General features: G+C 37.4%; 15 protein-coding genes, 3 long non-coding RNA genes and 7 pseudogenes across 32 annotated transcripts; 13 read left to right on the top strand and 12 right to left on the bottom strand.

Annotated features, from left to right (window-relative positions):
- The first annotated feature begins 26,656 nt into the window (after positions 1-26,656).
- LOC149733351 (uncharacterized) lies at positions 26,657-31,507 on the top strand. Of its 2 annotated transcripts, XM_089882097.1 has the most exons (5): positions 26,657-27,798; positions 27,856-28,128; positions 28,232-28,461; positions 28,954-29,165; positions 30,568-31,507. In XM_089882097.1, exons 1-5 carry the CDS (start codon positions 27,744-27,746, stop codon positions 30,641-30,643), a joined length of 846 nt encoding a protein of 281 aa, XP_089738223.1. In that variant the 5' UTR covers positions 26,657-27,743; the 3' UTR covers positions 30,644-31,507. The 2 variants fall into 2 exon arrangements, with proteins under 2 accessions (XP_089738223.1, XP_089738224.1); XM_089882098.1 differs by having other exon boundaries at positions 26,666-27,798; positions 28,954-31,507.
- Positions 31,508-36,045: 4,538 nt separating this feature from the next.
- On the top strand, positions 36,046-40,842 carry LOC149733350 (uncharacterized). 2 transcript variants are annotated; one of them, XM_089882095.1, is made up of 5 exons: positions 36,046-36,282; positions 36,340-36,612; positions 36,714-36,943; positions 38,772-38,983; positions 40,001-40,842. In XM_089882095.1, exons 1-5 carry the CDS (start codon positions 36,228-36,230, stop codon positions 40,140-40,142), a joined length of 912 nt encoding a protein of 303 aa, XP_089738221.1. In that variant the 5' UTR covers positions 36,046-36,227; the 3' UTR covers positions 40,143-40,842. The 2 variants fall into 2 exon arrangements, with proteins under 2 accessions (XP_089738221.1, XP_089738222.1); XM_089882096.1 differs by lacking the exon at positions 40,001-40,842 and having other exon boundaries at positions 36,061-36,282; positions 38,772-39,068.
- Positions 40,843-41,189: 347 nt separating this feature from the next.
- Positions 41,190-43,533, top strand: LOC149733349 (uncharacterized). Of its 3 annotated transcripts, none has more exons than XM_089882100.1 (3): positions 41,190-41,860; positions 41,932-42,092; positions 42,271-43,533. In XM_089882100.1, the coding sequence occupies exons 2-3, from the start codon at positions 42,090-42,092 to the stop codon at positions 42,763-42,765; spliced, it is 498 nt and encodes a 165-aa protein (XP_089738226.1). In that variant the 5' UTR covers positions 41,190-41,860; positions 41,932-42,089; the 3' UTR covers positions 42,766-43,533. The 3 variants fall into 3 exon arrangements, with proteins under 3 accessions (XP_089738226.1, XP_089738225.1, XP_089738229.1); XM_089882103.1 differs by having other exon boundaries at positions 41,191-41,860; positions 41,932-41,994; XM_089882099.1 differs by having other exon boundaries at positions 41,932-43,533.
- Positions 43,415-45,875, top strand: LOC149733348 (uncharacterized; annotated as a pseudogene).
- Positions 45,876-55,937: 10,062 nt separating this feature from the next.
- Positions 55,938-56,703, top strand: LOC149733347 (uncharacterized; annotated as a pseudogene).
- Positions 56,704-60,277: 3,574 nt separating this feature from the next.
- LOC149733346 (uncharacterized) lies at positions 60,278-64,100 on the bottom strand (annotated as a pseudogene).
- An 8,767-nt stretch (positions 64,101-72,867) lies between these two features.
- On the bottom strand, positions 72,868-75,524 carry LOC149733345 (zinc finger MYM-type protein 1-like). Of its 3 annotated transcripts, XM_089880453.1 has the most exons (3): positions 73,291-75,524; positions 73,132-73,217; positions 72,892-73,028 (listed from the first exon to the last, which is right to left on the bottom strand). In XM_089880453.1, exons 1-2 carry the CDS (start codon positions 75,046-75,048, stop codon positions 73,143-73,145), a joined length of 1,833 nt encoding a protein of 610 aa, XP_089736579.1. In that variant the 5' UTR covers positions 75,049-75,524; the 3' UTR covers positions 72,892-73,028; positions 73,132-73,142. The 3 variants fall into 3 exon arrangements, with proteins under 3 accessions (XP_089736577.1, XP_089736579.1, XP_089736578.1); XM_089880451.1 differs by having other exon boundaries at positions 72,868-73,028; positions 73,132-75,524; XM_089880452.1 differs by lacking the exon at positions 72,892-73,028 and having other exon boundaries at positions 73,078-73,217.
- A 1,277-nt stretch (positions 75,525-76,801) lies between these two features.
- Positions 76,802-79,458, bottom strand: LOC149733344 (zinc finger MYM-type protein 1-like). 3 transcript variants are annotated; one of them, XM_089880450.1, is made up of 3 exons: positions 77,225-79,458; positions 77,066-77,151; positions 76,826-76,962 (listed from the first exon to the last, which is right to left on the bottom strand). In XM_089880450.1, exons 1-2 carry the CDS (start codon positions 78,980-78,982, stop codon positions 77,077-77,079), a joined length of 1,833 nt encoding a protein of 610 aa, XP_089736576.1. In that variant the 5' UTR covers positions 78,983-79,458; the 3' UTR covers positions 76,826-76,962; positions 77,066-77,076. The 3 variants fall into 3 exon arrangements, with proteins under 3 accessions (XP_089736574.1, XP_089736576.1, XP_089736575.1); XM_089880448.1 differs by having other exon boundaries at positions 76,802-76,962; positions 77,066-79,458; XM_089880449.1 differs by having other exon boundaries at positions 76,932-77,151.
- Positions 79,459-80,735: 1,277 nt separating this feature from the next.
- Positions 80,736-83,392, bottom strand: LOC149733343 (zinc finger MYM-type protein 1-like). 3 transcript variants are annotated; one of them, XM_089880391.1, is made up of 3 exons: positions 81,159-83,392; positions 81,000-81,085; positions 80,760-80,896 (listed from the first exon to the last, which is right to left on the bottom strand). In XM_089880391.1, the coding sequence occupies exons 1-2, from the start codon at positions 82,914-82,916 to the stop codon at positions 81,011-81,013; spliced, it is 1,833 nt and encodes a 610-aa protein (XP_089736517.1). In that variant the 5' UTR covers positions 82,917-83,392; the 3' UTR covers positions 80,760-80,896; positions 81,000-81,010. The 3 variants fall into 3 exon arrangements, with proteins under 3 accessions (XP_089736514.1, XP_089736517.1, XP_089736515.1); XM_089880388.1 differs by having other exon boundaries at positions 80,736-80,896; positions 81,000-83,392; XM_089880389.1 differs by having other exon boundaries at positions 80,866-81,085.
- Positions 83,393-84,239: 847 nt separating this feature from the next.
- Positions 84,240-86,393, top strand: LOC149733342 (uncharacterized). The gene has a single exon (XM_089880387.1). It carries the CDS (start codon positions 84,667-84,669, stop codon positions 85,447-85,449), a length of 783 nt encoding a protein of 260 aa, XP_089736513.1. The 5' UTR covers positions 84,240-84,666; the 3' UTR covers positions 85,450-86,393.
- Positions 86,394-102,097: 15,704 nt separating this feature from the next.
- LOC149733341 (uncharacterized) lies at positions 102,098-106,903 on the bottom strand (annotated as a pseudogene).
- A 1,196-nt stretch (positions 106,904-108,099) lies between these two features.
- Positions 108,100-128,085, top strand: LOC149733340 (disintegrin and metalloproteinase domain-containing protein 12-like). Of its 2 annotated transcripts, none has more exons than XM_089881114.1 (21): positions 108,100-108,236; positions 108,650-108,777; positions 109,571-109,732; positions 109,955-110,037; positions 110,943-111,106; positions 111,516-111,610; positions 115,235-115,393; positions 115,651-115,827; positions 117,090-117,223; positions 117,667-117,855; positions 118,207-118,369; positions 118,585-118,699; positions 120,885-120,990; positions 123,110-123,299; positions 123,662-123,730; positions 123,920-124,031; positions 124,643-124,772; positions 125,094-125,184; positions 126,566-126,674; positions 127,304-127,686; positions 127,746-128,085. In XM_089881114.1, the coding sequence occupies exons 3-21, from the start codon at positions 109,712-109,714 to the stop codon at positions 127,938-127,940; spliced, it is 2,685 nt and encodes an 894-aa protein (XP_089737240.1). In that variant the 5' UTR covers positions 108,100-108,236; positions 108,650-108,777; positions 109,571-109,711; the 3' UTR covers positions 127,941-128,085. The 2 variants fall into 2 exon arrangements, with proteins under 2 accessions (XP_089737240.1, XP_089737239.1); XM_089881113.1 differs by lacking the exon at positions 108,100-108,236 and adding an exon at positions 108,258-108,447.
- A 734-nt stretch (positions 128,086-128,819) lies between these two features.
- Positions 128,820-141,670, bottom strand: LOC149733338 (uncharacterized). 2 transcript variants are annotated; one of them, XM_089881120.1, is made up of 3 exons: positions 140,940-141,650; positions 140,621-140,832; positions 128,820-129,168 (listed from the first exon to the last, which is right to left on the bottom strand). In XM_089881120.1, exons 1-3 carry the CDS (start codon positions 141,328-141,330, stop codon positions 128,962-128,964), a joined length of 810 nt encoding a protein of 269 aa, XP_089737246.1. In that variant the 5' UTR covers positions 141,331-141,650; the 3' UTR covers positions 128,820-128,961. The 2 variants fall into 2 exon arrangements, with proteins under 2 accessions (XP_089737246.1, XP_089737247.1); XM_089881121.1 differs by lacking the exon at positions 128,820-129,168 and adding an exon at positions 139,386-140,111 and having other exon boundaries at positions 140,940-141,670.
- LOC149733339 (uncharacterized) lies at positions 129,165-133,517 on the top strand (annotated as a pseudogene).
- Positions 141,671-141,871: 201 nt separating the features above from the next.
- Positions 141,872-143,876, top strand: LOC149733337 (uncharacterized). The gene has a single exon (XM_089881117.1). It carries the CDS (start codon positions 141,876-141,878, stop codon positions 143,007-143,009), a length of 1,134 nt encoding a protein of 377 aa, XP_089737243.1. The 5' UTR covers positions 141,872-141,875; the 3' UTR covers positions 143,010-143,876.
- A 7,240-nt stretch (positions 143,877-151,116) lies between these two features.
- LOC149733336 (zinc finger MYM-type protein 1-like) lies at positions 151,117-153,875 on the top strand. Its single transcript, XM_089881116.1, has 2 exons — positions 151,117-151,996; positions 152,061-153,875. The coding sequence occupies exons 1-2, from the start codon at positions 151,520-151,522 to the stop codon at positions 153,873-153,875; spliced, it is 2,292 nt and encodes a 763-aa protein (XP_089737242.1). The 5' UTR covers positions 151,117-151,519.
- A 270-nt stretch (positions 153,876-154,145) lies between these two features.
- On the top strand, positions 154,146-156,793 carry LOC149733335 (uncharacterized). The gene is made up of 2 exons (XM_089881245.1): positions 154,146-154,736; positions 154,817-156,793. The coding sequence occupies exons 1-2, from the start codon at positions 154,146-154,148 to the stop codon at positions 156,791-156,793; spliced, it is 2,568 nt and encodes an 855-aa protein (XP_089737371.1).
- A 379-nt stretch (positions 156,794-157,172) lies between these two features.
- LOC149733329 (uncharacterized) lies at positions 157,173-237,590 on the top strand. The gene is made up of 4 exons (XR_016385313.1): positions 157,173-157,188; positions 231,648-231,859; positions 231,935-232,005; positions 232,253-237,590. It is a non-coding gene; the product is annotated as an uncharacterized LOC149733329 (long non-coding RNA).
- Positions 158,731-159,987, bottom strand: LOC149733334 (uncharacterized; annotated as a pseudogene).
- Positions 160,340-161,950, bottom strand: LOC149733333 (uncharacterized; annotated as a pseudogene).
- Positions 175,512-208,671, top strand: LOC149733332 (uncharacterized). 3 transcript variants are annotated; one of them, XM_089881112.1, is made up of 21 exons: positions 175,512-178,818; positions 179,088-179,146; positions 189,983-190,125; positions 196,265-196,342; positions 196,691-196,798; positions 197,138-197,870; positions 198,164-198,227; positions 198,901-199,123; positions 199,427-199,540; positions 200,925-201,030; positions 201,370-201,433; positions 201,609-201,874; positions 201,970-202,035; positions 202,164-202,403; positions 202,531-202,716; positions 203,288-203,372; positions 203,842-204,015; positions 205,478-205,555; positions 205,843-205,974; positions 207,548-207,653; positions 207,977-208,671. In XM_089881112.1, exons 1-21 carry the CDS (start codon positions 178,779-178,781, stop codon positions 208,161-208,163), a joined length of 3,252 nt encoding a protein of 1,083 aa, XP_089737238.1. In that variant the 5' UTR covers positions 175,512-178,778; the 3' UTR covers positions 208,164-208,671. The 3 variants fall into 3 exon arrangements, with proteins under 3 accessions (XP_089737238.1, XP_089737237.1, XP_089737236.1); XM_089881111.1 differs by having other exon boundaries at positions 197,138-197,876; positions 198,167-198,227; XM_089881110.1 differs by having other exon boundaries at positions 197,138-197,876.
- LOC149733331 (polyhomeotic-like protein 2) lies at positions 208,951-215,550 on the bottom strand. Its single transcript, XM_089881119.1, has 6 exons — positions 215,415-215,550; positions 214,675-214,779; positions 214,118-214,199; positions 211,369-211,670; positions 210,489-210,690; positions 208,951-209,521 (listed from the first exon to the last, which is right to left on the bottom strand). Exons 1-6 carry the CDS (start codon positions 215,478-215,480, stop codon positions 209,358-209,360), a joined length of 921 nt encoding a protein of 306 aa, XP_089737245.1. The 5' UTR covers positions 215,481-215,550; the 3' UTR covers positions 208,951-209,357.
- Positions 215,533-218,809, bottom strand: LOC149733330 (enolase-phosphatase E1-like). Its single transcript, XM_089881122.1, has 2 exons — positions 218,669-218,809; positions 215,533-216,589 (listed from the first exon to the last, which is right to left on the bottom strand). The coding sequence occupies exon 2, from the start codon at positions 216,523-216,525 to the stop codon at positions 215,758-215,760; it is 768 nt and encodes a 255-aa protein (XP_089737248.1). The 5' UTR covers positions 216,526-216,589; positions 218,669-218,809; the 3' UTR covers positions 215,533-215,757.
- Positions 237,591-237,849: 259 nt separating the features above from the next.
- Positions 237,850-240,654, bottom strand: LOC149733328 (uncharacterized). Its single transcript, XR_016385315.1, has 2 exons — positions 240,457-240,654; positions 237,850-240,381 (listed from the first exon to the last, which is right to left on the bottom strand). It is a non-coding gene; the product is annotated as an uncharacterized LOC149733328 (long non-coding RNA).
- Positions 240,655-255,377: 14,723 nt separating this feature from the next.
- LOC149733327 (uncharacterized) lies at positions 255,378-257,949 on the bottom strand. Its single transcript, XR_016385314.1, has 2 exons — positions 256,373-257,949; positions 255,378-256,324 (listed from the first exon to the last, which is right to left on the bottom strand). It is a non-coding gene; the product is annotated as an uncharacterized LOC149733327 (long non-coding RNA).
- Between the last annotated feature and the right edge of the window lie 373 nt (positions 257,950-258,322).

Raw genomic sequence — 258,322 nt, 5'->3', positions numbered from 1 at the left:
GATAAAATGCTATGCCGTGGGCTCCGTAATGGTGGCGACTATGACGTCATAGACGCGAGACAATGGATAACAAGACTCGTTGTTTTACAATCCGTTTCCTAACTTGGTCTATACTAACTTTGGGTTGGACTACTCGGTATTTCTATGGCTCTGGGCAAGGGGGGAGGATTCCTCACTAGCACCTTGTGGGTTCCTCACTAGCACCCACATTCCTCACTAGATTCCTCACTAGCACCCACAATTATTACATTAAGTTAGCATAAGCTTAATTTAGAAAACCATATTTTACACACAAATATATTTTTAATATTACGATAAAACACCACTAAAATCCTGGCAGAATTCTGCTGAAGCACTAAACCGTCATTTTGACAAAAATTAAATTTTTACAAAAACAGTGTTGCCGAAAAAATAACAATAAAAACGCAGGGTAGAAAATACCGGAAATGTGTTAATGTTTAACTTTAGATGATCCCGCTAAGAAATCTGTAACTTTTAAATGCAAAAGGACAACGGATTCTAGTAGAGTGAATGTATCTCTCGTATTTAAAAAAATAAAATCGCGCCCCCATCGTAACGATTTTTTTTAAATCGAGTTAACATTATTACCGAAAACCGCAATTTTTACCCCAAAAAGTGCTCATATTCAAATCGTCCTGCTAGGAAATATGTAACTTTTAAATGCAAAACGACAACGGATCTTGGTAAAGTGAATGTATCTCTTTGATTTAAAAAAATAAAATCGCGCCCCCATCGTAACGATTTTTTTTAAATCGAGTCAACATTATTACCGAAAACCGCGAATTTTACCCCAAAAAGTGCTCATATTCAAATTGTCCTGCTAGAAAATCTGTAACTTTTAAATGCAACAGGACAACGGATTCTAGTAGAGTGAATGTCTGATTTAAAAAAATAAAATCGCGCCCCCATCGTAACGATTTTTTTTAAATCGAGTCAACATTATTACCGAAAACCGCGAATTTTAACCCAAAAAGTGCTCATGTTCAAACCGTCCTGCTAGGAATTCTGTAACTTTTAAATGCAAAAGGACAACGGATCTTGGTAAAGTGAATGCATCTCTTTGATTTAAAAAAATAAAATCGCGCCCCCATCGTAACGATTTTTTTTAAATCGAGTCAACATTATTACCGAAAACCGCGAATTTTTACCCAAAAAGTGGTCATGTTCAAACCGTCCTGCTAGGAATTCTGTAACTTTTAAATGCAAAAGGACAACGGATCTTGGTAAAGTGAATGTATCTCTTTGATTTAAAAAAATAAAATCGCGCCCCCATCGTAACGATTTTTTTTAAATCGAGTCGACATTATTACCGAAAACCGCGAATTTTAACCCAAAAAGTGCTCATGTTCAAACCGTCCTGCTAGGAATTCTGTAACTTTTAAATGCAAAAGGACAACGGATCTTGGTAAAGTGAATGTATCTCTTTGATTTAAAAAAATAAAATCGCGCCCCCATCGTAACGATTTTTTTAAATCGAGTCGACATTATTACCGAAAACCGCGAATTTTAACCCAAAATGTGGTCATGTTCAAACCGTCCTGCTAGGAATTCTGTAACTTTTAAATGCAAAAGGACAACGGATCTTGGTAAAGTGAATGTATCTCTTTGATTTAAAAAAATAAAATCGCGCCCCCATCGTAACGATTTTTTTTAAATCGAGTCGACATTATTACCGAAAACCGCGAATTTTAACCCAAAAAGTGGTCATGTTCAAACCGTCCTGCTAGGAATTCTGTAACTTTTAAATGCAAAAGGACAACGGATCTTGGTAAAGTGAATGTATCTCTTTGATTTAAAAAAATAAAATCGCGCCCCCATCGTAACGATTTTTTTTTAAATCGAGTCGACATTATTACCGAAAACCGCGAATTTTAACCCAAAAAGTGCTCATATTCAAATCGTCCTGCTAGGAAATCTGTAACTTTTAAATGCAAAAGGACAACGGATCTTGGTAAAGTGAATGTATCTCTTTGATTTAAAAAAATAAAATCGCGCCCCCATCGTAACGATTTTTCTTTAAATCGAGTCAACATTATTACCGAAAACCGCAAATTTTACCCCAAAAAGTGCTCATATTCAAATCGTCCTGCTAGGAAATCTGTAACTTTTAAATGCAAAACGACAACGGATCTTGGTAAAGTGAATGTATCTCTTTGATTTAAAAAAATAAAATCGCGCCCCCATCGTAACGATTTTTTTTAAATCGAGTCAACATTATTACCGAAAACCGCGAATTTTACCCCAAAAAGTGCTCATATTCAAATCGTTCTGCTAGGAAATCTGTAACTTTTAAATGCAACGGGACAACGGATTCTAGTAGAGTGAATGTATCTCTCTGATTTAAAAAAATAAAATCGCGCCCCCATCGTAACGATTTTTTTTAAATCGAGTCAACATTATTACCGAAAACCGCGAATTTTAACCCAAAAAGTGCTCATGTTCAAACCGTCCTGCTAGGAATTCTGTAACTTTTAAATGCAAAAGGACAACGGATCTTGGTAAAGTAAATGTATCTCTTTGATTTAAAAAAATAAAATCGCGCCCCCATCGTAACGATTTTTTTTAAATCGAGTCGACATTATTACCGAAAACCGCGAATTTTAACCCAAAAAGTGCTCATATTCAAACCGTCCTGCTAGGAATTCTGTAACTTTTAAATGCAAAAGGACAACGGATCTTGGTAAAGTGAATGTATCTCTTTGATTTAAAAAAATAAAATCGCGCCCCCATCGTAACGATTTTTTTTTAAATCGAGTCAACATTATTACCGAAAACCGCAAATTTTACCCCAAAAAGTGCTCATATTCAAATCGTCCTGCTAGGAAATCTGTAACTTTTAAATGCAAAACGACAACGGATCTTGGTAAAGTGAATGTATCTCTTTGATTTAAAAAAATAAAATCGCGCCCCCATCGTAACGATTTTTTTTAAATCGAGTCAACATTATTACCGAAAACCGCGAATTTTACCCCAAAAAGTGCTCATATTCAAATCGTCCTGCTAGGAATTCTGTAACTTTTAAATGCAAAAGGACAACGGATCTTGGTAAAGTGAATGTATCTCTTTGATTTAAAAAAATAAAATCGCGCCCCCATCGTAACGATTTTTTTTAAATCGAGTCAACATTATTACCGAAAACCGCAAATTTTACCCCAAAAAGTGCTCATATTCAAATCGTCCTGCTGGGAAATCTGTAACTTTTAAATACAACGGGACAACGGATTCTAGTAGAGTGAATGTATCTCTCTGATTTAAAAAAATAAAATCGCGCCCCCATCGTAACGATTTTTTTAAAATCGAGTCAACATTATTACCGAAAACCGCGAATTTTAACCCAAAAAGTGCTCATGTTCAAACCGTCCTGCTAGGAATTCTGTAACTTTTAAATGCAAAAGGACAACGGATCTTGGTAAAGTGAATGTATCTGTTTGATTTAAAAAAATAAAATCGCGCCCCCATGGTAACGATTTTTTTTAAATCGAGTCGACATTATTACCGAAAACCGCGAATTTTAACCCAAAAGTGGTCATGTTCAAACCGTCCTGCTAGGAAATCTGTAACTTTTAAATGCAACGGGACAACGGATTCTAGTAGAGTGAATGTATCTCTTTGATTTAAAAAAATAAAATCGCGCCCCCATCGTAACGATTTTTTTTAAATCGAGTCAACATTATTACCGAAAACCGCAAATTTTACCCCAAAAAGTGCTCATATTCAAATCGTCTTGCTAGGAAATCTGTAACTTTTAAATGCAAAACGACAACGGATCTTGGTAAAGTGAATGTATCTCTTTGATTTAAAAAAATAAAATCGCGCCCCCATCGTAACGATTTTTTTTAAATCGAGTCAACATTATTACCGAAAACCGCGAATTTTAACCCAAAAAGTGGTCATGTTCAAACCGTCCTGCTAGGAATTCTGTAACTTTTAAATGCAAAAGGACAACGGATCTTGGTAAAGTGAATGTATCTCTTTGATTTAAAAAAATAAAATCGCGCCCCCATCGTAACGATTTTTTTTAAATCGAGTCAAGATTATTACCGAAAACCGCGAATTTTAACCCAAAAAGTGCTTATAGTTAGTCCTATTAGTCGAGGTTACAAGTTACAACAGACTCTGACCCCGCGATTGGCCGTGAAACCAGCGTCCCATACCAAACTACCGTTATAAACGTAACACTTAGTTCCAAGTTCTAACAAATAAAGAAATTATAAAACCTACTCGTGCAGAAAGAATATTTCACTTTTTAATAAAAAGAAACTGTGGAAAAATATACAAGAAAAAGAAACAAACATCTCCAGTTAAATTATAAAGAACATAAATAAAAAACATCTGTTTACAGAAAAGAATATTATACAGTTATACACCATGTAAAAAAGTTACACACATGTAAAACAAACAATATTCTTCCTAAAAAAAATACAGATAAGAATCATAAACAAATAAATTGATACATCATTTAAATTTTAAAACCCAATTGTTTAGAGGCAGTATAGTAGGTTTCTCCATGCATTTTCATCCTATAAAGAATTAAAGTTTCCGGAAACAGGACTTCATTTGCATAATTATATGCTTCAAAACTATCAAAACTCAATTTAAAAAACAACATAGACTTGTTGTTCACAAGAGTGTTGTTTAACACCCAACCACAGAAAACTTCTTGATAGGCTGTGCCATCACTGCAGTGGTATACTTTGTACTTTTGAAGGAGAGCAACGCTGTAAATGAAAAAATTTATGTTGTGTACTACGTTGTTCATTCCCAAATCGTTAAAACGAATGGAGTTGTTAATTTGTTGTAAATTTCTTTTCTGGTCTTTTATAAACAAAATGTGACGCTTTCCAAACACTGACTGTTGTGCTGCTAATGCTGTAAAATTAATGATATTTATAACATGTTGCCTTATTTCCTCAACCATTTCATTTTTTACATCTTCCCAGTTTATGTTGTCATCTTTGAATTGTGGTGCATATGGCCGGTTTAAATATTTGACTGCATTTGTAGAAGAAGTTTTTAACAAATTGTCTGGCATCTTCCTTCTTTTTATAATTTTTTGTGGCAAATTTGATTCTTCGTCATCTGAACAGCTCTCGTCATCTGAACAGCAGTCAAATGCAATGGAGGCTTTATTAAATTTTGTATCACACAGTGTTGCCTGTGAGTACAAACAATACAGAATCCACTCTCGGTATTTGGCAGAAACAACTTCTGCAGTCTGACAAACACAAACTCCACAGCTGGAAGTGTCAGTTTGTTTGAAAAGTACATTACGGAAAACTTGTTTAACTTTTATGCCAAACTGGATGTCTAGAAAGGGTACGAAGTATAAATGTACTCTTTTCATAAGTTCATTATTGCTGCTTGAAACTGAATCATACCATGTTAATTCTGCTGTTTTAGAATTCAGATAAAAAAGGGTGAAGTGACTGCTCCATAACAATGGAAATAAAGTAAAATGCCGCAATGCATTTTCCTTATTTTCTACCAGAGACTCGTATGCTTCATTTGCAGTGCTGATTTCGGACCCATCCAATAAACTTTTCAAAAACCAACAGGATGTCGAACCGAATCTTGTTTCACCTAATTGAGAGTTTGTTTCATCCACCGTGCCGGATATAAAATATTCTACTGCATTTTCAGACAACCATCCTTTACCAGTATCTCCCTGGAAATGATCAGCAATTAATTGAGTTAAGTCATCATTTGGTTTATCATACAGTGTATACACATCAATCCAAAACAACTTATTTCCCCTGTTGTTGATCAGTGCAGGTTTTCCCAGTTGTGCTTTTTGTTGCATCTTTTGCATTCCATAAATATGAGCAAAATTTATAAAGGTGTATAAAAAACTTATTGGTAGGTGTGGTCTTATGCTTCATTATAAGAAAGAAGTTGGATTCCTCACTATTTCCGTACATAATTTTTTTATTTGAAGTTTTGCCTGTGTAATACCCTGTAGCTCGCCGTTTGCGTTTTTTGAATTTCGAGTCGACCACCGGAGTAAGTTTAACTTTCTTTGTGTGTGTTGTCAAAGGTGTGAGACCGTTTTCAGGTGTTGATGATTTTTTAGTAAAACCTTTGTGCAAAATATTATCTCCCCATAGTTTAATTTGTGTCTTTATTTCCTTGCAATATTTTGCCACAAAGTAATCAACTCTAAAATACCGTTTATTTTCCAGCCAGTTTTGCTTCATGTCACCGAAGTGCTGCTCAATTATTCCTTGTGTTGCATTGTTAGTTAACACCGTTTGACATGGCATGTCTTTCAGTTTCTGTACATACTTGGATTGTTTATGGAACTGCTGTTTTTGAACCAGATTTGTTTGTTCCGAAATATGGCGGGACAGGTCACCTATCATCAGTTTTGAAGTGCAGCATATTCTGCTAACAATTACTCTGATCACAGTTTGGCAAAAGTCACTGTTGTAGTAAACGTTTTTCATATTAGTATCAGTAAGATTTTCATGTGCTTTGTAAGTATCAGAGATCAAGAAACTTTCCAATTTACTTTTATATCTTAAAAAGAATGGTGAATTGAGTTCTTGTTTTTTATCAACATACTTGCTTGCAAAAAAGTAATCAACATTTTCAGAATCTGTTGTTGGTGAAGTTGAGTCTATTTCAGATTTTTTTATATCATCACCAGCCAGTAATGTACTTAAATTTATAAACTTTTCTTTGACTTGGCCTGAAGCAGATTGGCAGTTTGTGACAAATATAAAACTATCCATATAGTGGTCCAATTCTTCTAATGTGGTACAAAAGAATAATGCTGCTATCCAATGCATTGCAACAGTGTTGTACTTTCGATTGTAGTATTTTAAAACCAAGGTCTTCGCCGCCCTCATTGCATGGCTTAAACAATTCTGCACAATTGGTTTGGATAAATCACCTTCCTCTGGAACACCGGTCACAATTCTCCAGCAACGAAGATAATATTGAAATCTGTTTTCACTCGCCATGGATTTCAAAACCGCATTCCACATTGCCATTGACCCATCAATCATAATGTGTTTGGGTTTGCAAGCACGCTTGCATACTTTTACTTGATTAATTAAAAATCTGTCTAGGAAATGGGAAATTGAAACGGCATCATGTGAAGAAGTTAAATGAGTGGCTATAGGTAATGCTGGACCACCAGGATAGGGATTCCTCACTACAAGAACATAAATTTGAAATGCTTGCTCTCCTTCGCGTCTCTGCAAAATGCTGCCAGTTGCATCAAAATAAATAATGTCCTTTTTACACAATTCAGTGTACAACCTTAGCTGCCTATCTGTGTACAAAGTTACACAGGGTGGATTGGATGAATGGCTCCGGATAAATATTTCACCATCTTGTTGATGAGTTTTATGCATAATATCTAAGTTGACTACCCATGAGTCTGTGTAGCACACACCAATTTTACTTTCATTTTTTTATATTTCTTAATACTGATACTGCTGGAACATATGTATGGGAACCAAATGCTCTTTCCTCGTCTGTAAGGGTAGCGTACATTGATCTGTGGTGAGAAGAAGCAGATTTTGAGCCAATGATCGCATTAAGTTTTAAACGATCCTTTCCCTGTACAGGCCTTCTTCTTACACAATGCTTATTATGCTTAAGTAAGCCTTTAATGGTTACAACAATTTCTACATGGTTCTCAAAAGAAAAAAACTAAACAAGATAGTGAACTTTGCAACCACAACAATTCTTGTGGCTACAATACAATTTGACATTACCTTCATAGTACTGTTTATCGGTTTTTTTTATAGTTGTAACATGTTTCTTTGTTCTAAGATAGTTGAAAGACACACATGGCACACATTTTTTGTGTATGCCATGGAGAATGGGAATAATAACCGATTTATAATAATCATTGCCAAAGGATTTTTCCGAGCGCCGTCTAATCATTTTTTGCCATTTTTTGACAGTAATGGTAACCAATTTTTTGATATTTATTTTGTTATTTGTTCTCTGTGCTTCATCCGCAATACTCTTTTTGATTTGGCAAATTTCCAACAACACATCACTCTCAATACAAGCATTTTTCGAAGAACTACAGTCTGATCTTAATTTACAATCTGATCTTAACTCAATAGGTGGTGCAACAATATCTTCAGATGAACTACAATCTGATCTTAACTCAATAGGTGGTGCAACAATATCTTCAGATGAACTACAATCTGATCTTAACTCAATAGGTGGTGCAACAATATCTTCAGATGAACTACAATCTGATCTTAACTCAATAGGTGGTGCAACAATATCTTCAGATGAACTACAGTCTGATCTTAACTCAATAGGTGGTGCAACAATATCTTCAGTTGAACTACAATCTGATCTTAATTCAATAGGTGGTGCAATAATATCTTCAGTTGAACTACAATCTGATCTTAACTCAATAGGTGGTGCAACAATATCTTCAGTTGAACTACAATCTGATCTTAATTCAATAGGTGGTGCAACAATATCTTCAGATGAACTACAGTATGATCTTAACTCAATAGGTGGTGCAATAATATGTCCAGATGAACTACAATCTGATCTTAACTCAATAGGTGGTGCAATAATATGTCCAGATGAACTACAATCTGATCTTAACTCAACAGGTGGTGCAATAATATCCTGTTGGATAACAAATTCATTTGACAAATTAACACTGGAAGTTGTGTGATTGGATTTGTGATAACATAATATTGGAAGAATGTGGTTTGCAGCACAAATGCACTTTACCCCATTGTGACTCATTGAAATGAAATCCCAGCTCATTTTCTTGAAACAAACAAGATGGATGAAACCATTGACAACACGTATCGCATTCTATCATTAACTTCCCATCGTAGGGCTGTTTGCAAATACAAAAAACAGATTGCTGTGTATTATTTAAAGTTGTAGCTTCATTTGAAACAGAACAATCACTAGTCAATGAAAATGATACTGCATTATCAATGAAAGCGGATGTACAACTTGTTTCACAACTTTTGCTTATTAATGTGTTTTCACATTGTTGATCTTCAACTTTTGTGATCTTGTCCATTTTCTTAGTAAGAGAACTGACGTGCTTCCAGGAAACCAAATTTTCTTTTATTAAAGCTGCAATGTACAACTGATGGGCCTTACAAAATATTCCTAATCTTGAAACTCTTTCAATGTGTGATCGTTTTTTCCAAAATTGGGTATGACTTAAAAAGACATCATAGTCACCCTCACTCATATTCTCAACTGAAGCTATCTTATGATCAATACAATACTGCACAACACTACGTAAAAGTTTTAAATCTGTTTTTCTGTGTTTAATAAGATTGCTACCAGCTTCATGTTGTTCTCTCACATTCTCACTTTCAGTAGGGCGAAATCCATCTGCATACACAAACATTTAATTTATTTTATTGCTATAATGATTTTTTTGTTTTTTTTTATCCGGTTTATTGCTGTAATGATTTTTTAAGTTTTTTATTTGGTTTTATTATTATTTTAATATTTGGTTTTATTATTATTTTAATGTCTTTCTATATTAAGTAAAGGTGGCAGTTGCCAGAAACACATTCCTGTGATTTTGCAATTAAATTGTTCAAATAATTTAAAGCTCAATTATCTATGTGTAAACTTCACTGGTCAATCAACTAATTTGTTTAATTAGACAAACGGGATGTAAAACCTAAAATCACGAATGACGAAGAAGTAGTTAAAACAACTTAATCAAACTTAGAGCAAACATAGGGTCTGATTTTAATGATGTGTTTTAGTTCATATTTGGCAGGTGTCACTAAATATAGAATAACTTACCAGTACCAGAACGTTTTAGATTGACAGTTTCACTGTATTTGTAAGTATTAGTAAACCCACTCATTCTGTTTGCTTTAATAAGCGCCTTATTGCTCTGCACAGAATTAGCCAAGATAATTAGGGTATGAGTGATAGTGGCGCACCCAGGGGGGGATAGGGAATCATAGGTCCCCTTTTTGATATTAAACAATGATAACAATTTCCTTTAACAGTTACATAAATATATATTTGTGTTAACGTAGGGCAGACACACTGGCGTAAAGTTACGGGGTTGCAGGGTTGCCTGGCAACCCTTTGATTTTCTCAATACTAATAATGCGTAAGGAATTACGTTCGACCAAACGAAGACGCCATTATTACTGCGAACAAACTTCGTTTACGTTCGTTAAAATATGTCAATACCGATGCGTCATTCACGACACAAATGCATTCAACTGGTATTTAAACTCCTGTTTGCTAAATAATTCACGTGTGAATCGCTATTGTGACGTCAGTAATCAACGTGTGAATCGCTATTATGTCGTAATCAATTGCCAGGTTCAAACAACCGCTATTATGATGCAATGAATCCACGTGTGAATCCCTACTATTTCGTAATAAATATGCTGCTTGCCTGAGGAAAACATTGCATATAAATATAAAGCAGTGTTGGAAACGACTTAGGCAGTTTATTTCAGCGAAATTTCGTTCTGGAAACCTACTATTTCCGACGGACGGGTCTTCGTTTGTAAGATAACCACACACTCGTGCGGGCTTGACGAAAGGCGCATGCGACATAGCTACTGTGACGTCACTCGTCAGGCAATCGGATTCGACCGTTTCTCATTACACGGACTCGCCGAACGCGCGTAATTTTAATTTGTCTCATCCCTACGTAATTCTGAATATGTTTACGTTTGTATGAGCTTTTACAAAGCACATATTTAAAGGGTTGCAAACCGAAAACAAAGATCCGTTGTCCTTTTGCATTTAAAAGTTACAGATTTCCTAGCAGTACGGTTTGAACATGACCACTTTTTGGGTTAAACTTCGCGGTTTTCGGTAATAATGTCGACTCGATTTTAAAAAAAATCGTTACGATGGGGGCGCGATTTTATTTTTTTAAATCAAAGAGATACATTCACTTTACCAAGATCCGTTGTCCTTTTGCATTTAAAAGTTACAGAATTCCAAGCAGGACGGTTTGAACATGAGCACTTTTTGGGTTAAAATTCGCGGTTTTCGGTAATAATGTTGACTCGATTTAAAAAAAATCGTTACGATGGGGGCGCGATTTTATTTTTTTAAATCAAAGAGATACATTCACTTTACCAAGATCCGTTGTCCTTTTGCATTTAAAAGTTACAGAATTCCTAGCAGGACGGTTTGAACATGACCACTTTTTGGGTTAAAATTCGCGGTTTTCGGTAATAATGTCGACTCGATTTAAAAAAAATCGTTACGATGGGGGCGCGATTTTATTTTTTTAAATCAAAGAGATACATTCACTTTACCAAGATCCGTTGTCCTTTTGCATTTAAAAGTTACAGAATTCCTAGCAGGACGGTTTGAACATGAGCACTTTTTGGGTTAAAATTCGCGGTTTTCGGTAATAATGTTGACTCGATTTAAAAAAAATCGTTACGATGGGGGCGCGATTTTATTTTTTTAAATCAGAGAGATACATTCACTCTACTAGAATCCGTTGTCCCGTTGCATTTAAAAGTTACAGATTTCCTAGCAGAACGATTTGAATATGAGCACTTTTTGGGTTAAAATTCTCGGTTTTCGGTAATAATGTCGACTCGATTTAAAAAAAATCGTTACGATGGGGGCGCGATTTTATTATTTTAAATCAAAGAGATACATTCACTTTACCAAGATCCGTTGTCCTTTTGCATTTAAAAGTTACAGAATTCCTAGCAGGACGGTTTGAACATGAGCACTTTTTGGGTTAAAATTCGCGGTTTTCGGTAATAATGTTGACTCGATTTAAAAAAAATCGTTACGATGGGGGCGCGATTTTATTTTTTTAAATCAGAGAGATACATTCACTCTACTAGAATCCGTTGTCCCGTTGCGTTTAAAAGTTACAGATTTCCTAGCAGAACGATTTGAATATGAGCACTTTTTGGGGTAAAATTCGCGGTTTTCGGTAATAATGTTGACTCGATTTAAAAAAAATCGTTACGATGGGGGCGCGATTTTATTTTTTCAAATCAAAGAGATACATTCACTTTACCAAGATCCGTTGTCGTTTTGCATTTAAAAGTTACAGATTTCCTAGCAGGACGATTTGAATATGAGCACTTTTTGGGGTAAAATTTGCGGTTTTCGGTAATAATGTTGACTCGATTTAAAAAAAATCGTTACGATGGGGGCGCGATTTTATTTTTTTAAATCAAAGAGATACATTCACTTTACCAAGATCCGTTGTCCTTTTGCATTTAAAAGTTACAGAATTCCTAGCAGGACGGTTTGAACATGACCACTTTTTGGGTTAAAATTCGCGGTTTTCGGTAATAATGTTGACTCGATTTAAAAAAAATCGTTACGATGGGGGCGCGATTTTATTTTTTTAAATCAGAGAGAGATACATTCACTCTACTAGAATCCGTTGTCCCGTTGCGTTTAAAAGTTACAGATTTCCTAGCAGAACGATTTGAATATGAGCACTTTTTGGGGTAAAATTCGCGGTTTTCGGTAATAATGTTGACTCGATTTAAAAAAAATCGTTACGATGGGGGCGCGATTTTATTTTTTCAAATCAAAGAGATACATTCACTTTACCAAGATCCGTTGTCGTTTTGCATTTAAAAGTTACAGATTTCCTAGCAGGACGATTTGAATATGAGCACTTTTTGGGGTAAAATTTGCGGTTTTCGGTAATAATGTTGACTCGATTTAAAAAAAATCGTTACGATGGGGGCGCGATTTTATTTTTTTAAATCAAAGAGATACATTCACTTTACCAAGATCCGTTGTCCTTTTGCATTTAAAAGTTACAGAATTCCTAGCAGGACGGTTTGAACATGAGCACTTTTTGGGTTAAAATTCGCGGTTTTCGGTAATAATGTTGACTCGATTTAAAAAAAATCGTTACGATGGGGGCGCGATTTTATTATTTTAAATCAAAGAGATACATTCACTTTACCAAGATCCGTTGTCCTTTTGCATTTAAAAGTTACAGAATTCCTAGCAGGACGGTTTGAACATGAGCACTTTTTGGGTTAAAATTCGCGGTTTTCGGTAATAATGTTGACTCGATTTAAAAAAAATCGTTACGATGGGGCGCGATTTTATTTTTTTAAATCAGAGAGATACATTCACTCTACTAGAATCCGTTGTCCCGTTGCGTTTAAAAGTTACAGATTTCCTAGCAGAACGATTTGAATATGAGCACTTTTTGGGGTAAAATTCGCGGTTTTCGGTAATAATGTTGACTCGATTTAAAAAAAATCGTTACGATGGGGGCGCGATTTTATTTTTTCAAATCAAAGAGATACATTCACTTTACCAAGATCCGTTGTCGTTTTGCATTTAAAAGTTACAGATTTCCTAGCAGGACGATTTGAATATGAGCACTTTTTGGGTTAAAATTTGCGGTTTTCGGTAATAATGTTGACTCGATTTAAAAAAAATCGTTACGATGGGGGCGCGATTTTATTTTTTTAAATCAAAGAGATACATTCACTTTACCAAGATCCGTTGTCCTTTTGCATTTAAAAGTTACAGAATTCCTAGCAGGACGGTTTGAACATGACCACTTTTTGGGTTAAAATTCGCGGTTTTCGGTAATAATGTTGACTCGATTTAAAAAAAATCGTTACGATGGGGGCGCGATTTTATTATTTTAAATCAAAGAGATACATTCACTTTACCAAGATCCGTTGTCCTTTTGCATTTAAAAGTTACAGAATTCCTAGCAGGACGGTTTGAACATGACCACTATTTGGGTTAAAATTCGCGGTTTTCGGTAATAATGTCGACTCGATTTAAAAAAAATCGTTACGATGGGGGCGCGATTTTATTTTTTTAAATCAAAGAGATACATTCACTTTACCAAGATCCGTTGTCCTTTTGCATTTAAAAGTTACAGAATTCCTAGCAGGACGATTTGAATATGAGCACTTTTTGGGGTAAAATTCGCGGTTTTCGGTAATAATGTTGACTCGATTTAAAAAAAATCGTTACGATGGGGGCGCGATTTTATTTTTTTAAATCAAAGAGATACATTCACTTTACCAAGATCCGTTGTCGTTTTGCATTTAAAAGTTACAGATTTCCTAGCAGGACGATTTGAATATGAGCACTTTTTGGGGTAAAATTTGCGGTTTTCGGTAATAATGTTGACTCGATTTAAAAAAAAATCGTTACGATGGGGGCGCGATTTTATTTTTTTAAATCAAAGAGATACATTCACTTTACCAAGATCCGTTGTCCTTTTGCATTTAAAAGTTACAGAATTCCTAGCAGGACGGTTTGAACATGAGCACTTTTTGGGTTAAAATTCGCGGTTTTCGGTAATAATGTTGACTCGATTTAAAAAAAATCGTTACGATGGGGGCGCGATTTTATTTTTTTAAATCAGAGAGATACATTCACTCTACTAGAATCCGTTGTCCCGTTGCGTTTAAAAGTTACAGATTTCCTAGCAGAACGATTTGAATATGAGCACTTTTTGGGGTAAAATTCGCGGTTTTCGGTAATAATGTTGACTCGATTTAAAAAAAATCGTTACGATGGGGGCGCGATTTTATTTTTTCAAATCAAAGAGATACATTCACTTTACCAAGATCCGTTGTCGTTTTGCATTTAAAAGTTACAGATTTCCTAGCAGGACGATTTGAATATGAGCACTTTTTGGGGTAAAATTTGCGGTTTTCGGTAATAATGTTGACTCGATTTAAAAAAAATCGTTACGATGGGGGCGCGATTTTATTTTTTTAAATCAAAGAGATACATTCACTTTACCAAGATCCGTTGTCCTTTTGCATTTAAAAGTTACAGAATTCCTAGCAGGACGGTTTGAACATGACCACTTTTTGGGTTAAAATTCGCGGTTTTCGGTAATAATGTTGACTCGATTTAAAAAAAATCGTTACGATGGGGGCGCGATTTTATTTTTTTAAATCAGAGAGAGATACATTCACTCTACTAGAATCCGTTGTCCCGTTGCGTTTAAAAGTTACAGATTTCCTAGCAGAACGATTTGAATATGAGCACTTTTTGGGGTAAAATTCGCGGTTTTCGGTAATAATGTTGACTCGATTTAAAAAAAATCGTTACGATGGGGGCGCGATTTTATTTTTTCAAATCAAAGAGATACATTCACTTTACCAAGATCCGTTGTCGTTTTGCATTTAAAAGTTACAGATTTCCTAGCAGGACGATTTGAATATGAGCACTTTTTGGGGTAAAATTTGCGGTTTTCGGTAATAATGTTGACTCGATTTAAAAAAAATCGTTACGATGGGGGCGCGATTTTATTTTTTTAAATCAAAGAGATACATTCACTTTACCAAGATCCGTTGTCCTTTTGCATTTAAAAGTTACAGAATTCCTAGCAGGACGGTTTGAACATGAGCACTTTTTGGGTTAAAATTCGCGGTTTTCGGTAATAATGTTGACTCGATTTAAAAAAAATCGTTACGATGGGGGCGCGATTTTATTATTTTAAATCAAAGAGATACATTCACTTTACCAAGATCCGTTGTCCTTTTGCATTTAAAAGTTACAGAATTCCTAGCAGGACGGTTTGAACATGAGCACTTTTTGGGTTAAAATTCGCGGTTTTCGGTAATAATGTTGACTCGATTTAAAAAAAATCGTTACGATGGGGGCGCGATTTTATTTTTTTAAATCAGAGAGATACATTCACTCTACTAGAATCCGTTGTCCCGTTGCGTTTAAAAGTTACAGATTTCCTAGCAGAACGATTTGAATATGAGCACTTTTTGGGGTAAAATTCGCGGTTTTCGGTAATAATGTTGACTCGATTTAAAAAAAATCGTTACGATGGGGGCGCGATTTTATTTTTTCAAATCAAAGAGATACATTCACTTTACCAAGATCCGTTGTCGTTTTGCATTTAAAAGTTACAGATTTCCTAGCAGGACGATTTGAATATGAGCACTTTTTGGGTTAAAATTTGCGGTTTTCGGTAATAATGTTGACTCGATTTAAAAAAAATCGTTACGATGGGGGCGCGATTTTATTTTTTTAAATCAAAGAGATACATTCACTTTACCAAGATCCGTTGTCCTTTTGCATTTAAAAGTTACAGAATTCCTAGCAGGACGGTTTGAACATGACCACTTTTTGGGTTAAAATTCGCGGTTTTCGGTAATAATGTTGACTCGATTTAAAAAAAATCGTTACGATGGGGGCGCGATTTTATTTTTTTAAATCAGAGAGAGATACATTCACTCTACTAGAATCCGTTGTCCCGTTGCGTTTAAAAGTTACAGATTTCCTAGCAGAACGATTTGATCCGTTGTCGTTTTGCATTTAAAAGTTACAGATTTCCTAGCAGGACGATTTGAATATGAGCACTTTTTGGGTTAAAATTTGCGGTTTTCGGTAATAATGTTGACTCGATTTAAAAAAAATCGTTACGATGGGGGCGCGATTTTATTTTTTTAAATCAAAGAGATACATTCACTTTACCAAGATCCGTTGTCCTTTTGCATTTAAAAGTTACAGAATTCCTAGCAGGACGGTTTGAACATGACCACTTTTTGGGTTAAAATTCGCGGTTTTCGGTAATAATGTTGACTCGATTTAAAAAAAATCGTTACGATGGGGGCGCGATTTTATTTTTTTAAATCAGAGAGAGATACATTCACTCTACTAGAATCCGTTGTCCCGTTGCGTTTAAAAGTTACAGATTTCCTAGCAGAACGATTTGAATATGAGCACTTTTTGGGGTAAAATTCGCGGTTTTCGGTAATAATGTTGACTCGATTTAAAAAAAATCGTTACGATGGGGGCGCGATTTTATTTTTTCAAATCAAAGAGATACGTTCACTTTACCAAGATCCGTTGCATTTCACTTTACCAAGATCCGTTGTCGTTTTGCATTTAAAAGTTACAGATTTCCTAGCAGGACGATTTGAATATGAGCACTTTTTGGGGTAAAATTTGCGGTTTTCGGTAATAATGTTGACTCGATTTAAAAAAAATCGTTACGATGGGGGCGCGATTTTATTTTTTTAAATCAAAGAGATACATTCACTTTACCAAGATCCGTTGTCCTTTTGCATTTAAAAGTTACAGAATTCCTAGCAGGACGGTTTGAACATGACCACTATTTGGGTTAAAATTCGCGGTTTTCGGTAATAATGTCGACTCGATTTAAAAAAAATCGTTACGATGGGGGCGCGATTTTATTTTTTTAAATCAAAGAGATACATTCACTTTACCAAGATCCGTTGTCCTTTTGCATTTAAAAGTTACAGAATTCCTAGCAGGACGATTTGAATATGAGCACTTTTTGGGGTAAAATTCGCGGTTTTCGGTAATAATGTTGACTCGATTTAAAAAAAATCGTTACGATGGGGGCGCGATTTTATTTTTTTAAATCAAAGAGATACATTCACTTTACCAAGATCCGTTGTCGTTTTGCATTTAAAAGTTACAGATTTCCTAGCAGGACGATTTGAATATGAGCACTTTTTGGGGTAAAATTTGCGGTTTTCGGTAATAATGTTGACTCGATTTAAAAAAAATCGTTACGATGGGGGCGCGATTTTATTTTTTTAAATCAAAGAGATACATTCACTTTACCAAGATCCGTTGTCCTTTTGCATTTAAAAGTTACAGAATTCCTAGCAGGACGGTTTGAACATGACCACTTTTTGGGTTAAAATTCGCGGTTTTCGGTAATAATGTCGACTCGATTTAAAAAAAATCGTTACGATGGGGGCGCGATTTTATTTTTTTAAATCAAAGAGATACATTCACTTTACCAAGATCCGTTGTCCTTTTGCATTTAAAAGTTACAGAATTCCTAGCAGGACGGTTTGAACATGACCACTTTTTGGGTTAAAATTCGCGGTTTTCGGTAATAATGTCGACTCGATTTAAAAAAAATCGTTACGATGGGGGCGCGATTTTATTTTTTTAAATCAAAGAGATACATTCACTTTACCAAGATCCGTTGTCCTTTTGCATTTAAAAGCTACAGAATTCCTAGCAGGACGGTTTGAACATGAGCACTTTTTGGGTTAAAATTCGCGGTTTTCGGTAATAATGTTGACTCGATTTAAAAAAAATCGTTACGATGGGGGCGCGATTTTATTTTTTTAAATCAGAGAGATACATTCACTCTACTAGAATCCGTTGTCCCGTTGCATTTAAAAGTTACAGATTTCCTAGCAGAACGATTTGAATATGAGCACTTTTTGGGGTAAAATTCGCGGTTTTCGGTAATAATGTTGACTCGATTTAAAAAAAATCGTTACGATGGGGGCGCGATTTTATTTTTTTAAATCAAAGAGATACATTCACTTTACCAAGATCCGTTGTCGTTTTGCATTTAAAAGTTACAGATTTCCTAGCAGGACGATTTGAATATGAGCACTTTTTGGGTTAAAATTCGCGGTTTTCGGTAATAATGTCGACTCGATTTAAAAAAAATCGTTACGATGGGGGCGCGATTTTATTATTTTAAATCAAAGAGATACATTCACGTTACCAAGATCCGTTGTCCTTTTGCATTTAAAAGTTACAGAATTCCTAGCAGGACGGTTTGAACATGAGCACTTTTTGGGTTAAAATTCGCGGTTTTCGGTAATAATGTTGACTCGATTTAAAAAAAATCGTTACAATGGGGGCGCGATTTTATTTTTTTAAATCAGAGAGATACATTCACTCTACTAGAATCCGTTGTCCCGTTGCGTTTAAAAGTTACAGATTTCCTAGCAGAACGATTTGAATATGAGCACTTTTTGGGGTAAAATTCGCGGTTTTCGGTAATAATGTTGACTCGATTTAAAAAAAATCGTTACGATGGGGGCGCGATTTTATTTTTTCAAATCAAAGAGATACATTCACTTTACCAAGATCCGTTGTCGTTTTGCATTTAAAAGTTACAGATTTCCTAGCAGGACGATTTGAATATGAGCACTTTTTGGGGTAAAATTTGCGGTTTTCGGTAATAATGTCGACTCGATTTAAAAAAAATCGTTACGATGGGGGCGCGATTTTATTTTTTTAAATCAAAGAGATACATTCACTTTACCAAGATCCGTTGTCCTTTTGCATTTAAAAGTTACAGAATTCCTAGCAGGACGATTTGAACATGAGCACTTTTTGGGGTAAAATTTGCGGTTTCCGGTAATAATGTTGACTCGATTTTAAAGAAAATTGCTTTCACCCTTTTTACTTTACAAGAATTCGCTATATATTTTTGCAAATAAAATGACGGGACATCTTTTAAAATTATAAAAATAAGTTCTTATTTATACCCTGCTCTAAATATTTTATTGACTTTGCCGGCAACACTGCGCTTTCAACGTCACTTTTCTGTTAGCGTAATTCTAGCAGAATTCTGGCAGGATTTTAGTGGTGATAAAACACACAAACAAAACATCAAATGCGTAACACCAAGGTGGTTCGAGTACATAGTATGCAGCGCGGGAATTTAAGCGGCCATTTTTGACCCTTTCTACTGTTTCCACTAAATAAACATTTGGACATTCTGCTAACTGGACAACGGAGATTATATTTGTAAACCAGAAAATGTTTATGGTGTTAATAGAATAAAAACTGTTCTAATAAATATTGTATCATTTATTAGGTTTCATGTATTTAACATGTTTAATGTATATCTCGCGTGTAATGCTTCTTCTCGCATTTTGCATTCTCGCCATTAAATAAGCCCTGTACTGCATTGTTTAAGGAAGCAGTCGGAGCCAGGGCAGGAGTCGTGACCTGTACTGCTTGCTGTTCCCACTGTTATCTGTATCGTGACGTCAATGTTGTAATGTCGAATAGACTGAGTTGTGACCTAGACTTGTCATGGAGTCGTTACTGTTCTGCTGAAGTCGGATCTCTGTGAGCGAGGTGCGGGTTAAAGGTGTCCGGAGTCAGAAATTTTGGACTCCTGCTCCAATCCGACTCCAAAACTTTTGACTCCGACTTCGCTCCTGCTCCGAAAAAAAATTGAAATTTAGCAAAATTTACTGCGTATTTATGCGTATGTATAAAATTCCTTTAGGAAGGCATATTTAAACCCGACTCCGGCTCCTGTTTATTTTATTTTTACGACTCCGGCTCCGCTCCGGTTCGGCCAAAAGTAGCTGTCCGTGGACATCTAGTGCGAGTAGAGAGTACGGGACACGTGAGGGCAGCACGATTCCGAGCCGAGTACGGCAGATGGAAGCGGGGAGCCACCTGCGCCGCACCTTTCCGCCTACAATGATATTAATGGAATAAATACTGTTCTAATAAATATCGTATCATTTATTAGGTGTACTCATAGCGCAACAATATATCCAAAATTGGTTCGGTAGCAAATTCTATAAATAAGTTGTTATTGCGAATAAGAAGGAATATTTTTTTGATGGTTTTTATTTTCCAGGCAGGATGTTTGCATTATAATTTGTAGAATGTAGAAACTTAATACTACTGAGACCACTAAAAGGTGTCGAAAATGGCCGTTAAAACCTAAGCTCGGGTATACTATATACTAGAATCTCCATGACCTCATTTCGCTCCATTTTTCTCCCATTCTCTCTCAGATTGTAAACTTAAATATTGAGAGAGAGAAAAACAGACAACGGATCACGTGTTTCTGATTCTCATTTTGCGCGCCATGAATATTTGTGATACACCACCATAGAAATAATATAATAAATAAGGATAAACTTAAATGGCCGCGTTTTTTCGGGAAAATCAGTTCAATTGGCTTGGACACTTAACAACAACTGTTCCAACAACGTGGTCACTAATGAGTTGTCAAATTGCCAGCCAATCAGCCATACAGGAAAACAAGAGATCAAAGATCTAATGAATAAGCACGTCTTTAACTAATTAGTATAGTATTAATCAGCACTTTTACTACACCGAATCTTAAGTGTTTTACAAACCGACTTCCAGCTAATACGTTTAAATATCGCAACCCCTACATTTTTATAAAATCGACGCCACTGCTATGATATGTCAATACAATTAATTTGTTTAAAAAAAATGTTTGACAAAGAATACATAAAATGTTTGTGTATATTAGCTTATTACACATTTATTACTTAACTGTACACATATATTAGTAATTTGGATACTATAACAAATAAAGAAGCATTTATATAAGTTATTGTTTGAGAAATAACTAACACATGTTCGATTCCTTGTTGCTATGCATAGAAAATCATACAGTGATCTCTAGCGCTATCTTTTTTTTACTACGAGCTCCGTGATTGTGACGTAGGAACGTACTAGTCACGTGACTGATTCATTCGTAAAAGCGAAATCGTTTTTCGCTGAAAACACTGCCTCTTGCCTTTCTGAATGAGAGCGGCCACGCGTCAACAATTTTGTGACGTGATGTGTCACGTGGGTAGTACACTTCTCAATTTTTTCGCCACGCAACTTTCAAATCAGTTTTATGAATTTCACGGTGTTTGAGCTGGAATATCTTTGGTTATAGAGAACTGATTAAAACAAGTAAGGTGTCGTTGAATTAGAAAAACACACTCTATCTAATAAAGCGATGTACATTTGAGTGTGTTTAGGCCCTTTAAGTAACAGCATTAACATATGTAGGTAGTCAAACATTTCACTTGCCTGCTAGTGCTGTTATCAAGTGAAAGTTTGTAAACATTGGTATATCGTTCTATTAAAGTGGCTTTGTTTAAGAACTCGTAATAAATTAACGCTTACCGCTATAAACACAACCAATAATGGTCATTGAATAATCCGTAGTTCAATATTCAATCTCTACAGTGCTGAGTAGTAAGTACCAACCTCATTTCACGATGTAAACTGTTCTTGGCAGTCTTGGCAATCCTCTCATGGCGGGGCAACAACAGTCGTTATAACACGGGTGTTCTGTTTCATACACCTCATGCCCGCTTACGAGTTACCATGTATATAACTTATTTATCCCCGCATGGCGGGGCAACGATAGTCGTTATAACACGGGTGTTCTGTTTCATAGACCCCGTGCCCGATTACGAGTCACCGCGTATCATGGCCTACTCAATACACGGCCTAGGAATTCACCTAAACTGCTCAGAAAATAAGAGGCCTATTGACGCGAACAATGCCCATTATAATGCATTGTTTCATCAATGTTTCCTGAATGGAAATTTGTTTTTCAAAATGGAGTTTACAATCAGAAGCCAGAGCAGTTGCAGGTCTGTTGTGTTCCTGGTGTTAGGAGTGGTTTTGTTAGTATAAAAACTTATTAAATGGATCAAAGGAGGAAGTATCTTACGTAGAAGCTAGATATAGTGTTTACAGCAGTTGTAGTCATTTTTGTATTCATAAATTACTCATTTAGGAGTCCTTTACTAAACAGTCATCTAGTATAGCTTTTTCCAACTGCTAGCGTACATTCAGATCGAGATTAAACCTTGTTAAAACGACATTGAAACTAAAAAAACAGCCATGTAGGTACGAAAGATGGGTTAGTTTAAGACAAGACTTGTGACGGGACAATTACAGCCGTTTAACATAGATCTACTGTTTTCATCTTCCCATACGGGCGTCCATACTGTCAACCACGCAGGAATAATGGGAAAATATATAATCACCCACAAAGTTATGTACGCGGTAACCCGTAAGCGGGCACGAAGTGTAAGAAAAGTATGTAAACATTGGTATATCGTTCCATTAAAGTGTCTTTGTTTAAGAACTCGTAATAAATTAATGCTTACCGCTATAAACACAACCAATAATGGTCATTGAATAATCCGTAGTTCAATATTCAATCTCTACAGTGCTGAGTAGTAAGTACCAACCTCATTTCACGATGTAAACTGTTCTTGGCAGATTTGCCCGCTGTTAGCATTGACTGAATTCGTTTGTATGAAAGCAAGTGCATCAACTTACGGCGACAATTTAACGTCCAAACTATGATGTAAACGATTTACTAACCAGACCAAACGAAACATAAACAGTGTAATACTCGATTGCATCTATATGACCACTAACGTGTTCAATAAACACCCACAAAGTTACATAAGTGATGTTTTGTGGTTCCTTTTTTGTTAAGTGGTCATATAGATCCTTTTTCGTCGAACAGTTGTTCTTGTTGTTGTTGTTGTTTTTTTGGCCGTTGTTGTTTTTTGTTTCAATCAAATCATATTATATATTTAGAATTTTTAGACCACACTTTTAGATTTAAAATTAATTACCGATTACTTTACTGTTTGATCAAAAGCGCTAAATTCAAAATATACCTTAAACTTTAATTAAATGATTGCAATCTATAAAATATTTTGAACTAAGCATAGTTTTATAAACCATACTGCATACGGTCGCCTAATTAGCGAGTAATTAACGATTACTTTTCTGTTTGTTTAAAGGCGCTAATTATAAAATGTACTTTAACATTGATTAATCGATTGTATTCGATACATTAATTCTAACTAAGCTTAGTCTCATAAACCATAGTGTATAAAATCGTCCAATTAATGAGTAATTAATGATTATAACGCTTGCGAGTCAAGTAAACTGCCATGCATCGGGAACCCGTTAGTAACACAGTAATCAGTAACTTTTGGCTTTGTTTACGTTAGTGTGCAAATATAAATAAAAAGTGTATTGCCTCCAGATGAACGGTCTAAGGGAATACGAATAGTGGTCAAACTAACCTACATGCACAATGACACGGGTGTTCTGTTACATACACGTCATGCCCGCTTACAAGTTACCACGTATGTACTTATTTATCCTCGCATGGCAGGGAATGACAGTCGTTATAACACGGGTGTTCTGTTTCATACACCTCATGCCCGCTTACGAGTTACCATGTATGTAACTTATTTATCTTCGCATGGCGGGGCAACGACAGTTGTTATAACACAGGTGTTCTGTTTCATACACCTCGTGCCCGCTTACGAGTTACCATGTATGTAACTTATTTATCGTCGCATGGCGGGCCAACGACAGTTGTTATAACACGGTTGTTCTGTTTCATACACCTCATGCCCGCTTACGAGTTACCATGTATGTAACTTATTTATCCTCGCATGGTGGGGAAACGACAGTTGTTATAACACGGGTGTTCTGTTTCATACACCTCGTGCCCGCTTACGAGTTACCATGTATGTAACTTATTTATCCTCGCATGGCGGGGCAACGACAGTTGTTATAACACGGTTGTTCTGTTTCATACACCTCATGCCCGCTTACGAGTTACCATGTATGTAACTTATTTATCTTCGCATGGCGGGGCAACGACAGTTGTTATAACACGGGTGTTCTGTTTCATACACCTCGTGCCCGCTTACGAGTTACCATTTATGTAACTTATTTATCCTCGCATGGCGGGGCAACGACAGTTGTTATAACACGGTTGTTCTGTTTCATACACCTCATGCCCGCTTACGAGTTACCATGTATGTAACTTATTTATCTTCGCATGGCGGGGCAACGACAGTTGTTATAACACGGGTGTTCTGTTTCATACACCTCGTGCCTGCTTACAAGTTACCATGAATGTAACTTATTTATCCTCGCATGGCGGGGCAACGACAGTTGTTATAACACAGTTGTTCTGTTTCATACACCTCATGCCCGCTTACGAGTTACAATGTATGTAACTTATTTATCTTCGCATGGCGGGGCAACGACAGTTGTTATAACACGGGTGTTCTGTTTCATACACCTCGTGCCTGCTTACAAGTTACCATGAATGTAACTTATTTAACCTCGCATGGCGGGGCAACGACAGTTGTTATAACACGGGTGTTCTGTTTCATACACCTCGTGCCTGCTTACAAGTTACCATGAATGTAACTTATTTATCCTCGCATGGCGGGGCAACGACAGTTGTTATAACACGGGTGTTCTGTTTCATACACCTCGTGCCTGCTTACGAGTTACCATGTATGTAACTTATTTATCTTCGCATGGCGGGGCAACGACAGTTGTTATAACACGGTTGTTCTGTTTCATACACCTCGTGCCCGCTTACGATTTACCATGTATATAACTTGTTTATCCTCGCATGGTGGGGCAACGGCAATTGTTATAACCGTCGTTATATGTAATTTAAAACTTATTAAATGGATCAAACGAGGAAGTATCTTACGTAGAAGCCAGATATAGTGTTTACAGCAGTTGTAGTCATTTTTGTATTCATAAATTACTGATTTAGGAGTCCTTTACCAAACAGTCATCTAGTATAGCTTTTTCCAACTGCTAGCGTACATTCAGATCGAGATTAAACCTTGTTAAAACGACATTGAAACTAAAAAAACAGCCATGTAGATACGAAAGATGGGTTAGTTTAAGACAAGTTATAAAAACTTGTGACGGGACAATTACAGCCGTTTAACATAGATCTACTGTTTTCATCTTCCCATATGGGCGTCCATACTGTCAACCACGCAGGAATAATGGGAAAATATATAATCACCCACAAAGTTATATACGCGGTAACCCGTAAGCGGGCACGAAGTCTATGAAACAGCCACGCGGGGATAAATAGAAGGATTCATATATTGTTTAACCAGCGATATCCATTCCTTTAGTTACTTCCAGCTAATACGCCGACTTCCAGCTAATACGTTTTAATATCGCAACCCCTACATTTTTATAAAATCGACCCCACTGCTGTTATATTGCAAATAAACCTATTAGGGGCAATTTTAAATCCATTTTAAAATGTCGAAATTAATTGCTAGGTCAAACAATGGCTATTATGACGCAATGAATCCACGTGTGAATCCCTACTATTTCGTAACAAACATGCTGCTTGGCTGAGAAAAACATCGTAAATATACAGCAGTTATACTTCTGGAAAACATTTAGGTTGTTTATTACAGCCTGTTACCTTGTTTAATCGGCAAATTACACTTATTTTACACGCAACTGTGAGAAAGGCAGTGCCAAGTTTGTGTTGCGAATTCCCGCCGAAAAAAACACGTATGCGTGCGGTTTCTAATTTCACTATTTAAAATGAGTTGTTCACGAGCCTTCAGTAGTTTGGTATGTAGGTGGTACGAGAACGCTGCATAAACCAATAAGTGGTACGCGAGTAGATAAAGTTTGGGAACCACTGGTCTAGCATTTAATGTTGAACGATTATCGTTGTATCATAACTGTATACACCATGTGCTACTAAATACGCAGCAAACTTAATCCGACTATAATAATGTACCAACATGATATATACTGTGCCAATATCTAGCAATATTTATTACGAAATAGTAGGGATTCACACGTGGGTTCATTACATCATAATAGCGATTGTTTGACCTGGCAATTAATTGCAACATAATAGCAATTCCCACGTTGATTATTTGCGTCACAATAACGGTTGTCCCCTTGATTATTTTGCCTGCGGCTGCTTGAAAGCAAGTTCGATATTTGCCTTTTCACGTAAGCGCATTAAAGTATAGATAGTTTGCAAAAATACTTCGTACACGCGTAAAGCAACGCCTCGATTTTAAAAACTCACTGACAGCAAGGGAGCATAGCTAGCTCATAGGAAAAAAATAATTTTGTCTTTAATTTAATTATTACATTCGAAATAATCTATAGAAATTTCCATCAGTTGCAACACACATCTAACCGAAAATGCGTTAATCGCCGGCCGCACTTCCAAGGTCTCACAATCTTTATCGCGTCCGCCGATCAAACAGTATTGCCGCAACGCATTTATGACGTCACACGGACGGCTTGTGTTTAGCTTTTATGCAAAGAAAATATAAAACGTTTCGCAAAATTGGCCAATCGAGATTATTGCTAAATAACAAATATCTGCCGATTATATCAACCCTGAAACCTCAATAAAGGTCATTCTACCTGGCGCAAATATGCAGCGTCTTTTGACAGAAAGTCGTAGATAGTATGGGATATTTAATAAGGGGTACCCTGGATTTTCAAAAGTTAGGCGCCTATGGACCGCGGGCCCCATTATCATGTAAGACCTGAAACTCTCTGCGAGCCGCTCAAAATCCCGGGCCGTATATGTTGCCCCCCTGGTGTAAACGTAACGAAAGCAACGATAAATGCGTAGGCTGCGAAACTGCCTTTTCTATCCGAAAACCGCGTGTAGTTTATTAAAATATGTTGAATAAACTTCCCGAAAATTAAAAATCACGTTATTTTATGTGAGTTTAGCAGGGTATGCAGGCATACCTTGCATACCCGTGTTTTACGCCAGTGTCTAGCATCATCAGTCTGTTATTCAAATACGTTTAATCGCCCTTTAAGGACTCTGCACACCAGAGGCGGTTGACGGTTGCGGCTAGCGGTGCGGAGCGGTCGCGATCGTTCGCGGATTTTCCTCGCGACATTCGAAACGGCATGGGGCTACACACCCGCAGTGCGGTTGGCGCTAACGCGGCGACAAGTCATTTTTATGGCCAAGAAATCTGGGTCATTGTGCTGGACAAATTGAGTGTTTCTGTGTCGTAAATATGTTGGTTTACAGTAATTAATCATGAAACAATTAATATGTGAACAAAACTATTTAAAACTAATCATAACAAGCCAAATACCCCACAAAAACAAGGTTCTGCACCCGGCAAACCACCCAGATACTACTGCGGCTGACGGAAAAGTTAAATCTGGTTTCCGAAAGTTAAATCTGTCTTCCGCTTCAACCGAGAAATCACGTCGTCACGGCATGACGCCGACTGGTGTGAATGCCCCTGCCGCTTTCCGCGAGGTCAAAAACCGCACCGCTACCGTCAAACGCGTCTGCTGTGAATCCAGCTTAAGTTGTTTCAATTACCTATATTTTAATATAACGCAGATTACTGTAGGGGTTATTTCGATTACTATTGGTCATTATGAAGTGCATTTGGTTTGTGTTGCTTGTAGAAGTTATGAGCGTAGTTGATTCACGTAAGTTGTTTACGTTAAAGTTGTAAATTAATATTTATTAATGAAATTTAACAACAGATCGGACGCTGACCAACGGGGGGAGTTATGAAGTATCTTCGTTTTCCACGAAAGCTAAATCAATAGCAGAGGTGATCTACATGATGTGCTTGCCCAAAGTTCCTGATTACGTTCACGCAACAGCAAGACCAAGCAACCCATCTTTGCCCCACAAGTTCAACGTGACCATTCTTGATATTAAGAAACTCAGCTTTATAGTTGAAATAGAGCGAGTTGATCAAGCTACAAGGTGGGATTGGATGCCGATAACTGTGGATTGGTCCTCGTATATAGGTACGAATGTAAAACTATATTCCACGATCACGAATGATAACAATCTCATTTAGCTTAATATCAACTTATAGTAAATAAAATATAAATTTATTTTTCCTTAAAGGTAACGGAATGGTTTATCAGAATCTGATCCTTTGGATTCCTGATGCTGCAGATAAAAGATTCATGAACCTTACCACAGCATCGAAGTACTGCACTGACAATGGCGGTCGATTGGTGGATATTGTGGATAAAGCGATGTACGACGTGGTTTATAACTATTGTCGACAAACCATCGTATTCGGATCACATAGTTGGGCTCGTATTTGGCTCGGTTCAAGTTACAACACAACGGTAAGGATGGAATACACACATATATAACGTATTTATTTATGCATTACATTAATACACACGGTGCGTTCTTCACGGTTGCGTGTAAAACAAATATACTTTACCCTTTAAACGGAAATAAACAACCTAAATATGTGCCAGAAGTAGCGCTGCTTTATATTTACGATGTTTTCCTCAACCAAGCAAAATGTGTGTTACGTAATAGTAGGGATTCACATGTGGATTCATTGCATCATAATAGCCATTGTTTAACCTGTCAATTAAATACGACATAATAACAATTCACACTTTGATTATTTGCGTCATTTTGTTCTTTATGGTTGGTTTATTCATATTTTAGCGAAACATATATTAAAGCGATTTTACTTCCAGGTGTAAAAGTTTACATTAAATTGAGAGCAAAATCATTTCGAAAAATATACTTTCAATTTAATGTAAACTTTTAGCCCCTGAAGTTAGTTTCCCAAGTTGAGAAGTTCTGTTATTTATCCACAGACTGATACAGTGACGCAGAGCAACGGGAAACCTGGTTATCATGGAGGTTGGTACCCTGGTTATCCGCGTAGAGGAAGTGGATACAAGACGTACACCGGATTGTTGCTTAACATCGTACCGCCAAGTTCAACCGGCTCCTACCACGGAATGTGGAATCGTCCCCCGACATTGGTTGTTGCGGCCGTTACACCATTATGTTCAACTAACCTAATGTAACTTAGTTAGCATAAGTTGGATGAATTAATATTTAAATGGATGAATGTAACGTATATACAAGGGTCGAAATAGTAGCGTGCATTTTCTCTTTGTTCAAATTTGACGCATTTTTCCGCAAGGTTTAATCACTCACACCAACACACGTTTATAACATTCGTTCACTCTGCGTCGCATTGTAACGGTAATAATAACATCTACGGTAAAAACGGTTAAATATAAAAATATAATAATAAAAAAGTTTAAAAAAACAAATAATTGATTTAAAAATAAATTTATGAGGTATATTCGGTCAAATGTTTAAAATATCTCTCAGCGTGAAATTGTTTAATTTCTATGAAGCAAACACACTTTTAATCCGAACAAGGTAAATGCATTTAATTATGATAATAATCGACGTAACAATTGCTTCTATGTTGCAACAATCTAATTGTTACTCAATCCCTATTATGACGCAATAACTCCACGTGTAAATTGCTATTATGTCGTAACAATCCACATGTTCATGTAACTCGTCGTAATTATAGATTAGTGGGGTAAGACGGGACACTTTATAGCTCCTAAATCCCATATTTCCTGATCATGTTTGTTCATTTAACCAAATGATAAAAAGCAACATCTCACTTCAACCTATATTATATATTGATTTGCATCAATTGTAATAATGATACAACCGGTAAACCTGTTGCGCATCCAAAGCTAAAATCCAAAACCGCGCACACACACGTCGTGTATTCTCTGATCCGGGTTGTTTTGCTGCAGCCTTAGAAAACCCGTACAACGCAGTGTACAGTATAGACGAGATCGTAAATAGAGAAAAATAGAGCTATAGAGTTAATTAATTAAAAATGCCAAGCTGTGTAGCAATAGGCTGTTACAACAACAGCACAAAAAAAACAAAAAAGCGCTTGTTATACGCATTATGACGTCAACCCGGATCTGAGAATTTGAAGTTACGATTCCTTTGTTTATAATTAGTAGCTTTTTTGAAACCATTGTTACATAAAATAATTTCTGCCTGGTACGTTGACCTTACTGCGAGGACGCCAGCCTTATACGCGAAGTTAGTTGGTTTTATGCGTTTGGTAACAGTTTGTCCATCGCTAAGTAAGATTTATTTATCGCAAAATGCTAATTCGACCCTTGCGTATATGTATCCTTGCTTTCGTGGCAACGACAGTAGTTAAAACAGGGGTGTTCTGTTCCATACACCTCGTGCCCGCTTACAAGTTGCCACGTATGTAACTTATTTATCCTCGCATGACGGGGCAACGACAGTCGTTATAACACGGGTGTTCTGCTTCATACACCTCGTGCCCGCTTACGAGTCACCGTATGTAACTTTGTGGGTGATTAATTAATTTGTTTTATGTATAACTGATAATTTGAACAACCCATTAGTGACCCCTATGCTGAAGCAATTAGTGTTGAATGGATTGGCCAAGTTTACGATAGCAGTGACGAGCATGGGGGTTAATTCACATGGACAAATATTTTGCAATCATTATTTTAAAACCTTTCGCTTCTGTTTCCTTTTCAACTCTGATATCGTTGTTACGTTCGTTACACACGATAAAAAAAACATTTGTAAACTTTTTTTTATTTTTAAGTCAGTAGAAAACTCGTCACTATATTTGCGCGCCACCTGCTGCAATGCTTCACAATTCCAACGAACATACTTTACTTTATTTTGCTCTTATTACTACCAGGTATAGTTTAATATAAAATGGCTACTTCGGTTTTGAAACTTCATTTCATTATACCAACGTTTCGTCTGCCAGACGGCGAGACTTCATCATACTAGTATGGACTTTACTTTGCAGTCTACTGCGCAGCATCGTTGATTATTTATTGCGAATATATTGATTGTGTCTTGCTTATTGTGGTTGTATATTCTACATCGCTTAATATTGTAATATAGTAGGGTGGGGAGACGGGACACCTTTAGCACATTGTTTCGTGTTTTAAACCAATAAGCAACGGTCTATGGTAGTCGTGAGGATACGGTTTTATAAATCTTTGAATGTTCTTTGTTTACCACCAAATGTGGGGCGAGAAAAGAGAACGATAGGTTGTCCCATCTTCCCCCACCCTACTATACCTGTTTTACGTCACATTTCTCTGCATATAATCACTCGTGTTGTAGACACAGCCCACGTGACCATACGTGTTTACTCCAACTAAATAATTGTTTGGTCGAAATTATTAAATTCCACGACAGCTTCTAAGCATTTAGCCACGACAGCCCAAACAAGCTTTTGCCCGAAAGTTCATCTTTCGTGATTTTATTAACCGTTGTTGTATAGTTCGCATTATTATATTAAACAGAAATTAATTCAAACATTTTGGTATTTTACCATAGTCATGATGTCTATTATGAAAGGCGGTTTAATATCAGTTGGCCAGCTACACAATTCCAGCAACTACAAGACAAGCGGGAGTGCGTCACCGTTCTCACTTTTCAAGCGTTATGGGTGTTACCATGAATTTGAACTATCTCATATATACTTTTATTAATTAACATTATATTGATAAAGTGTATAGTAGGGTGGGGGAAGATGGGACACTTTGTCAGACGAGATTTTTTTAATTTTCTTTTTACGGATCCCCATTTAATAATAATGAGAAAAATAATGTTACGGAATTATTCGACAGTATTATCACGACTTTATAAAACGCCCGTCAAAGCTGATTACTGTTTTTAAATATTAAAAAATATGTTATAGAGAAACAATATTTTTTGGACAGGTAAAAATGCGAAATAGTAAGGTGCCAATTTTGAATGCTCGCTAAGTCATAGTAAAGAACAACTGAAGTCAAATTTTATAATTGGTGTGCATATAGTCCTTACTGACCTGAATCTACCATTTCAATTTTTCCGTTCAAAACGGTACCGATTTCGAGTTATCGTCACTTACATTTTGACTGGTGACGTCACTGGTGCTTCTTGATTGTGCGCGGCCTATCTCTTACAATGGAAAACGGCGTGCTAACGATTTTCTTTTGGCGATATCTCGGAAACGGCTAAAGATTTTTCAAAGATTCTTTTTTCACAGACGCATTAATACTTATAGTTTATTAATTTATAAAATATTTATTATCATCATATTATTAATTGACAACAATTCAAGAAAATATTAAAACACACGAGGAGTTATTTAGCGATTCGCACAACAGGTGAAGTTTTACTAATTCGAAAACACACAGGATATCAAGTTTAAAGATTCTTTTCCTTGCCCTACTGCTATAATTATTAACATGTTACCTACATTATATTATTGTATAACAATTGGTATTGTTTGAACGACGTTGGGCAATGACAGTCGTTATAACACGGATGTTCTGTTTCATACCAGTCATGGCCGCTTACAAGTTACCACGTAACTGTAAGCTAAACGTTCGCGTCCATAGCGCAAATATATTCGAATATACAAGTAATGTGCCTTGCGTCGACGCAAAACGCGCATGGGGCCCCATGAAACAAAATCGCGAAACGCACCCGTAAAACAAACCGCATTGTGACGTCATAAGAGCGAGTGTAGACGAACGATGACCTAACTATGACGTAACAATATTAGCGAAAGCGACGCGGTAATGACGCGATGTCATTCAACGCAATAGTAGTGATTGTGACGTAAATTTATGTCGCCAGTGACCTGTATTATGACTTAATAATGAACCGTGAAGCGATTCTTGAAATAAATAAGTTAAAAAATAAAATAAGATTAGGTTTAAACGCAAGGAACAATAGTAATAATATTAACATTAGTTAAATAATATAATAATAATGAATAGCAATATACCGGTACAAATTATAATAGTTTTAACTTAAATATTACTCAACTTAAAATCTTGAAATACAATCCACATTAGTTGCAGAACCAACTTCAACCAACCATCCACGTAGTGTAACTGCCACGCATTGGAAGGCGAGTGTTTTGTAAGCGAGGACTGCGAGTCAATCAACCAAAATCGGGGAGGGCTAATCAACGTTGAAAATGTCTTTGGAAGCATTTTTTGTGTTGCCTGATGTTTTTCCATCCGCTAACGGCGCACGTGAGCACTGTGATCAAACAAACACCTTATGTGACGTCACAAGACTGTCGAGGTAGCCGCTATAAACCAACCGCTAGGTGACGACAACACTACACGCATAATACAAACATAAATATCGTATAAATACACAGACTTATTTTATTGTGTTATCATTTTATTGGCAACAATATCAACCGTAATATTCTCACTATCATTGTATTTCAGCTCATTGTTGCTGTTCGTCAAGTATTGCACCTATAGATCATATTTTGTCAAAACGTACAGCGGAGTCCAACTTTTGTTAACCACTGAGCTATACATATAATACATGCATAGTTCAATTTGGTTAACATATGTTACTAAATTTCCACGTATGTTTGTAGGGCGCTGGCCTGTCCAAACTGTCAACCACGCAGGAATAATGGGAAAATATATAATCACCCACAAAGTTATATAAATAGGGAGATTCATATATTAATTTGCCAGCGATATTCATTCCTTTATTTAAACGCACCGAAACGTATGCATTGAATACACACACGGTGTAAACAGGGACGTGCAGGTAACAGCAACCATCATTTACGTCAGGTTTAATTTCCCATTTAATAAAAGGAAGCATGACTGGGGCAATGGAAAAATACAAATAGCGCTGTTAAGCAGAACAACAGGGTAAGAAGCTTTGTCATTCGAGTCGCGTTAAATGTATTGGAGTCGTTCAGTTATTTCAGTTGGTTGGATACTGTGGTTAGAGCAGTTGCAGAGGTTTATTTGTATCGAAAGTAGTTACTGTATGATAATCGGTTTGGCTTCACCGTATTTCTAAAGCAACATTTTAACCGTAACTACGCAAAGGTAAAATAAAAAGCTGAAATTGTTAAGTAGCATACGTATTGTGTATAAAAAATTAGACAACAAGGAAAGAAAATGCAGATATTTCTTGTAATGTTATACTAATGTGTGAGGTTTCGTTTTTGTTAACTTTTGTAAGTCGCGCATATACGCATCGAAAACCGTGTAATAACTTGCCGAGTTACCCCATCATGCGATGATAAATAAGTGATTCAAGGATGGCTTGCTTTATTGTAAGCAGTAAATTTTCTACGAACCAAATATAAGGTTTAAGTAACTGATATTATATGTACATTTTTAACGAATGAGTGTAAAAATACTAGATTTTAACATATCCACCAATACAAAGCAGACACGCATTCGGCGTTCCAGTTTATGTCATATTTTTGGGTTGCCAACAATTTGTTTACTGTTGCAGCAATTACGTTGCTTTTGCAATATTGCACCAGCTGAATACAGCTAAGGTACGATCGTTTTATTTAAACATAAATAACCGAACATATTTTGCTGCAGTTCCAATTAAACGTCTGATAACAGCATGCGTGTGTTAGTTGTTTACATGGAAAATTCTTACATGTACGTAGACACCTTATATTACATCGTATGGCAGCGACGCGTTACCTCTGGTTTATATGAACATTTTCCATTTAATTAAACGGAAGCATGACGCGGATGGTGGAAAACATCCGATCGAATGTTAGGGAAAACACCTATTGTATAGTTAATATTTGACCTGGCAATTAATTGCGACATAATAGCAATTCACACGTCGACTATTTGCATCAAAATAACGGTTGTCCCCTTGATTATTTAGCCTACAGCTGCTTGAAAGCAGGTTCGATATTTGCCTTTTCACGTAAGCGCATTAAAGTATAGAATAGATAGTTTGCAAAAAATACTTCGTACACGCGTAAAGCAACGCCTCGATTTTAAAAACTCACTGACAGCAGCATAGCTAGCTCATAGGAAAAAAATAATTTTGTCTTTAATTTTATTACATTCGAAATAATCTATAGAAATTTCCATCAGTTGCAACACACATCTAACTGAAAATGCGTTCATCGCCGGCCGCACTTCTAAGGTCTCACAATCTTTATCGCGTCCGCCGATCAAACAGTACTGCCGCCACGCGTTTCGGACGTCACACGGACGGCTTGTGTTTAGATTTTATGCTAAGAAAATATAAAAACGTTTCGCAAAGTTTGCCAATCGAGATTATTGCTAAATAACAAATATTTGCCGATTGTATGAAACCTCAATAAAGGCCATTATACCTAAGTCGTAGTTAGTATTGAATATTTATTAAGGAGTACCCTGAGTTTTCAAAAGTTAGGCGCCTATAGACCGCGGGCCATATTATCAAGACCCGAAACATTCTGCAAGCCGCTCAAAATACAGGGCCGTATATGTTGCATACCCGTGTTTTACGCCAAACGTAACGAAAGCAACGATAAATGCGTAGATTGCGAAACTGCATTTTCTATTCGAAAATTGCGTGTAGTTTATTAAATATGTTGAATAAACTTCCCCAAAAGTATAAATCACGTTATTTTATGTGAGTTTAGCAGGGTATGCAGACATACCTTGCATACCCGTGTTTTACGCCAGTGTCTAGCATCATCAGTCTGTTATTCAATTACGTTTAATAGCCCTTTAAGGACTCTGCACACCAGACGCGATTGACGGTTGCGGCTAGCGGTGCTGGGCGGTCGCGATCGTTCGCGGATTTTCCGCGCGACATTCGAAACGGCAGGGGGCTTCACACCCGCAGAAATCTGGGTCAATGTGCTGGACAGATTGAGTGTCTCTGGGTCGTAAATATGTTGATTTACAGTAATTAATCATGAACCAATTAATATGTGAACAAAACTACTAAAAACTAATCATAACAAGCCAAATACCCCACAAAAAACAAGGTTCTGCACCCGGCAAACCACCCAGATACTGCTGCGGCTGACGGAAAAGTTAAATCTGTCGTCCGCTTCAACCGAGAAAATCACGTCGTCACGGCCTGACGCCGACTGGTGTGAATGCCCCTGCCGCTTTCCGCGAGGTCAAAAACCGCACCGCTACCGTCAAACGCGTCTGCTGTGAATCCAGCTTAAGTTGTTTCAATTACCTATATTTTAATATAACGCAGATTACTGTAGGAGTTATTTCGATTACTATTGGTCATTATGAAGTGCATTTGGTTTGTGTTGCTTGTAGAGGTTATGAGCGTAGTTGATTCACGTAAGTTGTTTACGTTAAAGTTGTAAATTAATATTTATTAATGAAATTTAACAACAGATCGGACGCTGACCAACGGGGGGAGTTATGAAGTATCTTCGTTTTCCACGAAAGCTAAATCAATAGCAGAGGTGATCTACATGATGTGCTTGCCCAAAGTTCCTGATTACGTTCACGCAACAGCAAGACCGAGCAACCCATCTTTGCCCCACAAGTTCAACGTGACCATTCTTGAAATTAAGAAACTCAGCTTTATAGTTGAAATAGAGCGAGTTGATCAAGCTACAAGGTGGGATTGGATGCCGATAACTGTGGATTGGTCCTCGTATATAGGTACGAATGTAAAACTATCGCATGGTCACGAATGATAATAACAATCTCATTTTGCTTCAATTTATTATATTATATAAAATATAAATTCATTTTTCTTACAGGTAACGGAACGGGTTATCAGAATCTGATCCTTTGGTTTCCTGATGCTGCAAATAGAACACCCATGAACCTTACCACAGCATCGAAGTACTGCATTGACAATGGCGGTCGATTGGTGGATATTGTGGATAAAGCGATGTACGACGTGGTTTATAACTATTGTCAACAAACCATCGTATTCGGATCACATACATCGGTTCGTATTTGGCTCGGTTCAAGTTACAACACAACGGTAAGGCTGGAATACACACATATATAACGTATTAATTTATGCATTACATTAATACACTTGGCGCGGCGTTCTTCACGGTTGCGTGTAAAACAAATATACTTTACCGTTTTAACGAAAACAACCTAAATATGTGCCAGAAGTAGCGCTGCTTTATATTTGTAACGCTTTCCTTAACCAAGCAAAATGTTTGTTACAAAATATTAGGAATTCACATGTGAGTTCATTGCATCATTCATTGTTTAACCTGTCAATCAAATGTGACATAACAGCGATTCAACCTTTAGTTATTTGCATCATAATAGCATTTTTAACTTGTAGGATCTCGAAAACAGGTAAATACCCAAAACGTGGGAGTTCTGTCATAACTATTCAATTACCTATATTACAATGGGAGAAGATGGGACACTTAGGCACATATTGCCAAATATTTCCAAAATCAAAATAGATGACGATTTTTGGGTAATACCACGAACTAGTACTATCATTCTTTTATTAATTGACAACAATTTAATAAAATATAATAAAACACACGAGGAGTTATTTAGCGGTCCGCACAACAAGTAAAATTTTACAAATTTGAAAACACAGGATAAGATGGGACAGTTTAAAATCATTGTTAATTTTGATTATTAAGTGTATTTATAATTAGGAATATACGTAAATAACACGAAAGAATACTGTACGCTTTGAAAATTAAATCTAAACATTCTTTTTCTTTCCCTACTGCCATAGTTTTTAACATGTTACCTATACATTATATTATTGCATAACAATTGGTATTGTGTGAACGACAATGGGTATTGTTCGAACATCAATGGATAAATATTGTATCCTACAAATGTATATGAGCTTGTAATAACAGAAAATTAACAATAACTATTAATAAAGTTTTTATTTTTGCTACAAATTGGGTATTACTACTCTGTTTTTGGCGCAAGCCACTTCTCGTAAATTATCACCAAGTGCAAATGACCAAATTTCGAATATATTTTCAAAATATTATCTTTTTATTATATCAATATCTTATAGTTGAAAACCCCCTGTGGTATAAATTACTAAATTAAAAGCAAATCTTTCAAAGTTTGGCAATGAAAACATAAAAAAACTACAATGTGAGGGAAGATGAGACTCTAAATTAAAATATGTTTACATTAGCAGTATTCTACAACTTGTAGTTAACCTACCAAATTTAACAGGCTGTGCTAGTTTCTTTGCCATGTAAACTTCATATATATAACGTTAAACTGATATTTTTTGTTGTTGTTTTTATCTCAAATTAAATTCATATTGACCCCTGCCTATTTTCTTCACGTTTGACTCAGTGTTTTTTTACAAAACTAAAACTAGTTTTATGAGTCAAAATCAAACTGTACGAAATATTCAAAGTTGTTTTATGAAGCTATGAAACTAGTTTAATCGTTCGCACACGCAAACCAAAAAAAATCCATCGGCTTTACTATGATTTAGCGAGCATTAAAAAATAGCACCTTACTATTTCACATTTTTACCTGTTTAAAGTATACTGTTTCTATTTTACATTTTTTTTAATATTTAAAAACAGTAATCAGCTTTGACTGGGTTTTATAAAGTCGTAATAATACTGTCGAATAATTCTGTAACCTTATTTTCCTAATTATCATTAAATGGGGGTTCGTAAAAAGAAAATTAAAAAAAGTCTCGTCTGACAAAGGTGTCCCATCTTTCCCCACCCTACTATATTTGTTCTTTATGGTTGGGTTATTCATATTTTAACGAAACACAATTAATGTAAACTTTACCCTTTGGAATTTAGTTTCCTAAGTTGAGAAGTTTTGTAATTTATCCACAGACTGATGCAGTGACACAGAGTAACGGGAAACCTGGTTATCATGGAGATTGGTTGCTTGGTGGTCCGCGTAGAGGAAGTGGACGGGAGACGTACACCGGATTGTTGCTTCGCATCGTACCGCCAAGTTATACCACCTCCTTTCACGGAATGTATAATTGGCTCACGACATCGGGTGCTACGAGCACTACACCATTATGTTCAACTAACCTAATGTAACTTAGTTAGCATAAGTTGGATGGTGAATGAATTAATATTTAAATGGGTGAATGTAACGTATATACAAGGGTCGAATTAGTAGCGTGCATTTTCTCTTTGTTCAAATTTGACGCATTTTTCCGCAAGGTTTAATCACTCACGCCAACACATGTTTATAACATTCGTTCACTCTGCGTCGCATTGTAACAGTAATAATAACATCTACGGTAAAAACGGTTAAATATAAAAATATAATAATAAAAAAGTTTAAAAAAATAATTTATTTAAAAATAAAATGAATTTATGAAGGATATTCGGTCAAATGTTTAAAATATCTCTTAGCGTAAAATTGGTTATTTTCTATGAAGCAAACACACTTTTAATCCGAACAAGGTAAATGCATTTAATTATGATAATAATCGACGCAACAATTGCTTCTATGTTGCAACTCGTCGTAATATCGTAATTATAGTTTAGTGGGGTAAGATGAGACACTTTATAGCAGCCAAATCCCATATTTCCCGATCATGTTTGTTCATTTAACCAAATGAAACGATAAAGCAACATCTTACTTCAACCTATGTTATATATTGATTTGCATCAATTGTAATAATGATACAACCGGTAAACCTGTTGCGCATCCAAAGCTAAAATCCAAAACCGCGCACACACACGTCGTATGATTGAAGTTACGATTCCTTTGTTTATAATTAGTAGCTTTTTTGAAACCATTGTTACTTAAATATATTTTTGTTTCCCTGGTACGTTGGCTTACTGCGAGGACGCCAGCCTTATACGCGAAGTTAGATGGTTTTATATGTTTGGTAACAGTTTGTCCATCGCTAAGTAAGATTTAGTTATCGCAAAATGCTAATTCGACCCTTGCGTATATGTTCGTTGCAACGACAGTCGTTATAACACGGGTGTTCTGCTTCATACACCTCGTCCCCGCTTACAAGTAACGGCGTATGTAACTTTGTGGGCGATTTATTAATTTGTTTTATATATATCTAATAATTTGAACAACCCATTAGTGACCCCTATGCTGAAGCAATTAATGTTGAATGGATTGGCCAAGTTTACGATAGCAGTGACCAACGTTTCGTCTGCCATACGACGACACTTTATCATACTAGTATGGACTTTACTTTGCAGTCTACTGCGCAGCATCGTTGATTATTTATTGCGAATATATTGATTGTGTGTTGCTTATTGTGGTTGTATATAGTAGGGTGGGGAGACGGGACACCTTTAGCACATTGTTTCGTGTTTTAAACCAATAAGCAACGGTCTATGGTAGTCGTGAGGATACGGTTTTATAAATCTTTGAATGTTCTTTGTTTACCACCAAATGTGGGGCGAGAAAAGAGAATGAAAAGATGTCCCATCTTCCCCCACCCAACTATACCTGTTTGACGTCGTATTTCTCTGCATATAATTAACTCGTCTTGTAGAAACAGCCCACGTGAACAAACGTGTTTTCCAACTAAATAATTGTTTGGCCGAAATTTTTAAATATTTAAATTCTACGACGGCTTCTCAGTAGCCCTTTATCCACAACATCCCAAACAAGCTTTTGCCCGAAAGTTCATCTTTCTTGATTTTACTAATCGGTGTTGTATAGTTCGCATTATTATATTAAACGGAAATTAATCCAAACATTTTGGTATTTTACCATAGTCATGATGTCTATTATGAAAGGCGGTTTAATATCAGTTGGCCAGCTACACAATTCCAGCAACTACAAGACAAGCGTGAGTGCGTCACCGTTCTTACTTTTCAGTATAAGTGTTTCGTATTAGGATGGCCCAAGTCCATAATATCTCATGTTAAAAACAAAGCGTTATGGGTGTTACCATGAATTTGAACTAAATTGTCATATGTATTTTTATTAATTAACATTATAGTAATAAAGTGTATAGTAGGGTGGGGGAAGATGGGATACTTTGTCAGACGAAACTTTTTTAATTTACCTTTACGCGGACGATTTAAAGATAATCAGGAAAATAATGTTACAGAATTATTCGACAGTATTATCACGTCTTTAAAAAACGCCCGTCAAAGCTGATTACTGTTTTAAAATATTAAAAAAAATGTAAAATAGAAACAGTATACTTTGAACAGGTAAAAATGCGAAATAGTAAGGTGCCATCTTTGAATGCTCGCTAAGTCATAGTAAAGAACAACTGAAGTCAAATTTTCTAATTGGTGTGCAGATAGTCCTTACTGAGCTGAATCTACCATTCCAATCTTTCCGTTCAAAACGGTACCGATTTCGAGTTATCGTCACTTACCCTGTTTACATGACGGTTTAAGTCGGATTCGAATCCGACTCATCGATCCACTACTCTCGTTTTCGGCGAAGAGAAAAAGGCGAGTCGGATTGAAGCCGACCGATCCTCAATCCGCTCAGACTAGTGGTTTACGGGTCGGATTTAGCGATCGAGTTGGATTGAATAATCGGAAATGTTGATGTTTAGGACTTGTTATACAGTTAACGTAGTGTTTTTGCACGGAATATGATAGTAGCAGTGTGGGTGTACATCTGCTGGCAACACAGTGTGGGTGTAAATCTGCTGGCAACAAATTCCCATGAATTCTTCACTAGTACTGCAAATTTTAATACCTTATAGAGAGCATGGACCACCATAACAACATAGCATATTGACCAGCATTATTTGCAAGAGCAATTGCTTGTACATGTACTTGTCAAGTAACACAATAATCAGATATTGTAGTAGTATACAGTCAAACTATTTTTTATTATAAATTATTATTTTGGAGGATTATTCAACACATTTGGCAGCAAAAAGTACAACAAAAGTTATGCATTGAATTCAAAATGGTAGAGTGACCGAAGTGATGGAAGATTAAAGAATGCAAATGCGCAAAAGGTTAGTACACATGGGACTCCCATGATGGAGGACTTTTAGTGCCTTCATTAAAACTGAAACTTATATTTCAGGAACCATCAACACCACGAGAACAATTTTGTAAGAAAACAAGATCGGGATTTCTTGAGATTTCTGTAAGAAATATTAGAGTACCGGATAAAAGTTCATTTGTTCGGCGCCAAAAGCTCACCGGGCGTCGCAAATTACGGTTTAAAGCAAGCGGCAGACGATGGTGAGGACATTTTTGGGCAAGATGTGGCGGCGAGAGAATTGAACTCTGAGACAATCTCGACCTTCCTTCTGGAGTCGAACTGTGATTGGGTCGACTTTAATTCTAGTCATATGGGCGGTGTATGGGAAAGGCAAATTCAAACTGCCAGAAACGTTTTACACAACCCTTACTTTTGCAGAACTCGCAACAATTAGATGACGAAGCTCTTCGCACCGTCATGGTCGAAGTCGAGAACGTTGTGAATTCGAGACCACTTGCCATCGATTTTCTGAGACCCCTTGCCATCGATTTTCTGAGACCCCTTGCCATCGATTTTCTGAATGATCCCGGAGCTCCTGAACCAATTACCCCAAATCATCTATTAACAACAAAATCACGTGTTTTATTACCTCCTCCAGGTTCCTTTCAAAAGGCCGATCTTTACGTTCGATCCAGATGGCGTCGTGTTCAGTTTCTAGTAAATCAGTTTTGGTCACGCTGGAGGAAAGAATTTCTACTGTCATTTCAGCCAAGGCAAAAGTGGGTGCAAACAAAGAACGACATTTCAGTTAATGACATCGTACTACTGGACGAACCGAACTCTCCACGAAATAAATGGAAGATGGGACGAGTGTTGGAGATTTTCCACAGCGAAGATAAACTGGTTCGACATTCCCCAACGGAGAGCCACTAGAACTTGTACATATTCCATGACCTATTACTCGTTTAATTTAATCGTTGAATAGTTTCAGAAGTGCTTTACATGCTATAATAAGCTAATAGAACTAAAAGATTTAAACAATATTGTGAAATTGTATAACATTTTTGGGAAGCCATGTAACTGGCGAGCGCCAGGTTGCGTAATCCAATTTTGTGTTTATTTCTCTGTTTGGTTTAATATATGTTTTCATTAAATAGTTGTATACGTTGCCCTGCCTTTATACGTGGCCCTGCCTTTTTTCCTTTCCTGCAGTCTGAGTCGTTTAAATTAGTCATTATGAAATGTAACGGGCTAGACGTAGTTAGCAAATTTATCTTTAGTGGGAATAGAGCATTGAACTTGTTTTTGTGCTATGTTCCCACTAAAGATTTCTTTTATCTTTAATGGGATTAGAGCATTAGGCGGTTCAATTTCTTCTTGGACAGCATTCATTCATTTGTCATTTTCTACAATTGTCTCCTGTAGCCTCCGATAAATTTATCAAAGTTAATTACTTCATCATCTTTAAAACATGTTGCTTTCCTTGATGTTTCTGTGGTTCTTTTCTTTACTTCTTAATTAAAAGAAAAAACAGATGGAACAGCAGTATCTTTTAAAATAGCTCTCTTCATGGCTAAAATATATGTACAAGTCAATACGCTACATTGCAGGTATCAATTATTTTTGGTTGATACATTAAGATGAGTTTAATATACTCCACTGTTTATTTGTAGGTCAATTCTTTGTAAACATTAGTGGAGCCAATCGAACAAGTGGAACATAAGTGGTCGGATTTAAAAAGTTCAGCGAAGAAGTCTGTGTCTGAATGGACGAGAGAGTCAACCAAAACTGATGGCGATGTAAACAAAGCGATACCACCTACTGATCTACATTTTAAAATCATCAATATCATATTGGACAACACAAGCTGTGTGTGGAATAGAGGGTGCATCATCTCTTGAAAGTGGTTACAGTTAAGTGAATTCACCAAAAATGTTTCATTCATCTATCCATATGTTAATATTTTGTACAATTTATTATAGAAGATGCTGCAGAGTTTACATGTACAAGCCAATCTGCATTTGCAACCCAATCAACATCATGTACAGGTGAAATTCAAGAAACAACAGAACCACATCTAATTACATCAAATGAAGCAAGCTGCATTGAAATTGTCGAACCAATAACTCCTGCATCATCATCACACTCCGAAACAATTAAACCAAGAACAAAGCCACGTCGCTATGAACAGGAGAAGGACATAGTAGAGATTCAGCAGGGAATTTTAATCGAAGTTCGTAACCTTGCAGCAATTCAACAGCAACAATTGGAACAGATGCTCTGTAGAATAAAATTTGATGTCATTCTTTGATAATGACACATACAAGACATACTTTTCTACAGTTAATATGTGCTTGGTTGTAACTCTGTTGTGAAGGGGTGTTTGGATTGGTTATAGGGGGTCATCAACCATGGTTTTAATGGATACCCACTATCACATAACAAAATATCATTGTAGTATTTTCCACTTTCGAAATGCTGGTACACAATCATCACAAACAGCCTGTAAAACAGAAAACTAAAATACTGTTCATATTTCAGTTAAAAATAAACGACATGCCTGCACATTGATTGAATGAAACCCCTTGTTGACGTAGAGGTGCTCATCTTTATTTGGCGCAATGATGAGAATATGGGTACCATCGAACTTACCACGCCTGGGAACTGTGCAATAGAATGAAAATGGTGCTTGATCATAATTGAAGAATCTCTGTCAGGCATTCGTATAATCTGATGACGCTTTGAAATCAAACTATCCATGAAACGACGAAGTACTACACTGACAGTTGGTTAGGAAACATTAATGTTGTCTTTGGCTGAATTTTGAAAACTTCCAGTGATATTTTTGCTCTTCAACTGCGAAAGGCATTTTTACTGCTGCTTTTCGGTTTCAAATCTTTGTATAAAAGTGGTCTGAGTTTCACGTTAGTTAGCGAGCGGTTTTGCGAGTTTGAGTTAGCGAGATGGTGCTTCGTAATACTAAAAGTCAATAACTTAACGAAAAAGTACGTCACTACCGAGCACGCTAAACTTAGCGATATGTGTTCATAATGCCGCGCCAGTTTGTGTGGGATGAACTACAGTCACATTTCTCCACTGGGTTTCAGTTTAGTTTTTAGCTCTTTCACATTACGCATTTTAAAATAATTTCTATAAAGGAGACAGATTTACTGTACATCAATTCGCTGTCAAATTCCACCACTGAACTTTGATGTGACGTTACAACATGTATGTCCAAATGGATCAATAATAGAAATTGTCAAATTTTACAAACATACATTTTAGAAAAACTAAAGTAAAATAAATTTACTTACACTTTTCTTCTCTTTCAGTCAAAACGCATTCAATCGAAAAAGGGTCCAGCACAAGTACATTTTTGTTTTTGAGTCATCATGTTTAAAGAAAAATTCATAACCTTTTAGGACAAATAGTACAACAGTAAAATTTAAAAATAAATAACCAAACAAATATTACTGTACTAATGTAGCTGTACAAGTTCTTTAAAATTAGACCTAACTAAAAAAAACAAGCCACTTGGTCGATTGCAATGTGCAAAATGATCGATGTAACAGCCTGACATTTCCATTCAATATCGTGGAAATTAATAAATCATGTGGTGCTATCTTCCACAATTCTTGAACCTGCATTTGTTGTTGGTTTAATTTGGAAAAAGTAGGTTAAACACCCTACATATCAACAGTTGTTGATAATGAAGGATAACACCTGGAAAAGGGCAACTCTTTATTAGGCACAGGGGTGTCTGGACGGAGGCAAGTCATCTCAACAGAAACAGGGGTTTAAAACAGCTTTTTTCGGCATGGAAATAGGCGAACTGCAAATAAACATAGCATTTAATTGACCGGCGTACTGGTTAGCGCGCCCGCCTGTAACCCAGAGGTAATGGGTTCAGACTCGTCGCTGCTACCATTGTGGGCGTATGTGTCCTTGGGCAAGACACTTAACGACAATTGCTCCAACCCAGTGGCCACTAATGGGTTGTCCAAATTATGAGCCATACATAAAAAAATACAAAAAAAAAATAATCGCCCACAAAATAACATCATACATGGTCGTGTAAGCTGGCATGAGGTGTTAAACCCGTGTGATAACGACTGTCGTTTTCCTGCCACGCGAGGATAAAGTAAGTTACATTCATTCAATTCAGTTACAAAACTAATTTGAAAAGGCAATGAATATTTATAATGTTGTTCAATATGCCTCTTTCCATCTTCGTACGTCATTCCAGATTTGGTACAGTGTGTACAGTCGTTTTTAAGACTTTAAAGTGTTGAGAACACTTCCTCAAATGTATCTCTCCAATGTAGTAGTGAGCAGTCAAAGATTAAAATCGAAAGCTTCAGATTTGAACTAACTCATTATTCAATACTATCTTAGTATCCATCATTTTATCAAAAGTTTTTAGAATTAGCGGAAGAAACTATTAATGATTTACTCTCTGAGGATTTAGAATTACCAGACGCCCATCTCCACATTTTCAGACGAACTGAAATATCTGAAAACGCTAATGCAACAAAAACAAACTTAACAAGGTTGTACAGGACAGCGCTTATCAAGTTGTTGAGAAGAAAAATCAGATTTACAGCTTTCAGACGCAGGTGTCGCTGTTGTCAAAAAGTTAGTGGACACTTTTGTTGCTACTAATAACAATGACAGGATAGTGGGCCAGTTCCCACTGTTATGCGTGGATGCCAAAAAGTCAAAAGCAGCAGAAAATCTCTTGGTAATTATTAAAGATGTAATAAAAAGTATGATCCAAGTGCCAGCACCATCCTATAGTCATATTTAGGCGTTTGAAAATGACACATTGGAATAAATAGGTGGTTATATTATCAGAAAAACAACATTAAAATTTCCAGACATGCCTGAAATTATTGAGTGTCTTATGGAAAAATATTCTGGATGCCTGGGATGGTATACTCGGCTACCGACTAACCTAGCCGGCCGCGGTAACCAATGGTTACCGCGTTTTTTTAGTCGGCCGACTAAATCCCTGTACAATAACCATTGCAGAAGTTAGTCGGTCATTACGCGCACAGTAAGAAACTGAGAAGTGATAAGTATTACTATAATAACAAAGCTAACTTATAGTTAAATTTGAAGTTATTTTTAAGATTATAGTTTTCCATTGTGTTTTTATTTATTTATTTTTTTTTTAATATTTGGTATTATGGCTGCAACTGTTTGTTTTCCCGAAGAACTTTCAACCGAAGGAAAAATCCAATACAAGAACTGAATTGAAATTTAAACGACTGTACAGAGACTAAGGTAATTTTTGAAAACTGTGTTTAATAATTTTTGAAAAGTAGGTTTGATATTTTTTTATAGAATGCAACACAAGAATTAACCGAAGAATTGCGAGAACATTTAAAATCGGACTCCTATAACTCAACAGCTTTATCTTGCAAAAAGCAGGTATATACTAAACTAATAAATAAGCTGCACGTTTCCTAAACCTAAAGGTGCACATGTCACATCTAGTCATGCCTTTGGTTTTTCTAATCGATACATTCCAAAACTTCATGTTTGTACATAATTGACTCACACTGATGCAATTTTGTTTTAGGTTCTTATTGGCCTTCGATTGCTATCGAGTGGATCCTTTCAGAATGTTATAGCAAGCGATCATGGTGTTAGTCAACCCTGCGTTTCCAGAGTGCTTAATAAATTTCTTGATGCAAATATACAAATTGCTCATAAGTACATTAAAATGCCTTCCACGACAAGTGAAATAATAATAAAAAAACAGCAATTTCGAGCAGTTAATAGATTTCCCGGAGTAATTGGTGCAATTGATGGAACTCTCATTCCTATTGAAAGGCCACATGAGAACGAGCATTTGTATGTATCAAGGAAAGGTTATCACGCCATACCATGTTAATTATGATATGTTGAATTGATATTTTAACTGACTTTCTTTTTAGGCAATTTCAGATAGTGATCTTGTTTTCCTGGATATTGTTGCAAAGTTTCCTGGATCCACTCATGATTCGTTCATACTAAGAAGGAGCTCCTTATATGATAAAATGCAGCGAAAAGATTATGAAGGTTGGTTACAGCAATTTAGGCCGGTATCGTGAATTCTCAATACCTTATTTTCAAAGGTGATTCTGGGTATCCTTTGCTGCCATGGCTTATGACTCCAATTCAAGAGTCCTTAGTTACTGGAGAAGGGCAAATGAATTATAACAGAGGACATAAATCAACAAGGTAACATATACAATAATGTATTAAATGAACAATTTCTGTACTTTTATTTTAAGGGTGGTAATTGAAAGAGCATTTGGAGTTTTTTGAAAAGAAGATGGAGGATTCTAGATCACTCTGGTGGAAAGCTTTGTTACCAACCGGATAAAACTGCCAAGATTGTGATTGCTTGTGTGGCCTTGCATAACATTTGTCGTCATAGGCGGAGAACTTTTAAAATGCCAGGGTATGCCAAATATTTGCGTCATAGTACCAATAATATTTTAGCCACCAACAACAACAACAAAATGCACTGTTGGCAAACTGTTTGTGTCTTTTAAGCTATATTTCAAGCTATAGAATCGTCCGTGCAGTTTTAAAACAAAAGAAATAAAGTAATTCCCGCCGATCGCTATTAGACAACGAGCCTAAAATACTGAGACGCCATTCAATATAAATATAACATCACGAAAGTTTTCTGCTGCTGTTGAACATTAGATGTCATTTTTTTATAAATCTTGTGTTTGTGGGGTCTTTGTATAAAACGTTTGTAAATTGCTTTTTTAAAAACGTTTGTAAATCGTTTTTATTAAAAACGTTTGTAAATCGTTTTTATGTGTTTGCCAATATAGGCTTTGCCTGTTTCGTGGGTTAACCATTACGTTTGATTTAACTTTCACGAGAGGAGTGAGTTCTGTAATATACGCAAGGACATTTCGTTCTCTTTTATTACGTTGGCAGCTAACTGTAAGTAGAAAATTAAATCCAACGACATCCGCCATGCAAAAAAGATTTAAATGATAAGACAGTTAATTTTAAATTGTGTTTAATACAGACCTTTTGTCACTATAGTATTAATGTATTATATATGTTATTTAGTTCTGATACGGTCGCGGTACAACAGAGGGAAATTGTATATGATGGCGCTAGCTATGCATTTCGTTGCAATCTGTTTTAAGTAGAAAACTAACGCATGTGTTCACGTGAATTTGGGTTAAAACAGTCTCCACCGTGAACGTAGATCCGTAGAACATTCAGTTTGTTATCTCCTGGAATGCTGATAATGAACGCGTCAATTGGCATTGTGACGTCAATAATCGACGCATCAAATGCTATTATGACGCAAATAATCAAAGTGTGAATCGCCACTATATCGTAACAAAGGATTATGCGTGGTTGAGGAAAACTTTGGTAAAGATCGACTTTATTACTTCAAGAATGTATTAACAACTGTAGGCTTAACGATACGCCGATACTGATAAACGACCCTGATAACGCAGTATTTAAATATGACGACAGGTTTTAGACCGACCCCTTTTTTGGGTTCTGGCTACATGACAACCTCTTATACATGACGTCGAGATTAAACTGCGATATAGGTATATGATGTTTTATTGTGACGGCAATTTTGGACGGCGGGGTAATTCTATTGAAAATCCGGTGGGGTACTTAAAATGCGTTTACTGGACATGTTGAAATATTTATTAAACCAAACATTGAGCCGAATTTATTTTAACCTTGTAAAAAATCTGAAACTACTAAGAACCGAATGTTATTACGTCACAGACACAAATGCTTTTATCGCACGATAAGTTGCCAGGCAACCGAAACGTACCTTGACTGACGTCTCCGTTAGAACTGCGGTCTGGAACATTTATAAATGTTGGATTTTTATTATTTTAATACTTTAATGTAAATATCAATGATCCTATCGAGGTATTCTAGTATTATCTGCGCGAATATGATCTATAAGTTTGCGTAAGAAAGGCAATAAACATGACGCACGCATTAAAATTCCAGGGCCTGCGGGAGTACCCTGGTATTTGTGAGGGCCTGCGCGCAGGCCTTGCAGGCCCGCATTCAGCGCCTATGTTTGTCGTCTAAAAAATATAGAACTTGAAGATGATGTGCAGGTTATACTTGATCAAGTTGAAGAGGGTACTCACCAGAATGACCACACAAGAGGACTGGAACAACGCAATATTCTTGTAAATTTTTTTAGTTAATTTTTATTGTCAAGTATTCACTACTAGTAACACACACAAATCGGCCCCTTTAATTAGTGCATGTCCGCTATGTTCGCAATATCCACTGTGTCCGATATGTTCGCAATATTCACTGTGTCCGATATGTTCGCAATATTCACTGTGTCCGATATGTTCGCAATATCCACTGTGTCCGGTATGTCCATCTATAGTTCGCTATTGGTCATAGTGGCCCTGCACTAAATAAAGGGACCCGACACAGCCTATATTTTAGATACTTTTATGGTTTTATATAAGTTTACATTAATTGATATATTTGTATATATTTGTTTTATTTCTTTTTATCCATTGGTATTTTTGTATATATTTGTTTTATTTCTTTTTATCCATTGGTATTTTTGTATATATTTGTTTTATTTCTTTTTATCCATTGGTATTTTTGTATATATTTGTTTTATTTCTTTTTAATAAACTCTCCCAACAATCCAGTGAGTGTTCTCAAACTAGATGCCATCCATGTCCTCTACTGCTACCCTAATACGCTTTGTGTCTTCCGCTAAATTGTTCAGATTCTCATCTTTAACTTCTTCTCTCTTTCTTTTCTTCCCACTTCCTGACCTATTGGCACTGTTTCTTCAACTTCAGATAAGTTTAAAAGAACGTAGCTGTTGTCTTCCTAAAAAAAAACTATTCTAACTTTGTTAACTACAATTTACAATAACTGTACTGCTGCTTTTGATCGTGGTGGTGTGTTTAACTGTTGGCTGGAGCGTGGTATGAATTTCGTCTTTTCTAGACATACATGTAAGAACAATTAATAAAGTGCCAAAGTACACATACATCGTTACGGCATACCTGTTTTATCTATGCCACCAGAAAATCCGATTGCAGTTTCCACGCCGATTATCGACAGGACCTTCAGATCCAATTCACTTGGTGGAGGTGCTGGATTGGGACCGCCTCCAGTTTGAGACCTACCTTATTTAGTAAAATCGGCAAGTCTTTCTCTTGCTCCTCGGAGATCCCTCCATTTTCGATCCTTTCGGGAAAATGAGGTAGTGTAACAGCTGCCACATCAACAACCACCCCTTCCCATGCTAACGTTTTAGACGTGTTTGTGACCTTAAGTTGAATTGTTTATTTTAATGTAAAATATTAAAAATAATAAGTAATCTATCTTAATTCTGAACTAGTCTGTACAGGTGATTTAGCTTAGTAAAGAAACCTTGCTGCTCAATTGGCTCATATTGCTTGTACTAAAGCCTCCTTTTCCTCTGCTGTCCAGTTTTTGCTTCTGCACAGTGCAGTTTTTTACAACTAATGCATATAAGTACTATACAAAGTAAACAAATGTAAAATATTGCTGAGTAATCACAGTTTATTTACTACTAACCGATTATGACGTCATAATATCGACTTTACTACAAGTTAGTCGGCCAACGTTTAGTCGGTAGCCGAGTATACCAAAAGTTAGGCGTTTTTCGACCGACCAATTTAGGCGGCGACTAGTTTAGTCGGTAGCCGAGTATACCATCCCTGAAGTCTATCTGATAAATTTATTTTGTGTTTTTGCAGCATGTCTATTTGAAAGTTACAAAACAAACAGAAAAAATGTGAAGGTTTAATATTATTACCATGTACTGACATTCTTCAAACATTTATCACAAACTACAAAACTTATTTTCAGACAATGTAAAAAACAATTCACAGATTCATTGTTTTTTTGAGTGCGGTAAATGTCTCAACATTTAAACCATGACACCGCATATGATACCAACAGTCACATGCAATCTGCAAACAATAATAGTGTTAATGGAATTTCTTGACTGTTTTTTATTGATAATTCACCCAGTACTTATCACTACCACCACACGACTTCGAGATGAAAAACAGTCGTTTTTTTATTTTTACTGGCAATAAAAATACTTAAATGCAGTTGTAAATGAAATCAGTTCAAATGAATATATAGAACACAATTAAATCAACCTGATGCATCCAAAATCCCAACCTGATGCATCCAAAATTTGCTTGGCATACAAGTGCCGCAGATTTAATATGTTGAATCAAATTATACTGCATTTAAGCCATTTTTTAAGTTCTTCTGCAATCTACATAAAAATAATAAATATTAATATATAATGGTATGTTTACCATTCTTTATTGTTTTAATCTACACCTTTAAAATCATGATCCACAACTGTGACCATCCTTTTGTACAGGGTGTTTTGAATTGTGCCATTTATCCAATTTAGTGAAGACAGATTGTGTTGTCATTAGGATTTATTATCCATGCCTAAATACTTTCTTTAATGGAATAAATCTGTTTATTGCTACAGTTCTATACTATATGTTTATTCTTTTCAATTTAATAAATTAGAATATTTCAATTTTTTTAACAGCATCAGGCCCTTCTTGCGGCCGATATAGGTCAATCAAATATATTGCTCTTTTTTTGTCCACAAACTAATAAAATAGAAACACAATTTGCACACAGCAAGAGTACAAACCAACCATATTATATGTAAAATACTTTAAGTGTAATAACACTTACTAATAAATTTCAATGGCAGTTATTTTTATTGTAAACCCCCAAAAGGTAAGTTATATCCACAGAAATTAACCTACAAATGCAACAAATAACATTTCCTATATACATAAGTGTAGAATAACCAAGCACCTTATTCATCACGTGCTTTTTAAAATCCTATTAGCGCCATCAAAAAGCTGTCCAAGACCAAAAGTACCTTTGTTATGTGCAGTTAGGCAGTAAAATATATTCCACTGAAATATATTTCACTGCCTTTAATACAAGTATAGTTTAACTAGACTTACGGGAAGTACCAAGCCAATTATTCTGAGCAATAGAACAAAATGAGTCGTGGCTCAAAACACAATGATTCTTTGCTGGTTTTAGACTCAATTTGGCAACAACCAGGCTGTTTTTTTTCAAAGCTGAAGATTTTTAAATTCTAAATCGAGTTAATAATGTGCAATCACATTACAAACAATGCTTTATTAATTTTGTTCCAACAGTATATCAAAAAATAGTCTACTAATAAGTACTTATTGTATGGTAATCTTTCGCTAATATGTACTAATTCTCTGGTAACCTTCTATGCTAGTTGATGGGTAAATTCCTGTGTTGGTTGGTGGGTAAGTTCCTGTGCTGGTTGATGGATAAGTTTCTGTGCCGCAGCTGTACAGCTGACAATGGCGCTAATACTGCGAAATATGTGCAAGAATGTCTTCTTTACGGACGAATTAGGCATTTACAAAGACATTTCTAGCATTTTAATGGAACAGAAACTAAATATAAATTATTATATTGCCAAAATACGAATAACCCAGTAAAGTACGCTATTAAAATTAGGCATATTACAGTAGTATCAGATACCAGTAACAGTGTTGATTTTTTGAGCGGTGACAGTTATATATTGGCTCTGGGGATTTAAAATTACTATTAACAAATAGGCAGTTGAAACACGTGTGTTCCATGATGTTCCAGGTGTTTCAATAAATAATGCTCATTTTCAAATCTCAACCAATGATAACCATTTTAACGGGAAGCCAATCCATAACATTAAGCAATAGCTTTCTGTACTGTCAATTATGTGGTAAATCATGGTTTCATCATCTGCATGCATACGCAGCAAGCAAAATTTTAAAGCCAAACCATTATTGCTAAAATATTTTATTGAAATGTCTACACTGAACTATAAACATCCTGCATTGTTACATTCTTTAATCAATAACGTTTTCCAATACTTAAATCAACGTTTATCTGGATAAATTTATTGGAAGACCCAGGAAAGTGAGCAAACCATTCAAAAATCTAACCAAATGAAAAGGTGTAAGTAACTACATTTTATTAATGCCATCCGTCTTGAGTTATAAACGTTCTTTAATCAGATGGACCAATCGACATCTGATCACTTTGTTCAGCAGCACCTGCAACAATAAAAAAAGGAATCTGTAAATTTTGTTCATAATGTTGTTTCTTTTGTATCTACAGCACCTAACTTCATTCGGTATCCTCACACTCAGTTTTGTTTGTTCCGTATATGACATTTTATAACATTATTAATACAATTGCTGGTTGTCAAAATCTCGTTAGATACCCTTTTGTAGAACAACAATACACAGTTGGTTTACTGTTTCATTTTTGGCCGAACAAAGTAAGAAGTAACAAATTTTGGCAATTACGAGGACATTATGCATCTCTTGTGAACTCTTAAATTTTAAAAATAAATATAGAACTTCCACGCTTCACTTAAGAAATTAACAAACTTCTGGTTGCAGTTGCCAAAAGTACAGATGATTATAACTTCTTTCTATAGCACTCGCCTTGTAGAAACCACTCTGAGATGCGCTGGCAATATGCATTCTAACGATATTGCCTGTAAAAAGCATAGGTAACTGACATGGGTATGCAAGGCATGTATAAACGATTAAATATCTCAAAATAAACAAGATATAGTAGTAGTAACAGTGTGTGGGGGCGGCTAATATTGAAGTTGAGGTGCGCGAGTTCACGTTCCGCAGCCTCGAGACGACGCTGTTCCATCCTGCCCCGACGCACATGCATGGCGCCACTATAACATGCCGGTAATCCTGTCGCTGGTGACCAGTGAAAATTTTGGTCTCAAAATGTACCTTACGTCTCCCTGATACTCGCTGTATAATTTTTTTTAAAAAAACTCGGGCGTTCGTATCGAAAATTAACTTTGAAAATGCGCGAAATCGTGCTGCGTCACCGTATTTTCCACACGAGCCGGCAAAGGTTAGATTATGACGTCATAGAATGCGTATTACAACCTTTGATTTCTACGTTACAGATTACGTAATTTGTTAGTTTTTTTGGATTTAGAGGTTACGGGTTAAACGTAGGGGTTAGGGTTGGGTTAAGGGTTAGGACTTGGGGTTTTCCCTAACATAAAACAGTGCGAAAAACACGATTATAACATGCTGTAACGTACGTAATATGTCACTACTGTGACGTAACATATCGCTATTGTGACGTAATAAATCGTTAACCTTACGCAAGTCAGGCGAATTACGGTGACGCAGCACGTTTTCGCGCATTTTTAAAGTTAATTTTCGACACGAACGCCCGAGTTTTTTCAAAAAAAAATTATACAGCGGGTATCAGGGAGACGTAAAGTACATTTTGAGACCAAAATTTTCACTGGTCACCAGCGACAGGATTACCTAACATGCCTGGACACCGTCGGCGCCTCTCTCGAAACTGGAGGCGGGTGGTTTTGCAGCGCTTGTACGAATTGTAGACAGTTTTTGTTGATTTTTTTAACGAATTACGCGTTAGATATTGTTTGCTTAGGATTTTATTAGTTATTACAGTATAAATGTTTTTATTTAATTTACGGGTAATATGTGTTTACAAGTTGACAGAAGCGCTTGCTAGGCTTTTAAGTAACAAATGGCCACTGGTGCGTGATATTAATTGGAGTTATGTGTGGTTATGCCTATATTGTTGGTTCTAAATTAAATCACATAAGCGTTACAAGACCTCTACACCTACACAGCATATATTTTAATTTAGGTAGTTTGCTTGCTCGTGGCTTTACCTTTTTGTCCTATAATCCTAATATTGATCTCAAGAAAGGGCCTCTGTCCTGCTTTATCAAAAAAACTTTAGAAATGATGTATTGGGTAGAATAGCAGGACATATTAACACAGTCGAGGCAAAATGCTAATCAAAGGCAAAGGATAACTTTTCCCTTATTAAAACTGTTCACTTGCACAAGTCCCATAAATTTGAAATTGTCATATGAGTTTATTTTGGTAATAATCTAATATGTTTACTAATACATTTGTACAATAAAAAAGTGAATCAATTAAAAAGAAATATTATTGATTGCTTTTGTGGTTTGCATATGTTAATGTCAGTTTTAAAACAGGTCACATGTAGCAAAGTGCTTATACCAAAGATATATTGAGAAATCATGGGTAGAAAAGTGTTGTGTGACAGGTTGTAGAAGTGGGTATGATGCAGGTGATAAAACACCAGTTTTTCGTTTACCACGAGATAAACAAGTAAGGTCTATAGATGGCTGCAGGCCATCCCAAGGGATAACATACCAGATACTGTGGTTTGTGAAAGACACTGGCCACAAGATTATGATAAAGTTTTGTTTTATGGCCGATATCGTCCAGCATTTCCACCTTCAGTGTTTATGTGTGTTCCGAAAAGTTTGATTCCTACCACTTCCAGCATACCAAGACCTACAAAAAAGCCTTGTTAAGCCAGAGAGTTGTTGTGGTTGACGAGCTTAATAAATTTAAGGAACAGAACAAATTACCTGTTGATACAAATGACTTGGTGAAAGGTTTGAACAAATATTTCTTTCCTGTTCCCACAATTTTATTTAAAAGTGATGCTTTTGTCATCATCCAGTCTAAAACATATGTATCAGGTGTACCTTTATTTGCCGTCAAACCTTTAAAGGATTTACATTATGAAGGTTTTCATCTTGGCATTCGGATTCCAGTTTCATCTTTAGTTGCTAATAAAATTTACACACTGGACAGATGGTCAAGAATAGCAGAAGCGGTTAATTATCTTATCAATGTTGAAGGAAGTCATGCACCCAAAGTTCTGTCTGACTACAGAAATTCAATTACAGCAGCTCATTCGTATTCTGTTGAGGCTCTTGACATTTAGTTATCTTGGCATTCGGATTCCAGTTTCATCTTTAGTTGCTAATAAAATTTACACACTGGACAGATGGTCAAGAATAGCAGAAGCGGTTAATTATCTTATCAATGTTGAAGGAAGTCATGCACCCAAAGTTCTGTCTGACTACAGAAATTCAATTACAGCAGCTCATTCGTATTCTGTTGAGGCTCTTGACATTTAGTTATTTTTCATCATCATTTAGTTATTTTTCATCATCATGACTTCCAAGATTGACAACACTGAGATGACTTGACATTCTTAGCTGAAATGTGATTATAATGGTGGATGAGATGTGTCAAAGCAGCTCTTTCTTATAATGGAGAGACAGTTTTTGGCAGAGCTCAAAATTTCCAGATAAATTAGCTCGCACAGTCCTGGCCATAATGTTGAAATAGATGTTTGGAGGGCCACAGTTTTTGATCAAAATGATTCCAGTGAGGGCCACAGTTTTTGATCAAAATGATTCCAGTGTGTAAGTTAACAGCAGAGTTTCAATATCATTACCATTATATTTGAGCAACTTCATAGTCACGGGGGAAATAGCCGGGCGAAAAATAGCCGGTTACGGTGATGGCAATCGCGTAAACCAAGCTTTTTTCAACAAGTTTGAAACGATTCCTGGTAAGCCCTGGATTACCAAGGACAAAAAGATGCATCTTTTGTTTGACTACGTTCACTTGTTGAAGTTGTAGCGGTTGATTGTAGAGACAGTTTTTGGCAGAGCTCAAAATTCCCCAGATAAATTAGCTCGCATAGTCCTGGCCATAATGTTGAAATAGATGTTTGGAGGGCCACAGTTTTTGATCAAAATGATTCCAGTGTGTAAGTTAACAGCAGAGTTTTAATATCATTACCATTCTATTTGAGCAACTTCATAGTCACGGGGGAAATAGCCGGTTACGGTGATGGCAATCGCGTAAACGAAGCTTTTTTCAACAAGTTTGAAACGATTCCTGGTAAGCCCTGGATTACCAAGGACAAAAATATGCATCTTTTGTTTGACTACGTTCACTTGTTGAAGTTGTAGCGGTTGATTGTGCTCTAGCACAGATTTAATGATATAAAGATAGCTAAATTTAACACTAAATGCATAAAGATTGAATATAAAGCAACGTTGTATAGCGAAAACAAAAGCATGACAGGAATGGAATGCAGTTTCGCTGCTTTCGTAACATCTACTTTCCCGTCATTTTAATCGTGATAATAAAACAATTACCCAGTTGTGTGTATGCCAGGCGAGGCAATTGCCACATGCCAATGACGCGTTTTTTTTTGTTTTGCTACACGTGTTTTTCGTTATATAAACCTTTCACTTTCCTGTACTGAGAGGCAGTACGGGGCTTGCAATACCCTGCTGTTCTCACTTTGTCTGTAAGCTCGATGTCGCACTTTTACCGTACAATAAACTGAGATGGGCCGTACAAGTGTCATACATCGGTGTGCAATGCGTTGCGGAGTCGGATAGCGTATGCGTAGGGGCAGGATGGAACAGCGTCTTCGCGAGGCTGCGGAGCGCGAACCCACTACTTCAACATTAGCTGCCCCCCACAATTGGTGAACCGCTGGACACAATCCTTCCGATGGCAACTTCAGTCAACGGTGAATCTTTTTCTGTTTATGTACTTTATGCATATTGTGAGCTGACCACTCACAGGGTTAGAGGGTTTCACTAGTCTATGTGGCCCGAATATTATATTACCTTATTACTGTTGAAGTGAGTCTGACCAAGACCTTCAACAAGCATAACCAACAGGCACAGAGCAGGATAGTGAAGTAGGAGTTTCAAGCAGAAGTTATTATTCGCAAAATGGATAACGAGCGAGTTGAGGTTTTAAAGTTATACGAAGCCAATAAATTAGTAGAAAGGAAATGCGATGGCCGGAGCAAAGAACATAGATATTAGCAAGTAAGGACAAGGGAAACGGTTCCCACTTTAACATAGTGCGCCAAATCCGGTCTTTTCGCCATTTATTCTAATTGTCGCTCGCATGCCTTCTGCGAAATTGTGTTGCAGAAAGTTATGAAAACGTCCGTATTAGTCCAGCAGACTGGTGAAATAATTGTGGAATTTGAGGTAAAAGCATGAAAATTGGTACTCTTGTAGAATTTAATACGCTGAACATTTTGAAACTCAGACCCATTCCGAAATCTCGATTTTATGACGTCACGGTTCGATGATTTCATAACACAGTTTTTGCTAGTTTTACTTTTTGTTAGTTTAAAAAAACGTTTAAGTTTTAAGAAAAAAGGTCTGCAGTCGTCTTGTAAGGACCGTTGATAAATATATACAGTAGGGTGGGGGAAGATGGGACACCTTTAGCACGTAATATCCAAATATCCTGATCGTGTTTTAAACAATTAGCAACGGTCTTTCAGAGTCGTGAGGATACTGTTTTATAATTTTTTAAATGTTCTTTGTTACTACCAAATGGGACGAGAAATAGAATGAAAAGGTGTCCCATCTTCCCCCACCCTACTATACAAATCAACAGAACAAATCTAATGTTAATGTGATGTCATGGTGACGTCGCAATTTTGGCTTGTATTCGCATTATCAGGGAGACAAGCATAAAGTAACAATGGAGCTAACTGTCATGGAACGATAAATAAAACAAATAATGACAATGTTCATAGTCTATCGCAGTCTCCGTTACATTTGCAAAGCGCTGTGCATTGAAGCTCTGATTGAACACATTTGCACCGGCCACGGCAACCTTTTTCTGGATTGCATCCACATTTAATTAGTTCTCTGGATGTTGACGATACTTCTGAAAGATTTGTCCAGAAAGGAACAATTTTTTTTCCCTCTGCCTGCGAAGAAAGACACTTGATCGCAGCCTGTCAAAGCATGAAACATCAGAAGAGACTCTTCGATTTTTGCCTGCTAAGGCGGTTGCAAAGAGAATGGATAGGCAAATATCGCAAATTCTTTCCTGTACCGAATGCAACCCAGAGTTCCGAAAGGCCCAATTCGTGAAACATTCCCGTGGCAATCACCACTACATCCGTATCGACTGTCCGTATCATGGCTTTATCATAGCCACGCTTTGCTGCATTATATGCATGCAACAGAAGTCGTGTATCGGCTTCTTCCTGGCTGCAGCGCCAGTAAGAAGGTGCCTGCTGGCTAGTTGTGTGATCCTCAATTGTTAACTGAACACCAATTAGGCGAGATATACACGAGAACGGTTTATTATAAAGCAACACAACGTTTGGTAAAAACGGAAAAGAATAAATCGTGGTTAACGAAACGTTAATCGCTATAACGAAAAAGGGTTAAGGGTCAACATGGAGACTGCGTTAACAATACAATATTACTAATATAGTAACTATACTATAATGGCGGGACCACTTTTCTCTTCAAGTATACTTATAATCTTGCAGTCTCACTGGTGGTCTCCGGACTCTTGTTGACCTCCTTGGCAAGGTAGAACCAGGGTTGTCATTGTGTGGTTGCAGCAATGTTTTTGGAGGCGTTATTGTGACTTCATCTTCTTCCTCGTATGGTGTAGTTGGTTTAGGTTCGGGAATCTGGCTTTGTACCATGTAACATTCGTCGTTACGAACACGATATGGTTGACAGCGTAAGGTTCTTCACACCATTCTCCTTTAACCTTCTTGACGATGTAACGATCACGAGCGCTGTTTTTACTGCCACCTTGATAGAGGTATACAACACTCCTGGGGTGATCTTGATTGTCGGGCGTATCTTTCCATTTGGATATTTGCTCTTCACACTAGCAGGATGATTATTTCGTCTATTTGTAGTTCGGGAATCAATCAGTGCTTGGTCGTCGATGTTTAACTTGTCATGTGTAAATTGGTCTCTTTGGTTCCAAAATTCTTTTGATGATAGGCCATTTGTTCGAATTCTTGAGTTCAATCTTTCGATAGCAAGAGCCAATGTTAGAGATGATACAGGCCCTTTATGCGGCTGTTTTTGTAGGATTTCGTGTTCCAACTCTTGTATGGCCTTTTCTGCCACAGGATTTTTGTTAAGGTTTTTTGTTCTGCCAATAACAAGATTGATTCTATATTGTTCCAATGTGTTTCGTTGGTTTAGGCTAGGGCCACAAAGCATGGTGCGGGATCTGTTCTGATAATGCTATTTGGGCCGTCGACTGGTCGTAGCATTGAGCATAGCTCTACCAGCATTTCACCAACAATATCTGCAGTTTCATTGGGTATTAGTCTTGCAACTGTAAAAGATGTGGTCTCTTCTCTGAGAACAAGAATGAGCTGTTTTTCTCTTTTGATGATGTCGGTAGCAAAACGGAGTCCAATTTGATCTGCCAAGCCTTCAGTGGATTGCTCTGTAAGAAGATTTGGTATCTTTTTTAATGACGCACACTGATGGCATCTTTCGGTTGTTTCTCGTACAGCTTGATCCATATTCAGTGCGAAAAAATATCTGTTCACTGTGGATAATAACTGGTGTTTAGTTGGATGGTCAAGATTTAAATGCAGTCCAGTTAAGACTCCATGAAGAGCATGTTTGGGTACTACGATTCGTTCTCGTGTTGCGGTAAATGCAAGTTGATCTTGCACCACTAATAGGCCATCCCTCGAGATATTTATTTTGTTGAGGTAGCGTTTGACTTCTCCAAGATTTTTCAGCTTTTTAGACGGCCTTGTCCCCTGCGTTAGGTGTGCATGGACGACTCTTCAGAGGTCTTTACAATCCTTCTGGATGGTTAACCATGGACGTCTGTTCGTATATGGAAGTCGTATATGTGGAGTGCAACCAACATTGTGGATAACTGGGGTCTCTTGTACTTCTGATAGATACTCACAAATTTGGCAGTGTTTGGTTGTGCATGGCTCACAGTTGCGGCTTGCATAATCTGAAACAATATTATCTTTACCAGAAATATGTTGTACGGTTGTTTGATATTGGGAAACGGCAGACAGAAATGAATATATTCGGGGGCTGGTAGAAAATTCGCCCCGTCTCAATTTTTCCACCGCCTGTACACAGGGTTTACTATCCGTGAGGATGTGAACAGGCATACATGATTGGATGATGTAAATGACGGAGGGAAGCAGCAATAGCTAGTGCCTCAATTTCACATGGGATCCACAGTTTCTGGTGTTGTTTGAGTTTAGCACTATAATATTCAGCTAGTTTTAATTTGTTTGTACGTATAATGTTGCTCCAAGACCAAAATATTTAGAGATGAGGCGTCGGTTACTATCCATAATTCATCGTTTGGGCGGGGTAAATTTATGGTTTTGGAAGACTTTAGGTGCATTTGTGCTTCCTTAAGGGCAGATAGAGTAAGGAGTCGGTCCAACAAATTTTTTGCTTAGACTCCTGGCCGGCTGTGACTTCCTCCAAGGGAGACAGATAGTAAGCACAGTTTGGAATTACTCTGGCCAGTATTTTATACGCACTGCAGTTTCATTGGGTATTAGTCTTGCAACTGTAAAAGATGTGGTCTCTTCTCTGAGAACAAGAATGAGCTGTTTTTCTCTTTTGATGATGTCGGTAGCAAAACGGAGTCCAATTTGATCTGCCAAGCCTTCAGTGGATTGCTCTGTAAGAAGATTTGGTATCTTTTTTAATGACGCACACTGATGGCATCTTTCGGTTGTTTCTCGTACAGCTTGATCCATATTCAGTGCGAAAAAATATCTGTTCACCGTGGATAATAACTGGTGTTTAGTTGGATGGTCAAGATTTAAATGCAGTCCAGTTAAGACTCCATGAAGAGCATGTTTGGGTACTACGATTCGTTCTCGTGTTGCGGTAAATGCAAGTTGATCTTGCACCACTAATAGGCCATCCCTCGAGATATTTATTTTGTTGAGGTAGCGTTTGACTTCTCCAAGATTTTTCAGCTTTTTAGACGGCCTTGTCCCCTGCGTTAGGTGTGCATGGACTCTTCAGAGGTCTTTACAATCCTTCTGGATGGTTAACCATGGACGTCTGTTCGTATATGGAAGTCGTATATGTGGAGTGCAACCAACATTGTGGATAACTGGGGTCTCTTGTACTTCTGATAGATACTCACAAATTTGGCAGTGTTTGGTTGTGCATGGCTCACAGTTGCGGCTTGCATAATCTGAAACAATATTATCTTTACCAGAAATATGTTGTACGGTTGTTTGATATTGGGAAACGGCAGACAGAAATGAATATATTCGGGGGCTGGTAGAAAATTCGCCCCGTCTCAATTTTTCCACCGCCTGTACACAGGGTTTACTATCCGTGAGGATGTGAACAGGCATACATGATTGGATGATGTAAATGACGGAGGGAAGCAGCAATAGCTAGTGCCTCAATTTCACATGGGATCCACAGTTTCTGGTGTTGTTTGAGTTTAGCAGTATAATATTCAGCTAGTTTTAGCAGTATAATATTCAGCTAGTTTTAATTTGTTTGTACGTATAATGTTGCTCCAAGACCAAAATATTTAGATGAGGCGTCGGTTACTATCCATAATTCATCGTTTGGGCGGGGTAAATTTATGGTTTTGGAAGACTTTAGGTGCATTTGTGCTTCCTTAAGGGCAGATAGAGTAAGGAGTCGGTCCAACAAATTTTTTGCTTAGACTCCTGGCCGGCTGTGACTTCCTCCAAGGGAGACAGATAGTAAGCACAGTTTGGAATTACTCTGGCCAGTATTTTATACGCACCTATAAATGATCGTAGTCCTTTGACGTTTGGCGGAGGTTTGCAAACAGTTAAGGCGGATATTGTGTGTCTTGAAGCGGATAGTGTGCCATCTTTCCATATCCATCCTAAAATGGTGGTTTGCTTGGGACATATTATTGTTTTATGTGGTGATAGACGTAGTCCTGCTGATTGTAATGAATGTCTTTGCAGTGAAGGTCACCCAAGATCCTACACATCAGTTCTTCAAGAGAAGTTTCAGATCCAGGCATGCCCATTGCGCATCTTGTGTATACTCTGGTACCACGGAAGGGGGTTGAAACATCGCAATATTTCATTGCAGACTTCGCTAGTGGAATCTGGTAAAACGCATTTGATAAGTCTGTGATTATAATATATTTCCAAGAGGATATTTGTCGAAGAATACTGTCGACATTCGGTAATAGGCTGGGTTGAGGTTTACTAAAGTACCCCACTTCGCCGAATGAGGTGACAAGACGTGTTCCCCCGTTAGGTTTGTTAATTAAAAATGAGGGGTTTAGATACTCAACTTTTACGCCGACTTCCTCTGGTTTTCGAAACACTCCTTGTTTTTCCAGCTCATCAAATTTTCCTTGAAGCTCGACCATTCTATTTCGGGAATATTGGGGGAGCCGTCCTTTGCGCTGTGGGGGTTCTCGCTTACCCATGTTGATCTCTGCTTCAAATGAACCAAATGTATTGTTGTAGCAGCCAATTTCAGGTTTAAAAACCTCGGAATAATTGGATACAAGTTCTGAAAAGTTTGCTCGTTGTTCTGTTGTAAGCATCTGATCTGGATCAATTTGGCATAAGGTTGGTTGGGAACACTGTGTCGTTTGTTGTATTATTGTAACTGGTGGAATCACGGAGTGATTGTCGAGTGCAAATTCCTTTGTTTGTATAGGCAAAATCTTTCCAATGTGGTCATGGCATGATAGGTGCTGTGGTAATGGACTGTCATTTATAATTCTGATAGTATTGCCAACAGCAGTTAACAAGTTTGGATTTGGCCACAATCTGTTATTATCGATGCATCAATTTGGCATAAGGTTGGTTGGGAACACTGTGTCGTTTGTTGTATTATTGTAACTGGTGGAATCACGGAGTGATTGTCGAGTGCAAATTCCTTTGTTTGTATAGGCAAAATCTTTCCAATGTGGTCATGGCATGATAGGTGCTGTGGTAATGGACTGTCATTTATAATTCTGATAGTATTGCCAACAGCAGTTAACAAGTTTGGATTTGGCCACAATCTGTTATTATCGATGCATCCTTTTTTTGAGCCAGTGACGATAGGTTCGAGGGCAAAGGAGGATGCATCTGGAGGTTCATTTGGTGGCAAAGAAAAGTTCCAAGAATTCACCTGGGAAAACCACTTGTGGAATTGAATTGCGTAACACTAGAGACCGTTTGATACAACGAGACCTTTTACAATCTTTGTTGTAAATGAATTTGTGGCCGTCTGCTAGGAATATTTCATGCTTAGCTGGTCTTAAACTAATGTCATTATGTGAAAGGAAGGGTATACCAGCTAATATTTGGTTTTCTAAATCTTGCACGACCAAAGCTTCAAGGTGGAAATCATAATTGTAATGGACTGTCATTTATAATTCTGATAGTATTGCCAACAGCAGTTAACAAGTTTGGATTTGGCCACAATCTGTTATTATCGATGCATCAATTTGGCATAAGGTTGGTTGGGAACACTGTGTCGTTTGTTGTATTATTGTAACTGGTGGAATCACGGAGTGATTGTCGAGTGCAAATTCCTTTGTTTGTATAGGCAAAATCTTTCCAATGTGGTCATGGCATGATAGGTGCTGTGGTAATGGACTGTCATTTATAATTCTGATAGTATTGCCAACAGCAGTTAACAAGTTTGGATTTGGCCACAATCTGTTATTATCGATGCATCCTTTTTTTGAGCCAGTGACGATAGGTTCGAGGGCAAAGGAGGATGCATCTGGAGGTTCATTTGGTGGCAAAGAAAAGTTCCAAGAATTCACCTGGGAAAACCACTTGTGGAATTGAATTGCGTAACACTAGAGACCGTTTGATACAACGAGACCTTTTACAATCTTTGTTGTAAATGAATTTGTGGCCGTCTGCTAGGAATATTTCATGCTTAGCTGGTCTTAAACTAATGTCATTATGTGAAAGGAAGGGTATACCAGCTAATATTTGGTTTTCTAAATCTTGCACGACCAAAGCTTCAAGGTGGAAATCATAATTGTCTCTTTCTAGGTTACTTTCTAGGTTAAAATACTGAAGTAGATTCCTTCTACTAGGGATTGTTTGATTAAGTTTGCTTTTGCTCCAGAGTCGAGTATAAGTTGCAAAGGTTTATGCTGAAAGAAAAGACTGAGAGGTAAGGGGCTTTCCCAACTCTAACTTGGTTAATTGATTGTTCACAATTTTCTTTTTCGACAGCTCTGCAGTTTTGGTAACAATCTGAATCTCCGGAATCTACAGTATTTTCATTACATTTGGCCTCAATCGAACGTAGCTTAGCCATGTATTTTTTATCTTCCGTTGGTAAGTAAGGACACTTACTTAGGAAGTGGTGTACAGTTTTTCTACCACATGCTTGACATAACTCACATGTCATTTTTGTCTTATATTGTTTATCTGGTGCTGTCGATGGTTGAGTGTTGTAGCGTAGGGGTCTTTTATATTGCATGGAGCGCATAACTTTGATTTCATTGTTCCAATAGCGAGTCCATAGCCTGGGAGATCTCAGGTTTTATTGATGCTAATGTCCTTGATCTAAGTTCAGTTCCATATCTCTGTTTGACCAGTCTTGGTAAGTCCTGGTTTATGCATTGGAGCCAATGCAAAACTATCATATTTTCCACCATCGGGGTTAGTTCTTCATCCTCTGTGACAGCACTATTGTGATGAGTGATGCCGCAATCTTTCGTCAATAAATTCACCTCAACGAATGAAGTGATTTTTTGAAACATATCTTCTGGCCGCTCATCTACCTCCAATTGAATATTAGAAAATTCCAAAAAGTGTGCACCAGTTGACTGAAAGCCATAGTGGGTGCGAATCTTTTGCCAGATGTCTGGAATCGACACTGAATTTTTAACAATTGTGTTCCTTGATATCACAGGACAAAAATTTGCTATATTAACTTGTCTTTCTTCAATATGCGCTCCTCCAAAAACCTTCTGTATTGTTGATCTCCCGCTTTTTCGATACTTTTTACTGTTTTAATAACTTTTTCACTCATTATGTCACGCGTATCAAGCACGAGTAAGTCCTTACTTTCTTCCAAATAAGGATTTCCTATTACAAGTGTTAGAGAGCGGACTTGCTTCTCAAATTCTTGCTGCACACTCAATGTCTGTTCATGGTGCCGGTACAAAGTAGAGCCATGTTTTTCGCTACTTGTAAGCATTGACACTTCGAATTCCCCAACGATCCGGGCAACTACAGGACCAGCAAGCATCCACCGTAGAAGTTGAGAGGAATCTTCCGTAAGCCCTATAGCTCCACCATCTCCTTTAACACACTTGTTATTTTGCTCGTGAGCGTAATCGAGTGTAATTGAAGAAAACTTATGCAAATGAAGAAAACTTATGCACCAGCTCTGAAAGTTGAGAGTTTCGGAACTAGCATTCGAGCATTCATATGCTTTCACCATTAAAACTTTCAAAGCACATGCTGTAACTTGGTGTGCGTGTCGTGTTCTTGAGACGTGTGCTGCGTGAATGAATGAGTCTGCTTTACCCGACGAGGAAGCAATGCCGGCTTCAATTAGGGCAGATGTCCATCCACTGTCCTCGAGCCAATTTCCAATGGCCTTTAGAGCTGCCATTTCTATGTGCAGACCACCCATCATGATAACGAATTTGCCAACGCCATACTTCTCCGGCCATTGCCATTGAATTCGCTTAGCAATAGCATAAAGGGGTTGATCAAAAGCAACCACTGGGGACTGTCTACCATTCGAATGGGCAACGGCTTGTTTGATTACATTTAGAGAATGCCTGATCATTGCTGGTGACTTAGAATCCTCTTGAAATAAAGGAAGGAGGCTACTTAGATCTGCATGAAGAAATAAAGGAAGGAGGCTACTTAGATCTGCATGAAACTTTTCGGATACAAGGCTATTTGCATGAAATGCTGACCAAGACATGGTCATATCTTGCTCTCCCACAACTTTCTGCTCATTTATTACTTTTCTTACATGATTAAGCCATCTGAAAGGAAATGGCAGATGGAATTAATCATCACAAAAATACCAAACATAATTCCGTTAAATAAAAATAAAATACTATGACCAAAGACTCACTTCTCATCCTCTTTTAAAGCTGGTTGTGAACTTTCACTTGCAGGCATCTTGGCGGTAATATCGACGGGAATATTCAGATCACTTTTAAATGAAGGAACAGGAGGAACTTCGTAGTATAAATCGGGTAGTTTTGAGAGCTTCTTTTTGCCGGCTACTTCCTTTTGAATGACTGGGATGCATCTTTCAGTCCCTTGGTCAGTATGCACAACATTTTGAAACAAAGAAATTCCAGTTCCGTGGAAGGAGCCCAATGCAGTTGTGGCACTGGGGTTATGTGTATGCACAACATTTTGAAACAAAGAAATTCCAGTTCCGTGGAAGGAGCCCAATGCAGTTGTGGCACTGGGGTTATGTGGTCAATATTATCAACAGCAGCTGTTGTAAAGAGTCCCTTGCGTAGACTTGGTGGGCAGACAACATTCTCCTTTTCATACAGTGCGCACAAACTATTCCCCATGTCCATAGATAGCCTCAGAACCCTGTCATGTGAAACTGACATTTCTAGCTCATAGAACTTGTTGACTAAGCCACGCTTCCTTGTTTTGGCATGAAGCAAACATCCAATATAAATGAGAAGAGGCGGTTCTCTTTGTTTTGAATGAAAGTATGATGTTGAATCCTTTCGTCGTCTGATTGTGCTGTTGAACATTATAAGCTGGGATAGGGAGAGTACAGCTTGGGCAATAGACTGCTGGTTATCAGATTCACTACTGATATTTACACCGCCCAAAGTCATTGTTATTAATGTTTTGAGGGATTGCGGGACAAATTCTTGCTGGCAATTTTCATCGAATCTGCCATCAAATTCTTGCTTATTGTCAGCATATCTCGTCGCACTATAGTAGCTGCTTTAGATTATGATGATGAAGCTGCAATTCTTGCTATGTCACATGCATTTACTAGTGCTGATCCAATATCCGAATTAAAAACAAGGAATACATCTCTACCTTGTCTGTACGATGTTAAATCTTCAATGCTAGCTAAAATCCTCTTCTTAAGCTCAGTTGAATGTATACGTCCATTTATTGTCACCCCAAGATGCTGCAATCTTGATGAGTACATTTTTACCAAATCCGCCAATTTAAATATTGGAATCTCATTTTCTGAATCAAGGTAGGCTTCTTCGATAAAAGCCACCAATTCTGCAAGTGCAATTCCATGTAACTGCTTCTCCGTTTCAGCAAAATCACCACCTAGGTGTTTACACGATTTGCTTTATTGTACATGCAGCTAAGCACTTAGCATGATACATGGCATCAATGGCTATCATATCTCCGCCACTCAATTTTCCCAACAGAATTGCATCCTCTAAGATGAGTGCACATTTTCTAACCCTTCGGTCTAGTCGAAAGGAAGAAGCTCTATATAGAGACCCTTCAGATTTTTCACAAAATATGCATTTCACTTGCACCTTTTTTTCAGTGGCAGAAATACTGGCTGGGACTGTAGAAGAGCTTTCTTCCTGATACGCACTTTTTTCATTTCTTTTCAAAGCTCTTCCTAATTTCAGGTCATTGAACTTTTCCTTACAACTATTGTGGAACTTTGCCTCACGCTGTTTAAATGTTTCTATGGTGCCATCACCACAATTTAAAGCTGACATATCCAGATCAACTGGCATGCATCCTAACTCAGCGAATTTCAAAATGTTTCCAGCGAGTGCCTTATATATTGAGTTGCGGTCATATCCCTTTCTATGGAACGTCGCCGGACATAGCAGTTTCTCTGAAGTATCTTTTTGACAAATACAACATTTTCCAAGTCAATAGTACTAGATTTTTCTCGTCTTACAGATCTTTCACAGTCGAAAATCACGATCTTCTTTGACATCACGTTTTATTGTCATACATCTGCAACCAACAGTTTCACTCTATTTAACGAGGTTCTGGAAAGCTATCTGAATCACAGTTACGAAGCAATTTCTTGACATATAATGGCTTCTAATTCCAAATGATCAGTTTCTCACTTTTGAAACAATAGAGTGCTGTGTTACAAAACAGTTGACGTCAATACAATATAGTAAAAGTCAGTTTACTTGGTATGACGGAACGGTTTGAATGAAAATTGGGTAGCAATCAAAAGACGTGAACAATTTTCCAACGGAATTATAAACAGTCAATACAGCGCCACGTAATAAAATGCGTTTAACCTCAATAACAAAAGTGCAAAAATTTCTTGATTTGTGGAATTTTTATGACGTCACCATGACGTCATAAAACGAGATTTCGAGATGGGTCTGAGTTTTAAAATAATCAGCATGTCCAGTTCTATAAGTGTACCAAATTACATGCTTTTACCCCAAATCCCACAATTCGACCATAATTTGACACAATTCTGCTGGACTCTATTAGGAGTTGTTTTTTTACAATAACATTTTACTTGTATGAGGGTACGTGTTGTGCAAATATGATCATTTTACTTGTGTGAGGGTACGTGTTGTGCAAATATGATCATTTTACTTGTGTGAGGGTACGTACGTGTTGTACCAAATTTAACATTTTACTTGTGTGGGGGTACGTGTTGTGCAAAAGTTAACATTTTACTTGTGTGGGGGTACGTGTTATGCAAAAATAATCATTTTACTTGTGTGGGTGTACGTGTTGTGCAAACGTGTCGTGCAAAAGTTAACATTTTACTTGTGTGAGGGTACGTGTCGTGCCAAAATAATAATTTTACTTGTGTGGGGGTACGTGTTGTGCAAAAGTTAACATTTTACTTGTGTGAGGGTACGTGTCGTGCAAATATGATCATTTTACTTGTGTGGGGGTACGTGTTGTGCAAATATGATCATTTTACTTGTGTGAGGGTACGTGTTGTGCAAAAGTTAACATTTTACTTGTGTGAGGGTACGTGTCGTGCAAATATGATCATTTTACTTGTGTGGGGGTACGTGTTATGCAAAAATAATCATTTTACTTGTGTGGGTGTACGTGTTGTGCATATATGATCATTTTACTTGTGTGAGGGTACGTGTCGTGCAAAAGTTAACATTTTACTTGTGTGAGGGTACGTGTCGTGCAAAAGTTAACATTTTACTTGTGTGAGGGTACGTGTCGTGCCAAAATAATCATTTTACTTGTGTGAGGGTACGTGTTGTGCAAATATGATCATTTTACTTGTGTGGGGGTACGTGTTATGCAAAAATAATCATTTTACTTGTGTGGGTGTACGTGTTGTGCATATATGATCATTTTACTTGTGTGAGGGTACGTGTCGTGCAAAAGTTAACGTTTTACTTGTGTGAGGGTACGTGTCGTGCAAAAGTTAACATTTTACTTGTGTGAAGGTACGTGTCGTGCCAAAATAATAATTTTACTTGTGTGGGGGTACGTGTTGTGCAAAAGTTAACATTTTACTTGTGTGAGGGTACGTGTCGTGCAAATATGATCATTTTACTTGTGTGGGGGTACGTGTTGTGCAAATATGATCATTTTACTTGTGTGAGGGTACGTGTTGTGCAAAAGTTAACATTTTACTTGTGTGAGGGTACGTGTCGTGCAAAAGTCAACATTTACTTGTGTGAGGGTACCGTGTCGTGCAAATATGATCATTTTACTTGTGTGAGGGTACGTGTTGTGCAAAAGTTAACATTTTACTTGTGTGAGGGTACGTGTTGTGCAAATATGATCATTTTACTTGTGTGGGGGTACGTGTTGTGCCAAAATAATCATTTTACTTGTGTGAGGGTACGTGTTGTGCAAATATGATCATTTTACTTGTGTGAGGGTACGTGTCGTGCAAAAGTCAACATTTACTTGTGTACCGTGTCGTGCAAATATGATCATTTTACTTGTGTGAGGGTACGTGTCGTGGTACCGTGTCGTGCAAATATGATCATTTTACTTGTGTGAGGGTACGTGTCGTGCAAATATGATCATTTTACTTGTGTGGGGGTACGTGTTGTGCCAAAATAATCATTTTACTTGTGTGAGGGTACGTGTTGTGCAAATATGATCATTTTACTTGTGTGAGGGTACGTGTGTGTACTGTCGAGAACCCGTATTTCTGAACTTATATTTGTTTCTCTTTTAGTAAAAGCGAAATAGTTATTTTCTAACTGATATACATTTACTTTGCAAAACAAGAATTGTTCAACTCATGACTCATTTGCTGAAAATGTAAGTGCTGCACTAAAGCTGTTTATAGTTGTTAACTTGTTAGTCATTCAGGGCTAGGTGCAGTGGTTTATGCTTTAGCCCACTTGTGTGAGGGTACCGTGTCGTGCAAATATGATCATTTTACTTGTGTGAGGGTACGTGTTGTGCAAAAGTTAACATTTTACTTGTGTGAGGGTACGTGTTGTGCAAATATGATCATTTTACTTGTGTGGGGGTACGTGTTGTGCCAAAATAATCATTTTACTTGTGTGAGGGTACGTGTTGTGCAAATAGATCATTTTACTTGTGTGAGGGTACGTGTCGTGCAAAAGTCAACATTTACTTGTGTGAGGGTACCGTGTCGTGCAAATATGATCATTTTACTTGTGTGAGGGTACGTGTCGTGGTACCGTGTCGTGCAAATATGATCATTTTACTTGTGTGAGGGTACGTGTCGTGCAAATATGATCATTTTACTTGTGTGGGGGTACGTGTTGTGCCAAAATAATCATTTTACTTGTGTGAGGGTACGTGTTGTGCAAATATGATCATTTTACTTGTGTGAGGGTACGTGTGTGTACTGTCGAGAACCCGTATTTCTCTTTTAGTAAAAGCGAAATAGTTATTTTCTAACTGATATACATTTACTTTGCAAAACAAGAATTGTTCAACTCATGACTCATTTGCTGAAAATGTAAGTGCTGCACTCATAGGCGCCGAGTTCAAAAAAATCGTCGAGGTGCGGATCGAAAACTATGACGTCACGGCCCGTTTACGTCATTCGAATAGTAAATTTTATGCGCAGTAAAACGCGTTATTTTTATTCTTCACCAATTGATTCTTACATAAGTTTCGCGGGAGGAATATTATTTCGTAATTCTATGCAGTTTATACGCAATCAAAGACGCTTTCTCTTCCGTTTAATTTACTGTCCAACAAAAGAACTTTTTAGTGCGTACTCATGTCTGGCTTCTTGTTTATACATTTATTTAACTTCTACACAACGGTGCAAACAAAAAGATAAAAGAAAATAACAGGAACTAATATAAAAAGCAAGAACAACAGTTTATAACGTAGCTAAATTCGGTTTTAAAACGAGAAAGTATTTTTTCGAACTAAATTTTTGGCAACGAACTTTTCAATAATTTCCGTCTTGTTGAGCTTTTGAATAATATCAGCGTGTACGTTTAACATACACACATGATTCAAACGTTGTTGTGTCATCGTTGATCGAAGGTAAGTCTTTATTCTTCTTAGACAACTAAAAGATCGCTCAGCTTCGCAAGTCGTGCAAGGGAGAGTGAGATACAAGCGAATTATAAGTGCGATATTAGGCAGCATCATTTCCAGAGTCTTGTCATTTTCAAACATCTTGCTTACTTCATGCAATGTTAAATTTTTATCCAGTTTGTGGTGAATCTTGTACAAATTAAATTGCTCTTTTTCTGCTGTAAACCGTTTCGAATCTAAATCGGGAAAATTGTCAGATATAAATGTTTCTGGAATAGGGTCGTTGTTTATCATGTTTTCTATATTTACCAGGTGTTCTAATCCTTCCTTATCGTAACGTTCCAGAATAGAATTTGTGACATGTTCAACAAGACTGGTGTGTATACTGCAAAAAAATTCTATCGAAGAGAAATTGACATTTCCCCGTGGAGTCGTCGGTTCGTTTAGTCCAAGTTCCTTTGCAGATTGTACAACCGAGTCAGTGAAGTGTTTAGCGTTACATGTGTTAGCGGTGGCTGCGGAAAAAGTGCAGATCAGGTTGTTTAAAAGTAGCTTAAACCTTCCCATGGTCATTTGACGTCCTTGCATCGCGGTATGAACCGGATGCACCCAAGCCAAAATTTTTTGGAACAATCGAAGCATGAAGTATGAGGAAAATTTTTCGATGGAACCAAGGTGAGCCCGAGCTGTACTTCGGGTTAGTCTGTCGAGTTCTGTATCGTTACAGACTTTTTCGAGCCAGTTAAGAATATTTTTGTAGTTTGCGAGAAAGGCATCAAGAGCTGGAAGATGCATCACCCACCGTGTTGGACAAAGGGGACGAAGACTAGACTTTAGATTTGATTCATTATTAACTTCTAGAAATTCTTTATAATTTGCCAGGCGTTTAGGGGAAACTTGAATGAAATTTACAATGGCGGATAGAAGTTTAAGGGCATTTATTCCTTCATGGTGCAACATGAATGCTTCCTGAACAACTAAATTCAACTTGTGGCCGGAGCAGTACACATACGGTGCGAGTGGGTTAACTTGACGAAATCTGGCCTGGACACCACTTATGTTTCCTCGCATATTTGCTGCTCCGTCATAAGACTGCCCTCTACAATTGGCAATATCTAAACCAAAATCATTTAACGCATTACAGATGGTAGTAAACAGCGTCAATGCATCAGTTTTCCCCACATTGAACAAACCAATAAGACTCTCGTGAACAATAAACTCCCTATCTACGTGCCGAATGCACAGAGAAAGTTGCTCCGTGTGTGAAATGTCTGATGTTTCGTCTGCGATTATTGCAAAATATTTCGACTCTCGAATACGTCCTAGAAGTAATTTAGTTATTGCATCGCTGCACATTCGGAGCATTTCATTTTGTATATCGTGACTCATCCATTTGTATTTGTCGGGTCTGTTTAGCCAACGATGAACATGGGACGAGTGAACCGAAAGCAAACGAACGGTCTGTACAAAATTTGAACTATACTCGTCATGACCACGAAAAGCTATCCCCTGACCCGCCAAGAAGAGCACGGAATCGAATATAGCCACGAGTGCCTCATAGTTTAACTTCCTCTGTGCAAGTGCAGCGGTGTTTATTTTTGTAATCGTATCTTGTTGCTGTGTCGTACCAGGTGATGTGGAATTTCTTGCCAAATAGGCTGCTGCGCACTCAAGGTGGTATGGACGGTTTTCATGTAATTTACATTCTGACTTCATTTTGTGCCATTCATTAAATCCATCCACCCACCGTTTCGATTTATTTGTTAGTTTTTCACGTGTTTTGGGCATTGCTTTACCGGAATCTACAGACCATTTGCAGTAGGTGCAAGAAAGTACGTCTACTATTTCGTCGTAATGTATCCATGGAAATTGCTCTTTCCAAGAAGGCTGATAGTACCGGCCACGATTTCCAGAGGAATAATTACTTGGTTCTGTTGTTAACAAAACACCATCCGGCGCATTCGTTCTTTCAGGCTCAAATGTTTCTGCTCTGCCTGCTGCCTTTACTGGCGCAAAAAAATTGGATATCGATTGCGATTGCAGCTTACGTTGCTTTGCAGCAGACATTCTACTTTTACTTTTAAAAACTTTGTAAACGTATTTTTGCCACGTATACTACTTTTTTACCAATGCAGAAAATGTTTTAATTTGAATTCCGTAACAATGAGAAGCAATGTTAGTCTTAGTGTTATCACAATTCACATGTATGTTTTAATACTACTTGTTTTATTTGATATTTATGTCGTATTGCAGTAACTAACTACTTATTTTATATTATATTTATGCCGTACTGCATGATGATTTACCCGAACAAAAATCGCATAACCATAGTTTAATAATACGGCTTTTATTAGAACTATACTGGGCGCTTTTAACGCGCGATTAAAGTATGTAATATCGTTAGTTGCCTAAATCAACAATGTTTATACAAAACGTAAGTTTTAAAGAATTATCTCGTTTTTTTAGACGTTCATTTATTTTATACTCGAAAATTCACGAGGTGCGCCGCACCTTCGCACCTCTGGGAGTCGGCGCCAGTGGCTGCACTAAAGCTGAGGGTACGTGTTGTGCAAATATGATCATTTTACTTGTGTGAGGGTACGTGTGTGTACTGTCGAGAACCCGTATTTCTCTTTTAGTAAAAGCGAAATAGTTATTTTCTAACTGATATACATTTACTTTGCAAAACAAGAATTGTTCAACTCATGACTCATTTGCTGAAAATGTAAGTGCTGCACTAAAGCTGTTTATAGTTGTTAACTTGTTAGTCATTCAGGGCTAGGTGCAGTGGTTTATGCTTTAGCCCACTTGTGTGAGGGTACCGTGTCGTGCAAATATGATCATTTTACTTGTGTGAGGGTACGTGTTGTGCAAAAGTTAACATTTTACTTGTGTGAGGGTACGTGTTGTGCAAATATGATCATTTTACTTGTGTGGGGGTACGTGTTGTGCCAAAATAATCATTTTACTTGTGTGAGGGTACGTGTTGTGCAAATAGATCATTTTACTTGTGTGAGGGTACGTGTCGTGCAAAAGTCAACATTTACTTGTGTGAGGGTACCGTGTCGTGCAAATATGATCATTTTACTTGTGTGAGGGTACGTGTCGTGGTACCGTGTCGTGCAAATATGATCATTTTACTTGTGTGAGGGTACGTGTCGTGCAAATATGATCATTTTACTTGTGTGGGGGTACGTGTTGTGCCAAAATAATCATTTTACTTGTGTGAGGGTACGTGTTGTGCAAATATGATCATTTTACTTGTGTGAGGGTACGTGTGTGTACTGTCGAGAACCCGTATTTCTCTTTTAGTAAAAGCGAAATAGTTATTTTCTAACTGATATACATTTACTTTGCAAAACAAGAATTGTTCAACTCATGACTCATTTGCTGAAAATGTAAGTGCTGCACTCATAGGCGCCGAGTTCAAAAAAATCGTCGAGGTGCGGATCGAAAACTATGACGTCACGGCCCGTTTACGTCATTCGAATAGTAAATTTTATGCGCAGTAAAACGCGTTATTTTTATTCTTCACCAATTGATTCTTACATAAGTTTCGCGGGAGGAATATTATTTCGTAATTCTATGCAGTTTATACGCAATCAAAGACGCTTTCTCTTCCGTTTAATTTACTGTCCAACAAAAGAACTTTTTAGTGCGTACTCATGTCTGGCTTCTTGTTTATACATTTATTTAACTTCTACACAACGGTGCAAACAAAAAGATAAAAGAAAATAACAGGAACTAATATAAAAAGCAAGAACAACAGTTTATAACGTAGCTAAATTCGGTTTTAAAACGAGAAAGTATTTTTTCGAACTAAATTTTTGGCAACGAACTTTTCAATAATTTCCGTCTTGTTGAGCTTTTGAATAATATCAGCGTGTACGTTTAACATACACACATGATTCAAACGTTGTTGTGTCATCGTTGATCGAAGGTAAGTCTTTATTCTTCTTAGACAACTAAAAGATCGCTCAGCTTCGCAAGTCGTGCAAGGGAGAGTGAGATACAAGCGAATTAGAAGTGCGATATTAGGCAGCATCATTTCCAGAGTCTTGTCATTTTCAAACATCTTGCTTACTTCATGCAATGTTAAATTTTTATCCAGTTTGTGGTGAATCTTGTACAAATTAAATTGCTCTTTTTCTGCTGTAAACCGTTTCGAATCTAAATCGGGAAAATTGTCAGATATAAATGTTTCTGGAATAGGGTCGTTGTTTATCATGTTTTCTATATTTACCAGGTGTTCTAATCCTTCCTTATCGTAACGTTCCAGAATAGAATTTGTGACATGTTCAACAAGACTGGTGTGTATACTGCAAAAAAATTCTATCGAAGAGAAATTGACATTTCCCCGTGGAGTCGTCGGTTCGTTTAGTCCAAGTTCCTTTGCAGATTGTACAACCGAGTCAGTGAAGTGTTTAGCGTTACATGTGTTAGCGGTGGCTGCGGAAAAAGTGCAGATCAGGTTGTTTAAAAGTAGCTTAAACCTTCCCATGGTCATTTGACGTCCTTGCATCGCGGTATGAACCGGATGCACCCAAGCCAAAATTTTTTGGAACAATCGAAGCATGAAGTATGAGGAAAATTTTTCGATGGAACCAAGGTGAGCCCGAGCTGTACTTCGGGTTAGTCTGTCGAGTTCTGTATCGTTACAGACTTTTTCGAGCCAGTTAAGAATATTTTTGTAGTTTGCGAGAAAGGCATCAAGAGCTGGAAGATGCATCACCCACCGTGTTGGACAAAGGGGACGAAGACTAGACTTTAGATTTGATTCATTATTAACTTCTAGAAATTCTTTATAATTTGCCAGGCGTTTAGGGGAAACTTGAATGAAATTTACAATGGCGGATAGAAGTTTAAGGGCATTTATTCCTTCATGGTGCAACATGAATGCTTCCTGAACAACTAAATTCAACTTGTGGCCGGAGCAGTACACATACGGTGCGAGTGGGTTAACTTGACGAAATCTGGCCTGGACACCACTTATGTTTCCTCGCATATTTGCTGCTCCGTCATAAGACTGCCCTCTACAATTGGCAATATCTAAACCAAAATCATTTAACGCATTACAGATGGTAGTAAACAGCGTCAATGCATCAGTTTTCCCCACATTGAACAAACCAATAAGACTCTCGTGAACAATAAACTCCCTATCTACGTGCCGAATGCACAGAGAAAGTTGCTCCGTGTGTGAAATGTCTGATGTTTCGTCTGCGATTATTGCAAAATATTTCGACTCTCGAATACGTCCTAGAAGTAATTTAGTTATTGCATCGCTGCACATTCGGAGCATTTCATTTTGTATATCGTGACTCATCCATTTGTATTTGTCGGGTCTGTTTAGCCAACGATGAACATGGGACGAGTGAACCGAAAGCAAACGAACGGTCTGTACAAAATTTGAACTATACTCGTCATGACCACGAAAAGCTATCCCCTGACCCGCCAAGAAGAGCACGGAATCGAATATAGCCACGAGTGCCTCATAGTTTAACTTCCTCTGTGCAAGTGCAGCGGTGTTTATTTTTGTAATCGTATCTTGTTGCTGTGTCGTACCAGGTGATGTGGAATTTCTTGCCAAATAGGCTGCTGCGCACTCAAGGTGGTATGGACGGTTTTCATGTAATTTACATTCTGACTTCATTTTGTGCCATTCATTAAATCCATCCACCCACCGTTTCGATTTATTTGTTAGTTTTTCACGTGTTTTGGGCATTGCTTTACCGGAATCTACAGACCATTTGCAGTAGGTGCAAGAAAGTACGTCTACTATTTCGTCGTAATGTATCCATGGAAATTGCTCTTTCCAAGAAGGCTGATAGTACCGGCCACGATTTCCAGAGGAATAATTACTTGGTTCTGTTGTTAACAAAACACCATCCGGCGCATTCGTTCTTTCAGGCTCAAATGTTTCTGCTCTGCCTGCTGCCTTTACTGGCGCAAAAAAATTGGATATCGATTGCGATTGCAGCTTACGTTGCTTTGCAGCAGACATTCTACTTTTACTTTTAAAAACTTTGTAAACGTATTTTTGCCACGTATACTACTTTTTTACCAATGCAGAAAATGTTTTAATTTGAATTCCGTAACAATGAGAAGCAATGTTAGTCTTAGTGTTATCACAATTCACATGTATGTTTTAATACTACTTGTTTTATTTGATATTTATGTCGTATTGCAGTAACTAACTACTTATTTTATATTATATTTATGCCGTACTGCATGATGATTTACCCGAACAAAAATCGCATAACCATAGTTTAATAATACGGCTTTTATTAGAACTATACTGGGCGCTTTTAACGCGCGATTAAAGTATGTAATATCGTTAGTTGCCTAAATCAACAATGTTTATACAAAACGTAAGTTTTAAAGAATTATCTCGTTTTTTTAGACGTTCATTTATTTTATACTCGAAAATTCACGAGGTGCGCCGCACCTTCGCACCTCTGGGAGTCGGCGCCAGTGGCTGCACTAAAGCTGAGGGTACGTGTTGTGCAAATATGATCATTTTACTTGTGTGAGGGTACGTGTGTGTACTGTCGAGAACCCGTATTTCTCTTTTAGTAAAAGCGAAATAGTTATTTTCTAACTGATATACATTTACTTTGCAAAACAAGAATTGTTCAACTCATGACTCATTTGCTGAAAATGTAAGTGCTGCACTAAAGCTGTTTATAGTTGTTAACTTGTTAGTCATTCAGGGCTAGGTGCAGTGGTTTATGCTTTAGCCCACTTGTGTGAGGGTACCGTGTCGTGCAAATATGATCATTTTACTTGTGTGAGGGTACGTGTTGTGCAAAAGTTAACATTTTACTTGTGTGAGGGTACGTGTTGTGCAAATATGATCATTTTACTTGTGTGGGGGTACGTGTTGTGCCAAAATAATCATTTTACTTGTGTGAGGGTACGTGTTGTGCAAATAGATCATTTTACTTGTGTGAGGGTACGTGTCGTGCAAAAGTCAACATTTACTTGTGTGAGGGTACCGTGTCGTGCAAATATGATCATTTTACTTGTGTGAGGGTACGTGTCGTGGTACCGTGTCGTGCAAATATGATCATTTTACTTGTGTGAGGGTACGTGTCGTGCAAATATGATCATTTTACTTGTGTGGGGGTACGTGTTGTGCCAAAATAATCATTTTACTTGTGTGAGGGTACGTGTTGTGCAAATATGATCATTTTACTTGTGTGAGGGTACGTGTGTGTACTGTCGAGAACCCGTATTTCTCTTTTAGTAAAAGCGAAATAGTTATTTTCTAACTGATATACATTTACTTTGCAAAACAAGAATTGTTCAACTCATGACTCATTTGCTGAAAATGTAAGTGCTGCACTCATAGGCGCCGAGTTCAAAAAAATCGTCGAGGTGCGGATCGAAAACTATGACGTCACGGCCCGTTTACGTCATTCGAATAGTAAATTTTATGCGCAGTAAAACGCGTTATTTTTATTCTTCACCAATTGATTCTTACATAAGTTTCGCGGGAGGAATATTATTTCGTAATTCTATGCAGTTTATACGCAATCAAAGACGCTTTCTCTTCCGTTTAATTTACTGTCCAACAAAAGAACTTTTTAGTGCGTACTCATGTCTGGCTTCTTGTTTATACATTTATTTAACTTCTACACAACGGTGCAAACAAAAAGATAAAAGAAAATAACAGGAACTAATATAAAAAGCAAGAACAACAGTTTATAACGTAGCTAAATTCGGTTTTAAAACGAGAAAGTATTTTTTCGAACTAAATTTTTGGCAACGAACTTTTCAATAATTTCCGTCTTGTTGAGCTTTTGAATAATATCAGCGTGTACGTTTAACATACACACATGATTCAAACGTTGTTGTGTCATCGTTGATCGAAGGTAAGTCTTTATTCTTCTTAGACAACTAAAAGATCGCTCAGCTTCGCAAGTCGTGCAAGGGAGAGTGAGATACAAGCGAATTAGAAGTGCGATATTAGGCAGCATCATTTCCAGAGTCTTGTCATTTTCAAACATCTTGCTTACTTCATGCAATGTTAAATTTTTATCCAGTTTGTGGTGAATCTTGTACAAATTAAATTGCTCTTTTTCTGCTGTAAACCGTTTCGAATCTAAATCGGGAAAATTGTCAGATATAAATGTTTCTGGAATAGGGTCGTTGTTTATCATGTTTTCTATATTTACCAGGTGTTCTAATCCTTCCTTATCGTAACGTTCCAGAATAGAATTTGTGACATGTTCAACAAGACTGGTGTGTATACTGCAAAAAAATTCTATCGAAGAGAAATTGACATTTCCCCGTGGAGTCGTCGGTTCGTTTAGTCCAAGTTCCTTTGCAGATTGTACAACCGAGTCAGTGAAGTGTTTAGCGTTACATGTGTTAGCGGTGGCTGCGGAAAAAGTGCAGATCAGGTTGTTTAAAAGTAGCTTAAACCTTCCCATGGTCATTTGACGTCCTTGCATCGCGGTATGAACCGGATGCACCCAAGCCAAAATTTTTTGGAACAATCGAAGCATGAAGTATGAGGAAAATTTTTCGATGGAACCAAGGTGAGCCCGAGCTGTACTTCGGGTTAGTCTGTCGAGTTCTGTATCGTTACAGACTTTTTCGAGCCAGTTAAGAATATTTTTGTAGTTTGCGAGAAAGGCATCAAGAGCTGGAAGATGCATCACCCACCGTGTTGGACAAAGGGGACGAAGACTAGACTTTAGATTTGATTCATTATTAACTTCTAGAAATTCTTTATAATTTGCCAGGCGTTTAGGGGAAACTTGAATGAAATTTACAATGGCGGATAGAAGTTTAAGGGCATTTATTCCTTCATGGTGCAACATGAATGCTTCCTGAACAACTAAATTCAACTTGTGGCCGGAGCAGTACACATACGGTGCGAGTGGGTTAACTTGACGAAATCTGGCCTGGACACCACTTATGTTTCCTCGCATATTTGCTGCTCCGTCATAAGACTGCCCTCTACAATTGGCAATATCTAAACCAAAATCATTTAACGCATTACAGATGGTAGTAAACAGCGTCAATGCATCAGTTTTCCCCACATTGAACAAACCAATAAGACTCTCGTGAACAATAAACTCCCTATCTACGTGCCGAATGCACAGAGAAAGTTGCTCCGTGTGTGAAATGTCTGATGTTTCGTCTGCGATTATTGCAAAATATTTCGACTCTCGAATACGTCCTAGAAGTAATTTAGTTATTGCATCGCTGCACATTCGGAGCATTTCATTTTGTATATCGTGACTCATCCATTTGTATTTGTCGGGTCTGTTTAGCCAACGATGAACATGGGACGAGTGAACCGAAAGCAAACGAACGGTCTGTACAAAATTTGAACTATACTCGTCATGACCACGAAAAGCTATCCCCTGACCCGCCAAGAAGAGCACGGAATCGAATATAGCCACGAGTGCCTCATAGTTTAACTTCCTCTGTGCAAGTGCAGCGGTGTTTATTTTTGTAATCGTATCTTGTTGCTGTGTCGTACCAGGTGATGTGGAATTTCTTGCCAAATAGGCTGCTGCGCACTCAAGGTGGTATGGACGGTTTTCATGTAATTTACATTCTGACTTCATTTTGTGCCATTCATTAAATCCATCCACCCACCGTTTCGATTTATTTGTTAGTTTTTCACGTGTTTTGGGCATTGCTTTACCGGAATCTACAGACCATTTGCAGTAGGTGCAAGAAAGTACGTCTACTATTTCGTCGTAATGTATCCATGGAAATTGCTCTTTCCAAGAAGGCTGATAGTACCGGCCACGATTTCCAGAGGAATAATTACTTGGTTCTGTTGTTAACAAAACACCATCCGGCGCATTCGTTCTTTCAGGCTCAAATGTTTCTGCTCTGCCTGCTGCCTTTACTGGCGCAAAAAAATTGGATATCGATTGCGATTGCAGCTTACGTTGCTTTGCAGCAGACATTCTACTTTTACTTTTAAAAACTTTGTAAACGTATTTTTGCCACGTATACTACTTTTTTACCAATGCAGAAAATGTTTTAATTTGAATTCCGTAACAATGAGAAGCAATGTTAGTCTTAGTGTTATCACAATTCACATGTATGTTTTAATACTACTTGTTTTATTTGATATTTATGTCGTATTGCAGTAACTAACTACTTATTTTATATTATATTTATGCCGTACTGCATGATGATTTACCCGAACAAAAATCGCATAACCATAGTTTAATAATACGGCTTTTATTAGAACTATACTGGGCGCTTTTAACGCGCGATTAAAGTATGTAATATCGTTAGTTGCCTAAATCAACAATGTTTATACAAAACGTAAGTTTTAAAGAATTATCTCGTTTTTTTAGACGTTCATTTATTTTATACTCGAAAATTCACGAGGTGCGCCGCACCTTCGCACCTCTGGGAGTCGGCGCCAGTGGCTGCACTAAAGCTGAGGGTACGTGTTGTGCAAATATGATCATTTTACTTGTGTGAGGGTACGTGTGTGTACTGTCGAGAACCCGTATTTCTCTTTTAGTAAAAGCGAAATAGTTATTTTCTAACTGATATACATTTACTTTGCAAAACAAGAATTGTTCAACTCATGACTCATTTGCTGAAAATGTAAGTGCTGCACTAAAGCTGTTTATAGTTGTTAAACTTGTTAGTCATTCAGGGCTAGGTGCAGTGGTTTATGCTTTAGCCCAGAAAATACAAATTGTTTACTCGATGCTGCTATCATTGTGGCTGTACGTGTCCTTGGACAAGACACTAAATGGCGATTGTTCTAATCCAGTGCACACTAATATATTGTTCGTCCAAGCAAAAAAAATGTAATTGTTAATGCATAACGTGGTGAGAAAATCAGAAGTTTGTGTTTTCTATTTTTTTATAATCCCATTGCTACTTGGCTATATGGTAATTTGCCGGCACAGGGTGTATATAAATAATTTAGGTCATTTATTCACCTATATATAAAGCCACGTTTCCATTTATATTATACAGGGAAGGTAAAGATACTTCTTTATCAACTCAATTTCCAAAGAAACAAACTGTGGTGGAAACAACTGCAGATAAAAACAAAGCTGGTCAAATCTTTAAGTTTAACACTTTGCAAGAAACTACAACAGCTATTCAAAATGTTGAAACGGAAACCCTGACCAAATTTATTTTGTTGAGAAGAAAAAAAAATGGTATATTTGTAAACTTGTACATTACTTGTATATATATGTATAATCAAAGATGTTTTGCATATTTTATGTTTGTTTTAAAGGTTAAAACAGGGGAAAAACAGAAAACATCACAACATTTGAAGACAGTCGGTTTTTCATCTGTAAAACATAGTGTTAGTTGTTTTATTGTACTGTTTCCCTCTATCCATGATCACAGTGGACATCCTGTTGGAGAGATAAAGTAGCTTACTTTTTTGTATTTGCCGCGCTAAAAAAGAAGGGTTGAAACGTAAAGTTATGTTTCCAAAATTTCAAATTTACAAATAACCAATATGTTCATTAAGTGTAATTGTCCAAGGACACATACGTCGAACGCCAATCCATATTAATACTGTGTCATTTTTATAACATTAGGCTTGAAAATATGCTGGGTCAGCAGAATGCATATTTGCATTACGCAACTCCTAAGGGTTAAATACGACTCGTTTATGCCTAAATTGTAACTCGAATAATTAGGTTTGATGATTATCTTTCTTAACCTAAAATGCAGGCTGCAGGCATCCAACAACGAGTGGATAGCAGAGTGATTGACAAAGTCGGAGAACTAATCGATGACCGTGTTTGCTCCATTATGGAAATACAACGTCAAAGAATATTTGTTGTTCATGAACTTTTCAAGAATACATTGCCTCCAGCATTAAGTAACAGAAGATTTTTTCCGACAAAAAAAGACATTACCAATCACTATTATAATGCATACACAAAACGAAAAATGTCGAAAATTGACCAAGCAAATGTGCAATTACTGGTAGATGAGTGGTGCCACAAGTTACCTGAAGATAACATTCTCTTCAGACCCTATATTGCCAGTATTCGTTCCAAACAATTAATTGAAGACATTGATGGGGATGATATCACTGCAGTGGATGCCAAACAAACATTACTGTTTGTATACCAGACAGCTTGGCAAAGTAGACTCCTACTACGTTATGGTCAGGATATCTGCCTCCTGGATGCAACCTATAAGACATCAAAGTATGCACTGCCACTGTTCTTTCTTTGTGTAAAGACCAATGTCAACTATCAAGTTGTTGCATGTTTTGTGCTCCAAAACGAATGTCAATCAGACATTCAGGAAGCTCTTGTAATTCTAAAGTCTTGGACACCTGGCTGGAACCCAAAGTTTTTCATGACTGACAAATGTGAAGCTGAAATAAATGCTGTTGAAAGTAGTTTTCAAGGTATATATATTACTAAATTTTATTTTTATTGGTTTTTTAAAATTATCAGTATTGCTGGGGGAGAAATTAATCTAGTTAAGACTTGAACATTCGAAATATGACTGTATGTATTTTTAGTGACCAAAGTTAATGTAACACTTTTACATCAGATTGTAAAGTGCTTTCATTGGGTATTGCTGGTTGTCGACATCAAGAAAAAGCAGTTGCTTTACTTGAACCCCAGAAAGCATTCACTAAACTTGCCAAAGCAACTTGAAACAACTAAATTGTTTTTAAACAACGTGTTGCACAGTAAATTTGGTTTTAAAATTACAACGATTGACACAATGTTAACAAGCCGGACATTTCAGAATGACTTCATGAGCTGTGGTGCAATTATCTGCATGTACGCGAGTTGGCTAGCAGAAGGCAAACCATTGCTACAGCCAGATGTTGGACCAAGAGAATCCCGGGAGCATATATTGAGCACAATTGCTCATGAGTCATCTCTGGATATTAACGTTTGTGGATCATGTAGAAACCAGGATGAAAATATTACTGATTGGGTCCAATGCACTAAGTGTCCTCAGTGGTTTCACATTAACTGCGTTGGATTAAACATCAACAAGGCAAAATCAAATAAAACTTTTGCATGTTCCCATAAGTAACAACATGGATCTCTAGGCCAGAAACATTTGTTGGCCTCCACCAAGGTCAATTAAAGTAAAATCTACAAAACTAAAGCACCATTTTATTTTAATGCTTTAAACTAAGCAAATGCTCCTACAGAGCAACTTACACTGTTTCGTGTATGCTTGGCCAATGCTTTAAATTAAGTAAATGCTCTTACAGAGCAACTTACACTGTTTCGTGTATGCTTGGCCAATGCTTTAAATTAAGTAAATGCTCTTACAGAGCAACTTACACTGTTTCGTGTATGCTTGGCCAATGCTTTAAATTAAGCAAATGCTCCTACAGAGCAACTTACACTGTTTCGTGTATGCTTGGCCAATGCTTATTATTCAAGCAAATGCTCTTACAGAGCAACTTACACTGTTTCGTGTATGCTTGGCCAATGCTTATTATTCAAGCAAATGCTCCTACAGAGCAACTTACACTGTTTCATGTATGCTTGGCCAATGCTTATTATTCAAGCAAATGCTCTTACAGAGCAACTTACACTGTTTCGTGTATGCTTGGCCAATGCTTATTATTCAAGCAAATGCTCCTACAGAGCAACTTACACTGTTTCGTGTATGCTTGGCCAATGCTTATTATTCAAGCAAATGCTCTTACAGATCAACTTACAGTGTTTCGTGTATGCTTGGCCAATGCTTTAAATTAAGCAAATGCTCCTACAGAGCAACTTACACTGTTTCGTGTATGCTTGGCCAATGTGTAATATATTATATACTGGTACAATATGGCATTGCCCAGGTTGGTTAACATTTTCATTGTTTTCACACCATGGCATTGCGAAGGTTCTCCTTTCAAAACCTAACAATCACGCATATAAAGCGACCTCATGGGTGCGTGGTGGAACCGCTGATATTTAATTTATTCTTCTTCATCTCCAGCCATAGTTATAATGGGTTGAATGCTTGCATTGCAGTAAGATGATATTAGGTACAAGACTTGATGCGGCCACCATTCTTGGCATGTGTATGGGGAATGTAAAAATAAAATACAAAATAGTTTAAAGAGGTTTCACTATTTAAATATGCTTGTTCGCGTTTTTAGAAGTAGTCCGTCTTTGTAAACACTGTATGTGATTTTTTACTCAGATTTGACACTTCAGCAACCGCTTTAAAATTTTCCAAATATTTACATAAAAAACCAAAACAATTTTTTTTTTTTATTAAATAAATGAAAGAAGGAATGGAAAAATAAATATTGTTTTAAATAGTTTTAAATTGATCTTCTTCTTCCTCCCACAACTTCTCCTCTCCCCACCACTCTTCTCTCCACCACTTCTCCTCTCTCCGCCACTTCTCTTCTTTTTTCTTCTCTTTTTTTTCGGTGTTGTTCAAATGTAAATCTTAGTAATGCAGAATAAAGAATGACATGTATACAATTGATTTTAAACTTACCCCGCATCTTGTCTAGCTTTCATGAACTGGAAATAAGAAAAGTAAGTTATCAACTAAATTAGATATTGGCATTCACATATAACTTACTTGGTGGTATGGTACCCATCTGGAAAAAAGTTAACATTTTTATTAAGAGTATGACAGAATGCAAAATTGAGAAAACTTACCTCTTATTTTCTTTCTGCAAAACTTTTATCAGTGTGAGTACTGAAGGTGAACCTCTTATTTTCTTTCCGCAAAACATTTATCAGTGTGAGTACTGAAGGTGAGTTTCACACTATGAGCAATAAAAGCACTGGCAGAGAGCAGTTGTTGGCCGGCGAAGAATTTACACACAATTATAAAAAATATTTTCTATTAAGGTAGAAACACTGAAATGTGATTTAAAGGTACCACAAAAAGGCCGTGTGAAAAGGCATGAGATTTTCCATAGTAAAAATAGTCATTTATGTTTAGAAACTAAAAAAGTCACTTGAATTTTTTTTGGACTTAAGAAACTCGAAATGATTAAATTTCAGTCACGCTCTCTTATGGGAACTTCCATGCATTACTCCAGCGCTTCTATTTGACGTAATTTTTTTAAAGATCGTTTGTGAAACGTGGTGTGACCTTTAGATCACATTTGAGCATCTATCCATATACAAATTTTCTTTTTTTTTGTATGCTCCTTTAACAAACATTGTATAAAATAATGTTTCCAAAGGAAATTATTTCTGTTCGAAATTTTGTCACTTTCAAAGAGAATTACAAACACACAAAACACAAAACTGCAGCTGTGCTCTAAAAATCGCCGCCCATTAGCTCTCGTGTGAACCCGCCAAGCTTGATACGCTAGGGTGGGGTAAGATGTATATCTCAACTGTTCTCATAAAACTAGCAAGATGTATATCTCAACTGTTCTCATAAAACTAGCAAGATGTATATCTCAACTGTTCTCATAAAAAAGCAATATTTATTTCTGAAAAAAATCATCTTACCCCATCCTAATATATGTTGTATCAGTTTGTAAAATATTCTTCAGTATAAAATTTAAATGAAAAATTAGAACAACCAAATATTACTTACTTTTTCAAAAGTTCAAACTTTTTGAAGGGGATAAATCTAAAATAAATATTAGGCATTATTAGGAAAATGGTCACTGCACTCCCAAGCCTTCCTTATCTTTTTATTTTTAGGAAAGCTGTAATAGCTGACATCTGTATTCTTTTTACCTTTGTACTGATTGGTACAGTCAACTGCTACACAATGGGGCATGGCTTATATTATTTCACAACTGTGGAAAAGACCCAAAATTCACCGAACAATATAATATTCGAATAGCTTGTTGGCTGGTGCTGGTCTAGTGTGCCGATAAGACAAGTTTAATCGTTTATTAAGTGAATCATTGTAATGTTGATAAAATAGTTAACCTGTTATTACCTAAAACGCCTTATCTACCATCTACCTCAAGCAACAGACTGACATTCAATTCTTATAACTCTAAAAACACGACTTAGCGTGTTTGCATGCAGCAGTTTTGCAACTAGATGACGTCATTAAGTGAATCGCGTGTTTGCATGCAGCAGTTTTGCAACTAGATGACGTCATTAAGTGAATCATTAATACTAAAGTAATGTTGATAAAATAGTTAACCTGTTATTACCTAAAACGCCTTATCTACCTATCTACCTCAAGCAACAGACTGACATTCAATTCTTATAACTCTAAAAACACGACTTAGCGTGTTTGCATGCAGCAGACAGCAGTTTTGCAACTAGATGACGTCACAGACATAGAAATAAAAATCCAAAAAAAACTTGAATTTTGATATTTTTATTCAGACAGCGCGGATTGTCGCAAAATTAATGCTACATGACTAAATATATATATATTATCTGATTTTGGCAATTTCCTAAAATATCCTTGGTATCCTTTAAACGGGAAATTTGGTGCAAGGACTGCAATTGTGGCCTATTGTACAAAGCATAGTTTGTGAATTGGGCAAGCGGAAGTTTCACGTAAAAGCTATATCGTAACTGATATGGCAGGCTCCAATCAAACAATGTAGAAAGTTGCTGGAATTAGATCAAACAGGTCAGTCATGTATAATCTAATTAATTAAATGTTGTTCACATACCTTTTATATAAAAATCATTTGATGAACAGAATGGAACTGGTTAACGAAGTGCCACACCCTTTTTTCCAAATGAACGGCTGATTTTTCTTGCGGATGTTCCACATCTCATAAAGAACTTGCGAAGTGCGTTTTTAAAGAAAGGTATAACACTCCCTGATGTGCTAATACAAAAGTATGAATTACCAACTACAAAAGTAGGTTTACCAATAAAACTAGTTAACATGCATTTGGCTTACTTCGAATACCTTAGATTTCAAAATATTGGGTTGAGCAGTTTGTTTCTATGCAAGAGGGAAAGGAACTGAAACTTGCTCCTAAGTTAAGTACAATGCACATCAAACCATGAATGTCAAACTTGCTACACAGGTAAAAAGCCTGAACAATTTTCAAAAAGTTCATTAAAAAATTATGACAATAAACATATATATTTTAGGTGTTAAGTCTAGTACAGCTTCTGCCATTCGCACAGCTGTATATGGAGGATTATTTCCGAAAGAAGCTCTTAGTACAGCTTTCTTTTGCGAATATTTTAACAACTGGTTTGACATAATGAATAGCAGAGTTTCGCAGAGTGCTTTATTTAGGGGATTAACTAAAAAAGTGGATTTCCTTAAAGAGGTTAGAAACTTGGAATATAGAGTGCATTGTTTATAATAAATATATATACTAAGAAATTATTATAACACTTTTATGTGTTTTTTTGTATTACTTTTTAAACTTTTCTTTAGGTGTTGGTTACAATTCAGCACATTAGATCTGGTATGTGGAAACCTATTTTCACCGGCATTAAACTTTCCACTTCCAGCATCTTGTCACTGCACAATGACCTAACCAAGTCAGAGTTACAATTTTTTATGCCAGGAAGGTGCACACAAGATGCCCTAGATAATTTGTTTTTACAAATTAGAGGTAAGGGCAATCCACATCCTTAACCAGTGCTGTTACGACAATCACTTCGATTAATTTGCATTGCCCAATATATGATGGTTCCATCCTCAACTAACTACTGCGACGACGACACTCCCCACTTACTGGATTTTATTAAGTCAAATGAAACCACACCGGATTGACCAGCCGACCACCAAATTGAACCAGATGCACCCATTTCAGTACTTGCTGCAGCTGCTTCAACGGCATTGGATTTCTGCGAGTCAAATGGGTTTTATTATGTTGTGGGTTGGGCAGTTTACAAAGAGCTAGAAAAAATTGACTGCAGTGATTGTGGGCAGTTTACAAAGAGCTAGAAAAAATTGACTGCAGTGATTGTAAGACCATTTTATTGAAAGATTTATTATGTTGTGGGTTGGGCAGTTTACAAAGAGCTAGAAAAAATTGACTGCAGTGATTGTAAGACCATTTTATTGAAAGATGATGATTATAACACTGCATCTCTTTTAACTAGTTTAAAGTCTTACGATGGAAATGGCAACCTCAGTGGCTTACCCATCAACTAATTACCTTTGCCACCCTTCCGAAACTATGTTACATTTGATGCAAGAAATTGAAACAATCCCAAGGAAATACTCCAGTCTGTTGACACATTAAAGTATAATTTACCGCTTTGCCACAACCACTCCATAAACATTGTTAAGAGGTATCTGCGTTTGAGGTGCCACATCTTTGCAACCGAAGTGAATAGAATGGTTCAACAGACAAAGCAATTCGCTGGAAAAACTGCAGCAAGGTCGAATATTCATCAACTAAAAATGACATATTTTGCTACTACTTTAAATAAAGTACCTGCTGTTTTCAAACAAAAGATTGATGAAGCCGCTTTAAAATTTATATCGGTTGACATGCACCCTTTTAGTGCAATAGAAGGAAATGCATTGCAAAGTCTCATTACTTCTTGCATAGAACTTACAGCAAAACATGGTATATTTAGCTGTAAAAACCTATTCCCTTCCAGGAACACTTTAAAGCGCCATGCTGATGCAAAAGCCAAAACAATTAAAGAAATATTGGTAGAGCAAATAAAAGAAGCAATCAAGGAGTTTGGAATTATATCAGTCACTACTGCCTGATATGTGGACAGACATTAAGTGTCGTCATGTTTTGTCCTTAACAGTACATTTTATGCTAAACAGAAGTTTAAAGTCGCAAGTGTTGACAGTTTCTGAATTCACTGATGGCAAAAAAGTGGTGAAAACATAAGAAAGGCTATTGAATCAATCTGCACAATGTTGGGATTTTCTGTACAGGAATTTGCAAGCCACATATATTTTGTAACAGATAATGGAGCAAATATAAAAAATGCTCTTATGTCTTTCCACAGAATACCCTGTAGTTGCCACATGCTAGCAACAGTATTGCGACATACACTGCAACTACAATCCTCCAGCAGTCTTTTAGATTCGTCACCCAATGATACATTTGAAGTAATAATAAGAACCAGAGTTGTAGCAGTTAAAAAGCTGGCGGCATACTATAAGAAGTCTGGATTAAATCTGAAATTAAACACAGTATTTTAGATTCGTCACCCAATGAAACATTTGAAGTAATGATAAGAACCACAGTTGTAGCAGTTAAAAAGCTGGCGGCATAACTAAGAAGTCTGGATTAAATCTGAAATTAAACACATGTCAGCAGTATTTTAGATTCGTCACCCAATGAAACATTTGAAGTAATAATAAGAACCAGAGTTGTAGCAGTTAAAAAGCTGGCGGCATACTATAAGAAGTCTGGATTAAATCTGAAATTAAACACAGTATTTTAGATTCGTCACCCAATGAAACATTTGAAGTAATGATAAGAACCACAGTTGTAGCAGTTAAAAAGCTGGCGGCATAACTAAGAAGTCTGGATTAAATCTGAAATTAAACACATGTATCAAGCAAAGCAATGAAACTAGATGGAATTCGACATACACCATGCTGGAATCTGTGTTAAAAAATAAATCAGACATCATATCTCTACTGAGCATTGGTGGCCTTCAAGAAAGATTGGATAAAATTAATTGGCTTGTTGTGGAGACACTGGTACATTTTTTAAAGTCATTTTTAGATATATCTCTAACCCTGGAAGCTGATAAGTATCCCACCATTCAGTCAGCCTTCTTATGTTTTAGTACTTTGGAAAGAAACCTTATAACTGCACCAAATGATACAGGTATTATGAAATATTTAAAAAATCGAGGACGAATCTGTTTAAAACAAAAATTTGAAATCACTGATATGCATTATGTGGGCCTTCTTTTCCTTAACTCCAAGTTTAAATTTTTAGTTTCTTTTAACGCAGAAGAAAAAAGATCTAATGCGTGAGCACGTTAATTAAACTTAGTACTTTGGAAAGAAACCTTATAACTGCACCAAATGATACAGGTATTATGAAATATTTAAAAAATCGAGGACGAATCTGTTTAAAACAAAAATTTGAAATCACTGATATGCATTATGTGGGCCTTCTTTTCCTTAACTCCAAGTTTAAATTTTTAGTTTCTTTTAACGCAGAAGAAAAAAGATCTAATGCGTGAGCACGTTAATTAAACTAATTAGTATAGTATTAATTACCCTTACTACAACGTTCGACCAATGTATATATAACTACATGTAATGAAAGTAATAGATGACGTCACATTTTTACAGCGATAACGGCTTGGGATTCGTCCACGTCGTTATGCATGACTGCACACAAAATCTTGGTTGCCGCCACTTTGTCACATAAGCCTCATACCTGGCGTATAAGACGAAAATCATGGCAACTTTATTTGAAGATCCCGAAATAGAAGAGGTTATGGTTATCATTGAGGAAGATATAAACATGCTCGAACAGGACGACGCTGGAAGTGTACAGACTTTACCAGAAAAGTTACAATAAATAGGAAAGTAAAGATAATGAATTTGTTACAATTAAACAGCCACATTCAACTAGCTGAGAAAAAAGCAAAGGCAATGTATGGTTCTGATTTTGAAGATATTTGTCAAGAGGGTAGAAAAACAGACATATTAGCCGCCTATAATGAGGAAAAAACAAACTCCAGTTTTACCAAAAAGTTCATGAAGTTGTTGCCCAATTCAAGCATTTGGGAAGAAAGAAGCCTTCTTATTACTTTACTTAACATTCTTATTGATGTTAGAATTGCAGATATGCAACCCACGTTCGACCAATGTATATATAACTACATGTAATGAAAGTAATAGATGACGTCACATTTTTACAGCGATAACGGCTTGGGATTCGTCCACGTCGTTATGCATGACTGCACACAAAATCTTGGTTGCCGCCACTTTGTCACATAAGCCTCATACCTGCGTATAAGACGAAAATCATGGCAACTTTATTTGAAGATCCCGAAATAGAAGAGGTTATGGTTATCATTGAGGAAGATATAAACATGCTCGAACAGGACGACGCTGGAAGTGTACAGACTTTACCAGAAAAGTTACAATAAATAGGAAAGTAAAGATAATGAATTTGTTACAATTAAACAGCCACATTCAACTAGCTGAGAAAAAAGCAAAGGCAATGTATGGTTCTGATTTTGAAGATATTTGTCAAGAGGGTAGAAAAACAGACATATTAGCCGCCTATAATGAGGAAAAAACAAACTCCAGTTTTACCAAAAAGTTCATGAAGTTGTTGCCCAATTCAAGCATTTGGGAAGAAAGAAGCCTTCTTATTACTTTACTTAACATTCTTATTGATGTTAGAATTGCAGATATGCAACCCACCAGCACCGATATGGTTGAACTCAACCCAATCGATCTAAACGAGACTGAATTGGAAGTTGCATACTACATTGGAGGAAGAGTTTGAAAGTATATGGTTTTGTTAAATGATGTTGGGAAGTTTTTTATTAAAAGCATCGAAACAAATTTAAAGCATGAACTGAGCGTGGTACCTCATTAATAAAAGCGTTACTAATGCAACAATTAGCGAAGTTAAAATCAAGAATGAATTGGAGATGGTTGAGTGTGATGTTGGGGGGGCTGTGTGCCTCTTATGAAAATTGCATTTGAGAAATATTGTAGAATACGGTGCCATGCTTATGCTAAGAAGGTAACACAATTGTATGCAGCAAAACAACAACAAAAGCGTCAGCAAGGTGGAAAAGGGCAACGCACATTCCGTGATAACTTAAATTGTAACAAATAAATAACAGTATGCTTTATAACATGGGGTCTGGAAACTGGAGGCGGAAGGTTTTCAGCGCTTGTACAAACTGTAGACAGTTTTTGATAAGTTATTTGACGAATTATCATATTGGCTGTTTTTTTCCTCGTTGTTTTATCATTTAGCGCAGTATGAATGTTATATTTATTATTCAGCTTTCATGTATTATATGTATAAAGCAGACAGAAATAGTCACTAGCTAGGTTAATTAGTTGTGTTTAAGTAACACAAATGGCCACAGGTGTGAGATTTTAGCTGGACCTATGTTTGGTTATACTGTTAGTTCTAAATTAACTTTTCTTTTGAAATTAAAACTGCTTGTTAGTGGTGTCACACTTTTTTGTCCTATAATCCTAATATTGATCTCAAGAAAGGGCCTCTGTCCTGCTTCATCAAAAAAAAACCTTGAGAAATGATGTATTGGGTAGGATAGCAGGACAGATCGACATAGTCGAGGCAAAAGGCTAACTTTTCTCTTTTTGAAAAAAAACTTTTTAAAATTTGTACAAGCACTGCGAAACCTTGTGCTATCAGTTTCGAGATGAATTTGAATTTATAATCAAAAGCATAGGTATATATAATACAGATTTTAATTATTTAATCGTTTTTCACATTCATAAAATTAGATTTTTTAATGGTTTTTACAACATTTGCTGTATGTGCCCTTTCTCCAAAAGCTCTTAAATTTGGATTGCGATTGTTCCCTTGGCATCTAATTTTTCCAAAAAAAAACTCAAGAACGTCCTGTGACAATCTTTTTAAAGGTAATCCTTTAGCTGGTGGCCACCTGAAATTTTGGTTTCAAAATGTTCCTTAGGTCTCACTGATACTCATTGTATAATTTTTTTTTGAAAAAACTCGGGCGTTCGTGTCGAAAATTAACTTTGAAAGTGCGCGAAATCGTGCTGCGTCACCGTATTTTCCACATCAGCCGTTATGAATAAAACCAAGGTTGGATCATTACGTCATAGAATGCGTATTGTTACGTTTGATTCCTACGTTAAAACAGTGGGGAAAAACAAGGCTATACCGTCTTATAACGTATGTAATATACCACTATTGTGACGTAACAGACCGCGATTGTGACGTAATAAATCGTTAACCTTACGCAAATCAGACGAATTATGGTGACACAGCATGTTTTTGCGCATTTTTAAAGTTAATTTTCGACACGAACGCCCGACTTTTTTGAAAAAAAAATTAGACAGCAGGTATCAGTGAGGGCTATAGAACATTTTGAAACCAAAATTTCAGGTGGCCACCAGCTAAAGGATTACCCTTTTTAAAATGACATATTCTGCCCCTGCATCTAGAAGATTACCAACAACAGCAACCATGGCCTTTGCAGTAAGTTTAAGCCCACTTAGTGTTTCATGGGAAAGGATCATCTTTCGTTTTTCTTGCAAAGTAAAACTTTCTTCATTACTTTTATGTCTATTCTGAATATTACATTCCCAGTTATCAAAATATGCAATAAAATCATTTTGCAACCATAAGAGTCGAGTGTCAAATTTATCTGTAAAGGGAGCCATATTTGGATTGCTCTTGTTTAAAGAGCTGTTGCAAATGTCGAAGAACTTGTCCATCAATAAAAAAACTGAGACATAACAATATGATTATAATACGTTGGCATATGAACGTGTTGGCATATGAACGTGATAACACTTGTGTGGCTAGAGATACACCTTCATCTTGTCAAATGTGCTTGGATATAAATATGTTGTCTACCAATTTTATACAACTTCGCCAACTTTTCGGGTGATCCACAACAATACTTGTAGTACATGTCTTTTACAACATCCCATGTCATATAATCCTGATTCCATAGCAATCTTGTGGTTCTTGATGTAGGTTTACTTGACAGCAAGTTGTTTCGAACAGTTTTGAGCAATGACAGCAAGTTGTTTCGAACAGTTTTGAGCAAGTGACTTGGATCGCTCATAATGAATAGTTTTCTAAAATGTGTTTTTGTTTAGTATATTATTGGCATTGCACTTTAATTTCAGTATTTTAAGGCTACTGTGTCTAATCACAAAACCCATTTGTATTCAATTTTTACAACTTTAATTTCAGTATTTTAAGGCTACTGTGTCTAATCACAAAACCCATTGTATTCAATTTTTACAACCAGTCGTTTTCGTTATAACAAAACTTAATTACTTAGTAGGGGTCGGAAATTGTCCTTGAGGGCGAAGGTGCCGAATGTTTACCTCAGAGCCCGACACAAACCCAGCTCAGTATTTTAAGGCTACTGTGTCTAATCACAAAACCCATTGTATTCAATTTTTACAATCAGTCGTTTTCGTTATAACAAAACTTAATTACTTAGTAGGGGTCGTGTTTCACTGAAATTGTCCTTGAGGGCGAAGGTGCCGAATGTTTACCTCAGAGCCCGACACAAACCCAGCTCACTAAAATCACTTTCGAACTTGGATCGTACCTAACCTTACCTGTTATACAAAGAACAGACGATTCTCACACTTGGTGGCAAAGTAATGCAGCAACATTTCCTCTTCTTCTTTTAGTTGCAAAAAATATCTTTGTGCCCCTGCATCATCAGTGTATAGCGAAAGAATGTTCAGCGAGGCAGGCACGGTTTACGAGGTAAACGTAACAGACTGTTACCACGGAATGCTGAAAAGCTCTTGTTTATACACAGCAATGTGAAGCGCTTTGATGTGACAAAGGTTAAATGAAACTCCAAGTATTATTCCTGGCGTTAAAAATACTCCAGTTTCGTTGCTAACTGATTTTCGTTATTCACTGATTTATTTGTTAAAAATTAAAATAAAGTTTAAATGTTTTGTATGGAAATTTCCCGCCGTGTTTCTTTTCCCTAAATGTCGAGCTTAAATATGTCCGCATCATCCACGAAAGGGTAAAGTACAAAGTTTTCCATCGGATGGGCTGAACTACATTTCAAATCTTCACCAGTTTTACATTGGCCAATGATTCCAAATGTTGCTCGGTTTTACATGACAACCATCCCCTAAAAAGGTTCATTAGTTGAAAATTAACGGATGTATAATGTAGGCGATTCATTGGCTACTTACCAATTAACACATGACACCAAAGATTTGATAAGACATGCACCAAATCAATTGCTTGAAGTAAAATGGCAGAGAGTTTAGCAGAATCCAGTCGATGGGTTCCAAAATGGCAGATTAAATGTGAAATTTCCGGATTAGTTATCCCTACGAAAACATAACTGTTTATATATAACCCTGCACTAGCTGAAAACAAATTGATTATTTAATGCTCCATACAGCTATAACAGATTGGTTTGTAAATTTATCCAATTTTCTTACCTTTAACGTATATTCCAAGAACATTGTTTGCAAGCTGGTGATTTGGCACATAACTGTCCACAAACCCAATAAACTGATTTGTGTGTCGTTGAAAAACAAGTTCTTCTGTAAAATGAATAAATGAATGAAATTTATTTTGTCCTTTCGGTCACGATAACGAAGAACAAGAGAGTTGACAAAAGCGAAAAGACGGGTAGTAACGGTAAAAACAACAGTTGTTAAAACACGCTTATTGATAAAAAAGAAAGAAATAATGTTTTGGATAAAAGGCGTGACCGTTACACCCTACAGACGATACAATGTCAAAACTAAATAAATAACATTTAATTAAACATATTAAAGTTCTAATTGGAAGAAATTTACATACCACGAATGCTCATTTCATCAAACACTAAAGAAACTTGATGATCATGATCGCAAATCGAACCAGATTTTCGAAGGGATTGCAGTAAATTAATATCAAAACCAGATTCTGTCCGAAATTTATTCCTAACAACAGTTGAAAAAACCAATACTTCAGAAATGCAATTGGCTTACTTGTACTTTCTGAGTGTTCGCTGGGACGGCAGTATCAGTATATTTGACTCTTGCAAATGAGAATAGGCTGCACGACTCTTTGAAAATAACAGCAAAGCAAATCTATTAATAAAAGTAATTTAAGACAAATTATTTTTTGTTCCAGAATTAATAACTTGTTATAAACCAAACAAACTATAATAATTAAAGATTTGCAAACATTATTACTAAATTATCTTTGGATGAAATCTGTATCCTTTTTTCTCACGATCTATAGTTTAACTTGCTCGTCCCAAAACAACTTGTGAAATTCATCAACCATTCCATCTCTTTCTCCTAGAGGTTTTATTTGGTAGATTTTAGTACTTTTCATATATCCCTAATGTTTTCATGCTTACCCTGTAAAAAACAGTCTTTAATGTCAGATGCTTCTTCTGGTGACAATACTGCCTTAAAACATTTGAACCCATCACCTAAACAATATTAACATTGAAACTACAAAAAAACATAATAAACTTACACCAAAATCTGCCAATCAATCAACTACATGCCTATCCACAGTATGGTAATCTACCAATTACAAAAAAAGGAAATTATGCACAATATAAACATTATCTGTCTTTTGTACCACTAATTGCTTACATTATGCATTCCAATCATGAAAAATAAAATCGGGTTACCTGTCGAAGCTCTAATTAACTTTAAATGAATATATATATCCACAGAATCCAATTGCTTACATTATGCATTCCAATCATGAAAAATAAAATCGGGTTACCTGTCGGAGCTCTAATTAACTTTAAATGAATATATATATCCACAGAATCCACTGTAAAATCCACCGACTACTAAAATGTGTCTGTTGTTTAGTAAACAAAGATTCAGATTTCCCCGCAGTCCTGTTTGTACAGTCAAGCGTGATAGCGTGAACGAAAAAGCTGCGATTGATGACGTAATGCGGGAGATTCCATACATGTAGTTATATACATTGGTTCGACTGAGCTTGATAATAAACTTTTAATGCAATAGTTTGAATAGATGAGAGGATTCCTTATCTCACCAACACGTGCCCTCCAAATTCCCAGACAACATAACCCCTGTCTCGACAGTGCTGATTACTAGATCTACCGGTTATAGCGCGCGCTTTACTAACGTCATGTCCCAAGTTCGATTCTCGCCTGCCGTAACAATTATTTTGGATTTGTTTTCTTTAATAAGAGATATATGAGACTGATTTTTGTTTATATTTGCATACTAACGTAAACAAAGCAAAAGTTACCGATTACCAGCGACTTCCCGATGCATGGCAGTTTACTTGACTCGCAAGCGTTACAAGACGATTTTATACACTATGGTTTATAAGGCTGCTTAGGTAAAATTATTGTATTGAAGAATACCGTCCATTAATCAATGGTAGAGTACATTTTAAGTACGAGTTAGCGCCTTAAACAAACAGTAATGTAATCGTTAACTACTCGCTATTCTTATGCAATATGATTTATAAACCTATGCTTAGTTCAAAACACTTTATAGAGTACAATCATTTAATTAAAGTTTAAGGTGCATTTTGAATTTGGCGCATTTGATCAAACAGTAAAGTAACCGTTAATTATAATCGCTAGCTACGCGGTTTCAATTTTGAAAATTTAGTCTAACAATTTTAAATATATATTATGATTTGAATTCAATCAAGAGATTAAAGAATAAATGCTAGAATTAAAAACTGAGGTAAGCGCGGAGAAAAAGTCAAAAGTCGTCCAAAAAACAACAAGAACAACTGTTCGACAAAAAAGAATCTATATGAGACCACCAACGTGCTCAATAAAATGGCACAGGTGATCGTATAATATTGGTGGTAACAATCTTTTTTCCATTTTATTTTAAGTAAGGATGGTTTTTCATCGGCTTCTTTTATTCCACAACATAAAATATGTTTTTCTGCTTCACCTAATTAGGTTAAATGTATTGAATTGTGATTTTAACATCGAATACAAGAATACTAACAGAGGGCTAGTGGGGATAGTGCAGCATCAGCATTAAATTCAATTCTAAAAGTACATTATATAGGTATATTATACATACTACTTCAGAAATGTTTTAAGCATATTCTTTATTCAGACCATATGGAACCTGTAAATCAGTAAGAGACTAACAGTAACTAACCCGATACGGGGTAACAAAAAATCTGGTTCTTTGAACTGGGTTTTAAACTTAGACCGCCAGATATAAAATATCCATGAATTTAAAATGCAAAAATACCAGTATGCTTATTGGAGTAAATTTGTGAAAATTTACGTAATGTGCTATATGTATAACTAGCAAACACAAATAAGCGCGTAAAGCAACAAATCTAAAAATAATAACAACACACTGAGTGAGTGGCCAAGACAATTTAAAATTAATTACTTGGATTGGAAAATTACTTTTAATGTTTTCTGACAATTTCATTTGTGACTTCTGCAAATCCTGTATGCACTAATGCCCATTTTTTAAAACTACTTGTCTAATGGCTGGTTCTTTCCTGGGTGAGTGTTGTATGGTTTAGCACCAAGCATGTAGTTTTCTTCGTTTTTTGACTTAATATAAGTTTATAGGGAAAAATAAATATTTCCAAACATATATATATATATTTAACAAACCGTTTGTTTGAACATTTTTAATTAAATTTTTCAAAATAAATAATTTTCTTAAACAAGCGCTAAAGTGTAAGCGTTAACCTACCAAAAACTAAATTTAAAATAAACAGCTAAAACCTCCCAAAATCACTGTGCGCCTATTTTTTACAATGGAGACCAAGCGAAATGGGGACGGAGTTGGCGGTCACGTGAATAGAAAAAAGAAAACATCACGGTTTTGGGAAGTTGCGCGTTCTACTCTTTATTAGTTCTGTGATGTATGGTTGAGCCAAAGAGATTAAAACCAATGAGTGGAAACTAGCCGCTTGTTACGTCATTAAATCCTATCAATCACATACATTTTAGTTTCGTCCTCCGTCACGGTCCAGTGCATCACGATAAGAGGCTGGTTTATACAAAGAGATTTAATAAAACCTGCTTACTCAGCTACATTAACGGTCTTATACAATTTGTAACTGAAACTTACCTCGAAGGCGTTGCAATTAAAGTTTAGCATAATGGCGATGGAATTCGTGCCTTTAAGTATTTTTATTGAGTCGGATATGACGGTTTATGTTGAAGTTTTCGAAGACGAAGCGGGACGGGATTTAAATGTACCGACGAGCCGTCCAGAAAATACAACGGAAAGTTGCTTTAATTTGCGTGTGATTATAGTATCCTTAAAGATTTTTATGGTAATTCTATAGCAGGGTGACAAGAGTTCATTCAGTGCACGTGGTGTTCAGAAGTGGTGGATCGAAGTTGGCGGCAGTTTAGGTTCACTATCTAGTGCAGCAATTGATTACTTTGTTACAAGTTTTAGTGAGAAAGCAACTGGAAATTCATTATTTTTTAAATTTAGCAAAGATGGGATTAGCGTAATACCGGACTTATTTGACTTGCCAAGACACGAAAGCTAAGACTTAACTAGAAAATGTTCGACAAGTTTTGTTTTTCGGATAAGTGTAGTAGTAAAGGCCATAATTCCATCTATAGGCTTCCATCGGAACAACTTTAATCCCCAACCAACGATATTAACAACAATGACAATGCACGCGACTGAGAACTTAGTAGTAAAACAAATCAACGTTCGGGTATAAGGGAGGGAAATCAAGGGGTATTTCAAACGGTCGTTGACGCAGAGTGTAGGGGTATGTGGGTATATACGTTTTCCAATTGTGAAGCCTTTCAAATAACAATTTCTATCTCTAGCCCCTTATTCAAATAGAAAATAAAGAATGGTTAAAAATAGGAACTGAACTTAAAACAGCATGAACGTAGAGGTAACTTAAAATAACATAAAGCGTAGACGGAGACGTGCACTGTGCAGCCGTCGTTAAATAGAACTGAGGACGAACAAAGTCAAATACACACGAGACGAAAATCAACCATGCATACGAAACAAAGGAGAAAAGAATCGCGCTGGCATCGGAAAACAATGGGGAGTAAATAAACGACAATTAGGGGCGACACTGTACATTACACTGTTGTTCATCATCGTCAGTAGATTACATTAATGGATTGAATGCTCTAATAGATGCAGATGATGATTTTCCCACCAATTATCTTGTTTCAATACCAGTCTTTATGGTTGTTGTTTAACTGTACCAAAAGCATGTGTAGTAAACGCATTGGCCTCACAGAAATAAAAAAGAATAGAAGGCGCATCTCCAATGTCGGCAAAGGCGAGAGGATGATACACTCTCTCTCTTTCGCGGGTCGTTCCCGTTTACTATTGTAGTCAATGGAGTCGATGACGTTTTATGTAGTTTTTCTTCGTTTTTTGACTTAAGTTAAAGTTATAGTTTAAAACAACAATTTTCTAATATATATATATTTCTAACAAACCTTTTGTTTGAAATTTTAAATTAATTTTTTTAAATAATTACATTTTTTAAACAAGTGGTAAACTGTAAGCGTTAACCTACTAAATAACTAAACTGGCCTAATAAACTTGAATAGTTGGTATAGTTTTTAAAATAAACAGCTAAAACCTTCCAAAAATACTATGCGCCTATCTTTTACAATGAAGACGAAGGGAAATGGGGACGGAGTTGGCGGTCACGTGAATAGAAAAAAGAATATATCACCGTTTTGGGCAGTTGCGCGTTCTACTCCTTTTTATTTCTGTGATTGGCCTATCTGGAAAAGGAATTTCACCAAAATTACCAATCTGATAACATATCCCACGAAATGTTTTCGAAATTAGATAAAATGTGTATGGAAAACATGCTGTCTGAAATAAGCTTTGGTGCACAAGAACCAAACGGTATATAATTAATTTGGTATACATTTCTGCAAAGGAATATGAAATTTAAGATGTGAATTATTAAAAGTTGTAAATTGTAATATTTCTTACCGATAATCGCTCAAAACACGCGACCCTGGTAAACGTAATAGCGGATTGTCTTAACTCTTCATAGGCAGATTTACTTTTTGTTGCTAACCTGATACAAAATCTGAAAACCTTTATGTTTGGGTATGCATTACAGTATTTATATTAACATACTTTATTATTTCAGGATGATACCGCACTCCCTTTGGCTTCGCACCATTCAGTTTCAACTGCTCTCTCCAAAAAAATTTAAAAAGTCATCTACTTCTCCCTCGTTACAAGCTAAAGATGTTGAAAATTGCAAGTATTTTAATTCTGCCGCATTTGTAAACACTTGCCTTTATCCATTAGTATTTTAAAATAGCTTGCTATGTTTGTATTCACTTCCACTAATTCAGATTGGTTTTGTACTGAGCCACCTCCTTTTCTAAAGCTGCAATTCTAATTAAACAAAGAAGTATTTAAAAAGAAATCTGAATGGCAGCTGTGATGGTGTACCTGGAATCTTTATCAATTAAAGTAGCTTGTATTCTACATTGGAGATTATGACTTTTCTGAAAACGAACAATCGGAAGATCCTTCACTACAGTCTCATATTTAAATCTTCGTTTTTTATTTTTTTGGTTTCTGTTATCTACTGCTTTGCATGCTCCACATTGGTTACCAAGTTGCACAAACAATTCGCATGTCTTAGATCTGAAATGTTTAGGATGCTTGTGATGATCAAAGCCTTAACATTGCAGTCAATTTAATAATTACCTTTTTGCAATCACCAAAACTTGTGGTAGCTTTGACATGCCCCAGGGATCGGCAGACTTGGTAATGCAATGATCTATTGCATTGCTGGTCTTATATTGAACCCCAGGGCATGTGGTCAAATTCATCACACTGATAAGAGTATTTGCCACAGTGTTTTCAGGTATTTTAAGATTCAAAGGTTTAGCACCAGCCCATCCATAGTAAGATGCCATTGAAATCTGGGTCAACTTTCAAGTGATATTTACATTGATCATACCCATCTCGAAATTGAAAATTAACGTATCTGCTCTCACTTTCTACAAATTGGGTCCATCCTTTTGGTAGTTTTGAATTTCGGTTTTTGAAGAACGCTTTGAAGAAGCTAAACGTTTATTAGGAAAGTTATGTTGGGGAATCATACGTTTACCAAACACGTCGAGTAAAATGCGGTAGTGATTGAAAAAGTCGGCTCCAAGAATCGCATGTTCAATATCACAAATCTTAAAAGTCCATACGAATGATCGACCCATATTAAGATTAAGAACAAGTTTAATTTGACCATAAGAGCTAAAGGTTTTACCGGAGACATCTTGCAAGCGCATGGACTTCCGTCGACTAAAACGAGGGACAACCCATAAAGGAATGACACTAACGGCGCTACCAGAATCACAAAGGAAAGACAAATTTAGACGATTATCAAATACATTAAAGGTAGACGGCGTGTAGGAAGTCCAATTATTCAAACTTAACACGTTTCCTGGAATCATTATGCAAACTGCATGGCTGAATGCATTTATGCGCTCGGTACCCATATGTAGCATGATAAAAGCAGAATTGGGACAATGAAAAACGAACGGTTGCGCCGTTTACGGCGGCGACAGAAAAAAGGCTGATTAAAACAACGTGTACGCCAGGCATTCTTGCGAGCTGGGAAATTAACATTACCGCGCTGATAAACATCATTAGACGTGCAAAAGCCAAGATTAACAGGGGGTATTACACATTGAGAGGAGGCATTTTTAATTGAATTGCGCTCGTCGATCAGCTGGTGAATGCGCAAATTATCATTAACAGACGCCTGAAAGCTAATCCTGGTAGGCGAAAGAGTTTCGCGCGCGTTACCAACATCATGAATGGTAGACGATAAATTAGGAACAGAATGCGGCAAATTTAACATCATTATACTATCTGCTTTGCAAGCGAGAGTTTCAATATCAGGCTGCGCATATTTAAGACCAAGCGTGTACCTTACATCTTTAGGCAAACGATCAGCATATCCTTTATTTAAAAGATTTCAGTGACATCGCAGTTATCGCCGTGACTGCTTAGCGACGATGTCATTTCGCTCAACATTTTAGTGGGTTTGTGAGCATTCAACTGTGTCTCGTCAAAACGCTTAGGTAACCGTTCTACTTCGGTCGGTTCGTAAAACTTAAGTAATGCAGACTTTAAATTAGAATAAGGAAAATCAACATCGCCATTTAAAACAACATGGCTGACTTTATCAATTTGTTCAAGCCCAAGGCCTGAAACAGCGTGAGTGGAGCGAACGCACTCACTACAAACTTGGTTGCAGTCGAATATGCGTTCTATAGTATCAAACCACAGGCGCACAGAGGAAGGCCTGCATTAACACTAGTAGTGGGGGATATTTTACTGACACATTGGGGTTGTTCGCGCGATTCATTACCCAAAAGATCGGCTTTAACATAACCCATACGCGCGTTGCCATAGACATCACTATTGGCATATTTATCATTTATAAACCGACTAGTTTCACTCGGTGTACAAGATAAATCTTTTGTGCTAAAGGAAGAAGGCGATGGCACAGTGCGTTTAGACTTCGATTTATTCCGTAAACGTTTAAAAAAGGAAAACCTGGGGCCATGGTATAACTTACGAAGCCCAAAGTAATAATATATAATAAGCATGCAAAATAAATTAAATGCTTCACCGTTGATTTGTCTTCGGAAGGTCGTGTCCCGAGGTCACCAAATGTGGGGGGTGGTCATAAATCGTAGCTGTAGCTCTCTACGCGTACTCGATCCTGAACCTCATCTAGGCGATCGAAAAGACTAGCACCCAACTCAACAGAATATTGACTCCTTTATTTGACAAGACAACGGTGGCGGAGAACAACACACGAAAGAGTAATCGCGAAGAGCGTTCACGACAATGCCATGACGAAAACGTAGTATCCAGTATTTGGGCACCCTTTTTATAACAGAAACACACACGGCAAAAAGATAATAAAACGCCCAGTGAGTTTGCCCCGTAGGGTGTGCAGCGTCAGTAATTATACCATGGCCTACTCAATACACGGCCTAGGAATACACCGAAACTGCTCAGAAAATAAGAGGCCTATTGACGCGAATAATGCCCATTATAATACATTGTTACGTCACGGTTTTATGAATGGATTTTGCTGTCTGGCTGTAGTTTTTGCATCAAATAACAGTTTATTTACCATTCCCGGTTAAATTACCTTATTTTTCGGGTTATTTTATCAACATCTTATATTTTTTATAAATGTTTAAGCATGACTGAACAGATAGGAGTTACTTTTAACCACGTGCGGCATACAAGTAAGTTTTACCGACAGTTTAATTTGGCTCAGTCGCTGAGTGAAAATAGTATTTGGCTTAAAACAGAAGTTTTTTAAGACAGCCTATATATATCTAGCAAAAGAACACCGCAGTAACAACAAGTAAGTTAATTGATATGTCCGTTGCCGACTTTTAAATTCGGTCCTTAAAAACAATATAGGATATTGGATAAACACAAGCATTAGCCATTTGTCTAAAGGTGCTCATGCCTTGATCTGTCCTGCTGCTCATAACCCATTTTCTACTCGAGGTTTTTTTGTTAAAGCAGGACAGAGGCTCTTCCTCGAGGTCCAAAAATGGGTCATACAGCACATCATAAATTAAGACTATAATACAAACAAGCTCACGATAGCCTCCCTTCGTACTTAAGTGTTGTGTCTAACTTTAGACCTTTGTCGCTGTTTCAATTTTACTAGTGCTTCCTTCCTGACAGAATTATTTACACATGTCTGTTTGTTGTTAAAGAATATATTGATGATGTTACTGATTGAAGATCTTCTTGCCACTTCTTCATGATCATAACATGCAAAGATGGTACCCTTATCCAAATATTTTTATCCAACTACGGAACACCTATTTCTGTGTTGGTACACTGAATCTGATTGCTCGTCTCTCTTTATGCTTAATAAACTGATATTTATATACTAATAAACCTTTTGCGCTGCTTTATATGTCTGGTATGATTTTAACCAAACAAGAAAGTATCCCTGCGACACGTTCTGTGATAAACTGTAAGTTAAAACAACCTAGAACTGGTATTAAACACACCAACAACTGCAAACTGCATTCAAAATTAAGGAAATCCATTTATAAAACCGTGACGTAACAATGTATTATAATGGGCATTATTCGCGTCAATAGGCCTCTTATTTTCTGAGCAGTTTCGGTGTATTCCTAGGCCGTGTATTGAGTAGGCCATGATTATACAAATATAGACATTAAAGGAATCGGGAGTGTTTTAACTGCGCTTTGACGATACTTTAATTGTCTCTGATTGAGCCTACACAAAGAAGACGTATATTAACACGAATGCCAGAATGTTGAACACGGAAAACCGGTTATTAGAGGGACGTAAGTTGTAGACATTCAGTCTCGAGACTTCAATATATTTTGTTGTAGCATTAAATTAAAGATTAAATCTACTGCTTTCCCACATCAACCGCTACAATATCGACTCTAAATTCTTCTATGTATATGTATATTGACTTCAAATGCGTTATAGCCTACCTAGTTACCGTTAGTTTTTGAATTTTTCGTGATGCATTGAAGCGTGACGGGGTACGAAACATATCAGCAAGTTTGCCATTGTTACGTCAGAGTTTCTACTCATTGGTTTTAATCTTTTTGGTTGAGCATTCCACTCTTTTTTCCATGCTTACGTCATAATCGGACGAGAGAACGTAAGAAAAAGGCGCCAGTCTCTAAACAACAGAGTTTGTCAGTTGGTTACTTGTGAAGGTAATCCCACAGTCGGTAACGACCACAATTAACAGATAGATGTGTTACTTATTATGTATTTATGTAGTAATATTTTGTATAAAGTAACTCGTACATGAGTAGGCTAATTATAAACGTTATGGCAGTGTGCTAATAAGCAATATGGTGTTATTGAAACTTGTTTTTATATGTATCGTGCTTGTAGAAAATAGCAATGCATCATTTTTCGTAGGTGAGAACATAACCAGGATTTTTTTTGTTTTTTAGTTTCTTTTATGTATTTAACTTACATTTCCGGTTTCACACAAATAAGATATTTTGCTAACTTTTCTAATGGGGCCTCATTGCTATTTAGAAAAAAAATGATTAAGTGTAACATAACCTTGCACAATGTTATAATGAAAATATATCATTTCACAATGCTTGTATTCCAGGGTCAAGCTCATCATTTGCCTCAACCTTGTTAACTCGTTTGAAGCAATATGCAATCGTTATTCCTCATCAAGCAGAAGATAAACATGCAAGACTTAAAAAGAGAGATTTGTCAACAGAATTACACGTCGTTAGTATTTGTTCATTCCAAATATTTCGTTTATTGTAGTTTTGTGTTAAACTTGTTTCAAACCCCCAATGTGTTAAACTTGTGCTTTGTTAATATTGTTTGTCTGTGGGATAACTAACGGTCACGGAGATTAACACACTGTTGCCATTGTTCTGCGCATATCATGTTCGAACTGCAATTGTATACAATATTAAAATTACTTACAAATACTCTCTGTACAAACCATTTTTTGTTTTATTTAAGGACGAACATCTAATATATTGGTGAAATAACCCGTACAGAGTAATTGTGATACCTGGCCGGGTCCAAATACCACAAAAAAGTTGATATTTAACCGGATAATTGGACCCGATCCGGTGCATTCCCAGTTACGATAAAGTGTTTATATTTGGTGGACATTTTTATGAGCTACTTTTGCATAAACAGTTCTAAAATGATAAAAGGTAATAAAATTGAAACTGTAGCCTCAAATCACGTTTTATGTCTAAATTTATCAAGTCTATGTCTAAACCGTACCAAGAATTTTCCTTTTATACTTCATTCATATTCAGCTCGTTGGTAGTGTTTGTATGTCTGTTTTTAAGTTAGCCGCATCATGTTAGTCATAAAAACAAGCAATGACAAAGTTACATACGTGGTAAAAAGTGGCAACAAGGGGTATAAAACAGAACAAGTCGTGTTATTGCAATTGTCGTTTTCCTGTCATGCGAGGATAAAACAAGTTAACTTTATTCATTCATATAAACTTAGTCATGTTTTGATAATTGAGATTTTAAAATTAAATATTTCTCAGGTTCCCGGCATTCACTCAAAGCAAACTTACTTTTCTTTCAAATTTGAAAATCAAACATACATACTTGAGCTAAAATTAAATGAAGAACTTCTTCCTAAAGATTTTTCTACTTCCATTCATACGGATGATGGTCAGGTTATAATGGACAAACCAAATCTACAGGTCAATACAACTTTGTTTGGCTGATAATTTAAGCAACTTTACAATTAATTTAGATATGTTGACTTAGTTATGTACCTATGTCAAAGATTTATCTTAAATTGGTGTGGTCGATATTGTTTTAGTTGTGTGTGGCATGAGTGGTGCAATACTTGGTAACAAAAAACACAGTAAAAATAGGAGAACCTGTGGAATTACACATTTTAAATTGTTGTTTATTCCTAGGAACGAAATCACTGCTATTACCAAGGTCATGTTGTTAATATGGAAGGAAGTCATGTGATTATGAGCACGTGTGATGGGTTAAGGTGAGACTATATGATTCAGCAAAAGTAATTTGAAGATAGTGCAAGATAAAAGTAAAATGAATTTTATTTATGAAAATTAAGCGAGATTAGGAGAGAGGAATCAAGTGTGATTTTATCTTGTTATGGGCTACAACAACATTAGTACATTTTGTAGCTCATGTAATTTATAAATTTGTTTGTGTATTTTTTCAATTGTTATTCATTAGTAATTAGTTCTACCTCAGAACTTAGGTGGGTTTTCAAAAGTTTCTAAAATAGTAGAATGTTGCGGGTTATTATATTCTTAATATGTATCTTAACTTAGCAGTAGCAGGCATGTGACTTTGTTATGTATTTGCTTGTTTGGGTATGCATTATATCATAGAAAAGTTTTTTTATGATGCAAATAATAATGCACGCACTGGTTTCAAATTTTTACTTAAACTCCCACATGATTATGACATCATAATGAAACATATAAACATCAATCATTCAATTAAATGTTTCACGTCCTTTCATTGATTGAGTGACGTAATGTCTACATTTTGCATGGTGAGCAACACCCTACAAGTGGCTACAAATATTATACATTATTTGTTCAATGTTAAAGTACCCTTGTACAGTAGGCCAACTCATTGTACTTTTGCTGAATAACTAACTATTTATGTAAGTCTTCGCACTGCATTTTCTGGCTACTGATATAGTCATAGTCCTAATATAGTTTCAATAAAAAGTAATGCAACTGCATAACTTTAAACAGTTTGACAAGTTATACAGATTTTAGGCCTTTAAAGCAAATTTATTAGTTTTTCATTTATTGACATGCAACATTTCTATTTCTGAATAAGGAAATCAAACATTGTGCATAAAAATTCAATGCACATCTTGCAACGTATTTGAATGCCTGACGTTTATCTTTACATTAGAGGATGTATCGCACTTTCGGATGATTTCCTGTTAATTGAACCACTATCTCCACATTCCACACAACATGTTGTATACCGACCTAAAGACCAAACACTGAATAAAGCTGGTACTTGTGGGAATCAAGACATGGGACATGCGGTTGTAAATGTGGATTCATTTGCAGGTATATCGGCGCTTTCAGTTCGCAGACATGTAAATTTTTGTTTTGTTTTTTTTCTGTATGACTAACAAACCTTTTAATGACAACTGGTTTAATGGCAATGTCTGTTAAAGGGGCATACCAACTTACATAAAAAAACGCTAGAGTAAAAAGAATTGGCTGTGCAACAATGCATGGGATTTCCCGCAGGAAAAGGTGTCACTCAACTTTTATGGTTGTAGTTTCTGAAATACTAAGGAAATTTAATGGAATACCTGCCTTTTTGCTAATAAAATAAATTATAAACATATTCTTGCTTAAACATATATGTCAAAAATATTCTTGCTTTCTTTGCCACATTAAATGTGAAAGAATAAATAAAACATAGAACTGTTTTTCAATATTAAATATTGTGTTGATGATCATCACACAGGAATGTTGAGACAAAATGAACAACACAGACAAAAGCGTGAAGCAACAACTGAAAAGAAGTTTTTAGAGTTACTTATTGTTGCAGATAAAGCACAGGTGAGTAAGCGAGAATATGGTTTACGCTGTTTCTCATTCGTTACCCTGGTTTCTATATCAGTCATATTGACACATGAATAGGTGCTGCTTGTGTAACATGATCTTGTTTATTACGAGAAAACTAAGTTTTTATAAATATAATTCAGGCTGTTTAAAACCATGCTGCTAAGTTACCATCATTGTTTTATTTCATTCTTATATTCCTTTATATCAAGCAGTGCGTTCAAAAGGGGACTTTCTTATTTAGGTTCAGTCAACGATTATCTCTGCCGTGATAAAACACCCCTTTTATTGGTTGTTCATACCACAGGCACAACCTACTAGAGATACGGCCTGATAATTCACATTTTACGTTTGAAATTAGAAGGCCTATTATACGTCACAAACACCATTATTTTCTATTGTTACGTCATGTATTTTTGCCTAAAAAAGGTAGCAGTAATCAGGGGCGCAACCAGGGGGGCTGTTTTGCTGTCATGACAGCCCCCTTTTCCGCAGACACGCACGCAGCCAGAAAGTGCTAAGACGCAAACACACGCGCGTTGCATTTAATTGCATTTAATATTACATTCGTTCGCTTAAAATTGGAATAACTTTTCGTTCAATTGTTACGTCACTTGACCTATTGTAACGTAACTATTAATTATGACGTTTCATAATATAACAATCTGGAGGAATGTGCTAACTGCAAAACCAACCACGAGATCGAAACATCGTGTATGAGCGTCACATTTTTACGCTCTGCGCCGGCGTAGGAAATAAAGGAAGACGCATGTGGTAGCATACATTCAACACTTAACAAACGAAGCAATCGTTGTGAATTTATTCTCGTGAAAAGTGACGTAATAAAACTCTGGTTCTCGTGCGGTGCCAACGAACACGTTTTTTGGCCTTTGTCCAAGCTCTGCCGGGGCGATACTTTATAATAATATATATTTCAATTTGTGTTGGTTCCAATTTACTGATAGCGTCGCTATTTGCTTTTATATTTGCACCAATTAAAATGCATAATAATCGCGGTTTATCAGCATTTAAATCAGTGGTTACCAAACTTTATCTACTCGCGTACCACTTTTTGGTTCAAGCAGCGTTCTCAAACCACCTACATACTAAACTACTAAAGGCTCGTGAACAACTCATTTTAAATAGTGAAATTAAAAACCGCACGCACACCTATTTTTTCCGCGGGCATGAACTTGGCACTGCCTTTCTCAAAGTTGAAAATAAAAGTAATTTGCCTATTAAACAGGGCAACAGGCGCGGTAATAAACAACCTAAATATGTTCCAGAAGTAGCACTGCTGTATATTTACGATGTTTTCCTCAGCCAAGCAGCATAATTATTACGAAACAGTAGGGATTCACACGTGGATTCATCGCGTCATAATAGCGATTGTTTGACCTGGGAATTGATTACGTCATAATAGCAGTTCACACGTTGATTATTTGCGTCATATTAGCGATTGTCCCCTTGATTATTTAGCCTGCAGGTGCTTGAAAACAGGTTGAATATTTGCCTTTTCATGCGCATAAGTAAAGATAGGCTTGCAAAAATATTCTGTACACGCGTAAAGCAACGCCTAGGTTTAAAAAGTTAGGAACACCGGTGTAGGGAATATAGCATGGAATGTCACGCTCTACGTAATTTATGTGGATTAAAATAATGCTCACGACAATCACTAAAAGATCATTTGCGATCGTTTGGTGTGAACTTAATAAGGTGCTCGCGTACCACCTGGGAGGCCTTCGCATACCATAGTTTGGGAAGCACTGATTTAAACTAATCATCAGAAACAGAAATCATACAAAAACTACAGATCGTATGGGAGCAAATAAAACACGATTGTTTACCAACAATCTCGTTTGTGATGGAACAATCGTAATGGTTTATCAAAGGTATTCTGTCGTAAATAATCGTTACATTAACATGCGTAAATCTGCAACAATGTTTCCTCTGTTTATAATAATTTAGATACGTCTTTTTAATAATGTAGTGTTAGTTTTAATTTACCGGGTAAAATAGGATATATATTTGTGTGCACAACCAATAAAGGGAGTGTTTTATCGCGTCAGAGATAAACGTGGACTAGACGTAAATATGACAGCCCCCTTTTGAACGCGCTGGTTGCGCCACTGGCAGTAATGGGAAAAACGCATTGAAAAACATACGAATTTAGCAATGAGGTCAATTATTTACACAAGTATAGCTACACGCAGCGTTAGAAGTAACAAGACCAATTTAAATATGCAGCGCACTTGTAGACCATGGTAAACTGTAGTTGAATGTATATAATATAATTTGAATGAACTGTATCAGTACCAAGTAAGTTCAGACGCGAAATTGTGTCACGTTGAAAATAAAACGTCTATACATTGACAAATAATCATTGAACCTGCAAACCAAACGATGATTACTAAAACAATCTTGTTTACTAACTCAATGTGCGCTAGTTTAGTTTAGACACAATCACTGGTTTAGACACAAAAGTTGTTTCAGTAGTAAAAGATATAGAGAGCTATACTGAATATACTGTCTCGTAATTTTCTTCGACTGAGTGCGAATCCCAGTAATACGGGACTATGTAATCTGTTCTTACAAAAAAGACTACCTGTAGATTATCTTACAGTTAATTTTAAACACTTTATTAATACAAAACAACCCTAATACTCTCTTTGCAACTAGCATACACCTTTTTTAAATGAATATTTAAAATAAACTGTATACTATGCTGCTATGTTTACACCCAAACAATGAATAACAATGGGAAAATAATGTTGGTTGTGACGTACAATAAGCCTTCTAATTTCAAACGTAAAATGTGAATTATCAGGCGGTATCTCTAGTAGGCCGTGGTTCATAATAATATTTATTCTACTTTATGCGGTAAATTAAAACTAATACTACTTTATTAAAAAGGTAGATGTTTGAAACATTGGCACAGATAATGTAACAAATATTTACGTCAGAATAGCTTTGATAAACCATTACGATTGTTACACCACAAACGAGATTGTTGGTAAACAATCGCGTTTTATTCGCTTCCATACGATTAGTACTTTTTGTAAATTTTCTGTTTCTGGTGATTGGTTTAAATGCAGATAAATCAAGATTATTTAAATTTTACTCGGTGCAAATACAAAAGCGAGCAGCTACGCTAACAGTAAAGTAAAACCAACAAAAATTGTTCAATTGCACCGCCCAAGAACCAGTTTCATTCTGTCCAATTTCACGAGAATAAATTCAGAACGATTGCTTCACTTGTTAGGTGTGAAATGTATGCTATCTCATGCGTCTTTCTTTATTTTTTACGCCAGCGCAGAGTGTAAAATTGTGATGCTAATACACAAGGTTTCAATCTTGTGATTCAGTTAAATATTATGATCCCCTTGATCCGTCATAATTAATAGTTACGTTGCATTAGAACAAGTTACTTAACAATGTTGCAATCTTTAGTAACTATTGTTATGTTTGTCAATAAGAATAAACTTTCCTGCGATAGCTTGATTAGCTTGTAGGTGACTGAAAATATGATTGTGGTTTTATGAATATTGAAAATATTGAATCACAGGTTTAATGTTCTAGGAGTATAAAAAACTTAATACCTTTACCCATGTGTTGTCATAGGCAGCCAAGTATTCACGTGTGGACCTGGATAACCGAATAAAGGAACTTGTCAACTATATCAATGGATTCTACAAAAAACTTAAAATTCATGTTGTGTTGTCTCATATAGAAGTTTGGAAAACACAAGACAGAATTCCACTGAAAACCAACGCACAAGAGGTGGAATACCACAATGTTCTTGTGTTGACATTTTCTACCATATAGTTATGCACATTTATATGTTGTGTATACTTTACATGAAATCTTGATATATATTTTGAATGTTGTATCATTGCAGTATTTCTCTTACATCTGTGGTTGTGATAGGAATAAATAGATTTCACTCCCCTAAAATAACTCAAGTTTGTCAGTCCCTGGCTAGTCATATAATAAAGTTGAGACTTTAATATAAACTTAATGTAATAAATTCCTTAAAGGTCCTGAATGAGTTTTTATCATACCGACAAAGGAAGATCTCATCAGAGCCTCCCAATTCATATTGGAAATACACTGATAATGCTCAGCTGTTGTACGGGGGTTCGTTTGAGGGAAGCACCATCGGTATGGCTTCTGTAAAAACAATGTGTACATCAAGATCTGGTGGAGTTAACCAGGTATGATTTGACCTTCAAGTTAATTGTATTACATGTGTATTATTATGAGTAATAAAATGGATTTTTAGAGATTTTAATAGGTTTTCTGTCTATTTATGCTTAGGCACACTTTGACTCAGAATATACCTTTGACTTAGCAGCACAGCAATATTTAAAAAAAATATATTAATGCTTTTTTATAATTTACAATTTTAAAACATGTTGGGATATTCATAAATTACCATTATTTAGTTATAGATTTTTTTGTGTTTATTTTCATAACATGTAAGCAACACTTTCTTTTCCTCGGTGGTCGTGATATATTTGTTCCGATTAATATATTTGTACCGGGCGCTGATGTATATGCGCTGAGATTATTCGTGGAACTCGAAAACTGCAAGTCACTTTTAAGCTTTAATAAATCAACGCATCTAGTTGAAAATTTGTTTTCTTTAATTTGCATCCTGTGTTTATTTTAAAAGCTTGAAATAGAATAAGTTTAACTTTATATGCACATATTTATATTATGTTTATGATCAAGTTAGCCCTGTATGCTGTGTTCTATCGGATTTCAATGAGCGACATAAAATAACTCTTGTTAACTTATACCGACTCTGGCTTTAACATATTCGAAGCTGAATCAGGTAGAAAATTCTATAAATATGCTTTTTATGACAAATCTTGATTAATTTAATATTTTTTCGAATTAATAAAGTTCTATTTTAGAATCGATACCGCTGAGGTCTGGTTAGTACAGTGTCTTAACTTTGTGTGTTTATAGCACGAGTAGAGTATCAAAAGTGGCCACTATATTATTTGTATTCTAGGATCACTTTGGTTCACCACTACCAGTACCTGTGAATTAAAAGTAAAATGTGCTCATTAAACCAGCATAAAATAAGTTTGTTAGTGGTCTTACTGCAGTAGTGTCTCTGCACAATAGAGCCCACTGCCCTGGTACAGTATATCAATCAGAGCAAATATATTACGACAACGAGTTTACTAGCGAAGCATTTTTTTCTAAAATCAAAACAATTTGTGTGATTTTTTCTTCTTGATGACGAACTATCAGTTTAACTTTCTCTCCAAACTTCACTTTAGCAACAGTCGGAAATCCTGGATTTTAAGACTTTGCCTGTTCCTAACAGAACTGTTTTGTTGCCCACAGTTTGAGTAGCTTAATGATGGAGTGTTTTTGTTTGTGTTTAGTAGGTGATTATGTTTATTGTTGAATGTAGGTATTTGTAGCTAATAGGAAGTTATATATAACGTATATGATATAGGATCATCAAACTAATGTCTTTTACACGGCTACCACACTTGCACACGAGATGGGACATAACTTTGGAATGCATCATGACTCCGCAAGTTGTGTTTGTCCTCCAGGTGCTCAATGTCTCATGGCCTCTTCATCAGGGTAAACAACATTTTATTGAATAAATCCAAGTATTCAATTAATTCAATGGTTGGACTTTTAATGATGTATAATTTTTGTTCTTGTGTGGCGTTTAAAATTAGTTATAACAGGGGTGGATTAGTTGGTTAGTAGTTTGCTAACTTCTCCTTTCTGGTTAAGCCCAAAGTTAAGCTAACATAGGACGGTCTTAAATTTGTTCTGAGTTGGTATAATATTTTATTTAAACATCTAAATTCACATGCAGAGTGGTACCGAGGCAAAATATTATGGCGGAGCAAATTTTACACAACTGTTATTTTTGCATCAGTGGTTTATTTTTGTTGATGTAATAATAAACAAGTTTGAAAATGAAATTCCGTACAGCTTCATCTCAAACTTTTTGTATGCTAAGAAAAGCTTATATTTATAACAGGAATCATTTTCAATATTAATTACATTTTTAGGTCTAGTTTTAAAAAGGATTGGTCATCGTGTAGTAAAGAATACTTGGCACAGAGCATCACTGAGGGGTTAGGCAACTGTTTGTTGAACGTTCCTGATCCAAGTCGATTGTATGGTGGACCTAAGTGTGGTAATGATATCATTGAAATGGGAGAGGATTGTGACTGTGGTGGTGTTGATGAATGCCTCAGGTGAAGATTAATAAACCTATTTACATACCAGATACCACTACTAATGAAATTATTGGTTTGAAATTTGAAAGTATTTGCTTTGTGTGATTTTAAAACGTACCATGCTTTTGTTTTACTCGTTTGTTTACATTTGAAGTAGGAAGATTTTGTAATAATTTTTTTGAACCAATAAGGTTGGTGCATGGCCATTGTAAAACATGCCATTGCTTTGGTGTCTCTCCCTTTTAGCTTAAATAGTTTGTTTTTGCCGAATTGAAAACCACTGTATTGATTATTCTTATATAGTTGCACCACTGTGTGAATATTATTTATTGAGTCCTGAAATATAATTTCCATATTTGCTTGAAACAGTCAATGTTGTAATGCGACGACATGCAAGCTGATCTCAGGAGCGTCGTGTGATACTGGTCCATGCTGCTTTGGATGTCAATACAGCCCTGCTGGTCAGATATGTCGAGATACGAACAACAACATATGTGACCTGGCTGAGTATTGCACTGGTACCTCTGCTAATGTGAGTCAGTTCTAAATTTTGTTTTGAAAGTATTAAGCTTTTTAACCCTTGGGTTGCCATCTAAAATTTGATTTCTATTGGTTGGCGTACTACAGTAGTTTGGTAAGCCTTCAGCTGTAAAAGTTTAACAAGCTTAAAAAATGCAGTTAAACAGCAAATGGAATTGTTCATGAATATAGACTATCAGTGCCAGATGACTTTTGTTTCTGTTGCAGTGTCCAGGTAACGTGTACAGACAAAATGGAAGTCCATGTTATGGCAACCAAGCTGCTTGTGCACAAGGTGTTTGCCTGACACATGATTTACAATGCCAGGGAATATGGGGGGAGGGTAAGTGTGGGTTTCAATCATCAGTAAACTTGATATGCAAAAATCCTAATGTCTCGCTGATATTGGTATATTTTTCTGATCCGCAGCTGTAGCAAAATGGTTAGCCCACCTTCCTGAAACCAGTGGTAATGGTCTCTTGGCTGCTACCATTGTGTGCGTATGTGTCTTTGGGCAAGACACTTAATAGCAATTGTATAACCCAGTGTTCACTAAGGTTGTTCAAATTATGCATAAAAATGAAAAAAGCAAAAATAATCACCTACAAGTAATATACATGGTAACTCGTACGCTGGCACGAGGTGTATAAACACCCGTGTGGTAACGACTGTGGTTTTCCGGCACCGAGGATAAAGTAAGTTACATTCAACATTTATTCATTCTCAAAGGAAAATTTCCAAGAAAGAAATTATAATAATAAATTATAAAACTTTTTAACATTAACTCTTTAACTGCCCATGGCGAATAAAGTCCGTTTGGAACCACACGCCACTTGAACGGCGATTCTGCGTTCATTTCTCCATTAACGATCCCAAATTTGATTTCATTTGAAAGAAGAAGCAATTTCCTTTTGATTTCAGCAATAAAAAATATATCAACGTATTTAAAAATTTTGAGTATTGTTTTGTCAAAGTTTTTGAACATTTTTAGCCAAATTTAGCCATTTTCCTTTAGTTATGTCCCCAATTTTGCTGTAATCTCCTGTTCGCGCCAATTCGGAGTTGCAGTGGGGGATTCCCCTCGTATTCAAGCGTTGTTTAGACTTCGCAAAGCATTTTTAGCTTTGAAAACTCATTGTAGGGGTACTAGAGCAGAATTTTTGTACAAAGTAGCTCAAATGGACACTGGGACATAGGCTTGCATTTTCTTTGCTTTTAGTTGTTGAATTAGCTGGTATTACTCTAATTAGTGTGGTTTATATGTACAAAATAAGCAAATCTGTTTGAAAATTAAAAATTTCAAAAATTTATGACTATTTTGCCTGACCACTTTTTATGATATTTGTACTAAAGTGGATGGGTAAAAAATATATATATATTTCGTTTTAAACGAGATTTGATGTTGTATTCAGCAGGAATAGGACCTATAGGAAATTCAAGTAAGGAAACTTTACTTTCTTTCAATGAAAATCAAGCGAATCATTCTGAGGACATTTTAAACTATGTTTGATGTTTCAAAGCTTTTTTAACATGTTATTTACTTTGTTTTGTCATTGAATTTGTGTTTTCCAGAGCCTCATTGATGAATATAACAGACCACAATTTAGTTTATTCACTGAAAACAATAAGTTTGTCCAGAGCACCATCATTAGGAGGTTCGAAAGTATGACACCTATGACTCTTTATAAGATGTTTACCTGTATGAACATGCTAGAAGTACATTTTATACATCAAAAGAAAGATAATTTGATACTTATTAAGTTTGCAATGCATTACTTTTGGATATTTTTGTTCATTCCTGAAATATTCTATATTGAAAAATTCATTATGACGTCATCGTTTTTTTGATGATGTCATCAAAAAATTAAAAATATGAAGTTAAAGAGAATTTTATACTCTTCAAACTTTCTATAGCTTGTTTTGCTCTAACTGCTAAAGGTTTGGCTACAAAATCCAATTAGATGAGACCTGGTCAAAAATTAAAAAATTTGAAAAAATAGGCGGCAGGTAAAAGGTTAATATATATATATTATAAATATATATACATGCAAAGAAACTAGTCTAACAATTAAAAACTGTGACTCGCCTTAGTTTTTATTCTACAATTTGGCTTATCCATACAAACCCAAGAACACAACAGAGTTATTGGCGACGAGGTTGGGATCTCAACCAAGTGACCAAAATGCACAATAACTATGTTGTGTTCTTGGGCTTGTATGGATAAGCCAAATTGTAGAATAAAATTGTAGAATAAAAACTAAGGCGAGCACATGTGTATATATATGGGGCACTTAATTGCGACATGGCAATCCAAACAACTACATAGCTACACAAAATAACTACATAGCTACACAAAATAACTACATAGCTACACAATTAATAATGAATCACGCTGACTGCGGCACATTGCGCAAGTCATGTGACTAAGGCATGCCAGTGCCTTTCTGTCGTGGGTGTGCTCGGAGGCGTGTCCATAATATATTGTGATTCATTCAATATATTGTATCTTTATTATGTATGATTTGTAGGAGCTGTAAGTGGGAATGACATCTGTTATGAAAGAGTGAATAAACTTGGTAATTGGAATGGAAATTGTGGAAGGGGAACAAGTGGCTTTATTATTTGCACCAAGGAGTAAGTTTTTGTATTTCACTTTTTATCTTGTTTATTTGTTAAGTTTAAATTGATTATTTCTTTGGTACAAATCACATTACAGTTGCTATTGTACTTGCCCATGTTTTAAAAGCTGTACAGTTCTCAGTTTATAAATCTTACATAAATAACATTGATATGTAAAATAAACCTAGAATTTTGTTTGTAAGTTTCCCCGCTATATGATGCTGCTCATCCCGCTTGAATATATTTACGAGGAGGAATAATTAAAAAGAATATTATAAGGTTAACTCAAATTTTGGACGTAATATGTTTTACGCACTTTTCTCACTGACTAAAAGCGTAGGCTAGTGTGAGTGCCTGTGCGACAGAAAGGGGGGGTTGTTAAAACTCGGATATAATGTGTTTTATGTTTGTCAGGTGTTCGTAATTATCTGGTAATAAAATCACTTAAGTATCAAACATTGCCGTGCTGCAATTGAAACATGTCCGTTTAATTGTTACGCCACATGTCCTACTGCAGGGGTTCTTAAACTTTTTGAAACACGCCACCCCAATGAAGATCTCAACACACTTGCGCCCCACCCTCCCTTTTTGTTAAATTATCACAGTGGTGTTCATTTAATTTCTGCCATGATCCACCACATCCAAACCTGACAATCGGACATGCTTTAAACCGTGCCTCCTTGGTTGACTGTATCTGTATTATTGCGTAAAACCCATTATCGCGATCAACGCAAAAGTGAAATCAAATACCCATGCGGTTTACGTTTGCGTCGTATAGTTTAACCTCATATTTACCATGTTTTTCTTAGCCAGGTAGGCTGTTTGTTACGAAATAGTAGGAATTCATCGTATCATAATAGCGATTGTTTTTGCCTGGAAATTAATTACGACATAATTTAGTATGTGTAAGAGGTTTAAAAACAGAGTTGAAGGTTTGCTATTTTAATTTAATTTTTGCGTGTGTCGTATTTAAGGCTTTTGAACACCAATGTGATAACACTTTATTTTATAGTTTTTCGCGCCCCCCTTCCGAGTGTTTCACGCCCCCCAGTTTAAGAACCACTGTCCTACTGCAACATAACTATTAATTATAAAGTTTTATAATTGGGAGGAATGTGCCCACTGCCCAACCAACCACCACAGATCCAAACATTGTGCATGAGCATCAGATTATTACGCTCGCGCTGGCTCTGGAAATAAAGGAGGACCCATGCGGCAGCAAAGATTTAGCACTTGAAGCGAAGCAATCTTTGTGACATTATTCTTGGTGAAACTGTCGAGATGCAACAACAGCAGTATTAGCAGAAGCCAGTGTTTTATAAATTGTATGATTTATGAATTTTTGGGTTTTGAAAAAGTGTAACATAACATGCTTACATAATTTTTAAATAAAGTATTTTAAGGATAAAATTACTTAAACTGTTATCCTGCAACTCTGGTTTTCGCGCGATGTCTACAAAGACAGTTCTTTACTTTGTAATTATATTACTATGTGTTGGTTCCAATTTACTGATAGTGTCGCCTCTCGCTTTTATATTTAATCCGATTATAATTAGCATAACCGCGATTTACCTGCTTTTAAACCATTCACGAATGCTGGTTTAAAATTATATTGAATTGTAAAAAAAAAAAACGCAAACTTTACGTGTCGTATGTAAGCGCGTGAAACACAAATGTTTTCTAACAATCCCAATAGTTAATGGAAGTTTAGTAAATAATAGTTACATTATTCACGATGAACATGCAGAAAACTTGCACCATTGTTTTAACTGTTTCCACTGATATACAGTATTTTCATAATGTAATATAGTGGGGTGGGGGAAGATGGGACAACTGTTCTCTCTATTTCTTGTCACATTTGGTAGTAAACAAGGAACATTCTAGGAATTATAAATCTGTATTCTCACAACTCAAGTAGAAAGTTTTTTGTCTTCAATAATTATGGAGTTGTGAAACCAAAAAGCCCGACACTTTGTGTTGTGATAAAAACAAGAGGTCGCGCCAATCCCTATGTGGGCGCCAGTGATGCTGATTAAAACTATTACATAAGTACTACTGCTGTCTGCTAAATTCTTTCTTTTTAAATTTGTGTAGTTCTGTAAAATCATCACCATCAAACAATTTATTGGCACAGAAATTCGAAATGTGGAAAACTTCAATGTTCCGGAGGAGCAGACAGACCAATAGTGGCCAGGGATAGATATGCATTTAAGAACACAATTGATCGTAAATATGAATGTAAGACAATTTCATCTGATGATAACGCCACCGATGTAAGTGACCCTGGGTTGGTGAGGGATGGGACAAGGTGCGGTGATGGAAAGGTGATTCATATTTACCAACTGAGACCTAATTATGGGTTTAGGCATGAAATAAGTATCGTGGTAGATCTTGGACCCACCGCACTTTTTAGTATTAGGATTTTTGCTTTGGTATGGGTTAGCATTTTGACAACTCAATAGTGACCACCAGGTTGAAGCAATGTCGATTAAGCAACAAACCTGGGGCACCATTTTGTTTACAATGCAAGCGCTCAAGCTATGGCACTGAACTAAATTAAGGCCGCTACAAATAGACACGATTGTTTATTTTTAGCAAGCATTGTGATTATTTTTATTGATTTAGAAGCATTGTTAACAACAAACATTCACATATGTTGTTGATAATAAAGAACATTCTTATATAGATTTGCAATGATGGAAAATGTGATGATTTGCCATCCATGACTTGCGATGCAACATGTAACGGGCATGGGGTAAATAAAGATTTTTGACCTTTTACTTTATTTAAAAATATGTTTTAAAATATTCCCGTTTAAGATTTTTGAAAAAGAATAGCTTAGGCTTTCATTTAACGGAATATTTTCATATTTAAATCGATTTATTATAACAACTGAAGGGGGTAAGACACATGACAACATCATGGGATTTTGTTTCATACACAGGTTTGCAACAACCTTGGAAACTGTCACTGCAATCGTGGATGGGCGCCTCCATTTTGCAGCAGTGAGGGCAATGGCGGAAGTGTCAATAGTGGTCCAATCACCAGTAATACAAGTATGTGATGTTTAACATTAACTTATCTTTACAAATCACCGCATTATTATTAGATTACTGTCAAACAAACTATAAGCTTTAAAATATTTTATGTTTTCATTTTTCATATACTTTTAAAAATGAATACATTGTTTTAATTGTGTGAACAATGAAGGTTAAAAGAAGATAATTGTAAATATCAACCTACTGCACATTTAGAAAACTTTATAAACATTACCATCAACAGTAGAAAAGTTGGAGTAAAATAACTCGTTGCAAACTGAATTATCTGTTCGTTACACAACCATTTATATGGATAATTTAAACTTTTTGTTTTACTGCAATATTGGGGTTCAACTTTCACAAAAAAAAAACAAGTTGAACCGAAACAAATCAATCAAAACTTTTCTTCTATCAGGATTTGATCAGATTTGGTAGAAAATTGACAGCATTTTTTGTTTATAGTTATATGTTATTTCCAAGTTTTGCTGACTTTTTTAGCCTAAAAAAATAGAGCAATCTTGTAGACTGTTTTTCATAGAGTAATGAAAGGGATTTGTTAAAAACATCTATTAGAACTATAAGTGAATATATTGTCAAATTTGTTTTTATATAACTTGATAATCGCACAGTGGACACTCAAACCATCCTTATGTTGGTAATGTTTCTTGTTGTCTTCCCCATCGTGGTGGGATCCGGTTTATTTATCTGGTATCGATATTGCTCGGGAAGAACACAGATCGAATCATGGAAAAAAGGAAGGTAGCTATTTTTTTATATTTACTTAAATATATTTAAACGAGAAATACTTTAACAAAATTTATGTTTTTGACCGACTGTCACATATTGCTTTGTGGCGTATGTGTTTGTGCTAGAAAAACACAATCCATTTGTCTTTTGGAATTGCATCAGGACTGTATTTTGATTTTTTTATTGTCCAAAGGAGCTTTTACTAACTGTAAGTGAACTTATTATCATGTTTGTAAATACTTATTTCCAAATGCATAGTTGCATTACTCCTATCCTAAGGGTTAAAAAAATATATACATTTTTCTAAAAAAAAATTTTTTTTGTATTTTACAGAAAAGATCGATTGGAAGCCGTGGCAAGAGCAAAGAAATCTGGTGGGAAAAATCTGGCTCGAACCAAGGATCGAGTTACATCTAATTCTGAGGTAAAACAAAACCCGATTCACGTTTTTCAATGTCGCCATTATTTATCTTTATTTTAGCATACAATAAACAGTGTATACATACATACATACATACATACATACATACATACATACATACATACATACATACATACATACATACATACATACATACATACATACATACATGTATATACATTGTGGTTTCTTTTATTATTTGTCGATTAATGATTTGAAATTACATAAAAATACATTTGGTTCCAAGTCTCCTGTATACATTACAGTGTATTCAATATTTCTGCATCTACCAATGCTGTCCTAGGTTAAGAGCAGAATCACTATATGACACATTTAATTTTTGTTGTCCGAATGAACAATCCTTTTTTTAAAATAGACATAATATTTGTGAAAGTTTTGAATAAGCTTTCTCGACTCTGTTGTTTACAGTTATCCGGTAGATATCTAAATTAAATTTACGTAACTTATAAATGATTATATTATAATATATACAAATGTACCGAAGTTGTGCATCACTATGTCATACTAGGTCAGACATCATGCTGTGCCAATAATTACCATTAGTGAAACAAACACCCTAATCACTTCATTGTCACGCTTGACTATGTTAGTATTGATGGTCTACTTAATAAAGCAAATATTCAGTTTGTATTTTACACAACTTAAGTAATTTCACACTGAATAGACACAGTATGGTATGTAAGGTATCCTGTTTAAGCAAATATGATTATTAAACTAATGTAAAATAAGTTTGTTGGGAGTACTTACTTATTCTAAACTACAAATAACATACCCACTCGGTTCTGTTGACTTTTTTCAAAAACTAAAGTTACAACGGGTAAACCTTGTGTCTGGAACATTTTTAACAGAGGGTCATAATAATTATGGACTAGGTGGTCATTATATTTGTTCCAACCTACTGCGCAATTGCGCCTGGTACAAATGTATTTTACAACAAATATATCAAGACATTAGCCATAATTCGATACATGTACATTTGTTGACTCTGCCATTCGTTACTTTCCAGAGAGCAAATTCACAAAGAACAAAAAATAATTAAACACAAAGCTTTGCTGGCTATTTTTCACTTTTTTTTTAAATTTTGCTCTTGTGTGCAACATTATAGCAATAGCATAAGGCTTGGCGCTTGGTCCAATTTTCATCGGAGTGTCAAGGGTCAAATAAAAAGAGGTGCGGGCCCAAGCTTTGAAGTTCAGGCTTGGCACTTCTATAGTAATATTTTAATCTTTTCTTTATATAATTCCCATTTATACGAGCGAGATCTAAGGGCATCACAGACCAACACCCAAGTGTTGTACATTATCATGAAAGACATTAAACAGAGTAATCTTTATATTTAAACATTAAAGACTCTTTAATGCAGGAGTACCTGTTTGATGATGGAGCAAATGAAGTTGAATTTCGAACATCTGCTGTTAAAAAGAAACCAGTTCTTGGTTGGGATTCTGTCAACCAATGGAATGATGAACCAGGTTAAAAAGAACTTTTAATAACTTAGTTATTCTTTGGGTCACCGGACTGTAGAAAACCTGTTAATCTTGTAAATTAATTAAAATAGTTTGATGTATCTATATTGCTTTAACAACAGTGATGCATGAGAATGTTGTTGTCAAGCTTTTTAGGGTCAGGACATGTTTGGTTTTATGTTATTGTTGGTGAAAACTTTTGACCTTAAAGTGCCAAAAAAATTATAAATTATCCAAAAGTTTTGTGGCTTACAATTTGAGATGTTTTAAACCTTGTGCTTGATAATCCACTCAAAGTGTCTGTTTACTTAAAGGGCATACCAACACCAAATGACTATACGTATATAAACAGAGATACTGTGATTTAAAAAATGAAACAGCTTTTAAAAAATGATATAAAATAAACCCGCTGGTGTAGAAACTACTAAAGAAAATAAAAATAAACAGATTTGGTTTATAATGAATACTTCTTTTAGGTGAATTGTTACAATATAAACCATGATAAGTTTTAAAGTACCTTTAGATAACATTTGAACATTTATTTTAAAACACCAATTTTTATTTCTTGTTGGTATGTACTTTAACCAGCCATAACAAAATAAAAATTCCTAAAATTCTTAAATATTTTGTTTTAGCTTCCACCCAGAAACCTGTTCCTATTGTCATGAGCATGACAAAACCAACCCCACCACTTGAAGCACCTAAAATACAAAACACCCCAACCAGACCACCCCCACCTCATCCAATTGCCCCGTCCCAAGTGTCAGTCACAGTTACTCCTGTTAGATCTGCTCCCCCTCCTCCATTACCCCCACCTGTTCAACCCCAGGCAACTACAACATTAGCCAGCAATCATCCACAGCCACCAAGACATCCACCCCCACCTGCAATCACAAAACCCTCTAACCAATCAGCCGTCAGACCCAACTTCCCCCCACCACCTCCAACAACGAAACCTCCACTTCCCCCAGTGGGGCAACCCCCACCCCCTGTTTCAAAGAAGCCAACTCCAGAAAAGGTAATTTATAAAAACATATTTTTACACAAACTCTCATTAAATGTTTTTTTTGTTTTTAGAAGCCGATATTCAAACCACTAGTTGCAAACAAACCCCACTTTCATGGTTCAAATCCAATTCTTGCCAGCACAACCAGGCCACCACCAAGTAAAGTATTGACACAACGTCCTCATTCGGGTGGTGAACTTCCAAACGATGCAATCGACCCGTCCCAACTTTCTGTGCAGGAACGAATGCAAAGATTTGGGGCCTAATCAAATAATGTTAATTCCTCAATACCAAATCAACATATGTCAATAGACAATATTTTCCAAACAATCATCCAATGTAACCGTTTACACAAACAGCCAGGTAACTCGTTGTTTTAATGAAATAAAACATTTTAACATGTTATGTCAACTTGTTGTTTTGATTTTGTATTTTTAAAAGAGTTGTTCCTTAATAAAACTTTTTGATCATGGGAAATGCCATGCACTGTTCCCATGATATAATATCTTACTTTGGATCCACGTTTTACTTTTTGTTTTATCATTTTAGCTTTCATTGTTTTTATACATTGAACCATGTTAAAAAAGTTGTATCAACATGTTCTAAATTAAACATTCAGATAAATATGCACAGTTTATTATCCCGCACTTACATTGCCTTAGCTTATTGTCATCGTCACTTACAAAATTAAATAATTTCACAGCCGTTAGATATAATCACTTGAAGCAGCATTTACATATTTTTCGTGTGTTCCATTAAGAATAGATAGCCAAGCTGTTTTTAAAACCTTTTTTCTGTGTAAGTTGTTAAATCAGTACAAAGTATTCAAACCTTTGTTTAATTTAACAAATAGTTGCATTCCTTTCTATGCACAAGTATCCCGGATGGTCTTTTTATTTCTAGTTGAGGATTCTGATAAAAACGCTAATTTTTTGAACAATTTTCCCAGTTTGAACTTCTTTGTTTTTCTTCTCAACTAACAACCACTTGTGTTCAAACTGACGACTGCCTTGGTATAGTTAGAGTAACTAACTCTAGGTTTTGTGCACTTCGTTGTAAAAAGGATGATGGTGCAATTAACGTGATCCGAGCCTGTTTTCTTTTGTAGATATATTTTATTTCCGTATATAATAATAGCTACTAACTATGTGTGTGTGATGTGTTTAACATGTATAAGAAGAGTAAAATAAACAAAGTTCCGTAATTAAAAATGACGTACAATGTTTATTAGCTTAAGTGTGATGAAGAAGATAAATCAAGAAAGTCCTGATAACACTCACATCATAATTATAGAGGGCTGATCTGCTTTGCACATAGAGGAACGCCCGGCCACGAGTCCAGCCCATTACGCAAACCATGCATTCTTCCACGCGATGGCAGTAGACCAACAATCAGTAATATATGATTCCACTGTTCTCTGCTGTTGACTGGTGCTCCAGGATACCACACGTTTCTTAAGCTCACCGCCTGATTGATTCCTTCCAGTCGCCTTTCCTGACAAATTGATACACGTTAGTAGTCGTCTTTATTACACCTTTATAGGCACGTTAGTTTAGTATAAAATTCGTTTTTCGTCAAACCAACGGTACACATATGGTACACATATGTGTACCGTTGGTCAAACGTTCTTGTTTTTCATTAATTAAAGAGTCCGGCCCACGGTTCTCATGGTTGCGCAGTTTTTTGCATTAGAATAAAGTTTTATGTTTACTGATGCTAAATTAACACCTAGTTTGTGAAATTTTGTTTTAATTTTAAAGATATGAACCATGGCGCCCTCTACGCCCTCTATAACGTTATAGAGGGCGCAATGGTATGAACGTTTAGAAAAACAAATTTCAAAGTTGTAAAAAACGTCACTTGCGGGAACTGTGATGTCACAATACAATATTTCGTTTATGGGGAAAATCCGGCCTATCAGCGGTTTACGGTTTATTGGTGCAGTGTTCTGAGTGTTGATAAATAAGCAAATCAAAACGTTTTTTAAGGTATTAAAAATACTTTAAATAGCTTTAGCAACTTATTGGAAGTTATTTCCTAGGGAACAGTGTATAACCACACAAAATAGCCTACCAAGCTTAGTGGAGAATTTCTTTTCGTTTTTTCCCCGTAGACTATATTTTGTTATGTCCAAACTCTGTGGGGTTTTGGGCGCGTCAACATTTTCGCGCCTGTTGTGACGTCACCAACGGTTTTGGCGCGAGCACGGTAGCGCACTGATTACGCGCGAGGCATCTTTCTTTCGCGCATCTTTTTATCGTTGTTTCTCAATATTCTTTGTTTCACATTATCAGTCTCTGTTTGTAGTCGTTGTGTAACGTGTCGGATTGCCCAAGTTAGTCTCGCTTGATAGTGTATGATTTCTACATAGTATACTTGTATTCTATATCGTGATAATCTATTTAATCTATGTCGTTACGTTATAGCTCACTGGCTAGGATTATTACCCTTTATCTAGAACAATAAATATGATATCAAGTACAAGGGTGCGGACTTATTAATGGCGACGAGGTAAACAACCGATAACGCACATCCCAAGCATCAATAATCCTAGTCAGATTCTTAAAGTGGATATCCTGAAAAGCTTCATCGAAAATCCGCCGCAAATATGGAAGTTGCAGCTTCGGTCATGCCAAAGTTTGATCCAGAGGAGCACCGCAACAACGTTTTCGACGCATTCGTGGAATATATCGATGCGTTCGAGTTTGAATACGAAGCGATTGCAAAGGAACCACCCGCGGACACAGTAGATAAAGACAAATGGAGGGAAATTCAGAAGCGCAAGATTTTCCTCGGCAGATACGCATCCCGAACTTTCCAAACGGAATACAAGGATACGGTCCCCGAAGCGGACCGAAAGCAACTAACATTTCCCAACCTGGTGGAAAAATGAGTCCAGGTACGAACCAACAAAAAAACTATACTCTAGCCAATCACGAATTCCATAAAATCGTCCAATTTGAGGACGAAAGCTTTGATGTCTACGCACATCGAGTAAGGCACGAAGCACAGTCGTGTCACTTCAAATGTGAAAACAGCAACTGCACCGTCGCAGATATAATGATGATCCGCGATAAAATCATCATCGGCAGCAGCAACAATGAGATCCGTCGGAATGCCTTAACCAACCAATGGCATCTAAGCCAGCTCATGGAGAATGGCAGGAAGCTGGAGGCCGCAACATTTAGCGCACATAAAATTGCACAGGATCAGTGCTCTGCTACCTTCATTTCTCGGGTAAGGCCCGGAAAATATTCGGGCGCAAAACGCCAGAGCAATAAAACGGCCACACATCAATGCAGAACATGCTCCAACAAAGCCTGTGAAGGGGACAATGCATTGGATCAAAAATGCCATGCTTCGATTGCAATGAAATGGGCCATTTTCGAGGGTCTCAAGCGTGTCGCGCCAAACCTAAGAAACATCGAAGGCGCGTAGAATCCGATTCGGAAAGCGATAGCAACGGCAGCAGCTACTCATCGGAGCAATCAACGTCGCCAAAATCCTCAGCGGACAGAGGCAAGCGTCACGTCAGCACTAGACCACGGCGAGCAAAATTGAATCGAATGAGAATTCACCGAGCCCATCATCGAACGCGAAACACGAAGATGCCCAATCATCCAAACTACCGGGTCAATGTTATAATCAAGGAACACGACGTTCCAGCATTTGCAGACACAGGAGCGGACATCAACGTCCTGTCAGAGGAAACAGCAAATTTTCTTGACCTCCCTCTCCCATCAACAACGACAAGAGTGCGACCGTACGGATCCAAATCTCTTAAATGCATCGGCTATTACGAAGGAAGTGTCACATTCGGCGATGCATTCGCAATAGCAAAGTGTTATGTTATCCGAGGACGGGCAGAAACACTTTTAAGCGGCAAGCTCTGCGAAGCCTTGGGGATTATCAAATTCAACCCAACACCGAAAGTCATGGGAAAAAAAATATACACTGTAAATCGTAAGGGTGGAAAAATTTTAAGAAGAGTGGAAATTTTCACTGTCGGGGTGGTAAATTTCAATTCCTCGTCAGTTCCACCCTTAGTGTTGTTATATTTCCACCTATTGACCTAAATGTAGTCCGTCCCACCCTGTTCTTATTAATAAGGTTGCAAATTCATCTCCAATAGGGTGGTTTTAATTTTTATTTTGTATACAAAATAAGCTGTAAGGATGCAACAAAACAGCAATTGGTCACCGAATATCCATCAGCGTTCGGTGGGATCGGAACACTTCATGGATACAAAGTCCATTTCTACGTCGACCCAGAGGCAATACCAGTGGCGCAGCCAGCCAGACCAATTTCCTACCATTTGAGGGACCGATTCCAAAGAGAAATTGAGGAAATGAAAGAAAATGACATCATCGAGGAACACCACGGCCCTACTCCATGGGTCTCCAACCCAGTCCTGGCCCCTAAGGAAGGGGGGAGCATCCGGGTAACAATAGATATGAGGCAAGTTAACAAAGCTCTCAGCTCAACGAATATCCCAATCCCACGGGTGGAAGACATCAAAGCAAAGCTGTCCGGATGCAAACTGTTTAGCAAACTCGATTTAAAGTCAGCCTTCCACCAGCTGGAACTTGATGAAACGTCACTCCATATTAACAGTGTTTCACGCAGGCAACCGATTAATGCGATACAAGCGACTCACCATGGGAGCAAAGCCCGCCTCAGGAGAACTAACCAAGGCCCTAATGCCCATATTTAACAACATCCAGGGTTGGCATGTCATACATGACGACATTGTAATCGCCGGCAAGTCATCGACAGAACACGACAGCGCTCTACACGCCACCATGCGAAGGATTGTAGAAGTGGGCCTAACGCTTATTTGGAAAAACTCAAATTCCATTCTGGGGAATGATAGTTTCAGATGAAGGAATGAAGCCAGATCCATCGAAGATCGAAGCACTCCAAGCAGCCACACCTCCAGAGGCAAAAGAGGAGGTAATGTCATTCTTGTGTTTTGTTCAGTCTTTCTCCGACTTTATCCCGCACTTATCAAGACACACAATCCATCTAAGAAAACTAACCAAAAAGAACGTACCATTCCGTTGGAGCAAAGAGTGTAAGCATGAGTTTGAAACACGCAAGTCCTCACTGCAAGAGAAAACACTTCTTGCATACTTCGACCCAACCAGGCCGACGTTTATTTTTGCAGACGCACACACCTCCGGACTATCTGCGATACTTACACAAGGCAAAAGAGTGGACCAGTGCCGACCGGTCGCGTACGCAAGCCGAGCGACAAGACCGGAAGAGAGCCGTTACCCTCCGTTTGATTTGGAGGCATTAGACTTTGCTCTCCGGCGATTTCGGGCCCGAAAACTAATGTATTAACGGATCACAACCCGCTAATAAGCATATTTAGCAACACCCGCAAAGGGTCAATCCGCACCGACCGGATCAAGTTGAGACATCAAGACCTATGCTATGAGATAAAGTGGGCACCGGGAAAGATCAATCCCGCGGACTACTTATCAAGATACGCCATCCAATTTAAGAACCTAGCTAAAACAATTCAGAGAGAGTCGAACGAACTTGAGAAAACGGTGTGGATGCTACAGTACTCCCCATATACAGAATCGGTCTCAATGAGACACGTCGTCCGCGATACGGCGAACGATAAAACACTCTCGAAACTAAAGCAATACATGCACAAAGGATACGTCCCTCGTTCGGAACCAGACCTCGACCCGTACAGAAAGCTTCTGCCGGAATTAAGCATAGTGGACCAAATGATTAGGGAACCAAAATCGTCCTACCACGGTCACTATTGAAGTCGTCGATGGCGAAGGCACACCAAGGAGGCCACCCGGGGATCAATGGACTAAAAAGACGAATCCGCAGCCATTTCTGGTTTCCAAACATAAACAAGATGGCAGAAGAAACAGTCCAAGCATGCAAACCATGCCAACTGTACACAAACACAACGATGAAAGAACCATTGATGTCAATCCCTTACCCCGAACAACCATGGCAAGACGTAAGTATTGACCTATTTGGGCCTATGCCCGATAGAAAACATGTGATAGTGGTGCAAGACATAAAAACAAGGTTTCCAGCAGCGAAGGTTGTTAACTCAACGGGAGCCAAGGATGTGATTCCGGCGATTGCCGGTATATACAACAGCTACGGGAACCCGGACAACCACCGGACAGACAACGGACCGCCTTTCAACTCCAAAGAGTTTACAAAATTCTCAGAATGCAACAACATTAACCACAGGACATCATTTCCGTACCATCCGCAGGCAAACCTGGTCGAGACCTTTATGAAGCCACTAGGGAAGGCAATGAAAGTGGCGAGCTGGGAAAGGCAAAACAAGCAGCAGGCGGTGGACCAACTCCTCGCTGCCTACAGATCGACGCCACACCCCTCAACAGGGCAAGCACTAGGCAATCTAATGTTCCGAGGAGGGTACAAAAAAGACATCACCCGTCAGGTTCTCGACAGGGAAGAGGTATCAGCGGCCTACAAGAGAGACAGGGAGAAAAAGGAACAAAACGTAGACAAATGCAATGAATTAAATCACCGAAATCATTCTCAGTTCGAACCAGGGGACCTGGTTATAGTAAGAAACATTGTGCGAACAAAATTTAACCCGATATTTGGCCCTCAGATTTATAAAGTAATCAGAACACTGAGCAGCGGAGCCGTGCTGCAGAGACTAGAGGACGGCCGAGTACAACAGCGTCACGGCAACGACATCAAACCCGTCACCTTCGAGAACAAGGAGAGGGCGGACAGCGAAACGTGCCATTGGATGTGGCCGGACGATGGGGAAGAAATGGCTGATCAACAAACCGATGGCCACGAACATGACGAGAGCAGACCAGACCCAACAACAGAAGACGAACGAACCGCGGTTCAAGCCGAACCGGCAAGGCGAGCACCATCGGAAAGGCGTAAGCAACCGACCCGGGCGAAAGTACCGAGAGCTCTAAAACAACTACAAGACTACAACAAGCCAGGATTGAAAGAAATTTTTGGCAAAAAAAGAGAAAAAAAAAGGGGGACTATTGTTATGTCCGAACTCTGTGGGGTTTTGGGCGCGTCAACATTTTCGCGCCTGTTGTGACGTCACCAACGGTTTTGGCGCGAGCACGGTAGCGCACTGATTACGCGCGAGGCATCTTTCTTTCGCGCACCTTTTTATCGTTGTTTCTCAATATTCTTTGTTTTACATTATCAGTCTCTGTTTGTAGTCGTTGTGTAACGTGTCGGATTGCCCAATTTAGTCTCGTTTGATAGTGTATGATTTCTACATAGTATACTTGTTGAGCACGGTAGTGGTCATATAGATCCTTTTTCGTCGAACAGTTGTTCTTGGCTTTGTTGTTGTTGTTGTTGTTGTTGCTGATAGGGCGATTTTTTTCCGCACTTATCCTTATTCTCAATTCTAGCATTTTTTCTTTAATCTCCTGATTGAAATTATATCGTAATATATATTTATAATTTTTAGACTAATTTTTTTAGATTTAAAACCGCACAATTAGCGTGTGTGCACCGAAGCGTAGACGAGTGCTATTTTTTTATCGTTATCTTCGGTATAAACACCGCGTCTCTCGTTTCTTTGCTCTTTTAGTTTACCGCTCGCAATAAATCATTATGCAGCCGCCACAACATGAATAATATTAACTTCTAACATTACCTATAATACTGCGTGATTACAGTTTATCCAAATTCACAAAAGTAAACGTCTTTAAGCGACGACAAGGTTAACTAGTGTAAGTTTACAAGTCAACACATGGTGACAGGAGTTGTACAAAGCGTATTTACACATATTCTTTACCAATCACTCAATCCTTATACGTCTTAAGTTTAATGAGTTAAAATACACCAATTAAATTCAATATATCTACTGCTCCACAGTCACCAATGGCGACTGAATCCCGCTTTGTTGGTTACTTTTGGTTTGTTTTTGAACGATCTCAGTCGACCATTGTAGTGATACGGGTAATTAATACTATGCTAATTAGTTTATACCGTGCTCATGCATTAGATCTGTGTGATCTCTTGTATTCTATATCGTGATAATCGATTTAATCTATGTCGTTACGTTATAGCTCACTGGCTAGGATTATTACCCTTTATCTAGAACATTAAATATGATATCAAATACAAGGGTGCGGACTTATTATATTTATATCTGTATTTAAAGATATCTTATAGGAGTTTACCGTAAGCCGGGTAATCATGCCTGATTGGTGCTGTGTTTAAAATAGCAAGACAAGAATGACTAAAGTAATAATAAGTATATATATATATATATATATATATAGGTGGGTGTGTTTTCATTTTCAAAAGGAAGAGTGGGGCATAGAAAAAAAGCAAGCAACATTACATTGGTATGCGGGTCATCTTATATTTGTAGTGCACATTTTACTTCAGATGGTTTTACTATGATATGTTCTCATTAGGATATGCAAGGAAACTTGTTCGGATCAAGTAAGTAGCATGTATTTGGAGAGCGCAGAAGAATACAGAAATGAATCACATTTTGTATGAAACAAGACCATTCAAAACTGAATGAAGAAAAATTCTTGCAAATGTTGTTGAACTGTCACTATAATGTTGCTCGCTTATACTTTGATCAGTACTGATGGAACCTTTCTGTTTTCCTTCCAGTCATTCCTGTACCTATCGAACAAAGTTCTGATCAGCTGTGTAGCGATACTGTCTAAACAAAATAAACGCCATAAACATGTGATTGACCAACTTTTTGGTATGAAGGCCAACAATAAATACTATATTAGTGTAAATTGATTCTGCTAAATTTGTATTGCATGCTCGGGTCTCAGTCAAGAATATCATATGTCCAACACATATCTGTTTACACAAATTTCAACAAATTCAGGAAAAAAAGACAGTGCAAACTTTAACCAACAGACTTATTAAATGTCACATTTTTTAATAAATGCTATTCTTGGTCAACCCACCAAATTGTGTTGTTGATTTGCTCAGCTTCACTTATTTTCCATTGTCTTGGCCTGTCTACTTCCCCAACACTTGCTGGAAGTACATGTTCAAACTGGAAAGGCTCAATACCTATTGCTAGTGGACTAGGATCTTCACTTATGTCACTTCTTCAGATGAAATACTTATACCTGACTATACATCACACACTGACACTTTTACATTATTGTTAACTGACAAATTTAAATAGTGTAATACTGTAATACACTTACAAACAATTTTAAAAAATATTAATTTTAAACTAAAATCAGACCTACGCATATTTATTAATTTAAAGTAACAGAAAACACTATGTCGACGGTACACTCTGTTTTGCTGCAAACATAAATTTATTTTCTGCTAACAAAGCCTAAATCAGCTCATGATTAGAACAGATCGTGACGTAATTTACGTCATAGTGCCCGCGAGTGACGCAACAATGGAGGGATTTTTTGGTACTTTTTAAAACGTTTTTTTGGCCAAACTAATTATTTTTTTCACAAAAAAATACCACTGATAGTATTTATTTACTGTAAATTTTCATTTAAAACTAACTTGTATGAGCGTGGTCCAGACTCTTTAAACGTATTAAAGATCTAATTGGAAGAAAAGTGTGCGTAAGGACACAGCCCGTATTAATTAAACCCCTTTTATTTGAACGGTGGACTGCAGTCGATCAAAAACATTTTTTCATCATCGTGTGGTTGCAAGTTACCACACTTTTTACCATTTCACATTAGTGGCCGCTGGGTTGGGTAACCAAGGCACTTTGGTTACGATGCAGGCGCCTAAACCACTAAGCCATGGCACAAGATCAAAAATTGTGGTAAGTGGTGGTAACTCGTAAGAGCAAACCAGGATAAAAAGGTGCGAAAGTTACGTGTCTGATTGCGATGCGGTGTCGCAAAGTTGTGGACAAAAGTCGATGACATGAGTTGCAGACTTAGTTGTAACGATTTCATGACACAATGAGAGTTGCGGATGGAATTGGGTTTGACTCAAAGTTAGTATAGAGTATAGACTAAGTTAGGAAATCAGTTTTGTTTTCCATTGTCGCGCGTCTGTGACGTCATGGTCACAGCCATTACGGAGCCTACGGCATAGCATTTTATTATTCCCAAGTAATGTTTTTTGTCTAAATATTGCGTATTTTTAAGAACTAAGCACTTCTGTGCATAAAAATGGCTTTCTACTAACGTTATATCGTATTACAATAACAAACTTTATAAAATAATCAACTTTTATTAAACACTCAATCAATTAAAGAGTAAAAAAAAAACAGAAAATATATACCAACCAAAAACAGATACTGGTGTATCTAGCTGCAGTTTTGCATGTAAATTGCCGTAACACCTATACCCGGCAACGAAACTTAAGGTATATATCTTTGTAAAATTTTTCTTATATCAAAATGACATTAAGGATAACAATACTGAGTTACTATTTTTGGTCTTCTCCTTGAATTAATAATAATAAACCACCCTTTCTACGTTTATGAAATTGGAAAGGGCGAACACCTTATCTGCTAGTACTTAAGCTGTTTAGAGCTGCATGTCCACTCATGTTGGATTATAAATGTAGTATATAATGGTTCTGTAGATTCGTAGGTATGAGCATATGCTATTATGTAAACTAAGCTGATTGCTGCTAGTATTAATCGCCAACGTAAATGACCCTGGCAAACCACACTGTACGCCGAAAAGCAGTCAAAATATAATTTACTCCACATTAATTCCTAGATTTTATATTATATAACAAGATTTATATTAGAAATTATATTTTAAATGTTAAAACAACCGCTATACGTATTTTCTAGCTTTGCGTCGCTTACAAGAACTAAATGAACACATGCGGACCATGCATTTGTATGGGCGATTCACGCTCTGTGGGCTCCGTAATGGCGGACACAAGCGCCGTTTCCTGACGTGACGTTGGTTTGACTGTGTGTCACGGATGGAGTTCGGGACTGTGTTGCGAATAAGTTTGTAATAGAGGGACAATAGTCGCATAAATTGCTTTTCTGGGGTTATTGGGGTGATATGCCAAAGCTGGCCTAAATCCCATATAAGTCATTGAAAATGACATCACCCACAAAGAATGGAATGAGGAAAATAGGCAGGAGTAAATATATGGCTTAATTAGGGACGAAAAAGTATACATGGCAAATAACCGAGCACAGCCGGTCAAATTTGGCAGGTCAACTACAAAATTTAGAATAGTAATCTTACAAACATATTTCAATTTTTGTCCTATCTTCCGCCACATTGAAAGATTTGCATTTATACTTGTCCGGCTCCGTGGCGTAGTGGTTAGCGCGTCTGCCTGTAACCATTAGGTAATGGGTTCAAGACTCGTCGCTGCTACCATTGTGGGCGTATGTGTCCTTGGGCAAGACACTTAACGACAATTGCTCCAACCCAGTGGTCACTAATGGGTTGTCCAAGTTATCAGCCATACATAAAAAAAATCCCCCAAAAAATAATTACCCACAAAGTAACATACATGGTCGTAAGCTGGCACGAGGTGTTTTAAACCCGTGCCATAACGACTGTCGTTTTCTGGCCACGCGAGGATAAAGTAAGTTACTTTCATTCATTTAATTAATAATTTAGGGTAATTAAAATATATAATAGGGTGGGAGACCTTTAGCACATATTATTCATATATCCTGATCGGGTTTTAAACAAATAATAACGGCATATGGGAGTCGTGAGGATACGGTTTTAGAATTCATTGAATGTTCTTTGTACAGTCCAAATGGGCCGAAAAAATAAAATGAAACGGTGTCTCATCTTACCCCACCTCACTATAATATACCGATATAATAACAAGATAACAATAACAGAAAATATTCGAAATTCAGAGCCTTGCCCTTGGAGAAGTGGCTTGCGCAAAAATAGCGTAGCAATACCAAATTCGCAGCAAAAATGTAACTTTGTTAGTGGTTATTGTCTATTTCTGTTATTAAAAACTCGTTTGCAGTAGTTCGTAGAATACAATATTTTTATCAATTGATGTTTAAACAATACCCATTGTCGCTCAAACTATACCATTTGCAATAATGTAAGCTACTGTATAGGTAACATAATAAAAACCATAACAGTAGAGCATGAAAAAGAATATAAAATTTATTTTTTTAGCGTTCAAAATTATTTCGTAGTATTTACGTGTATTTCTAATAAAAAATATCCTATTAATCAAAATTAAAAATAATGTTAAGCCGTTTCGTCTTATACTGAAATTGATAAAATTGCATCTGTTGTACGAATCGCTAAATAAGTCCTCGTGTGTTTTAATATATTTTTTTTTGTATTGTTGTCAATTAATAAAAGTATGAAAGCACTAGTTCGTATCACCACCAAAACGTCATATATTTTAAATTAGGAAACATTGAGCAACATGTGCTTTAGTGTCCCGTCAAAGCCAAAAGTTACCGATTACTGTGTTACTTCGTAGCCATGGCCATGGTTTACCTAATGTATGGCAGTATGTTCGTTAATTAATAAATACAAGGACGACGATTTTATGCACTTCATGTGCAATCAATTAGTTACAGTTAAAGGTATGCTTTGATTTTGATAAAACAGTAAAGTAATCGGTATATTTAATTGATAATTTTTCGGATTTAAATCTGAAATTTTAGTTTAAAATTTAGGTAAATATTTTAATTCAATTTCAATTACCAGATTAAGTAATAATTGCTAGAATTAACATGAGTGTGGTAAATTTGAGGAAAATAATTTAATACGTATGTGTTCAAAAATCACGTAGTTAGTAATTAATTAACAATTACTTTCGATGATTTAAGAAAGCAATATTTTAAAAGGTTCAATAACAAAAATCAATTAAACATGGTCGTATAAATTTTCGCGTCTTAAAAAAGGAACAATAGGCAAGTTGTTTAACTTTTACTGTATAAGAAATATGTAAAACCTAAATAGATCGTAAAAATATAGATAACGTTGCAGTATGACGCCCCCACCTGGTACATCATGCCTGTCCAGGTTTGAACGAAATTCTTTGATGTGACGTAGGTTCTGTTAACGTAATCATAAATGACGTCATACATGGCATTGTTTATTATCTCCACTAAACTTCCACCGGCGTTATTGCACACAGAGATTGCTTGATTTTTTCGTGTGACACCGTGTTGCGGCATCCAAACACACCAACGTTCAAAAGTTACACCTTCACCTGTAAATAGGAAACATAAATATACAAGACAAATAAAGAACACTACGTAGGGTAATGTATATAATCCTCCCCCACCCTAATATATACTGAACTATTAATACACCTACACTCATCGGTAGTTTGTGTTGTTGCGATTGTTACTGCTGTTCGTGTTGTTGCAGAAGTGGTGCTTATGGCATTTGTTATTATTGATGATGTAGGGTTGCTTCTCAAATAACTTGTCACTGCCATCTGAATTCTTCGGTCAATTTCCAACCAATCGACCACGCCTGGAATACCTTGTGGCCCGGTTCGACCGGGCGGTCCACGCTTACCTGGTCTCCCAACAGAAACACGACCAGCACTGGTGCGAGTTGCATTTATTTCTATGTTTTCAAACATTTCGTTAACAGGTTTGCAAACTAGATAGTCCCCGTGGGTATGGAAAAATACGTCTAGCATTGCCAAAGTTACGAAAACTAAATTGATGGGCGTCATACTTAAAAACCTGTTAAACATAAATGCACTTTATTTTTAAATATCTGTAAGCAGCATTTAAATAATGTAGGCAGTTCTCATCTACAACAGTATCATCTATACGCAACTTCGTATGCCTACAACCCAGAACTAACTCGACTCGTCAACAATGTTGTTATAAATTCGGAAAACCAATTAATCAATGCTCAGACTTTGTAATGAACGGAAACGAGACGTGTGGAAAACATGACAGTTTGTGTTGTATACTTGTTTTCAAGATTAATAACGTCGAGAAATATCAACAGTAACCAAGTCTTACTTAAATTTTGTTTTGACCTATACTCCCAGTATAATTATATACAACTTTATACATTAATGATTACCGTGTAATGCATTTTATGTAGTGTTCCATGGCCTACTAAATACACGACTTAGGAATACACCTAAACTGTTCAGAAAATAAAAGGCACATTGACGCGAACAATGCCTATTATAATACCAATGTGCTTATACATATAAACGCTTGAACACAATCACACTGGCCAATCCCAATGTTCTGCCGTGTCACAGTTTAATGCATTTACATCATGGCGCCCTCTATAACAGGCCTGGACACCGTCGGCGCCTCTCTCGAAACTGGAGGCGGGTGGTTTTGCAGCGCTTGTACGAAAATCATTCCCTTTTTGTCGGCGTGGTGGAAGAAGCTCAGAGTGCCTTCAGCCATGTCGCAGAAACAATTATATTCACGCGTACTGCAAAAAAATATAAAACCCAGCCATCTGTCAGCAAGGCCGAACTGTTTGTGGATACGAACAAAGGAACATCTAAAGCGAGAAATCATTGTTAATATAATTAAGAAAGAAAATGTCCCGCTATCCTCAATATTGGGAATAGCAGAAAGAAAAGGAAACCTTATTGACATTACGTGTAAAACTAGAGAACAGGCCCAATATTTACAGGAAAAACTCTGTAAAAACGATGCCTTTAAAGCAGCTCACTTATATCAAAGTGAAACAACGCTGGTTAACCTGTCGTGGGTCCCAATACCGATGAGCCATGAAGACATAAAAGAAGAACTAACGAAGTACGGGCAGGAAATCAAAATCATCGGAAGAATAGACAAAGACGGTCTATTGACTGGTCGCCGAGCAGCGATTATGAAAAACGAGGATCTGGAAAAAACTCCAATCCCCAGCTATTTGTGGATCAAAGGAGAAGAGCTTTATGTCACCTATAAAGGGCAAGATATAACCTGCAAATACTGTGGTGAAGTAGGTCACAAGCAAGCGAATTGCCATACTAAAACAAAAGACTATCCGCACTTGCTGGCAGCGTCTGGAGTGCCTAAAGCAAACGCCGAGATCAACAAAACGCCGAAACACACCGAGGAGCTGCAACACATTGCCCAAGGTAGTATGACATCCACGCCTGTTAAAAATACAAAATTGATAAGCTCTCAAAAATGCACATCCTACAAGAACGTAAACGAAGTCAGAATAGAAAATGAAAATATGGAAATCCTTACTCAAGCAGGCAAACGCGCCGTTAGAAGCCCACTGGAACTAGAGGGAGAACCGGACCCAAAAAGTATGAGTATGTGCTTGGAAGGTTTCCCAGTATCGTGTATTTCATGCAAAAAGGAAGGGCTGACATATGAATGCAGCAATAAAATCTACTGTTGGTCCTGCAAAAAGGAACAAAGAGTTTTTAAGACTGTATAATATAATACAAAACCCCTTACAACTGCGAGTGCGGGATGCAACATAAGGTAAATTTGAACATGGATGAAAAAATATGTTAACACTATTTGGCTTATATTTATTTACATCACTTTTATTATGGCGTCATACAATGTACTTTTAATTTAAACGGCCTCCGGACAAGCGGAGATGCTTATTTACCAACAAGCGGAGCGGAGATGCTTATTTAAATTTTTAAAAGATAAAAAAAGGCCAAATAATATTCCTTCAAGAAGCTCACGGTAGTCATAAGTCCGATAAATTGTGGGAAATGGAATGGGGTGGGCAAACCCTCAGCAGCCACGGAACCACCCAAAGTAGAGGGGTAAGCGTAATGTTCGCCAAAAGCTGCAAATACGTTATTTCACGGGGTTAAAACTGACAATTCCGGTCGGTTCATGTTGATAGACGCATGGCCTACTCAATACACTGCCTAGGAATACACCGAAACTGCTCAGAAAATAAGAGGCCTATTGACGCGAATAATGCCCATTATAATACATGTTACGTCACGATTTTATGAATGGATTTCCTTCATTTTGAATGCAGTTTGCAGTTGTTGGTAGGTTTAATACCAGTTCTAGGTTGTTTTAACTTACAGTTTATCACAGAACGTGTCGCCGGGATACTTTCTTGTTTAGTTAAAATCATACCAGACATATAAAGCAGCGCAAAAAGTTTATTAAATATCAGATTATTAAGCATAAAGAGAGACGAGCAATCAGATTCAGTTTACCAACACAGAAAACCTATGTTTTGATTATATTTAATTTAGTAGGGAGGCATTTGGCAAGTTTTATAATGCAGCACACCTTTATAATTTTATTTAGATTACATTCTAAGCCACCAGAATTATTAAGCAAGCTATTTAAGCATCATGGTCAATAGGTGTTCCGTAGTTGGATAAAAATATTTGGATAAGGGTACCATCTTTGCATGTTATGATCATGAAGAAGTGGCAAGAAGATCTTCAATCAGTAACATCATCAATATATTCTTTAACAACAAACAGACATGTCTAAATAATTCTGTCAGGAAGGAACACTAGTAAATTTAAACAGCGACAAAGGTCTAAAGTTAGACACAACACTTAAGTACGAAGGGAGGCTATCGTGAGCTTGTTTGTATTATAGTCTTAATTTATGATGTGCTGTATGACCCATTTTTGGACCTCGAGAAAGAGCCTCTGTCCTGCTTTAACAAAAAAAACCTCGAGTAGAAAATGGGTTATGAGCAGCAGGACAGATCAAGGCATAAGCACCTTGAGACAAAAGAATGCTTGTGTTTATCCAATATCCTATATTGTTTTTAAGGACCGGTTTTAAAAGGCCGCAACGGACATATCAATTAACTTACTTGTTGTTACTGCGGTGTTCTTTTGCTAGATATATATAGGCTGTCTTAAAAAACTTCTGTTTTAAGCCAAATACTATTTTCACTCAGCGACTGAGCCAAACTAAACTGTCGGTAAAACTTACTTGTATGCCGCACGTGGTTAAAAGTAACTCCTATCTGTTCATTCGTGCTTAAACATTTATAAAAAATATAAGATGTTGATAAAATAAACCCGAAAAATAAGGTAATTTAACCGGGAATGGTAAATAAACTGTTATTTGATGCAAAAACTACAGCCAAACAGCAAAATCCATTCATTAAACCGTGACGTAACAATGGTATTATAATGGGCATTATTCGCGTCAATAGGCCTCTTATTTCTGAGCAGTTTCGGTGTATTCCTAGGGCCTAGGCCATGATAGACGCTACGCTAGTAAACACGAGGGTTACACTGGTTAACGTGTATGGCCCCAATGAAGACGACCCGAACTTCTACAGTAAACTAGGTGAAGAACTGACCCAGTTCAACGGCAACGAGGTCATAATGGGGGGAGACTATAACGTCATCCTTTCGGAAGAATTAGATAGACTCGGGGCAAATAAACATCCAAACGTACGAGCGCGTAGAGAAGTAATTAAGCTAATGGAAGATAACGAATACGTGGATGTATTTAGAGTTAAACATGACCGAACCAAGAAATATACGCGAATACAAACCAACCCCCCAAGCGGTAGTCGATTAGATTTCTTCCTGGTTTCAAAATCCTGAATTGTTCGATTTCTCCCAGTATAAAATCAGACCATAGTTTGGTAACAATGAATATTAACCTGCAGTCGGTTCCTCGCGGTAAAGGTTATTGGAAGTTAAACGTGTCTCTGCTAAACGACAGTGAATACGTGAAAACGATTCGACAGGGCATCTCGGAATATTTAAAATATAATGAAAATTGCGGAATCAACCCTCATACAATATGGGACTGCCTAAAGTGTGTGGTACGTGGACTAACTATACGATACGCATCAAAAAAACGCGCCAACGTTAAAGAGAGGGAAAGGGATATTATCAGACCGCATAAATACACTACACCTACGGCTTAACACAGACCCTCCAAACGAATCGGTCCTTAACGAAATTAAACCGCTACAGCAAGAGCTCGAAAAACTATATGAAAAACGTACACATGCGGCGGCAATCCGGAGTCGTGCAAAATGGGTAGAAGAGGGTGAGAAGTGCACGCGCTTCTTCCTAAATCTGGAAAAAAGAAACGGGGAGAAACGAGCTATAAACAACAAACTTCAATCGGGAAACCAAATAATATATGAACAAAATGCCATATTGACTGACCTCAGAACGTTTTACGAGCGCCTTTACCGGGGAGATGCTATTGTGGATACCGACCTAGACCACTATGTTATTAACACAAATGTCCCTAAACTGACCACGGACGAATCTTACAGTATTGAAACCGAACTCTCAGAGAACGAGCTGTTCAGAGCTCTGTGCCAAATAAAAAATAATAAAGCGCCGGGCTTAGATGGTCTGCCGAGTGAATTCTATAGAACTTTTTGGTCAGATATATGCAACACGTTTGCGAACAACGTAAAATACGCAATGGTGAAAGGAACCCTGAGTGATACACAACGGAAAGGAGTGATAACACTGATCCCAAAATCAACGGAAGAACCAATTCACCCAAATAATCTTCGCCCGATCACGCTGCTTAATGGCTTTCAACATTAACGAGAAAATTAAGACATATTTGCCCTCGCTAATAAGTCCAGACCAGAGTGGCTTCATCAAGGGTCGGTATATTGGAGACAATATAAGACTACTTGTTGACATAATGGATCACGCACGAACTCGGCAAAAAAAGGGAGCTCTGGTTGCTGTCGATATTTAAACATAAAACGAGGAGTAAGACAGGGCGGGCGACCCTTTATCTCCGACCCTCTTCGTTCTTTGTATTGAACTTCTGGCTACAGCAATTAGACAAAATACTGAAATCGGCGGCTACGAAGTTGAGAACAAAATGTATAAAGTCTCGCTACTCGCAGATGATACAATGTGTTTTATAGACGATACACATTCAAGCATATCAGCGTTGTTAGCCGAACTGGAGAGATTCGGTAAGGCTTCCGGCTGCATGATAAACAAATCGAAGACGATCGCGTGCCGCTTAGGACCACAAACCGATAATGATACAAACGCATTAGGGCTGAATTGGACACAAACAAGTTTTAAATATCTCGGAATAAATATACCAATAGACCTAAATGAACCACGCATGCTAGAAATGAACTTCCAACCACTGACCGCAAAAATAACAAGCACTTTAAACCTTTGGTCGTCTAGGGTCCCTGACCATGTTGGGAAAAGTAACAGTGATTAAATCTCTAGTTATCCCGTTACTGTCTTACAAACTTTCCGTCATTCCGATAGAGTTACCAAACAAACTAATAAAAGAAATAACCAGGAAATGTTTCGTCTTTCTTTGGGGTTCGCGATGGGAGCGGGTAACCAGGACGCAAATGTATCAGTCCATAAAAAAAGGCGGCATTGATATGATTGATATCAATACTTATGCGATAGCGCTACGCGTGCGATGGCTGCACAAGATAGTCAATAAAAACTATACAGCACCGTGGAAACAACTCGAGTAACAGTGATTAAATCTCTATGTAGCGGTTAAATTTGGTATCGATTATACGTTATCGTTTCTCCATTATATGTTATGGTTTCTATGTTGATTGTATAATTCTATGTTGATGCGTAATTTATGTCCAGTTAACCTTCTTGTTTCTGGCCCGTTAGATAGTAGTTTGCGCAGCTTTGTTAGCCATGTAGCGGCATTTATTATTCGCGACTGTAGTAATTCTTATTGCTTAATTTATTCTATTTGAATAAGGTGTTTGTATAGTGGCTGTATTGTTTCGAAACACTTGCTGAACATTTGTTAATCCATTGAGGATCGTAATTATACGTTGGAATACAGCTCAACTTGACTTTTGTTAACTTGGCAGTTCTGGTGACAGTTTGTTCGGGGGTTGTGTATTTATGGTCTATTGTGCCTGGTTTGTCTGGATTGGGGGTTTGTGTATTTGAGTGGATTGTTAGGTTGGGTATGGTATGGGTTTATGTGAGTGCTTTCCTACAGCTGATAAGTGATACATCACCTACGGTACAGTACTTTAGTCAGTTCTCTATTTTTCCTTTTCCCCTTTTTTTTTCCCAAAGTCTGTACACTACATTTTTCGAAACAAGCCCTGTTGATTTGTAGGATTTATAGGCAGTGTTATAGGCACTCTTGTCCCTTTTTTGGGTGGGTCTTTACCCCACAATTTTGTCGGTTTCATTTTTTAGCTAGTAAGCGTTTGTAGTTTGTGGGTTATAGTATAGTAAGGTCTTGTTTCTAGGGCTTTACCCTAGATAGTATAGTAGTAGGTGGTTGGGGGAATTTTTTTTTTGTATTTGTTGGATCTGTATCTCTCTGATATTAGTATGGCGGAGAGGAGTATATTGAAAGATCAAAGTCCCCAGGATTCCTCTTCATTGAGTCGAGCAGTGGATGTGTTGGCTCGGGATCTTCGGGCTAAGGCTCGAAACCTTAGCAGTATAGAAATTCAATTGAGGGAATACATGAAGGATCCTGCCCGACTTCCACTAGCAAGAGCAATGAAGCTTGACTATGATACTGCTTCTGAAGAGGCAATGAAAATAAGTAAGTCCCTGTGCGACCATCTTGCTGAATTGGAGGGGCCTAGTGAAAAGGTCGACGCTGCAAACCAAACTCACGGTGAGCTGTTGAGAGGGGTCAATGCCGTGTCTCAGGCATTTGGTGGCTACATGGCTTTATGTGATTCAATGGCAGGAGAAGTTGCTGTGGTCGATGATAGCAGTGAAGTGTCTTCCCCGGGCCCTAATGGATCTAGGAAAGAAGGGTCTAGGACCTTGTCACAAATATCAAGTGGTGCACGGAGTAAGAGAAGACGGGAGCTGGCGCTTAAGGAAGAAAATTTAAAGAAGAGAGCAGCATTGGAGATTGCAGCGTTGGACAGGAGAAGGTCACAACTTGAAGAAGAATATCATCTTCAATTGGAAAGGATTGCTTTGGACGGTGAAGGCTGCAGTGCGGATGAGTTGGACAGAGAAGAGGGAGGTCCTGGAGGGTTCGTGTCAGGGGGTACGTTGAGACTTGATGGAATGGGCCGAAAGTTAGTTGGACCAATGGCTAGGGATATTCCCTCAGCGACAACTTCAGATTATCAATTGAGGCAGCAGAGACCTGCTCCAAGGTCTGTCTCCTTTGATCCAGCGGGAGCTATTCACACTTCAGATCAAGACTCGGAAGTTTCTGGGAATGTTCGGACTAGAACCAATGAGAATGTGGATGGTGGTGTGTTGGGGGTGCTGAAGAACTTATCCATGGCATTGCGACAGGAGGCGACTTTGCCGAAGAGAGAATTACCTCGGTTTGCAGGTGACCCAGTTAATTATTTTAGTTTTATCCGGTCGTTTGAGGATATTGTACTGAAGCGTGTGGATGATCCCATGACGCAACTGCACTACCTACAAGATATGTGCATTGGTGGTGCCGGTGAGGCGATAAGGCCGTGCAGTTTGATGGGGTCTCCCGTGGATGGTTTACGATGCGCCTTGAAGATATTACAGGAGCGATTCGGTCAGCGTCATCTACAAATTAGGCATCATAAGCGACAATTGCTGGAAGGCCCAACAGTAAAGAACACTAAGGACGGCTTAGGAAGATTGTTAAACTCTATGGCTACCTATGCATCAGTTATGCGAGGACAAGGATGTGACCTCGAACTGAATTCACAGGAAATTACTAACGGTATCTTTCGAAGGTTACCAACCAACCTTCAGGAACGTTTATGTAGGATGGCAGTGGAAGAAGATGATGGTAAAGCCTCCTTTGTTATGATAGAAAGGGTTCTGAGGAGGCAACTGAATATTTTAAATAGTCAGTTTGGGGAATTAATGTCATCACACTCAGGAAGAACAATCAGTAAGGAACCTGTGAGAAGAAAAGCCTTTTATGCAACCAAAGCCATGGAAAATACGCATATTGATGAGGAGAGGAATCAGCCCAGTGTTGGCCGCTTACCGGTGAGTCCGGTTACAAGAAACTGTTATTGTTGCAATGGGGCTCACAGTATTCGACAGTGTGAGAATTTTAGAAGAAAATCCATGCCTCAACGTCGCGAGTTTGCCATTAGGAATAATCTGTGTTTTAATTGTTTGTGCAAAGGTCATCGCGTGGAATTTTGCAGACTACCTCCTTGTTGGAAGTGTAAACGGTACCATAATATATTATTCCATGGTTACCACCCACAGATGATGGCTCATCATTCTTCTGGAGGGGATATGGTCAAACAAGTGGCAACGAATGTGATTGTGCAAGAGGACACTGGGACTTCTGTGCGGGTTAAGGTTCTGCCGGTAAGAGTGTGGGGTAGCGATCGGAGCAGGTGTGTGGAGACCTATGCGTTCCTTGATGAAGGCGCGGATGTATGTCTGTGTTCGATGGATCTGCTTAATAAGCTTAACCTGAGAGGTGCGAAAATGCCGGTCTCTGTCGACTGCTTCAATGGAATGTCTACTTATCTTTGTTCTAAAGTTTCCCTCAATGTTAGTGGTTGTAAAGAAACTGATGTGATTCGACTGGATGAAGTACTCGGGGTACCTAAGCTACCAAATGTTCAGTCTAGTATACCAAGGCGGAGAGATGTTGAAAACTACCAACATCTTCGAGGATTGTGCTTCCACGAAATTTTAAATGGGAAAATAGGCCTCCTTATTGGTGCAAATGCACAAGAGGCTCATGAGATTATAGATTCACGGAAGGGTAACACTTGGAATGAACTTGTTGGAGTGAGAACAAGATTAGGATGGAGTTTGGTTGGGAAAGACATGCGTGGTGGTAACAAGCGGAAGCAGTCTTGTGTAAATTTCGTTAAAATGGACAATCTGGAACTGCACGACCGTATGGTAAAAATGTTTGATCGGGACTTTGAAGGAGAACAACATTCACTTGGCTTAGCAAATTCAGTTGAGGACAACAGGGCACTGAGCATGATGAAACGTTCCATTCGGAAGACTGATGGGAGGTATGAAATGGGATTGCCCTGGAAATCTGACTCTATTGCTTTGCCGTACAATAGGTGTTTGGCAGAAAAGCGTTTGGGATACCTAAAACGAAAATTGAACAGTGACCCGGACTTGTTAACGAGGTATGCAGGGAAAATGGAGGAGTCCATTCAGTGCGGCCACATTGAGAAAGTAAACCAGGCAGATAGGGTTTCGGGATCTCGGATATGGTATGTGCCTCACCATTGTACTGGTCCAAAGTTTCGTGTGGTATTTGACTGTGCTGCTCGATTTCATGGGACTTGTTTAAATGATAATTTGTTACAAGGTCCTGATCAAACGAACCGCTTAGTGGGGGTGCTCATGCGCTTCTGTGAAGGAAAGGTCGCACTTTCAGCTGATATAAAGTCTATGTTTTATCAAGTACTCGTAAATCCGGAGGATCGAGATGCACTACGCCTATTATGGTGGCCGAAGGGGGATTTAAGTAGGGATCCAGAAGACTATAGAATGCGGGTTCATGTTTTTGGGGCAACCTCTTCTCCTAGTTGTGCTGGGTTTGCCTTGCGCCAGGTTGCAGAAGATAATGAGAAAGTTGCCAGGACTGAGGTACTGTGAATGCTATCCGTAACAATTTCTATGTGGATGACTGCATACGCGTCGATTTCCGGGGTGGCAGGTGTGGCATGCCACCCCAGTTTGAATGCCTAGGATGGCAGAAAACCTAACGCTGTATTGGCGTCGTCGCATTTACGCGATTAATTTCGTTCGAAGTAAACGTTCGTTACGATCAAAAACGTCTCACCGTATGGTTTTGCAACATTAAAAATGGCATTATGACGAAATACAGCCTATTGTTTCGTTGGATTTGGACTTTGAACCTTAACTGGCATGCGCCATACGCATGCTTTCATAAAGTATATTAAACACGCAACAATGGGGCTTTGTTTATAGTAAAAGTATATATGAAAACTATACTACAATAAAATATTTATCTGTAATAAACTGATTTATCGCGAACTATTGATAACCGCGTTCGTGAAAACTAACTATGAGTCAGCCGAGTATGGAAGCTTTTTTCTCTCCGGCGAAAAAAAGAAAATGTAGTGAAGGTAGTGTAAGTCAAGTAAGTGCAACTGAGTTGGCTTCGTCGGCACCGGTGCCTCTATCGCACGTGACGGAGATCACTAGCCAGCATCGATGTGCCTCAAGACCGTCCGACTTGTGCTTGCCCGAAAAACAAGTATTACCTCAACTCATGCCAAAAGATGGGTCTGGAAGAAGTGCGCAACGTCATTGGTTTGAGGAATTCTCGTTTTTACATCTTAATGAAGACCAAAGCTGTTGTTGTTCTACGTGTGTTTGGGCTATTGCCAGCAACCGTCTGGACCCGAGAAGCATTGAGGCATTGGCATCGAGTCCATGGGTGTTGACGTCAAACGGTTGGCGTGATTTTAAAAAGGGCAGGCAGTGTATCCTGAAGCACACAAATTCAAAAGCCCACATAAATGCATCCTCCTCGCTTAAGGTAAAACTTTTGGTCGATTTTCTTCTTCATTCCAATCACTGAATATTGTTATTTTTATTTATAGATTGTCATTGAAGAATCGTCTACGGCTGCGTTAGTGAATACGAATTTAGATGAAAAGTATAAAAATAATCGTCTCGCACTTACAGCAATATTCGACGCTGTCCGACATCAAGGGGTAACGGGTCAGGCATTACGTGGTCATGGGGATGAGAAAGAAACCGGCAATCTCTGGTCACTTTTGTATTTGCTTGGAAAATATAATTCAACCATTCAAGATTATTTTCTTAAATGCTCCACGACAAAATTTATGTCTCCAGATGTCCAAAACGAAATCGTATCAATGCTTGGCCACGCTGTGTTACGTCAGTTGCTCAAAACAATCAAAATAGAATCGAAGTCGCTTTGTTCAAGTGTACTGTACTCCGTTATCATCGATGAAACGTCTGATATTTCTCGGTCCAACCAAGTTAGTTTTTGCATCAGGTACTGTGATAAAGATCTACAAAGCAACGAGGTTTTTACTGGCTTCTATGAATCAAGCAACTGTGACGGTGCTACTCTATTTCAGCTGGTAAAGGACGTCCTAATACGTTATGGTTTAAAAATGTCACAAATTCGTGGGCAAGGATACGATGGTGGTTCGAATATGGCGGGAAAAGTTAAAGGGCTACAGAATCGAATATCTAGCGTGAATTCTAAAGCATTATATATGCATTGCACGGGCCACCAATTAAATCTCGTATGCCAAGATGCCTGCGAAAGAGACCTGATCGTAAAACGGTCAATGTCTTCTTTAAATTGCATTGTACATTTTATTAAAGATTCACCCAAACGACTTAACAAATTTAATAACATAATTGCTGGCTCGTCAAATGTTGGTTCTCCTACAATTCGGCCAATTTGTCCTACACGTTGGGTATTAAGATTGAGTAGTCTTCAGGCAGCACTAACAAACTACAAAAGCATATTGGAATTTCTCCATGAAACTAGCGAGGACACCACTCAAAAAAGCAGCATTCGTTCAAATGCACTGTCTTACCTGGAATACATGGAGAAATATAGTACGTATTTCTCTTGGCGGCTTTTGGAGCGATTATTTAGCACCATAAAATCAACCCATGTATTGTGCCAGGGACGGAAAGTGCTCAGTGGAGACATGCAAGATGCAATGTCAATATTGGCAGGGAATCTTGACGCCGATGCATCGTCCGCTGTAAACGCTAAAGCATTTTTTAAAGAAACGGCCGCATCTGCAATAGAACTGCAGATTGATTTGCCTGCCCTGCCTCGAAGACCGAGAAGACAATCGGACGTAACCGAAACAGAAATCGAAGAGTATTTTGCCCATATGTTCAAAAATGTTTTACAATCTGCTGCCCAGGCTATATCTGCAAGATATGATTCGGAGTCGCTCGGCCTGGCAGATTTATTGCGACGCCTGTTAGAAGACTCTTCTTTGAATGAATTCAATATACAAAAAATTTCAAATTTTTATGGTGATTGGGACACTGAAGATATAAAGAGAGAGCGAGTTCAGTGGTTTGCACGATGTCGTCGTGACAATCTAAACATCTCAATTAAGGAGCTTCGCGACCAATTCCTGAAAGCTCCTATGACGAAAAATATTATGCCGAATATGCACACTGCTTTAACCACTTACATTGTGCTTCCAACAACATCATGTGAGGCGGAGCGTTCATTCAGCGTCCTGCGCCGTATCAAAACTTATTTGCGCTCGACGCAGAGCCAGCAGAGGCTGAACAACCTTGCAATTTTAAATATTCATTCCAAAACTGCTAAAGCAATGGACATAAACAGCATTGTTGATGAATTCATTAGTAAAACGCAAACTCGACGAAACCGGTTTGGTTCTTAAATTATTTATTTGACTGTAGTTCTTTGTGTTTGTATTATTTTTTCGTTCTGTTTTTATCATTTTTTGTTAATAAACTGTTTCTTTGAAACGTTACCTAAGGACTTGCATTCGTTCCATCGCGCTAGACAAAATCGAACAAAAACGGGGCTTTCCAGCACGATACTGGTTGGAAGCACGTGCGCGCGCACACACGCGAAGGGCGAATGTTTTCTCTTTGTTGACAACGCGTTTTTCGCAGCGGTTGTAAAATGTCTTGCCACCCCAAAAAATATGAATTTCTTTAAAAAATCGACGCCTATGGATGACTGTTTGCTCTCCGTTGCATCTACAGATGATGCAGTGAAGTTAGCTTCAGATTTGCAAAGGACCCTGGCCACAGCTGGGTTCCCGCTGACGAAATACATGAGTAACTGTAAGGAAGTACTGGAAAAATTGAGTGATGGTCATCTGGCTCCAGTGCTACATGGATTAGATTTGTGCAAAGATAAGCTTCCTGGAGAGAAGGTGTTGGGAGTAGTATGGGATGCTGAAAGTGACCATTTTAGTGTTAAAGTATGTGTGAAAGAGAAGCCTCTTACTCGCCGAGGCATCTTGTCTATGGCGAGTCAGTTGTATGACCCTTTGGGTTTCATTCAACCATTTTTACTTCCGGTTAAACACCTTTTGCAACAATTATGTCAGTTAAAGTTAGATTGGGACTCAGTCATACCTACTGAGTTAGAGAAAGTGTGGTTGAAATGGTTGGGTAGTTTGGAAAGCTTGCGTAGTGTACGTGTGCCACGTTGGTATAAAATGGGTCCAGGTATGTCATGTGCGGAATTGCATTGTTTTTGTGATGCGAGTGTTGTGGGTTATGGTGCAGTATGTTATTTGAGAGTGGTTGTGGATGGGGTTACATTTGTTCATTGGTTATGGGTAAATCACGTGTTACTCCTATAAAGACTGTATCTATTCCCCGTCTTGAACTGTCGGCAGCTACTGTTGGAGTGAAACTTGGTAAGTTGGTGGCTGGTGAGTTGACATGTAAGCTGCACCGAATCGTGTATTGGACAGACTCGACTTCAGTATTGCAGTTTCTAAATAATCCTGGGCGACGGTTCCAGACATTCGTGGCCAATAGATTGGCCATTATCAATGATCTGTCACATACAAAGCAATGGAGGTATGTTGACACGAAGAACAACCCTGCGGATCTTGCATCTCGTGGGTTGATGCCAAATCAGATCGAAAAGGCCAGGCTCTGGTTTGAGGGTCCTCCGTTTCTACTGAAGAATGAAGATGAATGGCCTAGACAATTGGTGAACTTTCCGTCAAGGCCAGATGAAGAAATTGAATTTAAACCAACCTTCAAAGTCAATACTGTGGTGGGAACTATATTGCCGGTCTGTCTGAAGAGGTTGATTTGCCATTACTCCACTTGGGTACGGCTACTCCGTGCGGTAGCATGGTTAACACGATACAAACAATATTTGAGAGGAAATATTCCTAAAACTACAAGATTGATGGGCGATCAACAAGCAACAGATCGAATTCTGATGGTGGATGAGTTGCGGCAAAGCGGCTTTGATGTGGTTAAGTTGGTGCAATGGGAAATGTTCCCTGAGATTGTGAACGGGTTGGAAGATCGTTCGTCATGCAGAAAAGCGCTCAGGTATAAGGCTATAAAATGCATTAAATCTCCCTCTCTTTCATTACAGAGACTACAGCCAATATTGGTAAATGGCATTTTGAGGGTCGGTGGCCGCTTGCTAGAGGCGGGACTGGAGGAGGATAGTCGCCATCCTATGATCCTACCAAGTCATCACCATATTACAGACTTGATCATCCAATATTATCATGTGAAAGTTGGTCATTGTGGGACCCAATACGTTTTGGGGTTGGTTCGTGAGATGTACTGGATAGTTCATGGACATTCGGCAGTAAGACGGTATCTCAAAGAGTGTCGGCCATGCAGGCGATGGAAAGCTAAGGTGGGAGAACAGGTGATGGCACCGCTTCCCAAGTGTAGAGTGGTTGCAGGGAATGCTCCCTTCACTGCTACAGGGGTTGATTATATGGGCCCGCTTCTAGTCAAGGTTGGTCGTAGTCACGTGAAACGCTATGCTTGCGTTTTCACTTGCATGGCAACGCGGGCAGTGCATCTCGAGGTGGACATCTCCTTGGAGACCAGTGCATTTCTGAATGCTCTGTCTCGTTTCTTGCATCGTCGGGGTTCGACAGCGAAGGACATATACAGTGATAACGGGACAAATTTTGTTGGTGCTGATAGAATACTGCAGGAGGGTATTCAAAAGTGGAACCAGAGTTGTATTCACTTGCATCTCAGTCAAAGAGGTATACAGTGGCATTTTAATCCACCAGCCGCGAGTCACCAAGGAGGAATATGGGAGAGGGTCATCAGGTCAGTAAGAAAAATCCTTCGTTCTCTCTGTGCAGATCGTGTACTGTCGGATGATTCGTTGCATTCTTTTTTGGTCGAAGTAGAATCTATCCTTAACCATCGACCTTTGACCCCAATAAGTGACGATGTGAAGGACTTAGCTACCCTGACCCCAATGATGCTACTAACTGGAAGTGTGGCTCAGTCATACCCATCGGATGTCTTCATCGAGGCTGATGGTTATCGGGAGTCGTGGCGGGCGGTGCAACTATTGTCGGAAAGGTTTTGGCAGAGGTGGGTACGAGAGTACTTACCGCTGCTACAGCAACGCCAAAAGTGGTTGCAGCCCAAGCGAAATTTAGCGGTAGGGGATATCGTGCTGATGAAAAGCGAAACAGCCAGAGGGCATTGGCCGAAAGCGGTAGTTGAAGAAATACTCCCTGATATGCATGGAGTAGTTCGAAGAGTTCAAGTTCGAAGCAAGGATGGTGTCTATCTAAGAGACATTCGAAAACTTTGTTTGCTAGAATCCGCTTAGAATTGTTTATATATTTGTTTGTGGGTATATATTGTATTGTTGTGTGACATTCGTGTTGTGTATAGGTTCGTTAATCTCCCTTGTTTTCACCGCCTTTTGTTTGGAAATGACACATCTTGGCAGTCGTGTCATTTGGGGGGAGTATGTAGCGGTTAAATTTGGTATCGATTATACGTTATCGTTTCTCCATTATATGTTATGGTTTCTATGTTGATTGTATAATTCTATGTTGATGCGTAATTTATGTCCAGTTAACCTTCTCGTTTATGTCCAGTTAACCTTCTTGTTTCTGGCCCGTTAGATAGTAGTTTGCGCAGCTTTGTTAGCCATGTAGCGGCATTTATTATTCGCGACTGTAGTAATTCTTATTGCTTAATTTATTCTATTTGAATAAGGTGTTTGTATAGTGGCTGTATTGTTTCGAAACACTTGCTGAACATTTGTTAATCCATTGAGGATCGTAATTATACGTTGGAATACAGCTCAACTTGACTTTTGTTAACTTGGCAGTTCTGGTGACAGTTTGTTCGGGGGTTGTGTATTTATGGTCTATTGTGCCTGGTTTGTCTGGATTGGGGGTTTGTGTATTTGAGTGGATTGTTAGGTTGGGTATGGTATGGGTTTATGTGAGTGCTTTCCTACAGCTGATAAGTGATACATCACCTACGGTACAGTACTTTAGTCAGTTCTCTATTTTTCCTTTTCCCCTTTTTTTTTCCCAAAGTCTGTACACTACACTCTAGTTATCCCGTTACTGTCTTACAAACTTTCCGTCATTCCGATAGATATACCAAACAAACTAATAAAAGAAATAACCAGGAAATGTTTCGTCTTTCTTTGGGGTTCGCGATGGGAGCGGGTAACCAGGACGCAAATGTATCAGTCCATAAAAAAGGCGGCATTGATATGATTGATATCAATACTTATGCGATAGCGCTACGCGTGCGATGGCTGCACAAGATAGTCAATAAAAACTATACAGCACCGTGGAAACAACTCGAGCAAAGTATATTCCCCAAGTCGCATTTATATATGGCCGTGCGATCGGAATTACCGAAAAATAACGCAATGATAAAAAACTTGGTACCTTTGGCTATTAGAAACTCCCTACCTGACTTTCGTAAGTATCTAATTCCAATTCTGAAACCAGGATCAAATCTTGACAAACCGCTATGGTTAAACAAAAAGATAATATTTAAACGCAAAGCCTTTTTCATAAACAATTGAATAAAAGCCGGAATATCGGCACATTCTGAGCGAAAACGGAGAATACCAGTCGTACAACGCCCTCTGCCGAAAATATAACCTGCGGTCAAATTCTAAAGACTTTCTAATTTTTAACTCCTTGATATTTGCAATTCCAAAATCTCTCGAAACGAAAAAACACGAAGAGTCACTCGAACAACAAAGTACCTTTACCGAAACAGTAGAAGCCTTTATACTAAAATACACCGAAACTAATAAAATATTATACAACAAACTAAAAAACCGCATCGTCGTACAAAATAAAAATGAAACCCGTTGGAACCAGGAGTTAGGAGAACTTCTACTGAAAGATGATTGTTGGGAGAATGTATACATAAATGCGTATAAAGCAACTATTGAACCGAAATTAAGATCATTCCAAATAAAACTAAACCTCAGAGCCTGCGTAACAAATAACATCTTGAACAAATTCGAAACAGTTGATTTCTGGGAGGAATGCACAAGTTGGATATGCGCAAAAACCTTGAATTAAACAAACAAGTCAAATTATTTGGTATTCTGGATGCGTCACCCCTCTTAAGCTGCATATTACTTTGTATTCGTTTTATATTGTACAGATGTAAAATTCAAAAACAGTTACCCTATTTAAATATGGTTTTTACGCTCCTGAAAGATATACGTACCAGTGAAAAACTCATTGCAAGAAAACGAAAAAAATTACTGTTCCACAATTTGAAATGGTCCTCTTTACTATATAATTCCTATGTGCAAATTTTCAATGGAATGTTTAATCTCCGCTTCAATCTTTTAATGCAAATATAAACAGTACTGACCGGGTTCTTATCGGATATCATATGCAGTTATTGTCGTGTATTATTCTTAATTCGTTTCGTGTTTACGAAGCATAGTAGTCACTGAAGCATAGTAGTCACTCACAAGTTTAAATATACTGCTGAGTAATTTTCTGCATACTTTGGATTTAACTTTGGAAAACATCACATAACAAAGTATAGCCCATTGGCAAGCCATATCATTTGGTAGTTGCAGGCCACTTCTGTTTAAATGTGTATATGAACCATATTTTTCATAATAGTTGTAGGTATCATCCAGGTTTAGGTCATTATCTTTACGAACAATGTATCCTGAAATGTAAACTATAGCTTGAATTTCATCAAATGATACAGCTGATTCTTTTGCTGGCAAATCGTCAAACAATTCGATGTCCGAAGGAGACATTGTGCAACTGTGCCCACTGGAATGAGTCCCAATTGATGATATGTCAACATTCCGCTGCAATGCCAGTTTAGCTTTTATAATTGCATGCTTCTCAAGAACTTGCTGGGTGTTTATAAAATATGTCCCCCCGCAACCTTAAGCTTTCCAGATGCCTTCTCTAGTGGATCAGTGGAAAAGTGTCCAAGCTAAACAAAGTCATGTGTTGATTGTAAAAGAACTTTTGTGAGGGAAATGAAGCCATGACATGTATGATTAGTGTCACTCGACAGTTGCTTAACTCTGCCTCTACCACAACTACTCATGCTTCTAACATCCTCTGCAAGCTTTGCCATTTCATTCAACCTACTGTCATCACATAAGCTCATAGCCGCTTTTCATGGATCTCTGAACCTGATGTGTATACCATGTTTTCTAACATTGACAACATTCCAAAAGTTGACTAACATTTTAAGAAAATTAATGGTGCCTGCATTATCACAACCAGAAACTTATGGTTTCATCACAAAACACCCTTAAACATGTTTGAACATTTTGACGTTCAATGGGTCTAGGATAGACTGAAACATAATTTAGCTTTGACTGGGTGACTAAGGAACCTTCCTCTGCTTTGAACAGTGACCTCAAATCAGACCACCTAGCAACACATTCCTCTCCTTTCTCTCATCCTTATACTGGATTTCTCCACACTTTTCAGTCAGCCAATTATTTCTTATACACTTCAACAAGTGAACGTAGTCAAACAAAAGATGCATCTGTTTGTCCTTAGTAATCCTGGATTTCTCCACACTTTTCAGTCAGCCAATTATTTCTTATACACTTCAACAAGTGAACGTAGTCAAACAAAAGATGCATCTGTTTGTCCTTAGTAATCCAGGGCTTACCAGGAATCGTTTCAAACTTGTTGAAAAAAGCTTGGTTTACGCGATTGCCATCACATACAATTGCAAACATTCATTTGGCATTTTTGAAGTTGCTTAATTAGAATGGTAATTTGGTGATATTGAAACTCTGCTGTTAACACTGGAATCATTTTGATCAAAAACTGTGGCCCTCCAAACATGAATGAATGAATGAATGTAACTTTCTTTATCCTCGCGTGGCTGGAAAACGACAGTCGTTATAACACGGGTGTGCACCTCGCGCCAGCTTACGAGTTACCAAGTATGTTACTTTGTGGGTGATTATTTTTTTTGGATTTTTTTCATTTTTATGTATGGCTGATAATTTGGACAACCCATTAGTGACCACTGGGTTGGAGCAATTGCCGTTAAGTGTCTTGCCCAAGGACACATACGCCCACAATGGTAGCAGCGACGAGCCTTGAACCCATTACCTCTGGGTTAGAGGCAGGCGCGCTAACCACTACGCCACGGCGCCGGATAAAACATTATTCCCAGGACTGTGCGAGCTAATTTATCTGGGGAATTTTGAGCTCTGCCAAAAACTGTCCCTCCATTATAAGAAAGAGCTGCTTTGACACATCTCATCCACCATTATAATCACATTTCTTTGCCTTGAATCCAATGATTTGCATATTTTAGCTAAGAATGTTAAGTCATCAGTATTGTCAATCTTGGAAGTCATTCTGGTTAGTGTTTTTGTACTGGGGAGCTTATGATCCTGTCTGAATTTTTCATATGTTGCTCTTGATGATGAAAAATAACTAAATGACCTGACAAGAGCCTCAACAGAATACACAGGCTTACCAACTGAATGAGCTGCTGTAATTGAATTTCTGTAGTCAGACAGAACTTTGGTTGTATGACTTCCCTCAACATTGATAAGATAATTAACCGCTTCTGCTATTCTTGACCATCTGTCCAGTGTGTAAATTTTATTAGCAGCTAAAGATGAAACTGGAATCCGAATGCCAAGATGAAAACCTTCATAATGGAAATCCTTTAAAGGTTTGACGGCAAATAAAGGTACACCTGATACATATGTTTTAGACTGGATGATGACAAAAGCATCACTTTTAAATAAAATTGTGGGAACAGGAAAGGAATATTTGTTCAAACCTTTCACCAAGTCATTTGTATCAACAGGTAATTTGTTCTGTTCCTTAAATTTATTAAGCTCGTCAACCACAACAACTCTCTGGCTTAACAAGGCTTTTTTGTAGGTCTTGGTATGCTGGAAGTGGTAGGAATCAAACTTTTCGGAACACACATAAACACAGAAGGTGGAAATACTGGACGATATCGGCCATAAAACAAAACTTTATCATAATCTTCTGGCCAGTGTCTTTCACAAACCACAGTATCTGGTATGTTATCCCTTGGGATGGCCTGCAGCCATCTATAGACCTTACTTGTTTATCTCGTGGTAAACGAAAAACTGGTGTTTTATCAGCTGCATCATACCCACTTCTACAACCTGTCACACAACACTTTTCTACCCATGATTTCTCAATATATCTTTGGTATAAGCACTTTGCTACATGTGACCTGTTTTAAAACTGACATTAACATATGCAAAACACAAAAGCAATCAATAATATTTCTTTTTAATTTATTCACTTTTTTTATTGTACAAATGTAGAAAGTAAACATATTTTTAATTAGATTATTACCAAAATAAACTCATATGACAATTTCAAATTTATGGGACTTGTGCAAGTGAACAGTTTCAATAAGGGAAAAGTTATTCTTAACTTTGATTAGCATTTTGCCTCGACTGTGTTAATATGTCCTGCTATTCTACCCAATACATCATTTCTAAAGTTTTTTTTGATAAAGCAGTACGGAGGCCCTTCCTTGAGATTTATATTAGGATTATAGGACAAAAAGGTAAAGCCACAAGCAAGCAAACTACCTAAATTAAAATATATGCTGTGTAGGTCTTGTAGTTCAGAGAAATTTGTTGTAACGTTTATGTGCCTTAACATATAACCAACAATATAGGCATAACCACACATAACTCCAATAAAATCTCGCACCAGTGGCCATTTGTTACTTAAACATAATTATTTAGCCTAGCAAGCGCTTCTGTCAACTTGTAAACACATATTACGCGTAAATTAAATAAAAACATTTATACTGTAATAACTAATAAAATCCTAAGCAAACACTATCTAATGCGATCATCCGTAAAAAAAATCAACAAAAACTGTCTACAATTCGAACAAGCGCTGCAAAACCATCCGCCTCCAGTTTCGAGAGAGGCGCCGACGGTGTCCAGGCCTGTTATAGAGGGCGCCATGATTTACATACAAATTTTACATCAATTGTTTTTACGTAATAATGAATTATGAAATCAATAAAAATAAATAGTGTAGTTACAGTCGGAAAATTTTTGAACTTTATATAAAATCTGAAAAGAGTGCCGGAACGTAAACCTCAACATTGTAGTTGTTGTTTTGGGAACCGGGAGCGTTGTTGTTTGGCACTACAGTAGGCAGGCCTAATGTTTGAACATTTTTGTTAATCTACGTAGATTTCGTTATGGGCAGGCCTAATGTTTGAACATTTTTGTTAATCTACGTAGATTTCGTTATGGGCTGTTGCCAGTAAATTATGAAATACGATGGAACTAGTTCTGGTAGAAATAAACATTACTGTGACTGTGGTACAGTCTGTTTCGAGATTATCCACGTGACGTAATACTTCGTTTATATTGTTTGTGTTTTGACCTTATTTCGTTGGCTTCGCGTTAGTTCTTTCTTTTATTACAACCGTTGGTCGACGGAGGTTACGTTGTTGCTGCGTGCGGCCGGATTGCATTTAATAGAGACGTCGTTGGACGACTTATCGCTCTCATTTGCTTCGACATATCGCTCCCCTACGTAGAATTATTTCAGGTATATGTCCGCGCTCCCCTACGTAGAATTATTTCAGGTATATGTCCGCATTTATGTTTGACTTTGTACCTCGTTCGTTCATGTATTTATCCGTATTTCTTTCAATTTAGTTACCGCGGGCCTTCCAATAAACTCGATTAAAACAAGAGGGTTCGGGTGTGAACTGACTACGTACAGCGCAGAGCGTTGAGTGGCCCGGGAGCAGGTCGCCGCCGCTACAGTAACTGAAATAATCGAACACGAGGCGCTTATTGGTGAGCAAAGCGCAGGAAGAATTGGAACCGCGGAATGGAGAAGTACGACGGAGAAGCTTCGGGCGGGGAGCCGATTGCAGAAGAGAACTCCACCAAAGAGACGACCATGCCAATTGAAGACCGAAATGTTACGCTTCGACGAATGCACAAAAGGTCGGGATTGTATGAGGCAAGAGAATATGTTAAACGATGCGCGGGTGACGTAGATGAAGCTACGCTGGTGTCGGAAAACATGGACTACATTAAAGGTACCGTGTGTGCAATGTACGAGGCAAAAAGAAGATATAAAACCGAAGTACAAATATCTCTTCAAGGGCACGAGGATGCTCAGACAAGGGCGATGGCTGCAGAAATTGATGAACTAGTTGCGCAAGCGTTAAATAATGCGAGGTCAATCTTAACGCAAATACGCCAAGAATCGCGGGAGGATTCTGTAACATCGACAGTTCCGATGGCAGATAAGGTTACCTACAATTTACCCCCCGGTAAAGATCGAAACTTTCAGTGGTAGCGTCATTAAATTCCCCTCGTGGGAAACCGCCTTTGACTCGCTCATTGGTTCACGGGCCTCAAGTGCCGCACAAAAATTGAATATGCTGCAGCAGGAAACCGCCTTTGACTCGCTCATTGGTTCACGAGCCTCAAGTGCCGCACAAAAATTGAATATGCTGCAGCAATATTTATCAGAAGTGCCAAAATTCTCTCACGTCTCCCGCAATTCATTGTTGGCAAATGGAGAGGATGTAGAGTGTTAGACTATAATTCTGAGCATTCGGGAAATTATCCGCCATTTGAAGTGTTGGCCAACTTTCTTAATAAACAGTCGGAAAGGGAAAACTTGCCGGAGTTGCAAGAAATATAGGCCTTGAACGACGTATGTCTGCACGCCCGGTTAAGACATTTAATACGGGAATTAGGGACGCCAACAAACCACAGCCACCCGGAACTTCTGGAAGTAAGAACTGTTGGTTTTGTAAAAGTAGCCATCATATCAACGAGTGCGAGACCTTCATGAGAATTCCGAGACGACAGCGGAGGGAATTCTTAAAAACGCAAGGTTTGTGTTATGGGTGTGGTTCGAGTTAAACGCACGTGTCTAGCAGTTGTCCAAATCGGGTGTCGTGTTCCATTTGCAATAAGAGACACTTAACCCCCATGCATATCATGCATATCGATTGGTCTAGCCAACATTTCTGTAACCGTACAGGTACGATCCAACCACTTATAACACTTGTTTACGATAATACCATGATTGTTCCGATATGGCTGAGCAGCTCGATACAGCCTACCAATGAAATCTTGTGCTATGCCATTCTAGACGGGCAGTCCTAACTCGTCGTTCGTATCTGTAATGATGTGTTCGTATGGTACGTCGATCGCATGGTTTGTTAAGTGACATTCAGTTTCCCCTTGGTTGTGTTATCGCGTGCACGGGCCGATTGGCAATACAAGATATAAAACGTTACAATCTTCTGGCGTCCCTGGGTGGGCTATCATGATGGAAGGTTTAAAGGAGCTTATTGAAGAAAAGTTTGAAGAACTGCAAGTATTTGTCGAGGAGCAGGTTCGCAATAAAGTGGCCGGATGTTTGCGAGAAGCCGATTCATTTAGATTATCGAAGGTGCAGGTTCCGGCCGATACTTCCGAGGAAAAGGCAGATTTGACGTCGACGGCATCTACTTCTTTAAATCGGCAACCTTCGTGTTCATCGACGAAATTAAATTCGGTGTTTAATGGTCGTGAATCGTGGCGGGCATATAAGCAACATTTTTCGAACATCGCCAAGCTTAATCGGTGGAACAATGAAGGGGTTGCAATTGGCTGGTGCTCTGAAGGGAGATGCGCTGCTGGTCCAAAGTAGTTTGCCGATAAAGGAACACAATGGTCTTTCGACTCATTGGTACGCGTTCTTGACCGTAAGTACGACCGAGTTTGTAGCCACACTGCTAGAGCTTCGTTATATACGGCAACACAGGAAACGGGGGAGAGCGCAATAGATTTTTCGCATCGGTTAAGATTAATGGTACGGGATGCACATCCAGATCTTGGCGACGACACCTGCGAAGATATCCTGGTCGGACAATTTTGTCGTGGCGTGCGAGATCGATCGTTGAGACCTGCATTATTGTTGCAAAGACCCAAAACCTTGGACGAGGCGATGGACCTGATGGTGATATCTGGAGGGGCCAAATCGGACAGTAAATGTTTTGTTTCCCCTTTACTTATCTTGTACTGTGTTGGACGTTGCGTTTAATTTTTTTATTGACACCGGCTCAAGTGCCACTGTAATTAACAAAGCTTCGGTGTATGACCGTATTTCAGATAGGAGCGGCAGTTAAGACAGGTTCGAGGGGCAGCTTCTTTCTGTAATGGGAAACCCGATCACTTGCCACGGAGAATTGGACTTGGACTTAAATTTTTCTGGGCTACAGAAACCCCACCGGGTAATAGTGGCGGATCTCGCGGACTGCGTTGGTATACTGGGTTTGGATTTCCTGCGAGGTAACCAGTGTACAATAGACTTACCCAAAAATCGTCTGGTAATCAAAGGTACGGCTTTATCAATTTCTTCCCGGCGAAATACAATATCGTACCCGCTTCCGAATAGGGAACCAGTTAGAATACCAAGTGACCTGCGGTGTCCGGAGTTACCAGAGTCTGACCGAGTTCTTGCTACTAGGTTATTATTTAAATACCAAGATGTTTTTATCTCCGACGACAGTGTTTTAGGATGTACGTCAGCTGTGCAGCATACTATAAACACTGGGGAAGCTCGAGCCATCCGCCAACGACCTCGTCGCATGTCTTGGGCAAAGAGGCGTCTGGTTGAAGAGGAAGTAGATAGCATGTTGGAGCAAGGTATCATCGAGCCAAGTGCTAGCCCGTGGTCTTCTCCGGTCGTTTTGGTGGCGAAAAAGGACGGCTCTCAAAGGTTCTGCGTGGACTTTCGTAAATTGAACGCGGTAACGATAAAAGACTCCTATCCTTTACCTAGAATAGACGATATGTTTGACCTGCTTGGCGGTTCGAGCTGGTTCCATACCTTAGATTTGGCAAGCGGGTATTGGCAGGTTGCGTTAGACCCGAAGGACAAAGAGAAGACCGCCTTTACGATTGCGGGTAAGGGACTGTTTCAGTTTAAAGTTATGTGTTTTGGGTTAACTAATGCACCCGGCACGTTTGAACGCTTGATGGAAGAGGTCCTAAAAGGCCTACTTAATCGAATTTGTGCAGTGTACCTAGACGACGTTATTTGTTTTTCTAACGATTTTAGTTCCAGTCTTCTTCATTTAGAAAAAGTGTTTCAGAGGTTTCGCGCGATGGGGTTAAAGCTCAAACCTAAAAAGTGCCGAGTGTTTCGTCGGCAGACTAAGTTTCTTGGTCACGTTGTGGACGGGAGAGGGATTCAGTGCGATCCTGACAAGACCAAGTGTGTCCGAGAATGGCCAATTCCCCGAAACGTCACAGAGGTACGCAGCTTTTTAGGATTCTCGTCGTATTATCGGCGGTTTATCAGTCGGTTCGCCGAAATAGCAAACCCCTTGAGTCAACTGACACACAAAGATAAAGCTTTTGTGTGGACACCCGAATGTTCGGAGTCATTTAACTCTCTTCGGGAGAAATTAATTTCAGCTCCGGTGTTACATCATCCAATTCAAGGGGTGCCATTCATTTTGGACACTGACGCTAGTGGCACCGCCATAGGAGGTGTTCTGTCTCAGAAGGTGGGTGGGAAAGAAAAGGTTCTAGCTTTCTTCAGCAGTACACTTGCTAAAACCGAGCGCCATTACTGCGTCACTTATCGAAAGCTGCTTGCTGTGGTGAGAACTGTAAAGAAGTTCCGGCCTTACTTGTGGGGGACCAAATAATGTGTGAAGCAGAAGCTATACTAAACAACCGGCCAATAACCACCGTATCGGATGATGTTCGTGATGCGGAAGCATTAACACCGTCAAGCCATCTCCTGCTAATGAAACCAGGGAAAATCTACCACCGGGAATGTTCAACCACCGGGAATGTTCAACACACTCAGTCAAAAGCGATGGAGCCAGATACAATACCTGGCTGACGTTTTCTGGCGCCGACGGCAGAAAGAATATCCACCACACACTGCAACAACGAACGAAATAAACCGATGTAAAGTCGAACCTAAAACTGACGATATTTTCTTGGTAATCGATAACGGTTTCCTTCTCGTTTATGATGCTTTTCGTTTCCTTGCAATATTAAAGGTGCCCGCGAATTCGCATGCCGGATAGTGTACAGCCATCTTAATGGGGTGTGTATTTTATCGCAAGATATAAAGGTAAATATGTTTATCTAACTTCGAAGTTCACATATAGCGGCAAAACGCTGCGTTCGCCGTAGAACCTGTTGCGTTCGACAATGCACACACACGGAGAGACAGTTTGCACATTTTCGTGCCCCACTAAGCATGCCGCGTGCCCCCTTATAGGTGCCTCGAGACCTCGGGTGCCGAGGCACCGGGCCACAGTTAAACATGCGCTGCGCCGTCCCCGTATTTCAGACAAGCAGGTTATATCAGGTGTCGGTTTCAAGCTATTCCACGTGTAGCAAGTTGACGTGTTTATAGAGCACAAGTTAAGCATGCAGATGACCAATAAATGTAGAAAAGTTTTACATAAAGCATTAAGTACCTATACTATCTGATATGTAGGTGAATAAAATATATTGCAGTGTAGACTAGGGTTTATCTAAAGTAAACATAACAGCAATGCTGACTGACTGCTGTTGTTTAACCATGTTTCCATTTATGTTCCTGTTTCCATGTGCACTTATATTCCCAACAGAAATTGTAATACTGCACATTCTACTCCAGTATAGTATACAGTTTAGTATAAATTAAGTATCATACTGCTAAAAATATGGAAGTTAAATATGTTGAGGGGTCAATTGACGATGCACTGGCCAGGTTTGAACAATATGCTCAATGCCCCTTTGCACCGAAATAGACTTTCATAATTCAGCAGAAGCAGAACAACATGCAAATGCTGTTCACTTACGCTTTGTTGTTGAAGTGATGAAAAATGGCCGCAAAGGTGTATATGTTAAGTACCCAAGAAGAAACTGTAAATAATTCACTTCTATTTTCAAAGACTTGTGTTGCCATGTCGTATGTAATGGTTCGCTTTTGGAAGTATATGTATGATATCTATGATCTAAATAGTTTTATCAACGAATTAAACTATTCTACAGAACATGGTTGGCAACTCGCCCAGACTTTAAAGCTGAACAGCAGTAACAGAAGTAAGTAACTTTTTTCTTAAACACATTTCCTAAATGTACTTAAATGAGTCGAATGTATGCAACCTCCCTGAAGAGTTTACCAGTAAGTATTTGTTTTTTTCTTCACTTAAAAAAAATAAATAATGAGCAATCAGATTCAAAAAGCACAAGCACATTATTAAGGAAGTTAGAACTGTTTTTCATAAATTGATATTGCAGGCATTCATGATTTATGGTCTTCTAGCCCAAAAAAAAACAGGGTAGAAGCTGTTGTGGAAGGTGAAGGCATAACGAAAAAGAATATTGTATTGCATGGAAGCCAGTGGATAAATTATGAGGTTAAATTTTTATGGTTAAATTTTTATGTAAATTATCAAGTAAAAAGGGATAATATTTAACTTGAGGTTTTTAGATAATGGATGTAGTGTTGTTGACAGCAATTCACTTGAAGGTAATGTATTATATGCTTTTTCATGGAGATCATATTAGTTTAATGTATTTCCTAGACCTGTGGTAAATCTGGTGATGTGAATGTATTACCCTGTCAATATTTTACTCTCTGGTTTTATGGTGGTCAATTTCGTGGTCATTTCAAATCCTTAGTAAGTTGTTTTTGCTATTTCAATGTATATATTGATTCCTAATTAATGATGTTCGTGTTTTTCAGGTTCTAAAGAACCTTTGGTTCACACTGGATTTTTCTGGTAATATCTTTGATTAATATAATCAATTGTTTAATTACATTTGTGTACCTTCCAAATGTATTTTTTTCGGGCCAGTAATTTAAAGCAGCGTGTGCTGTACGTATATGACCCGATGGGACAGGGAACAAGCAATCATAGAAAAAATTGTTGAAAAACTGGAAGTGAGCATTACATTTATACCCAACATAATGGGAATACAATGTTTTGTGTTTTATCTTCACCTCATGAGAATCAGTCAGATGGCAACAACTGTGGAATTCTTGTGTTAAATAAGGTATCTTAAGATTAAAACCCTTCATTGTAGTTTATTGAAACAGATTAGCCATTCATTAATTTTTCATTTATTTGAAACTGTATTGCAGCAAAAAGGTTTTTGTATCTTTGGTGGATTGTATCTGATTACTAAAAAATGTTTTGAGTTTGCAGAATTTTATCTGAACGAAAAGAAAGTTCTTCTGTAAGAGCCACACTGTGTCATTCAGCCACACAAGAAAGGCCTGCATGCTGTATAGAGCTGGATTTGGCAATTTGTTGTTACAAGTTACAGGCAAGAGTTCATTATTCGTTTATGTATCAGTCGTATAAGTGTATCTCGGTTATTCTAATATCTTAAATACTTTTCTTAAAAACATTGCATTTGAGGTTGTATAATTACTTTATTTTTTATTCTATTGTTTATCCGATACTTCGGGTTTGTTAATTTTTTGTGTTGTCTGCCACTGCAGAGAAGCTTTTAAAAACACAAGTTGGGTAGCCTGCGATAGTTGTGAAGGCGGATTCCTGAAGAGTGCAGCAAAGCAAAAATATGTCCCAATACCCTTTTGTATGCGTGAATAAATATTAAACGTTCTAATAAAACCGATTGTTGTGTTAGTACTATAGTTTTGCCTACGTAACAGCAAAAATTTGTGCTAACCATTTTTAGACTATTATGTTAGCACTATAGTTTTAAACTTATTGAATTTATGTATATCGCGGCAATGAAAAATAACACAATACCGAAAATCCCACCACTGCCTAAGATAACTTAAGCGGACCACAGGGCCGAGGGGTCCCGGTGCCCTAGAAACTGAAAAAAAAAATGGGACCATGGCTCAAGACACTCCGAGGCCACGGTGCCCTGGAAAAAAATTGGGGCCTTGGCCCAAGACACTTCGGTGGCCCGCGCGGGCCACATAGTGAATACGGGGCCACGGTGCCGTGCAAACTCCTATTGCACACAGGCGATGATGCGACGCAAAGAAAAATCTCGTTCAATAGCGTCTTGCGACAGAGTTGAATTATTCCATCTTTTATCCCAAAGAATTGAAGGCATTTGCACTTACGCTTTAGTTTTATTCAACGAAAACCTACATATTCAATCGACGATGTTTCCGATTAGCTCTGCTTCATCCAGCACGAATTCGGAAGTGGTATACGAAGGTCTCAGCTGAACCAGATTTTACTGAGATTGCATTTGTAGCTATAAAAGCCAAAGCTACATCCACACAACCAATACTGGGTGCACGTATGCTTAATGAGATGTGCATAAGAAAGCATTTGTCATGGGATGCTACAAAATACAAAGGGTTTGTTGATCTGTGGGTAATGAATCGGATGACTCATTTCCTGTAGCCAAAAAGATCTTATATTAATGGCTGCGGGTGTCAAATTGTCAATCAGCTTCGGAAAGTTCCGCTTGGATACTTTTTTGTTGCTGGTCTTTCTGAAGAAGGGCGTGCAAATATAGGTAAAGTTTACATGGTTTACTAAATGGAATAGCATCTACAGTACTACAAAAGATAAATTTATTGAAATGGTTCAGATGCCTGGACTCACACGACACATGTTGGACTGTACATTTACAGATAACCTTGTTTTTGGTTTAGTCAAATTAATTGCAAAAAAAATAGTGCAGTATTCGCCTTCACCATCTGGAAAAAACTTACAGCAAAGACGTGTGGGAACAAAATAAGAAAACAACTTATGACGAGCGTACTTTTTCAAAACCAATTAGTTCCAACTCAAGTTCTTGTGTTTGACTTTTTTCGTTGATTTTTCTTCTTTTTTTTATTAAAAATCCTTGTAAATACGCCAAATTCCCATGTTTAATACAGATTCGTGAATGATTTTAACAGCATCAAGCATACTATTACTCCTAAACAGAAAAAAATCAATCAGCGCACACCTCTCTAAGTTGCAACGATGATGCGAATGGGGACAAAACGTGGTGCAGTCAAGCGTGCCCAAATGGCGACATAAAATTTGCCAATGGCGCTACCCATAGATATCATATATGATATCTATATCATATAAATAACTATATATATATGATATCTATGGCGCTACCTAGTTATATATATGATATCTATGGATTTCACCATAAACGAAATATTTGTATTGTAACGTTACCGTGTCGCGAGTGACGTTTTTTACAACTTAGAAATTTGATTTTTGAAACGTTCACATCTTTTAGATTAAAAAAATTTTTTAGAAACTAGCTGTTAATTTAGCATCAGTAGACATAAAACTTTATTCTTATGCAAAAAACTGCGCAACCATGAGAACCGTGGGCCGGACTCTTAAAAGAATTAGCCAAGCAGTCTACTTCAAAACACTCCTTGATGAAAAGGAAACACAATAACTACAATTGCCAATGGTTCTGGTGTGAAAGGTTCATCATATATTTGAATCAATCAATATGTATTTACTGTCACAGTAACAGTTATAATAAATGCACATCTTTGGGAACTACAATAAAACAAATGACGATGAAAAGTTTGTGACTGCAGTGTTTTTATGCTGTTCCGTTGTCGCGGAAATCTGGTTCCTCTAGAAAACTGGTTCCCACAGGCCACTTATAACTTATTTTATGAGGAATCTAGAACTCTGTTTCCGACTAAAAGTAACAGTTGTTAGATGCGACATACTTCGTAAGTTTATGTTTAAGGATTTATCTTTTTTATTAGAAATTTATGCTGTAGTATTTCAACTTAAATTAAACATTATAAGTTATAACGTATAACCGGTGACCACTACCGTTAACACGTCATCAACAACGAAAAAGGGCGACAAAACCTACATTTTTAAAATAAATAGAACAAATTATATAAAAACATAAATATATGATTCGTTTGGAACCAGGTTTAAAGATTTTTGATAAAAATGTACCGTGTCTACGCATGCGCAGTAGCCAATGGGAACCAGATTTCCGCGACACCGTGTCATAATCTTGAAATAAACCTGTTGATTCGTTTCAAGAAAGTAAACAAACTATTGCATTGGTAAGCGCGGCAACTGACCGTGTGTGCATAGGTGTCCGCAACAGTTAAACGGATACGTCTATCGCTACCGTCGATGTCGCGAAACAGAACGGTCTACGCGAAACGCTATCTGTGTGTGGAGCCCTTACAGTTTATTTTTGTGTTCATGCGTTTAAATTAATGTGCCCTATAACTGCTATAGCTTTTACACGTTACCCATACATTATATTATTGCATAACAATTGGTATTGTTTGAACGACAACAGGTAATGTTCGAACATCTATGGATAGATATTGTATCCAACAAGTGTATATGAACTTGTATTAACAGAAAATTGATTATAACTATTGATAAAGTGTTTATTTTTGCTACAAACTGGGTATTACCAAAGTTAGTATAGACCAAGTTAGGAAACGGCGCTCGTGTCCGCCATTACGGAGCCCACAGAGCGTGAATCGCCTATACAAATGCATGGTCGGCATGTGGTCATTTAGTTCTTGTAAGCGATACAGCTAGAAAATACGTATAAAATATAATTTATAATATAAATCTTGTTATATAATATAAAATCTAGGAATTAATGTGGAGTAAATTATATTTTGACTGCTTTTCGGCGTACAGTGTGGTTTGCCAGGGTACTTTACGTTGGCGATTAAGACTAAGCAGCAATCAGCTTAGTTTACATAATAGTATATGATCATACCTACGAATCTACAGAGCCATTCTTTACTACATTTATAATCCAACATGAGTGGACATGCAGCTCCAAACTGCTTAAGTACTAGCAGATAAGGTGTTCGCGTTTTCCGATTTCATAAGACCCGTAACGCAGAAAAGGTAGCTTACTAATTCAAGCAGAGGACCAAAAATAGTAACTCAGTATTGTTTTTCTCAATGTCACTTCGATATTAGGCAAATTTTACAAAGATACCTTAAGTTTCGTTGCCGGGTAGACGTGTTAAGTTTGTGAGCCAAAAAGTAAAATCACGGCAATTGACATGCAAAACGCGCAGAAGTGCTTGGTTTTTCAAAAATCGCAATATTTAAACGAAAAACAGCACCTAGCAATAATAAAATGCTATGCCGTGGGCTCCGTAATGGTGGCGACTAAGACGTCATAGACGCGAGACAATGGATAACAAGACTCGTTGTTTTACAATCCATTTCCTAACTTGGTCTATACTAACTTTGATCAACCCCATCTTCTACCACGATTTCAGCAGTTTCCAATAAACCTGAATCAAAATTTTCTTCTGGATTTGATTGAGACTTCCCAGCGGGAGAAAAACTGTTTAATGAATTTTTCGTTCTCGTTTCTGCTTTTTTCGTTTGCTTGGATTTAAATATAGTGGGTACCTCCAGTCTACAGCTGCTTGTTTTTCATAGCTAAATTAAAATAGGTTTATGTTAGAGATACCATTGTTTGTTTTCATATTACACAAACATTATTATAGAACTCTGGACTCACCATCGCATAACTTTGGTTTGTGGTGTTTTTCTGTGAAATGATCGTACCGGATGACATCATTTTCGGTAGAATACCAATCTTTTCCAGTTGCTTTCTTGACACACAACAGTTATTGGATAAAGAAGAGTGGACTGTGAATCTAGAAATATAACACAAGATTAGTCCGCTTAACATGTTACCTTAACCATTAAGAAGTACATTCATTCTAAATGCTAACACATTATATTCCTAGTTTTAAGGTGTATATATTAGTAACACACAGTCAAATAATAAGCAATACTACGACAAACTTTTAATTTAATTTTTTTTTTAAATTAATCTAAAATTGTAACCATCGCTCGCTGAAAACCGTATACGCCTACACCGCGGAAAAATAATTGACTGAACTTCGACGCCATCTACCGACAGGCAAAAACTGCTTGAGTTACCCCATTGATGTTCTAACAACAAAAAAAAATAATTAAAAATTTTTAACAGACGGTTTGTTAGAAATATATATATATTAGAAAATAGTTGTTTTACACTATAACTTTAAATTAAGTAAAGAAAAAACCAAGAAAACGACATAAAACGTCATCGACTCCATTGACTACAATAGTAAACGGGAACGACTTGCAAAAAAGAGAGAGTGTATCAGCTCTCTCCTTTACCGACATTGGAGATGCGCGTTCTATTCTTTTTTATTTCTGTGATAATAATGTTGTGATACCACGAATATTACTAATTCGTGGTATCACAAGGGTTTCGTCTTTCCTCACCCTTATATATATTAGGGCTTACCCTATGTAATGGGTGTCTTGTTTTTGTATGAAGAACTTCATTATTTTCAGTTAATTATAGAGGACTTGCTTTGCATTTTTGTAAAAGTATAGAATTTTTTAGGCATATTTGTAGTGTATATACATATGCACTGCTTGAACAGTCTTTGAAAAGTTATTTCTGACACTGGTTGCGCTACTATTTGCGATATTTGGAACCGACGTATCACGCATAGTGCTTACTTGACAAAAGGCATTCGATAAAGCATGACTATTGCTTAATAAAACAGAATGTTTCGTTAATGGAAACAGGATTTTAGTGATTTAAAGATATAGCTGTTAAGTTCCAAGAACGCATACGCCCTAGATTTTTGTCGTTAGGTGGCGCCATATCATCGTCAGCATTAAAACGGTTATAAATACCTTATTTAACGACAATCTGTTCGAGCAAAGAAAATAATAAAGTATTTAGAAGTTAGTTTTAATATCACCAATGTTTCTGTGTCAAAACTTTTATACTAATTTATACAATGTAAGTATTACTGTACACAATGGTGTATGCACTATTTAATATTTCTTAAAAAAATAGTTTAATGATTTATTTACAGAATAAATTGTGTTATGAACAGTTTAATTTCATTGCTACAATCATACATGTCGCAACGACAGAGGTACCGAAAGGGTCTCCACACAAACTAGCTGGGGCTATTTCGTGGTGGCTGGCAGCATGGCACATCGAACATTACAACAAGCGCCTTTTTTCTTTCTCTCGCGTTGTTTCACCGGCGAGTGAAACTAGTGAAATCAGTTTAGCCAAGGTTGTCTGGTCGGATGGAAGTTATTGTAGTTTATTAGAATGCTTTGTTTGCGGTGTTGTGCTTCTTTTTAGTTAAGACAAAAGTTTTAGAAATAATGCAGAATTTATGAAAGCACTGTATATCTTGGCGAATTGTTTTAATTTCGGTATACGTGTCCTTGTTATAAGTATACGAACTAAATACCGGTGACTGTATAGTAGCAAGCCAAAGATTGTAGCAGTGTTTAGTGTGGTATTAACCATGCTGTGGATCAAATTCGTAATAGTGCGCTTATACGCCCAGGTGAATAAGATAATACAGTAAACGAAGTTAACAAACGTATCCTGTGTTTTAATTTCGTTTCATTGCTATGAAGTGACGTTGGTATGTTGTGGTGTTTCTTATGCAGGACAAATAGCGACCGCTTTCCACGGATAAGCAGTTATCAGGTTAAGTACTCGGCCTGCCCTTACACCAAATAATCAATGTTAAGTGTGCTTCACATGGATATCTAATGCGGCGAACCGCCAACTCGAGTGCCCGGTTTTGTGCTGGTAGTAGTTGGCAATGTTGCATGAATATATTTTTATTATAAAGCCATATCGTGTGTTGCTACATAAACACAGTTTTCCTATCTCATTTAGTATGTGGAACAAAGAAGCTATTAATGTAGAATTGTAGAGCATATTAATCTTAAGTTTAGTAAAACTACGTGCAGGTAAAACGCTGTTTGGATTACGATCGACGCTTTAAGATACTATCGGCCCGCCTTGAGACTTTGAATCTCCGTCGACTGTTTACATGTACCGACGTTGTCCTCACAATGCGTTGACGGTTCGATTACGTTTTATGGTTGACCCACGGCTATCTATGGCTCGTGCTTGTGCTTAGCACATTTCTGTCATTGCGTGCCGTAATTAAAGGGCCATTACATAACGTCCCCTGTCGTGTAAATACGAGAAATCGGATGTCGTTTGATTTTAGATGCAGTGATTTTTATATATGATGTTCAAACAGTAGTGACTTAAGATTGATATGTAACTATTCTATACGTGTAATGCACAGTTTAAAACAATGTAGTTTTAATGTCTGCACACAGTGTAATTAAATTATATAGGTCGATTTAAATAAATACATTTTCATTATTTTCACACAATTGACAGTTTTAAGACTCCATTTATTCGGCTTTCATTTGGTACGCGTTAAATTGAATGTCATGCTTTGTGTTGCAGTTCATAACAAGAACCTAATTACGAGTCACGGTGAAGTTTCATGGTAATAACAATACCTAGCAGGCAACCACGTCGGATTATTATGGCAGCATGCAACGAGTCTGGCATTCAAATCTCGACGGTCGCTCAACCGCCGTAATTAATATTCGCGGCCATAAAACGCCCCTGGAATGCAGACTTCATCTTTAACAAGAAGTTCTAGTAATACAATAACCCTTGGTTTAAAATAGCTGGTTAGCTCACACGTTTCGCTTTATTTGGTCTGCAGCCATAAAATCCAGACCTTGAAAATGAATCCGCCGCAGTGTAGTATCAAGCACGAATACTGCTCAACAACAGACTTTAGCTGTTTAACCTCGTCTAACTTGGTTGTTTGGCGTGACCTAGCTCCGGTTACAGCGCTTAACCGCCGAGATAGCCACGCTCGACTTCGTATAGAGGTGTCTGCATTAACGCCAGAGAAGTCGCTGTATTGCAAGCTTAGTATCTACATAAATGTCCTATATACCATACGCATGTCAGTATGTTCATATTCGTAACCGAGATTGGTCATTCGTTAACAGAAAATGTAAGTAGCCATGGTAAAGAAGGCGTTTGCCCCTGCCGGTTTTGGAAAGTTTTACTACTTGTTTGTTCCAACGATTATCGTTGCCATAGGTGACGTTTTACATTCAAATTACCGCTTATATGTAACGACTTAAAAGTTCCGGCGTTGTGCAAATATTTGGATGTGCTTACTTCTGAAGTGGTAAACTTTAACTACGATGGGTCATACAGCAATTTCAATTTCAACATCCTACACATGTATGTCTCGCAACGCAGCTATACGAGTACCGTTCAACTAATATTGATTTTCGAATGCCTGGCTTTATGCGGAACCTATTGTGACGTGCTGTGTCAATTAAACGCATTAGCTCGACGAAGGTTTCATGATCTTTAGTTTGAATTCTTGGCGAATATTTAACTTTCTGTCAATATTACCCAGCCCTTCCGGTAAATGATGCTACGAACCGCAAATACTTGAGCTAATCGTTGAATAATCGTTTCCCTTTCAATCGAAGGTATTGCTCTGTCTAAAAGCGACCATTGTATGCTTGAATGAATTTACTCAGAACACTAGCACAGGCGCACAGCCCACATGGACCCAGCATAGTTTTAAATATTGTAGCCTTTTATTGAAAATAGCGTTTTTAATTGGTGACAATAATTTATTTTTATTACTCGGCAACTTTTATCTTCAAGGTATGTTTGGTGTATAATACTGTACAAAGATGGGTCTGGCTAGAACGTAATGTTCAACATATTGTAATCCTGTTTTAAACAATTAACAACGCTCTGTTAGAATCATGGGCATCCGATTATATATTTCTGTAAATATTCTCGGTTTGCTTCCAAATATGACAATAAACGTAAATGAAAACATGACTCATATTTACGCAACCCACGAACTTCAATATTTCCCACTGTAAGATTTTTACATAAACCCAACATTCGTTGTTGCAGTCGAACCTGGCCATTCCACCTTATTATGAGCCAAAAATTGTAGCGTTCGGTAATCTTTTGTACCGGTAATCAAATAAGTATTGCGTCACCATAACCTAAAAGTGTTCTATGTGCGGTCAATATCGCCCTTCGTATCAGCGGTTCAAATCTACAAGGAATCGACCGCATGAAAATCTTTCGTAGTAGTACGTTTTAAATATTTAATGCGGGCTTGATTTGTGGGTCGAATCTCATTGGCTAGCCTTAGCTTAATGCGGTTTTATGAATAATTTATCAATTTATTGTTTCTGCCACTTTAACTCGTGTAAACAAAGACATGTGTTACTGTGATGCGACGAGCAATAAACAGACAGACGTCTGCTTCGCTTTTTGTAATGTACTTGTAAATCTTTCGAAACCTCAGCAAATGCCAGTTTTACTGGTGTTGGTAAAACCTTACTCGGTCAAATTATGTTTACAGAATTTAAGTATGATTAAGCTTGCTAATTTAGGCTTAATATAAAATCATATAATTAAAGTGACATTTGGACTTAACACAATGAAGAGTGAAGATTGTTACCCGACCTGGAAAGGATATCGTAAGTTGTTTTAACACAAGTTTGGTGAAATAGAAGCGAATTCTATGGCAATTAGACATTGTGATACAATTTCTATTTTAAATGTTTAGGTTTAAAAACTAAAACCGTCTGTAGTGATGTCAGAAGTCACCGTTTTTAATTCAAAAGTTTTGAAATAGAAATCGTATTATACATTTGGACTGTCATGTTTGTCTTGTATTTTGTAAATATGGTAGCTTATAACATCCGTCATCACCAGAAAAAACATGAAATCTTTATATATCCTTTAGTTTTCCGGCTACAACAAGAAGCACCCAAACCAAGGCCAGTGCTATGTCAACACATTGATGTAAGTACCGATTAAAATTAGTGTTGAATATTTTTATACGCGCATGTGTCGTAAATATATATTTCTATGATGGACGTAAGCACTGGGGTAATAATGTTACAACAGCGGTTTGGTGTAATGTCATCTTGTAATTTCATACTTGATAATTTTCCACGCATACAAATACCACAGAACAAGCTATTGTAAATAACTGTCATTTAATAGTGTGTTCTTAGGAAATTTTGCAAGTTCGGTGTTATTATATGTTCCACTTTATATCTCTTTATGCACCGTGACCAAAAAAAACAGCTGTGGAATTTATTTATGTTGTTTTTGGAAATTGTGCTTTGTTTGCGTAATAATGCGGGTACTATTATTAGGTCGACGGTTTAGTCTAAAAAGAAAATAATAATTATAAGTAGTTCTTCGTAGTAACTAACTATCTCGTATATAATTATGCGGTGACATGCACAACAGCAACATCGTATTATTAAATTTGATTTTTCACGTGGAATGCCTTGTAATTTTGCGCGGATTAGTTTCGAATCGTTTTGGATAAAACTTTACTTTTCTCCCAAACTCACAAATGCTAATGAATAGCAACCTAGCAACCAATGGCGTCATCGAGTAGGCGTGTCCCGCTATTTTTGATGTTCAAATAGTCACTTATGTCACTGACTTACATTGTACAGCTTCACACGAAACAGTAAACTTGACAAGATTTACAAAATAAAACACATTTGTGTGACTTTGTGGTAGTTTAAAAATTTATCATTAAAAACAATTTATAATACTTAACACGGACTGTAAAAAAACAACACAAATTTTAAACGGTGGCCATTTACTCATTTAAAGCGTCGAATATTGTAGTGACGGGCTGACCCTATTAAAATTACATTCGCTGTCTGCTCGACCGAAACTGCTATTGTGTCGAATTCCAATCATTGTTCAGGGCCCGTTACGATCATAGCTCGGACGATTTTAATCGCCGCCCTGGTAGGCGCAACACCCCACTGCGTACGTATGTTACTCTATTATTTCGGCACGGGACAAAAGTCACTTTCCACTGATCCACATACATTCGCACACATTGTATTGTGGATGAAAGACGCACCGCTGATCGTGCGATATCCGAATCCCCCTGTTTGCTTAGTCTTGAGTCCTTCTTGTAGCTGATCTGACGCGTTTTCGGATAACTCTTTACTAGAACTGGCTTGGTTGACACGCGTGCAAGTTTAAAAATAGAAGAACCCCCATTTACCCCAGGCTTCTGTATAACCACGTATAACAAAGGAAACGACTTAGCTAAGTTAGAGCGTTCGTTTTTTAAAGTAATTTCCTTTTGCTTAAGTAAACGATTGACAAGGCCTGTGGTAACAAAAGACTTTTAAGTAAGATTACTGAATTCAGTCATCACTATAATAACAAACAATAAATCTCCCATAGCTAGCTTTCTATGTGATTTCTGTCGTTAGTCTGTACTTTTATTTTACCAACCAACCATTAAAATATTTTACGGTGTAGGTACCATGTTTTTCCTTGTAAACCTTTTATACGTTGTCTTCGTTGTAAACGACTGGCTAATGCAAAATATCGTGTTTTGATTGTTTAGCAACAAATTCACAAATTACCCAGCACGGCTTTGTACTCTTCGTCGGCTTATTAACAAAGATAATATTCCTTCTTTTGAATTCTTGTGGTCTTGACGAGCCTGGCAGTTCGCGGTTTGCTTTTTCGCTGCGCTCTTCCAAGTCCCATGACCTTTTTGTATAAGTAAGTGTCATAACACGGCACACATAACGCAGTTTAATTAACTACCAGTACGAAATATGGCGCGTATGATAATGACCTACAATTTCTACGTCATACATCGTCCTAATTTTAAGATGAATGGAAACTTAATTGATTTTAATACCCGAGCCGTATCCCAGTAAAACAGCTGCATTTACCACTGCTTTCTGTTTCAGGGAATATTACTTGTTTGTGTCAGGTTACAGTGAGTAAGATTTTAAACTGCATTCTCTTTTATTTTATCCTGACGCCATTGATTTAAGACGATTTACGATCATTACGTCATTCGCTGATGACGCACACGCATGTTAATCAGTGCAGTTCGCATAAGGTTATACGGTTACATCGGTAGGAAGTTGCAACCTAGGTTTGACTCACATATGAGTAGCGTGCACTTCAATCTATTATTTGTGCCTTGTGATCCAGAATTCCACAACCGTCTAACAAACTACGCTTATCATAATCTGTGAGAATAAAATTCTAAGATACTTATACCCTTTTATTTGGTCATAAAAACATCGTTTATTTCGAGTTCTTGTATATACAACTGATAATTGAATGACACACACATTACGTAATCTTAATGTGGAAGACACATTATAGCCATTACGTTTTAAATTTAAAGTTCACTTGACCATTATCTGCTAGTTATTGTAGATGTTAAATATAGACATGTCTCATTATGTCGGTGTGGAAACCGCTACCTTATATTCGTAATAGCAACACCACGTAACGTGTGGAATTAAATCACAGTCGTTGGTTTGAATGTCAAATCAAGCGAAAGATATTTCTGTACTTTGGGTCCCACGATATTGGATATCATTCATGCTGCGTATGTTGATAAGTAGCATGAGCACGGGTTAGGTTCGCGCCCCATCTGTTATGACTGAACGTTGGTTATCAAGCTCTTATGAGTTTCCAGACGCGGCCAAGTGTGAGTAATAACCAACCCCAAGTGCACAGACACTCAAAACATAAACTCACCAATTTCGTCTCCTTATAAAGAGAACGGAAGCTGGTTAGAAAATAACACCCAGCCTTATACATGCACGATTTACACCAGCCTAGGGAGTTGCACAATATTACGTTTAAAAAATCTAACTATATATCGTTTTGGATTATAATCGTAGTCGGCGACGATTAATGCGGAAACAGCAACAGGCGAGACGACAGCTGGCAATTACCGACACCTAAAGAATTTCCGCACTTGTAACTTATCTATAGTTGGTTGTATTGAGGTGTCTGTGCTACAAACCCAACTAGAGTTTATCACTTCACCATGTAATAATTTCTGATTTAGCGAAGAGTTGTTCTTTTATCCCTTTTAGAACATTGGTCACCACTCTAGTTAACTTTGTGTGTGGCATATTTTTACTTGCTTCTTGGATATAAACCCCTTAGTAATAAAACTTAGTCACCAGATGGTCAACAAGTTAAAAAAGAAGAATGAAGATTTTCTTCGTGTATAAAAAAAACACGTTCTAATAAATTGTTAAATGATGTTCAACGTGTTGACCCAGCTGTGTTGAATTCAAATCCCGTCGAGAAACTTTCATGTTTAAGTAATCATCATTTTCTGTATATATTATGGTTAACCATTTCTCTTGTAGGACTGGATTTGCGCTTAATTTTCGTGTTTAACGCTCGAACCCAGTAGGGCGTCTCTGTTTGAATACAAAATACACATACGAGCGACGACGACCTTTAAAACTGCTTTTCTGTTATGAAAATTATTAAAAAGTTTTTCATATTTCTTATACTTACTACGTTGCGGGTCATTATCTTTTGGGTTGCCTTATAATTCGTTTAAAACGGGTCACATTTATGGTCGGTTGAATATGAGGTGTTTCTGTCACAGACACGCGAACAGGCAGTGCGACAGGCAGGATTTGGTTAATTCAATGTAAACCGCACGCCCTATCTCTCATTGTTTACCCTGTCTCGACCCAGCTACATTTGGCTGCCCCGAATTTTGGCGCCTCTATGTCAATACTTAACATGTTGCAACATACCACAAACATACTTCACTTCTTATCTTATTAGACCAAGCAAAATCAGGTATTCACGGAAGTTCTTTAAAATTGTGCTTTTCATAACAAACTGTCGATTTTGAACTTAATCCAAAAATCTCGGTTAGCACCTTCATAAAGATACTGTAACGTATATGCCATCTTTGAATCTTTTGACTGTTTTACCCGCAACACCGCAAAGAATTCTTGGGCCAGACTGGTCTGCGCCATTATACACACGGCCCTTGTGTATTAAATAAATATCCATACGCTCGCGTTTATCCCACGAAACGGCGATAGAACTTGTATTCATTGTATACAAATCAAGTTTCATAAGCAGGAAAGATAATCATCCAACATTCTGCCCCAACTTCTTATACGTTAAGCGAAATATTTATCTGTTACGTCTTGCTTCCGTAATCCCTCTATGAATTATACGTAAAACTATTCGCCTAAAGCCCTGAATTACTCAGATGCCGTACTTGTCGCGTGCGGCATAGGCTTTTAGCGATTTGATTCTGATTTACGGACACTCTGGCCATGATACTTGTTAGGAGAATCCGGTAGAGTGGATACAAAACACATCTTAACTGGAGACAGCTAAAGCTCAACAAAGTGTATTTTTAGCAGTCGGGGAATTACTTGATTTAACTACAGTTTCTTGGAAAGACGAAGCTATATACACTTTAAACTTGGTCCAATTTTACAGCTTAATAAAGGGCACTGTCGTAGTTCAATACGAATGGTTTATTAGATATGTGTTTTCTTGTTAGTTATAGACGTAGGCCTGTCACAACATTTGCGTTTTTCGAAATGCGAGTCTTGGTCACGTGACGTTACAAATTGGCCGTAATTTCTGCCATTCATGCCATCAATTTCACGGTGGTCTAAACGATTTTGTGCCAATTTCACCCAGAACTAAACAACCGCTGCAAGAGACCGACGTTTTTATCTTACTTAAAAACTAATTTGTCGTGGGTGGAAATTTATTTGCTGATCGACCCCGGAAGCTTTTTGTTTTTTATTAATTTGGGTTGAAAATTTTACTGGTCTTTCTTCTTAAAAGTTTTAAACTTCGTCGTACATCATTTCATTTTTAGTGACTGTCACTGTCGATCTCATTGGCGTCTCCTGCGGCGTCAGCGTAGATTCCAACTAACTGTCGTAATAATCTCCCCCGAGGGTTGGATCATAGCAAAAGGTTTGGACAGATATTGAGCGAGTCGCTAACGCAACCAACCGACGCTTTAATCCCTGACAATGTGGTCGCTCAACTGGCAACGGTTATAGTGACGCAATGGCTTTTACGAGGAATAAGGTTCCAGTTTCAAACTTCCCAATATCAGATTATACTTGCTTCTGGAATGTTCCACGAATATACGAGCGCGCTCCCACATATCGCCATTTTTTACCGACCGCCGTTGCGCGATGGAATTCTTACGAAGTTACGTAACTGATTTGACGTCACAAAACATATTCATGGTTGCCATCCACTGCTGTTTTTTAAAATACGTTGTTCTTGCGTCTATGGAGCTTGCGTTTGTGGTTACTTGGTATAAAAACAGATCGGTACACGTTTGGGTGGTCTCTGCTGTTGTACCGGATCATTAATACCGTTGACAGATCAATGGCTGTGGGATTAGATTGAAGGTATTTTCCAATCCCTTGTAAAACTAGCTTTGTTTCTGGCATCATATGTTTGGGTGGTCTGTTAAAACAGCAGCCGATTATATCGAAAGATTCGAAACCTATCGTCGCAATTCCCGATTATAGACTAATCTGTTTTCTTTGATATTGCATAGTAATGCAAAAAATATGACGTTGATCGAATTTAAATGTTTGTTGTTGGTTACGATCTTAACTCTCTGCTTGTTCAGCGGAAACAAACATTTCGCTTCGGTACCAAAGCATCATACCCGATTCTAATTTCTGTCAATATTATGATGTTTTTGAACGTGATGATAGCCGTTTGACAAAATTCTTTCGTCGACTATTTTAAGTGGAGATTATATTTAAAACTTCAATCTACCAAAGCATTAAGCCAAAGCACTGGCCAAACACAATTAGTAATACGGATGTCTAAAACAAATACACAGTTACGCTGCGCAAGGGCGAAATTTAGAAATACAGCTATGCATGTTCAAGATTCCGGACTATAGATGATTGAAGTATGTGGTAAATGTGTTCGTTTAACCGGTTGAGGTTATAAACGCATAACAGCCATATGTCTTACATGTGGGGTCTGCATACATAAAGTCCAATGTCGTTTTTTTTTTATTTAGTTTTGTTTCTATTACGACTACGAGTTTATCACTTGTCATGCGCAATTGCTTTGTTTAGTGGTCTGCTTTTTTAAATAAACCAATATTTTAGTTTGTTCAGTATTATTCAAAAACTTGAACCCGTTCTGGTTAGGTTGAGTTGTTATGGCAAAAATATCCACCCTCGTCTTCACAGAACACAGCTTTGTTTATCCCAGACAATGTTTCGCTTAGGCAGGTGTTACTTGTCCAAACTAGTGTGTGTTTGGAGGGTGCGCTTAGTTTTATGCGTATTGCCAATTTGGCGTCTGAGCGCAACTACAATAGTATCCTCACGTACCAGTCTATTAAACGGCAATGGAGTCGAACATCGGAGCTTACTTTCGAAGCAACGACGCGTACAATAATTTTATACTACTTTTGAATATTGTTCTATTTTATTTTTTCCATGCAAGCAATTTTAAGTTTTAAAGTTCCCCATATTAGCTATTGGATTGTTAGATTTTGTGTTTCTCTTGCGGCGCTTTCCCATATCCACACAAAAGCCTATTGTATAAAAGCCGTTAATCATTACGTCATCATTAAATCGGACACCCTGAATCAAAATATTTTCGGCTCTCGTTTCCCGTTCCCACGTGCTCGGTGGCGAAACGGAAAGGATTTTCACACAAGCGCTTGTTTCTTGTTAATTAAAGGCAGGTCTGGACTTGTCCATGCAAATTTAAAGTCCTTTGAAGATTGATAATTTGAAGTGCAATGCAAATAAGTAAGGACAACGTGCCTCGTTTCTTCTTTGTCTATTGTCGCAGTTTGAGAGCTTGTTTTAATTTTACGTCTGGTCAATTGCACCACAGCGGTAAGATATGTGTGTATACATTAGCGCGATGTAATAAAACTACACTGATGCATTGGGCCATCCATATGTTTGGCGCGACCTAGCAATCTACAATTTGTGGACATTACGGTGCTTCACAACGTTTCAAGCGTTCGCATCGGGCAAACCAGGCATTGCTTTTATCGCTTAACGGGGCATGTCATTCGATGCGTTTTATGAGACTACGAATGCCAGACGAAATGTCTAGAGTTACGACTTCTACAGTAAAACTACACCAGATCACCCGCAGTTAAAGGGACCGTTACTCAATACAAAGTGCTTGATTTGCAGCAATGGAGCTGATTTTATTAAACGCTATATTTAGATTTCGTACTTACACAAAACTATACTACTGTAGTGTAAAATAGGGATACTGTTAGTATTTAAATCACATATTTCGTTGTCATGTTTTAAATAATTACCAGGGTATTTTACAGACAGCTGTTGCGTGGCTACGATTAGATATTTCTTTAAATCCACTTTGTTTTTAAATATTATTTCCATTATTCTTTGTTCGTAAAAATAGCGTAAAAATAGTAATATTTTAACACCATCAGAAATGTGGGTTCAAATTTATAATGATAATACGTACGTCTATCTTGCATAGTATGCAACCGACCATGCTACGTCATTGTAGGAGGTTGAGTCTGCTTATCATATAGTTTGTGTGTAAAGCATGTTTATCCTTTCGAAATATGTCATGTGCGCAATAAAACTGGCAGTGGCGAGTTTTGCAGCAATGGAAATCCTTTTCTTTGTTTGTTGTTTGTTCGTGTAATCCTCGGTACATACGCCACGAGTGCACGATATCTTACAAGTGATGCCATATTACTAACTATGGTCGATTTTATATGGAAGCACTGTTTTGTTGCGAGGAGCAATGATGTACAAATACCTTAGTTAAGTTTATTGGCTCCGATTTTGCTTGATTTGGAATGTTAATCTCGTCATGTAGATTAGGTATCATGGTATTGGTGCTTAAGCAAAACGATGCGCACCTATTGGCCATCGTGTGCACGCGCTCAGTGTACTAGTGTTGTGAAAACAGATTGAATTAATCTCGGTTTAGTGTCACCACGTCTGCGTAGTTAGATCGCAGATCAAGCGATAAAAGGCGGACAGTCTGCCAGCAGGTCACGTTACGAAGAAAATTTAACACAACTTTTCAAATTCAATTTGTTAGAGCTCTATTGCACTTGTTTGCAAATAAAACTATGCATTGCTGAAGGTGCTGACCTAACACTCACAGTGCGTTGAATGCAATATACAGTTTCATTTTTTATTAGCCTGATTTCGGTTTTTGATGGTTACAAATACCTTGTCTTGAATACTTAAACTGAAACAATAGTTTTTTGAGTTAAGTTTACTGTATGACTTTAAACGACATATTTTGACATTGTTTAACATTTTGATTTTGAGGTTGATGCAAATTTACAATTGGTTCGTTTTTATAATGTAGTAAATTCTTTTTCGTCGCCGAAGCTAAATTTGTTACAAAGGTAATCACGTTTCTGGAATAAAGATATTTTTACTTTCTGGTATGCTTGGGCTCCGATGACAGTTGATTTTGTGTTACCACGCAAATTGCTGCGAACGGTGCTTACCCAAATTAAAAATAAACAGTTGTGGTGTTCGGATTTCATTTCAACTTTTAGCATAAACGTTTGCCTATCAGCGTATGGACAAAACTACAATTACGTTTTATTTGTCGTCGTGTTATTAATTCGAAGCGTTATCGCTTTAATTGTTTATTACATCGTGGGAACAATATCTTTGGCGTACCGGGTTATGTACACGGCAGTCTAAAAGCGTATGATATATCTTTGAACATAACTAGTTTTACGTACTTCATCAAATGATAAAGTTGCGGCCACACTGCGCATCAGATTTTCACACGAGATATAATACAATCGGACAGGTTATAGGGTTAATTATTATTCTACGCAAGACGCAGTTTGGATGAGCTCTTATTACTGACGGATTACGATTTAATGAATCTTTTCAATTGCGATGCATGAGTCGGTTACTGGCATAAGCTAATCAATCAAGGGCATGGGTAATGCGCACCAGTCGACCTTTAGGTTGAGGTTAATCGATAGAAATCCGCAAGAAGCGTCGTAACATGCTCGTCTGTAGTTGCCCTGCTGCGCATTCAGAGTAGAGCGACTAATTAAGCTCACGTGAAGCAACTGCTGGCAGAAAATCGATTTGAATTGAGTTGTCAAAAACGGAAAACGTTCCCCTGGGAGGCGTGTGTACAAGATGCTTGATCGACTTTGTTAACCCGCTTTGTATGACGTATGCACGAACCAATCACCTGGTCAGTCGGCACAAACCTGTGTTTTTTTAATTGTAACGCTGTACAACATCTGGAGCAGCATATGATTTATTGACAAGCCACACGTGGCTGATTGGAACACCGATTTGAAGGGTTGCCGTCTTGTGATCGATATTTGCCAAGCGCTGGCCAATTGCTTTGTTCTGTGTCGACTGTATATAGTTAGTAGATCTCGTGTTACCAGTGCTGTGTATAGCCGTAACTTAAAACCACAATTCGATGGACAGTAGGATGTACCACCCATGAGTTCTCATACCTTATTAATAAAACTTTACAGTTGCGTCGTTAAGCATTAATTCTTCGAATAAAAAAATAAAGTAAAACGACAAAATGTGCATTTTTACGACAGTTTCGCATCAAACAGGCGAATATTTACTTTACCACATGCGTATGTGTGAAGTCACCATTGAAAGGTCACAGCACCGCCCACAATGTATTGAAGGGAAAATTGCACCTCACATTCCAAAGATCAATGGCAACCATTGTTAACAATCTTAAGGTTCAAACCTAAACATAAATTAAGGGTTCCATTTATTTGCCTTCACCTGGTCGACCAAATGACTCCGTTTAGGAATTCGAATGCACAGCAGACAAAACACCCTGATGATTGATCCCACTTTAGATAACAAGCGGTCTTGACTCTTTGGGAAGTTAGCTTGAGATAAGATCGAAGTATCAACACAATTTACGATCCACATTTACTGAGCAGGTGTAAAAAACGGTTTCGGGAAATCATCTTGTTATCAAGTCACTGTTGCGTCTTTTTTTTAACTTTGCGATAAAATTTGTTAGTTAATATAAATATCCTAAAACTCATTTACGATAAAACAACTAAAGTGTATAATGGGTTATCGTTACCCTCTAAATCCCATATTCCCTGATCGTGTTTTTATCAAATAACAACCTTTTTTGGAGTCGTGCAGAGGCTGCGGTTATACAATTCTTGAAATGTTCTTTGTTTACTATCAAATGGGACGAGAAAAGAAATAAAACCTGGAGCATATCACCTCAAACGAATATTAATGTACATTCACATTACGTCATTGTTGTTATTATTTTATTAGAGACATGTACATTATCCATTTATTAATACATCATTTATAAAAGTAGCAGTTGTCTTCTTTCCTCTTGAGACTTAAAAGTGACATGCATGACGTCATAATCGATGCATTATTGCGACATTGCTGCAGGGGTCGTACGATCAAAGGAGCCAATTAACCGTAATCTTGTACACCGACATAACATAACCAACACATGCACCCGAACAGCTGCGTATTTAATTCAGATTGTTTTAAAGTTTTATATTTGAATACGCTTAGGTTTAGTTATATTAACCTCGCAAACCGAGTAATGTCATGCTGGTACACGTGCTTAAATACGCCACAGTACAAAGTCAAATAAACAATTCTTACTTTGAAACTCTACAGAGTCTCTAAGTACGTAAATCACATATTTCCTTGTAGTATTATTAACAATTAACTAAGTATGAAACATCACACCCGTGTTATAACGACTGTTTTTTCCCGCCATGCGATAATAAACCAATTTACATTCATTTATTTATTATGTTGTTTACTTACACAGTTACAGAATCGACCGCATTTCTATGGACCCGAATGTCACGGATTAGTGAGTCGGGAAGAGGGAGGGAGATTGTGCAAAGAAGATGGTGATTATCTTATCCGGGAGTCACAGAACGAAAGAGGTCGCTTCACATTGGTGTTAAGGTATACTGTTAATAGAACTCAATTTTTTGGCCATGCGTTTATACTTATGTACACACATGCAGTTTGTATACTAATATACCAAAAATCATAAACATTTTGGTATACTACATCACATTTGCTTGTCCCATTTGGTAGTAAACTTTCCTGGTCAGGTTTCCCTAGACAGTTTTGAAACTTTTATTAGGTATACATATACTAGATATCTGGCTGCATTAGCTCAAATAATAATAACATCAATGCTGCCTATTTTGTTTTTCATCAACGTTATATTAATGTATGCAAAATCTGTTGTTTTGTTTAAGTTTGATCGGCGTGTTCTTACGTTACGCATGAATGGCGCATTATCAATTATGCCGTCACAGACTCCCAACCATATTTAGAGTGTGACGTAACCATGGGACCGGTAGTATGGTTAAATGTGTGGTATTGAAACTATGGTAACCCTATATATCAGTGTTCCCGGAAATAAGTCGTTACCGGTTATATTAGAGGGGTAAACCCACATATGGCAGCACTGTGCAGTGATCGCTAAATAAGATCACAGGGATTTTTGTGGCTTACGTAATGCTTCATGAATCACTTTATGGTTAATTACTATTTTGCGGCAAGCTTGTTTTTCGAACGAAGATTTCTTCGGCATGAGTCTGCACTTCCGCTGTACTCTACCTGTACTTGACATTTACAAAGCCATTAAAACATATTATAAATATATTTAACTTTTCGAACATACCAACAATATCATTTAGTAAATCAACGGCAAGAAAGAAATTAGCAGCAAACCGACAGTAGTTAAAACATGCTACCGGTAAAAACTACTTTATAAAAAAAAAGTGGTGCTAATTCCGTATCATGTAATCACTTTTATTGTTAATGTGAACATAATCTGTTCAATCGATAAACGAACCATATCTACGAATCATCTTAATGAGACATCGTCTTAAAAATTTCAAGTCGCCTTCAAAATCTCCTCTTCAGGTCACGTGTTTTTGGTTATCGGGCACTTGAAATCGTTTTGACGTCATCTCATTACGAAATAAAAAATCTCAAAGAAGTGACTAAGTGACTCAATTTAGCCAAAAGGTGTTCTATGCATGTCGACTTAAATTGTTTGCGTTTAATAATGAATTGAAGTCATGCAATTTAATAGTGCGAAGTCCCGCAAAGTCAAAGTAGCGTGAAATCGTTTTCCACTTCATGACAACACCTGCCGCTCACAAGTTGAAACTGAAAGGTCGCTGCAAGAAGAAAATACTTGACATATCTTCTGTGGTCTGTAACTGGGCACCGAACTTCCTTTTAACGTCGTATTGTCGTTCATTGCATTGATTCACGCTTGTTAAGTTACTACGAGGAAGTGTTACCGCATTGGTCCAATTGTACAGTAAGGGGGAGTAGGACTAAACATAATTTCATTCGTATTTCTAGTCTGATTAGGTGGTAAACAAAGATTTTTTCAGAAATATTCGCTCTAAAAGAGCATAGTTATTAGTTAGTTGTTCAAAACACTATCAGGAAATATGGGATTTAGGTGCTATCAGTTTCTTGATCTACCCCACAGTCCTAAATAACCAATGCCCACAAAATTTCCAAAGCTTGACTATATATCTAATAAGTATCCACACGCGGGTTTCACTAAAAGATTGTCATCCCTACTTCAGAGGCTTTAAGATTATTTGCCTAGGCGGTATTTAGGGTTGGAATGTCGTGATGAAACGACGGTTTTGACGCTAAGTTTCAACCAATGTTGTTCAGTTCCTACTTGTGTGATCTTAAGTTCCGAACCGCTGATGAAACAAGTTGCACTCGAAGTTGCAACAGCGCGCCGAAGCGGAAGAGTGCTCTTGTAATCGAACAAAACAAGACATCCTCGTGTTTCGCGTTTCAAACAAAATGTGCAATGGAATTTTATGTACGTGAATCTTATTTAGTACTGTTGATAATGTGAGATACATTTTGTTTAGCAGATAAAATCTTATATTTCCGGATTGTGTTTTTAAAATTAGAAACACTGTTCGACAGCTGTTAGGATATCGTTATATAATTCCGTAAATATTCTTATTTGGTACGTCCAAGAAGAAAATATTTTGTTACGTTCCACGAATTCCACAAGACAGATACTATTTAAACATTCAAGAGTAACTTCACATTCGTTGTTTTTTTTTGCTAAAAATCTTCGTTTTAGTTTCAACTTCAATTCATATTCAGCCGACCGCAACTGTTGCCTTTCTTTGTATATCTTGCTTAATAAGAAATTTGTCTTAGTTGCATTAATTGGAATGTGGTGTTTGGAAATGAAATCTTTTATTGTAGTTATGTATGTAACTTTGCATTTACATTAAAAATGCAGACTGTTTATTTATTGATGTCTGAATGGTCTTTTATTTTCTATGTTTTGGTTGTTCAGTATATTCAACGAGCGATATAACACGCGACAATGCCTTTGTTTTGTAAGTCACTTGATCCGCTGGTGTCTGGAACGTTTTTGTTGACTTAACCCTATGTTACCGCCGAAAACTTGTTTAGCCTACGATACCAGAGCAGCGACATTTGTGAGGAAATCAACCGCAGAAAGTATCCACTTACACCACGGTTCACTGCAGCAATTTGTAGCGGATTCAGAATCAATTCTAAATACAAGAATTCCAAGTTTTACCACGATTCCAAGTTTTAGCAATAGCGCAAACTAGGTTTACAAGCCAATGTTGCCATGGCACCAACATATAGATTTTCTTCAATAGTTGAGTTACTTCAATGTCCTAGTTAAAATTATTATATTAGGCATGGTTTGAATTTAACACCTAATTGAAAAAAATATTTCTTAATTAGTTTAATTTACCTTCTAACAGTACGTTTTGAGACATATATCTTGCATGACGGGTTTAAACAGGCTTTACGCCGTGCGTTTTATCCCCATTGAAACATAAACTGCTTGAATGGCGCCGTTTTATTATAGAATTAAATGTGGAATTGCTAAAATAACGAAAACCCTGTGGTAGCGATCACAAGTATATATGATTCATTGCTTCTATCACATCTTAACTCTCATCAGTTGTGACAAACGACAGACATCTCAGTGATAAAAATCACAAACGAAGATTTTTCCCTTTGAATCTCCGGGTGACATTTTATTCTTGGTTCCCATACCCAAGTCGTTAAAATTGAATGCTGTATCCGCAAATTCAATCTCGTGAGCAGTAAAGCACCGAGAAGTCAAATTTGATCGAATTCCGGTCATAAATCAATTAGATGGAATTTCCTGGTACCGTGGCCCGTCAAGGGTAAAATTTGCGCACATCACGCATAGCTAGCACCACACCAACGATTTCCTGTCAATCTCCCAACACACAGAGGCTCAGGTATCCAGCTCTTTGTTCTGCGCGTGTTGGCACCGTCGGTGGGAAATCCAATTAAATCTCGGTTGAAACAGCCGCCATACCATGTTGATTTTGACAGGAACAAGGAAAAGCTAGTTAGCTTGGTCTAATCGTAATCCTCTGTTTCCACAGCTTTAGCTTTTAGTGTTGGAACAAAACGCTCACGTTTCGTATCTCTGTTTCCAATCTGTACAACCGTTCGTGCAAATCCCATTTGCAGTCTGTAGCATGCCTCATCAATCATTGTGAGTTTTTACCGGATGCTCGGCAATTTGTTCGGTTGTATTTATTTAACGCACTGCCCCTTTACCCCGAGTTCTTTTGCCCTTCGACCCTTTCTTTCTAGTTGCGTAGTCATACGTGACGGTACTGTTCACCACTATTTGTTATGGTTAGTGTCACTGTAAAAGGCACCGACCCTCTGCTAACCAAGTAGGTGCGATGCGGCAGGACATTGATGTTTGCGCTATCTGTATACGAAGATAACACTGCAACTATCGTGGGCGTGTGTGTCCTTGGGAACGACACCAAACGGCAATTGTTTCAACCCAGTAATCTCCGATGGGTTGTTTAAATTGCCAGCAATATATTGAATATTTACCTGCAAGGTTTTCTTCATGGTAACTTGCAAGCAAGCACGAGATGTACGAACAGGAAAGATTACAATTTTACATTTATCACGCGGTAATCGGTAAAATGTTACGTAGTACCCCGGAAGACTGCATACTCCAGTTACGTTCGTGATCCACGCAATCTATATATAATGTACCCAAGCAGATTGTCTTGCTCGCCAACATATATTTAGACCCAATTTATCAACTTTATAACACAACTGCGTACAAGCAATTACATAGAGTGCTTTAACAATAAGCAAGTAGGTGATTCGTAGGCCTGCTATTAACTCGGCATGTCGAAAGCGCTTGTAATGACGCCATTATAATTACTTGAAAGATAGTTTCACTGTGCGATGTCTGGTCCATGTATACCACACTGTTTCTATGGTTACTGCTTTACTCCTTCAAATTGTTATTTTTGGGGTCGTATATTAATATATAGTGATAGTGATTTCAGCTATAGATAGTATTTGCGTTCATTCTCTTTATCGTCCCATTTCGTAGTAAACGAAAAACATTCGACTAGGTATATAACCGTATCCTTACGACTTTAAAAAAGCGTTGTTAATCGTTTAAAAAACGGTCGGAAAATATGGAATATTATGTACTAACGGCGACCCTTCATATTCCAGTACTGTATTCCGAAAATTTCTGTGCTAAAGATTTGTTGCGGAACATTTGCTTTCGTTCCTACTAAGTTTCCGTGGTTAACGATTTGTAATACTAAAGCCGGATACACTACACTGAATGGTGAAGTTTCCCGCTAAAATTCTCAGAAAATTATAAGGCAGAAAGGAGTAATTTAGAATGAAGGGACTTTAAAAATAATCGAAAACTTACGATACAACAATAAAACTTCGTTTGGATAAAGTCCAACATACACCAAGACTGCGTCTTAACTAAGCAATTAAATGCTGTGTAATTGTTGATTAACAACCATATTACGTACATCGATTTGTGATTGTGTCGGTTAGACTTGTAGGTATAGTGATTTGTGTTTTCCACGGCCAGTTCCCACCAGAATGTAATTGTTCCTCGATAGCTTATCGTTCTACAGAGTATGTCGGTCCACTTGAGCAACACGACACTAGTTATTAACGAAATCTATACCGAGAAACAGAACGCGGTCAATTAAAGCAATATTCGCGTTCCGACGGATGCAGCAGACTCAGCCATATAAGGCCAAGCAACGGAGATATTTAATCTCGCTTCTCAAATCGTCGTGGGGTTAACGGTTAAAAACCGCATCTTTCAAATCCTTTCAGTGTTTTTGGATTGAGCTCTTTGATCTGCTTGACAAATATTAAGGAATTCGGCAACCGAAACTCTTTGGTGTTGTTGGAATTACGAGGCTTTGTGACGTCACTTCAGACATTGTTTTAGAATAAACACACCCGATCACGTAGAACGATTTTACTCAACACCAGTGTTCCCGGTTTATGTACTTGGATTTGTATAAAATGAGTTCAAATGCGATACCTGATATTCAGTGGTAACATTAACATTGCCTTTCGTATTGGGTTTAATCGTGTGTTGCTCAAAGTTTGTCTGACTCGTGGTAAATTATTCAACAGCTTATGTAACCAGATGTTTTGCTTGCACTTAAACTAAAGTCAGCATAATCGGATTTCTCTAAAGTGTTTAAATTTAAACAGCAATCTTGGAATCCTAACTTATGCAGACACATCAAAACAAGCTGATGTGTCGTATCGCTGAGTTTGCATTTACGAAGATCTAGTTTAATAATGGCGTCTGTTTAAAGTTCGTGAACTTATTTCATTGGATTCCATACTTGGATTGATTTACGAGATCGGTACTCAAACTAAACAAACATATTACTTTTGTGTTAACTGCCGTTTAGTTAGGCCAGAATGTGCTAGCTGTCAACGCTTGCCGGAACAGAAGCCTTAAACAAAAATCATATTAATCATAGTAACGTACTATGTTGGCCACTTATGGCCAACTAGAAAGCGTCAATATTCCTAACATGCTAAGCTTTCGGACAATGTCATGCTTCCCAAACACTTTCATTTCGTTTAAGCCACCATGTTTACTACTGTCAACGGTCTATTGTAATACATGTCTCCGTTCAAATGATAAACCTATTAACTACCTTATGAAACTAAACATTAACAAATCCACTTGCTACAGAATTCTTGGATTGGTAAAGAATTTCAAGTTGTATTATGAAGATGGCAAGCATTTTGTAGGAGAGAAACGGTTCGACAGGTAAACTATAGACTTAAATGTTTTCGTACAAATATGCGTTAACAAAATATTATCTTATCTTTAACTTTTTTTTGAGAGTAGTAAAAAAAAGAGTTTAATTCACACAGTCCACCGTTTGACTCGTGCACCATCGATTCAACCCTGAACCAATATTTATCTTAACTGTTCCAATATGTATCGAGACCAACGTCTGGCGTTGTGAGTCCAAATTTATAAAACATCTGACTGGAAAACCTGCTTCGTTTCTGCTGCCACCATTATCCTGGATCACGTGATTAATGAGACACCTGACAGCCGAATGTGACGTCAGCATTTAGCGGATTTTAACGCAATTTCACTTTATTTCAGTGTGTATGATTTGGCCGAAGATGGTTTGATCACGATGTTTGTAGAAGATAAAGCACAAGATTATATTGAACGAATGGTGCATGAGCCAGTTTACAATAGCCTCAGTCGGTAAGTTACTTAAACATATATAGTAAAGTGCGGTATGACAGAATACCTTTAGCTGTTTGGCACGTATTATCTCACATTTTCTAATCGTGTGTCGCCGTGCTGTGAGACGACAAATTAGAATGAAAACACATACCATCTTACCTAAACAAAAAAAGTAAAACAAAATTGTGTCATTTATAGAAGCTTATAAATACATGCGTTCATTCATAGTTTAAAGTGCTTTCGGTGTAATACAAAACCGCCCACCCAGTGCTCTAGGTGTCTTCCACTACAACGTTTATTTCCTGAACCTTTGTTACTATTAATACACTCGATGTAGACATTATAATAACTTTACAGGTATTCGGCTGCTGGTAGCAGAGTTGGGACTATGAACGGACGACATCATACCCCACAGGTTACTTCGCAAAGTCCTTCGTACCCGTCGTCACCTTACGCTGCCAATGGTGCGGAAACTGAGCGAGCTGCAATGCCACATTCTCAAAGCAGCGTTACATATACGGAACTTGAACCAGACGTACGTTCGCGAAACGTTATGCACCCTGTTAACCCTGCCTATGACACCGCCGAGGCTGAATACGGGCTTGGATATGTACCGAAGTTCGCATTGGAGCCGTTAGATTATGCCACTCCTGTCTCCAACAACTACCAGCGCTACCATGACAACACACAGGAGGATATGTTGCTGCGTCGTAACGAGTGCGGAGGAATAAAGAAAAATTTAACTCCCACGTCCTCGGACGAGCGAAAACGAACCAAGAAACGATTTGCAACTGAAAACGAGATTATGCGTTATCAGGACGAGCAACTAATACATCAACAACAAGATCTTTACCGAGAGCTTGCTGCTGCTGCTCCAGACAAACCAGAATCAAAGCCACGTAGAGCTAGCCACGGTGTGACGTCACATCCCAACATGGCGTCGAGGGATCTTATTTCTCGCCGCCTTTCAGCTGGAACTTCCGGCCAACCAAACCCAGCCTACCATCGGCCAGCTTATCCGCAACACCAACCAACAACGGTGGCTCATGTCAAACAACTAAGCGGAGGGCTAGACACAAGACTTACTTCGGTACAGGTAAATTAAAAACTTTGTAAAACATACCACCTTGGCAAAGTAGTTAATGTGTCTGCCTCTGTTACCAAGTATACATGTTCGAAGCTGGACGCTACTATCATTAGACCATTTACCCAAAAAGTTATATACGTGGTAACTCGTAAGCAGGCATGAGGTGTATGAAACAGAACACCCGTGTTTTATAATCACTGTCGCTGCCCTGCCATGCGTAAATAAGTTCATCTATTTATTGTACTGGTGTGGTTTGCATTTCAGCCTATTCATGTTTATTATGGTTATATTTACAGCAGGCATCGCCTCGAAGGGAGAATGAGAACAAGACACGGAACACAAGGTTTTTGTCACATCATGGTAAATACTTTAAAGTTTAACATTAAAATGGACGTAATCGTAATGTTGTAAAACATGGGGAACCTCACAGACTGATAGATTGAAAATTATACAGTCTGGCTCTGTTTGTTTGTATAGACACTGAACAGCAAAATAAAAAAACCAAAACTGGGGCACTAAATAATATCACCCCTGTCTGTGTTGGTGACATGAATGAATGAATGTAACTTACTTTATCCTCGCGTGGCCGGAAAACGACAGTCGTTATCACACGGGTTCATACACCTCGTGCCAGCTTACGAGTTACCATGTATGTTACTTTATGGGTGATTATTTTTTTTTGTATTTTTTTAATTATTTTTATGTATGGCTGATAATTTGGACAACCCATTAGTGACCACTGGGTTGGAGCAATTGTCGTTAAGTGTCTTGCCCAACAACACATACGCCCACAATGGTAGCAGCGACGAGCCTTGAACCCATTACCTAATGGTTACAGACAGGCGCGCTAACCACTACGCCACGGCGCGAACATGTGACCCTAAGCACTCATACCCTTAAATTATGGCGTCTAAGTTCAATTTATTTACTGGTTATTGCAAACAAGTATTGACGGTTTTAATGCGTGAAGTCCCTTTGTTGAAGCATTCTCATTTATTATTACATTATCAACAGTGTTTCCTTTTATATTTAGCATCGTTCGAAGATCCACTCAATCCATACAACGTTTCCTCGGTAAAGGAATCACTGCCAGCGGTACGAGAGGGAAACAGTCTTGAACAAATCATGGCTGTCCATCGCCACCTAGAAGAAGAATCAAGTCATGATGACGTCACAGTGACGTCAGACATTCGTAACATTCACGTGAGACAACGTTCAGAACCGACAGAGTTGTTGTACCAACACCAAAAAGAAACGTATGATAATTTGTGATGGTAACTTTTTTCAACGACAATAGTTATAACACAGGTGTTCTATTTCATATATTTCGTGCCCGCTTACTATTTATCACGTATCTAACTTTGTGGGTAAATATTTATTTGCAATGTATGGCTGACTTTTTAGACTGTCCATAGGTTTCTCTCCCGCGCCCACAACGTTAGCAACATCGAGCCTCGAACCCGTTAGCGCAAGGCATAAATCAGGCGCACTAACCACTGTGCAACATATGTGTTTTTGTTTAAGTTTGACCGTTACTTATACTTTTACTTTTATGACAGGACACTATTCGATTCTAGAATACACGAGAGTGCAATATACCAGGACAATCTGCGTAACAAGGACGCATTATTACGTCACAAACTGCGGCAGCGACAGCATAGTTCGAACGATAGGTGAGTTAAATTAATGTGATTTTAACATCATCGCCTTCTGGTGTTTTAAATACACGATACTTTATTAAACTGACACTTTCGGTAAGTTGTTGTGGAACCCATAACCCCAGGACTACGTCGCAAAGTCAAGTAATTTCCACCGTATCTCCGTAACTGGCTCCGTCCGAATTTATCACACATCGTCGCGGTCAGTGCAAACCAAATAACCGAAACCGGTTCTGCTTTCCTGCTTTGAAGTCTACAAGTAAAAAACTACTTCGCGTCGACCAAGAAAAAACCTTTATAATTTATAAAGTAGGTTTGGATATAACATAGGATAGGTTTTCATTCTGTTTTATTGTCTCATTTGGTAATTAACAAGGACTATTTACTGAATTATGTACCCGTAGCCCCGCGACTTTATCAGAGCGTTGTTAAATGATCAAAACACGATTTGGAAATTTGTGTTTTAGTTGCTAACGGTATTCCATTTCACCACACAGTACTATACATTTAGACACCCACGAAAACTCTGCTTAGTTGATTTTTGCAAGGAAAACAGCGCATGGATGAAATAGACCAAAATATTTCACGAATCCAAACCGTGACCCTTATCGACCAACAGTTTATCTTGAGTGTTGAGACGTACGTTTCCCATCATAGGGGTCTATGTTTGTAAACATCTTTTGTCAGCAAGTCCCGTTTCACTTTATGAGTTGCCATGTTTTGACAAGGCTACGTAGGTATGTTGAAACGTTACGGCACGTCCCCTTGCACGCTTAACGGGATAATCCATCCCGGAATGCAAATTGCGTCCGAACCATTTTTGGTATATTTGTTCTCGTTACCCGCCTTCGGATGATTTTTTTTTTGTGATCTTTACAAGTGCATATACAGCAGCAGTGATGTGTTGGCAATAGCTTCTACAAATATACAAACCACCGATACACGACCATGGTAGGCGACAACACCCGGGGCAACCAACCGGCTTGGTATGTCTCGTCAGACGACCGATTTTAAGCAAAGCGATCTTATCAGCTATTGCCATTTCCCACCCAGACATCACAATATTGTTACCGTTTAAACCCTCAGCAACGACCCTCAATAAGATCGTCAATTTTCTAAGACACTTTCATAACCTTACACATAATTGTCGCCACAACAGACACGCACATGTCAAAGGTTTATTATGACGTGTTAAGTTATTTATTTACGACTTTTAAAGTCTCACGCGAGTTTCATATTTATTACCTCCGCCGATTTATTTATTTCGTATTTTAATTTAAGCCACATACGTCTTACAGAACTGAAATTCAACCACACGACATGGAAGTATAAAAGTTAATGCGATCTATTTAAAAAACAACCACCCGACCACATTTATGACGCTTAAAATACCTTACAGAGCTGGCAGCATTGGTTCGTGCGAGTCCGGCTTTAGTAATTCGTCAAGCAACAGTAGCGTTCCAATTACATTAGACAAATGCGACACCAGCAGCAGTCATTTCACGGTAAGTTGCGACAAGTTAATATTTTCCAATTGTTATTTTATGAATGTAAGTTATTTGTCCTCACTTGGCGGGGCAACCACAGTCGTAAGAATATGTATGCAACTTTGTGGGTTGTTGTTTTGGGGGATATTTACATTTGATTTATTTTGTATATATTCTATGGCTGGTTATTTTAGACAACCCATTAGTGACCACTGGGTTGATCAATTGCTGTGTCTTGCCCAAGAACACACGCCCACAATGGTGATTTTAAACTCAACCTCTGGTCAAATCCATGCGTGGTCATATTTAACACATTCAGTATATAAAACGCAAACATGATAACGTTTCGATGTGCAGGATTCGGGAAGTCGCGTGTCATCAGAAGACGATAGAAACACCCCACCCCCCCGACACGGAACAGGTATATAAGACCTTTTCAAAATCTATTGCGTTATATGGTTCTCGAATAAATATCGAACTAATAAACATTACTTTTCTTTAAACTATTTTTTGCAACTAATTAGGAATTAATAAACGGTGACAATCCATAAGGAACCAACCACCCTTGGAACGGATTATTTAAAATTGTTGCGCAGGTTTGCAGGGACGTGCAGGCGAGTCGCCGAAGATGGGCTACAGTCCCTCCAAGCCTGCGAGGCGCCAAACTTGTCAGAAAACCGACATCCAATCAGAATCGCCCTGGCAACCACGTGACGATATGCAGCAAACACCAACACCACGAACCAGGTCAACTTCATCCGCAAGAAAACGACCTCCGTTAACTCTTCATAATCCTAACTATAATGACGTCATCGGAACGGATGTGACATCACAGCAGAAGGACAAAGACAACAAACAAGAGGTAATGCTCTATGTTATGTAGTAGGCAGAGTAAAAAATATTTCATACCTTCGTAGTACCTTATGTGCAATTTTTAAACTTTTTTTTACATCACAGAATGCTGAACGCACGAGAAACGATGTAATAACCCATAAAGAAGACATGAACCCAGCGTACAGAGTTGTAAGTACTTTACTAATTTGTCCATTTATTCGAACCACGTATCCCTAAACTGCGTGCTATATGCAGTCGCGCTAATTACATTGCCACAGCGCCCGACTTGTATTCTAATTTTATTTCTTCTTTCGTAGACACGCCAAGGGACGATCGGGGAGCAGATTTCACCCGATGACGTCACACCAAAAAACGTGGATCAAACAGCGCCCCCGGTGTCCAAGGACAAGAAACGAATTACCAAAGTTTCTTCTGTCCCAGATGTGCCGGCAAAATCCCGACCCATAGCACGACGTGCCACCACTAATGATCTGCTATCAAAAGCGAAGAATGGCCGCATGGGGCAGCCAAGTGTTAAAGAAAAGAGCAGTCCGCAGGTAAATCAACAAAAGTATAAATAAAGTAAATTGTACTGTCAAAAATGTATACAGTAGTTCGTATGGGGTAGGAAGGGTTACTGCTAGAACATAAAAAAGTTTCTCACAAATCTTAACTTTATTCCAGATAGACGAAAAAGTTTCCCATGGCAAGTTAAAGAAAACCGTGACTTCACCAGCCATGCAACGTTCTGTGACGTCACCAACGTCACGTCATCGCGGAGCAACGTCACCATCGAAAAAATCACCATCAAAGGTTTCGCGAACGAAGTGTTTGTTGGCCCAACAATATGAGAAGGAGCATCATTACAAGGTGCGGTTGAAATTTTCCCACTTTTACGCCGGCGCCTAGCGGATCCACTGCCAGACTTGCTATTTTCGGATTAACAAAAGCCTGGTGCACAATTTTCTGTCGCTTACGCCGGCACATGACGCAGCACGCTTTCGTGATACGCCCTAGACAGTAACCGACCGCTTACTACAAGTCCAGCAACGCTTTGTTGCCCGCAAATCACTGGATCCGTTTAATAGTAAGTAGCGGTATGCGTTGATAGTTGCTGTTTTGCCAGACTAGTGGGCGGCCAGGTTGAAAGGTGCGGCTGTGAGGCTGTCACGTTTTACGCTCTCAAAACGAAGCTATGCTATCAAAAAAGACATTTAATAATGGGATTCAAAGTTTATTCAATTCCACGTTTAAATGATTTTACGTGTGATTACACAACGTTTTTTATTGTTCACGAAAAACGTATTTAAATTTTAATACGCCACACGCAGCGAAATTTGTTTCTTCCTCACTAACCTATGGGTTACAGGCATGCGTACTAACAACTGTGCCACAGCTTCAAATATACAATGTTTCCTAAACTTGTGTTATTGTTTCACAGTCACATACTTACCGAGGTTTGCAGTGGTGCGAATATTGTGGTAACTTTATGTGGGGGATTATCCAGCAAGGCGTTCAATGCGTTGGTAAGTTTATTCCACATTTACATCAATTCATTTCATCCAATGTCTAAGAACCAGGTCGCAGCTTTACACTTCTTCTGATTAGAAGTTTAATGTTTTTTTATTTAAATGATTTATTACACTATATTGATTGTAAAGTGTGACAGTCGCGCCTTTTATCTAAAAAGTTTTGTACTTCTGTTTTATTTATATAAGGGTGTTATGACGACTCTTGTTTTATCGTCTTTTCGCTTTTCTAAACTTCTCCGATCTTCGTTACCATGATCAAAAAGACAAAATAAGTTCATTTATTTTTTCCAAAATAACCAACCGGGTCCAACATAAAAAAAGTGATGTGTCTTGATCAAACACACTTTCGTGACAACACAACAACAGTGTTACAACGATTGTCGTTTTCCGGCCACGCGAGGATAAATAAGTTACATTCATGTTTGTACTTTTTAATTGACCCACAAATAACGTATATTTTCAGATTGTGGTCTTAACGTACACAAGCAATGTGCCAAACTCGTTCCAAACGACTGTCAACCTGCACTTAAGCATATACATCACGTGTTCGGTGTCGATCTTACTACACTTGTCAAGCTGCATAGTACACAGCGCCCTTTGGTGGTGGATATGTGCATCGCTGAAATTGAGAAACGAGGTAATTACGTCACTGTTTGTAGCAGGGTGGGATAAGATAGGATCTTTCGTTCTATTGTTTCGTCCCATTTGGTAGTACACAAATAATATATCACAGAACAATATATATATATATTTATATACATATATTACCGTAGCCTAATGTAAAATAGCGAGGTAACTGTTTTAAACACGATCTGAAAAAAATATGGAAATTAGTTGATGTATAGTAGGGTTGGAAAAGACGGAACACCTTTAACACATAATATCCAAATATTCTAATCTTGTTTTAAACAAATAACATATACGATTTTATAATTCTTTGAATGTTCTTTGTTTACTATCAAATGTGACGAGAAAATAGAACGAAAGATCTTCCCCCATCCTACTATACTCAATATACACAAAGAAACATTATCATAGTTATTAAGGTTTAAAAGTAAAACCAAAAGCCAAGGACATAATGCATGAAGAATTTTTATTGTGTACGGTCACAAAAAGAAAGCTTCGGAAATTGGATTCCGAAATATTCTCTATTAGTTTGGATTGCCATAATATGGACTAAGATGCATCCCGTTAGACTCACCTACGGTTCAAATCAACAAAACAATTTCTCCTTAAAACAAGTTTCCGATCCGAATAAACCGGATAAAAATATTTATATCAAAGTAAAATGTTCGTGACAGCAGTGGCTGCCAACTTAATTTCTCCCCAATTTTATTTCTCCTGTCGATCATAAACCATCGTTTATCGCATGTGCGATAAACTTTTCCACGACAAATTTTTGACAAATTTTTTGCTTCTCAAAGACCTAAAGTCGCCGCCTAATTCCACCAGTGTTGCGCTGTTGGTTGGATGCTGATGGTAAATGACTAGGAGTTTTTCTAGTTGTGCAACACTGCACTTCACCAGTCTATCAGCGCACGTTTGTAGCAAACATTAGGGGATTATCCTATGTTAATACGTCACAATGGGCCAACAATTGAACGCCTGCCAGTTTTATCGATAATCCGTTAATAATGACGTAACACTGTTGAGAAAATGTCACCTCGTATTTTGAATGCATTTCGTTTAAAAAACCCAAACACCAACTTGGACGTGAACTTTGTTAAACCTTAGCAATAAACAATGAAATGCGATTTAACCTTCTTATACAGGAGTGCTGGTATTATCGTAGCTTGCGGACAACAATGCGAAATAACGTGTTAGTCACCAAACGTTGCCTTTATGTATATATTGCAAAAAAATAAGAACTTATAAAACCGCTAAACTAGATAGGAACTTGTTTTAAAAATATATATAGTCTACGTCTACGGGGTAAGATGGAATACCGTTACCACCTAAATCTATATTTTCTGATCGTGGTTGGAACAATTAACAACGCTTTTTTAAAGTCGCGAAGCTACAGTTGGATAATTTTACTGTCGTTGCGCCGCCCCGCAGGGATAAAGAAAGTTGCATTTATTTATTCATCTGTATATTAGGAATGGACTCGGAAGGCATCTATCGGATTCCTGGTTTTCACGATGACGTCATTGAACTAAAAGCAGCTTTCGATCAACGTAAGTAACATTGTGACGTAACAAGACACGACGCATGGTTTTGCTATAAATTCTATAATAACAATTATTACCATCACGGTACTTGACATAGATTAAAAAATATTTAAAACCAAAAGGGGAAATAGCACTTTAACGACAGCCGTTAAAACACGCTTACGGTTAAAAACATATTTACATATAATTCATAATTCAAAGAAAAAAAAGGGGTCGTTGAGTAATTGACCTCTTTGTTACTGTATTCGAGAATTTAATAAAAATACATTTTATGTTACATTTAATATTTCCAGTGGGAACCGAAGTGAATATGACTGCTTACGAAGACGTGAACACCATAGCTGGTGCACTGAAACTTTATCTTCGCGAGTTACCCGTCCCATTGCTTCCATACAGACTGTATTCACGATTCATAAACGCTGCTAGTAAGCTACTGTTAAATATTAAATATATCAAAACGTACTATTATATTTAATTTATAATTAAAATATTAAAACTTTTTTATTATATTTCAAAACTAATTAATAGTTAATTGTTATGTATAGTACAATGGGGAAAGATGGGACACTTAAGCACATATTGCCAAATATTTCCCAAATCAAAATAGATGACGATTTTTGGGTAATACCACGAACTAGTACTATCATTCCTTTATTAATTGACACCAATTTAATAAAATATAATAAAACACACAAGAAAAGCTGAAATTTTACAAAATCGAAAACACACAGGATAAGATAGGACAGTTTAAAATCATTGTTAATTTTGATTAATAAGTGTATTTATAAATATACGTTAATAACACGAAATAATGCTGTACATTTTGAAAATTAAGTCTAAACATTTTTCCTGCCTACTGCTATAGCTTTTACACGTTACCATACATTATATTATTGCATAACAATTGGTATTGTTTGAACATCAATGGATAAATATTGTATCCTACAAGTGTATATGAACTTGTAATAAAATTGAATATAACTATTAATAAAGTTTTTATTTTTGCTACAAATTGGGTATTACTACTCTGTTTTTGGCGCAAGCCACTTCTCGTAAATTATCACCAAGTGAAAATGACCAAATTTCGAATATATTTTTAAAATATTATCTTTTTATTATATTAGTATCTTATAGTTGAAAACCCCTGAGATATAAATTACTAAATTAAAAGTAAACCTTTCAAAGTTTGGCAATGAAAACATACAAAACTACAATGTGGGGAAAGATGGGACTCTAAATTAAAATATATTTACATTAGCAGTATTCTGCAACTTGTAGTTAACCTACCAAATTTAACAGGCTGTGCTAGTTTTTTTTGCCATGTAAATTTCATATATATAATGTTAAACCGATATTTTTTGTTGTTTTTATCTCAAATTAAAGTCATATTGACCCCTGCCTATTTTCTTCATGTTTATATCTCAGTGTTTTTATACAAAACTAAAACTAGTTTTATGAGACAAAATTAAACTGTACGAAATATCCAAGGTTGTTTTATGAAGCTATGAAACTAGTTTAATCGTTCGCACAAGCAAACTAAAAGAATCTTCGGCTTTACAATGATTTAGCGCCATTAAAAAATAGCACCTTACTATTTCGCATTTTTTTACCTGTTTAAACTGTTTCTATTTTACATATTTTTTTAATATTTAAAAACAGTAATCAGCTTTGACAGACGTTGTTAGTCTTGATAATACTGTCAAATAATTCTGTAACCCTATTTTCCTGATTACCATTAAATAGGGGTCCGTAAAAAAAAAATTAAAAAAAGTCTTGTCTGACAAAGTGTCCCATCTTACCCCATCCTACTATATATCAAAACGTAGTATTATGTGTAGAGTGTAGTTTTGCTATTTTTAAAAAATATATCATTTTGTGACTGAGTTAATTTATAAAGTAACAACTAATTTTTGACAATTCGCTATTTGAAATTCAATAAAGGAAAGCATTTTTTTAGAAATGTCTTTATCACATTTTTACTATAATATTTATTTTTAGAAATCTCCCACGAAAATGGGAAATTAGATGCGATACGAATGGCATTAAGTGCGACACCCGGTGCTCACTTTGAAACAATCAAATATTTGATTCAACATTTAGGAAGGTGGGTTGTTTTAGATTAATTGTGTTTCCAACCACAAAGTTACATGTGGAAGCATGTAAGCAGGCACGAGGTGTATAAAACGGTACGCATGTGTAATAATTACTGTTGTTGCCCCGCTATGCGAGGATAAATAAGTTACATTTATTTATTTTGTCTATGATCAAATTACCATGAAGTATAAATTTAGGCAGGAAGAGTTCTTAAATATGACTGTTTTATTTGTTCACCATTTGTTTGAACAAATGTCGTTTTATTGCTACTTCCTTTCTATGTTTTATTTAAGTTTTTCCTTGTTACTTTAAACTTTGATTTCCTCCCAACAGAGTTTCTGAGCGCTCAAATGAAAACCAGATGAGTGCTCACAACCTCGGTATTGTGTTCGGTCCCACCCTGTTACGTGCACCAGAGAACGATGTGAATCAACGTTACAATCTTAATGACACACAGTTCCAGCAGGAGGCGATAGCGAGCATGATCGGTTATCGACAACATTTATTTGGTCTCGGTTAAAAAATCATTTAAGCGTAACGTGATGTAATATTTCTATGTTATGGTGAAAACTGCAATGTGATGAATTCCACTGATATGACATCACAAATATTGTTACGAGAAAATCAGTTTTTGCATTGTGTTTACTGAATGAGATTTTAACTTTTTTTGGTAATTTTATCAATTTTTAATTTAATTGCAATCTATTTTAGTTGCATACAGACTAAGTCAATTTTTGCAAGTTTCTCTATTGTTCTTGTATGTTTAAGTTCCATTGTACAACTTTATTTTCATTCCCACATACTACTTGGTAATCCCACAGAAATGAAGTGAAATAATCATTGTGCAATATCACCATATATTTGTGTCGAGAAAAAAAAACAGCAAAACAACAAAATTCGGCATTTATTATGTACGGTATATTAACGTACTGGCATTGGTATGCTATCGGTGCACTGTGCTTCAATCCTGTCTTTTTTTGCCTGCAACCACGCTTTATTTTGCCGTTCAATTAAAATCAATTATGTTACTTTATTAGTTTTTATTAGACAGTTGTTATTTTATGACAAAATAATTAAAGTTTCAAAATAATGTGCAAACAAAACACCAACAAACAGCAGAGATTAGACGACTGATCGAGTTCACAACTGAAAAATAACGAGATTAAAACTCAACGCTGCTACCATTGTATGTAAAAACACTTTACCATAAAGATATTGGTTACAAAATAAAACACCTATTATGCTCGTTAAACTTACAAGTAAGCACAACATTGAATAAACTTGCCATGCAGAATAAAGAAATCATGAAACATAATCTGACATTTATTTAAAAGACAAATAGACATATTTAGAACAAATACAACAAAAACAAGGTAAACAAAAGTCACCTGGAATGTGAGCTAGATTTGCCCCATATTACCCATGCAACCAAGTTTTGCATGTAAAGCTTATTGGTTCAGTTTTACTTGGTGCAACCACCAAACAGTTTACACAACAATTTCATTTTCTGGCTTTGCTTGTAGCACACCATATAAAAAAACTAACATATTCCAATTTCATGCAACACATGCTCAAACATTTAATAATTAATTTAGAATTGTCATGTGTCAGTTTCATGACACAACTTTAGAAGCAACATTTTAAACAGTAAATGCAAAATCATTTCATTTAATTCATCCATAACATTATAAATATAAATTCACTAAAAGTGAATCTAGTAAACCTCTCGCTCACGTAATCTATCAATATGAGCACACAGTTTAAGAGCAGGCCCAAGTGGTAGATTCATTGAACACACGAGGTGCTCTTCGTGCAGCAGTAGAAGAGCTGATCCATCAATTTCTTGCATTCGAAAATCTTCAGCATGCTGCGAAGAATCTAATGGAAAGTTTATTTTTTATATTATTAATTACGTTAGAATAAATTGTAATAATAAAATATTATATAAAAAGAAATTAAAGTTTCAATATAAACATGAAATGTTTTGGTTTAAAAACTAAAACCATCTTCCGTGATGTCAGAAGTTAAAAGGAAAGAAGGAAATCGCCAAGAACGATGTCCTGCTTATTGTGGGTTATGTTTATTAAAATCTAAGATTTTTTATTTAATGTTTATTACACTAATTGTTAGAATAAAATCACATGTATGTAAATCACAGTTATATAATGTAACTTTGTTATAAGGACATAAATTATCCTCTCATAGCAGGACAACAACAGTATTTCTAACTTGAGTGGCTGTGTCGGGGCAACAACAGTCGTTATAACATGGGTGTTCTGTTTCATACACATCGTGCCCGCTTACAAGTTATCAGTATGTTTATGGCTGATTGTTTTATGTATTGCTGGCAACGATGGCAGTGACAATCCCTAAATTGAGTAACTAACTGGTTAAAAACTACTGAAGAAATAAAAAGTAATTAACAAAACTAAGAAAGCCCTAACTTAATAAAGGCTTTCTAATATTTATTTTATAATATTTCTAATATTTTACAATTCAGTTTTAATTCGTTAGAAACATAGAAGCTCATATATCATATGACTATGATGACTATGTATCATAACGTATCATATATCATATGGTTATGTATCATACAATTTTCATCTCTGATGTTTTAACCCTTATGACATCACTATTGGCTGCCTGATGACCTGTTTGTATTGAAACTAACCAACAGTTTCGATTGTTTTATGTTGGTATATTGAAGTTATTTAGATAAAAACAAGACAGTCCATATGTTTGAGTAGGATTTGTATCATAAAAACTTTATACCATACGAATATATATATATGTTTGTTATGGAGCAGAATCTGGTTTATGCGAGAAATATTTGTGCGAATATCACCTGGAAGTGACTTAATGAAAGTGAATACATCTTCCACGCTCCAACGCACAGGACAACTTGATGCTCCCGACATCTCTGGTAGGTCCGGATGCGGGGATTGCTCTGGAGAAGATGTGAATGAGGATTCTGATGTATTGGAGCAACCATCACACATGGAGAAAGATGATGAGGATGAGATGCTATGAGGAGGGGAGGGGGGAATCTGCATCGATTCAATAAATTAGAACATTATGTTTACAAAAAGAGTGGTAGCTAAGCTAAATGTTTCTTAAAGAATGAAACAGATTTACTCATTGAAAGGGGGGTGTATCACTATGGGTGAGTCAGTGTATCTTGTACAAAACAGCTTCACAAACATTTACATTCCTGTCAGTCGTGACGTATATTTGTTGTATCAAAGTAAAACAGTTTAATTTTTTTTTGCTGTTGAATTAAAAATTAGAATTTGGATTCATCATTTAAAATTTCTGAAATTACAGATAAAAAGAAAGCCAGCACACGAAAAAATAATTAAGAGGAAAGTTGCCATATTTCATTCTTTTTGCATTGATTCACTTTCCTTATTTTTATTAATTTTAAAACTTAACATATTTGTGTTTCGATTATTAGTGAAGCAAGTTTAATTGTAGTACGCAAACCTTGTGCATTTACGTTTTTAATAAAAACTTTTAACACGATGTATCAGATGTAAATATATTGGTTATTAGAAATTTTTTAAAAAGTTGGCTATTTCCGATTACATTGAAAATTGTTAAGTTAACACACGAAAAAAACATATTTCAAATTATGAAAGCTTTCACAAGATGCTGCCTTTTGATTTAAATTTCTTGGGTCAGTGTTGTAACATTTGTTATTGCCAGGACACTCACACAGAACTTACTTTATTCACAGATGATTTTCTTCCCCTGCCCAAACCAGCCTTTCTGTTCTGATTAATTTGCGAAAGATGTAATCTTGGCCTACCACGTTTTCCCCCAAGAGTTGCAACCTGCAATCGGTTGACCAGCCGCTTCGGACAACCTGTTTTGTATTTGCGCGCACATCCAAGTGAACAGAATCGTGCAGAGGGTTGCGCAAATCGTGATCGAGGTCCCATGAACCCACATTGGTCGCACGTAGCAGTTTCGATCACTTCAGCAGGGGTTTGGGTTAACAAATTCTCCTCGTATGCTATCTCACGCTCTGGAAATTTAAGATTGCTAAAAAGATCCAATTTTTTTGGACAAATTTATAAAGTGTGCCGAGCGGAGCCAAACTCAAAAGCTCGTGCCCAGCGGTGTAAAAAGTGCCTATTTTCAATGCATAAATCCGGCATTTATGCGGTGTGGTAGTAATTTACCGCTAACTCGTCTCGCCTTGATAACATTCCGGCGCTTTTATTCCTGCTGCCCGCGCCGAGTAATTACCGCTTTTGTTGTGTCGTGTTGTACGCACAGTCACCAGTTAGTTTAGTTGGTACTGCAGCATAGTTAGTTGTATTTCAATTACTTTAGGTTCATTATGATGTATTATATCGTTATTATATGTTTGTAGATATCCATCGTTTTAGTTTGTTAAACCCAAATATAATTAGTTACTTTATCACATGTGGAGACAATGGCAATTGTGACCTAACATTACTAGCCATGTCGTAATGCACTTGCGGCATTTGATTGCGTCATAATAGGGATTGTGACTAATGTAATACGTAACAATACGAACAAATATTTCAACTCGTGTTACGGAATATAAAACACAGACAATCTTAAAGCACTATTTAATTCCCGGTAATTATTATTACAAAGCAAAATCGTTGCAGGTAGAAACATGTGAGTTTTTTAAACCGTAGTTGGTAATCGCCGATTAGTTTTATTTTATTAAAGTAGCAATCCTAGTAGAGTATTCCTTGCTTAAACTAGCGTCTGTTATTAATATTATTTATTAGAAAAGCTCTGTAGCAAAACTCTAATTTTACGGCTTTTAGTCCTGTGACACTTACGCGTGTGTTACACATAAAAATCAACGCGGCAATTAGACTTTGATGGGGAAAAGACGAAACATGATTGACACGTTTTTAATTAAATTCTTACGGTACGAAGGACCGCGGGAGAAATAGCCTCGTACATGGTGAAAGCGGCACACGAACGCGGGGCTAGATAGAGAGGGAAAATTTGACGTCAGAACACACGGGCCGGAAAAACTGCCAGAAAAATATAAATGCAAACCGGTATCAGCCGGATTTTAATTTTTTACATGCCTGCTCGTGCCCGAGCGTCTCCTTTTTTGACCCTTGGCGCTCGGCTGAAATCTGGGAGCGCCAAGCCTTATGCTATTGCTATAATGTTGCACGCGAGAATTTATTCTTGTTACAAATGACGTAATGAAACTCTGGTTCTCGTGCGGTGCCAACAAACAATATTTTTTGGCTTCTGTCCAAGCTCGACCGGGACGATACTTTGTAATATCACATTACAATCCCTGTTGGTTCCAATTTACTGATAGCGTCGCTTCTCGCTATTATATTTGCAGCAATTAATATTTATACAAAAACTACAGATCATAAAATTATACAAAAACTACAGATCGTATGGAAGCGAACAAAACACGATTGTTTTGTAACAATCTCGTTTGTATTGTAACAATCGTAATGGTTTATCAAAGTTATTCTGACGTAAATAATCGTTACATTATCCACGATGGACATGCGTAAAACTTACACCAATGTTTCATTCATTAAAAAGACGTTTCTAATTTAGTATAAACAATGTAATATCAGTCTTAATTAACCGCATAAAGTAGAATAGATATATTGTGTGCAAGACAAATATCTGAAGCGTTTATATCGTGTCAGAGATAACGTTGACTGGATGTAAATATCTGCATGACATACCTTTTTGAACGCGCTGGTTGCCACACTGACTGCATCAGTTATAAATAATTTTTATTTAAATTTTTTTTATATGAATTTTACAATTTGCAATACTGGAAATTACGAAATGAGACGTCTTTTTAACCGCAAACCACGTGCCTTGTATTATTTTGAATAGCGATGCTTTTCGGCTGAATAGGAACGCATTCTAGTACGCCTTTCTCCTTAATGACGTCATAAGTGCTCGCGCTTGTGCCGAGCTTTTCGTTGAAGCTCGGCGCTCGGCTAACCCGAGCTTTTACAACTTCAGCACATCCCTACAAATTTATATTACTAACAGAGGTAATTATGATACATAAAAGATATATGTTACTTCTTACTTGTTAGGTATAATCAATACAAATTAGTGAACGCAGTGTTTTAATACTTTTCACTTGATTTATATTTCCATGATTACAGTCACCAGTCAGGGGGCTTTCGGTGGGCCTTGTTTCAAAAAACAAAATTGCGTTATCTAGTTCTTTGTTTTAGTAGATTCAGTTATTTTTTAAGCTATTTAAGATGTAACAGGGAAAAGGTATTACAAATATTTTTTCAGGAACATTTGACCCATCCTTTTAATAATTTTAGCTGCACAATACCCACCTGTGTTACAATTTAAATAAATGGATGAAATATAAAAAGGATTCATTTCAATATAATAATAAGGTTTGATGGCAAGACACAACAGGGGACCTGATATGTAGGACTTTGCCATTGCAGTAAAATGACATTATTTTACCTTTTTCTCGTGCTACAATTTCTTGCTGTCGCTCCCGAATCATATTCAACTGACGACTTGATAAAAATGAAGGAACTTCAGGCTGTGATGTAGACGATTACTTATTTTAAACTTCAATAATTTTAGTGTGTGGGTATCTTTTGGTGATATTTAGAACCATGTGCCATGAAGGGGATATTACCTTGAATTGGTGTTTTACTGCCAATGAACTTGTGTGTACTAGATTATTTACATTGGCTATTTTCTTCAATTTCGGGCATGTATGCATACCCTGCATACCCATGTTAGGCGCCTATGCTTCAGTGTAAAACTAACAAATGGCCAAACAGAATGAAAATATAATATAATATATATACAACCACAACTTTGTACCAGACTATAAGTAATTGTAACATGATTGCGCAATACATGCACGTGGTATTGAATGCTCACAATAACTGTCTATGACATAATAATAACGATTGTGATGCTAATGACAACAAATAAAACAAAATAGGGTTTTTGAAACACTTATCTAAGATGAAACAGTTGTTGTAATGAGGAGAAAAGTAGAATACCTCAAAAGGTTGAATCGATTCTTCAATAATAATTCCATCAATAATATGTGTGAGGATTTTGTGTTTAGCAAGAACTTCTAAAGATAGTTTAATTCCAATTTGAGTCTAAAAAAATAAGACATATAATAGAATTAACATTGTGAATATAAACACAGTTAGGGCCGGCAATTATTTAAATTAAAAAATACCGAAAAACGCACAAAAAAACACTACAAAGTGTTAAACAAATTAATTAAATAATAAAAATACCTTTCTAAATACATAAAACACTAGTAAGAACATCTTTCCCACATTAGGTCGGTTATATACGCTCTTTCGTTCTGTTTATTGTCGTGGAGTCTGTGGTGTAGCGGTTTGCGTGCGGTCGTAAACTCTCTTTGTTTCATTTTTACCGGGTTCGAGTCCCGCACAGTGGAATACTTTTTTTTTCAAGTTTTTTTTTGTTTGATTAGCACGAGTAAGGGGTTAGGAGGGGCTTATGTCATATGTGTATAAACCGTGAAACTAACTGCTTCCCATAGAATAGAGAAACGAATTTGTCATCGCCTCCTAGCGGAAAAAAGTATTCCGTCTTCTTTGTATAGTCCCATGTAATAATTACTCAACTTACGTGGTACGTGGTGGTGGTTACTTACCTGGTAACTCATAAACGAGCACAGGGTGTATGAAACAGAACACCCGTGTTAAGTTCTAAGTTGCCCCACCACATTAGGATAAATAAATAAGTCACATACAGTTACCTCGTCATCACTTGCACTGTATGTATCACTTAATATATAATCACCATCATTATCTTCCATTTTCATTTGGTCAACTGAGTTTAAATTACCCCAAACTAAAAAAATATCTGCAAAAATGCTGCATAGTTGAAAATAATAAGTTTAGTTATCATTGTATTAAATGCACACATTAAAATTATTCTATTATTATACCTTGAACTTAAAGGATAAAACTAAAACTACTGCAAGTTAAATTAAGGACTTATGAAATGCTTAACTGTTGTATACCACAGGCACAAGGAAAATAATTCCCATAAAAACACATAATCAGTCACTTCTGTCTTATTCAAATGAAAATTTAAGTTTACTCTGAATTAATAAATAATTTCGATAAATTAACAATTGTTTTGTAGTTTTTTAATTTTTCTTCAGCAATCAATTTGTTTCCAGGGCGCAAAACAACATGAACATGTAAGCCGGCAGATATTGCGGCATCTGCCTCATATTCAATATCTGTTAAAAACAGGATTTCTTCTGGTTTACAATTAATAGCTTCTGCTATCTTTCTGTAACTTGCTGCATCATTTTTTCCACCAAAGTTTGAGTCAAAGTGTCCGTCAAAATATTCTAACATGTCTCCAAATTTAGTGTATTTAAAAAGAAGCTTTTGAGCGTTAACACTACCAGATGAATAAATATAAATCCTCTTTTTTAACATTCTTAACCGCTGAAGCGCAGGCTTAACGTCATCATACACAATTCCTATAATACCTCCGGACTCATAACCCCTTTTCCAAACCATGCCTTGTAATTCCTTTAAAGCTGTTGTTTTACGGTTTAAGGACATTTGCCACAACACATTCTCCACGGCAGATTTTAACACGTCAGTTTTAGAAACTATTCCATTTACTGATTTAATTATCGGCACTTTTCCTCCGAACTCTTCACCATCTACCAACGCTTGCCGGCGTAATCGTTGTATGACTTGTTTCGTTTCACTGCAATCCCAAGTATCCTGAAGAAACTTTTCAACATTTGTTGCAGCATACGGAAAAAGTTGTTGTGTCACAAATGTTATTGGAGTTGTAGTTCCTTCTATGTCAAGTAGAATCACTTTAATATTTTCATCCATCTTCTAGCCACTAAAGACCAAAGTGCTCCTAGAACACAAAAATTGTAGCGGTCATTTTTGATACCTTTGTAGTGGTTGAGGGTGCTCCGAGCACAAATATTTAATATATATAATTATCTAAATGTAACTTAATGCATAAAGATTGAATTTTGCGTTGTGTAACTTTAACAGCTGGCCAGCTGGCATAATGTGTATGCGCCTGGATTGTTTCCTGTAACCCATGTATAACAATGCTTCGTTATATACAATGCTGGGAGACTTTGCCCTGTGACAGTGCTGAGAGACTTTGCCTTGCTGTATAATGTGTATAATGTTTTCTCGTGTATAACGCTTCCTCTCGCCTTGGGAGTTCTCGCCTTTGAGTTATCTCCTTTATAAGCCCTGCCCTGTACTGTACAGCTAGGCAGTGTGAGCCTGGACCAGCCAGTTGGAGGCCGGAGAGTATCGTGACGTCGTTGTTGTTTTGTCGTTGTAACCCGAACTGTTTTGTTGAATAAACTGAGTTTTGAACCTGGACATGTTATGGAGTCGGACTGTGGGCTAACGTCTTATCACTTGACGCCCACAAATGGTGAACTCGCTGGACACGCCCTTCTCGATACAAGTCTGCAACGAATGGTCAACTGAAGTACCGCACCCACAACAATTGGTTGAGCCCGCTGGACAGGCCCTCCGAAGAAAAATCAACGGTGAATTACTGTGTTTTATGTTTTCTAATGTGAAGTTGGGTCAGACCACGACCCCAACAAGCTTAACAATTAAAATGGGTTAACCCCAACGAGCAATTGCAGGTTGCATTGCTATCTATCCTCTAGTCATATGTGAGTTGACACATTCACGGGCACCACTAATCTACGTGATGACCCTTACGCCTACTATATTACCTACATGTGAACCCCAACGAGCAATTGCAGGTTGCATTGCTATCTATCCTCTAGTCATATGTGAGTTGACACATTCACGGGCACCACTAATCTACGTGATGACCCTTACGCCTACTATATTACCTACATGTGAGTTGACACACTCACGGGCACCACTAACCTACGTGATGACCCTTACGCCTACTATATTACCTACATTGTGAGTTGACACAGTACTCACGGGCACCACTAATCTATGTGACCCATCCATATCTCATTTTCTCTCCTTCATCGTAAGCTGCGTAGCCAGCACGTCGCTATCAATATTGCAGTTTTATCGGCAATATAATGTATTGTCCCAAGAATTTTAATGGAAGTTACCGTGTTAGCGTACCCAATACCGTTTTATTCGTATACGTTATTCAATCTCTATTGCAGTAGTACTTTCCCCAATTTGTTTTTAAGAATAAGCTGCCGCTGGAGCACCGATCGCCTGCATACCCCACCTTACATGATTCATCATCACAAAGGCACGCGCAAGTACAATCAATCTCCTCATCGAGCCTAGCCTACATACTACAAAACAAAAGGTGCCGATCTGCAACCTACAAACTGTCGTGAAAAGTATCCTGCTGAAACAGGGAAGTAGCGACTGTCGTGAAAAAATCCTGCTGAAGCGCAGTGAAGTAGCGACGAACAATTTCAAGATGAGGTACAATGATAACTATGCGCGCGTATGGCCTGCGTATGAAAACATTTTTCGGTGGGGCCAGCCTATATGTAGTGGTTGAGGGTGCTCCGAGCACAAATATTTAATATATATAATTATCTAAATGTAACTTAATGCATAAAGATTGAATTTTGCGTTGTGTAACTTTAACAGCTGGCCAGCTGGCATAATGTGTATGCGCCTGGATTGTTTCCTGTAACCCATGTATAACAATGCTTCGTTATATACAATGCTGGGAGACTTTGCCCTGTGACAGTGCTGAGAGACTTTGCCTTGCTGTATAATGTGTATAATGTTTTCTCGTGTATAACGCTTCCTCTCGCCTTGGGAGTTCTCGCCTTTGAGTTATCTCCTTTATAAGCCCTGCCCTGTACTGTACAGCTAGGCAGTGTGAGCCTGGACCAGCCAGTTGGAGGCCGGAGAGTATCGTGACGTCGTTGTTGTTTTGTCGTTGTAACCCGAACTGTTTTGTTGAATAAACTGAGTTTTGAACCTGGACATGTTATGGAGTCGGACTGTGGGCTAACGTCTTATCACTTGACGCCCACACCTTCTACTCGTGACACGGGTCACCAAGGTGATCCTAGAACACAGATAATATAGCGGCCATTTTCGATACCTTCTACTGGTGCCACCGACCTAAATACCTATAGAATTTTCGCACGAACCAGCTTTGAATATGTTATAGCGCTACGTAATAGCTACAAAATGAAACATTTTTTTCTTCAAAAAAATGGGGGCTTGGGTGTGAAACATGGCGCCCTCTATAACAGGCCTGGACACCGTCGGCGCCTCTCTCGAAACTGGAGGCGGATGGTTTTGCAGCGCTTGTATGAATTGTAGACAGTTTTGATGAGTTATTTGACGAATTATCGCATTGGATAGTGTTTGCTCGTGGTTTTAGCAGTTAATACAGTATGAATGTTTAATTTATTATTTAGTTTACGCGTATTATGTGTATAAAGTAGACAGTTGGTTATTTATAGTTGTGTTTAAGTAACGAATTGCCGCCGGTGTAAGATTTACCAATCGCACCCATGAGGTTAATCTTAATGCAATCATAAGGTTTTTTGATTAAGTAAGGTCTATCGCCAGGAGTTATATTATACATGCTCTGCTGCTGCACTGTGTTTCAAAACTACAAAATTAAAAAAAACCTAAAATGTACATACCACCCAAAAATGAACTCAAGTCATTTTATGGATCTTTTTTGCAGGTTCTTCACCTAAGTGAGGTGTAATTGACTTACACCATGTATTTAAAGAATGTTGCTGAGTATGTGACAGTGAAGATTATTTATTCTAAAACTGTAATGGTCACTTACATGTCAAAAAATATTAAAACCCTTGTGTTAACTTAGACACTAGAATTATCTTTATCAAAATCTGTGGCCCTCCAAATGTATTTCAACATTATGGCTAAAACTATTAGGGGTGTGGTAAAGAAGCAGCAAGAAATAGTCATAACAACGGTTTCGACCGTTCGTGCATTGGCGTACAGATTGCATAACTCGCACCTCGCTCAACAGAAATCCGACTCCAGCAGAAAAGTAATGACTCTATGACAAGTCCAGGTTACAACCCAGTTTATTTGACAAAACGACATCACGCTACAGATAACAGTGAGAACTGCAAAGGCATTACAAGGCCCAACTGCCAGCCCATACAGCACTGGAACTGGAAGGGCTTATAAAAATGGCGAGAAATCAAAATGCAAGAAGAAGTATACACACGAGAAGAACATTAAACAGCAAGGCAAAGTTTCTCCGCATTGTCACAGGAAAAAGTCTCTCAGCATAATTGATAAATGCAAGCATTGTTATACAGGGGATACAGGAAACAATCAAGGTGCATATTGCATACACATTACGCCAGTTGGACAGATCACGTTTCTTTGCCTTGATTCCAATGTTTGCATATTTCACCTAAGAATGTCAAGTCATCAGTGTTGTCAATCTTGGAAGTCATTCTGGTCAGTGTTTTTGTACTGGAAAGCTTTCATATGATGCTCTTAAAGAGGAAAAATAATCCAATGAGTGAATGACCGACAAGTGCCTCACCAGAATACACAAGCTTACCAACTAAATAAGCAGTTGCATTTGAATTTCTGTTGTCTGTGAGAAGCATGTATGGCTTGCCACAACATTAACAGGATAATAAACTTTCTGTTCTTGGCCATCTGTCCAGCCAAAGAAGAAATTATAATTGTAATGGCAAAATAAAAACATTCATGATGAAAATCCTTTGAAATTTTGATGGCAAATAAAGGTACACTGGATATATCTTCCTGGACACGATGATGACAAAATTACAAATGAAATTATGGGAGCAGGGAAGGAATATTTGTTTAAGCGGTTGGAAACAAATTTTTGTGGACACACAATATGTTGTTCCTGGGAATGGACTGCAGCCATCTTGACCTCTATTGGTTACATGTGGTAAACAGAAAATTGGTGTTTTATCACCTGCATCTTAGTTCATATCCACTTGTACAACCTGTCACACAACAAGCCATACACATGATTTTTCACTATATCCTGCATACAAGCCCTTTGCTATACATGTAACCTGTTTTAAAACTGAAATTACCTTTACCAGCATATACAAACCACAAAAGGGATAGCATTTCTTTTTAATTTGACTCATCTTTTTATTGTACAAATGTAAATGTGTTTTTTTTAATTACAATGTAACCAAAAATAAACTCAAATGACAATTTCTAAATTTATGTGACTTGGTGCAACTCAATAGTTTAAGAAGGGAAAAGTTATCTTTAACTTTGATTAGCCTTTTGCCTCGACTGTGTCAATCTGTCCTGCTATTCTACCTAATACATCATTTCTCAAGTTTTTTTTTGATAAAGCAGGACAGAGGCCCCTCCTTGAGATCAATATTAGGTCATTAGGAGTATGTGACAAAAAAACAAATGCCAAAAAGGGATTTCGAACAGCAAGCGGTCTATTTAAATTTAAAAAAACTGAAAAGTGGTAGGTCTTGTAGTTCATAGAATATTTATAGTTAGGAAAGTTTTGCTAAAACGCTTGTGTGACTTAAACAAACATAGCTTCAGTAAAGATTTCACACAGGTGGCCAATCATACACATAATACACGCAAGCTATATAAAAAAAACAAAAACATTTATACTGTACTAACTGAAAACTTCGAGCAAACACTATCCAATGCGATAATTCGTCAAATAACTCATTAAAACTGTCTACAATTCATACAAGCGCTGCAAAACCATCCGCCTCCAGTTTCGAGAGAGGCTCCGACGGTGTCCAGGCCTGTTATAGAGGGCGCCATGGTGTGAAATATTAAAAAGTATAATCATAACTTGAATCATAAAAATATCAAATTTTCATTTTTTTTGCAAAAATCTAACTTACACATACATCTATGTAGGTCACTAACATACCATTCCTATTAAAAAAATAATTAATTTTTTTTTTTAAATTATGAATATTAATATTCGTCATAAAAACATATTTATAGAGTTTTCGCACGAACCAGCTTGGAATATGTTATAGCGCTACGTAATAGCTACAAAATAAAACATTTTTTTTCTTCAAAAAAATGCGGGCTTGGGTTCAGAATACAAAAAAGTATGGTCATACCTTTAATCCCTTGTTCATATATTTTATTTGCACGAACGCAAAAATTATACAAGTAAATACGTATATTCAAATGTGATGTTTTGGATTTAAACAGAGTCTTCGACTCTCGATGTTTCTCAGGTATGCTTACGCACGGATAGGATAAAGTAAATGATGCGGCAGTCGAAGACTCTGTTTAAATCCAAAATATCACATTTGAATATACGTATTTACTGTTCATTATATTATTTTTGAAAATCTCCTGGAAGAACAATACGATGATGATAGAACCGCTGGATACGACGATAAACATTCCAATTATATGACAATACCGTACACTATGTCAGTTGACATCGAGTTTAAAAATATGAAAACTTAAATTGCTTTATTGTTATTGTTGTGTTAATGTTATATTTTGTTGTTTTTCAGATATATGGATAGGTTTTTTAAATACGTGAAAAACATTTATAAACCACCGTGTCCAGAAACTGAGATTCAACGAAAATTCAATATTTCCATACTTTTACCAAAGAAGTATATTATGCCTTCAATGAACACTGCGCCCGGAACTAGCAACGTAGCCAGATGTCGGGCATTCACGACAACGTCCGCTATAAATACATTCCAGGAGTTGGACACATGCCCGTGCTACATAGCGGTGGGTCCCCGCGAAGAGTTTCAGACTGGGACTGGAGGACATGCCCATGGATGCATCATATCAATTCCTGCGGCGAAGAATGACCCACTGATGCTTGGCCAGAAGAAAGCCGAGAACATCCTTGCTTCAGTGGGGATTGAATACTCCTACATCGCCCCAGTGACCGACTTTTCGGCCTACGCAGAATATATGTATAAATCTGATCCTAATGCCATGCCAGAAGAATTTAGGAGATTGATGCTCAAAAAAAAGGGACTATCCAAACATAGAGCCTTTTATAAGGGAATATGCGATGCCGTAATACAAAAGTTCACTTCAAAACCATCTTATAATGAATTCAAAGTGGCGATTATCGAATCCGACTTCAATTTCCCGGAGCTGCTGATTAAACGAGGCTACAATAACGCGGTGTGGCCAGACCAACCAAGAAAAAATGCCAAGGCCTTTAGGCGGATGGCAAAAAAGTCAGAGGTCTGGTCCACCGCGAAAGGATACGAGGTGGCGGATAAAATAATTCAACAGGCTACCAATATCTCATGGCAAGGTCGCAAGCTCACCAACTTCGATCTGAAGATTCTGTTAACACAAGCAGCACTGGAAGCCCGTAACGAAGAAGTGTCCGGCATCCAAGTGGCACCACCTTTTTTGCTGCACGGGACTGCGGGGAAGGGGAAGACGCTGTTAGGCAAATTTTTCTTCCCTACAGCTTATGCCTTAATAATGACCAATGATGCCACTGGTGTCGGACAAATGGCGTTACGGGTAAAGCACAAAGTACTCAAAATTGACGATGCCGCCGCCTCGTTCTTTAACAACGATGCCCTAACGAGTGCAGTGAAATTTATGTGTACCATAATGAGTGGTCCGCAAAGACGCACGGTGACCGGCAGGACAACTCGGCCACTCTTGCTTTTATCACCACCAATTGCAAGTTTGGTATACATAAGATAGCGGGGACCGGCGACATAGAGCCTATTCAACGGCGCTTTGTTGCAGCGGAATGGACCGATGGCAGCGAAACTCCTTCGACCGGCGGTCATAAGGCCCTTCCCATCAACATATCAGACAATGTAGTGGAAAAATTGTTCATTTCTACTATGAACCACCTGAAGGATGGGCGCTCTTATGACAAAGCGTGCAGAGAAGCCGTCGACTACTTATTCCAATTCGACGCCATGTATAACGCCAGCGACGATGAGGAGAATTCCGAAGAGCTACAACCTACCCAGTCTTGTAAGAAGCGAAGAACCAATGATAACCGAGCCGTGGTGCCCGAAGTGCCGCCGTCGATTGGTGTTTCAAGCGATTCCGGAAGCCTCTCGTTCGAATACATACAATCCAGTGCCAGTTCCAGACCGACCAGTCCGTTTGGAGGTACAAAGAGGCCAAAGGGACCAGGGTGTGACGGTACCGCCGGAGAGGTGTCACAAATTCCTACGAAGTGATCCTGCTTCGCGCCGGCGGAGCCGGCAGGATCAGGAATTTGTGACGTCACGGAATTTTTCGCCCGATTTTTCGGACCGGCCGACCTGTAGTTAGTAGTATATAAGGTAAGTTAGCTACTAGGACCGGCCGACCTGGTAAATTAGTCTACTCTGGATCGACCGGGCAGTTCAGTTTAGTTTTTTTACCCGGTCGGCCGGTCAGGTGTATATATATATAGGTGTATATGGTCAGTCAGTTTAGTTATGGGCTGGAGAGGTCTGACAGCGCCAGGGTACAATTATTGTGGACCGTTTAACAGTTTAGAAGGCAAAGTACCTACAAGTTTGTTAGACGCTGCATGTAAGGAGCACGACGAGGCTTATGATAGCTACGGTTCTACGGCTTATTGGAAGTTTTCTCCGGCGGACCAGAAGTTGCTTGACTTTGCAAAATCGGATTCGTCTTTGCTGGGGCCAATTGTACATTTTGTTTTTGGTACAAAGGCTCTATTTGCTCCAAAGATGGCTCCGAAGCGCAAGAAGGACTGGGCCACCATCCGCAAGATTAACCGGGCCCGCAAAGCAAAAAAGTCCCGGCAGAAACACCTATAAATCCTGATGCAGAAGACTTTCCAGAGTCATTAGAAGAGTTGACAGCCGAGGAAGTGGAAGAAATACTCAGAGTCGAGGAAGAATTTAACAACCAACAAAACATGGATTCGGGAGTTGCAACAGCCAGAGGTGGACCGACAGGAATCTCCCAACAAATGGAGGGAGTTTTTCCGGTCTCGGTCTCAATCCCAAAAGAGACCTCTAATGGAGATGGATAATGAGGCCGGGACCAGCCAGGAAAAGCGAAAACGGCCGAAGGAGGAATGGGACCGCCAGCAGCAATAGGGGCCGGAGCAGGAGTTCCATTTCCAAGGTTGGTCATTAAGCCAAAAGTGAATGCAAAAATTGTTATGATGAGAAGAGGACTTATGTGGTTCTATAACAAGCCGGCCACTGATGTTGCTGTACAAGGCAGCATCATCTATTTTCAGGACCTTGTGCTTCACCCGCAATGCCATCTGTCCGACACCGGTGGCATCGTTTGTCATGATTGAAGCATAGGCGGTTGGGAAAAGGAATTTCCCTAACAGGGTCTTCCCTTTCCCCGCGCACCCATGCAACAAAAAATGCGGTGCCACTTGTATGCCGGACACCTCTTCATTGCGGGCTTCGAGAGCTGCTTGGGTCAACAATATCTTTAGGTCAAAGTTTGTCAATTTCTTCCCTTGCCATTGAATGTTCTTAGCTTGGTTTATAATTTTATCTGCGACTTCATAGCCCTTTGCGGTGGACCAGACCTCCGATTTTTTCGTCATCCGACGGAAGGCCTTTGCAAATTTTCTCGGCTGGTCTGGCCACACCACATTATTGTAACCCCTCTTTATCAATAGTTGAATTGAAGTCCGTTTCGATTATAGCAACCTTGAATTCATTATAACTTGGTTTGCTGGTGAACTTCTTTATTACCTCGTAACAGATTCCTTTGTAAAATGCCCGATGTTTAGATAGACCCTTTTCTTTTGGTAGGAACCGTCGTATCTCTTCGGGCATTGCAGTTGGGTCTCCTTTGTACATGTACTCGGCATATGCCCCGAAGTCTAACTGGAGCAACATATTGGTACGTAATTCCCACCGACGCGAGGATGTTTTCCACCTTCTTTTGTCCCAGTTTGAGAGGATCATCACTCTTCCCCGCAGGAGTTGATATGAGCACTCCATGCGCATGTCCGCCAGTCCCAGTTTGGTATTCCTCCCGAGGACCGACGGCCAGGCAACACGGGCACGTGTCCAACTTCTGGAATATATTGGTACTGTTGGTGGTCGTGAAGGCCCACTTCCTGCATCTGGCAACTGAGCTGGTTCCGGGCGCAATAGAGGTTAAAGGCATAGTGCAATTCTTTTGCCAAAATTGAGATATTGAATTTCCTTTGAATTTCGGATTCAGGGCAAGGTGGTCGATAATTATTTTTGACAAATTTAATGTACCTATCCATAAATCTGAAAAACAACAAAATATAAAATTAACACAACAATAAAATCAATATATACAATAATAACAATAACAATTTATATATTCATGCTTTTAAACTCTATGTCCACAGACATAGTGTAAGGGACAGTCATATAATTTGAATCTTTTTCATCATATCCAGAAGTGGTGTCATCGTATTGGACTTCCAACAGGTTTTTCGCCACGGTGTTTTTATAGATTCCCATTTGGGTCAGAAGGGTCAGTGCAAAGGGGTCTGTTAGGTCGCTTGATTCCATCCAGGGTGTAGATGTAGATGAAGTTTCCAGTACGGCATTATTAGTATGGTCGTTGGTCGACACTTCTCCTCCAATGGTCATATTTTTGTTTTGATAGATCGGCATTGGTATTGTCACTGGGCTGTCGGATAGATGTATTCTTTTTGTATTGGGAAAGCATGCAAAGTTGTCCTGGTGGTGGTGGTTATTGATAGGCATGGTGGGAGAGACGATTCCATAATCAAAGGCTTTATTGGTCCTCTTTTCATTTACCCACTGGTAATCGATCCATGCTTTAGGGATTTGGCGACCCCCGTCGTCTTGTATCTTGCCTGTTTCGCCCATGGGAAGCAAAGTTATTCTTGAGTTGGTAAATCGATATTTTGAAAAGTCTCCTGAATAGTGTTGACCCATGCTACTTGTTTCTGTTCCTGCAAATCTGTCGTATCCATGCCTGTAACCGTATTGATTGTAGAAACACCAAGCACCCCCATATCCTGCAGCGAATCCTTGCGGAAATCCAAGCTGTATGTTCCGGGTAATTATGGCTGACTCCAGTATTGAGAACGAAGGATGTTTTGGAAACACATGGGTGTTCGTTGGCCCCTCCAAGTATTTGGTGGAACACCATCCAACCCAAGGACCGAATGTGGGTTTTTGTACAGCAACATCAGTGGCCGGCTTGTTATAGAACCACATAAGTCCTCTTCTCATCATAACAATTTTTGCATTCACTTTTGGCTTAATGACCAACCTTGGAAATGGAACTCCTGCTCCCTATTGCTGCTGGCGGTCCCATTCCTCCTTCGGCCGTTTTCGCTTTTCCTGGCTGGTCCCGGCCTCATTATCCATCTCCATTAGAGGTCTCTTTTGGGATTGAGACCGAGACCGGAAAAACTCCCTCCATTTGTTGGGAGATTCCTGTCGGTCCACCTCTGGCTGTTGCAACTCCCGAATCCATGTTTTGTTGGTTGTTAAATTCTTCCTCGACTCTGAGTATTTCTTCCACTTCCTCGGCTGTCAACTCTTCTAATGACTCTGGAAAGTCTTCTGCATCAGGATTTATAGGTGTTTCTGCCCGGGACTTTTTTGCTTTGCGGGCCCGGTTAATCTTGCGGATGGTGGCCCAGTCCTTCTTGCGCTTCGGAGCCATCTTTGGAGCAAATAGAGCCTTTGTACCAAAAACAAAATGTACAATTGGCCCCAGCAAAGACGAATCCGATTTTGCAAAGTCAAGCAACTTCTGGTCCGCCGGAGAAAACTTCCAATAAGCCGTAGAACCGTAGCTATCATAAGCCTCGTCGTGCTCCTTACATGCAGCGTCTAACAAACTTGTAGGTACTTTGCCTTCTAAACTGTTAAACGGTCCACAATAATTGTACCCTGGCGCTGTCAGACCTCTCCAGCCCATAACTAAACTGACTGACCATATACACCTATATATATATACACCTGACCGGCCGACCGGGTAAAAAAACTAAACTGAACTGCCCGGTCGATCCAGAGTAGACTAATTTACCAGGTCGGCCGGTCCTAGTAGCTAACTTACCTTATATACTACTAACTACAGGTCGGCCGGTCCGAAAAATCGGGCGAAAAATTCCGTGACGTCACAAATTCCTGATCCTGCCGGCTCCGCCGGCGCGAAGCAGGATCACTTCGTAGGAATTTGTGACGTCACGGAATTTTTCGGCCGGCCGACCGGCACTATGTAGTAGATAAGGTAAGTTTGCTACTAGGACCGACCGACCGGGTAAATTCGGTCACTCTATGCAAAGAACACTATACAACAGGAAGGCCATGAATAGCACTGGATTGGTCGTCCGTAACAACAAAGAACATCATATCAACAACTAACTAAAGTGTGAAACCATATTGCTGCAGAAAATATCCGAAATGTTGTAAAAAATGGGAGTTACGCATTGCGCAGTGCCAGGTTGCAACTGGTCAATGAAATTAGCGAAGGCTAAAAGTATTAAATGTAAAACAATTTTTTGGTGTACGTCGTCCGGAGTTCGCAAAAACTAAAATTGAACGCGAATACCGACAGTACCTCACGAATTTTCTGTTGGGAATGCGGAATGCCAACGCAGGAGATGTCATTAAAAAAATGCTTCACAAAGAAATGTATGTTGCTGGATTACCCTTATCTTTCTGAATTACCCTATTTGCTGTTGTTTCCTTTTTTGCAATATATATTGTTTTCTAGAGTTTGTAGTACTTTGTACAGTATCAACATGCCGTATTAATAATGACAATTTCACAATACACAATAAATATATTTAACTGATTATACATCAGTTTAGTAATCAAGCTTTTATTGCCTTGAAGGGCGGGAATTTGTGAGATCCATTTTAGAGAAGAAGACATAGTAGAAGTTGGGAAAAAAAAGATTTTAAAAATGGGAGCCAGGCCATGTCTGGAGTTACCAAAAAACATTAATGTGACACACAAAAGAAAGTCACCAGCTAGAAGAGTAGTTCAGCAAAAAAATAATTCACAGCAGTATTGAGGAACTTAAACAATCATCCAAAAGACTTAGCATTGAAATGAAAGGTAAAAATTAAATCAGCCAAAATATAAAAGTGAATGGGTGAATGAGGATAATTAAATTGAGTAAACATTAATGCAGATAAATGGATATTTCATTGTTCAAAAGATAGGTTTGTTTGTGAGATGAAAGAGGACAACCATTTGGTACCAAAAGTCAGGTAGGGAATTTTTATAGTTTAGTCCACACTAGGTTTATTAGTCCAATAATTGTATCCCAAAATAGACTTGAAATAGATAATACAATGAAAGTGCAAGTGATTTCTGTGTATGGATGGATTTGCCCGGATTGCAATATTATTGACGACCCCAAACATTCAACATTGTTCAGGATTTTAAGTAACCAGAATACATATAACACTTGAAAAAATGATTTGTAACAGCCATTATTTGCAGAAAGTGCAGAAGGAATTGTAATGTGTGAGAGTGTTGGTTGTACTGAGGCAGTTCAGGGTTTAAATTCACATCCAATTTTACAGTGGCACAGTGGAAAAATAATAACCAATAATATTTATAGGCCCGCCCGACAAGTGTGAAATCATCGGTAAATATATGCCAACATGATAGAGTTTATTTTACAACCAAAAAGTTGCTGCCAATTTTAGCTATTGATTGAAAGGCCAAATGTGAAGAATGCTCAAAGGAAAGTTACCAGGCAACACAAAAGAAAACAAAAAGTACACAGGTATTAACTTATAGTCAAAACTTGAATATCAGTCACTTAGTTAGACCTAAGAATTTCTTTTAAGATTAATATTTTGTGAGCTGCATAGCCCACACGGAGTTTTGTGTATTGCACTGAGTTGTCATGAAACCACCTATTTTCAGTCAACTTAGGTAGTCAGCTTAAAACAAAAGTTTCGAGATGAGCGAAGACCCATGTTTAGTAATGTGCAAGTCCAATCCATAAAACGAAAGTACGGGTTCTTGAAAAAAACATCAACACCAAGTACACACAAGCGAAGCGTAAATTTATGGTGATTATTTTATTACTTATATCTATATGACTTGTAATAAATTCCGCGAATCTGACCCTGATCTGATGTACATATAGTTGAACGATTCTTGTGTAGTGAAATGCAGTAATGATCTGGTGCTACGAAAACGTAACCAACAAAAATCAAGTCCAACCACTAGTAGTAAAAGAGAAATATATTTCGCCTAAAGGGCATCGTCAGTCTCTGCAAAAGAAGCGAAGATGATACTACCTCGTATCAAATAGTTTTCCACTATTTTGCCTTTTGTTTTTCGCTTTTGGTTGCTTTTTGCTTTTGGTCGCGTTTTACTTTCCATCTTGTCTATTTTACTTGCCGTTTCGCCTTATTACTTTATCCGACGCACGCTCCTTCGTTATCTCGCTTCCTTGTCGCCTTTTACACCCAGCTTACACCTTTCTGCTTTCCTATGTTTGTCCAGCGTGCCTCTCCCGTTCTGTTGTTTTTATTGTTCGTAGATGCAGGTGTTTGTGTTCCTTGGTTTTCTCCATTCCATTACTTTGCTATATTTTTATACGCTTCTTTTGCAGAGACTGACGATGCCCTTTAGGCGAAATATATTTCTCTTTTACTACTAGTGGTTGGACTTGATTTTTGTTGGTTACGTTTTCGTAGCACCAGATCATTATATCTATATGATAATAGGTGCCTACCATTTAAAAAGTCAGGGTATCATTGCACTATCACTACTTTATCGTATGCTAGTATATCTAACATACCCATGTTAGGCGCATGTGAAGAAGAAACAGAAAAGATGAAGAAACAGAAAAGATGAAGAAACAGAAGAAGAATGAAGAAACAGAAGATGAAGTAAGTCTTCAACGTCATGTTAAGTTTATGGCGAACGAGATGAAAAAGAATCATAAAAACATGAAGCTGATTGAAGATCGTATGAAAAGAACATACACCGCCCGTCGTAAAGAAGTGTTCGATTGTCAGCTTACAATACCAAATTACTGAGCAAATACCTATCTTGTGCTGCTCCACCATTGTAAGTTTCATGTTTGTTTTATGTCGGTTTTGTGTTAAGCTAATTTAATTAAAATCTTGTTCGACTGTAAAGGTACTGAATGAAGCTAAGCGAATTTTCGGGTTCACTCCAACTACATCAGCAATAAACAAGACAAGAGATCACAGATCTAATGAATGAACACGTTTTAAACTAATTAGCATAAGATAGTAGAGTCGGGGAAGATGGGACACCTGTAACACATATTATCCAAATAGCCTGATCGTGTTTTAAACAATTAACAACGGTCTGTGGAAGTCGTGAAGATACGGTTTTATAATTCATTAAATGTTCTTTGTTTACTACCAAATGAAAAGAGAAAACAAAATGAAAAGGTGTCCCATCTACCCCCACCCTGCTATATTAGTTAATCCTTTTACTACAACGGTCGACTGGCTCGATCAAAAACAAATCTGAAGTAACCAACAACACGGGTTCTATTCGCCATTGGTGACTGTGGAGCAGTCGTAGGCAGAATGTATATTTATACATGTATTAACTAATGAAACTTATGACGTATGAGGATTGAGTGATTGGTAAAGAATATGTGTAAATACGCTTTGTACAACTCCTGTACCATGTGTTTATTGTAAACTTACACTAGTTAACGTTGTCGTCGCTTAAAAACGTTTGTTTTCATGAATTTTGACAAACCGTAATCACGCAGTAATTAGGTAATGTTAGAAGTTAATATTAATCACATGATGTTGAATTAAAAAAAATAATGTTTCAATTACGATTAATGATAATACGGTATAAGAGTAGTGCATTTAATGCGTCCCCACTTAAATGCTAATAGTTTGATTCAGTCGTGAATCGTTGTGTGGATTTCTTATCTTATATAACACGTGCCGTCGTTCCTCGCCAAACTCCAGACAGTGTTTCCGCTATGTAAAGTGCATGAGGAAAGTAATCGTTAATTAATCGCTCATCGTGCGGTTTTAAATCTGAAAATTTAGTCTAAAAATTATAAATATATATTACGATTTGATTTCAATCAAGAGATTAAAGAAAAATGCTAGAATTAAATTAGGCTAAGTGCGGAAAATAATCGCCCTATCAGCAACAACAACAACAAAGCCAAGAACAACTGTTCGACGAAAAAGGATCTATATGACCACTAACGTGTTCAAAAACTTGGCGTCGGTTGTTAAAGCTTACCAACATGAAGTTTGCTCCAGAATCAATTGTTGTGGAAATTGAATGTTTAACCGGTAAGTTTATCCATTGTAGCCCTGTTATACTTTTGCTGAACATTGAAGTCTTAATTTAGTTAATTTTTTCTTCAGATATTTCAAAGACACTTCTGTTGGCTTCAACCATATTTAAGGTGTCGTTTCAGCATTATGTGTATGTAAAGGTAAGAATGATGTTGCTTATATAAAAGTGCACCATATTTGCAATTGTTTTTTGTCTGTTTAAAAGAGTTGGTTAAAGAGTGGACTTTGTATATTAAGAAATGGGCTATCGCAAACACTTGTTAAGTTTAGATGCTACTATGCAAGAACAGCAGTGGTTTCTTTAAACCTAATTGCTTTTACAATATTGATAATACTGACAATCTATAGTGTAGTTTGTATTTCAGTTAATGATTAATTTTAATTTAGAGGTCCGTCGAGAGGAACCAGAACATTTCTCTCCATACCCATGCATTTGATATGGTTCTGATAAATTTACCATTTTTGTTCAGCTATAATGATTCTCCTTTCGCTCTATTGGGTGTTTGACATAAAGTTTGCAAAGGGCATTCAAAAGACCCTCATGTTACTATGTCTTTTGTTCAATCTGGACAGAAACATTATTAATATTGACGTGCAGCGTGTCATAAACAAGCTGGGATGACCGACATGTAATTGTTCTTTCATGCTACTGTTGCATTTCACAGTAACCGTGGACGCAAGGGACCACCTTTTTTAGTGGATATTTCTATACCTTTTTGTTTACAGTGAGGGATGGTAGGGAAATGGCGGAGGAACGGGGGGAAACTATTTTTACCTCAAATAAGTGAAGGGATGGTAGGGAAATGGCGGAGGAACGGAAGAAAACTAAACTTGCAAAATGGAATGGGAAACTAAAAGGCGCGCTTACACAATAAAACAACCAATCAATCAACGAAAAACACAGTCTTTCATGCTACTGTTGCATTTCACAGTAACCGTGGACGCAAGGGACCACCTTTTTTAGTGGATATTTCTATACCTTTTTGTTTACAGTGAGGGATGGTAGGGAAATGGCGGAGGAACGGGGGGAAACTATTTTTACCTCAAATAAGTGAAGGGATGGTAGGGAAATGGCGGAGGAACGGAAGAAAACTAAACTTGCAAAATGGAATGAATGGGAAACTAAAAGGCGCGCTTACACAATAAAACAACCAATCAATCAACGAAAAACACAGGAATAACAAGAGATAAAAGGAATGCGCCGATGGTAATCACCACGCGCGCTGTAACTCGACATTAAAAAAACTGCAGTAACTGGCTGTGTCGTTAACAACACGGACTATTAAGGAGTAAATGGTTAAGCTATATTACGAATATATAGATCATTATCGTTTCATCAGGTGACCAATTGCTAGCCTCTCGCCATCGAATATGTTTGCGACTCTTATCTAAAATCGTGCTCGTCTCTTTTTGGCTCGATGTAAAGTCAATATTTTCATTTCGACCATCCGAATTACGTACTTAGTCCAATCCTCGGGCAAATGTTCAGCTTTTCTCCGTGTTGCAGAAGAGTAGAAGTACCAGACCCAGTTTCCGACCGTAAAAGACTCCGTTGTTTTGCTCGAATGAATTTTATAAGTTGTTTCCGCACTTTTTGCACGTATGAAGTGTGACATTAATAATTTTGCGCCCCTGGAGGAGGAAGCCTCTGGGTTACAGGCAGGCGCGCTAACCACTACGCCGGACACGTCAATCACTTGTACTATCAACCTAAACCTCAACTAACACAGAGGTAAACACTTTTCAATATAAAAAGTTTATTTGCACTTAAAATAACTTTGATTCCCAAACATATTCGGTGAAACCATCTGCTGCATTGGTCACCAGGAAATCTGTTGTAAAAAACGATAAGACTGATTGTCGATTGTACATTTTAAAATTATTTTGAATCTTACCGAATCCATTACTTTTTCGCATGTCTTTTGCCCCAAATTCATCTTTTGGATCTAAATAGAAAGAACAACAAGAAGGCCTGTGAAAAAATAATCCACAAAGAAGTTCTTGTAGTACAAACCTGATGCATCTGGAATAGTTTGTTTAATCCGCGATTGAAAGAGTCCATCCGTATAGGGTGCTGGATGGACCATTTCATTTGTTCCACTGAATTCTTACCATGTTTTGTCCTTTTTGCTTTTTCTAGCTTGAAGGTAGTTTCTGGTAAAAATGGAAATATTTTTATTCTGTATGAAATATTACAAGTTGTACTTTAAAGTATTACCGAAATCTCTCGGTGACTTTTAAAGTTGTCTATACTCTACCAGTTGGCTCAACAACACCAAGTTACAATCTGTCTATACATTTTGTTCTAGGTTGTTACAGTCTTAGCAATAAAATTCCGGTGGTTTCCATTTTTGTTGAAACCTCCAATAATTTTTTTATATGTCGTGAAATTGACCTAAAATAAGGATAGACAGCAGGTTATAGGAATTACCATATAAACAGAAGTTATGCTGAACAGCAGTTGGACAAATCTTACCCTGTCTAATGAATGTATGCCGTTAGCATATGGTGGTTTTCATTTTTGTTGAAACCTCCAATAATTTTTTTATATGTCGTGAAATTGACCTAAAATAAGGATAGACAGCAGGTTATAGGAATTACCATATAAACAGAAGTTATGCTGAACAGCAGTTGGACAAATCTTACCCTGTCTAATGAATGTATGCCGTTAGCATATTGAATATGAAGAATACCTTGACTGAACTTTGCGAAGATTGGAATGGGAAAAATGTTTGGGTTGCGATTATCGGCACTGATTGCAACAATCTTCTGTCTGTAAGAATATTTTGCAAAGGTTTCATACATTCACGCACACAAAATAGACTATTTCTCTTATCATCAGGTTTCTTCTCTAGCCTTTCTTCTAAAATACGATTTGCTAAATAACCACAATCAATTTGATGTCTTTTGAATGCAACAAAACTTCAAAACATATTTGCTGGAACTGGGGGCATTGGAGAAACTTATGCCGCAAACATCGAGAAATACATATTTGCTGGAACTGGGGGCATTGGAGAAACTTATGCCGCAAACATCGAGAAATACATATTTGCTGGAACTGGGGGCATTGGAGAAACTTATGCCGCAAACATCGAGAAATATCAATTTTGCAATGCCAAACTCTACCTATAGTAGAAAGCCTGGATGGACTTTAAATGGAATAATGAAAAAAGATACACAAAAGGATTCGACTACGGGATTGTTTCACCAACTTGCCCTAAGAATACGTTCCATCACTCATCATTCAACAAATAGACTTTATCTGATGCTCCTGTTACCATCCCACTACCCTTGCACCAGAACAAAGCCATTCAATGTTGGCGGAACTGTAACTACTACTGGTGTAACGGGGAACTGCTGCAATTGATATCAGCCGCACCAGCACTCCTTGGATGGATTCCGACAATCTCATCAACCCGTTTATGCATAACTCAAATGGGGGTGTACAAGAATTTTCTCTCGAAAAGTCTATTGGGAGCGGAGTACAACGATACTGCTGCTGGATATGCCGACAAGAACAATAATTATGAGCTGTGAAATTTCAACAAAAAAGTTAAATTGTTATTTCATGGTGTTTCGTTTTCAGATATTTATGGATAATATTTTAAAAACACATATCGATCTGAGTCGGTAGAGTCAGAGATACAAAAGTAAAAACAACATCTTCATCTTAAATTGTTTTGTTGTGTTTTCCTAAAAGTTTGACCACCTGGGACAGATTGGACGACTCGTCGATGTGTACTCTTATTGCATGACCCTGTTTATTGCATGACCTTGTTGTCCGAGAAATATAACAGAGTTAAATATACTCTCTAGGACAGCAGTTCCCAACCTTTTTGGTGCCGTGACCCTTTTATAACATTTGCCAAGTTGCGGTGACCCTTATAACATTTGCCAAGTTGCGGTGACCCCAAGGATAAAATTAGTTGGGTAGATTTTAAAAGTTATGTAGGCTAGGCTAGCTATCGTAGGCTACCTATGGTTGATGCCGGGAATTCAATAAAATCGCGACCTCAAGTCCAACTTTGCTTAAATGCATTTCAGCAATTAAATTTTTATTTTCATGGTAAAGGCCTTTGTGGCGTAATGAATTACCTGAAATCAAACGAGTAAACCCTGTAATTTTTCATGGCCGTTAAACTGCCGTTGAAATCTTGCTTTCCGAGCATATTTGCCATTATTAAACGAAAATCCTGTAATGAGGCCCAGAGTGTTCTGGTTTGTCTAGTACTCTAGTAAAATCGCGATGCGCTCTGTGGTGAGCTGCCCATTGTTAGGAGTTAACTTTCTAAATTTTTAAACTAATGAAATTCTAAACTTCTCAGAAGGCCTCAGGTGACCCCAGTTGGGGTCGCGACCCACAGGTTGGGAACCGCTGCTCTAGGACTTGCCGATTTCATTTCATGTGTTTTTTTGGTGTAAAAGCGTACATGCAGTATCTTTTTCAAACTCAACCGTCTTGGCGGTTATACTTTCTTTATGCACCACAGATGCGTGATGTTTCTTGATTGACACAAGGCCCCCTTTCTCCGGTTTGAAAATCCATTCGTCACCCAAGAGCATTTTGAAGTTAGGACAGACAGAGTTCGTACCGACGAAACACGAAGGCGTTTGTTTTCAACTGAAAATATTTTTATTGAATTTATAGTCAGTTGTGGCGACCCATTCGGGTTCGCGACCGACGTGTTGGGGGGACCACTGGCCTACATTTTTCTGGTTAAGTCCAAGCTTCTGTGTCTTGGCAAGTAAAATAAGTCAGGTATGACGCTAATCCCATCTTTGCTAAATTTAAAAAATAATAAGTTTCCAGTTGCTTTCTCACTAAAACTTGTAACAAAGTAACCTCTGCACTAGATATAGTGCAGCTTAAACTGTCGCCAACTTCGAGCCACCACTCCTGAACACACGCAAATTAAAGCAACTTTCCGTTGTATTTTCTGAACGGCTCGTCGGAACATGTAAATCCCGGCCCGCTTCGTCTTCAAAAATTCAACCGTCATATCCGACTCAATAAAAACAGTCAAAGGCACGATTTCCATCACTATTATGCTAAATTTCAATCCTGCAGTGCCTTTGAGGTAAGTTTCAGGTACAAATTGACGACCGTTAATGCAGCTCACTATTAAGCAAGTTTGTATAAACCAGCATTTTCTCGTGATGCACTGGACCGTGACGGAGGACGAAACTAAAAAGTATGTGATTGGTAGGATTTGATTACGTAACTTCTTTGATACAGAGCATATAAACCAAAATAAAGCAAACATACGTTTCTTAAAAAAAACATACGTTTCTTTCAATAACAACATCTCGAACTGACAAAAAAACACGTGAACGTGCAGTTTTTGCTAGATCCGGAGCAATTTGACGGAACCATTTAGCTTTTAACACAAAATATAAACAGTACAAATACAGCGCGTAAACTTAATTTTATGCAATTTGACGGAACCATTTAGCTTTTAACACAAAATATAAACAGTACAGATACAGCGCGTAAACTTAATTTTATGTTGACAAACAGAGTCACTGAACCGAAACAAAGATTTTAGCAAAAAATACAAAATAGTACAGTAACTTAAATTTATTTTGACAAATAACAAACCGTCTAAACCGATACAAAAAGACAATTAAAACGATAGATGTCTAAACTATGTAAGTAAGGTATCTATGGAGTAGTAAGTCCAACAAAGAGAGTGGGTGCTAATTGTTGGATTAGAGATACAGAACCGAGGTGATATTACAATTACAACTTCTTAGTCCATTAACTTATTTCACAAAAAAACACGAGGCGTTTGGGCGATATATTTTATGATGCTAAAGATTGAAACACTGTGTTAAGCTTAAATGCCGTCTGCGAGTTCGGTGGTCCCAAGTTGTTATTTAAAATGTTGCCAACCAAATCATTTGACGCTGATATTCCCTTTCATCAAACTGAGACTACAATTAAAAGTTTGTGTAAAACCGTGGTGTACAACACAAATAATGGTACTTTATTTGTTTTTGTCCACCTTTTAAAAAACATCCACAACAACTAGATTACGGACAAGAATGTCGTTTTAATAATTATTCGTTTTTGTACACACCTTGCAGCCGAAATAAAGCAGAAAAAATGTTAAAATTATCCTAATTGGTACTTTCTAGCTTTCTTTTTTGCAGACCACCATGCTTTACATTGTGTAATAAAAAGTTTTTTTATCGGTGACGTCCTTGTCAAAAGAACCTTGTAATTTAAGCCAGATTTGGCCCATTACCCAAACACTTTATTTCGCGACACCGCATATTTTTTTTATCCCCGTGTGCTTTATCACACTTTTGAACTCTGTGTATAATACGGCACACTTTTCAACTTTGTTTTTGATATGGCCACAGCCTGATAATTCCCATTTTACGTTTGAAATTGGAAGGCCTACACGTCGCAAACACCATTGTTTAGAGTCAGCATAATTTGAATATTTAATATTTTTGGAAATACAGAAGCTGCAGGTTGCAAACAGACTGTCAGGCTTGTTTTGTATTATTATTAAAGTAGTATATAAATTTGGCCCGTAAGAAAATCTGCATGTAGCCTTTTAGTTTAAAACAGATGAAGGATTTTATTACCGGGTATTCCCTGAATACTTGAATGATCCCAAGTCTGTGTTTAAAGAACTGCAGCAAGGAATTTATTTTAAATGTCCTGAACTTATATACCTATCAAAATTGATCCGCACTGCTCTTGTGTTATACTAATGTCCAGGCTTATCAAATAGCTGCAAGTGAAACTGCCTTTTTATGTCTTTGCAAAAAAGGTTAAAAAGTAGTAAAATTAATGCTTTTAAAGATGCAAAGCTTTTACAAGCCTGTGGAAGCATATCCAATAACGTTATTTTAATGGTTTAATGTGTGGTACCTACGAAAATCTGTGTAATACGTTAGATGCGATGATAATTGAAATTTTTATGATAGTGTTGTTATTAATGGTGCAGGGTTTATAAAACAAAACAATATATCGCACTTGTTATAAAACCTTTTTCCGAAATAACTGTAAATGATGGACAATGATGGCTCGCTACAGAAATATAAGTATCGGATCGCTTGCAAGCGTTGGTTTTAAAGTTCGGGGAAATGGTTAATGATATTCACTCATCAAATGTAAATAAACCCTGCAACAAGCAGCATTGGTTGAAGAGCTGCTCAATGGAAGAAGCTTCAATGTGAACAGTTGGAAATTTTCCCAGTTTCGGCAAATGAGTGGTGGTCGCCGTTTTTTTGTAAGCCTACGAGAAGTAAAAATGTTATTGTATCTATCCCGTATTGAGGCAATATATTGATGTTTGGAACGAGGATGTCTTGAAAAATTGTCAATATCTGTACCCCCATTTAGGATATTTGGAACAAGGATGTTTTGATCTTAGAGGACCAAGAAGTGTGTTTGAGTCTGTTAAGATTACCATCGGCTGCTGCGCATTGCTCAATTAATGCGATGTTATTTTTTACCTGGAATCTGGTTCCGACTAATTATAAGAGTTGTTTTTCGATGCTTGATTTTATACATTTCAATATTCTTAAAGACATACAATGATATTTGACCAGCAGTGACCACAATCCTTTCACGGCATTATCAACGAAAATGGCGGCAAAACATTCATTTTCACATTAAAATATTAAGAACCAATACAACCAATATAAAGTTGTATTAATTTTGATTTGTACATGGACCAAAAACAATGACACTTCAAACCTAGGGAGCTGAATTATTCATCACAATAATCATGTTTAACCCAACGTAGACTGCATTGCAATTATCCAATAACAGTCTTGGTCGCCATTTGCCTAATAATTTTTAACAAGAAACATTATTTCGGATTACAGAGAGAACTGAACATATACTGTTGACTTAATCAGAAAATATATTTAAAGAGGAAAAGGTAGGTTAAACGCATCACCATGGTTAGTTTAACAGTGGTGTACTATCTTGGAATAGAAGGTCAGGAATGGAGGAGTGTTAGAACTGAATATATATACTGCTGACTTGCAATCAGAAAATATATTTGAAAAGGGAAAAGGTCACCATGGTCAGTTTAACAGTGGTGTGCTATCTTGGAATAGAAGGTCAGGAATGGAGGAGTGTTTTACAGCATTATGTTAATAAAACGAAACATATCGCCAATCTGTAAAAGGAAGAAGTAATTAGAGAAAAATGAAATGCAGTCGAGAATTACGTAATAGAGGGGTAAATTTACAGTTTTAAAACTCAAATGAACAACAACTGAAGTAGGAGGTAAAAGTAAATAAAAGCGATTAAAAAACAACAGAACTTTAACTAATAAATTTAATAAATGCTAACCAGTTACAATACTGCAGAAAATACCTTTTGAAAATTTTGATCACACAGAAAAAGTTAAATAAAGTCTGCTATTGACCCACAATGACTAGAAGTAGCTAGGAAATTTGGTGTGGACCTTATTGACCCAATTTATAGAGTCCCAATGTGAAATGTGTGCTTGACAGTAGTAACTTGTCTGATCAGCAAATTGGCCCTGAAAGTTAATGCATACATATTTAGCGTAAAGCGGCTAAAACGTGGCCAACATAACTATTGGAAATGCTTTTACCTGTATGGTCCATCACAACGCAAAACAACAGACCAGGGTCGAGAATTTGTTAATCAGGTTTTATTTATTTTCAATTAGTCACAATTTATAGATTAATCAAAAGATTTTCAAAAAGCTTTAAAGTCATTCACCAACCCAGTGCTAAGAAACAACCAAATAGGTACACTAGCAAACATACAGCACAAAAAAATCCTTTGAAAATAAAAATCCTTTGAAAATAATATAACAAAGTGAGGGAGGTTTATATTTAAAAACAAGGCGGTTAGGTTTTACGGCGAAATATGGAAAAAAATAGTAGAAAAGAGGGGGGTTTGAACACAGTAACCACATACTTAAAGGCATAATTATCATTTCAAAGTTTGCAGCTGCAGCTGTAAAACGAGTGACTTGGCCCGTACGAAATAACGGCAATGTTAAACGATGAAGCAACATGCCAGTAGTAAGAAAATATTGCAATTCAAGAAAATTCAAAACAAAAAAATTTCTGTCACAAAGTAACAGAATTAAAGTTGCAATTTTTTTAAAACAGTATTTTTTTATGCGTTTTGACACAGGTCGTAAGCATAAATATTTAATTGCGTAATCAAAATAGGATCAGCACATCTGCTACACCTGACCAAAAATGACTCCTATTTACCTAAAAACTATACTGGTAGAAATATTCTTTTCCAAGAAAGGCGTTTGTTGTTAAACAGGTATTGAAACCTTTATGGGCAAGCACCCATTAAACAAGAAAGGAAGTTGAACTATACTGGTAGAAATATTCTTTTCCAAGAAAGGCGTTTGTTGTTAAACAGGTATTGAAACCTTTATGGGCAAGCACCCATTAAACAAGAAAGGAAGTTGTTTGTTTTTATACAACCCTTAAAATAAAAGTTTTAATGCACCTAAATGGAAGTGCTTTCTCTTCACATCTGATGATTTTTCCAGTAAATTCATTGAATGTTGCCGAAAACTGTATCACTGCTACAATGTTTTATATTATTCTATATGGACTTCTTGTTTTTGTTGGTTTGTATTTTTAGGCTTAAAGAAAGACTTCGTTGTGATGTTAGGCCGTCACTAAATATGGCAGTTACGGCGTAAATTGTAGTCAGCGCATCAAATCGCAAACGTCTCTGCTTCCATTTGTAAAGGATTGGACAGTTATGTGACTGGTAGCAAAAAACGGGAGATACAGGGAAAAGTAGAACTGGCGATCAGCAAGGCAGGATCTGTGCCACAGTTATGGTGTTTGTTGATAAAAGTTCTTGTTTTGATACACGTTCTTATATTTCATAGTATCTATTAAAAAAACAGATGAAGAGACATCTGTGTTTAGGGATGCACATTACAGAATTTCGAATCCGTGAGATTCGAATCCTCTTGTATTCGAATCTAATTACGGGATTCGGTATTCTGTTTAATGACGCCATTACACGTCATCTCATATACTATATTAACAATTTTTGAAACTTATTAATTTTGAAAAAAAATATTTTTGTGTTTGTGGGACTTTCGAGAGTAAACGTTTCGTAACGTCTTTTCATAGCCTGCTATAAAACTACTCAATAGTACAATTTTTGATCATTTTACAACTCAAGATCCAACAAGAGGCTGTTATGAAAGGGTCAATAAACTGACTTTTGTGGGTAAAATTTTTTTTTCCTATAAATATAAAAAGATTCGAAATTCTAGATTCGGAATTCTAGATTCGAATTAAAGTATTCTAGGATATCCTAGAATACCTAATTATTCTGTAATGTGCATCCCTATCTGTGTTTTATTATGGCCGGAGAGGGAAGTTGAAATTAAATTTAGATTTACAATAATATCCCAAAGCTTTAGGCTTAAAGAAAGACTTCGTTGTGATGCTAGGCCGTCACTAAATATGGCAGTTACGGTGTAAATTGTAGTCAGCGCATCAAATCGCAAACGTCTCTGCTTCCGTTTGTAAAGGATTGGACAGTTATGTGACTGGTAGCAAAAAACGGGAGATACAGGGAAAAGTAGAACTGGCGATCAGCAAGGCAGGATCTGTGCCACAGTTATGGTGTTTGTTGATAAAAGTTCTTGTTTTGATACACGTTCTTATATTTCATAGTATCTATTAAAAAAACAGATGAAGAGACATCTGTGTTTTATTATGGCTGGAGAGGGAAGTTGAAATTAAATTTAGATTTACAATAATATCCCAAAGCTGCTGCCTGCATTCTTGGCTTCGTAGAAAGACAAAAAGTTTGTCTTGGATCACAGAAAATTGGTGTTGATCACACACAACCACTAGCCGCAAGAAGCTAAAGAAATCAATAGAAGAAAACGTGACAAACATCGGCTCTAAAGGGGATTGTAGAGAAAGTAAAAGCTAAGGGCCCAGTTGGCTTATATATTTATGCTTTATTTGTAGAGTAAGTAATAAATTCATAATGTTTGTGGATTCACCCATTTTTTCAAACAGGCAAGACGTGAAAGGTGCAGTCAAAGATAAAACTCTTAATTTTGCTGTTTTATAGAGTTTATTTTAATTCTATTAAATGATCAACCATATAATATTTAAGAAATGGAGAAGACCAGCAATGCAGGAGCCAATTAGCAAGTGGGCACCGAACTTCTCCGATTCGGAACGCATCTTGCTGATGGAGAAGAGGGTCATCAAATGCAAGAAGACCGACCTTCTAAATAAAAAGATGCAGCGTGGGCAAGATGTGACGCATCATTTTAACGTCTGTACCAGTAGCGCTGCCCGGGATCCTTCCCACCCAATGGCGTGACGAAAATTAAAAACCCACGGAAAGAAATAGTCCGCGGCACGTCGTCGGGAAACCTTCCGTAGCGGAGGTGGTCCGCCGCCTAAGGAAGACGATCTGAGCGCCAGGTTTTGTGTTACGTTTGTCCCACTGTCAAACCACGTTTTTGTTCAAAATACTTTAAGAGGTCTCATATAGGAACCCGGATTCAGAAACTGCACTGCCGTCGGGTAATCTTCGACCTCTGCCCTTACTCCGAACACTGACCAGTCAGAGAAACTGATGCCCAGCAAAGCTTGTCCGGCAGACTTTTTTCACGGAGTTCATTAATCAAATGTCAACGCAAATTTTCAGAAAATGTTTCGGTTGATGTGAAAAGGGTTCAAGTCTCGGATTCTCAATCTACTCTATAAAAAAAATTCTTTAAAATTTTAAAACCATCCGTAATTTCCAGTGTACTGAGTACAACGATATCGTTGAAGAGATGGAGATGGTATTTTAACATTGTGCAGTTGTGTAAAGACAGTTTATATGGTATTTTAACATTGTGCAGTTGTGTAAAGACAGTTTAGAAGTAACTCATGTGATTGCAGCAGCATATGTTGCCAACAATCTAAATGTGACAAATGTAAGCATGTCCTTCCTGGCAATGAATGTGATTCGCCATATTTTAACATGTTAAATCGTGACGGTGTCTGACTATTGCTTCAGTTGAGCTGTCTCGATTTGTATGCAGATATTTTGCGTTATTATGAAATTTGTTACAAAATTTGTTACTGCCAATTTTACTGTTAAGGATGCTGCTGAATTACCTCTTCAAAAGTACTTAACCAGTTTTAATCTTGTGTGCAGTGAGCATCAAAAACGGGCTGGTAAATTTGCTGTTAAAATAATAAACTACTAACATATTTTATTATAAAAAACTGCATCAAAAACGGGCTGGTAAATTTGCTGTTAAAATAATAAACTACTAACATATTTTATTATAAAAAACAAATCTCGACAACAACTCTGTGCGTAAAAACGGGTACATTGGAAAAAAAAAGCGCCGTTCTTGATTTTGCAATCGTAATACCGAGACTATTAAAAAAACGGGTACATTGGGAAAAAAGCGCCGTTCCAAATCTTCCTAAAACAAACTCTTGTGAGGGCTGGCACAAAAGTTTTTAGCTCGTTGGTTTCCTCAAATCACTCTACATTCATTGACAAATTAAGATGAACAGGGGAGAAACGAGGCAGTCATTGAGCAATATGTTGCCGAAGAAGATTTACCTCCTCGCAAAAAGAAATATCGCGATGTTGCAGAAAGGTTACGTAACCTAACAGGGAGATGTTGGATGGTGCAACATTGGCTTTTGATTGAGTGATGTGCTTTGATTCTTACTTTTGTTAAGGTTAACTAATAAAATGTCTTTCATTTTAATTGTTATATTATGATACGTGATTGAGTGATGTGCTTTGATTTCTTACTTTTGTTAAGGTTAACTGTTAATAAAATGTCTTTCATTTTAATTGTTATAATATGATACGGGCACCCTAAAACAAGTCTTGCGATGCATTTAGTACTGCGGTGAATTCACAGGACATCATATTTATTATTATACATGTAGATAACGGATACAAGCATATTTTTGTTTCAAGATAAGTGTACAAGGGTTAATAAATGTGCCGCTTACGGTTTTGCAAATCATCTGACTTACCTTAAATCCTGAAAAGATAACTGCGTTTGCCTGGAGATTTTAGATTTGTGTAAATAACCCCAATTACATGTACAATTAAAACATTTCGAACCGCGGTTTTGGTCCTTGGAAAATGTAGGAATAAATTGAATTGGCGAATAAATCCACATTCCCTACAACACCGTCCTAGATAGCCCTTGCTTTTACCAACGGTTGAAACAACCAGAAAAAGCTCTCCCCCTCTTCATCGACTGGTTATCTAATAATTTATCACAATGTATCGCTGAAAGCTAATGTTGGATTAGAGTAGGAGGTATTGTTGCAGTCATTTTCTCAAATGTTAACTTTCTGTTAAAACAATTTCCATCCAAAAAAAAACAGTACTCGATTAATCATCCTGATAATGCAACTGATACCTATCTGTTTTTTGATAACGTTCATTTTGGTAAATAAGGTACGCAACAACCTGGGCGAAGAAGTTTGTCTTCCCATCAATTTCATTCCAAATCGGAAAAACAAATATTAACTGGGATGCTTTTATTACATTTCTTCTGAAATGGTTTGCAAAGTGGGAAAGCTTTAAAGCGACCCAATTATTAAACGGCGATTCTCCCGATATCGCCAAATGAGCGATGGGAAAATTTCTTGTTAGTTTGCGCTTGTTCACGGAGATGACCGGTTTACATTTCTGAAATGGTTTGCAAAGTGGGGGAAAGCTTGTTCACGGAGAGATGACCGGTTTACATTTCTGAAATGGTTTGCAAAGTGGGAAAGCAAAGCGATCCAATTAAACGGCGATTCTCCCGATATCGCCAAATGAGCGATGGGAAAATTTCTTGTTAGTTTGCGTGAAGCATTCGAAAAGATTTTAACATGTATATTAAATGAATGTAACGTACTTTATCCTCGCGTGGCCGGAAAACGACTACACGGGTTTAACACCTCGTGCCAGCTTACGAGTTACCATGTATGGTACTTTCTTTGTGGGTGGTGATTATTTGATAATTTGGACAACCCATTAGTGACCACTAGATTGGAGCAATTGTCGTTAAGTGTCTTCTTGCCCAAGGACACATACGCCCACAATGGTAGCAGCGCCGAGCCTGAACGAGCGCTAACCTCTAATGCCACGGCGCCGGAGATCATTGCTGAAAGCGGATATAATTTTTTGGGATGAAGATGTTCTGGTCAAAATCGAAAAGATTTTAACATGTATATTAAATGAATGTAACGTACTTTATCCTCGCGTGGCCGGAAAACGACTACACGGGTTTAACACCTCGTGCCAGCTTACGAGTTACCATGTATGGTACTTTCTTTGTGGGTGGTGATTATTTGATAATTTGGACAACCCATTAGTGACCACTAGATTGGAGCAATTGTCGTTAAGTGTCTTCTTGCCCAAGGACACATACGCCCACAATGGTAGCAGCGCCGAGCCTGAACGAGCGCTAACCTCTAATGCCACGGCGCCGGAGATCATTGCTGAAAGCGGATATAATTTTTTGGGATGAAGATGTTCTGGTCAAAAAATACCCATTAATAACTACACAATTTGTTTCTAAACTTGAAGAGATGGAGGGTGGTGTTTTAAAGTTGTGCAGTTGTGTAAAGACAGTTTAGAAGTAACTCACGCGATTGCAGCATATGTTGCCAACAATCTAAATGTGACAAATGTAAGCATGTCCTTCCTGGCAATGAGTGTGATGGCGTTATTATGAAATTTGTTACTGCCAATTTGATTTCGCTCATTATTATGAAATTTGTTACTGCCAAATTTTACTCTAAAGGAGCTGCTGAATTAGCTCTTCAAAAGCATTTAACCAGTAGTTTTGTGTGCAGTGAGCATCAAAAATGGGCTGGTAAATTTGCTGTTAAAATAATAATCTGTGCGTAAAAACGGGTACATTGGAAAAAAAGCGCCAAAGAACAAAGTAAATTTTCTGTGTTTTTATCGTTCTTGATTTTGCAATCGTTATACACAGGAGGAGACTATTAAAAAAACGGGTACATTGGGGGGAAAAAGCGCCAAAGAACCAAAGTAAATTTTCTGTGTTTTCATCGTTCTTGATTTTGCAATCGTTATACACAGGAGACTATTAAAAAAACGGGTACATTGGGGGGAAAAAGCGCCAAAGAACCAAAGTAAATTTTCTGTGTTTTTCACGAGACTTTGTATTAATAATATTTAAAGAGGTAAACAACAGGCTTGTTGTTAGCTCGAATCAGTCAAAACCTACTTATAGGGCCGGTATCTTTAGTGTTAGGCCATGGCGCCCGTAGCAAATCAATCAATTCACGCAGGTTGTCTCTACTCCGTCTTTACCTTTTTAGAACACGAATCCTTGATTTCGAATTTTTCCAGTCAATATCAACCAGGTTCCGTTCTGACCAGACTTTTTCTGAAAACCTACTTATAGGGCCGGTATCTTTAGTGTTAGGCCATGGCGCCCGTAGCAAATCAATCAATTCACGCAGGTTGTCTCTACTCCGTCTTTACCTTTTTAGAACACGAATCCTTGATTTCGAATTTTTCCAGTCAATATCAACCAGGTTCCGTTCTGACCAGACTTTTTCTGATCATCTGTCCTGTTGGTTAACAACACCTTTTTTCACCACACCTTTTTTCACCATATTTTTGCTCAATGTGGTGGTGGTGAGATTATGGAAATGCTTTTAGTATTGCCTGATGGAGCGCTTTCCTACATTTCGTGCCAAATCAATTCTAAAACCCGTTTTCACCCCAAATTCACTTGGAAATTCTGTTGTTAAAAATGATAAACGATTATTGAATTCTTGCGGTGGTGTTCAATTGGTTAGATAGAAGATTGTTGGTTTTAAAGTTGTGGTGCACATTTTGCTTGTCCAAACAAACAGCAAGTGCATTTAATCCGGACCATCCGCTCGCAATATCGCCAAATAAGTGGTTGCTATTGGGAAAGTTTTAGAGCGATCCGATTGAAAGAAGGTTCTCGCAATATCGCCAAATAAGTGGTAGCCGATTTTTAGTGAGTCTTCGTGAAGTACAGACCTCAGAAAAAAAAATTAAAATATCGATCATTGAAAAATAAACCGCGGTGGTCTTACAGTTGCTTCAATTAAACTGTCAACGCTATGAGTCTGCATAGGATTTTCTGGATAATGTTATTATGGAGTATGTTGATGCCAATTTAACGCGAGATGCAGAATTTGTTGCAAGAGTGGGTGAAGTTTGCAGCGAAGATCATCGTCAATATTTCATATAATAAAACACACTCTTATAGAACCTTTCAGAATTCAAAAAGAGGCAACGAACAAGAACCTTTCAGAATTCAAAAAGAGGCAACGAACAAAGCGTTTTAATGATGCTTTCTAATGACGTTTAATTATTATCATGTGGGTGATAAACTGATAGGATTTATATATAATATTCGAAAGTTTATAATATTCGAAAGTTTATAATATTCGAAAGTTTAGTAATACTGATAAGCTACGTTTAACAATGTGAGTCATTGTTGTAACAATGGTCATTATTTTGTCTTAATAGGGCCAGTTAAGACAAATCTGGCCGTATCTTTAGTGGGCCATGGTTGTCTGTACCCGTCTTTACCTTCAGAACATGAATCATCCAACCAGGTTTTCATTTTAACCAGACTTTCTTTTTAAAGAAACGGTTCGCAAAATATAAATGCCAGACACCTTTTCCACCATATTTTCCTTTAAATGCCGGCAGCAGTGCGTGATGGATTCTGGAAATGCTTTTAGTAGGGGACCGCTTTCCCATTATCAGTGCCAAATATTGCCTAGTGATTAATCTCAAGGGCACCGCTAAAATGACCAAAAATCTGTGCTGAAGGTATATTGGACCTAGAAAATTAAGGATGTTTTCCTGTAGAACATCTTACCTAAATTTCTATAAACAATCGTGGTAACATAAATGTTTGTCCCGAATTAGGGTTTGTCCACGCACAGAACCGACTTCCCCAGTAAAGCAAAACCATTTTAGCACTTCTAACATGGTTGTAAAATATAAAATAAATGCCTTCTGTAGACTTGATGAAGCATGTTCAGGCGGTGATCAACAGAAGCTTTCTGTTAGCCGGTTTGTCTTCTTTTTATTATACTAATCACAACAGTTTGAGCCGAGCCTTTTGTTAGCCGGTTTGTCTTCTTTTTATTATACTAAAGATACTAAGGCTGCTGCAAATTTCTTGCTCCACCAAAAACATCCGATTTATTCAAAGTATTTTGTCATATATCTGCTGTAACGCGATTGCGCATGGTTTGTGTTTTGTTTCAATCGGCTCCTATAAAATTTTGACTGCTTCGCCGACTATTTCCGTTAGACGCATAACCAGGAAAATTTCCGAGATACTCTACAATGTAGTTGGTGTGATTTGAGTATATTATTAAACTCACTCTTTTCTTATATAATTAGGATCGTGCTTTTTCCAATTTTAATAATTTGGTTTTGGTCAATTGCTGTCTAAACTAATTAGGTTTCGTTTTTCTGGTGCTATATATTTTCCCTGAGACAAGTAAACTTGTCAAAAGTCCCAAACGTAACGTCTAGTTTTCATCCACGCTCCACAATCATCAGGGATAACATTGTTTAAACCAGCGTCAGTGTAGATTTATTTCATTTGGATACAAGAAACAAACACTTTTGTGTTAGGTAGTCATAGATATGGTACCCTGTCTGCTGAGTTTTATTCGCTGTGTTTTTCAAATGTAGAAAACAAATTCTGGCTTCTAGGTTGTTGATGCATGTTCTTCTCTCCATCTTTCATTTTCTTTCTTTTTAGTCGGTTTTTAATTTTTGTACCTTTTTACAGAGCTTGTTTACATCTTCGTCCGATGAACTATCAATTTCTTGTGAGGATGACTTGTTCAATGTTGACGGAGTGAGGTCGTTGCCTTCACATACTTATTATGTTAACCGGGATTGTCCAATGTGCGAATGACACGCGTAACGCAGCAAAACAAAACGTTTTGACAAAGTTTTTTGTATTCTTGATAGGTGTCCCACTCAATTCGCTGTGTTTTTCAAATGTAGGAAACAAATTCTGGCTTCTAGGTTGTTGATGCATGTTCTGCTAGGCGGTTCTGTAATCAATTTTCTTTAGTGATATTTTTGTATTCTTGATAGGTGTTCCACTCAATTCGCTGTGTTTTTCAAATGTAGAAAACAAATTCTGGCTTCTAGGTTGTTGATGCATGTTCTGCTAGGCGGTTCTGTAATCAATTTTCTTTAGTGATATTTTTGTATTCTTGATAGGTGTTCCACTCAATTCGCTGTGTTTTTCAAATGTAGAAAACAAATTCTGGCTTCTAGGTTGTTGATGCACATGTTCTTCTCTCTCCATCTTTTATTTTCTTTCTTTAGTCGGTTTTTAATTTTTGTACCTTTTTACAGAGCTTGTTTACATCTTCGTCCGATGAACTATCAATTTCTTGTGAGGATGACTTGTTCAATGTTGACGGAGTGAGGTCGTTGCCTTCACATACTTATGTTAACCGGGATTGTCCAATGTGCGAATGACACATACCGCAGCAAAACAAAACGTTTTGACAAAGTTACAAACAAAACTGTTAACAAGTATTTAGAACGTTCACATTCTGATGCATAATTGAACAGTTGTGTCGGTAAACAACAGTAAAATGTTACAACGAAATTATTGTTGTGTTAGTTGGTTTTAAAAGTGCTCCAATAACAAGTGATTAGTTGTTTTTCCAAGAGACCGTGCAATAAATGAAATTTTTGAAAGTGCAACAAAACAATTCGTGACTTTTCAAGGGGTCGCCGGGATCTTTCGTTTTACACAGAATCAATTGTTTTATACGTTGACAGTTTACGTCACACATATAAATGCTGGTTAAAGTTTCGTCTTTTTACTTAAACCGCGACCGATCCAAGGGGCAGGAGACGAGCTACAATCGCGATTAATCCGTACCCTTTTTTATCAAGGTGGATGATGTTCTTGGGTCAGAAAACAGCTGGCGCATTGACACGCCGATGAAAGGAACCATTGGCAATATTACAAAATTTGAGCTAAATCTTTTCCGGTTTATCGAGGTCCACATATTAGTCCCACTGCTTAGTTTTGTTAAAGTGTTCCCATTTATATCCAGTTAAAATAATTTTGGTGACGGATATCGCATAAAATATTTAAACAATGTTTTTCAGCGTTGTTCCCAACATCTCCACTTGCCACAAAAAAATCGATAGGAGGCGACCGAGAGTATGTCTTCCAGGTGGATGATGTTCTTGGGTCAGAAAACAGCTGGCGCATTGACACGCCGATGAAAGGAACCATTGGCAATATTACAAAATTTGAGCTAAATCTTTTCCGGTTTATCGAGGTCCACATATTGGTCCCACTGCTTAGTTTTGTTAAAGTGTTCCCATTTATATCCAGTTAAAATAATTTTGGTGACGGATATCGCATAAAATATTTAAACAATGTTTTTCAGCGTTGTTCCCAACATCTCCACTTGCCACAAAAAAATCGATAGGAGGCGACCGAGAGTATGTCTTCCAAGCTAAGTCCATAGCAACGCATCTTTTTGCATTGGTTTAGCAAAGTTATGCGACGTTTTTGTTGAAACTGTGCTTGTGCGGTCGCTATTTTTTAATAATACTTCCACGTATAGTAGGGGGTTCTATGTCAGAGTCGTAAAAACACCGAGTAGTCCAACTGCCGTCTGTGTGTGTTCAAAATAGAGCAAAAGCGGTGACTTTCGCAATGAATTTAAACGAACTTGTTGAGTTTTATTTGCGATTTCCTTTTGTGGAAAGGCGTAAAACAGCTTCTATTACATTACCAAACATTTTTTTAAAAAAACATATAAATTTACCCCCATTAAATGACTAAAATGTCACAAATCAACCGCTTCTAATTCCATTTTTTGACTTTTTTTGATACAGAAAACAAATAACACTTGTTTTTTACACTTTTTAACCTTTAAATTTGTTTTTGGACTCAAGTTTTTCTCTAATTTACCGAAAAACATGCATTTTCCCTATACCTACTGTGTTATTTTGGACCCAAATTGCCGTTCAATTTGTCTTTTACGTAACAATGGGTTGGACTACTCGGTATTTCTATGGCTCTGTTCTATGTCTGTGCAGATATACGCGGTATAGATTTACAAACAGAAAAGTTATACTGCCATTGTGTGTGTTATAACTCATTTCATTATTAAGCTAAACTTTAATATTTTAGTTTATTATAAGCCAGACACAGACCAACATCGCACTTCAGCACCTGCAGGCTGCAATTCCATACACAGACTCAGACTTTATTGACAAAAAAAAAACAGAAGAAAGTTTATTATTAGTGATATTTTATCTGATGTTAATTCATCAGTTTACTATACTGGTAACTATAGTGCAGGGTTGAAGTTTTTCAATTTTAATATTATGTTGGTTACTTTTTAGGACGCTCAGTAAAGAAATTGGAGCTGATTTTTTAATTTGTTAAAAAGCAAGCATAATGAATTATTGGCATGAGTCTATATGAGGAATTTTTTAAGTGTTTGCTCAGACTTCGAAGAGGCTCATCATCTGTCCGATATGTTTTACATCAATTTATCAGTTGCAAGCAGGATCATATTTTAGCAGGATTAGTGTTTTATATAATTTGAGCTGAAGTTTCTATTTAAATGGTGTGAAAGAAGAGAAAAACTTCCAGCAGCTTTTAAGCTATTTTCCAATACCAGAACAATAATAGATTGCACAGAGTTTTTTGTTAAAAAAACCCTGGTTTACCATCTTGTCAAAGAAAAACTTGAAGCTATAAGCATCAAACACACACAAAATTTGAGTAGCAATAACACCAAGAGGTTCATTTTGTTTCATTTCAAATCTGTGGTCAGGAAATGTTTCAGACAAGAAAATAGTTGTTAGATCTGTTTTGGGAAAACATTCTGCCAGGAGACGATCCATAATGGCAGATAGAGGCTTCTTTATTAGAAATGAGCTCGCACTGTAAGGTGCTACATTAAACACTCCACCTTTTTTCAAAGGTACACAGCTTAGAATGCCAGCTGTTACTAAAACAAGCCGAATAGCAAAAGCTAGAATTTATGTGGAACAAGTCATTGGTCGCTAAAATACTTTCAAATTTTTTAGTAACATTCTTCCACTAATTGATCATAATATTTTGAAAAAATTGTTGTGATTTGCTGTTGTTTGAACAATTTGAATGCTTCTCTCGTTGAGTAAAACATTTTATCTTACAACAGATTCTGGATATCAATTAAACATACATTTATATAAATTGTCATTTATTTGAACATTCTATTGAGTTTTGAAGCATGATGTGAAATACGGAAATAAATAAAGGAATTGAAAACTCACCAAATCCTCAATAATTGAATTAAAAAAGTTTTTATCAAATGGTACTTCAACCACTGTGATTCCTTTGGTTGTGTATATACCACCAATGAACAGTGCAATATTCCTGTAATACCCATTTGTCCTTGTGTTTGAGGGTAATAGTTACTAGATGAATGCAACATCCATTGACCATCATCATAAATACATCCAATGTACCTTGCTGCAAGTTTTGATGGTTTGTATTTACAAGTAAAAGGCCATTTTATTTATTGCTAAATTGAGAACAGTCCGGATCCGTAAGTAATAAACTTGCCGCCACACAAAGTTTCACCAGACTGTCCTTTGAATTGGCAACAGAAGAAGATGATTACTACTTGCTGAAAAAAACAACATGATTACTACTTGCTGAAAAACTTCTAGATCACTGTGTTCTGTAAACAATTTTTTGCCAGTTGTGTTTTGAGTTTGCAAATCCCCCAAATCATTTCATTTCAAAGGGATTATTACTGGCAGGACCATATTTACTGTCACTATTACAACTACCTCACCAGAAATGTCGCGTAGGCTATATTGCAATTTAGATCTTTACTGCGTATCTGCACAGACATAAAATTACGCCAATGAGTAATAAAAACTAAATTTAACAACGAATCTGATACAACATATCTTTAACAATATCTACCCCTACTATACGTGGAAGTATTATTAAAAAATAGCGACCGCACAAGCACAGTTTCAACAAAAACGTCGCATAACTTTGCTAAACCAATGCAAAAGATACGTTGCTATGGACTTAGCTTGGAAGACATACTCTCGGTCGCCACCTATCGATTTTTTTGTGGCAAGTGGTCTATTCGCTGGAAGTTCACGTGAAATAAACTGAGTTGTTTATAAATACGTCGGATAGAGCGTTCTGATTGGGGGTCAAGGCTGCGTCGAGGGCTTCTGGTCGAATCATGGGCGCTTTTTCTACCTAACACAAATCTGCTATACGTGTAGCAATTACGCTTTTTGAGCACGGTAGTGGTCATATAGATCCATTTTCGTCAAACAGTTGTTCTTGTTGTTTTTTTCGCGACTTTTTCGGTATTTATCTTAATTCTTATTTGTAACTTTTATTCTTCAATCTCTTGATTAAAATAAAATCATAAAATAAATTTATAAATGTTTAGACATTAAACCGCGCATAGTTAGCGATTAATCAGCCCTTTTGTGGCCGAGTGTTCTCAATCGCGACTTTACCACAGAAATAAAAAAGAGGTAGAATGCGCAACTATCCAAAACCGTGATATGTTCTTTTTTCTATTCACGTGACCGCCAACTCCGTCCCCATTTCGTTTGGTCTCCATTGTAAAAGATAGGCGCACAATGATTTTAGGAGGAGGTTTTATCTGTTTATTTTAAAAACTACACTAACTATTCCAGTTTAGTTTTTGATAGGTTAACGCTTACACTTTAGCGCTTGATTATTTTATAAATTTAATTAAAAACGTTGCTTGGAAATAATTTTACCGTGATATGTTCTTTTTTCTATTCACGTGACCGCCAACTCCGTCCCCATTTCGTTTGGTCTCCATTGTAAAAGATAGGCGCACAATGATTTTAGGAGGAGGTTTTATCTGTTTATTTTAAAAACTACACTAACTATTCCAGTTTAGTTTTTGATAGGTTAACGCTTACACTTTAGCGCTTGATTATTTTATAAATTTAATTAAAAACGTTGCTTGGAAATAATTTTAAGTCATAAAACGAAGAAAAACTACATAAAACGCCCTGGCTTCTATTGACTACAATAGTAAACGGGAACGAGTTGTGAAAAAGAGGGAGTGTATCATGCTCTCTATCCTTTACCGACATTAGAGATGCGCGTTCTATTCTTTTTTATTTCTGTGGACTTTCCCTACAAACTCCAAATAACATAGAAATCAGGAATTAATTTTGCGATCGAGTATTGCACTGTTTATGCATAGAATACATATACAAGATAGCAAGCGGATTCACTTTGTGTTGGCACATAGCGCCGCTAGCGGTACGGTCGTCTGTGACTATGCTTAAAAATACAGTTTGTGACTTTTGTTTTCAGTTTGCTACACTAGTATAAATTTTAACAAAGCCTTCGATTAAATCAGGGGTTCCCGCAGAGGACTTTAAATAATTACCGATTTACATACGTAGATACGTTCACAAAAGCACGTATTACTTTAAAAAATCTTCTAAAATCGTTTTATTAATATATCTGATAATCTACATTGCCTTTGTTACGTCACAAGAATAGGTATGACCGTCACAGCATCAACCAACCTTTCACGCTCGTTACTCTGGTAGGAGTTTTACATGGGTTATACCGCGTTGTAAAAATGGCCGAAAAGAAGCGAAAACTAGTGAGTGAAAACAGACAGTTTTTAGAAAAGTGGCAACATTCGTACTTCTTTGTACAAAAAGACCAGGCATGCATATGCCTAGTATGCAAGCAGGCTATTCCTGTATTAAAAGAATACAACTTAAAACGACATTATGAAACAAAGCATTTGGAAAAATTTAAACATTTGGTTGGTGATGATAGGATTGCTAAATATAAATCACTCGAAACATCTTATAAAAGTCAAAAAAACATGTTTAAGAAAATGTTAAGTGAAAGTGAAGCGACAGTAATGGCCAGTTATGTTGTTTCATATAATATTGCTCGAAGAAGTCGCCCTTTTATCGAGGGTGAGTTTGTACGGGACTGCATGCTTCAAGTTGTAGAGCTGCTTTGTCCGGAACAGAGAAGTAAATTTGCGAACATTAGTCTTTCCAACAACACAGTAACTCGGCGCATTGAAGATATTGGTAATGACATTGATTTACAAATGAATGAATTACTCGAAAATTTTACTCATTTTTCTATTGCATTGGATGAGAGCACCGACTTGAGCGATACGGCACAGCTACTTATATTCATTCGCGGAATTACAGACAAATTTGAAGTTCACGAAGAATTGTTGTCTTTGCAAAGCTTAAAAGGGCAAACTCGTGGTGTCGATATCTTTGATGCTATTTGCAGTGCCTTTTGTCATCATAACATTGACTGGAATAAACTAGTGGGAGTCACTACTGATGGTGCTCCTTCTATGGTCGGGAAAAGATCAGGTTGCGTAGCACTTCTAAAATCCAAGTTTAATGAAATAACAAACAAAGAATTAATTACTTACCATTGCATCATTCACCAGGAGGCTCTAGTTTTGAAAGTTCTCCAAATGAAAAATATCATGGATGTCGTAATTAAATCAGTCAATTTTATTCGCAGTAGAGGACTTAATCATCGCCAGTTTAAATCGTTTTTGGAAAGCCTTAACTCAGAGCATGAAGATGTTGTTTATTTCACCGCGGTCCGATGGCTGAGTACAGGAGCAACACTAAGCAGATTTTTTCATTTGCGCCAAGAAATCTTTGAATTTTGCAAGGAAAAAAACTACGATATCCCCGAACTTCAAGAAAATGAATGGCTTTGCGACTTGGCGTTTTTGGTCGACATTACTGCCATAATGAATTCTTTAAACTTAAAACTCCAGGGCAAAGGCAAATTGGCTTCAAGATTGATCGATGACGTCCGAGCAACAGAACGAAAGTTAGTTCTGGTTAGATCCCAGTTGCTTGACGAAAATATTTTGAATCTTTCAATGTGTACGAAATTTGCAGATGAGAATCCTGCCGCAAGACATTTATTTTTTAACACTAAGTATAGCGAAACAATCACGCGTCTACTGGATGAATTTTCGAGAAGATTTGATGACTTTCGAAGCCGTAGTACAGAGTTTCAATTATTTAGAAACCCATTTCAATGTGCGGTAGAAACAATGCCCACCAAATTCCAGTTTGAATTAATTGAGTTGCAGGAAAATACAACAGCAAAAGATAAATTCAAAAGCGAAGAGCTGTTGACGTTTTATCAAAACTTGAACAATGATACTTATCCCGTGCTATTGACACATGCCAAAGAAATGGCTTGTTTGTTTGGATCCACGTACCTCTGTGAGCAGACGTTTTCCGTGATGAATATCAACAAATCAAAACTTCGTACCAGATTAACAGATAGTCACCTGGGGGCTGTGCTAAGAATTAATTGTACAAAATTGAAACCTCGTTTTACAAAAATAATTTCACAGAAATCCCAACTGCACAAGTCAAAAGTAAAAAGCATGATTGATCTATAAATAGCCTACTTTTCGTTTTTCGTTCATTCATTCGTTCATTTCTTAACTATCGGTAACATGCTTTCACGACATGATTCAATAAAAAAAAAACTGTGAAACTTTGTCTTTTATTCTGCAAGTACGAAGTTTAATCTATTCCAGAATCGTTGTTTATTAACAGCATATTCGTCAAACTTCCTGACCTAACAGTATTCGTTATAACCGCATTTTCGCCAATACGCGTCGCGTCGCAAATATAGCGAGGAAAACCTTCTTCGCTTGGCGGCCCGTCGCATAATTATGATTTCACATATTGGCCCGCGATTTCATAAGTTTGGGAACCCCTGCATTAAATAATATGGATCTTGATCTGTTTGACCGTAACCTCATAAACTTCTGTGAGTTTTGTACGCCAGGTCAACAACTTTCTCTGTGAGAATTGTGGTTTAACTTTTTCGTCAATGAAATCAATGGAAAGCACACACCAGTTCTCTAAGTTAAATTTGAATCTTTTTGATATTTTCACCAATGCTGCCAAGAACCGTGAATATCCTTCTTGGCTTGTTTTGCCAAATAAAGTGCAACAAGAAATTGCTTTTATATTTGACAATTTCACTGGAAATACTTTACTAAAAAAAAATCTGAATTGCTTCACACTGCTGATTTTAGTTCTGAGATTCATTGGTCTCAGAATGCCCAGGTAATTTAGTTATTGATATTTTTGTATCTGGAATTGATTATTTTTTTAACATAAATTTGGAGACGCAGACCTAAAGTTTATTTTAGGCTCCATGTTGCCTCAAATAGTTTGTAGCCTAAACGCGCCAAAGCCAATAAAGCCATTTTGCTGTGACAATATATCAGCAAAGAACAGTTGGATGTAATTTCATACATTGGAGGAAGAATACTGAGGAAAATTTATTATCAAGCGAGCAACCCAATGGAGCAGTGAGTGTAAATAGAACTATA

The sequence above is a fragment of the Ciona robusta genome, chromosome 7 (assembly GCF_009617815.1).
Source record: "Ciona robusta chromosome 7, ASM961781v2".
NCBI classification, from domain to species: domain Eukaryota; kingdom Metazoa; phylum Chordata; class Ascidiacea; order Phlebobranchia; family Cionidae; genus Ciona; species Ciona robusta.
The sequence above is the reverse complement of the archived record's forward strand: the minus strand, read 5'-3'. Positions and strand labels throughout refer to the sequence as shown.

What these genes read in the sequence shown, in the direction of transcription:
- LOC149733351 (XM_089882097.1), top strand. Translation starts at nt 27,744, where the DNA reads ATGAAGTGCATTTGGTTTGTGTTGCTTGTAGAAGTTATGAGCGTAGTT. An exon ending in GTTCAAGTTACAACACAACG is followed by an intron (nt 28,462 to 28,953) that starts GTAAGGATGGAA and finishes ATTTATCCACAG; the next exon opens with ACTGATACAGTGACGCAGAG. An exon ending in TTATGTTCAACTAACCTAAT is followed by an intron (nt 29,166 to 30,567) that starts GTAACTTAGTTA and finishes ACAACCCATTAG; the next exon opens with TGACCCCTATGCTGAAGCAA.
- LOC149733350 (XM_089882095.1), top strand. Translation starts at nt 36,228, where the DNA reads ATGAAGTGCATTTGGTTTGTGTTGCTTGTAGAGGTTATGAGCGTAGTT. An exon ending in GGATTGGTCCTCGTATATAG is followed by an intron (nt 36,613 to 36,713) that starts GTACGAATGTAA and finishes TTTTTCTTACAG; the next exon opens with GTAACGGAACGGGTTATCAG. An exon ending in TTATGTTCAACTAACCTAAT is followed by an intron (nt 38,984 to 40,000) that starts GTAACTTAGTTA and finishes ACAACCCATTAG; the next exon opens with TGACCCCTATGCTGAAGCAA.
- LOC149733349 (XM_089882099.1), top strand. Translation starts at nt 42,214, where the DNA reads ATGGGAAAGGCAAATTCAAACTGCCAGAAACGTTTTACACAACCCTTA.
- LOC149733345 (XM_089880451.1), bottom strand. Translation starts at nt 75,048, where the DNA reads ATGTCTGCTGCAAAGCAACGTAAGCTGCAATCGCAATCGATATCCAAT. An exon ending in AAAATTTAACATTGCATGAA is followed by an intron (nt 73,029 to 73,131) that starts GTAAGCAAGATG and finishes CGACTTGCGAAG; the next exon opens with CTGAGCGATCTTTTAGTTGT.
- LOC149733344 (XM_089880448.1), bottom strand. Translation starts at nt 78,982, where the DNA reads ATGTCTGCTGCAAAGCAACGTAAGCTGCAATCGCAATCGATATCCAAT. An exon ending in AAAATTTAACATTGCATGAA is followed by an intron (nt 76,963 to 77,065) that starts GTAAGCAAGATG and finishes CGACTTGCGAAG; the next exon opens with CTGAGCGATCTTTTAGTTGT.
- LOC149733343 (XM_089880388.1), bottom strand. Translation starts at nt 82,916, where the DNA reads ATGTCTGCTGCAAAGCAACGTAAGCTGCAATCGCAATCGATATCCAAT. An exon ending in AAAATTTAACATTGCATGAA is followed by an intron (nt 80,897 to 80,999) that starts GTAAGCAAGATG and finishes CGACTTGCGAAG; the next exon opens with CTGAGCGATCTTTTAGTTGT.
- LOC149733342 (XM_089880387.1), top strand. Translation starts at nt 84,667, where the DNA reads ATGCAGGCTGCAGGCATCCAACAACGAGTGGATAGCAGAGTGATTGAC.
- LOC149733340 (XM_089881113.1), top strand. Translation starts at nt 108,378, where the DNA reads ATGGTGTTATTGAAACTTGTTTTTATATGTATCGTGCTTGTAGAAAAT. An exon ending in TGAAAACCAACGCACAAGAG is followed by an intron (nt 115,394 to 115,650) that starts GTGGAATACCAC and finishes AATTCCTTAAAG; the next exon opens with GTCCTGAATGAGTTTTTATC. An exon ending in CCAATGGAATGATGAACCAG is followed by an intron (nt 126,675 to 127,303) that starts GTTAAAAAGAAC and finishes ATTTTGTTTTAG; the next exon opens with CTTCCACCCAGAAACCTGTT.
- LOC149733338 (XM_089881120.1), bottom strand. Translation starts at nt 141,330, where the DNA reads ATGTTTAACAGGTTTTTAAGTATGACGCCCATCAATTTAGTTTTCGTA. An exon ending in AACACAAACTACCGATGAGT is followed by an intron (nt 140,833 to 140,939) that starts GTAGGTGTATTA and finishes TCCTATTTACAG; the next exon opens with GTGAAGGTGTAACTTTTGAA. An exon ending in GGACAGGCATGATGTACCAG is followed by an intron (nt 129,169 to 140,620) that starts GTGGGGGCGTCA and finishes TCAATTTGTCAG; the next exon opens with GAAAGGCGACTGGAAGGAAT.
- LOC149733337 (XM_089881117.1), top strand. Translation starts at nt 141,876, where the DNA reads ATGGCGCCCTCTATAACAGGCCTGGACACCGTCGGCGCCTCTCTCGAA.
- LOC149733336 (XM_089881116.1), top strand. Translation starts at nt 151,520, where the DNA reads ATGAGTCAGCCGAGTATGGAAGCTTTTTTCTCTCCGGCGAAAAAAAGA. An exon ending in ATGCATCCTCCTCGCTTAAG is followed by an intron (nt 151,997 to 152,060) that starts GTAAAACTTTTG and finishes TTTTATTTATAG; the next exon opens with ATTGTCATTGAAGAATCGTC.
- LOC149733335 (XM_089881245.1), top strand. Translation starts at nt 154,146, where the DNA reads ATGAATTTCTTTAAAAAATCGACGCCTATGGATGACTGTTTGCTCTCC. An exon ending in GTGTTGTGGGTTATGGTGCA is followed by an intron (nt 154,737 to 154,816) that starts GTATGTTATTTG and finishes ACTCCTATAAAG; the next exon opens with ACTGTATCTATTCCCCGTCT.
- LOC149733332 (XM_089881110.1), top strand. Translation starts at nt 178,779, where the DNA reads ATGAAGAGTGAAGATTGTTACCCGACCTGGAAAGGATATC. An exon ending in AGAAGGAGCATCATTACAAG is followed by an intron (nt 202,717 to 203,287) that starts GTGCGGTTGAAA and finishes ATTGTTTCACAG; the next exon opens with TCACATACTTACCGAGGTTT. An exon ending in CGCTGAAATTGAGAAACGAG is followed by an intron (nt 204,016 to 205,477) that starts GTAATTACGTCA and finishes TCTGTATATTAG; the next exon opens with GAATGGACTCGGAAGGCATC.
- LOC149733331 (XM_089881119.1), bottom strand. Translation starts at nt 215,480, where the DNA reads ATGAAAATGGAAGATAATGATGGTGATTATATATTAAGTGATACATAC. An exon ending in ACAGTGCAAGTGATGACGAG is followed by an intron (nt 214,780 to 215,414) that starts GTAACTGTATGT and finishes TTATTTTTTTAG; the next exon opens with ACTCAAATTGGAATTAAACT. An exon ending in AATTGTAGCACGAGAAAAAG is followed by an intron (nt 211,671 to 214,117) that starts GTAAAATAATGT and finishes TTAAATTTCCAG; the next exon opens with AGCGTGAGATAGCATACGAG.
- LOC149733330 (XM_089881122.1), bottom strand. Translation starts at nt 216,525, where the DNA reads ATGGATGAAAATATTAAAGTGATTCTACTTGACATAGAAGGAACTACA.